We start from the raw sequence: 288,358 nt of genomic DNA, 5'->3' as shown, positions 1-288,358 counted from the left end.
AAAAGTACCCGTTTACTCCTACTATTTGCTTCCTGTCTGACAACCAGTTCTCAATCCACGTCAGCACACTACCCCCAATCCCATGTGCTTTAACTTTGCACATTAATCTCTTGTGTGGGACCTTGTCGAAAGCCCTCTGAAAGTCCAAATATACCACATCAACTGGTTCTCCATTGTCCACTTTACTGGAAACATCCTCAAAAAATTCCAGAACATTTGTCAAGCATGATTTCCCTTTCACAAATCCATGCTGACTTGGACCTATCATGTCATCATTTTCCAGATGCACATGGCCCTTCCGCTCTGCCTGCGCTTGTTTTCTGCATGCTCTCAGCGACGAGACTCTCTTGTCTACTCTCATGCTTTTACAAGGTGCTCCTCCAGCACAGGAGGTGGAAGGCTACTATTTATTCCTTCATGGGTTGTGGGCATCGCTGGCAAGTCCTGCATTTATTGCCTATCTGTAATTGCCCTTGAGAAGGTGTTGGTTAGCCACCTTCTTGAACCACTGCAGTCTGTGAGCACTTTGGTATAACTGAGTGGCTTGCTAGGCTTCTTCAGAGAGCAGTTAAGAGTCAACCACATTGTTGTGGATCTGGAGTCACACCTAGGCCAGACCATGTAAGGACAGCAGATTTACTGAACCAGATGGGTTTTTACGACAATCCGGTAGTTTCATGATCACTATTACTGAAACTAGCTTTTTATTCCAGATTTATTTAATTAACTGATTTGAACTCCTGGCCAGGAAATTGCGTAGCCCCCTGTTTGAGCGTGGGGGTGGGGTGCGGGGTAGCATCCACGAGGAGGGATTTCCTGCGTCCCAGGCATGGAAGTCGTGCCCCGCTCATGAAATTGGGCTTACCACACCTGAGAGGAAATGGAGCACAAAAAAATGCACTCCACTTCCTCTCTGGGGTGCTAAGGGGGCAGAAGCAGAGGGAGTGGGATGCAGAGCTATGTACTGGGCCATGTAGTGCTGCAATGTAGAATGGGCCCTCCCATTCATTAAAGGAGAGAGTTAAGCTGCAGACTCTGCGGCGCCCTACCTGGACCACCGGGGAGCGGGGTGCCGGGCTGCCACATCAAGGAGGCAACGGGCCGAGACAGGTAAGTCGTCTGATTTTTTTATTCAAGTGCACACCACCTCCCCTTTTACTAGCGCCTCGTGAGTGGCCGGCCACCATGTACGCGCCTCCTGAAGTTATCGCTGGCAACGTCTGGCACAGCTTCAGAAGGAGATATCGAATTTTCGCCTGGGGTGAAAACCGGTTGCTGTGCAAAGTGATGATATCGTCATCGCCAGCGCAATAGAATGGGGTGCTACCGGTTGCCGTCGCCGCTAAACTCCTGCGGCACTTAGCGGGAGTCATTAGTGGAGCCGTGCCCAGGCGAAAAGTCATTTACACCCCATTAGCGGCCCCGGGGGAGCTAACAGGAGGCGCAAATGTCTCCCATTTCTCCCCCTCTGTCTCCAGAGTGTTAGTTCAGGCCTCTGTCAAGGGGGCTGAAATTCACTATTGCCCCGTTTGGGGAATTAACTTTTAAAAGGTTGAAAAGTTAGTGCCAGGAGCTAACGACTCCAAACTTTAAAAACATTCACTGTGAAGTGCTAAATCAAGCAGTCTGGCCAATCTAGCTTTCTGGCACCAGGGCGGGCATCAGTTGAGGGGGTTATGCGGTCATCCTAAGAGATGGTAACATTCCATTCTCATTGAACAACTGCCACTACTATTGGGCTGTGGCTGAGCACTCCCACTGATATGCAGGAGACCAGACTATATATAGGATATCCTTGAACCGATTGAAGCCTCTATCCATTTGGTTTCCCAGCTTGCCCAAGGCGGAGGAGATGGTTGGGCGCAGAGCCTGCATGGCCCCAGAATGCGCATCCTTGAGTGACGTTAATACTGGTGCCACTGACTCCTGCAGGGGGAGCCCCAGCTGCAGCGTCCGTTGTGTGGACCATATGCTCAATGGTTGACTGCAGTGTGTCGATTCCATGCATCAGAACTCCACACAAGCTGGTAATGGACTCGTCAGTACTATCCAATGTTTTGTGCAAGCTTCCTGATGGGCACTCCAATGCATTGAGTAATTGTTAGTGCAGGGAAATCATCTTGGTCTCTAAAAACTGAACCTTTGGTCTCTTCAGCAGGGCTAGGATGCAAGCTCGTCATCCAGTAAGCTGTTTCCTAGACCGTCTCTTCCATCTACATCTAATCCTACTCACTTGTGCTCAGTGAATCACCCAGTGCAAACCCTTCCGACTCACGATCTAGTCCATGCAGGGTGCCAATTTCTGTGCTGATGCTCAGAAGGGTGAGAGTGAATGATGGTGTATCTTCAGGAAAGTTCTCCTCTTTTAGTCTGTTCTCTTATTGCAGAAGTCTGGGAGGTGGAAAGGTGCTGATCATACACTGAGGGCAATTGAGATGGCCGCGGTGGGCAACCTCGAGCATCTCTGAAGGCCTGGATTGAATCTTGAAATCTTTAAGGTATAAGATCCACTATCACTAATGGGAAAAGCAAATCATTTCAGAACTGAAGGAAGTGTTAGCGAGAAACTTGTGGCCCTGTCTAACAACACAAATTGTGGACCAGCTATTCTGATGGGCCATGGACCAATTCTGTTTTCTGGCCTCTGTCAATGATACCAGAAGCACAAAATCAAAGAGAAAGCTTCGAAATAACAGTTCATTTTTTCTGGGTAACATGCAATGAGGAGCAATCCAGGCCTCGATATCAAATGATCGTTATTTGCTGATATAAATACACCAATAACTCTCTCTGTTCAATGTCCAGATTGTGAGTATGCAATGATCCTGAGGGATGAGGCTTTAGGAATGTGGATCCAGCCACCTATGCAGAAGGAAGGAGGAAGTTGGATATACACGAAAAAATCCAAATCTTTTTGTGGAGGAAGAGAGAGAAAGAAAGAGAGGGAAGGCAAAGCCCATTTGTAGTTGCTGACTTGAATCATTGTTATTATTAAATATACCCTGTTCTATTTGTATAACCATGTTTTTGAACTTTGTTTGGAAAGCGTTGAAAACCCTGTTTCCAGTACTTACATGGGTCTTCACAACTGTCAGTTGGTTATTGGAAATAGTCATAGCAATATAAGGAAAATCTAGGAAATCGAAGTGAACTGAAGTGATAGTTTAAACTAAAAAAGATTGTGCAAAGCGGCATATTTTTAAATCATTATTATTGTCTCTAATTATTTTTCGGAAAAGGCAAAAAATGATTGCTGGTTCAAACTACAAAGTTTTATTTAGGTATACTTCTCACAATTATGTTATCTACCAAAAAGTATCAGACTAGTCAGTTGTATCTGAATGTTTGGCATATCTGTTTCAACTTGGAGTTATTTTGGAACAATATTGTCTTCCTTCAAGAATTCATGTGCAAATCGCACAGGAGAAAATAAATAATTTTGAGCAATGTGGCAAAGGAACATATCCTGTTGGTAGGAGTACAGGAACCAAAAATAGAATTACTAAGCTACCCTAACCTCTTACTTTCAAGCAGAGAATTGCGTTACATTTTTGACAGTCAGTTCTAACACTTGGATATAGAGGCTAACACAACTGGGCATGGTCGGAGAATCTGAATGCGAAGTTGATGGAAACAAACAACCCAGAATATGTAATGAGATTGCTTGTCAACACTAATGAGAATTAACCTGATGATAATTCTTGGTGTCGGTCTGATGAAGTGATTGATTTTTCAGATGAGTTCAGAATTTATAGTTTTCAAAAATATACTCCGACCCAGAATTTGCTGAAAAATAACGGCGAGTTTAATGGCGATTGCTGTTATTAATCTGAAAATTGGCCAACAAATTGTACTGAGGAAGAGATACCCTATAAACTGCGAATCACCACAAGTTGCTGGACGATTTGTGCCCCTCCGCCATTAACTTCGTGAAAACGGCATCTCGCCCTCAACCTCCCCATGAGTTTCTTGCATTTGCAAATTAATTGCCCATTCAGAAAGTTAATCCAGTAATTAATAGTGTAAGTACGTTTTTAATGATGTGATAATTGTTAATGACTGCAAATAAACCTCTCTTGCTCAGAAAGTGAACAAATAGTAGTGTGGCGTCTCAGTTCTTCAGGAAGTGAATTGTTGGGAAATTTTTAAAGTCTCAAATTTACAATTTTTACTTTTGTTCATACTTTTCTTTTCTGTCTCCTTTTCTATGTTTTCTTTACCTCTCTTTATTTCTCTTTCTGTACCTGATTTTACATTAAATTCACCCACTCACCCTGCTTCTCAGTCGCCCATCTCTGTTTATTTCTCAATCCTTGAGTTTCATTGGTTAAGGAGATACACTGTTAGTCCCGTACTTCACCAAGGTCCCAGATGCCTTGTTGCCCTCGTCACACCATTATCATCTCACATGTCCAGCAACTTACAGGGCAAACAATTTTTCAGCTGAATGGTACAAGAAAAAGTCTAACAAACCAGGCATACCCCGCTCCCACATATTCCGGCCCTATATTTAATTTCAATATATTTGCAATTAATGATATTTGGTTGTAATACTTACTTTACTATTCATTTGTTCTTTGATTTCCTTTGCCCTAGTTATAGGGATGAAACTCACTCCCGGTACCAGCAGACAACTCTAGCTCCTCCCACAGTAACTCTCACCAATGCTGTGTAACCAGAGGGGTAAATCTGTTTCTAGGTGACTTACAAAGGAGCCAGCAGCCAATCACACAGCAGCCAAGAACTATGTCACAAAGCAGGCCAAGCCCCTCTCGCTTGAATGTCAAGCAGTGCGACCAATCAGATCAATAATTGGAGGAGGCACCATGGGCAATAGTGGAATAAAGCTCTCTCTACAATGTCCCATTAAACACTCCCAGTTCAGGAATAGCAGGGATAATATACACAGTAAAGCTTCCTCTATGCTGTCCCATCAAACACTCACAGGTCAGGTACAGCACAATGTCAACCTCTCTCTAAACTGGTTCACCAAGCACATCCAACTCAGAAACAGAATGCGATCAATGCAGTGCACGTTTCCCTTGACACTATCCAATGAAGCACACCAACTCAGGTACAGTATGGAATGAATACAGAAAAAAGCCCTCTACATTAAAGTGTCACAAGTACTTCCAGGTGACATGCTGGCAAGGTTTACATACGAGTTTATCTGCGGTCATAAATGCCACATCAAAAGCTGAGCCTTATAGCAGCTGTCAAACTGCTCCCAGTAGCTGGTTAGCCTTTGCAAAATCCTGCACTGAAGAGATGCTCATTAAAGCTTCTCACCTTTTCAATCATTGTTGAAGCTTCCCATTTTATCCCGTCTTCAACACTGGGTGTTTTGTTCCACCAGATCTGCTCTGTGAACCCAGAGACCTTTCTCTAGTCCCAGTTAATGTGGGAATGATTCGACTTCTCTCTCCTCCTTCCTGAGGAACTGCTCACTCCAAGAAACTTTTAATATAAAAAGGAATAATATTAATTCTAGAATCTGTAACTGGAATATAATAGGACTATTTTTGCTGCTTATGGTTACATTTAATTTGAATATATTTGCAATTAATAACATTTGTTTGAATTACTTACGTTAACATAAAATTGTTCTTTTCTTTCCTTTCTCCTATTTATAGGGACGAAACTCACTCACAGTGTCAGCAGTAATGCGCCATCGAAGCTGTGTGAGCTCGCACCTCTCTGACGGTACTGTGCCGCCCAGGACCAGCTTTTCTAATGTTAAATTTCAAGTGTGCACGAACCTGCGAAGGGCGGCACAACCCCTTAGAGGGGCCGGGCACCCCCCAAAAAACTAGGGCGAGCAATGGTCAGCTCCACCCATAGTAACTCCCACCGAAAGTGTGTAACCAGGGATGTAAACCTGTCTCCAGGTGACATCACAAAGCAGGCAGCAGCCAATCACACAGCAGCCAGGAACTATGTCACAAAGCAGTAAAGTCCCTCCCACGCGAGGTGTTACAGGGTCACATAGCCAGGCTCTGCTCCTGGTGTGCAGTCTCACTGGGCATGAACGCTGGTTGTACAATCAGTCCTGTCTCTGACCCTGCTCCCATGTATTGAGACTCTAGGCAGGGAGCACAGCCTCCCAGAATTACTTCTTAAAAATTCTCCCACCCATCCCCCAAATTGGAGTTCCCACTGTTTAATGATCCCCATGTCCAAATCTTGCTTTATACCTCTCCTTCTCTTTATATCAGGCAGTGTTATCTCCCACTTGTTTTGGCAGTGAGAGGCAGTTTGAGGGAATGGTGTTGGAATGACACTAGGATCTTACAACCTCCTCTGTGTTCTGAAATCAATCTATTCCCTTTAACAGGAAGGGGCGTCAGAGGCAATAAGTGGAGAGATCATCAGGAGTATCAAGCAGTGAGATCAATCAGAGCAATAATTGGAGATGGCATCATGGGCAATAATGGAACAAAACTCCCTCTACACTGTCACATCAAATACTTCCAGGTCAGGAACAGCAGGGGTAAGATACAAAAAAATAAGAATATAAGAACATAAGAAATATGAGCAGGAGAAGGCCATACGGCTCCTCGAGCCTGCTCCGCCATTTAATACGATCATGGCTGGTCTGATCATGGACTCAGGTCCACTTCCCTGCCCGCTCCCCATAATCCCTTAATCCCTTATCGGTTAAGAAACTGTCTATCTCTCTCTTAACTTTTTTTAATGTCCCAGCTTCCACAGCTCTCTGAGGCAGCGAATTCCACAGTTTTACAACCCTCTGAGAGAAGAAATTCCTCCTTATCTTAGTTTTAAATGGGGGGCCCCTTATTCTAAGATTATGCCCCCTAGTTCTAGTCTCCCCTAAAAGTGGAAACATCCTCTCTGCATCCACCTTGTCAAGCCCCTCATAATCTTATACGTTTCAATAAGATCACCTCTCATTCTTCTGAATTCCAATGAGTAGAGGCCCAACCTTCTCAACCTTTCCTCATAAGTCAACCCTCTCATCTCCGGAATCAAACTAGTGAACCTTCTCTGAACTGCCTCCAAAGCAAGTATGTCCTTTCGTAAATATGGAAACCAAAACTGTACGCAATATTCCAGGTGTGGCCTCACCAATACCCTATATAACTGTAGCAAGATTTCCCTGCTTTTATACTCCATCCCCTTTGCAATAAAGGCCAAGATTCCATTGGCCTTCCTGATCACTTGCTGTACCTGCATATTAACCCTTTGTGTTTCATGTACAACTATCCCCAGGTCCCACTGTACTACAACACTTTGCAATCTTTCTCCATTTAAATAATAACTTGCTCTTTGAATTTTTTTCTGCTAAAGTGTAGGACCTCACACTTTCCAACATTATATTCCATCTGCCAAATTTTTGCACACTCACTTAGCCTTTGTCTTTTTGCAGATTTTTTGTGTCCTGTTCACACATTGCTTTTCCTCACATCTTTGTATAATCAGGAAACTTGGCTCTTTACACTCGGTCCTTTCTTCTAATTCGTTAATATAGATTGTAAATAGTTGGGGTCCCAGCATTGATCCCTGTGGCACTCCACTAGTTACTGATTGCCAATCAGAGAATGAACATAAGAACATAGAAACATAGAAACATAGAAAATAGGTGCAGGAGTAGGCCATTCGGCCCTTCGAGCCTGCACCGCCATTCAATGAGTTCATGGCTGAACATGCAACCTCAGTACCCCATTCCTGTTTTCTCGCCATACCCCTTGATCCCTCTAGAGTAAGGACTATATCTAACTCCTTTTTGAATATATTTAATGAATTGGCCTCAACAACTTTCTGTAGTAGAGAATTCCACAGGTTCACCACTCTCTGGGTGAAGAAGTTTCTCCTCATCTCAGTCCTAAATGGCTTACCCCTTATCCTTAGACTGTGACCCCTAGTTCTGGACTTCCCCAACATTGGGAACATTCTTCCTGCATCTAACCTGTCTAAACCCGTTAGAATTTTAGGCGTTTCTATGAGATCCCCTCTCATTCTTCTGAACTCCAGTGAATACAAGCCCAGTTGATCCAATCTTTCTTGATATGTCAGTCCCGCCATCCCGGGAATCAGTCTGGTGAACCTTCCCTCAATAGCAAGAATGTCCTTCCTCAAGTTAGGAGACCAAAACTGTACACAATACTCCAGGTGTGGCCTCACCAAGGCCCTGTACAACTGTAGCAATACCTCCCTGCCCCTGTACTCAAATCTCCTCGCTATGAAGGCCAACATGCCATTTGCTTTCTTAACCGCCTGCTGTACCTGCATGCAAACCTTCAATGACTGATGTACCATGACACCCAGGTCTCGTTGCACCTCCCCTTTTCCTAATCTGTCACCATTCAGATAATAGTCTGTCTCTCTGTTTTTACCACCAAAGTGGATAACCTCACATTTATCCACATTATACTTCATCTGCCATGCATTTGCCCACTCACCTAACCTATCCAAGTCACTCTGCAGCCTCATAGCATCCACCTCGCAGCTCACACTGCCACCCAACTTAGTGTCATCCGCAAATTTGGAGATACTACATTTAATCCCCTCGTCTAAATCATTAATGTACAATGTAAACAGCTGGGGCCCCAGCACAGAAACTTGCGGTACCCCACTAGTCACTGCAGAACATAAGAACATAAGAATTAGGAACAGGAGTAGGCCATCTAGCCCCTCGAGCCTGCTCCGCCATTCAATAAGATCATGGCTGATCTGGCTGTGGACTCAGCTCCACTTACCCGCCCGCTCCCCGTAACCCTTAATTCCCTTATTGGTTAAAAATCTATCTATCTGTGACTTGAATACATTCAATGAGCTGGTCTCAACTGCTTCCTTGGGCAGAGAATTCCACAGATTCACAACCCTCTGGGAGAAGAAATTCCTTCTCAACTCGGTTTTAAATTGGCTCCCCCGTATTTTGAGGCTGTGCCCCCTAGTTCTAGTCTCCCTGACCAGTGGAAACAACCTCTCCGCCTCTATCTTGTCTATCCCTTTCATTATTTTAAATGTTTCTATAAGATCACCCCTCATCCTTCTGAACTCCAATGAGTAAAGACCCAGTCTACTCAATCTATCATCATAAGGTAACCCCCTCATCTCCGGAATCAGCCTAGTGAATTGTCTCTGTACCCCCTCCAAAGCCAGTATATCCTTCCTTAAGTAAGGTGACCAAAACTGCACGCAGTACTCCAGGTGCGGCCTTAACAATACCCTATACAGTTGCAGCAGGACCTCCCTGCTTTTGTACTCCATCCCTCTCGCAATGAAGGCCAACATTCCATTCGCCTTCCTGATTACCTGCTGCACCTGCAAACTAACTTTTTGGGTTTCATGCACAAGGACCCCCAGATCCCTCTGCACCTCAGCATGTTGTAATTTCTCCCCATTCAAATAATATTCCCTTTTACTGTTTTTTTTCCCAAGGTGGATAACCTCACACTTTCCGACTTTGTATTCCATCTGCCAAACCTTAGCCCATTCGCTTAACCTATCTAAATTTCTTTGCAGCCTCTCTGTGTCCTCTACACAACCCGCTTTCCCACTAATCTTTGTGTCATGAACCATTTATCCCTACTCTATGTTTCCTGTTAGTTAGCCAATCCTCTATCCATGCTAATATATTACCCCCAACCCCATGAACTTTGATCTTGTGCAGTAACCTTTTATGTGGCACCTTGTCAATTGCCTTCTGGAAGTCCAAATACACCACATCCACTGGTTCCCCTTTATCCACCCTGTTCGTTACATCCTCAAAGAATTCCAGCAAATTTGTCAAACATGACTTCCCCTTCATAAATCCATGCTGACTCTGCCTGACCGAATTATACTTTTCCAAATGTCTTGCTACTGCTTCTTTAATAATGGATTCCAACATTTTCCCAACCACAGAGTTTAGGCTAACTGATCCATAGTTTCCTGCTTTTTGTCTGCCTCCTTTTTTAAATAGGAGCGTTACATTTGCAGTTTTCCAATCTGCTGGGACCTCCCCAGAATCCATGGAATTTTGGTAAATTACAACCAATGCATCCACTATCCCTGCTGCTACTTCTCTTAAGACCCTAGGATGCAAGCTATCAGGTCCAGGGGATTTATCCGCCTTTCATCCCATTATCTTACTGATTACCACCTCCTTAGTGATTGTGATTGTGTTAAATTCCTCCCCCCCCCCCCCCCCCCCCGCTATCATAGCTCCTTGACTATCCACTGTTGGGGTATTGTTTGTGTCCTCTACTGTAAAAACTGATACAAAATATTTGTTCAAAGTTTCTGCCATCTCCATGTTCCCCATTACTAATTCCCCGGTCTCGTCCCCTAAGGGACCAACATTTACTTAAGCCACTCTTTTCCTTTTTATATACCTATAGAAACTCTTGCTATCTCTTTTTATACTTTGCGCTTGTTTACTTTCATAGTCTATCTTCCCTTTCTTATTCATTTTTTTAGTCATTCTTTGCTGGCTTTGAAAAGCTTCCCAATCATCTGTCCTCCCACTAGTTTTGGCCACTTTGTATGCCCTAGTTTTTAATTGGATACTGTGCTTTATATATTACTTTAGTTAGCCATGTGTGGCTATCTTTTCTTTTACACCCTTTTCTTCTCACTGGAATATATTTTTCTTGAGAGTTGTGAAATATCTCCTTAATTGTACACCATTGTTCATCAATTGTCCTGCACTTTAATCTCTTTTCCCAGTCCACTTTAGCCAACTCTGCCCTCCTTTATTTAAGCTTATTACACTGATTTGACATCCAACTTTCTCACCCTCCATCTGGATTTGAAATTCAACCATGCTATGATCACTCATTCCAAGGGGATTCTTTACTGGGAGATTGTTTATTAATTCTGTCTCATTACACAGGACCAGATCCCTCTATGCTGTCCCATCAAACAGTCCTGGTTAGGTACAGCACAGTCTAAAGCACTCTCTAATAGATTCACCAAGCACAGCCAACTCAGATACAGAATGCGTTCAATGCAGCGCACAGCTCCCTTAACAGGAATGGGGTACTGAAGTTGCATGTTCAGCCATGAACTCATTGAATGGCGGTGCAGGCTCGAAGGGCCAAATGGCCTACTCCTGCACCTATTTTCTATGTTGCTATGTAACACTATCCAATGCAGCACACCAGTTCAGGTACAGAATGGAATGAATACAGAATAAAAATCCCTCTGCATCTAAGTGTCAAGCATTTCCAGTTGATATGCTGGCAAGGTTTACATATGAGTTAATCTCTGGTCAACATGTCACATCAAAAGCCGAACCTTATAGCAGCTGTCAAACTACTCTCAGTAGCTGGTTAGCCTCTTACCTTGGCAAAATTCTACACTGAAGAGATGCTCAGTAAAGCTTCTCACCTTTTCAATCATTGTTGAAGCTGCCCATTTTATCCCTTCTTCAACACTGGGTGTTTTGTTCTACCAGATCTGCTCTGTGAACCCAGAGACCTTTCTCTAATCCCAGTTAACGTGGGAATGATTTGACTTCTCTCTTCACCTTGCTGAGATACTGCTCACGCCAAGAAACTTCTAATATAAAAAGGATTAATATTAATTTTAGAATCTGTAACTGGAATACAATGGGACTATTTTTGCTGACTATGATTACAATTAATAATTTTGAATCACTTACTTTAATACAAAATTGGTCTTTTCTTTTCTTTATCTATTTATAGGAACTAAACTCATTCACAATGTCAGCAGCCACGTCCATCTAAGCTGTGTGAAGGATCATCTTTTCCAAATTTAAATTCCACACATGCATGAACTTGTGAATGGGCTGCATAACCCCTTAGAGGGGCCGTGCACCCCTCAAAAAAATTTAGGGAATATTGGTCAGCACCCACAGTAACTCCCACCGATGGTATGTAACCAGGGGTGTAAACTTGTCTCCTGGTGACATCACAAAGCAGCCAGCAGCCAATCACACAGCAGCCAGGAACTATGTCACAAAGCAGTGAAGTCCCTCCCACTCGAGGTGTTACACGGTCACATGGCCAGGCTCTGCTCCTGGTGTGCAGTCTCACTGGGCATGAGCGCTGGTTGTATAATAGGTCCTGTCTCTGAGCCCGTTCCCATGTACTGAGACTCCAGGCAGGGATCACAGCCACCCAGAATTACCCCTTACAAATTCTTCCTTCCTCCCATCCTCACTATTCAAGACCTGATGTCCACCTTTTGGTTTATACATTCAAAGTCTCCCTCTCTTTATATCAGGCAGTTTTATTTCCCACCTGCTTTGGCAATGAGAGGCAGTTTGAGCAAATGACGTTAGGATGAGTCAGGGATATTACATAAGAACATAAGAAATAGGAGCAGGGGTAAGCCATTTGGCCCCTAGAGCCTATTCCGCCATTCAATAAAGTCATGGCTGATCTGATCTTGGCCTCAACTCCACTTCCCTGCCTGCTCCCCATAAGCCTTGACTCCCTTATCGTTCAAACATCTGTTTATCTCCAACTTAAATATATTCAATAACCCAGCCTCCATAGCTCACCTGAAAATGACCCATTGATCTCAACTCTCTGCTTTCTGTTAGTAAGCCAATCCTCTAACCGTGCTAATACATTACCCCCAACCCTGTTAGCTCTTATCTTGTGCAGTAACCTTTTATGTGGCACCTTATCGATTGCCGTCTGGAAATCCAAATACACAACATTTACTGGTCCTCCTTATCCACCCTGCTCGTTACATCCTCAAAGAACACCAGCAAATTTGTCAAACATGATTTCCCTTTCATAAAACTCTGCTTGACTGTATTACGATTTTCTAAAAACCCTGCTATTAGTTCCTTAATAATGGACTACAACATTTTCCCAATGACAGATATTAGGCTAACTGGTCTGTAATTTCCTGCTTTCTGTCTCCCTCCTTTCTTAAATAGAGGCATTACATTTGCAGTTTTCCAATCCACTGAGACCTTTCCAGAATCCATGGAATTTTGGTAGATTACAACCAATGCGTCTACTTCTTTTAAGACCCAAGGATGCAGGCCATCAGGAAAGGGGACTTATCCACCTTTAGTCCCATTAGTTTGCCTAGTACTTTTTAGTGATTGTTTTAAGTTCCTCCCTCCCTATAGCCCCTTGATTATACAATATTGGGCTGCTTTTAGTGTCTTCTACTGTGAAGACCGATACAAAATCTACAAAAAGTCTCTGACATTTCCCTGTTTCCCATTATTAATTCCCCAATCTCATCTTCCAAGGGACCAATGTTTGCTTTGGCTACTCCCTTCCTTTTTATATACCTGCAGAAGCTCTGACTGTCTGTTTTTACAATTCTTACTAGTTTACTCTCAGATTCTATCTTCTCTCTCTTTATTATTTTTTTAGTCATCCTTTGCTGTTTTAAAAAAAATTCCCAATCGTCTGGCCGACCACTAATCTTCACAACATTGTATGCCTCTGTTTTCAATTTGATAACATCCTTTACTTCCTTAGTTAGTACAAATGGTTCATACTTCTCTTACAGTCTTTCTTTCTCACTGGAATAAATCTTTGCCGTGAATTATGAAATATCTCCTTAAATGTCTGCCTCTGTTTATCTACCGTCTTACTCTTTAATCTATTTTCCCAGTCCCAGTAAACTCCACCTTCATACCTTTGTACTTGTCTTTATTTCAGATCAGGACACTAGTTTGAGACTCAAGTTTCTCATCCTCAAACTGCATTTGAAATTCTACCATGCTATGATCACTCTTCCCTAGAAGATACTTTACTATGAGATCATGAAGTAACCCTGTTGCATTACCAGATCTAAAATAGCCTGTTCCCTGGTTAGTTCTACAATGTATTGTTCTAAGAAACCATCTCGAATACACTCTATGAACAAGACTTCCTCAAGGCTTCTTTAGCCAATTTGATTTGTCCAATCAATATGAAGATTAAAATCACCCATGATCATTGGCGTACCTTTCTTAAAAGCCTCCATTATTTCTTGATTTATAATCTGTCCTAGAGTGTAGCTACAATTAGGGGGCCTATAGACTACTCCACCAGTGACTTACTTCCCTTATTATTTCTTATCTCCACCCAAACTGCTTCTACATCTTGATCTTCTGAGACAATATCATTTATCTCTACAGCACTGATCTCATCCTTTATTAACAGAGCTAGCACGTCTCCTTTTCATTTCTGCCTATCCTTCCGAAATATCAAATATCCCTGAATATTCAGTTCCCAGCCTTAGTCACCTTGCAATAACGTCTCTGTAATGGCTATCAGATCATACCCATTTATTTCTATTTGTGCCATCGATGCATCTATCTTATTGCGAATGCTGCATGCATTCAGATAAAGAGCTTTTAATTTTGTCTTTTTACCTTTTCCCTACTCTGACCTCACTTTCTGATGCACTCTTATGTTTATACACTCTGTCCCTTCCTGTCACACTCTAGTTATTCATCATAGGCAGTCCCTCGGAATCGAGGAAAACTTGCTTCCACTCTTAAAATGAGTCCTTAGGTGGCTGAACAGTCCAATACAAGAGCCACAGTCCCTGCCACAGGTGGGACAGACAGTCATTGAGGGTTAGGGAGGGTGAGACAGGTTTGCCACACGTTCTTTCCGTAGCCTGCGCTTATTTTCTGCATGCACTCGGTGATGAGACTCGAGACGCACAGCGCCCTCCCGGATGCATGTCCTCCACTGAGGGCGATCTTTGGTCAGGGACTCCCAGGTGTCAGTGGCGATGTTGCACTTCATCAAGGAGGCTTTGAGGGTGTCCTTGTAACTTTTCCTCTGTCCACCTTTAGCTCATTTTCCATGAAGGAGTTCCAAGTAGAGCGCTTGCTTTGGGAGTCTCGTGTCTGGCATGCAGACAATGTGGCCTGCCCAGCGGAGCTGATCAAGTGTGGTCAGTGCTTCAATGCTGGGGATGTTGGCCTGGTCGTGGACGCTAATGTTGGTGCATCTGTCCTCCCAGAGAATTTGTAGGATTTTTCAGAGGCATTATTGGTGGTATTTCTCCAGCGACTTGAGGTGTCTACTGTACATTGTCCATGTCTCTGAGCCATACAGGAGGGCGGGTATTACTACAGCCCTGTAGACCATGAGCTTGGTGTTAGATTTGAGGGCCTGGTCTTCGAACACTCTTTTCCTCAGGCGGCCGAATGCTGCACTGGCGCACTGGAGGCAGTGTTGAATCTCCTCATCAATGTCTGCTTTTGTTGATAGGAGGCTCCCGAGGTATGGGAAATGGTCCATGTTGTCCAGGGCCGCGCCGTGGATCTTGATGACTGGGGGGCAGTGCTGTGCGGTGAGGACAGGCTGGTGGAGGACCTTTGTCTTACGGATGTTTAGCGTAAGGCCTATGTCTAGTTATTATTACCTCTATCATTATCCTACTCTTTGCCTTCTCCTTTCGCTTTGACTTTTTAAATTTACGCTGACCTGAACCCTCCCCCCCCCACTATTTTGTTTAAAGCCATATCATTAGCCCTAGTTATTCGATTCACCAGGACACTGATCCCAGCCTGGTTCATGTGAAGCTCGTCCCAACAGAACAGCTCCCTCTTATCCCAGTACTGGTGCCAGTGCCCCATGAATTGAAACCCATTTCTCCCACACCAATTTTGAGCCACGCGTTCATCTCTCTAATCTTACTTACCCTATACAAATTTGCTCGGGGCTTAGGTCGTAATCCAAAGATTATTACCTTTGTGGTTCTGCTTTTTAATTTAGCCCCTAGCTGCTCAAACTCCCTCAGCAGAACCTCTTTCTTTGTCCTATCTATGTCATTGGTACCTACGTAGACCACGACAACTGGATCTTTCCCTTCCCACTCCAAGTTCAACTCCAGCCCCGAGGAGACGTCCTTAATCCTGGCACCGGGCAGGCAACATAGCCTTTGAGACTCACGCTCTCGGTTGCAGAGAACAGTATCTATCGCCCTAACTATACTGTCCCCTACCATTACAACATTCATAGAACCATAGAAACATAGAAAATACGTGCAGGAGTAGGCCATTCGGCCCTTCGAGCCCTTCCTTTTTACTTCCCCAACTTGAGTGGCCCCATGTACCACGGTGCGGAGGTCTGTCTGATCATCCACTCTGCAGTCCCTGCTCTCGTCCATACAGGGAGTAAAAAAACTCCTACTGTTGTACAAGAAGGTCCTCCAATGCTACCTTCTGGATCCCCATACCTGTCTCACTCGTAGTCACATCCTCCTGTCCCTGACCAAGGACCACATTTGAATTATTTAATCTAAGGGGTGTGACTGCCTCCTGGAACACCATGTCCAGGTAACTCTCCCTATCCTTGATGTATCGCAATGTCTGAAGCTCAGACTCCAGCTCATCAAATCTGAGCTGAAGTTCCTTGAGTAGCCAACACTTACTGCAGATGTGGTCGCCGTGGATCACACTGGTGTCCACCAGCTCCTACATGCTGCAGCTGCAACGCATTGCCCGCCCTTCCATCTCTATTGTATTTTATTTAATTAATTAGGTTTTAAAGTTTTGACATTTCAATTATCTATAGTTTTTAATCTGTACCACGGCTCTCAATTTAAACTGATGCCCAAGTTGAGAAAAAAGGGAGAAAAGAGAGAAATACTCACCAGCCAATCACTTACCTGCTTTTCCATGACGGCACACTTCAGTTACATTTTTTCCCTTCACAGGTCCGTTCGCTCCGCTCCGGGCTATCTCTTCTGTCTCGCACTGCCGCTCTGCTCCCGTTCTTTTGGAGTCTCCCGCTCCTGCTCTTCTCTGCTCCCGCTCTTTTGGAGCCTCCCGAGATCCAGTGGTTGCAACAGCAAAGAGAACAATTGGAGGCATAGCTAAATGTGCAAAGAAGATAAGGAGCAGTTGTGGCCATAACCCGGGATGATTTGCCTCTTTCTCTGCCACTTAACCTAACTTCAGGAGGATCAACACCTCCTGGTTCAGCCTAGGGGTGCGTGGCCTCCCTGAAGCCAGTAGTGAGGTTCCAGCATGACAGGTGCATGACCCTGTAGTCTTTGTCAGAATTGATGGAGGCCGCCGACAGGCTATATTGGTAGATACTGTCAGCCACCATCGTACATGCCTTACAACCTCGGACTCATGGCTTGAATACAGGGGTGCTTGCTCCTTTAACTAGCTTTATCGTACAGCCTACATTGGCTTACATGTCACAATTATCTTTTATATGTTTAAATCAAGATATCAATGTTAAGGATCCTCTTGTCTTAATGGTTATGCGAGGTCAACAGGGATTGTTAGACTCAGAATCATTGGGTTCTATGGGAGCATGTTTGGATTATGCAAATGATATGATACACTCGGGTAGGGGCAATGTGTGGAAATGTTGGATCCTCATTCAGTGTGTGCTATTAAACGACCTGAGACCAATGGGACTCCTGTCCACCAGGATAGCTGCGGACAGGATATCATTCGTTGGCAGCAAAGGGGGTTTCCCGCACCCAAGCACGATTACAGGTGGTTAGCAAGGGTGGAGCAAATAAATGGGTGACAATATCTCATCCCCCACAAAGAGTATCCCATCCCAGAAGAAAGTGTACCATACGTCTGCACAAACCCACCAAGTTTTATGTGATGGACACTATGAAATATTGCTACGAACGATGTTAAATCACAAATTGCGCCAGGTTAGACAACGAACGGGGGAAGGGCAAGGAAGATATGCAGACCTCTTCCTCCGGAGAGAGAGATCAATAGCTGATTGGGTAGCGGAATGGTGAAGCAGAGTTTAATAGATTAGACATAGAAAATCAATATTATGATTAGGTCAAATTAATAACATAATTGAAGAAATTCATAAGTAAAGATAAAAAGGATAGAAGGGACTAATAAATGAACAGATTTAAAGAAATAGTAATGGCGATTAATTTATCTAAGATAAGATAAACAAGATAATTAGCAATCAAAATATCACATAGAAACATAGAAACATAGAAAATAGGTGCAGGAGTAGGCCATTCGGCCCTTCTAGCCTGCACCGCCATTCAATGAGTTCATGGCTGAACATTCAACTTCAGTACCCCATTCCTGCTTTCTCGCCATACCCCTTGATCCCCCTAGTAGTAAGGATCTCATCTAACTCCTTTTTGAATATATTTAGTGAATTGGCCTCAACAACTTTCTGTGGTAGAGAATTCCACAGGTTCACCACTCTCTGGGTGAAGAAGTTCCTCCGCATCTCGGTCCTAAATGGCTTACCCCTTATCCTTAGACTGTGACCTCTGGTTCTGGACTTCCCCAACATTGGGAACATTCTTCCTGCATCTAACCTGTCTAACCCCGTCAGAATTTTAAATGTTTCTATGAGGTCCCCTCTCATTCTTCTGAACTCCAGTGAATACAAGCCCAGTTGATCCAGTCTTTCTTGATAGGTCAGTCCCACCATCCCGGGAATCAGTCTGGTGAACCTTCGCTGCACTCCCTCAATAGCAAGAATGTCCTTCCTCAGGTTAGGAGACCAAAACTGTACACAATACTCCAGGTGTGGCCTCACCAATGCCCTGTACAACTGTAGCAACACCTCCCTGCCCCTGTACTCAAATCCCCTTGCTATGAAGGCCAACATACCATTTGCTTTCTTAACCGCCTGCTGCACCTGCATGCCAACCTTCAATGACTTATGTACCATGACACCCAGGTCTCTTTGCACCTCCCCTTTTCCTAATCTGTCACCATTCAGATAATAGTCTGTCTCTCTGTTTTTACCACCAAAGTGGATAACCTCACATTTATCCACATTATACTTCATCTGCCATGCATTTGCCCACTCACCTAACCTATCCAAGTCGCTCTGCAGCCTCACAGCATCCTCCTCGCAGCTCACACTGCCACCCAACTTAGTGTCATCCGCAAATTTGGAGATACTACATTTAATCCCCTCATCTAAATCATTAATGTACAGTGTAAACAGCTGGGGCCCCAGCACAGAACCTTGCGGTACCCTACCCCCACTAGTCACTGCCTGCCATTCTGAAAAGTACCCATTTACTCCTACTCTTTGCTTCCTGTCTGACAACCAGTTCTCAATCCATGTCAGTACACTACCCCCAATCCCATGTGCTCTAACTTTGCACATCAATCTCTTGTGTGGGACCTTGTCGAACGCCTTCTGAAAGTCCAAATATACCACATCAACTGGTTCTCCCTTATCCACTCTCCTGGAAACATCCTCAAAAAATTCCAGAAGATTTGTCAAGCATGATTTCCCTTTCACAAATCCATGCTGACTTGGACCTATCATGTCACCTCTTTCCAAATGCACTGCTATGACATCCTTAGTAATTGATTCCATCATTTTACCCACTACCGATGTCAGGCTGACCGGTCTATAATTCCCTGTTTTCTCTCTCCCTCCTTTTTTAAAAAGTGGGGTTACATTGGCTACCCTCCACTCCATAGGAACTGATCCAGAGTCAATGGAATGTTGGAAAATGACTGTCAACGCATCCACTATTTCCAAGGCCACCTCCTTAAGTACTCTGGGATGCAGTCCATCAGGCCCTGGGGATTTATCGGCCTTCAATCCCATCAATTTCCCCAACACAATTTCCCGGCTAATAAGGATTTCCCTCAGTTCCTCCTCCTTACTAGACCCCCCGACCCCTTTTATAACTGGAAGGTTGTTCGTGTCCTCCTTCGTGAATACCGAACCAAAGTACTTGTTCAATTGGTCCGCCATTTCTTTGTTTCCCGTTATGACTTCCCCTGATTCTGACTGCAGCGGACCTACGTTTGTCTTTACTAACCTTTTTCTCTTTACATATCTTTACATGCTCCAATGCATCGCAGGGAGTCACCTGTAGTTTTTACATGTCTGCCTTCGAAGGTATGATTGATGAAGGACTAAAAGATGTTATGAAAGGGAAGTTACCCAATCGGTTCTCTAATGAACAATTACAAAGATGGGGAACAGAAGAATGTATTGGGCCAGAATTACCTGGGGAGAAAGCGGCGTTTAACGACCCGTTATTACTGTGTAAATTGTCCAGCAACTTGTGACGAGAATGAGATATCATGTGGATTGCGAATTGCCACAATTGCTGGACGATTTGCCCCGCTCCACTATTAGCTTCATGAAAACGGCATCTCACTGTCAGCATCACAAGAAGTTGCTGAATTTGCACCATAAATGTGAACTAAACCCACCGCAGATATTTAGGGCTGGTCTGGAATGATGCAAGTATCATGCCAAGGGTGATATTTATGGTCCCACAGGTTACTTGAGCCTAGATTTACACAAAGGAAGCATTTCAGCCTTGGGATTCTTTTCAGAAAGATCCATGAGACCTGGGTATCAGATTTCTTTGATATTTATGTGCTATCCACAGTCCTACAAGTGCTTAAAGAGGCTCGTGAGACAACAAAAAAAGAGAAAATGCCATATCTCACTCAGCAGTGTTTCAGCATTGAAGGGGAATGCAGGGTACAACGATGGAGAGTCAGGCACCAGGGGCAGGGGAGGAATAATTTTTCACCTCGGAGAGCCCACAAAGAGAGAATGCCTTTCGAGATAATGTCGGTGGAGCTGTGGGTGAGGAGGCTGTGCATCAGTAAGGAAGCAATCGACCGCCTCTCTGACATACAGAAAGAAGACCGTCAGCCACGTTCTAACTCCTTCAGGGCCTTGTCAGCGGCCATGAAGGTACCTACTGCCCACACATTTTATACATGCGGGTCATTGCAGGCAAGCAACAGCGACATGTGTAACGTCACCCAGAGCGCTGCGATAAAGCCTACCTGCTAAAGCCGTGCCTGCTGACATCATATTGCAAGACCAATAGTGCTGCACAGGAGTGGTACAACCGTGCACACACCAAGTGATGGCGAGGATAATTGGGGTGCTGAAATCAACCTTCCGGTGCTTGGACAAGTCAGAGGTGTTTGCAGTACTCACCTCACAAAGTGGTGAGGATTGTGGTGGTATGCTATGCATTGCACAACTTAGCTCTGTGGGAAGGACTGCCCCTTAACCCAGCAAACAAATTGCCGGTGAAAATGGATGATGTGGAAGATGTCAACCCGGGTGTCGCTGGGGTCATGGGTCATGGCCCTCCACTGAGGAAGCCACGGCTACAACGGGCAGACCGGCTAGAAAACTGCTGGTGGCTCAGTCATTTGGACAATAATGAAGTGGCAACACACCTCCTTTACCCCCCACCCCGAACCCGCTCTCCACACCCCTCCCATCCCCGTGCACCCTCAGCCAGGACAGCGCAAAAGAGGACAGGCAAGATTGAAATTTGGTTGTGTCACGCCTCAGTTAGCGCCCCGGAGGGTCGGTAATACATCTCAAATGGCTTACTGCCCGGCCACGCAGGTTACAGCACCCTGCTGCGAAATCTGGTTCACGTTTACCGGCGGTGCAAAACGCTACCAGTCGCCATCTAACTTCAGTCAGCTCATGACGTCAGTATGCGTGCAATGAACCGTTAGCGCCCTGCTCGGAAAATTAGGTTCTCCGCCTCATTTAACCAGGCGGCCCCAATTTCTTTAGGCGATACCTGGAATCTATTTGAAGGGAGGAGCAACTGGATTAATCGGAGGTCAGAGTGAGTGCAACATTTCGACAGAGCATGGTGCGTGAACCTTTTACTTGGCAGCGGCAGGTTCCTAGTAACTTGAGTTTGAGAGTTCCATGGGTGCATTACTAGCATGGTAGTGTCGCCTTCTACATGCTCTTGTTAGGTGGCATCAAGCTAGAAGGGCTGTTGGCCATGTCAACCGACGATTGCGGCGACTCCATAGACGTCGGACAGTAGGCCTTACCCCCACGAGTTTACCAGGAGCAACGCTCATACCTCGACATGTCGGAGGAGCAGTGTGTCAGAAGGCTGTGCTTCCAAAAGGAGGTCCTCACAGAGAAATGCCATCTCCTGCAGGCAGACCTGCAGCCTGACATCGGCACCAGGACTGTGCTGCCCGTCAGTGAAGGTCACTGTGGTGCTGACCTTTTATGTCTCCAGCTCCTTCTAGGCTGCATCAGGGGACATCTCTCAATTCGCTGCACATCGCTGCATCTGCGACATGACACAGGCTCTAATCAGATGGAGAATGCAGTTCATAACATTCCCAATGAGCAGGGATAAACAGGATGAGCGAACATGTGGCTTTGCCAGGATAGTGGACTTCCCGATGGTTCAAGGAGCCATTGACTGCACACACGTGGCCCTGCAAGCACCATTCCAGAATGCCGAGATCTTCGGAACAGAAAGGGATACTATGCCCTGAATGTGCAGCTGCTGTGCAACCTCACACAGTGCTTCCTCGCAGTGAATTCCCACTATCCCGGCAGCGCACATGATGCATTCATTCTGCGTGAGAACAATGTGCTATGACTGTTTGAGCCACCATGGGAAGGTCACGGCTGGCTGCTCAGGGACAAAGGATACGGCCTAGTCACCTGGCTAATGATGCCCCTTCGGAGCCCCACCACCCAAGCAGAGCAATGCTACAACATCATCTCGTAGACAATAGGGGTGCTGAAGCAGCATTTCCAATGCTTGGACCACTCTGGAGGCAACCTTCAATAGTGCCCTCAACAGGTGTCACTATTAATTATGGTGTGCTGCATACTGCATAACTTGGCCATAAAATGAGGGCCCAGGCATTGCCAACAGAGATTACAGCCCCAGGAGGAGGAGGAAGAGGAAGATGAGTCTGCTGAGGCCCTGAATGGCCAGCCACACGAGGAGAAGTAGCAGCAGCCATATGTCAGCAGCTCACAATGCATCGCTTCTCTTGAATGGGGGAAGCTCACGGATGCAGCTGAGATTGACCGTGCTATGTACTATGATAATGCCACATATCGGTGAAATTACACATTAATACACAAGACGGGAATGCAAATGGTCAAATGAGCATTTTATTAATGGCATCAAAAGTTTCGCCTCAAACCAACAGCCACCCCTCCCCAGGAACGAATAACAAATGTAACAAATGCCCCTTGAAACAGCATAAAACAATCAACTTCAGCAATATGTGTATTAAAGCCCCTGCCATTTGTCATTGCACACCATGTGCCATATTAGGCCCAGACCCATACACCAATAGCAGGCGTCCAACAACAGCAACAATATAGTTACAATGATATTTAGAAGCTGAGGACATCTGTCCATGGTGGCCAAAGCCTTTATTGAGACTTGCTCAGAAATTTGCCACCCCTTTCCTTAACCCCCCTCCCACGCCTACTGCTCCTTCTTAATGGAGCTGCAGTGCCTGCAGCAAGGCTGTTTGAGGGCTGCTGAGTTTGTAACGCAGACGCTACAGATGGACTAGCAGGACGCCTTGGACCAGCTCTGTGCCAGGAAGGCCCGGCTGCACACTCCACCGTCTCCGCATCGGCGGCAGCAGCCTCGGATGGCTGGGGTGTAGACCATGGCACGTACAAAGGTGGAGTGGCAGTGGTGGGAGCTGGAATGCTGTCATCTTGAGCAAGAACAGCACCTTCCATTTCCAGCGGCCCACTGCCACTCCCCTGGGGCAGAGCCTCAGCATCCGGAGCCACTTGTGGGAGCACAGATTGCTGGTCTGCTTCAGCTGTTGGACTGTAGGGGAACACAGAGAGGATGGCAGCAGTCAATGTTTGCATGACATCAATCTGAGACTGACTCACAGCAGATTGAATCTGAAATGCAGTAGTCTTGAGAGTTGATGCCAGCAACCAGTGACTGCATCACATCATGACTGCCTTGACTGGCTTGGGCCTGTGATGTGATAGCTGCTGCCATCTCAACCAGAGCATATGCCATCCCCTCTGGCACTCCACTGGCGCTCGTTGAGTCCATCTTTCTCTGTAACTGGACAAGGATGGGCCCATTGGGCTGCTGAGAGGCACGGCCAAAGCTTGAGGCAGTCCGCTAACCTGAGAGCAAGTGCACCCATAAGCTCGCAATGCATTACCATGGACTCTCTCAACATAGCCTCCAAGTCCCGATGCTGAGTGTTAGAGAGCATGAATGATGGGCTGATTCACCCTCCGGGGAGCTGCCCCTGAGCTTCCCCTCATGCTGGCATTGCTGTAGGCCACTGGGGCCAGGAGCTCAGGCTCTTCACAGCCCAGGATTATCATCTCTTCCACCGAGTTGGTGACCACACTCGGTGCTGCTGATGGAGGGTCCTGCTCTGTCACAAGACTTTGGTCCTCTTCCACCGAGTTGGTGACCACACTCGGTACTGCTGATGGAGGGTCCTGCTCTGTCACAAGACTTTGGTCCTCTTCCTCCTCATCTCCGCCGTCGTTCGAAATGGAGGGCTCACAGGCAGGCTGCTGCGCTTCTGGCTCATCATCTGTAAGCATAAAGCAGCAGAACTGTGTTTAGCAGCAGGGGAGGGGGCAGGAAGGGAAGGAGGTGGCATTGGACATTTATAGGTAAAGGTAAGGCATGTGGTCTAAAGGGTAAAGGTTCTTGCATAAAACGCAAAGGGCATTAACATATCATCACTGTCCCCAGGGGGCTCAGCTTCACTGGCCGCTACCACACCAATTGGTGTGCCCATGGGGGCAGACACTCATTGCTCCACCTCCGTGAGGTCCTGGATGTCAGTCTCCCCTCCTCCGGAACGCCACTGTTCGTGCCTGTTGTGTGCCAGTTTCGACTGCAATAACAAACACAAGAAGGTGTGAGTGAGTGTGCAGCTCATCGTGTGTCACATGTGCCTTCCATGGTTGAATAGCTGCTACTGTATGGAAGTGTGCAGATCTACATTTGAATTTGTGTGACTGTGCAGAGTGGCTTTGTGAATGGTGGGATTAGGTGGCAACCACCTAAGATGAAGGATGAGGCTGAAGTGGTGCAAGTGCATAACAAGAGTGAAATGGTCGTGCGAGGAGGGGTCAGGATGAGTCGGGAACAAGGTCAGTGATGATTGGCTAGCCAGGGCATGGCTGCTGAACTGCGCCTGAACTTTTATGATGTCTTCATCAACAAAGACCATGGCTTGGTACACATAGTGAAAGAGCAGGTACTGCAAAGACTTAACATTGTGTGAGATAGTGAGGTTTACATTATGGCATTGCATCATTAATAGAAAGGGTACTCATCCCGATGACCCTAGTGAGGCTGTTGAACATCTTGCGACATTGTGTCACAGTTCTGGTCACCGTGTTCCTGGCAGAGATGTGCTGGGCCACCTCCCTCCAGAGCCTCCTGAATATTCTAGGAGCGGGCCTCCTTCCACTGGAAGGTACAGGCACATTCCAGCGCCTCTCCATTGCCTCCACCAATGTATCCACAGCCGTAGCCGAGAAGTGGTGGGCACGTAGAGACCTCCTTCCACCTCCATTTTCCCGCTATGAGCAGACTGAGAAGTTGAATCTGCGCATGCGCATACGTATCTTACCACTCCTTGAAGAATCGGCTGTCCACAGGATGTGTAGCGGCCTTCGCACCAAGCACATTCCTCCTGGAAATTTACCGCTGAGATTTTAGGGTCCACTGCCCTAAGAGAATTGTGCAATGACTGATTTAGTGCTCCCTCTCCCTCTTCGGGCGCAGAAACCTAATTTTGCGGCAGGCGGCGCAAACTTTCAGGGGGCGCTATTGTTACAGCCCCGACAGGATTAACGCCTCAAAATGGGCGATACCGAATTTCTAGCCCTTCAAGTGTGCAACAGTTTAAAGAAAAATTGAGGTCGTTCGTCATTTTCTTCTTTAACAACAGCCTGTTGAATTATGAAAATGTTGCAATCTTTCAGTCAGCTGCAAATGATTTCTGATTGAATTATTTAAGAACAGCCGTAACAATGATTATAATAGTAACAATTAAAAGAAAACTATAAATATCAATAAATAACAAAACTCCAACAATAGAACAATAACAGACTTGGGCTCCCACGGGCTGTGCCTGATTTTTGCTGTGATTGAGACTGAGCAGGAAGAAGGGGATTCTGCACGAGTGGGGGCAGGGGGACACCCTGTCCCCTCCTACGGCTCACCCTTCCCTGTCAATAAACCCCTCTTATACCAAGGGCATCACCTCTGTGTCTGGACTGTTGGTCGGGATCAGGGGGTAGTGAGCTGGGCTTCTGATGCTACTCTAAGGCGACACAGGGAGAAGTTGGGCCGCAAGTATGGGCTCGTCCTGTGGAGGGGCAACTGCTGGCTTATCTGTGGTGGGAGCCAGTATGGGGAAGGGGCACACGGGATCCACTGCAGTACAACCATACTCATTGCGTACAGTTCAATAGCACATGAAATAACTTGGGCAAAGGTTACCCACATTCGGCCCAATGTGCTGGAGCTCCTGCCCAAGTTTACCTGAATCCTGTCCAATATTCGGCTCAAAGACATTAATCTCCGGTCTCATGGGGACGAGAAATTTCAGGCATTTGCCATGCTCCATGATCAACCTCCTTCCCATCTGTGGACTCCTGAAGCCCTCCTCCCAGTTGTCATCAAGCTGATCTGATGTCTACCTTGCTGTACAGGGGACTGGGACACATTTCCCCATTACATCTACCCCGGCACATATCTACCCCACCTTCCAGTGGTCTCTCAATCTCTCCAGCTACCAACCCATTCCTCCTCTTCCCTCTCAGTCACCATCTTAGTGCCCTCTGCAGCTGCCCCAGTGCCCACTGCAGCCTTGGCGTTCTCTGGAGCCCCCACCTCAATGACCTCTGCAGCCCCTACATCCATGCCCTCTTCTGACTCCGTTCCCTCTACAGCCTCCATGTCCTCAGAAGTTCCCCCTTAATGCTCTCTGCAGCACCCCTCCCTCATGCCCTCTGTAGCAGCCCCCACCTCCCCTCATTGTTGTGAACCTGTTGGAACGAAGAACAAAATGTTACAAGGGCGCAGCATGTTCATCTGCCACATCATATAAGTTTTATCTTCAGATTCAATGTGCAACCCGGGAGAAAAGGTGATTCACCCCAAACAGGCCAAATATGTCAGTGCTCAGAAGCTGTACGAGCATCCTCACACTCTGATCTCCTTTTCCCACGCTGTGGCCAAGAAAGAGGTTTTGAACATGCAGCAGGTTCACAAACCTTCTCTGTCTCCTGGCCAAAGAAAGAAATGTGACATACACTGTCATGTATCTTATATGCCCACTGTTGGTACCATATCAAGGTGCGCCACCAGAGGGTACAGCAGTGGGAGACTTCAGATTAACTGTACAGCTGTGCCTGGCCTAGTATAAAAGGCAGACCACCAGATGTGATCCTCACTCTGGAGTTAACTAATAAAGGACTAAGGTCACTACAGTTCAAGTTCAACACACTGCCTCGTGGAGTCATTGTTAGAGCATCTAAGGACACAACAACTGGCGATGACAATACGAACTTTCACATGGAAATGGCTACCCTTGGTACGTTGCAGCAGTTCGCTGATGGTGATGATTGGGACGCCTTTGTGGAGAGGCTAGAACACTTTTTCACAGCAAATGACCTGGCAGGAGATGACCCGGCCGCACTGGCTGATAAGCACCGCGCTGTCCTGCTAACCAGTTGTGGGCCCAACATCTATGGCCTTGTCAGGGACTTGCTGGCATCAGCTAAGACACCGAACAAGTCACACAAGGAGCTCGTAACCCTGATCCAGGAGCAACTCAAGCCCAAGGACAGCATCCTCACAGCCAGACACCGGTTCTATACCCACCGACGGCCCGAAGGCCAGGAAATTGCGAGACTGGCGGCACCATGCGCATTCGACACCCACCTTAACGAAGCGCTGCAAGAGATTTTCATCATTGGAATTGGCCGTGAGGGCCTTCTTCACAAGCTACTGTCAGCGGATACCATAGTCACCCTGCAGAAGGCCATCTCTGTGAGCCAGTCTTTCATGACCTCGACCTGCAGCTCTAAGCAGATGTCTCACCCTCAGGACTCAAACCCGGCAGGTACTGTGCACAAAGTGGCGCCATTCAGGAGCTGGATTGTAGAACGTGAATCCCTTCAGGGAAGAGAGAACAGGCCCTGAGTCCCTTAACTCAGAGTCCGCCGAGGGGTCTAATCGAGTAGCAGCATGTTGGCGTTGTGGAGAGAATCACAAGGCTCACCAGTGCCGTTTTAAAGACTATGTTTGCAAAGGCTGTGGCACAAAGGGCCACCTCCAGAGAATGTGTAAGAGAAATAGGACTCACTGTGTTGATGAGAAGTCCACTGAAGGTCATGAATCCAGTGTGGATTATGAATTGTTAGACAGAGAGGCAGCCCAGTCCCACGGGGAGGTACACAGCAGGTTTACCTGCACCAACGAGTGTTCCCCGCTGAAGATAGAAGTCGAGATAGAGGGAAGTCCAGTCTTCATGGAAGTGGACACGGGGGCGAGCCAGTCAGTGATGAATCAAGGAGCCTTTGTGAGGCTATGGGACAATCCGGCTGAATTACCCGAGTTGGCCCTGGTTCAGGCAAAGCTGCGCACCTACACCAATGAAATCTTCCCAGTCATTGGTCGTGTGAATGTAAAGGTACTCCATGATGGCGCGGTGCACAAGTTACCTCTGTGGATTCTTGGAAGTGATGGACCAACGCTGCTTGGCAGAAGGTGGATGAAGAAGATCCAGTGGAAGTGGGAAGATTTCACCCCTCCAGCGATCGACGCCCTCCGCGCTCAGAGGCAAAGGAAGCCCTCACCTGAGGGTGGACCCAGCACCAATGAACTGACCAGCACGGCACCCGAGACACAGACCGCTCAGCACTACTGCATGGAGATAATACAGCTGGGACAACCCGAATGCACCTTCCAGGCTCCAGTGGCAGGACTCAGGAGGGAGAAAATCAGATCCAGCAGCGACTTCCCAACTGCGGAGTCAGAACCCAGGGAGAAGAGAATCGCCGCAGTTGACATCATGGATGAAGCAAATATGGCGCCCGCACCATGAGGCAATGCGCTGAAGATAAAGATGGCCACGGCCAGACCACAAGGTGCAACACTGATGGAGCAACACGTGGCACCAAACGGAGAAGCGATTGGGGTAAAGCAAGCTTGGGTCTCTTAAAGGAGGCCGGCAACCCACTGCAATTAAAGGGATAGTTCCACACAATTAAGCAATGTAACAAGAATTGTAAGTTAGAGACTAAAAGTGTAACGGATTATGTAAAGCATGTAACTGACCATGTAAAATGTGTAACGGATAATCGGAATTGTATACATGCAACCAGCGAGGAAAAGTCGCGCGATTATGTACAATGTGTAATTGATGATTTGAACTGTGCATTTGCAACCAGCGAAGAAATGATGCGCGATCGCGATCGGACCCCTAGAGTGTCCATCATAAGCAAGGAAAAGTTGTGCCATGCAGGATCCCCATCGCACGCAGCCAAGGCAACGGGCAGACACCCATCGGGTGCACACAGGTCCAGCAAGCTACCCAATGCAGTAGCCTGCATCCTGGGGACCAGAGTCATGCACCACGAAGTGTGGCCACAAGCAGCCAACACACACGAGCTGCTAAGCAAGCGACCTCCGCAGGGCAAAGGCACCGGTGGTGATACCATGCCCTGGGTCAGCTCCATCTCAGGCAATTGATGGCACCAACTGCCACGAGTCTGAAGGAGCAGACTGCACTAAGGCTATACACCTAGATGTAGGGTCACTCACCACTGTTTCCCGAGAGGAACCAAGCACCAGTCTGGATTTCTAACCAAGCGACGCTCAGGCCAGCGAGTCAGCAGTTCCCTGTGCACTGCTAGACGACAACTCCTCAGGGAGCAGCTGGGACCCAGGGCATAAAGAAAGGAGGGGGTGGGGGGGGGCGGGGTCACGGACATCTGTGAAGCTGCCTGACGCTAGGAACCACGTCAACAGCCCCGACAGCAGGCTACGGGAACCAACTGGCTTCCCACTGCCAGCACCGGGCACTGAACTGCCTCAGGACTATAGGGACACCACCTAGCAGCCCCGGAACTAGCTTGTCCTCACACACCGGTCACCGCATCAACAAGGGACCCAACGCTCTTGTCGCACCACGGAAACACAAAAAACCCCATGCAAAACCCACTTATATGAACTTGTGTGCACATGAATGCCAGGAACCCCCGCCACACCAACGTGGGGGGAGGGGAATGGAGTGGCCAGGAACACACACACACACAAACAGCAACTACCAGCACGCTAGAAGTCTACCAGGCAGAACCCACATAGAGCTAAGCCCAGAGCATAAGTAATGCAGAGGCGATTTGCACTGAGGGTTTGGGGGGAGTGATGCCATGTATCTTACATGGCCACTGTTGGTACCATATCAAGGTTTGCCACTAGAGGGCACAGCAGTGGGAGACTTGTAGGTTACCTGTACAGGGGTGCCTGGCCTAATATAAAAGGCAGGCCACCAGGTGTGATCGTCACTTTGGAGTTAACTAATAAGTTCCAGAAGGCATTTGACAAGGTGCCACATAAAAGGTTACTGCACAAGTTAAAAGTTCACGGGGTTGGGGGTAATATATTAGCATGGATAGAGGATTGGCTAACTAACAGAAAACGGAGAGGCGGGATAAATGGTTCATTTTCTGGTTGGCAACCAGTAACTAGTGGGGTACCGCAGAGACCATTGCTGCGACCCCAACTATTTACAATCTATATTAGCGACTTGGAAGAAGGGACTGAGTGTAACATAGCCAAGTTTGCTGACGATGCAAAGATGGGAGGAAAAGCAATGTGTGAAGAGGACATAAAAAAATCTCCAAAAGGACATAGACAGGCTAAGTGAGTGGGCAATAATTTGGCAGATGGAATATAATGTTGGAAAGTGTGAGGTCATGCACTTTGGCAGAAAAAAAAATCAATAAGCAAGTTATTATTTAAATGGAGAACGATTGCAAAGTGTCGCAGTACAGCGGGACCTGGGGGTACTTGTGCATGAAACGCAAAAGGATAGTATGCAGGTACAGTAAGTGATCAGGAAGGCCAATGGTCTCTTGGCCTTTATTGCAAAGGGGATGGAGTATAAAAGCAGCGAAGTCTTGCTACAGTTATACAAGGTTTTGGTGAGGCCACACCTGGAATACTGCGTGCAATTTTGGTTTCCATATTTACGAAAGGATATACTTGCTTTGGAGGCAGTTCAGAGAAGGTTCACTAGGTTGATTCTGGGATGAGGGAGTTGACTTATGAGGAAAGGTTAAGTAGGTTGGGCCTCTACTCATTGGAGTTCAGAAGAATGAGAGGTGATCTTATCGAAACGTATAAGATTATGAGGGGGCTTGACAAGGTGGATGCAGAGAGGATGTTTCCACTGATGGGGGAGACTAGAACTAGAGGGCATGATCTTAGAATAAGGGGCTGCCCATTTAAAACAGAGATGAGGAAGAGGTTGTAAATCTGTGGAATTTGCTGCATCGGAGAGCTGTGGAAGTTGGGACATTGAATAAATTTAAGACAGAAATAGACAGTTTCTTGAGCGTTAAGGGGATAAGGGGTTATGGGGAGCGGGCGGGGAAGTGGAGCTGAGTCCATGATCAGATCAGCCATGATTTTATTGAATGGTAGAGGGGCCATATGACCTACTCCTGCTCCTATTTCTTATGTTCTTATGTTCTTAAAAGATATCAAGTAAATTCAGTAACAGCACAACATTCTGCCTCAAAAAAATACAAAAGTGTACATTGTTATAAGCTTCTTGGTGGAGTGTTCTCTGTTGTTTATTCTCCCTGTTATTCTGTGTTAATGGAAGTGAACTTTGCAGTTCACTGTTAGTGACTACTGTAACAGTGCTGAGGGACCTGCTCTAAGAAGGTTGATGTTTGGCTCCTCCCACCCCGGGAGAAATTGGCTGTATAATAAAAAGCTCAGAAGGTTCCATGGAAAGGGAGCGAGAGAATTGGAAAGAGAACGAGAGAGATGGGTAAAGCATGAAGGAGGACGGCAAAGTGTGGTTGTGGTTGTTGACTTGTATAATTGTTACTGGTTATTATTAAACACATCTGCTCTTTGTAGATAATTGCATTTGGAGCATCGTCTGGAAGAAGTTGACAACCTTGTTATCTGAAGCTCACAAGGGTCTTCATGCAACTATTATTGAATTCAATTACATTTTATTTAAAAATTATGTTAGAGGGAGTGAGACGGGAATTGAGTTCCTAAATGACTCTGTTAGTGCACCAGCCCAGACACTAACTTTGGCTTCCTGTCCCTGAAGTATTTTATCGAGCCAACTTTGAGTCATGGCATTGGAGTGTTCAATAGAAGGTCTGTGGCAGACCTCCAGGAAAGAAAGACACCTTCAGGGTATCTGGAACAACAAGCTCCTTTTTTGGAGAAGGTTTTAGTGTTAGGTGGGATGTGATGAAGTTTAGGCCTGTAACATGGGAGGAGATGCCTTTATTAAAAGGGTATTAAACTGCTGTTAATGAAGTGGTTAACTTTGGCTAGAAGAACGTGGTTAACAGTAACACTGGAGGTGGAGATGAACATAAGAACATAAGAAATCAGAGCAGGAGTAGGCCATACGGCCCCTCGAGCCTGCTTCCCCATTTAATAAGCTCATGGATGATCTGATCTACAAATAGGACTGAGCTCAGTGTGTGGTTTACTAGGCTTTGGCTGGTTTGCCCAGACAAGACCTCTGAACTCAGTCTGATTTTTTCATTTGTTGCCAGTCAATAGATGATCAAGTGGTTTGAATCTGTCATGAGATTTTTGGGCAAGATCATGCCTGCTCCTCCTGACTCCACATTAAATTTAGCTAAAAAAAAATTAACAGACAGTTTCTTCAGAGGCATGCAGCTGTAGAGCCTGAGAAACGAATTTAGCAAACTGGTCCTGAAATGGGCATAGCACTTTCATTCCAATATTGAAATGAGGCCTGTGCTGATTTAAGGCCGGCACCGAGGTCCTCCAGAGAAAAGGCTCGGATGAATTTAGTGGCGGCCTGAATGCCAAATTGAGAGTTGACCATTGCTCTGCTACATGTGGCAGCATTGTGCCCATTTTACACCTGTAACACAAGTACAACAATGTTGAATTTATGCTTCCGAGAGTCATTTATTTCAAAAAGCTGCAAAGAAATATGTCAATTTCATAATTCCTGTCCCAATGTTCTCTTTGCTGCAATATATCTTGTAAGGGGGAAATTAAATGTATATTGCAGGGCATGGCTACTGCAGCACTGAATTGAAAAATGGGGTCAATAATGTGGTCTTGGTTGTTTCTGCACTGAATTGTATTGACCTCACGTGAGAATACAAGCTCAGCTCATTTAAATATCTTAGTGGTGCTTCTGGTGTGTAGTGCATGACATACTGGGACTAACAAAAGCAATAGGGGCTAGAATATCAGGCAACAGCAGCCAAAGAAGGGCTACTGCTTGTCCGCACAATGCCGCCATTGTTTTTTCATTTACAGCTGCTGGAATTTAGATTTCCTTGCTAGAATTGACTGCTGAAGGCCAGAAAAAACTGCCCAACAGAAAAGGATACCCTACATAAAAAAGAGGCCCAGCCAGTAGCATTGTTTCCCCAACACCCCAACCCATGGACCTTCCCTCAACCATTAGTTCCAAATGGGCACTCGATGATGGGAGTGCTACTCCAGATGCATTGACCTCAATTTTAACTCCGCCCACCTGGCTTCTGTGGAAAGGCAGTTAACATGGAGTGGGGGAATTACATACTCCTTTCCTGCCCCGACCTGACCAACTCTGATTTTAAGTACTCGTGTCCCAAGCTGGTGAATCCTCTTTAAATAATGCATATAAGGCTCTGATGGAACGATTGAGGCCCGATGTGCGATTTTAACTTGAGGCTTGAGCGGCGGAGTAAATTTGGTTTCCCCACCAGGTCAAACAACAACAATTTTCATTTATATAGCACCTTTAATGTAATAAAACACCCCAAGGTGCTTTGGTGCAGCATTATCAGAAAAAAATTGACACAGAGCCACATAAGAAGGTATTAGAACAGGTGATCAAAAGCTTGGTTAAATTGGTAGGTTTTAAGAAGTGACTAAAAGGAGGAGCAAGAAGTAGAGAGGCAGAGAGGTTCATGGAGGGAAATCCACAGCTTAGGGCTGCGGCAGCTGAGGGCATGGCCAGCAATGGTGGAGTGAAGGAAATTGAGCATAAACAAGAGGCCAGAATTAGAGGAGCACAGAGGCCCCATAGGGTTGTAGGCTGGAGATAGGGAGGAGCTAGGCCATGAAGTGATTTGAACACAAGCCTGAGAATTTTAAAATCAAAGCCTTGCCGGACCGGGAGCCAATGTAAGTTAGCAAGCACAGTCGTGATGGGTAAACAGGACTTGGTGTGGGTTCGGATACAGGCAGCAGAGTTTTGGAGGGTGATAGGTGAGAGGCCAACCAAGAGAGCATTGGAGAGTTGAGTCTAGAGGTAACAAAAGCAAGGAGAAGGGTTTCATTAGCAGATCAGCTGAGGCAATGGTGGAGATAGACAATGTTACAGAGGTGGAAGTAGAAGGTCTTGGTGATGGAGAGGATATGGGGTCAGAAGTTCAGCTCAGGGTCAAATCAGCCGCTGAGGTTGCAAACAGTCTGCTTCAGCTTCAGAGAGTGGCCGGGGGTTGGGGGGATGAAATTGGAATCTAGGGAACAGAGTTTGTGGCAAGGACTGAAGATAATGGTTTTGTTCTTCCCATTATTTAGTTGGAGGAAATGTCTTCTCATCCAATACTGGATGTTGGACAAGCAGTGCGACAAATAAGAGGCCGTAGAAGGGTAACGAGAAAAGGTGGTTATGATACATTCTTATGACATCACTAACAACACAAACTCCAAGATGGCTCGATTGGAACTTGTCAAGTGACCATGTCACATGATGCTTTTATTGTATTTACATGAGTAGTTGCATTATCACAGTAGCCCACTAGGTGGAGCAGTAGTCCACTAGGTGGAGCTCTATATTACACTTCTCCCTCTTTAATGAAGAAGTAATCATAACAAAAATCATCATACATAACTTGCATGGCTATACACAACAAAAGATATGGACTTATTTTGCCATATTTACAAATCAAACTTAACCGCTGATTTTCTGTTTTGAAACATAGAAACATAGAAACATAGAAAATAGATTCAGGCCATTCGGCCCTTCGAGCCTGCACCACCATTCAATAAGATCATGGCTGATCATTCACCTTCAAGAGGATACCTTTGCTCCTGATCAGAACTTTCTAAACTTGATGTCGAACTTTGGCTGATCCTGAGGAGAGTTTTATTCCAAGAGTAACCCTTGATCTATATTTTGACTCTCTACAATTTCAGATTGTTTATCTGCCTGACTCAGACTCAGACTTAAATTCTGACTTTCTATTGGACTTGTTTCTAGTACATGTAGGATTTGCTACTGGTACTCTACTTGTAACAAGACTATCGGACTCATCAGAAATAATCGAATCATTCCAACTTTCAACTCCTTCCACATCTGTAGGTAACATATGATCAATGTGAACAAACCTAATCCTTCCATGACCAAACATCTTGACCAAATATGTGCGAGGGCCACATATCTTCACTACTCTTCTTGGTAACCACTTTAACCTTTTATGATGATGGTTTTTCACTCTAACCTTCTGATTCAATTTAACAATTCTCTCTCTTACTCTACCTCTATCATGATTCTCTTTCTGTCCTAATTGTTTCTTTCCAATGACTGTGCCAAGTTCGGCTTTAACAATTCGTGGCTGTCGCTTGAGAAACAACTCTGCTGGTGTTCTACCAGTAGTTGTATGAGGAGTACTACGATAAGTAATTAGAAAGTTTGCTAGTTTGTGATCTATGGGCCGAAAGTGTGCACGGACCCAGTGAGGATTTGCAAAAGCCAGTTTTCGGGGTGCAATGTGCATGCACAGAACACTAGCTTTTCTGATCTGTCAAAATTTCTCTAGACAGATCCTCCGCATCCCCGGGAAAGGGCATCCATGCGGGAGAGATTGGGCAGGTTGCCCAACTCATGCCCAGCGAATGTCCTTCAAAGTTTTATGCCTGGTAAAAGCGGGCACATAGCTTACTTTTACCAGTGCAAGAGTTTTAAAACATAAAAAAATTAAATTTAAACACTCATTTTTACATTAAAAGTCCTGTCCATTAAGGTAAGTTTATTTTTAACATTATTAAAGCACATTCAAAAAAATTCCAAAAAATATTTATTTTTTCTAAAACAGCTAATTACTTTGGTGGCAAAAACGTGAAGGCAGAATATTATATGAATGGCAGTAGATTAGGAAAAGGGGAGGTGCAAAGAGACCTGGGTGTCATGGTACATCGGTCATTGAAAGTTGGCATGCAGGTACAGCAAGCGGTGAAGAAGGCAAATGGCATGTTGGCCTTCATAGCTAGCGGATTTGAGTTTAGAAGCAGGGAGGTCTTACTGCAGTTGTACAGGGCCTTAGTGAAGCCTCACCTGGAATATTGTGTTCAGTTTTGGTCTCCTAATCTGAGGAAGGATGTTCTTGCTATTGAGGGAGTGCAGCGAAGGTTCACCAGAATGATTCCCAGGATGGCAGGACTGACATATGAGGAGAGACTGGATCGACTGGGCCTGTATTCACTGGAGTTTAGAAGAATGAGAGGGAATCTCATAGAAACATATAAAATTCTGACGGGACTGGACAGGTTAGATGCAGGAAGAATGTTGCCGATTTTGGGGAAGTCCAGAACCGGGCGTCACTGTCTAAGGATAAGAGGTAAGCCATTTAGGACCGAGATGAGGAGAAACTTCTTTACTCAGAGAATTACGTACCTGTGGAATTCTCTACCGCAGAGAGTTGTTGATGCCAGTTCGTTAGATATATTCAAGAGGGAGTTAGATATGGCCCTTATGGCTAAAGGGATCAAGGGGTATGGAGAGAAAGCAGGAAAGGGGTACTGAGGTGAATGATCAACCATGATCTTATTGAATGATGTGCAGGCTCGAAGGGCTGAATGTCCGACTCCTCCACCTATTTTCTATGTTTCTATGTAATTTCAATTAATTTTAAATATGTGAGGTGTTTTATTTATTTATTATGCTGTGTTTTGGTGTTTTAGTGTTTTCCTCATTGGTAGTAATGGGAACTCGCACAAATGGAGTTCCCATTTTTATCAATGAGAATATTGCATAATGATTGCTGGTCCGGGCCCATTTGACTCCAGCTTTTACGTACGTATCGCAAATTCATCTCCCATTACATTCCTCCAGCATCACCAGCTACTTTAGTAGATTTTTTTCGGGTCAGAGGCATTTGTACGAAGGAAGACACCAACGGTAATTTTGCGCTCTATATCTTTATCTAAACCTGGCCACCATAAGTAACTGCATGCAAAACTCTTGGGGTCCGAACTTGGCGGCCTTACCGACGCCTGCTGCTGAATTTTTTCGGTGGTCTCCCCTCAGTGCCAGTTTCTACTAGGCCTCCCCATCAGCTGGAGGGGAGGACCGCTGGGAACTGCCCGCTGACGGCCGCTCGCACGCAAGGCACGGAAGTGTCCTCCTGCTTGCCTAACTGGCAGATTCCTCCGGGCGGGAGTCAACGGCAGCAGGGGGAAGGACCGCTGCGTGGAAGCAGGTTTAACCCCAACGGTAAGTATGAAGACCTGCAAAAAAAGGTTAGTGAACTTATTTTATTTTTTTTTCCAGCGATTTATGTAGATGGGGTCTCCCAGACCTAAAGGTCTTCCAGTGGGGTTTTTTTTGTGTAAATTTTTATTTTTATGTGCTCCCCGCTCCTTGGGCCCGACTCAATCCTCGGAGGCACTTTGGCGAGGATTGCATTTGCCGCTGAGATTGGGAGTTCCCGCTCACTGCCGCCCAGATTCAAGGCATAAGTCCCTTTTTTGCTGCCGGGCGGTCTTTCAAGGACGTTTTTACGAAACTTCCGCCCAAAGTACCATCAGGTATCTTGGCGGTCCTTTGGGCGGCACTTGGGCAGAACTTAGCTTCCACCAAGTTCGGGCCCGAGGTCAAGCACATTCCCAGGTGCTGGTCATGAAGATCTCCTAACAATTAGGACCTGAACTTATTTGGAAAAACTACTCTTGCACCCCACATGATACAATCTTTATCCACTAACAATTCATTTCTATGAATGAAGTATGGCTGAATATCTTTCTCTGATATCTGGTTTGGCCAGAAATTTGCTATGTAATCATATACCTTTGACATAACTGGGTCATGTTTGGTTGCTCTACCAATCTCTTCAGCTGTGACTGGCAGTCCATAAATGTATGAAAAATAGAACGCTTCTTCCCTATCGGGTGTAACTTGTGATGGGATGACAACCTGGACATAGCATTTGCATTACCATCAGACATAGGTACAACAACAATGGGTATAGACCAATTATTTAGATCTACCTTAGAGATAATGTTCTCAGTCTCTAGTCTATTGAATTCTTGCTCAATATTCTCCTTGAGTGCGTATGGTAAGAGACGTGGCTTGCAGTAAATTGGTCTAGCATCCTTTGGTACTCTGACACTCTCCTTGAGGCCTTGGATTGAACTGCCTGTTTCGCAGAACACCTTCGGATACTGCTTTATGACATCATCTTCCGCTGCAAATCACGTTTAAACAGAAATATAGAAAATAGGTGCAGGAGTAGGCCATTCGGCCCTTCTAGCCTGCACCGCCATTCAATGAGTTCATGGCTGAACATGCAACTTCAGTACCCCATTCCTGCTATCTCGCCATACCCCTTGATCCCCCTAGTAGTAAGGACTTCATCTAACTCCTTTTTGAATATATTTAGTGAATTGGCCTCAACAACGTTCTGTGGTAGAGAATTCCACAGGTTCACCAGTCTCTGGGTGAAGAAGTTTCTCCTCATCTCGGTCTTAAATGGCTTACCCCTTATCCTTAGACTGTGACCCCTGGTTCTGGACTTCCCCAACATTGGGAACATTCTTCCTGCATCTAACCTGTCTGAACCCATCAGAATTTTAAACGTTTCTATGAGGTCCCCTCTCATTCTTCTGAACTCCAGTGAATACAAGCCCAGTTGATCCAGTCTTTCTTGATAGGTCAGTCCCGACATCCCGGGAATCAGTCTGGTGAACCTTCGCTGCACTCCCTCAATAGCAAGAATGTCCTTCCTCAAGTTAGGAGACCAAAACTGTACACACTACTCCAGGTGTGGCCTCACCAAGGCCCTGTACAACTGTAGCAACACCTCCCTGCCCCTGTACTCAAATCCCCTAGCTATGAAGGCCAACATGCCATTTGCTTTCTTAACCGCCTGCTGTACCTGCATGCAAACCTTCAATGACTGATGTACCATGACACCCAGGTCTCGTTGCACCTCCCCTTTTCCTAATCTGTCACCATTCAGATAATAGTCTGTCTCTCTGTTTTAACCACCAAAGTGGATAACCGCACATTTATCCACATTATACTTCATCTGCCATGCATTTGCCCACTCACCTAACCTATCCAAGTCACTCTGCAGCCTCATAGCATCCTCCTCACAGCTCACACTGCCACCTAACTTAGTGTCATCCGCAAATTTGGAGATAATACATTTAATCCCCTCGTCTAAATTATTAATGTACAGTGTAAACAGCTGGGGCCCCAGCACAGAACCTTGCGGTACCCCACTAGTCACTGCCTGCCATTTTGAAAAGTACCCATTTACTCCTACTCTTTGCTTCCTGTCTGACAACCAGTTCTCAATTCATGTCAGCACACTACCCCCAATCCCATGTGCTTTAACTTTGCACATTAATCTCTTGTGTGGGACCTTGTCGAAAGCCTTCTGAAAGTCCAAATATACCACATCAACTGGTTCTCCCTTGTCCACTCTCCTGGAAACATCCTCAAAAAATTCCAGAAGATTTGTCAAGCATGATTTCCCTTTCACAAATCCATGCTGACTTGGACCTATCATGTCACCTCTTTCCAAATGCACTGCTATGACATCCTTAATAATTGATTCCATCATTTTACCCACTACTGAGGTCAGGCTGACCGGTCTATAATTCCCTGTTTTCTCTTTCATTCCTTTTTTAAAAAGTGGGGTTACATTGGCTACCCTCCACTCCATAGGAACTGATCCAGAGTCTATGGAATGTTGGAAAATGACTGTTAATGCATCCGCTATTTCCAAGGCCACCTCCTTAAGTACTCTGGGATGCAGTCCATCAGGCCCTGGGGATTTATCGGCCTTCAATCCCATCAATTTCCCCAACACAATTTCCCGACTAATAAGGATTTCCCTCAGTTCCTCCTCCTTACTAGACCCTCTGACCCCTTTTATAACCGGAAGGTTGTTTGTGTCCTCCTTAGTGAATACCGAACCAAAGTTCAATTGGTCTGCCATTTCTTTGTTCCCCATTATGACTTCCCCTGATTCTGACTGCAGGGGACCTACGTTTGTCTTTACTAACCTTTTTCTCTTTACATATCTATCGAAACTTTTGCAATCCGTCTTAATGTTCCCTGCAAGCTTCTTCTCGTACTCCATTTTCCCTGACCTAATCAAACCCTTTGTCCTCCTCTGCTGAATTCTAAATTTCTCCCAGTCCCCGGGTTCACTGCTATTTCTGGCCAATTTGGATGCCACTTCCTTGGCTTTAATACTATCCCTGATTTCCCTTGATAGCCATGGTTGAGCCACCTTCCCTTTTTTATTTTTACGCCAGACAGGAATGTACAATTGTTGTAGTTCATACATGCGGTCTCTAAATGTCTGCCATTGCCCATTCACAGTCAACCCCTTAAGTATCATTCGCCAATCTATCCTAGCCAATTCATGCCTCATACCTTCAAAGTTACCCTTCTTTAAGTTCTGGACCATGGTCTCTGAATTAACTGTTTCATTCTCCATCCTAATGCAGAATTCCACCATATTATGGTCACTCTTCCCCAAGGGGCCTCGGACAACGAGATTGCTAATTAATCCTCTCTCATTACACAACACCCAGTCTAAGATGGCTTCCACCCTAGTTGGTTCCTCGACATATTCGTCTAGAAAACCATCCCTTATGCATTCCTCCTCCACCGTATTGCTTCCAGTTTGGTTAGCCCAATCTATGTGCATATTAAAGTCACCCATTATAACTGCTGCACCTTTATTGCATGCACCCCTAATTTCCTGTTTGATGCCCTCCCCAACATCACTACTACTGTTTGGAGGTCTGTACACAATTCCCACTAACGTTTTTTGCCCTTTGGTGTTCTGCAGCTCTACCCATATAGATTCCACATCATCCAAGCTAATGTCCTTCCTAACTATTGCATTAATCTCCTCTTTAACCAGCAATGCTACCCCACCTCCTTTTCCTTTTATTCTATCCTTCCTGATTGTTGAATACCCCTGGATGTTGAGTTCCCAGCCCTGATCATCCTGGAGCCACGTCTCTGTAATCCCAATCACATCATATTTGTTAACATCTATTTGCACAGTTAATTCATCCACCTTATTACGGATACTCCTTGCATTAAGACACAAAGCCTTCAGGCTTGTTTTTTTAATACCCTTTGTCCTTTTAGAATTTTGCTGTACAGTGGCCCTTTTTGTTCTTTGCCTTGTGTTTCTCTGCCCTCCACTTTTCCTCATCTCCTTTCTGTCTTTTGCTTTTGTCTCCTTTTTGTTTCCCTCTGTCTCCCTGCATTGGTTCCCATCCCCCTGCCATATTACTTTAACTCCTCCCCAACAGCACTAGCAAACACTCCCCCTAGGACATTGGTTCCGGTCCTGCCCAGGTGCAGACCGTCTGGTTTGTACTGGTCCCACCTCCCCCAGAACCGGTTCCAATGCCCCAGGAATTTGAATCCCTCCTGCTGCACCACTGCTCAAGCCACGTATTCATCTGTGCTATCCTGCAATTCCTACTCTGATTAGCACGTGGGACTGGTAGCAATCCCGAGATTACTACTTTTGAGGTCCTACTTTTTAATTTAGCTCCTAGCTCCTTAAATTCGTTTCGTAGGACCTCATCCCTTTTTTTACCTATGTCGTTGGAACCAATGTGCACCATGACAACTGGCTGTTCTCCCTCCCTTTTACGAATGTCCTGAAAAATTGATTTCCAATCCAGCTTTAGTGATCCCAACCAATTTCTATCTATATAGGCAGGCTTGCCTCCTGACACTTCTAAGAGAGCCAAACTCTGAAACTGATCTTTTTATTTCACCAGTACGGTGATATGTCCTACCACAGGGATTTGCTCTCATGAGTAGTCTCGTAGCTCTATCTTCAACATCTCCAGTGGAAAATCACTCAACTTGTCGAGATATAGTGATTCAGATACTACAATCACGGATGCACTGGTGTCGATTTCCATGGGTATCCTGGTTCCTGCATTGTCTATTTGGATGACGTTACTTCGCGAATCGTTGTTAGATACCCTCATGCTCCTGATGATGTATATCTCCAGAACCTCCTCGTCCTGTTACTTCTCTTCAATGCTATGTAGATTCTGGCGATTTCTACTTATAGCATTGAAAGTTGGTTTACTCTTCAGTCGGCATGTCTTCAGAAATTGCCCAGTTTTCTTGCAGTAGAAAGACATTGCCTTTACATATGGACAGCTTTGAGCAATGTGTTGTCCCAGGCACCGATAGCACAACTTCAATTTACTGTCAACCTGGCCAGTTGCTGAGGCCTTTGGGCCCAGCTGCCTTTTACTTCTAACCTGCAGGCGATTCACCTCGGTTGTTTGACAATTGGAAATGATGTGAAATTCTCGGGGGTATTGGTTGGCCACATCCATTGAGATAGCTGTCTAACAAGCTAAATCAAAAGTGAAGTTTGGTGTTGTCAACAACTTTCTTCTGATTATTTCATTTTTCATTCCACAAACAAAGCGATCACGCAATGCTCGGTCCTGAAAGTTCCCGAAATGACAGTGAATGGATAGCTCTACACTGATGCTCTTATCTATTGATTGATCTCGTATTCCAAAACGCTAATTTTCAGGGGCTCAGGACTGTAATGCTGTTCTAAAAGAACCTCCTTTATTGGCATGCCCGTTTTCTTTCAACAGCACCCGGTTATGTTTTTCATCATCAGGGACTTCATATTTGCGGTGAAAAACATTTCTAGCTGCTCCACATACGCTCTGAAAGTCTCTCGGTCATGATGGAACTCACCCAAGCACCCTATTATTCCCATAGGCACAGCCATCTGGACTCTTCAGTTCAGCCAATTGTGCTTGTAGTTTCCCCTGAATTTTTAGCTGTGCTGCAAAACAAAGAACCTCTCAAAGTCTCTTTATTGGTTGGTCGGATCATTCACCAACAAAACTGTCAGCCAGGGAGTCCGATTATCCTATCCTATGTTGCCAAATGTGATATATTCTTATGACATCACCAGCAACACACACGACAAGGTGGCTCGACAGAAACTTGTCAGGTGACCATGTCACATGATGCTTTTTATTATAGTTACATGAGTAGTTGCTTACCACAGTAGTCCACTAGGTGGAACAGTAGTTCACTAGGTGGAGCTCTATATTACAGTGGTGAGGAAGAGCTGGAACAGGAGCCAAGGCCAGAAGAGGCATAGTAAGGTATGTTACTTAGATATTTTTTAGCTTCCTTGTGGGCAAGAAGGAGCAAGTGTGCTCTGATTCCCTTAACTTATTGCCAGGGACTATTCCCTCCAGCCAGCCTGATTTTCATGACTTTTCTGGCTCCCATGTTAGCTGAAATTGTTAACAGTTCGTTCTCTCCCTCTCCCTCTCTCTCAAATCTGCAATCATCACCCTGCTCCTCAAAAATCCAACCCTTGACCCGTCTGCCTTTGCAAGCTACCCTGCCCCCCTCCGCCCCCTCCCATCTCCAACCTCCCTTTCCTCTGCAAAATCCTTGAATGTGTTGTCGCCTCCCAAATCCATGCCCGTCTTTCCCGTAACTTCATGTTTGAATGATGAATGTAGTAGTGATGTTGGGGAGGGCATCAAACAGGAAATTAGGGGTGCGTGCAATAAAGGTGCAGCAGTTATAATGGGTGACTTTAATATGCACATAGATTGGGCTAACCAAACTGGAAGCAATACGGTGGAGGAGGATTTTCTGGAGTGCATAAGGGATGGTTTTTTAGACCAATATGTCGAGGAACCAACTAGGGGGGAGGCCATCTTAGACTGGGTGTTATGTAATGAGAAAGGATTAATTAGCAATCTCGTTGTGCGAGGCCCCTTGGGGAAGAGTGACCATAATATGGTGGAATTCTGCATTAGGATGGAGAATGAAACAGTTAATTCAGAGACCATGGTCCAGAACTTAAAGAAGGCTAACTTTGAAGGTATGAGGCGTGAATTGGCTGAGATGGATTGGCGAATGATACTTAAGGGGTTGACTGTGGATGGGCAATGGCAGACATTTAGAGACCGCATGGATGAACTACAACAATTGTACATTCCTGTCTGGCATAGAAATAAAAAAGGGAAGGTGGCTCAACCGTGGCTATCAAGGGAAATCAGGGATAGTATTAAAGCCAAGGAAGTGGCATACAAATTGGCCAGAAATAGCAGCGAACCTGGGGACTGGGAGAAATTTAGAACTCAGCAGAGGAGGACAAAGGGTTTGATTAGGGCAGGGAAAATGGAGTATGAGAAGAAGCTTGCAGGGAACATTAAGACGGATTGCAAAAGTTTCTATAGATATGTAAAGAGAAAAAGGTTAGTAAAGACAAATGTAGGTCCCCTGCAGTCAGAATCAGGGGAAGTCATAACGGGGAACAAAGAAATGGCGGACCAATTGAACAAGTACTTTGGTTCGGTATTCACGAAGGAGGACACGAACAACCTTCCGGTTATAAAAGGGGTCGGGGGGTCTAGTAAGGAGGAGGAACTGAGGGAAATCCTTATTAGCCGGGAAATTGTGTTGGGGAAATTGATGGGATTGAAGGCCGATAAATCCCCAGGGCCTGATGGACTGCATCCCAGAGTACTTAAGGAGGTGGCCTTGGAAATAGTGGATGCGTTGACAGTCATTTTCCAACATTCCATTGACTCTGGATCAGTTCCTATGGAGTGGAGGGTAGCCAATGTAACCCCACTTTTTAAAAAAGGAGGGAGAGAGAAAACAGGGAATTATAGACCGGTCAGCCTGACATCGGTAGTGGGTAAAATGATGGAATCAATTATTAAGGATGTCATAGCAGTGCATTTGGAAAGAGGTGACATGATAGGTCCAAGTCAGCATGGATTTGTGAAAGGGAAATCATGCTTGACAAATCTTCTGGAATTTTTTGAGGATGTTTCCAGTAGAGTGGATAAGGGAGAACCAGTTGATGTGGTATATTTGGACTTTCAGAAGGCGTTCGACAAGGTCCCACACAAGAGATTGATGTGCAAAGTTAGAGCACATGGGATTGGGGGTAGTGTACTGACATGGATTGAGAACTGGTTGTCAGACAGGAAGCAAAGAGTAGGAGTAAATGGGTACTTTTCAGAATGGCAGGCAGTGACTAGTGGGGTACCGCAAGGTTCTGTGCTGGGGCCCCAGCTGTTTACACTGTACATTAATGATTTAGATGAGGGGATTAAATGTCGTATCTCCAAATTTGCGGATGACACTAAGTTGGGTGTCAGTGTGAGCTGCGAGGAGGATGCTGTGAGGCTGCAGAGCGACTTGGATAGGTTAGGTGAGTGGGCAAATGCATGGCAGATGAAGTATAATGTGGATAAATGTGAGGTTATCCACTTTGGTGGTAAAAACAGAGAGACAGACTATTATCTGAATGGTGACAGATTAGGAAAATTGGAGGTGCAAAGAGACCTGGGTGTCATGGTACATCAGTCATTGAAGGTTGGCATGCAGGTGCAGCAGGCGGTTAAGAAAGCAAATGGCATGTTGGCCTTCATAGCAAGGGGATTTGAGTACAGTGGCAGGGAGGTGTTGCTACAGTTGTACAGGGCATTGGTGAGGCCACACCTGGAGTATTGTGTACAGTTTTGGTCTCCTAACCTGAGGAAGGACATTCTTGCTATTGAGGGAGTGCAGCGAAGGTTCACCAGACTGATTCCCGGGATGGCGGGACTGACCTATCAAGAAAGACTGGATCAACTGGGCTTGTATTCACTGGAGTTCAGAAGAATGAGAGGGGACCTCATAGAAACATATAAAATTCTGACGGGGTTAGACAGGTTAGATGCAGGAAGAATGTTCCCAATGTTGGGGAAGTCCAGAACCAGGGGTCACAGTCTAAGGATAAGGGGTAAGCCATTTAGGACCGAGATGCGGAGGAACTTCTTCACCCAGAGAGTGGTGAACCTGTGGAATTCTCTACCACAGAAAGTTGTTGAGGCCAATTCACTAAATATATTCAAAAAGGAGTTAGATGAGGTCCTTACTGCTAGGGGGATCAAGGGGTATGGCGAGAAAGCAGGAATGGGGTACTGAAGTTGAATGTTCAGCCATGAACTCATTGAATGGCGGTGCAGGCTAGAAGGGCCGAATGGCCTACTCCTGCACCTATTTTCTATGTTTCTATGTTTCTATGAATCCCTCCAATGAGGTTTCCGGCCCTGCCACAGTACCGAAATGGCTCTCATTAAAGTCACAAATGACATCATTTTTGATTGTGACAAAGGTAAACTATCCCTCCTTGTCCTTCTTGACTTGTCTGCAGCCTTTGACACAGTTGACCACTCCAACTTCTCCAATGTGCCTCTCCACCATGGTCCAGCTAGGTGGAACTGCACTCACCTGGTTCTATTCTTATCTATCTAATTTTAGCCAGAGAATCACCTGCAACAGCTTCTCTTCCTGCTCCCACATCATTACCTCTGGTGTGCCCCAAGGATCTATCCTTGGCCCCCTCCTCTTTCTCATCTACATGCTGTCCCTTGTCGATATCATCTGAAACACATTGTTAGTTTCCACATGTACACTGAGGACCTCCAGCCCTGCCTCACTATCATTTCTCTCGAACCCCCCACGGTCTCTAAATTGTCAGACTACTTGTCCGACATTCAATTCTCGATGAGCAAAAACTTTCTCCAATTAAATATTGGGAAGACCGAAGCCATTGTTTTCGATCCCTCCCACAAATTTCGTTCCCTAGCCGCTGACTCCATCGCTCTCCCTAACATTTATCTAAGGCTGAATCACACTGGTCACAACCTTGGTTTTAATTTGACCTGTGATGAGCTACTGATGACATATCCGGGGCATAACTAAGACTGCCTATTTCCACCTCCGTACATCGCCCGTCACCGCCCTTGCCTCAACTCATCCGCTACTGAAACCCTCATCCATGCCTTTGTTACCTCTGCACTTGACTATTTCAATGCACACTTGGCTGGTCTCCCACATTCTACCCTACGTAAACTTGAGATCATCCAAAACTCGATTGCCCGTGTCCTAACTCGCACCAGGTCCCGCTCACATAGCACCCCTGTGCTCGCTGACTTATATGGCTCCTGGTTAACCAACACCTCGATTTCAAAATTCTTATCCTTGTTTTCAAATCCACCCATTGTCTTGCTCCTCCCTATCTCTGTAATCTCTTGCAGCCCCACAACCCCATGAGATAGCTGCACTCCTTTAATTTTGCCCTCTTGAGCATCCCTGATTATAATCGTTCAACCATAAGTGGCCGAGCTTTTTGTTGCCTAGGCCCTAAGCTTTGGAATTCCTTCCCTAAACCTCTCCATCTCTCTACCTCTCTTTCATCATTTAAGATACTCCTTAAAATACATCTTTGACCAAGCTTTTGGTCATCTGCCTTAATTTCTCCTTATATGGCTCGTTGTCACGTTTTTTGCCTTTTCATACTCCTGTGAAGTGCCTTGGGACATTTTACTATGTTCAAGGTACTATATAAATACAAGTTGTTGTTGTTGTTATTTCGCGCCAGCTTCCCAGCCATATTGGTTGGTATGTCAGCAAGCGGCATGCAAATGAAGCTTCTGGCGGAGGTGGGACCAGTACAAACCGGACGGTCTGCACCTGGGCAGGACCGGAACCAATGTCCTAGGGGGAGTGTTTGCTAGTGTTGTTGGGGAGGAGTTAAACTAATATGGCTGGGGGATGGGAACCAATGCAGGGAGACAGAGGGAAACAAAAAGGAGACAAAAGCAAAAGACAGAAAGGAAATGAGTAAAAGTGGAGGGCAGAGAAACGCAAGGCAAAAGACTAAAAGGACCACTGAATATAAAGGGGCTGCAGGAGGGGTCAAAACTAAAAATCATGGTTTAAAAACTAGGATTAAAAAACTCTACCTAAATGCACGCAGCATTCGAAATAAAGTAAATGAGTTGACGGCACAAATCATTACAAATGGGTATGATTTGGTGGCCATTACAGAAACATGGTTGCAGGGTGGCCAAGACTGGGAATTAAACATACAGGGGTATCTGACAATTCGGAAAGATAGACAAGAAGGGAAAGGAGGTGGGGTAGCTCTGTTAATAAAGGATGATATCAGGGCAGTTGTGAGAGACGATATTGGCTCTAATGAACAAAATGTTGAATCATTGTGGGTGGAGATTAGAGATAGTAAGGGGAAAAAGTCACTGGTGGGCGTAGTTTATAGGCTCCCAAATAATAACTTCACGGTGGGGCGGGCAATAATCAAGGGAATAATGGAGGCATGTGAAAAAGGAACGGCAGTAGTCATGGGGGATTTTAACCTACATATCGATTGATCAACTCAAATCGCACGGGGTAGGCTTGAGGAGGAATTCATAGAATGCATACGGGATTGTTTCTTAGAACAGTATGTAACAGAACCTACAAGGGAGCAAGCTATCTTAGATCTGGTCCTGTGTAATGAGACAGGAAAAATAAACGATCTCCTCATAAAAGATCCTCTCGGAATGAGTGATCACAGTATGGTTGAATTTGTAATACAGATTGAGGGTGAGGAAGTTGTGTCAGAAACAAGCGTACTATGCTTAAACAAAGGGGACTACAGTGGGATGAGGGCAGAGTTGGCTAAAGTAGACTGGAAACACAGACTAAACGGTGGCACAATTGAGGAACAGTGGAGGACTTTTAAGGAGCTCTTTCATAGTGCGCAACAAAAATATATTCCAGTGAAAAAGAAGGGCGGTAAGAGAAGGTATAACCAGCCGTGGATAACCAAGGAAATAAAGGAGAGTATCAAATCAAAGACCAATGCATATAAGGTGGCCAAGGTTAGTGGGAAACTAGAAGATTGGGAAAATTTTAAACAACAACAAAGAATGTCTAAAAAAGCAATAAAGAAAGGAAAGTTAGATTTCGAAGGTAAACTTGCGCAAAACATAAAAACAGATAGGAAAAGCTTTTACAGATATATAAAATGGAAAAGAGTGGCTAAAGTAAATGTTGGTCCCTTAGAAGATGAGAAGGGGGATTTAATAATGGGAAATGTGGAAATGGCTGAGACCTTAAACAATTATTTTGCTTCGGTCTTCACAGTGGAAGACACAAAAACCATGCCAACAATTGCTGGTCACGGGAATGTGGGAAGGGAGGACCTTGAGACAATCACTATCACTAGTGGGGTAGTGCTGGACAGGCTAATGGGACTCAAGGTAGACAAGTTCCCTGGTCCTGATGAAATGCATCCCAGGGTATTAAAAGAGATGGCGGAAGTTATAGCAGATGCATTCGTTATAATCTACCAAAATTCTCTGGACTCTGGGGAGGTACCAGCGGATTGGAAAGCAGCTAATGTAACGCCTCTGTTTAAAAAAGGGGGCAGACAAAAGGCAATAACTATAGGCTGGTTAGTTTAACATCTGTAGTGGGGAAAATGCTTGAAACTATCATTAAGGAAGAAATAGCAGGACATCTAGATAGGAATAGTGCAATCAAGCAGACGCAGCATGGATTCATGAAGGGGAAATCATGTTTAACCCATTTACTAGAATTTTTTGAGGATATAACGAGCATGGTGGATAGAGGTGTCCCGATGGATGTGGTGTATTTAGATTTCCAAAAGGCATTCGATAAAGTGCCACACAAAAGGTTACTGCAGAAGATAGAGGTACACGGAGTCAGAGGAAATGTATTAGCATGGATAGAGAATTGGCTGGCGAACAGAAAGCAGAGAGACAGGATAAATGGGTCCTTTTCGGGTTGGAAATCGGTGGTTAGTGGTTTGCCACAGGGATCGGTGCTGGGACCACAACTGTTTACAATATACATAGATGACCTGGAAGAGGGGACAGAGTGTAGTGTAACAGAATTTGCAGATGACACTAAGATTAGTGGGAAAGCAGGTTGTGTAGTGGACACAGAGAGGCTGCAAAGAGATTTGGATAGGTTAAGCGAATGGGCAAAGGTTTGGCAGATGGAATACAATGTCGGAAAGTGTGAGGTCATCCACCTTGGGAAAAAAAACAGTAAAAGGGAATATTATTTGAATGGGGAGAAACTACAACATGCTGAGATGCAGAGGCACCTGGGGGTCCTTGTGCATGAAACTCTTTTTGCAGTTTATCTGAAAAACATAAAACATTAATCCGTGCCACCCGACCTGGATGACACACCAGACATTTACAAGGCCCTTTTTTTTTCTTTTTTGTGTTTTTTTTTTGTGTTTTTCTTTTTTTGGGGGTTTTTTTTGGGCACTAAAATCACATTCTTTTCCCTCCAGTGCCCCCTATAAAAGGGGAGGGGGACACTAAAAGCACCGGCAATTAAAACAAATTAAACTTTAAAACGTAAAATCAAATTAAAATTTGGTTGCCGGGCGTGAGGATGCACTCCAGTCCCTCCGGTGCCCACCTCTCGCGGAAGGCCGCGAGCATACCGGTGGACACCGCGTGCTCCATCTCCAAGGACACCCTGGACCGGATGTAAGAGCGGAAGAGAGGCAGGCAGTCAGGTTGAACGACCCCCTCGACCGCCCGTTGCCTGGACCGGCTGATGGCACCCTTGGCCGTGTCCAGGAGCAGTCCTACGAGGAGGCCCTCGGACCTACCCGCTCCCCTCCGCACAGGGTGCCCAAAGATCAGGAGAGTGGGACTGAAGTGCAGCCAGAATTTCAGGAGCAGCCCCTTTAAATAATGAAACAGGGGCTGCAACCTCGTGCACTCAATAAAAACATGGAACACGGACTCCTCCAGACCCCTTGTGCATGAATCCCAAAAAGTTAGTTTGCAGGTGCAGCAGTTAATCAGGAAGGCGAATGGAATGTTGGCCTTCATTGCGAGAGGGATGGAGTACAAAAGCAGGAAGGTCCTACTGCAACTGTATAGGGTATTGGTAAGGGCGCACCTGGAGTACTGCGTGCAGTTTCGGTCATCTTACTTAAGGAAGGATATACTGCCTTTGGAGGGGGTAGAGAGATGATTCACTAGGCTGATTCCGGAGATGAGGGGGTTACCTTATGATGATAGATTTAATAGACTGGGTCTTTACTCGTTGGAGTTCAGAAGGATGAGGGTGATCTTATAGAAACATTTAAAATCATGAAAGGGATAGACAAGATAGAGGCAGAGAGGTTGTTTCCACTGGTCGGGGAGGCTAGAACTAGGGGGCACAGCCTCAAAATACGGGGGAGCCAATTTAAAACAACCCGGAGGGTTGTGAATCTGTGGAATTCTCTGCCCAAGGAAGCAGTTGAGGCTAGCTCATTGAATGTATTCAAGTCACAGATCGATAGATTTTTAACCAATAAGGGAATTAAGGGTTACGGGGAGCGGGCGGGTAAGTGGAGCTGAGTCCACGGCCAGATCAGCCATGATCTTATTGAATGGTGGAGCAGGCTCGAGGGGCTAGATGGCCTACTCCTGTTCCTAATTCATATGTTCTTTCTTATGTTCTTGTCCATTAAATTCAGCCAAACCTGCCTAGTACCATTCCCAGATGGGCATTCCAGTCACTTTACTTCATTCCCACCTAAGAGTAAAAATCAAGGCCATTATGTGGAGTTCTGCAACTTAAATAACCCCTGGATTCTTACTGAGCTTGTCCAAATTTTGTGTGAAGTCTACCAGCATACCATGCACTAGATTGCTGTACTGGGTAGGGGGTGGACGTTCGCCCAATTATAATGTATTATTAGCCCAACACCGTTAAATTTTGTCTGACCAGGCAAATTAACAAACCAATAGGCTAACAACAATATCAAAGAACACACTTAAAAGGACTTCACCCTTAAAAGGGCAAGTTAAATTAATATATACCCAACATTTTAGCAATTGGAATTCTGAATTGAGCGTTAAGGGATTCTTTCAAACTCTTGTAATTTTACAAATATTTGATCTACTATGGATGATTTGAATATATCCAGTTTGTTCCTTTAAGAGAAATGTGTTACCGCAGATGCACATTTTCTGGTTTACATTCATTTTTGCACATGTACAACAGAGTTGGTATGCTCTTGTGTCTCTTTGTGGTTTTTTTCTACTGGCAGCTGCACAGGTGTCACAAGTCGTTAATATGTTTTATTTTGCTCTTTAAACTTTATGTAATTTTTATTGTTGAATCATTCCAGTCCTCCTGCTGTTTGTGGTTATGTATCTGAACCATCTATTTCCCTGTCAATCTAAGGGTAAGAGAACAAAATGTATTTCCTAATCTTAATGTCCCTCATGTACCATTATTCTCAATTCAAAATTCAAGGGCATCCAAATGAAAGGATAAGAAATTCCTGCCTCCCCAGAGGGTGGGGGAATTACAACAGCATTGTGTGTGTGTGTGTGTGTGTGTGTGGTGGTGGGGGCGGTTCACATTTTGGGGTGGAGCCCAGATCTGCCAGCTTTCCATCTCATTTACATTAAGAAGGAAATTCGATCCAACGGTGCAGGTGCCCAAAACCCCAGTGTCCCAGCAGCATTTTGGGGTATGTATGGGGGTATTCTCAGGCTATCTAGAGAATTCTGCCCAGCTTGCCACTGTTAAGCTCGTAGTTTTGTAAAAGCCTAATTAAAGGCCCCAAATATATAACGGAACAAAAGTAATTGATCCCAGAGTCAACTTCTTACTGTTCTCGCACCATTCCATGTGGAATTTAAAAAATCTACAACTTGATAAGGGCCTTGGGCCTCCCTACCTTAGAATTTCTGCCGACAAAGGGATTGTGCCTACCCCAAATATGTAAGTGAATCCTCCGCAGGATTTCATATATGTTTATGGCATGGGGAAGCCATGGCAACAACCAGCAATCACGCCCTGCCACATTTTTGAAAAGGTTTGTGGAATTTCTACGCTTTGATCCTTAATATATTATATGAATAGGATTTAGGCTTATTTTTGTGCACTTCATGTGGGCAAGTTTGCATCTTTATTTTTTGTATTATCTCCTCGATTTTCTTAGCCTCGTCTGTGCTCTGCGATCAAGAGGGTCAGTGCACACTCTCCTCCCGGGCTGTCAACAAAGCCCCCCACAGTCAGTTTATCAGGAATGCCGGGAAGTGCCCAGGCAAAACATTCCCTTCTGATTGTCTCCTCACTGTGTGTGAAGATGCTGCAGAACCCTTTCAATGCCTCACTCCCCCAATGCGGGCGGCTCAGCTCACTGTCTCACTGCATCATCCAATAATCAGCAAGGATTATTTTATTTTGACTTGCCTCTTTTAAAAGTTAATTCCTTTGAAATGTTTTCTTTGATCTGTTTTTTTTTCATCTTTTCATAAGCTGTTTCAATTTAATCATTAGAAAGTAAATAAAATCTCATCCATCAGCCAATTAGGAAAGATGTCAAATCAAACGGAGCTGAACACCACACACACTATAATTCTGGGATTGTTCCCAACCAGTAAACATGAAATAATTAAAGCTGCAATGCCTATAATTACATATTTCCTTGACAGAGAGTTTGGAAAAGCAACCTGCTCCTACTCCTACCATGTATGGCACACTGTAGTATATACCAATATACTGCATTTATTTATATGTTTCATGCTTCATATAAAAATGAAGATTTATGTGAAACAACACTTATATAAATACTTCCAGTTAGGAGTTATTCCTATGATGATGATCATCAAGCTCTTAATTTTTAAATTACCAGTTATATACCAATTGATGCACTTATATCATTGACATTCGCCTCACAGTTCTAGACCCATGATTTAAAGAAACATACGAGATGAGGAATGAATGTAAGCATTGACAAAAAGCTGTTTCTGAAACAGATGGAGTTGAAAAGGTTTCTTTAACTCCTTCCTACGTAGAAAACAATGTAACTTTGGGATGCCATCAATCCTGAATGTATCATCGATGTAGATAAAACAGTCAAATTTTTATGTAAGCCTAGATGGCCTGTCTTTCGAATGTTGATTTCACAATTTACAGTTTGTGTCCTGAGTCTCATGGGCACCCGACACTCAGAACATTCTGAGTCACGCCAATTAAGTGCTCTTCTCAGTTAAGTTTAACATTAACTGTGCTCAAGCATGTTAGAGCTTCCACCTATACAATTGTTTATAAATCACAATCCACAGCTTTGTTTCTCTAATGACTGACTGAAAAAAATAATTTTCCAGCCTTTATGTGAGGACTGAGCTGGTTTAGCCCACTGGCAGCCAGAAGGAATGGTAGCCTCTGCCCCAGAGGTAATGTTTATATCCTGGTAGTGCTGTCACCAGAGGTGTTGGCAAAAATGACTTCTTTAAGTGGGTCTGGGAGTCTCTGGAGGCATCAACACTACCTCACTTACCTTACAGAGCTGCTGCCAAAGTCGATTCTGCTGGAAGTTAAATGGGCCATTAAGCATTGATTTCCCTGTGGTCCAGCAGGGCATTATGTCATTATAGGGTAGAACTTCCGATCAGCGAAGTTCATGTACAAGCGCTTAATGTGCTTGTAACACATCCCTGTGTGCACTATTTTTACGTAGGTGTTAACCCATTTAAACAAGTTAATGCCTGCATAAAAATAGCACAGCAATGCAGTGCAGAAAACTACAACACATAAGAAGGCCATTCAGCCCATTGCGCCTGTGTCAGGATTCCCTCTTCAACTGTCTGTTTTGATCCCACTCTCAAAGAATTGTAGAATCTTCCAGCACAAAAGGAGGCCATTTGGCCCATCATGACTGTGCTGGCTCTTTGAAAGAGCTATTCAACTAGTTCCACTATCCTCATCTTTCCTCGTTGTCCTGCCAATTTTCCTTTTCAAGAATTTATCCAATTCCATCTTGAAGGTGAAACTATTGAATCTAGTTCCATCACCCTTTCAGGCAATGCATTCTAGATCATAGCAATTCGCTCTGTAAATTGAATTATCATCATTTCTCCTCTTTTGCCAATTATTTTAAATCTATGTCCTCTGGTTACTGACCTGCCCACCTTATTTACTCTATTAAAACTCATCAAAATTTTGAACTCCTCTATTAAATCTCCTCTTAAACTTCTCTGCTCTAAGAAGAACAATCCCTCATCCCTAGTGTCATCATGGTAAATGTCCTCTGCACCCTCTCCAAAGCCGTGATATCCTTCCTAAAGTATGGTGCCCAGTATTGAACACAATACTCCAGCTGACTTTAGACAGAAACAACTTGCATTTAAATATCACTTTCCCACATCCTCAGAATTTCATAGTCAATGAATTATTCTAGTCAATGCAAATACAGATGCCAATTTGGGCGTAGCAACATTCCACATGCAGCAAATGAGACGATTGACAAATTAAATAGTTTTGCTTGAAGGAGGAATACTGGCCAGGACAGCGGGTGAACTCCTTCTTGTTCTTCAAATGGCTTGTTTATGTCCACCAGAATCAGCAGACAGGGCTTCACTTTAACGTGTCATCTGAAAGATTGCATTTCCAACAATGCAGCAGTCCTTCAGTACTGCACTCTTGTCAGCCTATATTATATACTTTTTGAATTCAGAAGTGAAAATCCTGCCAACTGAGACAACTTCATGTCCAGTAGTAATTATCTCAATAAGCACCTGGGGTGAAGCATTCCATGTTACTTTAATCCTCTGCATGAAAACATTCTTCAAATTTTTCCTTTCATTGCTCTAGTGATAGTCCTCAGTCTATGCCTCTTTACTATTTCATCAATCATGGAAGCTATGGAGCTGGTTTTCCTACCCCTCCGGCCTGGCACTTGGTGGGAGAAGCCCATCAAAGTATACGGCCTCAGTTCAAGAATAACTGTATTTGGCTTTACACATTTGGTATGGGCCCCATCCCCGATCATGACCTAATGCTGGCAGAAGGGGGAGGAGATTTGAGTGTAGCTTGTATTGGGTCTCTGAGATAGGGACATTCCGGCTGTTGATATGCCACCTACCTGCTCATTCTGCTAACCTCTGTATCTTCTTATGTAATTTACTACATTCTTCCCATTTTGCTAATCTCACCACCTCTCTCACCAACCCCCTAATGTGGTATCATGAACACACTTTGATATTGTTCATTGTGTGCCTATCTCCAAATCATTTAAATAAATGAAAAAAAAGGTCAAAGTTTGAACCATTAGGGCACCCAGCTCACATCAATTCTAAAAGTATCTATTTTCCACCACTAAGCTCTTTCCTTTCTGTCCCTTATCCATGTCTTTACCCATGCAGTTACATTCCCTTTAATACCATAGCACAAATGCATTAAGCCTTTTTAAGTGAAGTTTCATGACCAGACGCTCTACTCCAATGTACCCAAGTGATCTGTTTCCAGTGTCTACATATGTTGTATCAAGTATTCTGTGGAATTGGGCCAAATCTCGCTCATCTAATGCGAGGATTTTTTGTTTCCTGAGTTTGGTTTCAATCCATCCAAAAACTCTTGGAAGCATAATCTGAACCAGAAATCCCAAACAACTTGAAAACTTTTCCTTGTTGCCTGTTTCATTTAATCCAAAGTATATAACTCTTTGGCCCTGATATTGGTGGCCTTATCGCCCACTGCTGCCCACTGCCACCGAATGCCACTGAGTTTTGCCGCCGGTCTCCCCTCTGTGCCAGTTTCCACTCGGGCTGCAGCGGGCGGGATGGGAGTACCACCGGGAACCGCCCGCTGATGGCTGCTGGCGGCCAAGTAGCGCAAGTGTCTTCCCATCCACCGAGCCGCCAGATTTGTGCGGCCGGGAGTCGGCAGGAGTCGGCGGCAGCAGGAACCGCTGTGTGGAGGCAGGTCTAACCCCGATGGTAAGTACGAAGACCTGCAAAAAAAGGTTAGTGAACATCTTAAAAACATTTTTTTTACAGCGTCTTACCTGGATGGGGTCCCCTGACAATGTTTTATTTTGGAATTGATTTTATTTTCAGCTCCTCCACCCTCCCTGGGCCCGACTCCATCCTCGGCGGCACTTGGGTGGCAAGCGCATTTGCTGCCTAGACTGAGCTCCTGCCCGCTGCTGCCAATATTGGCGGCATTAAGCTGTTATTTTGCCACCGGGAGGTACTGCCACCCCTTTCAGACGGATCTTCCTGGCAAAGTACCGCTCAGTCTCTCGGTGGCCATTGGCGGTCCTTTGGGTGGCATTTGGGTGGGCCTTGGCTTCGACCAAGTTCGGGCCCTTTGATTTTAACTTCCGCACCTTCTTAAAGCTAATAGAAGCTGTGTTGTGATAGCCAGCCAATTTTGGCAAATATAGAAATTTGCAAGTTAAAATAAAACATTTCTGGCATTAACATTATTGAATAAATTGGCAAATCTTCAGACATATTCACATAATCGGGTATGGTAGCATAGCAATTATGTCATTGAACTAGTAATCCAGAGACCTGGACCTGGATCTAGAGACATGAGTTCAAATCCCACCATGGCAACTGTGGAATTTAAATTCAGTTATTAATAAATCTGGAATAAAAAACTAGTATCAGTATTAGTGACCATGAAACTACCAGATTGTCATACAAACCCATCTGGAAGGAAATCTGCCATCCTTAGTAGGTCTAGCCTATATGTGACTCCAGTCCACACTAGCAAGCCACTCAGTTGTATAAATTGGTTCACCACCATCTTCTCAGGGGCAATTAGGGATGGGCAATAAATTCCAGCCTTGCCAGCGATGCCCACATCCCATGAATGAATGAAACAAATTGAGGGTGCTAAATTGGGGCGTGTAGCATCTGTTTTTTGGGGTCCAAAATCTGTATGTGCACTTCCAATGGGAGGTGCACAGGTAAAGAGGTTTGAGTGCATGCACCTAACAATCACCAGCAGCAGGTAAAGCAGCAAGATGATGATCCAAATCAGTGTGCAATGCTGATTTGAAGTTGCTGCTGCCATTTTGCAACTCCACATTCTAGCTGTCTTAACCTGGCACAACAGAACATGACATTAAACAGAATGAAGGACCCCTCACCAGCGCTATTTAAAAGGATCATCAAGTACTCACTGATTCTTTGCTTGATTATTTCTTCTGGCTGCTGGTGCAATTGTACACGTTTTTGACAGTTTCCTATAGTTGTCTCCCTAGCATGTTCAGCCATTCAACAGCGAAGATTCAGTTCACAAAGGACTCCCACAATTTCTTGAAACCACAATGCACCTCCCGTTTAAGAGGGGCAGGCTGACTTTAAGTAGTGCTATCAGGCCTCCTGCTGATGCTCGCAGTCGAAGATAAGCACGGAACAATCATTTAAAACAATAGGTAGCACGAATTTAACCTGCTGCCTGCAACACCGCGTACTACGATCCCCATGCCCGTTTTCAAGGGTTATCCAACTTAACCCTCTGTAAATTTGCATCTGAAGTCCAACATGAAGTATAGCAGTGTAGCTGGAGTACAGTCTTCCCAATATATCAGAGGAATATGGATAAATTCCTTATTATTAAGTTGCTATGGACCTCAGACACATACATTGCCTCTCTGAACTACCTAGGGAATTCAGTTACAAAGCAACACCTGGGGACGCAGATATGAAAATCCTCCCACTAGAATAGCATGGAATTCAAATAGAAACCACAATCTCAGATGTAGATGTAACTGGGCAATGTGGATGCAGTCTCACCCTAAAGCAGGCACAAAAAACTCAGACAAAATGTAATCATTACAATGCCTCCTATTTCATTCTGTTTTCAATCATCTTTCAGATGCCCAACCCACACAAAAGTTTAGACATTGGAAATGAACAGAAGCGGCAAACCACTAAACTATTACTGTTACTTTACACATGTTGTACCGTTAAAATAAAAGGCTAAAACATTCTGTTAAATAGACTTCCAGCAAAAGCTGTTAATATATCAATTAACATCTTAATAAAAAGAGCAGGATTGATATTTATAAAGGTAACTACAGATCGAGGTAATTGATAACTATGTAGGACTTAACTGATGCTGAGCTACTCAGACCATTGAAGTGTCATGCCACTGAAGCTAACTCATCAGGGATGGAAAGTATAAGATTAGATAGATATTGTAGGCTTTTGTTCAATTACTATTAGAAATAGAATAGGCTAAATAGTCTATAATAGAATAGATTGTAAATGATGTGTGGAAGGGATGGATTGATCTACATAAATCAGTCCGAGGTGGGGAAAAATCATTTTTGTTAATTCTCTGAATGTGGGCGCCCCTTGAAAGGCTGCATTTATTATCCATCTCGAATTACTCACAGAAAGTGGTGGTGGCCAGTCTCCTTGAACCACTGTAGTCCTTGTGGCAAAGGTACTGCCACAACAGTGTTCAGCAGGGAATTCCAGGATAGTAACCATGGGTCAATGAAGGGATAGTGATATATGTCCAAGTTAGAATGTAGTGTGATTTGGGCAGGAACTGGGATGTGATAATGCTCTTGCCCTTCTCGGTGGTAGAGATCCTGGGGCTGGGAGATGGTGTAGAAATAATCTTGGTGAGTTGCTGGAATGCATCCTGCACACTGCAGCCATAGTGTGCCAGTGGTTGAGGGAGTTTATATTAAAAACCCAAATTTTAACGCAATTCACACTAGTTTTTATTTATTCATTCACGGGATGTGGGCATTGCTAGCAAGGCCAGCATTTATTGCCCATCACTAATTGCCCTTGAGAAGGTGGTGGGGAACCAGTTTCTTGAACTGCTGCAGTCTGTGTGATGAAGGTACTCCTGCAGTGCTGTTAGGAAGGGAGTTCCAGGATTTTGACACTACAAAAATGAAGGAACTGCGATATATTTCCAAGTCAGGGTGGTGTGTGACTTAGAGATGGCGGTGTTCCCATGTGCCTGATGACCTTGTCCTTCTAGGTGATAGAGGTTGCGAGTTTGGGAGGTGCTGTTTAACAAGCCTTGGCAAGTTGCTGATGTGCATCTTGTAGATGGTCGACAGTGCAGCCACGTTGGAGGGAGTGAATGTTTAAGGTGGTGGATGGGCTGCCAATCAAGTGGGCTGCTTTGTCCTGGATGATGTCGAGCTTCTTGAGTGATGCTGGAGCTGCACTCATCCAGGCAAGTGAGGAATATTCCATCACACTCCTGACTTGTGCCTTGTAGATGGTGGAAAGGCTTTGGGGAGTCATTAGCTTAGGCACTCACTGCAGAATACCCAGCCTCTGACCTGCTTTTGTAGGCACAGTATTTATGTGGCTGGTCCAGTTATTGTTTCTGGTCAATGGTGACTCCCAGCATGTTGATGGTGTGAGATTCAATGATGGTAATATCACTGAATGTCATGGTGGTTCGACTCTCTCTGTTGGAGATAGTCATTCTCTGGCACTTGTATGGTGTGAATGTTACTTGCCACTTATCAGCCCAAGCTTGGATGTTGTCCAGGTCTTGCTGCAAGCAGGCACAAAATGCTTCATTATCTGATGAGTTGCAAATGGCACTGAACACTGCAGTCATCAGAGAACTGCCCCACTTCTGACCTTATGCTGGAGGGAAGGTCATTGATGAAGCAGCTGAAGATGGTTGGGCCTAGGACACTGCCCTGAGGAACTCTTGCCGCGATGCTCTGAGGCTGGGATGATTGACCTCCAACCACCACACCCATCTTCCTTTGTGCTAGGTATGACTCCAGCCTATGGAGAGTTTTCCCCCTGATTCCCATTGACTTCAGTTTTACTGGGGCTTGATGCCACACTCGGTCAAATGCTGTCTTGATGTCCAGGGCGTCACTCTCACCTCACCTCTGGAATTCAGTTTTTTTGTCCATATTTGAACCAAGGCAGTAATGAGGTCTGGAGATGAGTGGTCCTGGCAGAACCCAAACTGAGCATTGGTGAGCAGGTTATCGGTGAGTAAGTGCCGCTTGATAGCACTGTCAACAAAAGCTTCCATCATTTTGCTGGTGGTTGTGAGTAGGCTGATGGGGCAGTAATTGGCCGGATTAATTAGTCCTGCTTTTTATGCACAGGGCATACCTGGGCAATTTTCCACTTTGTCAGGTAGATGCCAACATTGTAGCTGTGCTGGAAGAGCTTGGCTAGAGGTGCGCAGTTCCATCTCCACAGGGTCTTCAGAGCGTGAAAATGTTGGGGAAGGAGGACGGCAGCTATCTACCCGTTTCTCATCCACCGCCCTTGATGCCTTGCTGGAGGCAGTGGAAAGTCGCTGGAGTGCCATCCAGCCTGGAGGGGGACGAATGCCAGTGCCTCGGGATTTGAGAAGGCTCTGGAGGGAGATGGCTGAGCACGTTACAAACCAGAGGGCATGTGCCCATAACAGTGACCCAATGTCGCAATATATTCAACGGCCATTCTACAGTCATCAGGGTGCGTACCCTTTTCATTCACCTTCCAATGCCTTCATGTAGACCTTACTCTCTCACACAATGTAAACATTGTGTTCCTAACACAGATGAGGCTTCACACAGGGCGGTTAAAGTAACAGTGACCTCAGTCTTTAATAAGACACTCTAGAGTGAGGAACTTAGGGGCCAGCTTACATACAGTGCCCCCAAGGGATGCTGGGATCCCTTGGGACTTCAGGGGATGAGCTCCCTGGTGGCGGAACATGGGAGTGCATGCTTTACAGATACACAATATCAATCCCACCCAAAGTCAAAGTGAAAACTATATACAAGGTGAGGCAGTCGGGAGCCTTTCTTTCCCTGGTGGACCGCCTCGGTACAAATGTCTGTTCTGGTGTGTTGGCTGTGCCTTCGCTGGGGTTGCGTGTTGTTGGCCCTGCAGGGCTGCTAGGTGAGCCTGTCCTTGCTGGGCTGTTGGGCATGATGGGTTTGATTTCCTGGTCCGGCATGGTGTCGTTGATCCTTTGAGTGTGTGTTGTGGGCTCGAAAAAGGTGGTGTCTGCTGTGGGTTATTCAGGGCAGTCTGTGAACCGCAGCCTCGTTTGGTCCAGGTGCTTTCTGCAAATTTGTCCATTGTCTAGTTTGACTACCAACACCCTACTCCCTTCTTTAGCTATCACTGTGCCCGCGATCCACTTGGGACCATGTCCATAGTTTAGCACATACACAGGGTCATTCAGATCAATTTCCCGTGGCACAGTGGCGCGACCATTGTTTACATTTTGTTGCTGCCGCCTGCTCTCTACCTGATCATGCAAGTTGGGGTGAACCAGCGAGAGTCTGGTTTTAAGTGTCCTTTTCATGAGTAGCTCAGCCGGGGGCACTCCTGTGAGCGAGTTGGGTCTCGTGCGGTAGCTGAGCAGTACTCGGGACAGGCAGGTTTGGAGTGAACCTTCTGTGACTCGTTTAAAGCTCTGTTTGATTGTTTGTACTGCCCGCTCTGCCTGCCCAATGGAGGCTGGTTTAAATGGGGCCGAGGTGACATGTTTGATCCCATTGCAGGTCATGAATTCTTTAAATTCGGCACTGGTGAAACATGGCCCGTTGTCACTGACCAGTATGTCAGGCAGGCTGTGGGTATCAAACATAGCCCTCAGGCTTTCAATGGTGGCAGTGGTGGTGCTTACTGACATTATTTCACATTCAATCCATTTTGAAAAAGCATCCACCACCATCAGCAACATTTTACCGAGAAACGGGCCCGCATAGTCGACATGGTCTGGAGGGCCAGGGCCACAAACTTAGTGGTGCCTCTCTGAGCGCGTTGCTCAACTGAGCACATACGCTGCATTGCCATACACAGGACTCTAAGTCAGAGTCGATACCGGGCCACCACACGTGGGATCTGGCTATCGCTTTCATCATTACTATACCCGGGTGTGTGCTGTGGAGATCCGAGATGAACGTCTCCCTGGCCTTTTTTGGTATCACTACACAGTTACCCCACAACAGGCAGTCTGCCTGAATGCACAGCTCATTCTTTCGCAGCTGGAACAGCTTGATTAGCTCTTACATTTCAACGGGGATGCGGGCCCACCTCCCATGCAGTACGCAGTTTTTTACTAGGGACAGCAGAGGATCTTGGCTGGTTCAAGTCCTAATCTGGCAGGCTGTGACAGGTGATTTATCATTTTCAAGCGCTTCCATGACCACCAACAAGCTGCGGGCTACGCCACCATCAACAAGTTTGCAGGCTGCGCCATTTCCACCCCCGTGGTGGGCAATGGTAGCCAACTGAGAGCATCCGCACAGTTCTTGGTGCCTGGCCTGTGGCGGATGGTATAGTTATATGCTGATAGCCCGAGTGCCCATCTTTGTATGTGGGCTGAGGCATTAGTATTTATCCCCTTGTTTTCAGCAAACAGGGATGTGAGGGGCTTGTGAGGCCAAACAGGTACTGATGCATTTTCTTTACCCCAAATACACACACTAATGCCTCTTTCTCAATTATGCTCCTGGAAGCATAGGCAACAGGTTGCAACTTCCCCGCAACGTTAGCTTGTTGTAATACACACCCAACTCCTTACAACGATGCGTCACATGCTAGCCCCATTGTTCCAGAACTCTTGCAAATATACCCTTTGAAATGGCATGAATAGACTGAATGGAAGCCTCCACACTGCCAACAAGGTGTGAATTGCCTTGCATTCATCCTTTGTTGGGGAATCTGAGTCATCTGGGTCACCTGAGGCCTGCTGGCAGTTGCAGACTCGTGGGTTCTGCCCTGTACATTTCTGCTCGCAAGTACAGTTCCAGTTAATTTATGAGCATTGCTAGCACTTGTGTGCTGAGAGATTTGTTTGGTGTTATCACTGGTGGACATAAACGTCTGTGCTATCGCAATGGCCTTACTGAGGGTTGGTGTCTCTACAGTCAAAAGTTTTCATAGGATGGTCTCATGGCCAATGCCCAGCACAAAAACATCTCTGAGCATTTGCTCCAGGTAGCCATCAAATCACATTGTCCTGCAAGTCGCCTTAGCTCGGCGAGGTAGCTCGCCACTTCCTGACTTTCAGATCGCTGGCACGTGTAGAACCGATGCCATCAGCAAGCTCTCCCTCGGGCTAAGATGCGCCCAAACCAGTGTACACAGCTCCTCATACGACTTATCTGTGGGTTTCACTAGAGCCAGAAGATTCTTCATGAGGCTGTAGGTCGGTGCCCCGCAGACCGTGAGGAGGACCACTCTCCTTTTTGCATTGCTTCCTTCTCTGTCCAGCTCGTTGGCTACAAAGTACTGGTCTAGACGTTCGACATAGGCTTCCCAGTCCTCACCCTCCGAGAACTTCTCCAGGGTGCCCACAGTTTGCTGCATCTTTGCGTTGGATTTGTATATTCGTCGCCAGTTGTTGTGTTCCTAACACAGATGAGGCTGCACACAGGGAGGTTAAAGTAACAGTGACCTCAGTCTTTAATAAGACACTCCAGAGTGAGGAACAGGCCTTAGGGGCCGGCTTATATACAGTGCTCCCAAGGGATGCTGGGATCCCTTGGGACTTCAGGGGATGCGCTCCCTGGTGGTGGAAGATGGGAGTGCATGCTTTACAGATACACAACAATAAAAACTTTGCACTGCACTGCAACTTTCTCTAGTTAAATATTGGGAAGACCGAAGCCATTGGGCTAGATTTTACACTTTCGTTCAGATCGCCCAAAAATGGGTGTTATTTCCGGCATGGGGCGTAAAAATGGGTTTTCAGATCGCCGGCTTGTCGCCCATTTTACCAAAGCCCCTCGTCTCCAATTTTAAAATTGGGCATTACCGCAAGCGATCTGAAATGGGCGTTACCATTAAATCTCTCTGACTTTCTGCTGTAAAGTTTTGCCATCCTTAGCAACGGTGTGGCAACGCTCGATTCCCGCAATTCAGGAGGTCAAGGGTCATCGTTACATGCGCATAAGAGGAGACAGAGAGAGAGGGAGCTGAGAGGGACTGAAGGCGTGTGTAGGTGTGGTGTGGCTGCTTTGGGAGAAAGGAGGGAGAGTTTAGAGCTTTCGAGCACATTGTGCCAAAAAACTTAGCTGTTACCAGCCAAATATTTTCCCGAATTTGGTGCCTATAATGGAGGGAGTGGAGGAGGTAACACAGCACGCTTTGGAGACTAACGCTGGTGAGACGAGCACATTGGAAGACGCAAAAGAGCAAGGAGGTTCTCGGACGAGGCTAATGCTTCCTCATGCATGAGGTCGCGTGATGCTGGGGTGATTTGACACAGGGAGGGCATGGGAAGCCCACCCCAAAGACCTATCAGAGGATATGGGCGACCAACGAGGTACGTGAGGGCAACCAATGCCGCAAGATGGAACGACCTTGTCGGATACGCAAGAATAAGTATTACATTTATTTACATGTACTTATGTAATTATAAAATTTGATTTGTCAGAGTCATGAGTGACTATCATCAGATGTGAGGTCTTTCACTTTTACCAGGAATGTTGTACTCAAAGCCTGCAGTCATGGTGCACGTCTTTAGTTAAAGAATGATAATTAGCATAATAATCATGATTACATCTGTTGGTTATGTGTTGTATCAGTCTCTGTGACAGTACCTAGCAATTATATCATGCAATTATCTCATGCTATGTCGTCTTGTTACCTTTTACGGAAGAAGCTATCGCGAATAGGTCCGAGCAGAGGCGAATGGGTGGGGGGGTCACCAATCATCAGCGACCTCACTGACACGGAGGAGCGGGTGCCCGCACTCATGGGAAGCAACCCCCGGACAGCCACGCAGGCAGCTGCAGACCCTGAAGTGATGCCACATGATTAAAATATATACCTTTGTATGATGTAAAGTCAATAGATGCCGCACCCACTCATATTCGAACAATAATATATGATAGATGAATTCTAACAGTGTCCTATGAATAATGCTGTCCTCATGAGAATCATTGCAATGCAGAATATGTTGATGGTCATGAAATGTGATATCTGTGATGATGTTGATAGCGGTGGTGATTTTGTCATGCATCATCATCATCATCGTAGGCAGGTCCTCGAAACAAGGATGACTTGCTTCCACGCCAAAAAAGGATGAGTTCACAGGTGTTTCAATGAAGGACCTAATATTCCAGGTCCTGAACTACATCCTGAAGGGTGGAAGATACCTGTGTGTGAATTTTTTTAACGTGGGGTGGTCGTTGCACACCAGCCACCATATGGGCTTGACAGAGGCTGTGTCTGGGTCCAGTGGCAACGGTTATCCAAGACAACTGGAGACCTGCTCTGCTACACGGACCTAGTGTGCACACATATCGCAGTGTGGGCTGGCCCGTGCTGCCCTTGGGCCTTCGCCTCTTCTGGCTCTCAACACACACCTCTCCTGGGCCGCGAACCTGCCTGCCCACGCTCCAATCACCGACCTGGACCTTGATGATGTCCCTCTTCGCTGCCGTTGCCCTCCTGCACCAGCTCACGCAGTACCATGCAGAGGTATGCTGCCCATGGCCACCGCTCACCACTCCTTTTATGGCCCCGATCTGCCGCAGAGGATCAAAGGGACCTTGGAGTGCAGGTTCACAGATCCCTGAAGGTAGCAGGCCAGGTGGATAAGGTGGTTAAGAAGGCATATGGAATACTTGTGTTCAACAGTCGAGGCATAGAATTCAAGAGTGGGGAGGTTATGCTTGAACTGTATAAAACACTGGTTAGGCCGCAGCTGGAGTACTGTGTGCAGCTCTGGTCACCACATTACAGGAAAGATGTGATTGCACTAGAGAGGGTACAGAGGAGATTTACAAGGATGTTGCCTGGACTGGAGAATTTTAGCTTGGATAGATTGTATAGGCTGTGTGTAACGCTGGACTCACCTTGTGAGCCTAGCACCTCCTTCTCCTCTAATAACCTCATTTGCGTTTTGCAGCTCAGCCAGCAGTGCATCCCAACGAAAGACCACAGAGGCCAGAAGGTGGGGGCATGGGGCCGGACTCGCCAGACGATCCTACATCTGGTGCTGAGGAGGTCCGTCAGCTGGGTCTGTTCTCCACGGATGAGAGCATCGACTTTGAGGAATCTGCATCGCCAGGCTCCAGAAGGCATTCCACTCCAAGGCCATCTAGTGCTCCTCCGGCCATTCCCACCTCCACTCTGGAGGTACTGGGCCCAGGCACCTCACCACAGGGCACCCCAGGTGTCCCCAGGACGGCGCCGACCCCGCGGAAGTTTCATGGACGCGGTAGGTCTGGTCCATGAGCACCAGATGAGAGCGGAGAGATGGTACAGTTGTTCAGGATGACTGAAGACATAGGTGACCAGATCCTATATGCATTGTGGGGCATATCCTGACAATTGGCCAGCATCTCCGGCACCATGATGGAGTACGTTCCACGGATGGCGGAGGTCCTGGAGGCGATAGCCAGCAACACTCATGGCACAGGCCTCCCAGTGGTCCCAGAGTGCAGCACTCCACCCTTAGGTTCCGCACCCCCCCAGTGCCAACGACACATGAGAGGCAGGAGCAAGATCCTGCTTCTGTATCCGATAATGTTGCCATCTCGGTACCCCCTGCTCCTGGATCCGTGCGACCACCGGCTCTGCCTTCATCCCCCCCAATGAGGCACCGCCTGAGGAGCTCCTCAGCCAGGAGGCATGAGGCGAGGAGGGGAAGGGGTAGAGGTGGGCAGAAAAAGTGGAGGGGGGAAGGAAAGTGAGGTGCATGTCCACAGGCGATGGCTTTGTTATATCTCCATCTCGGTGTATGCAATTTGTTGTAATGTATGGGCCACCCTGTTGGTTTGCATTTGTGTTCTGTGTTGCTGGACATGTTGACCATTTGATTGCTGTCAATGTTCGAAAAAGTAGGGTGGGGGTGGGGGTGGGGTGTTTTTGACCGTGATACTTATGATTTCAGACCAATGGTCGAATTCAATTTTTTAAATTCAACATAACCTAGTTGCGCATTTTCTTAGATAGCTGGACCATTACACACTGGTGATTCCTTAACATGAAAGGGTATAATTACACTTAACTTGAATCACCCTAAACTTTATCTGGCACCAAGGTGATGCCCACCATTGATGTCTGAGCTGCACACTGCAGTGTGTCAGCTTTGTCAATGACAGCAACGTTCTTTCAGGCAAATCGCTCATTTATGAACTGCTGACGTAAGAATCGTGCAGCTATGTAGCCACCATGGACCCTTTCCTGTGGTCTGGAGGGGAGCGTGGGCATGGTTGCATAGCCAGCCTGATTGTCTGGCCTGAGTTCAGTGTCCAGCCCCTCGTCCTCCTCTTCCTCTCTCCTGAGGTGGATCATCAGACCCTTCTGGCAATTCTTGTCCCCTCCTGATAGCCAGGTTGTGCAGCATGGAGCACAAGACCACGAATTGAGCTACCTGATCAGTGTTGTATTGTAGCTCCCCTCCTGAGTGCTTCAGACATCTAAAGTGCTGCTTAAGCACACTAATTGTTTTCTGGGCCACATTGCGTGTGACTCTGTAGCTCTCGTTGTATCGCTTCTCAGCCTCGGTGTGGGTGTCACGCAGGGGGATCATCAGCCAGGTGGCTAGGCCATGTCATTTGTCACCAAGCATCCAGCATTGACTTTGTGGCTGACTGGTAAACATGTCAGAGTCAACGCTCTCATGCAGGATGTGAGCCTTATCGAAGCTGCCCAGACATTTGGCATTCACTGCCATAATTATCTGGTTGTGGTTTACAACTAGTTTGACCTACAGGGAGTGAAATCCTTTTCTGTTGTGAGAAACCTCTGGGTCCTGAGAAGATGCCCCCATGGCGAATTGCATACACTGTATTGCTCCCTGCACCTTGGGGAACTTAGCAATGCGGTAGAATGTTCCAGCCCTGTCAGTCTGAGCCTCCGTGGTCATAGGGAAGCTGATAAAGTCCATCCTACGGGCGTATAGGGCTTCCGTGACCTGTCTAATGCAGCAATGTGTAGCACGCTGAGACAAAGGGGAAATGTTGGTCGCGGAGGCCTGAAAGGAACCGGACACGTAGAACGACAATGCCGCGATGACTTTGACCTCGACAGACAGTGATGTCCTGAAGGTGCTGGCAGGTTGCAGATCTGTCGTGATGAGCTGACATGTTTCACTGATAACCACTTTGTGGAAGCGCAGTCTCCGAAGGCAGGTGTTCTCGGATAAGTAGAGGTGCATAAGAACATAAGTGCATAAGAAATAGGAACAGGAGTAGGCCATACGGCCCCTCGAGCCTGCTCTGCCATTTAATAAGATCATGGCTGATCTGATCATAGACTCAGCTCCACTTCCCCGCCTGTTCCCCATAACCCCTTATTGTTTAAGAAACTGTCTATTTCTGTCTTAAATTTATTCTATGTCCCAGCTTCCACAGCTCTCTGAGGCAGCGAATTCCACAGATTTATAATCCTCTGAGAGAAGAAATTTCTCCTCATCTCTGTTTTAAATGGGCGGCCCCTTATTCTAAGATCATGCCCTCTAGTTCTAATCTTCCCCATCAGTGGAAACATCCTCTCTGCATCCACCTTGACAAGCCCCCTCATAATCTTATACATTTCGATAAGATCACCTCTCATTCTTCTGAATTCCAATGAGAAGAGGCCTTACCTATTCAACCTTTCCTCATAAGTCAACCCCCTCATCCCCGGAATCAACCTAGTGAACCTTTTCTGAACTGCCTCAAAAGCAAATATATCCCTTCGTAAATATGGAAACCAAAACTGCCCGCAGTATTCCAGGTGTGGCCTCACCAATACCTTGTAGAGCTGTAGCATGACTTCCCTGCTTTTATACTCCATCCCCTTTGTAGTAAAGGCCAAGATATCATTGGCCTTCCTGATCACTTGCTGTACCTGCATACTATCCTTTTGTGTTTCATGCACAAGTACCCCCAGGTCCCACAGTGCTGCAGCACTTTGCAATCTTTCTCCATTTAAATAATAACTTGATCTTTCATTTTTTCTGCCAAAGTGCATGACGTCACGGTTTCCAACATTATACTTCATGTGCCAAATTTTGCCCATTCACTTAGCCTGTCTAGGTCCTTTTGTAGATACTTTGTGTCCGCCTCACACATTGCTATTCCTCTCATCTTTGTATCATCAGCAAACTTGACTACGCTGTAAGATTTTTAAATCTCTAGCATTAAATTTGACAGTGAGACAATTCTTTTAAAACAATTGGAACAGTTTATTCAAAACACACACACATGCACATCCACCTTAGTTACAACAGATACAATGAGGTTATAATAAAGAGTGATATACGTTACTTCTCTTTGGCTGGCTGCTTCAGGAGAGAGAGAAAAGTCTTTGGCTGAGTCCTTTATACCTCTCAAAAGCCATTGTCCCTCAGAAAGCCTCAGGATTGGGTCTTGGTTCCAGGGCAGTTCCTTATTGGCTCTCCTCACACATGTGGCTGTCTGGCCTGGCTCAGCCATCTCTTGATTAGATTAAATGCCTTTCCAATACACAAAACCCATGCGGCAGCTCTGTGGGCTTCCATTTTGTTTCTTACAAAACTCAGCCCATGCTGGCGACCTGTGGGCCTTCATTTTGTTTCAACACAAACAGGCCTTTCCGTATAAACTACACTTTCAACATTTATACATACACAGAATCAATTTTGATCATTAATAAATACCTTTATTCTTACAACGTTACACTCAGTCCCTTCTTCCAAGTCGTTAATATAGATTGTAAATAGTTGGGGTCCCAGCACTGATCCCTGCGGCACCCCACTAGTTACTGGTTGCCAACCAGAGAATGAACCATTTATCCCAACTCTCTGTTTTCTGTTAGTTAGCCAATCCTCTATCCATGCTAATATATTACCCTCAACCCCGTGAACTTTTATCTTGTGCAGTATCCTTTTATGTGGTACCTTGTCAAATGCTTCCTGGATGTCCAAATACCACCACATCCACTGGTTCCCCTTTATCCATCCTGTCTATTACATCCTCAAAGAACTCCAGCAAATTTGTCAAACATGACTTCCCCTTCATAAATCCATGCTGACTATGCCTAACCAAATTTTGCTTTTCCAAATGCCCTGCTACTGCTTCTTTAATAATGGACTCCAACATTTTCCCAACCACAGATGTTAGGCTAATTGGTCTATAGTTTCCTGCTTTTTGTCTACCTCCTTTTTTAAATAGGGGCGCTACATTTTCAATTTTCCAATCTGCTGGGACCTCCCCAAAATCCAGGGAATTTTGGTAAATTACAACCAATGCATCCACTATCCCTGCCACTACTTCTCTTAAGACTCTAGGATGCAAGCCATCAGGTCCAGGGGATTTATCTGCCTTTAGTCCCATTATCTTACTGAGTACCAGCTCCTTAGTAATTGTGATTGTGTTAAGTTCCTTCCCTGCTATAGCCCCTTTAATATCCACTGTTGGAATATAGGTAAGACCGCTTCTCCCTGTAAGTGCGGGGTATGTATGGTCTGGACCTCCTCCTCAGTCTGGCACATCTTAGATTAGGCACATTATGCTGTGGATTAGATGTTGTGCCATTTGCACTCTGCAGTATCTGCGTTGTGATTGATTAAGGCTGAGAAATGGCTGGTCCCATTCCAATAAAATATAATTCCGATTGTTAAAAAGCAATAAATTTCCACACTAAGACACCTACAGTAAAACCCAATCATCTACAGTATGAAAAGATGTCTGTTCAGATGATCACATCACCTGAGAAGAACTCCAGAGTAAATCCAAACTCCCCCGAAGTTGAAGCAGCCTTTTCAATGAAGCGACCTGTGATTTACAAAATGGGGTCCACACCGCTGTGATAAGTTCAGAACAGTTCAACTTTTTCAGAGCGGTGATTTTGGCAAGCGATATTTTGGGCGCGATGTGTGCGAGGTGCTGAAAATTGCACTGGGCGATATACTGGGCGCTAGTTTCGGCAAATGCGATCTTTCCGACAAAAAAAAGTAGGCGGGCGGTATTATTTTTTCCCGACGTTACATATATGGCGAAAGTAACGCTCGGCGATAAGTGTCTGACAAATGGGAGGCATTTTCCTTTTTGTGGCAAAATGGGCGATATTTGAGCGTTACACCTTATTTCAGCGATAAAATGGACATTAACTGGCCGTTATGCATGCAAAAATAATGGAAAATCTAGCCCATAGTCTTTGAGCCCTGGCACAAACTACGTTCCCTAGCCATTGACTCCATCCCTCTCCCTAGCATCTGTCTGAGGCTGCACCAGACTGTTCGCAGCCTAGGTGTCATATTTGACCTTGAAATGAGCTTCCAGCCACATATCTGCGGCATTACTAAAACCGCCTATCTCCACCTCCATAAAATTTACGTCTCCACCCCTGCCTCAGTTCATCTGCTGCTGAAACCCTCATTCATGCCTTGGTTACGTCTAGATGTGACTACTCCAAATCACTCCTGGCTGGTCTCCCACATTCTACCCTACGTAAACTTGAGGTCATCCAAAATTTGGCAGCTCGTGTCTTAACTCGCATCAAGTCCCGCTCACCCATCACCCCTGTGCTCGCTGACCTACATTGGCTCCCGGTTAAGCAACGCCTTTATTTCAAAATTCTCATCCTTGTTTACTAATCCCTCCACGGCCTCGCCCCTCCATATCTCTGTAATCTCCTTCAGCCTCACAATCCCCCGACATGTCTGCGCTCCTCAAATTCTGCCCTCTTCAGCATCCCTGATTATAACTGATCAACCATTGGTGGCCGTGCCTTCAGCTGCCTAGGTCCCAAGCTCTGGAACTCCCTCCCTAAACATCTCTGCCTCTCTACCTCTCTTTCCTCCTTTAAGATGCTCCTTTAAACCTACCTCTTTGACCAAGCTTTTGGTCATCTGCTATAATTTCTTCTTATGTAGCTCGGTGTCAAATTAATTTGTTTTGTCTTAAAACACTCCTGTGAAGCGCCTTGGGATGTTTTACTACATTAAAAGCGCGATATAAATACAAGTTTTTGTTGTTACTGTTGCCTACCCTTCTCTATGTCTACCAGGCCATGCTCCTCCTTGCTGAAGCCAGCCTGAGACCTCTCCATTGCCTCATTAGACATGCCCTGCCCATCCACGCGTCTCTCACCTTCTAGCTCCTTACTCAGCCTGAGCCCACCTAGCAGCACCTTTCAACTCTGCATATACAGTCCCAGTCCTGAGCCTCATTTTTACTGGTAGTTGCTTGTGCCCCAGACTCACCATTCACACAAACACTGTGCAATGCCATGCAGGATGAAATGCCAATTTGCACAATTCGCCATATTACTCGCGAGTACCCTACTGCAGACACATGTAGCACACCAGCACCTACACAGCCACTAACAACTTTTTACTTTTGTCATTGCAGGTCAAACTCATGCACAAACTGCGTGAGTTGGATCATTGGGAAGAAGGCCAGCCCTACCTCCAGGAACTGACTAACGAGAAGGAGCGAGTGTCCGCTCTCGTGCGCGCTGCAGTCGTGGCACTGGAGGGCACGGGGACATAGCCCCCGCTCGACATTGACAACATGTGAATGAAATGGCCGTTTTGTGTGAGTCTTCTTAGCTTTGAGCCACATGCCTTACAAGATGTTGCAACCAAAATAACGCTGCCTCCCTCCTTCTTGCCTTCCTGCCCCCTCCCCAGCTGATCACCGCACTTCTGTTGCTTTGTGCTTACACATGGTGAGCCAGAAGAGTGCCAGCCTGCCCGTCAGCCGACATCTTCAGACGCCGGGGAAGATGAGGAGGAGGAGCTGGAGAGCAGTGTGCCGGAATAGGGTAAGACATCTACAGTTGGATCAAGTGGGGAGAGCACCTTGGTGGAAGAGGCCGTCTTCCCAGTTTGAACATGAGCTCCTGGCCCCAGTGACCTGCAGCAATGCCCAATGCGAGCGGGAGCTCGGATGCCAGTTCCCCGGAGGGTAAGTCAGCCCATGCGTCCTGCTCATGGACAGGCAGATGAGGACCTGGACTTGGAGTCTATGTCCAGGGAGACAATGCAGATGCACTGCGAGCTAATGGGTGCTTTAATGAGGATCCCGACCAGCGTTGATGCACTTGCATTGAATATGGCGGAGGCCATCTCAACCTTGGCATTTGCAGTCTGGGGGACATTGAGCCCATCGTTTGTCGATTACAACGGTGGCTCGACGCCACAAGTGACCATGGGGGCCAAGACGTGATAGCGCAGTCTATGGCTGATGTGGCAGTAGCCATTGAACAGCAGGCCGAGACCACGTAACACTTGCATTCTGCCATGTTGTCTTCGCGTGCTGACATCAATGTACTGTCTGCTCTGATGCAGGGTCAAATTGATGCCACGCAAGCATTGACTGCTACCATCGTGTCTCGGGCGCCATTAGTTCAACGGGGAGCTAACGGTGCCGAAGTAGGCCAGCAATCTGCACTCCACCAGATTGCTCCAGATGCTGAGGCTCTGCCCCAGGAGATTGGCAGGCTGTCAGTTGAGATGGAACGTGATGTCCTCTCTCAGGAGGACATCATTCGGTCTCCCAACACTGCCATTCCATCTTTGCACCTGCCGCAATCTGCACGCCAGCCATTCCACACTGCAGCCGCCCATTCTCGGGCGGGGCTGTCTGCAGCTGGGCCACCCAGACCCAGAGCTGGTCCTGGGCCTCGTGCTAGGCCTTCTGTCCTGTCTCCCTCAGACACATAGCAGCCCTCAAGCAGCCTTGTTGCAGGCACTGAGGACCCATTGAGGAGAAGCAGTAGGCGAGGGAGAAGATGAGACAGAGGGGTGCGAAATGCTTACGCAAGACCCAATGATGAAAGCTGTGGACATCGGCCCTATTTAGAAAAGGTGTAAATGTTGTTCATCTGTTGTATTATTTGAAGGGGCGGGTGGCCCATTTTGTTTTCTTTGAGGGGGTGGGGTCTGTGTACATATGTTGTAAATGTTATTCATCTGTTGTATTATTTGAAGGGATGGGTGCCCCATAGTGTTTTCTTTGATGGGGTGGGGTTTTTGGGCTTGTTTGAGCGATGTGTTCGCAATAAAATGTTACGTTGAACGTTTCCTTCAGCCTCTGGTGTATGACTGTTGACTTGTAACGGAGAGGTAGTATTATCGTGCCACAATGCACGCTTATTATTAGCTGCATCCCTCAGCTCATTCCATTTAAGTGAAGCGTTCCTTTATGAGCCACCGCCAAATAGACCTGCTGCAGCCAACATTGGCAGGCTGCCTCCTCCGTGGATGCTGCTGGTCCTCGCCGTGTTGCTGTTCATATGGGGCGTCGCCACGTATGGTCATCCTCCTCCCCCTCCTCCCCCTCCTCCTGAGGTGGGTCTGCAATCCTCACTGGAAAGGCCTGGGCCCTCCTGATGGCCAAAATGTGCAGCATGCAGCACACCACAATGAATAGTGAGACCTGTTGAGGGGAGTATTGAAGGCTGCCTCCAGAGCAGTCCAGGCATCGGAATCGCTGCTTCAGCAGCCCTATTGTCTGCTCTATGATGCTGCGGGTGGTGGTATGGCCCTCATTATAGCATTACTCCGACTCTGTGGTGGGGTTGCGGAGGGGCTCATTAGCCAGGTGGCCAGTCGATATCCCTTGTCCCTGAGCAGCCAGCCTCAGCTTTGCCATGATGGCTGAAACAGTCGAGGCACAGTGCTCCCCCACAGGGCAAAAGTCATAATGTGTGCTTCCAGGATAGTGAGCATTGACTGCAAGGATGCACTGTGTGTAGTCGCCCACTAGCTGCACATTTAGGGAGTAGCATCCCTTTCGGTTTCTGAATACCTCTGCATTCTGGAATGGTGCTCACAAGGCCACGTGCGTGCAGTCAATTGCTCCTTGAACCCTTGGGAAGCCCGCTATCCTGGAAAACCCACATGCGCGCTCATCCTGTTTCTTCATGATTATCGGGATGGTAATGAAGTCCACTCGATAGGTGTACAGAGTCTGTGTGATATCACGGATGCAGCGATATGCTGTGAATTGTGAGATGCTGCATATGTCCCTTGATGCAGTTTGGAAGGAGCCGGAGGCATAGAAGGTGAGTGCCACCATGACCTTCACTGCAATGGACATCACCATCCTGGTGCCAATGTGAGACTGTAGGTCTTCCTGCAGGAGATGGCATTTCTCTGTATAGACCTCCTTTTGGAAGCGCAGCCTTCTGACACACTGCTCCTTGGAAACATAGAAACATAGAAAATAGGTGCAGGAGCAGGCCATTCAGCCCTTTCAGCCTGCACCGCCATTCAATGAGTTCATGGCTGAACATGAAACTTTAGTACCCCCTTCCTGCTTTCTCGCCATACCCCTTGATCCCCCGAGTAGTAAGGACTTCATCTAACTCCCTTTTGAATATATTTAGTGAATTGGCCTCAACTACTTTCTGTGGTAGAGAATTCCACAGGTTCACCACTCTCTGGGTGAAGAAGTTTCTCCTCATCTCGGTCCTAAATGGCTTACCCCTTATCCTTAGACTGTGACCCCTGGTTCTGGACTTCCCCAACATTGGGAATATTCTTCCTGCATCCAACCTGTCCAAACCCGTCAGAATTTTAAATGTTTCTATGAGGTCCCCTCTCACTCTTCTGAACTCTAGTGAATACAAGTCCAGTTGATCCAGTCTTTCTTGATAGGTCAGTCCCACCATCCCGGGAATCAGTCTGGTGAATCTTCGCTGCACTCCCTCAATAGCAAGAATGTCCTTCCTCAAGTTAGGAGACCAAAACTGTACACAATACTCCAGGTGTGGCCTCACCAAGGCCCTGTACAACTGTAGCAACACCTTCCTGCCCCTGTACTCAAATCCCCTCGCTATGAAGGCCAACATGCCATTTGCTTTCTTAACCGCCTGATGTACCTGCTTGCCAACCATCAATGACTGATGTACCATGACACCCAGGTCTCGTTGCACCTTCCCTTTTCCTAATCTGTCACCATTCAGATAATAGTCTGTCTCTCTGTTTTTACCACCAAAGTGGATAACCTCACATTTATCCACATTATACTTCATCTGCCATGCATTTGCCCACTCACCTAACCTATCCAAGTCACTCTGCAGCCTCATAGCATCCTCCTCGCAGCTCACACTGCCACCCAACTTAGTGTCATCCGCAAATTTGGAGATACTACATTTAATCCCCTCGTCCAAATCATTAATGTAAATGTAAACAGCTGGGGCCCCAGCACAGAAACTTGCGGTACCCCACTAGTCACTGCCTGCCATTCTGAAAAGTACCCATTTACTCCTACTCTTTGCTTCCTGTCTGACAACCAGTTCTCAATCCACGTCAGCACACGACCCCCAATCCCATGTGCTTTAACTTTGCACATTAATCTCTTGTGTGGGACCTTGTCGAAAGCCTTCTGAAAGTCCAAATACACCACATCAACTGATTCTCCTTTGTCCACTTTACTGGAAACATCCTCAAAAAATTCCAGAAGATTTGTCAAGCATGATTTCCCTTTCACAAATCCATGCTGACTTGGACCTATCATGTCACCATATTCCAAATGCGCTGCTATGACATCCTTAATAATTGATTCCATCATTTTACCCACGACTGAGGTCAGGCTGACCGGTCTATAATTCCCTGCTTTCTCTCTCCCTCCTTTTTTAAAAAGTGGGGTTACATTGGCTACCCTCCACTCGATAGGAACTGATCCAGAGTCAATGGAATGTTGGAAAATGACTGTCAATGCATCTGCTATTTCCAAGGCCACCTCCTTAAGTACTCTGGGATGCAGTCCATCAGGCCCTGGGGATTTATCGGCCTTCAATCCCATCAATTTCCCCAACACAATTTCCCGACTAATAAGGATTTCCCTCAGTTCCTCCTCCTTACTAGACCCTCTGACCTCTTTTATATCTGGAAGGTTGTTTGTGTCCTCCTTAGAGAATACTGAACCAAAGTACTTGTTCAATTGGTCTGCCATTTCTTTGTTCCCCGTTATGACTTCCCCTGATTCTGACTGCAGGGGACCTACGTTTGTCTTTACTAACCTTTTTCTCTTTACATACCTATAGAAACTTTTGCAATCCGCCTTAATGTTCCCTGCAAGCTTCTTCTCGTACTCCATTTTCCCTGCCCTAATCAAACCCTTTGTCCTCCTCTGCTGAGTTCTAAATTTCTCCCAGTCCCCAGGTTCACTGTTATTTCTAGCCAATTTGTATGCCACTTCCTTGGCTTTAATACTATCCCTGATTTCCCTAGATAGCCACGGTTGAGCCACCTTCCCTTTTTTATTTTTACGCCAGACAGGAATGTACAATTGTTGTAATTCATCCATGCGGTCTCTAAATGTCTGCCATTGCCCATCCACAGTCAACCCCTTAAGTATCATTCGCCAATCTATCCTAGCCAATTCACGCCTCATACCTTCAAAGTTACCCTTCTTTAAGTTCTGGACCATGGTCTCTGAATTAACTGTTTCATTCTCCATCCTAATGCAGAATTCCACCATATTATGGTCACTCTTCCCCAAGGGGCCTCGCACAATGAGATTGCTAATTAATCCTCTCTCATTACACAACACCCAGTCTAAGATGGCCTCCCCCCTAGTTGGTTCCTCGACATATTGGTCTCGAAAACCATCCCTTATGCACTCCAGGAAATCCTCCTCCACCGTATTGCTTCCAGTTTGGCTAGCCCAATCTATGTGCATATTAAAGTCACCCATTATAACTGCTGCACCTTTATTGCATGCACCCCTAATTTCCTGTTTGATGCCCTCCCCAACATCACTACTACTGTTTGGAGGTCTGTACACAACTCCCACTAACGTTTTTTGCCCTTTGGTTTTCTGCAGCTCTACCCATATAGATTCCACATCATCCAAGCTAATGTCTTTCCTAACTATTGCATTAATCTCCTCTTTAACCAGAAATGCTACCCCACCTCCTTTTCCTTTTATTCTATCCTTCCTGAATGTTGAATAACCCTGGATGTTGAGTTCCCAGCCCTGATCATCCTGGAGCCACGTCTCCGTAATCCCAATCACATCATATTTGTTAACATTTATTTGCACAGTTAATTCATCCACCTTATTGCGGATACTCCTTGCATTAAGACACAAAGCCTTCAGGCTTGTTTTTTTAACACCCTTTGTCCTTTTAGAATTTTGCTGTACAGTGGCCCTTTTTGTTCTTTGCCTTGTGTTTCTCTGCCCTCCACTTTTCCTCATCCCCTTTCTGTCTTTTGCTTTTGTCTCCTTTTTGTTTCCCTCTGTCTCCCTGCATTGGTTCCCATCCCCCTGCCATATTAGTTTAACTCCTCCCCAACAGCACTAGCAAACACTCCCCCTAGGACATTGGCTCCAGTCCTGCCCAGGTGCAGACCGTCCTGTTTGTACTGGTCCCACCTCCCCCAGAACCGGTTCCAATGCCCCAGGAATTTGAATCCCTCCCTGCTGCACCACTGCTCAAGCCATGTATTCATCTGTGCTATCCTACGATTCCTACTCTGACTAGCACGTGGCACAGGTAGCAATCACGAGATTACTACTTTTGAGGTCCTACTTTTTAATTTAGCTCCTAGCTCCTTAAATTCGTTTCGTAGGACCTCATCCCTTTTTTTACCTATGTCGTTGGTACCAATGTGCACCACGACAACTGGCTGTTCTCCCTCCCATTTCAGAATGTCCTGCACCTGCTCCGAGACATCCTTGACCCTTGCACCAGGGAGGCAACATACCATCCTGGAGTCTCGGTTGCGGCTGCAGAAACGCCTATCTATTCCCCTCACCATTGAATCCCCTATCACTATCGCGCTCCCACTCTTTTTCCTGCCCTCCTGTGCAGCAGAGCCAGCCACGGTGCCATGAACTTGGCTGCTGCTGCCCTCCCCTGATGAGTCATCCCCCTGCAAAACAGATACACCGCTTTGAGTACTATTGGGGGGGATGTTTCTTGCACTGCTCTTCCTGCTGGTCTTCCATTCCCTATCTGGCTGTGGACCCTTCTCCTGCGGTAAGACCAACTCACTACACGTGATACTCACGTCATTCTCAGCATCGTGGATGCTCCAGAGTGAATCCACCCTCAGCTCCAATTCCGCAACGCGGACCGTCAGGAGCTCGAGGCGGATACACTTCCCACACACGTAGTCCCCAGGGACACCGGAAGTGTCCCCGAGTTCCTACATGGTACAGGAGGAGCATATCACGTGACCGACCTCTCCTGCCATGCCTTAACCCTTATCTACCCCTAAATTGGTAATAACAATGTTACAGTTCACTTACTGATATAAAAATAAAAAGAAAAGCTACTGACCAATCACCAGCCAATCACTTACCCCATTGGCTGTGGCATCACTTTTTGATTCCTTTCTACTTCTATTTTGCTTTCTCTACCGCTGTAGCTGCACAAGCACGCCTTTTAAAGGTCCAGGTATGAGCGTTGCCACCGCTAAAGCCGTGATGGGTGCCGCAAGGATTGGTGCTTAGGCCCCAGCTAGTCACAATCTATATCAATGATTTGGATGAGGGGACCAAATGTAATATATCCAAGTTTGCTGATGATGCAAAGCTAGGTGGGAATGCAAGTTGTGAGGAGGATGCAAAGAGGCTTCAAGAGGATATAGGCAGGTTAAGTGAATGGGTAAGAACATGGCAAATGGAATATAATGTGGAGAAATGTGAAGTTATTCACTTTGGTAAGAAAAATAGAAAAGCAGAGTATTTTTTAAATGGTGAGAGATTGGGAAATGTTGGTGTTCAGAGGGACCTGGGTCTCTTTGTACACGAATCACTGAAAGTTAAAGTGCATGTACAGCAAGCAATTAAGAAAGCAAATGGCATTGTTGGCCATTATTACAAGAGGATTTGAGTATGAGTAAAGACGTCTTATTGCAATTATATAGGGCCACACCTGGAGTATTGTGTACAGTTTTGGTCTCCTTACCTAAGGAAAGATATAATTGCTATTGAGGGAGTACAACGAAGGTTCACCAGACTGATTCCTGGGATGGGGGAATTGTCCTATGAGGAGAGATTGAGTAGGCTAGGCCTATATTCTCTAGAGTTTAGAGGAATGAGAGGTGATCTCATTGAAATATACAAAATTCTTACGGGCTTGACAGGGTAGATGCAGGGAGGATGTTTCCTCTGGCTGAGGAGTCTAGAACCCGGGTCACAGTCTCAGAATAAGGGGTCAGCCATTTAGGACTGAGATGAGGAGAAATTTCTTCACTAAGAGGGTTGTGAATCTTTGGAATACTGTACCCAGAGGGCTGTGGAGGCTCAGTCTTTGAGTATATTCAAGATAGAGGTCGATAGATTTTTGAATGTTAAGGGGATCAAAGCGATATGGGGACAGTGCAGGAAAGTGGAGTTGATGTAGAAGATCAACCATGCTCTTATTGAATGGCGGAGCAGGCTCAAGGGGCCGAATAGTCTACTCCTACTCCTATTTCAGCCTGACATAGTCATACTCACAGAATCATTCCTTTCAGCCAATGTCCCAGAAAACTCTATCGTCAGCTCTGGGTTTGTCATTTCCCACCGGCAGAACAGACCCACTAGAAGTGCCGGGATAGAAGGGAGGGAGTAACTCTGCGAGTCCTTAACTTTGACTTCAGACGCCATGAAGTGTTATGGCATCAGGTCAAACATGGGCAAGGATACCTCCTACTGATTACTGCCCTCCCTCAGTACTCCTCTTTGTTGAACACCACTTGGAAGAAGCACTGAGGGCACAGATTTACTCTGGGTGGGAGACTTCAATGTCCATCACCAAGAGTAGCTCAGTATAAGAACATAGGAGTAATCTGTGCCCTCAGTGCTTTTTCTTACTGCCCCATCCATCAGGGCAGTAAATCAACAATTAAATCGGTAAATGCGCCCAGTTTGGGGCGGAGGGCAATTTTAGCCGCGTTCCCTGCCATCTATTCAAAGCTGCAACTGAACATAATCTTACGTGAGATTTTCGCAATACATACAAGACCATTTCACATGAATGATCTCCACACATCTCTCTGCTCCAATCCTGAGTTGAGCCAAGTCCATCATGCCACCTTTATAATGATTTTTATGAAAATCAAAAAATCAAAATGCTTTTGCTGGTGCCTAAATTCAGTATTACACTCTAGACTTTCAGTTGTGAACTGAAAGCTGCTGTTGTTCAGCTGTAATAGTCTGTGCATTGTGAAGAAACCACCAACTGTACAAGAAAATACAGACAAACATAAGAGTCGCTTCATAGTAAGAACAAGCACTTTGAGCAATAATGGGCTCTCTGCACTATACTGCGGATCATAGCTTGATGAAAGCATCATTCTTCAATTGGCCTGTGGTACAGGTCGTTGCCTATTATTATTCAACAACATCAAACTGATTGTACAATACTGTAGCTCCTGTATTTGCCAAAGCCTGTATAATTGCTTAGTTTTGATACTCTAACTTGAATCGAATGGCAGTAATGGATTGTCACTGGTGCAATGGGAATTTCCATTGGTCATAAATTATTAGGACTTTAGTATATTTATATGTCCTTATAATGTGGTCTTTCAACTCACATACATTTGGCAAGTTGTTGTAAGAAAATTAGCACACATACTTTCTGTGAGTGGTGACTACTATTTCACACTGAACCAGTATTGTAAATCATCATTGTACTGAAAGGTAGTGAGAATAGGTGGTCATAATATCTGAGATTGGTTTTATTATAAATAGGGAGACTAAAGCTCCTTAAATTCAATCCGAGTCTCTGCTAGACAGCCAAGTAATAAGCTTGAATTTTGATGCCCCTGGTTATCAGTGTGGTCTGCCTTGTGTCAGGTTTTTTTTCTTAAGAAGGAATTTTTCTCCTCAGGCCAAGGCCTTTGTGTCAGGGAACCCTGTCTGCCTCTCTGCTCAAAGGTTGTCAATTATAAATGCGATTTGAAAAACACTTTACAACATTGATGGGTTGAGAGTGACAGGTTCTGCTGATCATCCATCAGTGTGTTGATGGCATAAAAATGTGAGATACGTGAGACAGCTCGGTGACAGAGAGCAAAAAAATTCTGATGCGTAATTTGTCAAGGACAAAAATGTTTGGGTCAATGGGTCCTGCTTACTTATCAGATAATAGGTTTTCTCAGGTAACTTTATCATTTCTCAATGGTTAAAGCTGTGACAGAATGGTCTTGACTGTAGGGATAAAAAGATTATTAGATTTGGCCTCTTTTGATCAAGCAGGCAGAGGAACGCTCAGATCAATTTACTGTATAACCAAGAACCATCATCAGTAATGAACATATTTATCTGTGATAAGTTCAGAGAAACCAGATGCAAGTGGGTTTTTGAGATATTGTATGTTTTGAAATAACTATTAAATTATTTAACAGTCATTCAAGAGCTGATTATCTCAGCAATTCATTGGTTGATACTTTTACATCATGCTGCTCATATTTGCTTGATGATATTTATCCAGAATAATCCCATGAGATGCTGCAGGTCCTTTATACCAGAGAGCTAGGAACCAAAGGAATGGATTGAAGGATTTCTGGAGAAATAATAGATCTGACACCCTAGTTCTTTGTGGTTAGTGCCATGAGGATCAATATTATCATGTTATTCAGTTCTGCCTTCAGAGGTTCAACAGCACTTCAGTGCTGCACCAAGGTGTCAGTCGAAGTATAAACTCATATTCAAAAATGACTGAAATCCATCTTCTAGTCTATGGGTATAAAGTCTAATAACTCAGACAACAAAGGTATTTGTTTTAAAATTTGTATTTCTTTGTTTCTCTTTGTATTCCTATGTTTGGGGTTCTGACAGGTAATACATTCTGTTGGAGCACTGTCTCATTTGATGGAAATCTAACCCACACAAGATACTGACAGACAGGGTGATGTTGTCTTCTCAATCTCAGCTTGGTTCCCAGCAGGCATGTTTCCAAATGGAGCATCATTTCAAGTATCCCCTAATTTGTAAAGATATGCGACAAATTAATTTTCAAGACTGAATTGGGTAACATTTTTGTAAGCATCCTGACTTTGAACTTCAATATTATTTAACATGAGCTTTTTTCTATACAAAAACACCACAGTATATTTTGCATTTAAATTATTTGTATATTATTGAACTTTGAAAATCCCATCAAATGTTTCCCTTTGTATTTGACGTGTGTCTGGGCCTGGACTAAGTAATTTTCTTGCAACGATTTGTGAGTCTACCGCCCCATTTACACCTAATCCTGCGTCAGAACTGGGACTAAAAGTGTGTGGGAAATGGAAGTACTAAATTACCGTTTGTAGCGCACGTATTCTGATTTTTTTGGGTGGTCTTCACTTTAGGCGGCCAGGGAAGACTCATGAATGAATGAAAGTTAGGGCCAGAAGAAGTAGTCATGATCCCTGAAGCCACATTGCTAATGCCAGTTCTTGCTCCTACCTACAAACCATGGGTGGTAGAAGTTGGGAGGCAGTCATTTCCAGTGATATTAAAAGGCATCCTCAGATGCTTTCAGGTAAAACTGTTGAAAGAACTGTTGGAAAACATTTTGCTTGCATTACATAGTGGTATTTTACTGCTTAGATGATTCCAAAATGCTTGCAGTGGCTGTAGAATGTTCTGAATTCTAAAGGGGCTTCTAGTAATGCACTCTTTTCTTCATGGGGGTCCTTCTGGGAATTCCACTCTGGCAAGAGGAGGTGAAGGAGGAGCAACGGCAGCAGGACACAGGAGCAAAAAGAGCTACAGGGAGAGCAAATCCAAGGAGACATCCTCTCAGGAATTCTTACCCTCCTAAGAGAGGTTTTCGCCCAGGATAACATAGCTGCAATTGTCACCTCCTCCAACCAACTATCACAGTTGACACTGCATTACCTGTTACAGCTAAGGTCACTATAGCACTGAACATCTCTCCCTCCAGCAACTTCCAGGTTGCAACAGGAGATATCAGTAACATTACTCAGTCTGCAGTTCATGCTTACATTAAACCAGTGACTGATGCCATGTTTGCTAGAACAAACACGTTTTTCATGGACATCTGGACTCAGCAGGATAGGGCTCCAGTGTTTGCACAGATTGCAGGATCCCCTCAAGTCCAGGACTGCATCGACTGCATGCATGTTTCATAGAATCATAAAATGGTTACAGCAAAGAAGGAGGCCATTCAACCCGTCAAGCCTGTGCCAGTTCTATGCAAGAGTACTTCAGCTAGTCCCACACCCCCGCCTTTTCCCCATAGCCCTGCAAATTTGCTTCCACTTGTCCTGCAGGCTCTTTCGCATGCCCTTCTCTGTCCTCATGAATCACAGGGGCTTCCACCCTGTTAATTTGTAACTGGTGTGTGATCAATAGCAGTGCATTATGCAGGTCTGTGTGCACTTTTCTGATGGTTGCACTAATGCTTTTATATTGCCTCTGCAGAGCAAGTGAGAGGCTGGCTGCCTGATAACAAGTGTATCTATCCCCTGCACAATTGGATCATGACTCCTCGCAGGAATCCATGCTCAGCAGCTGAATTATACTACAATCAGATCCATGAGTCAATTTGAACCATCACCGAGCAGGTAATTGGGGTCCTCAAGCAATAATTCTGATGCCTGGACTGATTGTAACAATGCAGTCCAGAAAGAGTGCCCTGTATGATTGTGGCTTGCTGTACATTGTTTATCTTTGTTCTGCAATGAGGTCAATGCATGGAGCCATCATTGGCGGAAGACCTTTAGCATGATGAGGGAGAGGACACTAATGATGTAGAGGATGGTGAGGATGTAGGTGGGGACCAAAATCTGCCTGCAGCCAGAGCCACTTTGGCCGCAGCACATTGAAGAGCACTTCAGTCTTTCAACCCCTGCTCCCCTTCATTTACAGTCATGTCCAAATCTCTACCACTCCTTCCATCCTCAATAACCTGCACCTTCCCAAAGAGCAACATTGATATTCATGTCAAATAACATTGCAGGTTTACCAACGACGACAGAAACACTATCTGCGCATAAAGATTTCAAAAACGATTAACATTTTACTGGCTTACACAAGTTATTAGCCTGGTGTCAGTAATTAATGCCTGTCTTAAATGATTTATTTCCTATTCTGGAATGTTTACAAGGTACAGCCCAGTGGCTGCAACATGGGAGGCAGAAGACTGCTGTGGCTCAGTAAAGGGCCTTTGAGATGCTCATTGTAAAGTCCTGTCCCCTCAGTACAGATTCACACGAGGCATGCAGTGAAGTCAAGGTCACTCTGGACCTGCACCTTTATTTCACAGCTCTGGAATGCTGCACTTGCCTGAGACCTGTCCTTATATACCTGTCTCTTGCAAGTGCACCCCTGGTGGTAAGGTATGCTGGTGGTTACAGGTCATATCTTATTACAGTCATGTATAGCATGATAGGATACAGTTATATATAATAATGTAAGATACATGACATCACCCTCCCCCAAGGTCTTATTGACTTTATAGGTTCAGTCTCTCAGGTGGTCTACGCTCTCGCATGGAGCGTCTGAGTTGTGGTTCAGTTGTTTGCCTTGGTGTCTGTTTTTCTTTGGGTGTGGTTGCTGGTATCTCGCCTGGGCTGTCTGTTTCGATTGGTGTGATTGTTGTTGACTCGCCTGGGCTGTCTGTTGGGATTGCCCTTTCCTCAGGTTGTTCCCTCTGTCTGTCCACCAGGTGTGATGCGAGTTCCACATTGTAGTCTGCCTCTGGTTCCGCAGTGTTGTTGGTAAATCTGCTTTTGACTTGGTCTACATGCTTCCGGCAGGTTTTGCCATTGTCCATTTGTACTCCCAGTATCCTGTTTCCTTCCTTGCCCGTTACTGTCCCTGCAAGCCATTTGGGACCCCTGCCATAGTTTAGTACAAACACTTTGTCCCCCATCTCATTCCATCTCCCCCTCAAATTTCTGTCATGGTACTCAGTCAGCTTACGGCGCTTTGCCTCAATGATTTTGTGCATGTCTGGGAGGATTAATGAGAGCCTTGTTTTTAAAGTCCTTTTCATCAACAGTTGCGCGGGGGGATCCCAGTCAGTGAGTGCGGACGAGCTCTGTATGCCAGCAGCAGTCAAGACAGGTGACCCTGCAGCGTGGGATCTTGGATTTTAAGCATGCCTTGTTTAATGATTTGCACTGCTCTCTCCGCCTGGCCGTTGGAGGCCGGCTTGAACGGTGCCGTCTTGACGTGATTTATGCCGTGGTCAATTATAAAGTCTTGGAATTCTGCGCTGGTGAAGCACGGACCATTGTCACTGACCAATATGTCAGGGACTCCGTGCGTTGCAAACATGGTTGCGAGGCTCTCCACAGTGGTGGAGGTTGTGCTCAAGTTTAAAATGGTGCATTCGATCCACTTTGAGAATGCATCTACAACTACGAGGAACATTTTGCCCATGAATGGGCCTGCATAGTCTACGTGCACCCGCGACTACGGTTTGGTAGGCCAGGGCCAGGGGCTCAGTGGAGCCTCCCTGGGGGCATTGCTGAGTTGGGCACAAATGGTGCACCTTCGGACGCAGAGCTCCAAGTCCGTGTCAATACCAGGCCACCAGACGTGGGATCTGGCTATGGCCTTCATGAGAACGATCCCCGGGTGCTCGCGGTGGAGCTCCCAGAAAAATGCCTCTCTGCCTCGCAGAGGCATGACGACTCAGCTGCCCCGCATCAGGCAGTCTGCTTGTAGTGATAGCTCATACATGCGCCTGTGAAAGGGTTTTAATTCCTCGGGGCAGGCATCGCGAGCCTCTGCCCAGTCACCAGTTAGGACACAACTTTTTACTAAGGATAACGTGGGGTCGCTGACTGTCCAGGCTCTGATTTGGCGAGCCGTCATGGGCGAACCTCTGGACTCAAAGGCATTGTTTGCCATGACTATCTCACAGTCCTGTTTGTCAGACGCTTCCGTGGTCGCCAGGGGTAGCCTGCTGAGCGCGTCGGCACAATTGTCTGTGCCTGGTCTGTGCCTGATTGTGTAGTCATAGGACGCCAGCATGAGTGCCCACCATTGAATTCGCGCCGAGGCGTTGGCGTTTATTGCCTTGCTCTCGGATAGGAGGGACGTGAGGGGCTTGTGGTTGGTTTATAACGCGAACTTGGCGCCGAAGATGTATTGGTGCATCTTTTTGACTCCGTACACGCATGCGAGCGACTCCTTCTCTACCATTCCGTACCCGCGCTCCACCCGCGAAAGTGACCTGGAGGCATAAGCTATGGGTTGTAATTTGCCCGCACTATTGACATGTTGCAAAACGCACCCGACCCCATATGCTGACACATCGCATGTGAGAACTAGCTTTTTACCTGGGTCAAAGAAAGTCAAAACACTGTTGGAACACAGAAGGTTGCGTGCCTTATCGAAGGCGCGTTCCTGGGCGAACCCCCAAAACCAATCGCACCCTTCCTGAGTAGCACATGGAGAGGCTCCAGCAGCGTGCTTAAGTTCTGCATGAAGTTCCCAAAGTAATTGAGTAGCACGAGAAAGGCGCGCAGTTCTGAGACATTCCAGGGCCTGGGTGCCAGGCGAATTGCTTCTGTTTTGGACTCTGTTGGGAAGATTCCATCAGCAGTAATCCTTCTGCCCAAAAATTCAACATCAGGTGCGAGAAACAGGCACTTGGATTTCTTGACTCGTAGGCCTACCCGATCCAACCGCTTTAGTACTTCCTCCAAATTACGGAAATGGGAGTCGGTGTCCCTGCCCGTGATAAGTATGTCGTCTTGAAATACAACCGTCCCCGGGATGGACTTGAGCAGACTCTCCATGTTGTGCTGGAATATGGCAGCTGCCGACCTGATGCCGAATGGGCATTGATTGTACATGAAAAGGCCTCGATGTGTGTTGATGGTGGTGAGTAGCTTGGATTCCTCGGTCAATTCTTGCGTCATATACGCAGATGTGAGGTTTAATTTTGAGAAAAGTTTACCTCCAGCCAATGTGGCAAATAAGTCCTCCACTATGGGCAGCGGGTATGGTCCTGTAGGAAGACTCTGGTTATGGTAGATTTGTAGTACCCACAGATTTGTACGGATCCATCAGGCTTCATGACTGGGACGATGGGACTTGCCCAGTCGCTCAATTCCACAGGTGATATAATGCCTTCCTGCAGAAGCCTGTCTAGTTCGTGTTCAATCTTTTCCCTCATCACATAGGGTACAGCTCTGGCCTTGTGATGGACCGGTCTAGCATCCTGTGTGATGTAGATTTTGACTTTGGCCTCTTTGAAAGTGCCCACACCTGGCTGAAAGAGATGTTCAAATCGCTTTATAACTGTTGAGCAGGAGGTCCGTTCCTCTAATGACATGCATGGACATTATCCCATTTCTAGTTTAGTTTTGCCAGCCAGCTTCTCCCCAGCAGTGCTGGGGGTTCTCCGGGGACAATCCACAGGGGAAGTCGGTTCACTGTCCCTTTGTGTATGACAGAGAGCATGGCGCTGCCGAGGACTGGTACGATTTCTTTGGTATAGGTCCTGAGTATGGTGTCGACCATTGTGAGTTTTGGTCTGTCTCTTTTATGCGGCCACAGTTGTTCAAATTGTTGAGCGCCCATGAGAGATTGACTCACTCCCGTATCCAGCTCCATGTTGACAGATATCCCGTTGAGTAGGACCCTCATCATTATCGGAGGCGTCCTGTTGTAGGAGCAGCGGCCATTGATCGTGTTGACCCGCTGTACACCGGTGTCCCGGATACTGTCCCCACCATCTTCTGGTCCGCTTTCCGACCCATCCGATTCGTATACCAGCCGAGCTGCCGTTTTTTTGCACGTGTGGGCCAAATGCCCTGTATATTCACAATTTCTGCAAACAGCCTGCTGAAATCGACATCCCCTTGACGATTGCTCACCCCCACACCTCCAGCACAGACCTGTTCCATTGTTCAAAGAGTTCCCAAAGAATGAGCTGCGTCTGGCTGATCTCTCTTGAGCTTCTCTCAGTTTGTAGTTGATTGCTCGCATTGTGGGTTGATGAGGTGTGAACGGGCCGTTCCTGTGGCCCTTGATGGCTTCTGCCTGCTGTCGAGAGCCTGTTCTCCCGGTTTTGTTTGTGTGTGGGGGTAGCAGCTTGTTTAATGCTGTGAACTTCTTCCGATATTTCGTTAGTTGTCGTACCTGCATTGTAAATCAACCTTGTTTCTTCTTCCCCTACCAAGAATGTCTGTGCAACTTGCACTGCTGCCTCTAAGGTCAGGTTCTTGGTCTCTATGAGGTTTCGGAATATGCCTGCGTGGCCTATCCCTTCAATGAAAAAGTCTCTCAGCATTTCTCTCCTCAGTTCATCGGAGAACTCACATAAACTAGCCAACCTCCGAAGTTCCACCACGAAGTCTGGTATGCTCTGGCCCACACAGCGTCTGTAGTTACAGAACGTGTGTCTGGCCATGTGTAGGCTGCTCGCTGGCTTTAGGTGGTCTCTTACCAGTGTGCTCAATTCTTCAAACGACTTGCTTGCTGGTTTCTCGGATGCCAACAGATCCTTCATTAAAGCGTATGTTTTCGAGCCACAGCTGGTCAAGAGATGGGCTCTTCTCTTGTCTGCCTTATCGTCGCCTAACCAGTCTTTGGTTACAAAGCTTTGCTGGAGCCTTTCTATAAAGTCCTCCCAATTGTCTCCCGCATTGTAATTTTTATCTGATCCGTTGTTCGCCATTCTGTGGATTCTGTAATCCCATAACCCGTCGCCACTGTAAAGTCCTGTCCCCTCAGTACAGATTCACATGAAGCATGTCGTGAAGTCAAGGTCACTCTGGACCTACACCTTTATTTCACAGCTCTGGAATGCTGCACTTGCCTGAGACCTGTCCTTATATACCTGTCTCTTGCAAGTGCACCCCTGGTGGTAAGGTATGCTGGTGGTTACAGGTCATATCTTATTACAGTCATGTATAGCATGTTAGGATACAGTTATATATAATAATGTAAGATACATGACACTCATGATCAGTAACCTCTCGGACTTCAGACCTGAGAGGGTCCAGCTGCAGACTGAAGTATCTCAGCATCGGCTGGGACAGTCTCGCCCAGATGGATTTCTGGTACCGGGGCAAGGATTGGCTGAGGGGTTTGTGAGGGTCCAGACATGCTGTCATCTTGACAATTGGCAACATGTTCATTCCCATTGTACAACTGCCTCTGCTATTGGGCGCAGTTCAGCAAAATTACTGATCTGCAAGAGACTGGACTGTAGGGGATCTGTAATGTGACTAAATCCCCTTTCCATTAAGTCTCCCAGCTTATTCAAGGCAGATGAGATAGTATTACCTCAGTATGAAGATCCCCGAGAGAAGGTACTGCTGGTGCCACAGATTTGTGCAGAGAGGCCCCACTTGAACCTGTGGCTCGAAGTTCTGTACCAGGAGTGCTAACTTGTCAAACGTCATCTCCTTCTTAGAGGTCACTTTTATTTACTGAAGATAAAAATAAAAAAACCTGTAAATGTTGGGAACTGAAAGCAGAAGATGTAGAAATACATATCAGGTCCATCAGCATCTGGAAAGATAGCAAAATCCTGGTGACAAAGTAGGTCAGCGAGCAATGGATGAACGAGACTTGGTGTGAATCATAGAATCATGGAAATTTACAGCACGGAAGGAGGCCATTTCAGCCCATTGTGCCTGCAGCAGCCAAGAAAGAACTATCCAGTCTAATCCCACTTTCCAGCTCTTGGTCCGTAGCCCTGTAGGTTACGACACTTCAAGTGCATATCCATGTACTTTTTAAATGTGGTGAGGGTTTCTGCCTCTACCACCCTTCCTGAGTTCCAGAACCTCATCATCCTTTGGGTGAAGAAATTTCCCTTCAAACCTTCTGCTAATTACTTTAAATTTATGCCCCCTGGTTGTTGACCCCTCTGCTAAGGGAAATAGGTAAGTCCTATCCACTCTATCTAGGCCCCTCATAATTTTATACTCCTCAATGAGGTCTCCCCTCAGCCTCCACTGTTCCAAAGAAAACAAACCCAGCCTATCCAATCTTTCCTCATAGCTAATATTCTCCAGTCCAGGCAACATCCTCATAAATCTCCTTTGTACCCTCTCTAGTGCGATCACATCTTTCGTGTAATGTGGCGACCAGAACTGCACACAGTACTCTAGCTGCGGCCTAACTAGTGTTTTGTACAATTCAAGCATAATCTCCCTGCTCTTGTATTCTATGCCTCGGCTATATAAAGGCAAGTATTCCGTATGCCTTCTTAACTTCCATATCGACCTGGCCTGCTACTTTCAGGGATCTGTGGACATGCACTCCAAGGTCCCTTTGTTCCTCGACACTTCTCAGTGTCCTACCATTTAATATGTATTCCCTTTCCTTGTTAACCCTCCCCAAATGCATTATCCCACACTTCTCCGGATTGAATTCCCTTTGCCACTGTTCTGCCCACCTGATTGATATCTTCCTGCAGTGTTCAGCTTTCTTCTTTATTATCAACCACACAACTGATTTTAGTATCAGCTGCAAACTTCTTAATTATAAGAACATAAGAACATAAGAATTAGGAACAGGAGTAGGCCATCTAGCCCCTCGAGCCTGCTCCGCTATTCAAAAAGATCATGGCTGATCTGGCCATGGACTCAGCTCCACTTACCTGCCAGCTCCCCATAACCCTTAATTACCTTATTGGTTAAAAATCTATCTATCTGTGATTTGAATACATTCAATGAGCTAGCCTCAACTGCTTCCTTGGGCAGAGAATGCCACAGATTCACAACACTCTGGGAGAAGAAATTCCTTCTTAACTCAATTTTAAATTGGCTCCCCAGTATTTTGAGGCTGTGCCCCCTAGTTCTAGACTCCCCGACCAGTGGAAACAACCTCTCTGCCTCTATCTTGTGTACCCCTTTCATTATTTTAAATGTTTCTATAAGATCACCCCTCATCCTTCTGAACTCCAACGTGTAAAGACCCAGCCTACTCAATCTATCATCATAAGGTAACCCCCTCATCTCCGGAATCAGCCTAGTGAATCGTCTCTGTATCCCCTCCAAGGCTAGTATATCCTTCCTTAAGTAAGGTGACCAAAACTGCACGCAGTACTCCAGGTGCAGCCTCACCAATACCCTATACAGTTGCAGCAGGACCTCCCTGCTTTTGTACTCCATCCCTCTCACAATGAAGGCCAACATTCCATTCGCCTTCCTGATTACCTGCTGCACCTGCAAACTAACTTTTTGGGATTCCAAAAGAGTTTCATGCACAAGGACCCCCAGGTCCCTCTGCACCGCAGCATGTTGTAATTTCTCCCCATTCAAATAATATTCCCTTTTACTGTTTTTTTTCCAAGGTGGATGACCTCACATTTTCCAACATTGTATTCCATCTGCCAAACCTTAGCCCATTCGCTTAACTTATCTAAATCTCTTTGCAGCCTCTCTGTGTCCTCTACACAACCTGCTTTCCCACTAATCTTTGTGTCATCTGCAAATTGTGTTGCACTACACTCTGTCCCCTCTTCTAGGTCATCTATGTATATTGTAAACAGCTGTGGTCCCAGCACCGATCCCTGTGGCACACCACTAACCACCGATTTCCAACCCGAAAAGGACCCATTTATCCCGACTCTCTGCTTTCTGTTAGCCAGCCAATTCTCTATCATACACCCTACATTCAAGTCTAAATCATTGATATAAACCACAAAAAGCAAGGGACCAAGTACTGAACCCTGCAGAATCCCACTAGAAACAGCATTCAAGTGACTTGAATGCTGTTTCCAGTGGGATTGAACCATTACCCTTTGCTTCCTGCCTCTGAGTCAATTTTGGATCCAACTTGCCACTTCGCTCTGGATCCCGTGGGTTTTTACTTTCGTGACCAGTCTGCCATGTGGGACCTTATCAGTATGATTTTATGAAAGGGAAATCATGTTTGACAAATCTGCTGGAGTTCTTTGAGGATGTAACGAGCAGAGTGGATAAAGGAGAACCAGTTGATATCGTATATTTGGATTTCCAGAAAGCATTTGATAAGGTGCCACACAAAAGGTTACTGCACAAGATAAAAGCTCACTGGGTTGGAGGTAATATATTAGCGTGGATAGAGGATTGGCTAACTAACAGAAAATAGAGAGTTGGCATAAATGGGTCATTTTTAGGTTGGCAAACTGTAACTCGTGAGATGCCACAGGGATCAGTGCTGGGGCCTCGACTGTTTACAATTTATATTAATGACTTAGATGAAGGGACCGAGCGTAACATAGCCAAATTTGCTGATGATACAAAGATAGGTGGGAAAGCAAGTTGTGAGGATGACGCAAAGAATCTACAAAGGGATATAGATAGGCTCAGTGGGCTCAATTTTGACCAGGAGTTGCTCCGTTTTTTTTGGAGTAACTTGGTTTTTCTGACGTAACTTAAAAATTCCCATTTTTCACAATCAATTTGCACCAGTGTAAGTGAGTTAGTTCCAATTTTTTGATTTAGTTTTTTTCTCTCAAAGGGGGCATTACCAGCCACCTACGCCAGTTCTGCCCATTTAGGCAACTTTGGCCAGCTAATAGTTACTCCAAATCTACTTAGGCCAGCGTATTTGGCCACTTCAGAAAACCCTTGGGGAGAATTAAGAAATCGGCGCAGGTAGGTACATCGGAGGCCATTCAGCCTGGGATAGGGACGGGAAGGGAAGTGGAGAGAACCTGCACCGAAAGCACCAAGACTTACAAAGCACCAAACCTTGGAAGCAAAAAGTAATAAGCATTCAATAACAAATAAAAAATTGAAATAAATCCTACCTTCATCTTAAAACTTGGCCTGGGAAGGCAGCAGGCCGGCCGGTACGGGAGGCCACTCGGCCTGGACTAGAGGTGGGCAGGAGAACTGATAGTGCCCCTGCCTGGATGATTTCCATCAGTTCTGCTGCCCGCCAGCCCCTAGCCTTGGCCGAGTGGCCTCGCGGTGTGATCGATCTCTTAGAAATTGCACCGGGAGGCCACTTGACCAGGGCTAGGGGCGAGCGGGCAGCAGAACTGATAGAAATCATTCAGGCAGGAGCACTATCAGTTCTCCTGCCCGCCCACCCCTAGCCTTGGCCGAGTGGCCTCCCGGTACGATTTCTAAGATTAAAGTGATTAAAGCTTTAAATCATACCTCTACTCACAACATTTGGCCGGCATCGGGCCCCACACAGCGGCTGCAGCAAGACATGGAGAGGCTGGGGATTCCAGTGGCCAGCATCTGGTCCCACATAGCAGCTGCAGCAAGACATGGAGAAGCTGGGGGCAAGGAGCTACTGTGCATGCGCAGACACTCCACTGCACATATGCAGACGTCCCGGCACTGTTTTTGGCGCAGGACGCCGGCTCCACCCCCGACTTGACTGGCCATACTGTGCAACCACAGGGAGGGGGCCGGACAGTGGCCAAAGTGGGAAGGAAATTTTTCGTCGCACTTCTGAACAGAGAAAAGCAGCGCATCTCCGGTAAGTGCACTGAAAAATGGGCTGGGCCAAAATTGAGCCCAATGAGTGGGCAAAAATGTGGCAGATGGACTACAATGTGGGAAAATGTGAGGTTAGTCACGTTGGTAGGAAAAATTAAAAAGCAATTTATTATTTAAATGGGGAGCGATTACAAAATGCTGTAATATAGAGGGATCTGGGGGTCCTTGCGCATGAAATGCAAAAAGTTAGCATGCTGGTACAGCACGTAATCAGGAAGGCAAATGGAATGGTTGCTTTTATTGCAAAGAGGATGGAGTATGAAAGTAGAGAAGTCCTGCTCCAACTATACAGGGCATTGGTAAGACCACACCTAGAGTACTGCAGACAGTTTTGGTCTCTTTATTTAAGGAGGGATATACTTGCATTGGAGACTGTTCAGAGAAGGTTCATGAGGTTGATTCCTGAGTTGAAAGGGTTGTCATATGAAGAAAGTTTGAGCAGGTTGGGCCAAAATCCTTGGAGTTTAGAAGAATGAGAGGTGATCTCATTGAAACATATAAGATTCTGAGGGGGCTTGACAGGGTAGATGCAGAGAGGATGTTTCCACTCATGGGGGAATCTAAAACTAGGGGACATAGTTTCAGAAGAAGGGTCGCCCATTTAAAACAGAAACGAGGAGGAATTTCTTCTCTCAGAGGGATGTGAATTTTTGGACTTCTCTTGTCCAGAGAGCTGTGGAGGCTGGGGCCTTGAATATATTTAAGGTGAAGATAGGCAAATTTTTGAATAAGGGAGTTAAAGGTTATGGGGAGCGGATGGGGAAGTGGAGTTGAGGCCAGGATCAGATCAGCCATGATCTTATTGAATGGCGGAACAAGCTCGAGGGGCCAAATAGCCTACTCCTGCTCCTATTTCTTATGTTCTTATGTTCTTATAAAAAGCCTTGCTAAAATCCATATACACTACATCAAATGCTCTATCCTCATCGACCCGCCGTGATACCTTCTTAAAAAATTCAATCAAGTTAGTCAGACATGACCATCCCTTAACAAATTCACGTTGACTGTCCTTGATTAATCCGTGTCTTTCTAACTGAAGATTGATCATCATCATAGGCAGTCCCTTGAAATCGAGGAAGACTTGCTTCCACTCTAAAAGTGAGTCCGTAGGTGAGTGTTATTATGTCTTTAATGTACCTATGAATGACTCCACGAGGCAATGTATTTTACTCAAACTGTAGTGGCCTTGGTCCTTTATCCGTAACTCCAGAGTGAGGCAGTCGCATGGAGGCTCCCCTTTTGTACAGCTCCTAACACCAGGGCAGGAAACTCCGGTCTCCACCAGTTGCACCCACTAGTGGTGCCAGCCTAGTATGTACACAGTGTAAACCGTATTGATAGTACACCAGATAAACAATTCTCCCTCTTATGCAATTATACAGTGACTACACAAAGAGTATACCTATAGTCTGCATATATAACATCACTTTCCCCCAAGTCCTTTGTGCCAATTACCTTTGCACTGTGTGCTCTGGCTTAGCTCTCACCGGACTAAATAGCCCTTTCACCTTGGCTGTGCTTTGGCTTGGCTCTCTCCCTGTTAACACCAAGTCCTTTTGCCACAACGTTAGATAACCAGTTTGGATGGTTCGATGATGCAGTGGAGGTTCCAGTGGGTTCTGGGTGTGATCCATGTGTGTGTCCATGGCTACATACATCCATTTACACACCCACCCCCTACCCCTCACAGCGAGATCATGCAGCTGGCCCATTACATTAACATACAGGATCGGACTCAGTGCAAGTACACAGAAAGGAAGAAAAAAAACAGTTTGTATCGTAACACCTTGATTCAGTGACTTACATTCGTTACGTTTTGCGGTCATGCGCCAGGATTGGGTAGATTACATTCATGGTTCAGTCATGGTCAGTACTGAGGTAGCAATACAGGTATGCGAGGACACTGGTTCCAGAGCAACCGGACAGGGTCCTAGTCATCTGATGGCGGCGCTGCACCCCCTGCTAGCGGGGTGGGCTTGGTTCGCTCACCTTGCCAGGACTCAGAGCCTTTGCCGTTGCCTAGTGGTGGGCAGAGCCACAGATGTGTGTGGCCTCCATGTCCTCCATCAAGGGCTGCAGAGTCTTCTGCCTCCTCTCTAACGGTGTTGGGAACCTGGCTGTTCCAGGTCCCGTTTGGGGAACTCGTTGGTTCTGACCTTTCGCTCCTGGACATGGCTGAGGTAGCGATTGGATGTGGGGGCTGCATCGTCTCCATCTTGGGTGGTAGGTAACGGCGGCCGACTGTGTGTATTGGAACCGTTTTAGTTTCCAGGTCCATGGCAAATAATGACATCAGGTGCCTGCAGAGAGGGATAGACCTGGGGCAGGGTATCAGAATCAGTGCCTTCACCCTCCTGAGGTCGCTCGCTTGCTACTTTTGGGGATACTCTATTCCCGACATCTCGGAACAACATTTTATTCTTTACATTAGGAACAGTACCGAGATCTTGCAATAACATTTTGTTCACAATGTTAATCGGTTTGTTACATTGATTGCCATGCATACAATGTCTCTGTAAGTTCAGTTGGTTGTATGTCTCCTTTAAGAGAACCCTGCTGGCTTTACCCCAATCAAATCGTTTGTTAAACACCACGTGTTGGTCCCTCAGTGTTGCACCTTAGGGTATTGCGGCGGCCATCCTTTTCTCCAGCGACACTGCACCTCGCTGCATCAGGGACACCATTTTGCCGCTGTCCTCGAGGTCGACTGCCTTAATCCTTCTCTCCCGCGATTCTGTCACAAAAGCTGGAAGAGTGCCTCTGAATTTGATCTTCCTCCCCAGGAGTCCTGCCACTGGAGCCGGGAAGGTACTTTTAGGTTGTTCCGGTCGGATCATTGCCATGCAGTCGTGATGGACGGTCTGTGCCTCAGGTGCTGCGCTGGTCTGTTCTCTGTTGCCTGGCCCAAGAAAACATGAGGTTTTGCTCTGCCTCTGAGCATGGGGGACATCGATTGCTGGAGTGAAGAGGTCTTCCCATTTCCACTGGATCTTCCCCATCCACCTTCTTCCGAGTAGTGTTGGACCATCACCTGCAACAATCCACAGAGGTAACTTGTGGATTGTACTACCAAGGACTGGGATCAGCTCTTTGGTGTAGGTGCGCAACTTTTTGTGTACTGGAACCAGCTTGGGTCATTTTTCATTTCATAGCCTCTCAAATGCATCCTGGCTCATCACTGACTGGCTCGCTCCCGTGTCCACTACCATGAAGACTGTAACGCCATTTATCTCGACTTCCATCTTCACTGGAGGACAATCGGTGGTGCAGGTATACACTCCATACACTTCTTCTTGGGTCTGAGCTGCCTCTCTGGCCAAATCATCAGACTCCCCGCTGGATTCAAAGTCATCTACCGACTCCTCTGCTAGACGGTAAATCGTATTTCTTTTACACATACGCTGGAGGTGGCCTTTTGAGTTACAGGCTTTGCATACTGTCATGTATTTAATTGTCATTGTGACCCATGTATAAACTGACTAGTTGTACATTGTGAGAACATTGAACATGAGGTGGTGAACTTGTGGGAGACACTCCTAACCTGGTCTTTCAGGTATAAAAGGGAAAGCTCCACCCACGTTTATCACTTCAGTGCTGGAATAAAAGTTGCTGGTCACAGAGTGACCTTCTCTAAGCATGGGCCTCGTGTGCATTTGTGCTGTATAGTAAGGACATATCATTGGCGACAAGAAACTGGGATTTAAACCACATGAGCATGGCCACTAGCAGCACAGACGAGAGGTACTGTGTTGGTGATGATTGGGATGACTTTATTGAGAGACTACAGCAAAGCTTCATCATTAAGGAATGGCTGGGATAGGATTCGGCCGACAAACGCAGGGCTCATCACCTGACGGTTTGTGGGTCCAGGATGTACTCTCTGATGAACGACCTTCTAGTGCCAGAGAAGCCGCGGACAAGACTTTTGAAGAGCTCAGTAAGTTGATCGGGGAACACTTTAAACCGGCGAACAGCAAGCACATGGTGAGACACCGGTTTTATACGCACTGGTGACGAGAAGTGAAAAACATTCTAGACTACGTGGCAGATCTCCGGCGACTGGCGAGCCTATGTAAGTTCCCAGATGCACGCAGAGCGGAGATGCTGCGAGACTTTTTTATTGAGGGCATTGGGCACGCTGGGATTTTCAGGAAACTGATTGAGACCAAAGACTTGACCCTGGAAACAGCGGATTTGATGGCCCTGACATTTATCTCAGGGGAGGAAGAGACCAGAATGATGTTTGACAAAAATCTTGATTTAAATGCAGCAAATGGACAGGGAGTCAACATTGTTAACACGACACACAGTTCTCCAGGCAGACAGGGGCAATCGGACATGCCCGAGCATGTAGTCGAATCCAAAGGGGGAATTCAACAGCGACAATGGCTAGCTGAACGGCGATTCACGCCATCACAAGGGACAATGCGGCCAGTAATGGGGTCATCAACACTTGTTAATGGTGTGCTTAAAAACAGTTACACAGACAGTCAGAGACGATCGACTGGTAATGGGCCTTTTGTTTCCAACAACGGCTCATGTTGGAGGTGTGGAGGCAAACACACAGCCAGAGCTTGCAGGTATCAGCAATATACCTGCAGAAACTGCAACGTCAGCGGTCACTTGGCGCGTATGTGCAGGAAGCCTTCAGCCAGATTGATGTACGAGGAGGATGGGGACGATGTAAGCCCTATGGGGCCAAATGGACATTGGGGGAAATCGCTGGAAGCTGAAGTTCAGCGAGTTCATTGGAGCACATATACAGTTCATACACCAGGACCCACCGATAATGATGAAAGTGCTCCTCAATGTCATCCCAGTATCAATGGAGCTAGACACAGGGGCCAGCCAGTCCCTGATGAGTATCAAACAGTTCGACAAGTTGTGGGCGTCCAAGGCCAGGAGGCCAAAATTATCGCCGATTGACGCACAGCAACGGACATATACAAAGGAGATCATTCTGGTGCTAGGCAGTGCCAAGGTAGTCGTGAACCACAAAGATTCAGAGAATAGGTTGCCACTCTGGATTGTTCCGGGAGATGGTCCTGCACTGCTGGGTAGGAGATGGCTGGCTGTCATGAATTGGAAATAGGGCGATGTCAATGCAATTTCTTCGTTGGAGTGAATATCATGCTCACAGATCCTGGTCAAATATGACTCACTATTTCAACCCGGCATTGGCACTTTCATGGGGACCAAGGTAGTGATTCACATAAACCCGGATGCCAGGTCAGTACACCACAAGGCCAGAGCGGTGCCGTACATAATGCGGGAAAAGATAGAATGCGAATTGGACTGCCTGCTGAGGGAAGGCATCATCTCGCCAGTCGAATTCAGTGACTGGGCGAGCCCGATTGTGCCGGTGCTCAAGGCGGATGGGTCAGTCAGGATATGTGGTGATTACAACGCCACCATCAATCGGGTGTCACTCCAAGACCAGTACCTGCTACCGAGAGCGAAGGACCTCTTTGCGACGGTGGAAAACTTTTTTCAAAATTGGACCTGACCACAGCTTACATGACCCAGGAGCTGGCGAGTGAGTTGAAGAAGCTGACCACCATCACGACACACAAGGGGTTGATTGAGTACAACAGGTGTCCGTTTGGGATTCACTTGGCTGCCGCGATCTTTCAACGCAATATGGAAAGCCTCCTCAAGTCGATTCCAGGGACGGTGGTTTTTCAAGACGACATCCTCACCACGGGCCACGATACTGAAGAACACCTTCACAATCTGGAGGAGGTGCTACGCAGACTGGACCGGGTAGGTCTGCGACTGAAAAAGGTGAAGTGCGTCTTCCTAGCTCCAGAGGTAGAATTCCTGGGGATGAGGGTAGAATCAGACGGGATCAGACCTACTGCATCCAAAACAGAAGCGATCCAGAGAGCAATCAGACCCTGTAACATGATGGAGCTGCGTTCGTTCCTCGGGCTCCTTAACTATTTTGGTAACTTTTTTCCCAAATTGAGCACGCTGTTAGAGCCGCTACACGTGCTTCTATGGAAAGGTCGTGAATGGGTCTGGGGGACAGCCAGTAAAGGGCTTTTGATAGAGCACGAAATTTGTTCTGCTCCAACAAACTGTTAACGCTATATGACCCATGTAAGAAACTAGTTTTAACATGCGACGCATCGTCCTATGGGGTCGGGTGTGTGTTGCAGCAAGTTAATGCCAAGGGTCAGTTACAGCCAGTAGCTTATGCCTCCAGAAGTTTGTCCCAGGCAGAACGGGGTTACGAGATGGTAGAAAAGGAAGCGCTTGCATGTGTATATGCTGTAAAAAAAATGCACCAGTACTTGTTCATTAGGAAATTTGAGCTGGAGACAGATCACAAACCCCTAACGTCCCTTTTGGCTGACAACAAGGCCATAAATGCAAATGCATCGGCCTGCATGCAGAGGTGGGCACTCACGTTAGCCGCCTGTGATTATACAATTCGGCACGGACCGTGGCACTGAAAAATGCGCCGATGCACTCAGCAGGCTCCCACTAGCCACCACTGAGGGGGAAACCGAGCATGCTGCTGAGATGGTCATGGATGTGGAAGCTTTCGAAAATGAAGGCTCACCCGTGACAGCCCGTCAGATCAAAGTCTGGACAAATAGAAACGCGCTACTGTCTTTTGTCAAGTAATGTGTCCTTAATGGGGACTGGGCAGCCACATACGGGGCATGCCCTGAGGAATTCAAACCATTTAACAGGCGCAAGGATGAACTCTCGATTCAGGCCAATTGCCCCAGTAGTCATGCCCCAGATGGGCAGAGAGATGTTTATCAGAGAACTCCACAATGAGCACCCGGGCATTGTCATGATGAAGTTAATTGCCAGGTCACACGTTTGGTGGCCAGGGATAGATGCAGAACTGGAACTTTGTGTCCGCAGGTGCAACATATGCACCCAGCTGGGCAATGCGCCCAGGGAAGCCCCCCTGAGCCCCTGGTCCTGGCCCGCCAAGCCATAGTCACGCATCCATGTGGACTACGCAGATCCTTTCATGGGAAAAATGTTTTTGGTTGTAGTAGACGCCTACTCCAAATGGATTGAGTGTGACATTCTCAATTCAAGCACATCCTCGGCCACGGTAGCAAGTCTACGGGCAAAGTTCGCCACCCATGGTCGAACTGACGTCTTGGTCAGTGACAATGGCCCGTGCTTTACAAGCATTGAATTCCAGGACTACATGGCAGGAAATGGAATCAACCATGTCAGAATGGCACCGTTCAAGCCGGCCTCAAACGGCCAGGCAGAACGAGCAGTGCAGATAATCAAACAGGGGATGCTCAGAATCCAAGGGGGTTCCCTACAAAGTCGCTTATCACGCCTCCTGTTGACCAATAGATTCTGACCACACTCGCTCACAGGGGTCCCACCCGCAGAGCTGCTAATGAAAAGGACGCTCAAAACCAGGTTATCCCTTATACACCCCACCATGAAAGAAATTGTTGAGAGCAGGCGCCAGTCACAATGTGACTACCACGACGGGAATGCGAGGGCACGATGTATTGATGTCAATGACCCTGTCCTTCTTCTCAACTACGCTGCAGGGCCTAAATAGCTCACAGGCACTGTGATTGCCAAAGAAGGGTATAGGATTCTGGTAGTTAAACTTACCAGTGGACAAATCTGCCGCAAACACGTGGATCAAACTAAAAGGAGGTTCAGCAACCCCATAGAAGAAGCAGAGGAAGAACACGATGTAGAATTCACTCCTCCACAGATGGCCAAACACCGGAACCAAGTGGAGGAGAACCCAGTCACTGTGGGCAGTCCGGACAGGCCTGAGGCACCGCAAACAGCAGACACTCAGGCCAGCGCCCAACAACCAGAGCCCCAACTCAGGCGCTCTACAAGGGAGCATAAACCACCAGAGAGACTTAACCTGTGATCCCAATAAGACTTTGTGGGGGGAGGTGATATCATGTATTTAACTGTCATTGTAACCCATGTATAAACTGACTCGTTGTACACTGTGACAACATTGACCACTAGGTGGTGAACTTGTGGGAGACACTCCTAACCTGGTCTTTCAGGTATAAAAGGGGAAGCTCCACCCACCTTCATCATTTCAGTGCTGGAATAAAAGTTGCTGGTCACAGAGTGACCTTCTCTCAAGCATGGGCCTTGTGTACTGTATAGTAAGGACATATCACATCCGTACTCAGCAAACCGACACTGGTGAGTCCTATGGTTTCCTCCGCAATGCCAGCATGGTGCTACTCGATTAGCACCCCTCGGCGGACTCTGAGTTCGGGAATCCTGAGGTTTGTGCTCTCTGCCTTGGACAAAGCCACGTTCTACAGTCTTGCCTGTGAAAAGCACAATTCTGTGTACAGTACTTGCTGGGTTTGAGTCCACAGGATGAATAATTTGCTTGGTGCTGCAGGTCGATGTCACGAATTCCTGACTGATGCTGATGGCCTTCTGCAGGTTGACTGTGTTGTTGGCAGATAATAGCTTGTGAAGGAGGCCCTCGTGGCCATTTCCCATAACAAAGATGTCTCGCAATGCTTCGTTGAGGTGCATGCCGAAATCACATGGTGCCGCAAGTCCCCTGAGGTCGGCAGCATATTTTGCAATCTCCTGGCCCTCAGGTCTGCGGTGAGTGTAGAATCTGTGCCTAGCCGTGAGGTTGCTCTCTTGGTTTTAGTTGGTCGTGAATTAGTTCAGTCAGCTCATCGTATATCTTATCCTTGGCCTTTGTAGGTACCTGCAAGTCCCTGACAAGGCGATAGACCTCGGACCCACAACTGGTCAGCAGTATAGCCTTGCGCTTCTCCGCCGATGCGTCTGACTCCCCTGCCAGGTCGTTTGCCACGAAATATAGCTCGAGCATTTCCGCGAAGGCATCCCAATCATCACCCTCTGCGAAGTCTTTTAGTGTGCCAAAGGTAGCCATAATCGCGTGAAAGTCCGTATTCTCGTCCCTGATATAATGTACCTATGAATGACTCCACGAGGCAATGTGTTGTACTCAAACTGTAGTGACCTTAGTCCTTTATTCGTAACTCCAGAGTGAGGCAGCCGCATGGTGGCTACCCTTTTATACAGCCCCTGCCACCAGGGCAGGAAACTCTGGTCTCCACTAGTTGCATCCCCTAGTGGTGCCAGCATAGTATATACAGTGTAAACCTTATTGAAAGTACTGTTATGTCTTGAATAAAGAATCTGACCAGATACTGTAAGGTTAATGTAATGTGTGACCGTAGTCCTTTATTACAGGTCTCCAGAGTGCCTCTCCAGCCTGAGAGGCCTCCTTATCTACAGGTGCTCCCAAGGGATTGTGGGATCCCTTGAGACCCCAGGGGATGTCCTCTGGCGGTTAAACAAGGTATTTATAGCTTTACATATATAACAACACTCTCCCCCGCCAAAAGTCAATCGTGTAACTATTTATAAGGTGAGTCGATCGGGAGCCTTCCTTTCCCAGGTTGATTGTCTCAGTGCAAATGCTAGTTTTGGTGAGTTGTTTGTTGGGCCCTCGCTGGGCTGCTGCGCAGCTGGGTTTGCAAGGCTGCTGAGTGTGGTGTGTCCTGCTGGGCTGCTGCAGGTGATGGGTTCTGCTTCGTGGTCAACCGTGCCACTTGTGTGTGTGTTGGGGGGTTGAAAAAGATACTCTATTGTGGGTTGTTCTGGATAGTCCGTGAATCTGAGTTTGGTTTGGTCCAAATGTTTTCTGCAGGTGAATCCATTTGAAAGTTTGACCAGAAGCACCCTACTCCCCTCTTTGGCCACAACAGTGCTGGGAAACCACTTGGGATCTTGTCCATTGTTCAACACAAATACAGGATCATTAATCTCGATTTCGCGTGACACATTTGCGCAATCATGATACGTATTCTGTTGAAGCCGCCTGTGCTTTACCTGTTCGTGTCGATTAGGGTGGACTAACTTGAGAAAAGATTATTCAGTGACCAGTTACCTTTATTATCAAGACCTCAAGAGACAGATGGTGGGTAGAGCTTCCCCTTTTATACCTGAAAGCCCAGGTTCGGAGTGTCTCCCACAAGTTCGCCCCCTGTGGTCAGTGTTCTCAAGGTCAGTTTATACATGGGTTGCAATGACAGTTGAATACATGACATCACCTCCCCCCCAAAGTCTTATTGGGATCACAGGTTAAGTCCCTCTGGTGGCATATGCTCCCTTGTAGAGCGCCTGAGTTGGGGCTCCGGTTGTTGGGCGCTGGCCTGAGTGTCTGCTGTTTGCGGTGCCTCAGGCCTGTCCAGACTGCCCACAGTGACTGGGCTCTCCTCCACTTGGGTCCGGCCCTCCACTTGGTTCCGGTGTTCGGTCGCCTATGGTGGAGTAAACTCTACATCGTGTTCTTCCTCTGCTTCTTCTATGGGGTTGCTGAACCTCCTTTTAGTTTGATCCACGTGTTTGTGGCAGGTTTGTCCATTGGTAAGTTTAATTACCAAAACCCTATTCCTCGCTTTGGCAACCACAGTGCCTGCAAGCCATTTGGGCCCTGCAGCGTAATTAAGGACAAAAACAGGATCATTGACATCAATACATCGCGCACTCGCATTCCTGTCATGGTAGTCACATTGTGACTGACGCCTGTTCTCAACAATTTCTTTCATAATAGGGTGTATAAGGGATAACCTGGTTTTGAGCCGTCCTTTTCATTAGCAGCTCTGCAGGTGGAACCCTGTGAGCGAGTGTGGTTGGGATCTATTGGCCAACAGGAGGTGTGATAAGTGGCTTTGTAGGGAACCCCCTTGGATTCTGAGCATCCCCTGTTTGATTATCTGCGCTGCTCATTCCGCCTGGCCGTTTGAGGCCGGCTTGAACAGTGCCGTTCTGATACGGTTGATTCCATTGCCAGACACGAAGTCCTGGAATTCGGGGCTTGTGAAGCACGGGCCATTGTCGCTGACCATGGCATCCATTAGACCATGGGCGGCGAACATTGCCCGTAGACTTTCTACCATGGCAGAGGATGTGCTTGAATTTAAAATGGCACACTCAATCTATTTGGAGTAGGCGTCTACTACAACCAAAAACATTTTTCCCATGAAAGGACCTGCATAGTCCACTTGGATGTGTGACCATGGCTTGGTGGGCCAGGACCAGGGGCTAAGGGGGGTTTCCCTGGGTGCGTTGCCCAGCTGAGCACACGTGTTGCACCTGCGAACACAAAGTTCCAGGTCTGCATCTATCCCTGGCCACCAAACGTGTGACCTGGCAATTGCCTTCATCGTGACAATGCCCGGGTGCTCATTGTGAAGTTCTCTGATAAACACCTCTTTGCCCTTCTGGGGCATGACTACTCAGTTTCCCCACAGTAGGCAATCGGCCTGAATCGAGAGTTCATCCTTGCGCCTATGAAGTGGTTTAAACTCCTCAAGGCATGCCCCGTACGTGGCTGCCCAGTCCCCATTCAGGACATATTTCTTAACTAAAGACAGTAGCGGGTCTTTATTAGTCCAGACTTTAATCTGACGGGCTGTCACGGGTGAGACTTCGCTTTCGAAAGCTTCAACAGCCATGACCATCTCAGCATCATGCTCAGCTGCCCCCTCAGTGGTGGCTAGTGGGAGCCTGCTGAATGCATCGGCGCAGTTTTCAGTGCCTGGTCTGTGCCGAATTGTGTAGTCATAGGCGGCTAACGTAAGTGCCCACCTTAGCGGACCGATGCATTTGCATTTATGTCCTTGTTGTCGGCCAAAAGGGACATCAGGGGTTTGTGATCTGTCTCCAGCTCAAATTTCCTGCCAAACAGGTACTGGTGCACTTTTTTTACTACATATACACATGCTAACATTTCCTTTTCTATCATCCCATAGTCTGTTTCTGCCTGGGACAGACTTCTGGAGGTATAAGCTACCGGCTGTAACTGACCCTTGGCATTCACATGCTGCAATACACACCCAACCCCATAGGACGACACATTACATGTTAAAACAAGTTTCTTACATGGGTCATATCACGTTAACAGTTTGTTGGAGCAGAACAAATTGTGTGGTCTATCAAAAGCCCTTTCCTGACTGTCCCACCAGACCCAATTAAGACCTTTGCGTAGGATCACATGTAGCGGCTCTAACAGCGTGCTCAATTTGGGAAGAAAGTTACCAAAATAGTTCAGGAGCCCCAGGAACGAATACAGCTCCGTCGTGTTATGGGGTCTGGGTGCTCTCTGGATCGCTTCCATCTTGGATGCAGTAAGTCTGATCCCATCTGCTGCTACCCTCCTCCCCGGGAATTCTACCTCTGGAGCTAAGAAGACGCACTTCGCCTTTTTCAGTCGCAGCCCTACCCGGTCCAATTTGCGTAGCACCTCCTCCAGGTTGTGGAGGTGTTCTTCAGTATTGCGACCCATGATGAGGACGTCGTCTTGAAAAACCACCGTCCTTGGAATCGACTTGAGAAGGCTTTCCATATATCGCTGAAAGATCGCGACGTCCGAACGAATCCCGAAAGGTCATCTGTTGTACTCAAATAACCCCTTGTGTGTCATGATGGTGGTCAGTTTCTTCGACTCACTCGCCAGCTCCTGGGTCATGTAAGCTGAGGTCAGGTCCAATTTTGAAAAAAGTTTGCCACCAGACAGCGCCGCAAAGCGGTCCTCCGTTCTCGGTAGCGGGTACTGGTCTTGGATTGACACCCAATTGATGGTGGCCTTGAAATCGGCACATATCCTGACTGACCCATCCACCTTGAGCACCGGCACGATCGGGCTCGCCCAGTCACTGAATTCGACTGGCGAGATGATGCCTTCCCTCAGCAGGTGGTCCAATTCGCATTCTATCTTTTCCCGCATCATGTACGGCACCGCTCTGGCCTTGTGATGTACTGGCCTGGTGTCCGGGTTTATGTGAATGACTACCTTGGTCCCCATGAAAGTGCCGATGCTGGGTTGAAATAATGAGTCAAATTTGTCCAGGACCTGTGAGCATGATACTCACTCCACGAAGAAATTGCATTGACATCGCCCCATTTCCAGTTCATGACAACTCCTCCCCAGTAGTGCGGGACCGACCCCGGGATAATCCAGAGTGGCAACCTGTTCTCCGAATCTTTGTGGGTCATGACTACCGTGGCGCCGGAATGATCTCCTTTGTATATGTCCGTAGCAGTGCGTCAATCGGCAATAATTTTGGCCTCTTGGCCTTGGACACCCACAACTTTTCGAACTGTTTGATTCTCATCAGGGACTGGCTGGCTTCCGTGTCCTGCTCCATTAATAGTGGGATACCATTGAGGAGAACTTTCATCATTATCGGTGGCGTCCTGGTATTTGAACTATATATGTGCTCCACATGAACTCACTGAACTTCAGCTTCCAGCAATTTCCCCCAGTATTCATTTGGCTTCGTAGGGCTTACATCGGGCCCGTCCTCCTCGTACATCAACCTGGCTGCAGGCTTCCTGCACATACGCACCAAGTGACCGCTGACGTTGCAGTTTCTGCAGGTATATTGCTGAGCTAGATGCCCCATTGTTGGAAACAAAAGGTCCATTACCAGTCGATTGTCTCTGACTGTCTCTGTAACTGTCCTTACGCGCACCATTAACAGGTGTTGATGGCCTCATTACTGGCCGCATTGTCCATTGCGATGGCATGAATTACCGTTCAGCTAGCCATTGTCTCTGTTGAATTCCCTCTTTGGGTTCAACTGCATGCTGGGGCATGTCCTATTGCCCTTGTCTGCCTAGAGAACTGTGTGCCGCGTTAACAATGTTGACTCCCTGGTCGTTTGCCGCATTTGAGCCAAGATTTTTGTCATAAATCATTCTGGTCTCTTCTTCCCCTGAGATAATTGTCTGGGCTATCAGAGCCGCCGCTTCCAAGATCAAGTCTTTGGTCTCAATCAGTTTCCTGAAAATCCCAGCATGCCCAATTCCCTCAATAAAAAAGTCTCGCAGAATCTCCACTCTGCATGCATCTGGGAACTTACATAGGCTCGCCAGTGGCCGGAAATTTGCCACGAAGTCTGGAACGCTTTGTCTGTCTCGCCGTCGGTGCGTGTAAAACCGGTGTCTCGCCATGTGCATGCTGCTCGCCGCTTTAAGGTGTTCCTCAATCAACTTACTGAGCTCTTCAAACTTCTTGTCCGCCGGCTTCTCTGGTGCTAAAAGGTCCTTCATCAGGGAGTACATTCTGGATCCACAAACCGTCAGGAGATGAGCCCTGCGTTTGTCGGCTGAATTCTGTCCCAACCATTCCTTAGTGACAAAATGTCGCTGTCGTCTCTCAATAAAGTCGTCCCAATCATCACCAACACAGTACCTCTCTTCTGTGTTGCTAATGGCCATGTTCGCGTGGTTAAATTCCAGTTTCTCGTCGCCAAAAATATGTTCTTAGTATACTGTATAAATGCACACAAGGCCCATACTTGAGAGAAGATCACTCTGTGACCAGTTACCTTTATTACCAAGACCTCAAGAGACAGACGGTGGGTGGAATTTCTCCTTTTATACCGGAAAGTCCAGGTTAGGAGTGTCTCCCACAAGTTCGCCCCCTGTGGTCAGTGTTCTCAAGGTGTACAACTTAGGTCAGCTTTTACATGGGTTACAATGACAGTTGAATACATGACAGATCCTGCAGAGTGAAACAATTGATAGTTACTTTGTAATCACCACAGAATCTGACGGTGTCGTCTTCCTTGAGGACTGGAAAAATTGGACTGGTCCACTTGGTTGAATTCAAACGGCAAAATTATGCCCTCTTCTTGCAGCCAGTCCAGCTCAATCTCCACTCTCTCTCAGCATGTACGGTACCGCTCTCGCCTTGTGATGGATGGGTCGCGCCCCCCAAATCAAGAGGATCTGCACTTTTGCTCGTTGGAACTTCCCGATGCCCAGTTCGAACAGCAATGAGGACTTGTTTCGGACCTGGGCACTTGAAGTAGCGTCGACAGATGAGAGCGCTCGGATGTCATCCCAGTTCCAGCATATCTTTCCCAGCCAGCTCCTGTCCAACAGTGTGGGGCCATTGCCCGGTTCCACCCAGAGTGGTGAATTGTGCACCGCTCCATCGTAGGAGACCTTTATGGTAGCACTGCCGATTATGGAATCAGTTCCTTTGTGTACGTTCTCAGTTTAGCACGAACAGGAGTCAGAACTGGCCTTGAGGCCTTGCTGCACCACAATTTATCGAAAGTCTTTTTGCTCATTATGAACTGGCTTGCGCCCGTGTCTAGCTCCATTGACACCGGGAGTCCATTTAATTCAACCTTCAGCGTTATCGGGGGACACTTTGTGGTAAATGTGTGCATCCCATATACCTCTGCCTCCTCAGTCTGAGGCTCTGGGTCATCGTGATCCACCATGGATTTGTCCTCCTCTGCAATATGGTGATTTGCAGAATTAGCAGGGTTTGCAGCTCGCCTGCACATACATTGGAGGTGTCCCATTGTTCCACAGCCCTTGCAAGCGTATCCTTTGAAGCGGCATGAATGGAAACGATGATCACCTCTGCAGCTCCAACAAGGTGTTAATGGCCTTGCATTCACCATCCTTGATGGTGGACTCTGAGACATCTGCGGACATGCAGCTGCAGGCATGTGAGTCCTGCCCTGTACGTTATGATTCAAAAACAATGTTACTTTGTTCACAGAACTTGCAGCAGCACTCGTGTGCTGAGAAATTTGTTTGGTATTGTCACTGATGGCGATGAACGCCTGGGCTATCGCTATGGTTTTACTCAAGGTTGGGATCTCTGCAGTCAAAAGTTTGCAAAGTATTACTTCATGGCCAATGCCAAGTACAAAGTAATCCCTGAGCATGTGTTCCAAGTGTCCTTCAAATTCGCAATGTCCTGCAAGGCGCTTTAGCTTGGCGATGTAGCTCGCCACTTCCTGGCCTTCAGACCTCTTGTACATGTAGAGCCAGTACCTCACTATCAGAATGCTTTCCTTTGGGTTTAGATGCTCCCGGACCAGTGTGCACAACTCATCGTACGACTTGTCTGTGAGCTTCGCTGGAGCGAGCAGATTTTTCATGAGGCCATCCGTTGGTGCCCCGCAAATGGTGAGGAGGATCGCCCTTCGTTTGGCAGCGTTCCCGTCTCCTTCCAGCTCGTTGCCCATGAAGTATTGGTTGAGTTACTCCACGAAGGTTTCCCAATCATCTTCCTCCGAAAACTTTTCCAGGATGCTCACGGTTCTCTGCATTGTTGTGGTGGTGTTCGTCATCTGTATCTCATCACCAATTATTGTGTCTTGCATAAAGAATCTGACCAGATACTGTAAGCTTAATGTAATGTGTGACCGTAGTCTTTCTCACAGGTCTCCAGAGTGCCTCTCCAGCCTGAGATGCCTCCTTATCTACAAGTGCTCCCAAGGGATTGTGGGATCTCTTGGGACTCCAGGGGATGAGCCCTCTGGTGGTTAAACAAGGTATTTACAGGTTTACATATATAACAAGTATATCATGCAAACAAGTCTCCATCTTATGCAAGTATACAGTGACTACACAGAGAGTATATCAATAGTCTGTATATATAACAAATGTACAGTCCAATGCGGGAATTTCAGTCTCTGTAACAGATGGGGCAGACAGTGGTTGAAGAAAAGGGTGGGTCGGGATTCTCACCTGCGCTTGATTTCTGCATGCTCTCGGCAATGAGACTCGAGGTGCTCAGCGCCCTCCCGGATGCTCTTCCTCCACTTTGGGTGGTCTTGGGCCAGGGATTCCCAGGTGCCAATGGGGATGTTGCATTTTATCAAGGAGGCTTCGAAGGTGTCCTTGAAATGTTTTGCCCGCCTGGGGCTTGCTTGCTGTGTAGAAGTTCCGAGTAGAGCGCTTGCTTAGGGAGTCTCATGTTCTGCATGCGGATGATGTGGCCTGCCCAATGGAGCTGGTCGAGTGTGGTCAGTGCTTCAATGCTGGGGACATTGGCCTGAGCGAGAACACTGACGTTGGTGCGCATATCCTCCCAGTGGATTTGCAGGATCTTGTGGAGGCAGCGCTGGTGGTACTTCTCCAGGGCTTTGTGGCGTCTACTGTATATATTCCACATCTCTGAGCCATATAGGAGGGCGGGTATCACTACTGTCCTTGTTGCCTGATTTGAGGTCCTAGTCTTCAACACTCTCTTCCTTAGGCGACCAAGGGCTGCACTGGCACACTGGAGATGGTGATGGACCTCGTCATCGATGTCTGCCCTTGCTGATAGTAGGCTCCCAAGGTATGGAAAATGGTCCACGTTGTCCAAGGCCATGCCATGAATTTTGATGACCAGGGGGCAGTGCTCTGTGGCGTGGTCAGGTTGGTGTTTTGTTTTACAGATGTTTGGCGTAAAGCCCATGCTTTCGTACTCCTCAGTGAAGATGTTGACGATGGCTTGGAGTTCAGACTCTGAATGTGCGCACACGCATACGTCGTCTGCGTATTGTAGTTCGATGGCAGAGGATGGGATGGTCTTAGATCTAGCCTGGAGGTAACAAAGGTTGAACAGGTTGCCATTGGTTCCATAGTTTAGTTCTACTCCAGCGGGGAGCTTGTTGAGAGTCAGATGGAGCATTGCAGCAAGGAAGAACAGGGAAAGCGTTGGTGCGATGACACAGCCCTGCTTGAACCCGGTCTGGATGTGGTTTGGGTCTGTGGTGGATCTGTTGGTCAGAATCATGGCTTGCATGTTGTCGTGGAGCAGGCGGAGGATGGTGACAAACTTTTGGGGGCAGCCGAAACGGAGGAGGCCGCTCCATAGTCCGTCACGGTTGACAGTGTCAAAGACCTTTGTGAGGTCAAAGAAGGTCATGTACGAGGGTTGGTGCTGTTCCTGCATTCCCCTTGTCTTTGTGGTGTGGTGAAGATCATGTCCGTTGTACCCCTTAGTGGACAGAATCCGCATTGTGACTCTAGGTGGAACTCATCAGTCACAGGGAGAAGACATTGAGGAGGCTTCTTGTGATGACTTTCCCAGTGTCCGACAGCAGGGAGATTCCTCTGTAGATGCCGCAGTCGGACTTGTCCCCTTTTTTGAAAATGGTCACGATTATGGCATTTCTGAGATCTCCCGGCATGCTCTCCTCCTTCCAGATAAGAGAGATGAGGTCATGCATTCATGCCAATAGTGCTTCTCCACCATACTTCAGTGCCTCAGAAGGGATTCCATCTGCTCCCGATGCCTTGTTGTTCTTGAGCTGACGGATGGCCATTTCTATCTCGTGCAGGGCTGGGATTTTGCTGAGATGGTGGTGGGTAGCATGCTGCGGGATGGAGTCAAGGACACATGTCAAAGGCAGAGTCTCGGTTAAGGAGATCTTCAAAGTGCACCTTCCAGCAGTCCCTGACTGCCTCGGTGTCCTTAATGAGTGCCTCTCCGTTCTTGGACAGGAGTGGGGTGGGGCCTTGTCTACTTGGGCCGTAGGTGGTCTTAACTGCAGTGAATAATCCTTGCACGTCATGGCTGTTGGCCAGCTGCTGGATCTCTTGTGCTTTCTCCACCCACCAGCTATTCTTTAGGTCGCGGGTTTTTTGTTGGACCTCGGCCTTCAGCCGCCTGTTGAGCTGCTTTGTTGCTCCGGAATTGGGTTGCTGCTTTAAGTTCAGAAATGTCTTGTGCTTACGGCTTATGGAGATTGAGCTAGGATATGGGCAGCTGAATTGGGGATAAGCTCAAGTTTACGGAGGGTGCAAGGTGGGAGGCCGGCCACGAGAGCATTGGAGTAGTCAGGTCTAGAGCTAACAAAGGCATGGATGAGAGTTTCAGCAGCAGATGAGCTGATGTAGGGATGGAGATGGGTGATATTTTGGCCATGGAGATGGGCTATGTTTGGCCGGAAGAAATAGCCAAGGAATAACAGTCTTCACCAAACCACTGCAGAATGTAATCAATTGATTTTATAGTAATTTTATCGCAAAACATTTCATTTAGACTTCCATGAGGTGCTGCCTGTGGTTGAGTAGGTGAAATACTTTCTGATTGATGATACAAAGCTGGTTACACATTTAGCTGTGTGAATAAAATTACATCACACTGCAGAGAAACACTGTAATTGTTAATAACTGAGCTGACACAACGTCAGTTTCCACATGTACACTGACGACACCCAGCTCTACCTCACTATCACTTCTCTCTATCCCTCCACTGTCTCTAAATTATCAGACTTGTCATGTATCTCACACTACTGTATATAACTGTATCTTACCATGCTATACATGACTGTAACTAGATATGACCTGAAACCACAAGCATACTTTACCACCAGGGGTGCACTTGCAGGAGACACTGCATACCTGTTCCACACAGGTATACAAAGGCAGGTCTCAGGCAAGTGTGGCACTCGAGAACTGTGAAATAAAGATGCAGGTCCAGAGTGACCGTGACTTCAGCATGTGCCTCGTGTAAGTCTGTGCTGCAGGGTCAGGACTTTACAAGACTGCTTGTCCGACATCCAGTTCTGGATGAGCAGAATTTTTCTCAAAATGAATATTGGGAAGATCGAAGCCATTGTTTTCGGTCCCCACCACAAACTCCGTTCCATAGACACTGACTCCATCCCTCTCCCCAACTCCTGTCTGAGGCTGAACCAGACTGTTCGCAACTTGGTGTCATATTTGACCCTGAAATGAGCTTTTGACCACATATCTGCAGCGTAATTAAGACCACTTAAACCCACCTCCGTAGCATCGCCCGTCTCCCCCTTGCCTCAGGTCATCTGCTGTGGAAGCCCTCATCCGTGCCTTTGTTACCTCTAGACTTGACTATTCCAATGTATTCCTGGCTGGCCTCTCACATTCTAAACTAGAGGTGATCCAAAACTCGGAAGCCCGTGTCCTAACTCACACCAAGTCCTGCTCACCCATCAACCCTGTGCTTGCTGACCTACATTGGATTACGGTTAAGCAACACCTAGATTTCAAAATTCTCACCCTTATTTTCAAATCCCTCCATGGCCTCACCCCTCCCTATCACTGTAATCTCCTCCAGCCCCACAACCCACCGAGATGTCTGCGCTCCTCTAATTCTGCCCTCTTGAGCATCCCTGATTATAATCACTCAACCATTGGTGGCCGTGCCTTCTGTTCCCTGGGCCACAAGCTCTGGAACTCCCTCCCTAAACCTCTCTGCCTCTCTACCTCTCTTTCTTCCTTCAAGACGTACCTTAAAACATACCTCTTTGACCAAGCTTTTAGGCACCTGCCCTAACTTCTACTTATGCGGCTTGGTGTCAAATTTTTTGTTTCCAAATACTCCAGTGAAGCACCTTGGGATGTTTCAATGCATTAAAGGTGCTATAAAAATGCAAGTTGTTGTTGTTGACAAAATCAAAATCAGAATAACTGAAATTCAAAGACAGGGACCAAAAAGTAGGTAGTATTACCTCTATGGCACACTCTATTTCAGATTTTCAATATTTTAACTTGCCTCATAAGAACATAAGAAATAGAAACAGGAGTAGGCCATTTGGCCCCTCGAGCCTGCTTCGCCATTCAATAAGATCATGGCTGATCTGATCATGGACTCAGCTCCACTTCCCTGTCCGCTCCCCATAACCCTTTACTCCCTTATCGTTCAAAAATCTGTCTATCTCCGTCTTAAATTTATTCAATGACCCAGTCTCCACAGCTCATGTCGGCAAAGGATTCCACAGATTTACAACCCTCAGAGAAGAAATTCCTCCTCATCTCGGTTTTAAATGGGCGGCCCTTTATTCTGAAACTATGCCCTCTAGTTCCAGATTCCCCCATGAGTGGAAACATCATCTCTAAATTTATTTCAAATAGTTTCCCAACAATACACAGACTGGATTGAGCCATAAAGAACATTCAAAAGAAGCATGACTCAGCGGACCTTGTACATGAAACACAAAGGGCCCGAAATTCAGTACCGCTGTAAAGCTGGTGCTCCCCCTACCTTTTTGTGGCCATTAGCGCCAACATTTTTTAGTGGCTGGGCCACCCAATATTCAGCTCCAAAAGGGAGTAACTGAGTTCCAAAGTAGAGTTTTCAGTGGTGTGGCTGTCTTAATTTGAACATTATCAAGACTGAGAAATTCAGCATTCAGCTAAGGGTTTCTAATGAGCCAGCTGTTTGCAGCAAGGCACTGAGGGGGAAAGGAGTTTAGAAGGAGTTTGGAAGGAGTTTGGAAGGATGACTGATGTAAGAAGTGCAAGGAGAGCCAAAAGGTTCACTGATATGGAGCTGGAGACACTGATGGACGGTGTGCAGGACAGAAGAAGAATACTGTTTCCTGACATGGGGAGACCTGGAAGACAGGCAGTTCATAATGCATGGAGGGAGATTGCAGGGGAGGTGTCAGGGACCTCTATATAGGTGAGGACGCACCCTCCCAGGAGGGTGCTGGACAGTCTGCACCAGGCCCTTCCAGAGTGGCAATGGGTCGACACCTCCTAGCTCTGGGGTGACGGGGATCCTCCTCCTCCTCCTGCGCCTCCTTCTCCTCCTTCTCCTCCTCCTCCTCATCAGGTGGTACTGCTGGCTCGACCTCTAGCGGCTGTCCCTGAACCTGGTGGCACAATGCGCATCATTGTATGCATGCTCTGGCGCTATCCTGGGGTAGCAGCCAAGTGGACAGGAGATATCCCTTGCCCTCAAGCAGCCAACCACAATCCTGATTCGGGCCAGTGAAGACGGCGTGCACACTGGTCTGGTGCAGAATGAAAGAATCATGGCTGCTGCCTCACTTGCCCACTGCCTGTCTGCACGGTGCTGACGGTGATGCCTTCTCCTGTGGGCCGCCCTGCTTCTGAGCAGGTGTACCAGGTATCGCCCTCCCACCATTCCTCCCATCCTCAGGACTCCACTAAAGAGTCAGACCTGAAAGTTGTACAAAAGTACAGGGGTCTGAGCAGCACTCAGCAGGTTTAATGGAGCCGAAACAATTAATAAACCTTTATGAAAAGCTAAATACTGCAGACCATGGAAAATGACATTAAAAACACTAATAAGTAATAAAACTATTTACCGAACAAAGGGCCCCAGTTCTGTCGCGTTCGAGCACCGTATCAAAAAACTTGCAGGGGCACTGCTGGGAAAAGTCCTACATTTTCCTTGGTGAATTTAACTGGGGTAGTCCCTTTCCAGCGGCCCGCTCGGTGCTTCCCTCTTCGCTGGAAAATTACCTTTACAGCGGCTTCACCACGCCGTTTCCAGCGGAAGTGAACACCGCTCAAATCCTCCCCGAGCTGAATATGGCTCTGGGAGGGAAAATCATTCGACCGCGGCGGCCGATAGATTTTTTTCAATCGACCACCCAAACCCTGTGGTAGCCGTCCATTCACGGACGGTGAATTTTGGGCCCAAAAAGTTAGTATGCTGGTACAGCAATCATTAGGAATGCAAATGGAATGTTGGCCTTTATTGCAAGGGGGATAGAGTATAAAAGCGGAGAAGTCCTGCTTTAACTGTACAGAGTGTTGGTGGCAGTTCAGAGAAGGTTCATGAGGTTGATTCCTAAGATGAAGGGGTTGTCTTATGAAGAAAGGTTGAGCAGGTTGGGCCTTTACTCATTGGAGTTTAGAAGAATGAGAGGTGATCTTATTGAAACATCTAAGAATTTGAGGGGTCTTGCCAGGATAGATACAGAGAGGACATTTGCCCTCATGGGGGAATCTGGAATTAGGGGGCATAGTTTCAGAATATGGGGCCACCATTTAACACAGAAATGAGGAGGAATTTCTTCTCTCAGAGGATTGCAAATCTATGGAATTTTCTACCCCAGAGAGCAGTGGAGGCTGGGTCTTTGAATATATTTAAGGTGGAAATAGACATATTTTTGAATGATAAGGGACTCAAGGGTTATGGGGAGCGGGCAGGGAAGTGGAGTTGAGGCCAAGATCAGATCAGCCATGATTTTATTGAATGGCGGAGCAGGCTCGAGGGGCCAAATGGCCTAATCCTGCTTCTATTTCTTATGTTCTTATGACTCAGAGTTACCAGTATAGGCTGATGATTTCCGGGGTGGTAAAAAGGAAAGAAATAACTTGCAATTACATAGCACTGTAGAAAATTGGATTTTGTCTGAACTGATTTTTAAAATACTTATTTACCAAGAAATTCACTCGGACCACATCCGTTTTTCAGAAAATTAGGTTTGACAGCTGAGAAGAAGATTTTTCTGTTGCTGCACTGTTTTTGGCTGCCTTCTAAATAGTTTGGGGCCAAAATTGTCTCCTTCCTTAAGGCCCATTACCGCCTCTAAGTCTTTTCCGACCGGGGGCAGGCGGATGGTCCGACCCACGGAATTACCCCCATGCCAGGTGCGGCAGAAACGGGTTTGCGCCGTGCCCCATGTTTCCACCCCGACAATGGTGGCCATGGGTTCAGGCAGGCCGCCAACAGGCAGGCCAGCACCCCCTCTTTGCTACTAGGCCACTGGCCCGGCCGAAACCCTCCCTGGTGGGCCAGTGGGCTCGATGTAGGCCTCGCAGCTTCCCTCCCATTTAAGTGAGGGGAGCGATGTTGATACACATCAGTACGATGCAGCATGTCCGCGTCGCGCTGATGTCATGCCTGCCTTCCACCCCATTCTCGACTTGCGTCCGCCCCTCTGCTGCCCCAAAAACCACCCCGATTATTTTTTTAAAGAAAAGAGAGCATTTTCCCACTATTCTCTGCCCCACAGGGTGGTCATTCATCACATAATTCGAATTATCCGCCCCAAAGCTGAGGGCAATATCAGCCCCTTTGACTTCAGTCATGGTGGGTTTGATAGCGCTGCCTTTGGGAATGGAGGAGGAGGAGATCTGTAAGAAGGATAGAAGAGGGATAAGAAGGAGGGCACTGCGCAGGAGGCCATTGCCACAGAGAGTCTTCAGGGACCACTTCTCCAGTAACTTCACTGTGGAGCAAGGCATGAGGTGCCTTTTCTTCACATCGGAGGCTATTATCGAGCTTTGTCACTGAGCTATATCACGGGCTGCAGCCACAACTTGAGCCTCCAAGCAGGGCAAGCACTGTGACCCCGAACGTTTATGCCACAGACTTCTATCAGGCTGCAGCAGGTGACATTAGTGACATTTCACAATTCACAGTCCACCACTGTATCAGGGAGGTCTCCACACCAGGAAGAACACATACATCTCGATAGAACAAAGCAGAATGAGAGAGCGCTAGGTTTCGCCCACATGGCAGGCTTCTCCAGGGTGCAAGGCACCATAGGTTGCACTCACATTGCCTTGGGTGTTCTGTATCACCAGCCTGGCATCTTTATCAATCATAAGCTATTCCACTTCCTCAACGTACAGCTCATTTGCGACCACAGGCAGCGCATCATGCAGGTCTGTGACACTATCCTAGCAACAAGCAAGACTCATTCATCTGTGCCAAATCTCTATTTCAACCAGGCCATCAGGTCACATACTGTCTACTGGGTAACAAGGGAAATCCCCATCAAACATGGCCCATGACTCCTGCGCACAGCTGCAGAGCTGGCCTACAATGACAACAAGAAGGGCAATCAAACGAACAATTGAAGTGCTCAAGTAGTGCTCCCATTGCCTGGAACATTCTCGAGAAGTTTGCCCTACACCCCTGAGCAGTTATCCAGATTTTTGATTGTCTGCTGCATGTTCCATAACTTTGCCATCATGAGGGAACCCTTATCACCACTGGGGCAGCAAGAAGTGCAGGAGAAGGCAGAGGAGCATGAGGATGAGGAAGAACAGGAAATGCATCTACACCAGTGCCCCTAGCTGCCAGAGCTCTCAGAGAGCAGTACATCGAAGAATGCTCCCTCTCATCTTCAAAACACCAACAGTGTCACAATCCTTATCACCGCTGTCCTTACTACAACCAACCGATTCCCTTCCTTCAGTCCAGTCTTATGGGTCTTGCCCTCACTTCACTACAAATATAAACACCAACACCAAATTTAGAACAAAATCAAATTTCTCAAACAACTCTTTCTATCATTTAACAGAAATAATTATGAATGACCTTTGTGCAAGCCATTAATGCCTGTCTTGTGTGCTGTCCTATCCTTGTGCTCCTACGAAGTGCTTCCCTCCTAAGCTGTAGCCACTGGGGAAACACTTTGTTCTCAATGGAAGCTCAGAGAACACTTCAGATGGTTGTGTTGGGAGACCTCGAGCAGCTGTGGGCCTAGAGGGCCTGTCTACAGACTGGAGCAGCTCTGCATGGACTGCAGCAGTCTGGCCCAGCTGCCCGTGTGGCACTAACAAAGGCACTGGCAGAGTGGGTGGTGGGGGAGCAGACATGCTGTTGTAATTCTCCCCTCCCTCCCAAGGTCAGAAGCAGTTTCTGTTTATCTCTGACTGCTACAAGCATATCTCTTGTTGATTGATCACAAAGAGGCATTGGAAAGCAATGTAGGAAACTCTACAACCTTGACTACCTCCCCTTTCTGGCTGAATAGAGTTGTGCAAAGACAATGAGACGTGTCTACAGAAAAGCGTAAAATAATTGTTGAGAAGGGGGCGGCCATCATAAATGCAACTTTGTAGTTCTGTTATTGGGGCTCTCCTTATTAGTTAAATATTTAAATATTTGCAGTACCCTAAGGACATGCTCATCAAAAATGTACATTTCTTCCCCCTTGAGGATTACTCACAGTTCTCTGTGAAAATGCTGACAGGATTTAACTGTCTTCTGGCCATCACTCATGCCCCCAAGCCTGGTAGGATTTCTGTATTCTCAAAGGAATATTTGGATGTAATTGTCAGGGGCCAACTGCTGATATTTTTTTCATTCAAACCCCAAATTTGTTATGCAGCATTATTAGTTGCAGAGAAAGCAATTATATACTAGTTGAATTTCCCACTATTCCGTGGATCAAAGCGAATTCCTGGGAGGAAGAAATAAGAGGTTTGCTGTGATTTCCAGAATAAGTAAGTTCTAAAGGAATTTTATCAGGGACGTACTTAGCAGAAATAAATAAGTCAATCGGAACTGTATTCCTGTTGTTTGGAGTGCTAGCAAATATATACATGACATATTGGTGGTCCCACTGCGTTCCAATTGAGACAGCCCTGCTTCTCATTCCATTTCACTGTAAAGTGGAAAGTTATTTTCAGGATATTCATTTCAGTGTAATGCAGAATTCGAACTTATTTTAGGAGCTACTGATTTTCTTAATTATTTTTCATTATTAGTTTAAACATTGAGCACATTTTGTGTGGCATCATTTTATTACAGTCCGTAATAGATAATTGTAGATCGCAGTCTAAGGAACCAAAATAGTATTTATATTAAGATTATCAATAACGGGATAAACTTACAAGGAAATTGAAGATTTTTCTAGCTGCGAAGTCCATTTCTTAACAAGAATTGGAAGTTGAGCAGAAATTGCAATTCTGGCCAATTTTCCACCAGCCAAAGCCCTCCATCCAAGTCACTTCCACCTGCAAGTCCACACAGTGTTACAATCGAGAGATTTAGCTAATTATTCAGGGTGCATCCAATCTACATCACGAGTCAATGCATTCATGTACCATTATTTCGAGCACCGATTCTGATGAGTGTAATTGTAATATATAATACGTGTTGAGTTTTTGCCAACATAAGTCTGATTGGGATAACTGCAGCTATTGCTCTATCTGAAGAGTACCACAAGCTTAACCTAAAAGAGATATATCTCCAAATAGAAACATTTATCGGATGAATTATCTTGGGGTGTGAAATTCGGTAGCCCCCTCCCCCGTTTGGGGCATTAACTTTAAAAGTTTGAAAAATTACCACCAGGCGCTACTGGTTTCAAACTTTAAAAACATTCAGCGGTTGCACTCCAGGAAGGAAGTGGAGCGCTAAATCAGACGATCTACTTCCTTCCTGGAGTGTAATTGGCAGCAGGCGGGGCGATGAGTGGAGCAGCGCTGCACACTGGGCCATGCTGCGCTGCCACATTGAAAGGCTCCATCCCTCCCTTAAAGGGAAGGGCCATCACTGCAGGCTCTACAAAGAAACAAAACGTCCCTTCTCCACGATGGCAGCCGGGATCCCGTCCAATCAGCCCGGCACTCAAGCAATGTGCCAGGCTGATCAATCGTGGGGAGAAACCCACGAAAAAACCTGAAAGAGAGAAGGTAAGGTTTTTCTTTAATTACCTAGGTCACCTCGCCTTGAAGCATCGCCTGCGAAGAGACTCCTGCAACTGTCGGTGTTTTCGGCCGGCGATGCTGCAAGGGGCGGAACGCAATTTCGGGTCCGGGTCGTTACCCGGGCGATGCACACGGCGAAGACGTCACGATCTCTGGGCAAAGGAGATTGGGGCGCAACACCAAACTACCATCAAATTTAGCGGGAGTCGCTGATATTGCCCGGTCGCAAAACCATTTTCGCCCCGTTATCACCCCCTTGGTATCTTTGAAAAGCAGATTGTAAGGAGATCCATAATGAGCACGAGGTCATCACAGAGGCCTATGACTTCATTGCTCCAAATACTGTTTCAGTTAATCCTATTGCTATACCTGTGCTTTGATTTTTATTTTTCTACAGCCACCTTCCAAGCTCCAGGCAGAGATTATACTGTCATTGCTCAAAGCACACTGTCCAGTTGTATTCAGAAAGTAATTGAAGTTTCATGATGCATTTTTTACGCTTCATTTGTTTCTCCAAAAAAAAGAACAACAGTTGTCAAAGCATGAGTTCTACATTATTGCAGGATTTTCAAAAGTGAAGGGTATACTTAACTGTGCAAATATGGGCACCTTCTCAAAAATCTCATCAACTACAAATGAATCTACTCCTTAAACAAGCAGGTAGTCTGTTGTAAGGAATTATTGGCCCAGATTTTGCGATCAGTGGTGCTGCTGACCTCAAAGAAAGCTATTTTAGGTTTTTATAAGAGCGATTTTCCAGTGCAAAAGCTAAAGGTGTCGAAATTTGGTATCGCCGATTTTGCGATGATGCCTTCGGCTGAGATGATTTTTTACCGCCAGGCATTAGGCACGGCTCCGCAACGTGAAATTCAGTTTTGCCACCTGAAAAGTGGATTTCAGCATAAAATCATGCTGTTGCACACTTACCTCGAGGTGGTAAATTACGTTAAGTGGACCGTTAAGCATGGGCTCAAATTTGGGGCACTAGGCTGCATTTGGAGCTGCGCCACAGACTTAGTGGTGCCACCTGGATTCCATTGAGGCATTGATTGGGCGTCTCAACGCCTTGTGGTTATATTTTCTTCCTACGCACTCACTCAGACAGTGAGCATGGCAGACCTAGCAGCAGCAGCTTATCAACGTGCCCTCTGATTCGCGGAGGCCACCCTGGATGCACACCTTGATGCCCTGAAGAGGCGATAGGTACCAACTCACAAAGGCCTATGGAGGGAAATCTCACAACAAGTTTCTGCGAGTGACGTGGTGGCCAGGACAGCCAATCATAGAATCATAGAAATTTACAGCATGGAAGGAGGTCATTTCGGCTCATCGTGTTCGTGCCGGTGTAAGAGTTCTAAATCTCTGGCATTAAATTTGACAGTGAGATAATTCTTCTAAAACAATTGGAACAGTTTATTAAAAAACACACACACACACATGCACAACCACCTTAATTACAACAGATACTATGAGGTTATAATAAAGAGTGATATACGTTACTTCCCTTTGGCTGGTTGGTCCAAGAGAGAGAGAAAGGTCTTTGGCTGAGTTCTTTTAAACCTCTCAAAGCCATTGTCCCTCCGAAAGCCTTGAGATTGGACCTTGGTTCCAGGGCAGTTCCTTATTGGCTCTCCTCAAACATGTGGCTGTCTGGCCTGGCTCACCCATCTCTTGATTAATTTAAATGCCTTTCCAATACACAAAACCCATGCGGCAGCTCTGTGGGCTTCCATTTTGTTTTTTTCAAAACTCAACCCATGCTGGAAAACTGTGAGCCTTCATTTTGTTTCAACACAAACAGGCCTTTCTGTATGGCCTACACTGTTAACATTTATACCTACACAGAATCAATTTTAATCATTAATAAACACTTTTATTCTTACACCGGCCAACAAGAGTCTATCCAGCCTAATCCTACTTTCCAGCTCTGTATATCACGGCACTTCAAGCGCACATCCAAGTATTTATAAATGTGATGAGTGTTTCTGCCTCTACCACCCTTTCAGGCAGTGAGTTCCACACCCCCACAACCCTCTGGCTGAAGAAATTTCCCCTCAAATTCCCTCTAAACCTTCTACCAATTACTTTACATGTATGCCCCCTGGTTGTTGACCCCTCTGCTAAGGGAAAAAGGCCATTTCTATCCACTATATCTAGGCCCCTCATAATTTTATACACAATGAGGTCTCCCCTCAGCCTCCTCTGTTCCAAGAAAAACAAACCCAGCCTATCCAATCTGTCCTGATAGCTAAGGTTCTTCACTCCTGGCAACATCCTCATAAATTTCCTCTGTACCCTCTCCAGTGCAATCACATCCTTCCTGTAATGCGTTGACCAGAACTGCATGCACTACATTTCATCCGGGCCTGGGGACTTATCCACCTTCAAAGCTGCTAAGCCCCTTAATACCTCCTCTCTCACTATGTTTATTTCACCTAATATTTCACACTCCTCCCCGATAGCAATGTCTGCATCGCCCCTCTCTTTTGTGAAAAGAGATACAAAGTATTCATTAAGAACCATACCCACGTCTCCCGCCTCCACACACAGATTTCCCTCATCGTCTCTAATAGGCCCTACCTTTTCTTTAGTTATCCTCTTGCTCTTAATATATTGATTAAACATCTTTGGTTTTCCTTGATTTTACTTGCCAAGAATTTTTCATGCTCTCTCTTTGTTTTTCTAATATCCTTTTTAAATTCACCCCTGCACTTTCTATACTTCTCTAAAGATTCTGTGGTATTTAGCCCTCGGATTCTGCCATAAGCCTCACTTTTTTTCTTTATCCTATTTTGTATGTCCCTCGTCATCCAGGGGGCTCTAGATTTGTTAATCCCACCTTTTTCTTTTGGGTACATATTTGGTCTGAACCCTTAGGATCTCCTCCTTGAATGCCTCCCCTGCTCTGACACTGATTTACCTTCAAGTAGCTGTTTCCAGTCCACTCTCAGCTTAGCAAAATTAGCTTTTCCCCAATTTAAAACTTTTATTCCTGGTCTATCCTTGTCCTTTTCCTTAAGTACAGCAACTCTAACTGAATCATATTCATTAGCACCTAAATGCTCTCCCACTGAAATCCTTTCCACCTGCCCAGCTTCATTCCCTAAAACTAAATCCAGAACTACCCTCTCTCATGTTGGGCTTACTACATAGTGACTAAAAAAGTGCATTTTAGGAATTCCGCACCCTCTATACCCTTCACACTAATTTTATCCCAGTTAATATTAGGTAGTTGAAATCCCCTACTATTACTGCTCAGTTTTGCATTTCTCAGAAATTTGCCTATGTATTTGCTCTTCTATCTCCCTCTCACTGTTTGGGGGTCTATAGTACAATCCCAGCAGTGTGATTGCTCCATTTTTGTTTTTCAGTTCGGCCCATATGGCCTCTTTTGATGATCCCTCCAACAAATCATCCCTCTTCACAACTGTAATAGTTTATTTAATCAATACCGCGACCCCCCTCACTTTTTACCCATCTCTCTATCCCGTCTGAAAATCCTGTAACTGGGAATGTTGAGCTACCATACCTGCCCCTCTTTTAGTCATATCTCTGTAATGGCTATAATATCATACTCCCAAATTTCTACCTGTGCTCTCAGCTCATCTGCCTTATTCACTATACTCCTTGCATTTAAGTATTTAGCACTTAGTATAGCCAGACCGCCTTGTTGACTACTTTCTAGCCCTGTTTCCTCTGTCCTTCAAGTTCACTTTCAATATTTTTGCTTTCCAATTCCAGCTTTACTCCCCTCCCTACTGATTCTATTCTCAGGTTCCCATCCCCCTGCCAAGCTAGTTTAAACCCTCCCCAACAGCACTAGCAAACCCCTCCCGCAAGGATATTGATCCCAGCTCTGTTGAGGTGCAACCCATCCGGCTTGTACAGGTACCACCTCCCAAAAAAGCGGTCCCAATGCCTCAGGAATCTAAAGCCCTCCATCCTGCATCATCTCTCCAGCCATGCATTCATCTGCTCTATCCTCCAATTTCTGTACTCACTAGCTCGTGGCACCAAGAGTAATCCGGAAATTACTACATTTGAGGTTCTGCTTTTTAATCTCTCTCCTAGCTCCCTAAACTTTGCCTGCAGGATCTCATCCTTCTTTCTACCTATGTCATTGGTACCGATATGGACCATGACCTCTGGCTGTTCATCTTCTCCCCCCAGAATGTTTTGAAGCTGCTCAGTGACATTCTTGACTCTGGCACCAGGGAGGCAACATACCATCCTAGAGTCACGTCTGTGGCCGCAGAAACACCTGTCTGCTCCCCTGAATATTGAATCCCTTACCACTATAGCTCTTCCATTGTTCTTCCTCCCCCCCTTGTACTTCTCAGGTCAGTTTGGTGCAGCTGCAGAGATAGCTCTTCCTGAACTCCTATCAATGCCTACAAAAGTGGAACGAGATGATGCGGCTGGTGAGGGTCAGTATCTTAAATTTAAACCATCAACATGCTAATGCTAAGCTTTGAGCTCAATGTGCACTCTCTGCTCAAAGTAATGTTTCAGCATCCATGCTCTACATGCAAGGATCCCAATTGAAGCCTCACTCACTGCAAGGCCCTGCGTGTGCTGTTAACCATGCAGACCCACCCCTGATGTTGTTAACTCCTCAGTCTTCACATGCATCTCGAAGACAGTAGCCTCCCCGTTACTTTTAGGTCCTGGCCCCCTGATTCAAGCATTGCCACAGCAAGTCCACGCAGTGAATGGAAGTTACATCGAACTGTGAAGACTCTCATATAATTACATTTAGTAAACTATGTAAGGTACTTGGGACACACTGATAGAAGGGCTGTAACTCAGACATTCTCTTTAATCTCACAGGACCAAGCTCGCTCACAACCACAGGGAGCAAATGTGGACTGCAGGAGGGGACTCTGAATTCCAGGATCTGACTCCGTTCGAGAAACGCATCTCGGCCCTGATGGGCATTCAAGTTGGTGCAATGGCGGAGGGTGAGGCCAAATCCCTGGGGATAGTGACGGCATGTTGATTTCCTTTGCAGTGTCCGCAGCCACTTAGGCCTGATACCACAATCCTTCAGTTCTTTCCATGAGACTGCCATTCTCAAATGTGTTTGTCGTTCCTGGCCCCCTTCCCTGCAGGTAACCACTCTTCTCTGGCTTTGTGCTTTCAGATGATGACTCAGATGGCCAGGGGCCTGCACATCAGCCTTCCACTGTGGGTGATGGTGGAGAGGATGAGGAGGCAGAATACACCTCTCTGGATGTGACAGAGGATCCAGCGTCCTCACAGAGTGGGGCCAGCAGCTTTTTGTCAGAAGGCGTGGTCAGGGAGATGAAGGTGGTGCTCCAGGAACCAGTGGCCTGCAGCAACGCCACAGAGGAGTGGAGATCAGGTGGCCAGCTCCCTGGACGGTGAGTGCGTGCCTGAGTGATGATGAGGCCGACTTAGAAGATCTCGCAAGACTGTCATTGCAGATACACTGCGATCTGCTGGGTGTTTTGTCAAGGGTGCCCGAGAGTGTTGATGCACTTGCTTTGAGTGTGGTGGAGGCCATCTCAATAATTGCATTTGTGTCTCAGCAGCCCCTCGAGCCCATCCTTGTTAGAGACCAACGGATGTTGGATGCTTCAAGTGACCATGAGGTCCCAGAAATGGTAGCATGGGCTATGGGCTGACGTGATAGTAGCCACTGAGTACCCACTATGGTATGCAGGTTGTCGTGTCGTCAGTGAGTGGTGGCATCAATCAGCTCAGTGGTGTGCTGCAGTTGCAATCTGCCCTGATGCAGAGCCAACTTGCATCCACACAGGCACACCGCTGCCATCGTGTCTGGGGCCCCATCAGTTCCACAGGAAACTAACCAACACAGCACGGACCACGAATTCTGTGGGCCGGCTGCAACTCACTTTAAATAATGCCCCGGATTCAATTCCCCTCCTTGTGCATGTCAGTTTTTCAGGCGTCATGGCCGTCAGCCGGTAAATGAAGTGGCCAAAGTGAATTTGGCGAGACCAGCACCAAGGAGGTGCTGCACGCGTACTGACGTCAGGATTTCCATGTTGGTAGTTGGAGGAGCGGAAAATATTTATACCCTTGACAAAGGACAACCGAATTTCCCACCAGGTGACACCTAATGCCGCCGGCCAGCCATTCACGCCCTGTTGCCACCTCACTCAGGCGGTATCAACTGGCGGTAGCAACCGAATTTCGACCCCTAAGTTTTCGTCAGCTCAGTGATTTCAATTCATTGCCAGCTCCAGGGAGTTCAGCAGTGCGCCCTTTGGAGGAGCAGAGAATGACTGACAGCAACTTCTGGAGTTTCGCGTTTAACTGCGCATGTGCGTATCTAGAAATTGCAGTCAGTTTCATCGTTATAACGAGGTGAACACTGACAGTTTCGCTATCATTACAACTGCAAATTCTGGGCCATTATGTTGAATATTTCAAAATTCTTTGGATCAAAAAACAATTATTTTATGTTACAAAATTTATGCATGCCAGCCATGTTTGAAGAGGATATCTGAATGGCTCTTGGGTGAGCAAGGATATGGTCTGAAAACAGCCTACTTAAAATGGTGCATAATCATAAAATAAAGTGGAATAAAACTTCATCCAAGCTTATAAGACTACCAGTGCAATTGTTTGATGTATTTCAGTAATGTTGAAGTGCAGATGGAGGTGCCTTGATATATCTTGAAATGGCTTATTGCAGGGCTGTCCAAACTTTATGTTTTCATGGGTCAGGCTCCATAAACATAAAACCTATGTTCCTATTAATTTGCACATTTGACAGGAGTAATAACTTCATCATTTTCTCTGCAGAAAGAGGGCACAGCTGGACAGTGCAGAGCATTCACTTAATGACAGGATACTTTTGAGAACAGAGCAGTGTTGATGGCAGTTGTGAGGATCTCCAAGCTCATCATAGCAACACCATGGACTACTTGAACAAAACAACTGTACATTCATTTAATGCTCAGATAGTATCTGTCCACAAAAAAAATGATAATGCATGTTAATGGATCTTGTTATCCAGGAAGCAGCCATGACATATTCATTATGTGGCAGATCATATTTTTAAAAGAAAATAAACACTGGGGGTGGTTCTTCAGAATCCATGGCTAACCTTTGCATGTATAGCTGCTTACCTCACTGAGAAACATGTTAACAGTTGACGAACATCTGGAGCTGGAGGTCTGAGCGCCTGTTTGTGTTCCACATCTGTCTCTTCCACCTACATGAAAACTATGCTGTCTAGCTTTGGGAGGATGAAAGAATGTATACAAAGGTGCAATGGTTAGGTGGAATGCTTTAAATAGAACCTCTTTGAGCATGCACAAGTCCTCAACATTATTTTGTGCCATGCTTAATGGGGTTCACAAAAAAAGTGCAAAATTACCTCTGCCTTTCTTCTGATAACAGAAAACATCTTCCTTACTTGCAGCCAAGTATAAAGACCTGCAATGACATAGTCCATGATCTTCTTCCATAGCTTCCACCCATATATTTAGGGCCACAAACCTTTGGTGAATGTTCTACAGCAGGATCTTGAACATTTCAGCATCATGGAAACAGTATTGTCCATAAGTCTCTACAGTACTGTAGTGAACAATTAGACCACATTTTCCCTTTCATGGTGAGCTGCAGCTCTTTAAGAGCTGCTGAGTCACTAAATTTTACACCTCCATTCAAGTGTCCTACAGGCTAATCTCTCTCGGTAACCATTTCAGGTGCCAATACCCTACTTAAATTAGAGAGAAGAACTTCTGTCACAATATTTAACATGGTTTACCCTCTGAGCTATTAGAAGAGGCAAACCTACACCAAAATGGTTACTTTTCATGTTTACCATTTTCAAAAAATTGGAATTTTGAATGTTAAGAATGTTCTGAAAATGAATCATTGGCATGAATTATATCATCTCACCATAGATTTCCAAAGTTGTGATGTTTCCATTTGTGCAAAGCAGTTATCCAATTAGTTGAAAGCTTTGTGCATGAAATGTCTAGTGTTAAAAAATTCAAGAGGAATCTGGATTGTTGGGGCAAATTAATCAATTAAGAGGTATGATAGATACGCTATAATATATTTTTTGAATTTCAGGCTGATGAGATGGACTGCAATGGTCTTCTCCAGCTCTATACATTCACATATTTCTATCTCTAAGAAACCTTAAAAAAAAACTTCAGTAAAGTGACCAATTAAACCAGCTATCAGCTCCTACTTGCGATGGGGTACCTCAGAAATAATTTACCAGTGCTCCCAAATGAATTGAACCATCTAATGCATCTGGATGACCCACAAGAAGTTCTAATGACTTTCATTGTCTCAAATTGAAGTGGTATGCGACAAGCATACTCCACAAACTAGTTCATTTCATCTCAATACATATCCTCTCGCCCTCCACCACCGCTATCACCCCTCACCCCCTTGTAATTGACCCCTCCATCAAAGAAAATAGGCCCTTGCTATCCACTATATCCAGGCCCCTCAAAATTTTATACACCTCAATGAAGTCGCCTCTCAGCCTTCTCTGTTCCAAGGAAAACAATACCAGCCTATCCAATCTGTCCTCATAGCTAAGATTCTCCATTCCAGGCAACATCCTCGTAAATCTCCTCTGCACCCTCTCGAGTGCAATCACGCCCTTCCTATAATATGGAGACCAGAACTGCATGTAGTATTCCAGCTGTGATCTAACCAGAGTATTATACAATATAAGCATAACCTCCCTGCTCTTATATTCTATGCCACGGCCAAAAAAGGCAAGAATTCCATATGCCTTCTTAATCAATTTATCCACCTGGCCTGCATTCCAAAGTCCCTTTTTTTAATATAAGAACATAAGAACATAAGAAATTGGAGAAGGAGTATGCCATACTGCCCCTCGAGCCTGCTCTGTCATTCAAGACAATCATGGTTGATCCGATCATGGACTTAGGTCCACTTCCCTGCCCGCTTCCCAGAACCCCTTAATCCTTTATCGGTTAAGAAACTGTCGATCTCTGCGTTAAATTTATTCAATGTCCCAGCTTCCAAAGCTCTCTGAGGCAGCAAATTCCACAGATTTACAAACCTCTGAGAGGCCGACCGTTTAATGTGTATACCCTTTCCTTGTCAGCACTCTCCACGTGCATTACCTCACAATTCTCTGAATTAAATTCCATTTGCCACTGTTCTGCCCACCTGACCAGTAGATTGATATCCTCCTGCAGTCCATGACTTTCTTCTTCATTATCAACCACACAGCCAATTTTAGTGCCATCTGCAAACTTCTTAATCATACTCCCTATAGTTATCTAGATCATTGATGTATATCACAAAAAGCAAGGGACCCAGTACTGAGCCCTGCGGAACCCCACTGGAAACTTCCTTCCAGTAACAAAAACATCCATCAACCATTACCCTTTGCTTCCTACCTCTAAGCCAATTTTGGATCCAACATGCCACATTGCCCTGGATCCCATGGGCATTTACCTTTGTGACCAGTCTGCCATGTGGGACCTTATCAAAAGCTTTTCTAAAGTCCATATACAGTACATCGTACGCACTACCCTCATCGACCCTCCTGGTTACTGTTATATATGTGGTCTTGTATTTACTCTGTACAGCCACCAGAGGGCTCATTCTCCGGAGTCCCAAGGGATCCCATAATCCCTTGGGAAAACAAGTATTTGAGAGGGCTTCACAGGTTGGAGAGGCACTCTGGAGACCTGCAATAAAAGATAAAGGTCACACTTTACTTTGAACTCATAGTGTTCAGTCTGACTCTTTTTCCATACACAACAACTGGCGACGAGATACAGATAGCGAATACAAAGATGCAGAGAATAGTGGGTATCCTGGAGAAATTTTCAGAGGGAGATGATTGGGAAACTTTTGTGGAGCGACTTGACCAATACTTCGTGGCCAACGAGCTAGATGGGGAAGAGAGCGCTGCCAAACATAGAGCGATCCTCCTCACAATCTGTGGGGCACCAACGTATGGCCTCATGAAGAATCTGCTCACTCCAGCGAAACCCATGGAGAAATCGTACGACGATTTGTGCACACTGATCCGAGAGCATTTGAACCTGAAGGAAAGCGTTCTGATGACGAGTACCGGTTCTACACCTACAAAAGGTCAGAAGGCCAGGAAGTGGCAAGTTATGTCAACGAGCTAAGACGCCTTGCAGGTCATGGCGAATTTGAAGGACATTTGGAGCACATGCTCAGAGTCCACCATCAAGGGTGATGAATGCAAGGCCATTAACATCTTGTTGGTGCTGCGGGGGTGATCAGCATTTCCTTTCATGCCGATTCAAAGGATACGTTTGCAAGGGCTGTGGAACAACGGGACACCTCCAACGAGTGTGCTGGCGAGCTGCTAAGCCTGCAAACCACCACGTTGCAGAGGAGAACAGATCCACGAACCAGAGCCTCAGATAGAGGAGGCTGAGGTACATGGGGTGCACACATTTACCACGAATTGTCCCCCGATAATGCTGAATGTTGAACTAAATGGACTCCTGGTGTCAATGGAGCTGGACACGGGCGCGAGCCAGTCCATCATGGGCAAAAAGACTTTCAAAAGGTTGTGGTGCAACAAGGCCTCAAGGCCAGTCTTAACTCCAGTTCACAGGAGACTAAGAACTTACACGAAAGAACTGATTCCTGTAATCGACAGAGCTACCGTAAAAGTCTCCTACGATGGAGCGGTGCAAAAGCTACCACTCTGGGTGGTACCGGGCTATGGTCCCACGCTGCTCGGCAGGAGCTGGCTGGAAAAGATACGCTGGAACCGGGACGCTATCCAAGCGCTATCGCCCACTGAAGACACTTCATGAGCCCAGGTCTTAAACAAATTTGCTTCGCTGTTCAAACCAGGCATTGGGAAATTCCAAAGAGCAAAAGTGCAAATCCACCTAATTCCAGGGGCACGACCCATCCATCATAAGGCGAGAGCAGTACCATACATGATGAGAGAAAGGGTAGAGATTGAGCTAGAGCGGCTGCAATGAGAGGGCATCATTTCACCGATCGAGTTCAACGAGTGTGCCAGTCCTATCGTCCCAGTCCTCAAGGGAGATGGCACTGTCAGAATCTGTGGCGATTACAAAGTAACTATCAATCATTTCTCCCTGCAGGACCAATACCCATTACCAAAAGCCGACGACCTCTTTGCAATGCTGGCAGGAGGAAAGACGTTCACGAAGTTGGATCTGACTTCAGCCTCCAAGACGCAGGAACTGGAGGAATCATCGAAGGCCCTCACCTGCATCAACACGCACAAAGGTGTTTTTGTTTATAACAGATGCCCGTTTGGAATCCGATCAGCGGCGGTGATATTCCAGAGACACATAGAAAGTTTACTGAAGTCGGTCCTGCACACCGTGGTCTTCCAGGACGACATCTTGTTCACAGGTCAGAACATAATCGAGGACCTGCAGAACCTTAGTTGACTCAATTGCGTGGGGCTCAGGTTAAAATGCTCGAAGTGCGTTTTCCTGGCATCTGAAGTGGAGTTCCTGGGAAGGTGGATTGCAGCGGACGGCATCAGGCCCACCAACGCGAAGATGGAGGCAATCGAGAATGCACCGAGGCCACAGAACGTGACGGAGCTGCGGTCATTTCTGGGACTCTTGAACTACTTTGGTAACTTCTTACCGGGTCTTAGCACCCTGCTAGAACCACCGCATGTCTTACTACGAAAAGGGGGCGAATGGGTTTGGGGCAAAAGCCAAGAAAATGCCTTTGTAAAAGTGAGAGAATTGTTATGCTCAAACAAATTACTTGTGTTGTATGATCCATGTAAGTGTTTGGTACTAGCATGTGATGCATCATCATATGGCGTCGGGTGTGTATTGCAACAAGCTAATGATTTCGGGAAACTGCAACCGGTTGCTTACGCATCCAGGAGTCTGTCTAAGGCCGAGAGAGCCTACAGCATGATTGAAAAGAAGTGTTAGCGTATGTCTATGGGGTAAAGAAAATGTAGCAATACCTGTTTGGGCTAAAATTCGAAGTGGAAACAATAAGCCACTTATATCCCTGTTTTCCGAGAGTAAAGGGATAAATACAAACGCATCGACCCGCATCCAGAGATGGGCGCTCATGTTGTCCGCAGACAACTATGCCATCTGCCACAGGCCAGGCACGGAAAACTGCGCCGATGCTCTCAGTAGGCTGCCATTGCCCACCACGGGGTGGAAATGGCGCAGCCCGCAGATCTAGCCATGGTTATGGAAGCATTTGAGAATGAGCAATCACCCGTCACTGCCCGGCAGATCAAAACCTGGACAAGCCAGGAGCCATCTCTAGTCAAAAGCTGTGTACTTCACGGCAATTGGTTCAGTGTCCCAGTGGAAATGCAGGAAGAGGTAAAGCCGTGCAAAGATGAAATATTTATACAGGCAGACTGCCTTCTGTGGGGCAATCGAGTAGTGGTCCCCAAGAAGGACAGAGAAACTTCCATCAGTGAACTCCACAGTACCCACCAAGGCATCGTAATGATGAAAGTGATAGCCAGATCCCATGTGTGGTGGCCCGGTATCGATGCAGACTTAGAGTCCTGCATTCACAGATGTAATACATGCTCACAGTTAAGCAATGTACCCAGGGAGGGGCCGTAAGTTTATGGTCTTGGCCCTCAAAACCGTGGTCTAGTGTACATGTCGACTATGCAAGCCCGTTCTTGGGTAAAATGTTCCTTGTGGTTGTCGACGTGTACTCCAAGTGGATTGAATGTGAGATAATGTCGGCTAGCATGTCCGCTGCCACTACTGAAAGCCTGCGGGCCATATTTGCCACACACGGCTTACCCGATGTCCTGGTGAGCGACAACGGGCCATGTGTTACCAGTGCTGAATCAAAGAATTCATGATCCATAACGAGATCAAACATATCACATCTGCCCCGTTTAAACCAGCATCCAATGGTCAGGCAGAGAGAGTAGTGCAAACCATCAAGCAAGGCTTGAAGAGGGTAACTGAAGGCTCACTGCAGACTCGCCTATCCCAAGTCCTGTTTAGCTACCACACGAGACCACACTCACTCACTGGGATCCCACCTGCTGAACTGCTCATGAAAAGAGCACTTAAGACATGGCTCTCGTTAGTTCACCCTGATCCGCATGAACAGGTAGAGAGCAGGCGGCTTCAACAAAGTGCATACATGATAGTGCAAATGTGTCACGCGAGATTGAAGTCTATGATCCTGTATTTGTATTAAATTATGGACAAGGTCCCAAGTAGCTTCCCGTCACTGTCGTGGCCAAAGAGGGGAGCAAGGTGTTTCGGGTCAAACTTTCAAATGGACTCATTCACTGGAAACACTTGGACCAAATCAAACTCAGATTCACGGACTATCCTGAGCAACCCACCTTGGACCCTACCTTTTTTGATCCGCCAACATACACACCAGTGGCACCCGGCACCACGGTTGACCATGAAACAGAACCCATCATCCACAGCAGCCCTGCCCGGCCCAATACACCAGGCAGCCCAGCAAGGCCAGCTGCACAGCAGCCCAGCGAGGCCCCAATAAATGATTCAACAACACCAGCTTTCACACCGAGACGATCAACCTGGGCAAGAAGGGCCCCAGATCGACTCACATTGTAAATAGTTACACATATTGACTTTTGGGGGGTGGGGGGGCGGAGGAGTGTTGTTATATATGTGGACTTGTATTTATTCTGTATAGCCACCAGAGGGCTCACTCCCCGGAGTCCCAAGGGATCCCATAATCCCTTGGGAGCACAGTTATTTAAGAAGGCTTCACAGGTTGGAGAGGCACTCTGGAGACCTGTAGTAAAAGACCACGGTCACACTTTACTTTGAGCTCAGTGTTCAGTCTGACTCTTTCTCCATACACAACAGTTACCGCCTTGAAAAATTCAATCAGGTTAGTCACAGACGATCTTCCCTTTACAAATCCATGCTGACTGACCCTGATAAAAGTTCATGGGGTTGGGGGTAATATATTAGCATGGATAGAGGATTGGCTAACTAACAGAGAACAAAGAGTCAGGATAAATGGTTCATTCTCTGGTTGACAACCAGTAACTATTGGGGTGCAGCAGAGATCAGTGCTGGGACCCCAACTATTTACAAACTATATTAATGACTTGGAAGAAGGGACTGAGTGTAACGTAGCCAAGTTTGCTGATGATACAAAGATGGGAGGAAAAGCAATGTGTGAGGAGGATGCAAAAAATCTCCAAAAGGCCATAGACAGGCTAAGTGAGTGGGCAATAATTTGGCAGATGGAGTATAATTTTGGAAAGTGTGAGGTCACTTTGGCAGAAAAAAAATCAAAGAGCAAGTTATTATTTAAATGGAGAAAGATTGCAAAGTGCCGCAGTACAGTGGGACCTGGGGGTACTTGTGCATGAAACACAAGAGAACACTATGCATGTACAGCAAGTGATCAGGAAGGCCAGTGGTATCTTGGCATTTATTGTAAAGGGGATGGAGTACAAAAGCAGGGAAGCCTTGCTACAGCTATACTAGGTTTTGGTGAGGCAACACCTGGAATACTGCGTGCAGTTTTGGTTTTCATATTTCCGAAAGGATATACTTGCTTTGGAGGCAGTTCAGAGAAGGTTCACTAGGTTGATTCCGGGGATGAGGGGGTTGACTTATGAGGAAAAGTTGAGTAGTTTGGGCCTCTACTCATTGGAGTTCAGAAGAATGAGAAGTGATCTTGTCGAAAAGTATAAGATTATGAGGGGGCTTGACAAGGTGGATTCAGAGAGGATGTTTCCACTGATGGGGGAGACTAGAACTAGAGGGCATGATCTTAGAATAAGGTGCCGCCCATTTAAAACTGAGATGAGAAGAAATTTCTTCTCTCAGAGGGTTGTAAATCTGTGGAATTCGTTGCCTCAGAGAGCTGTGGAACATTGAATAAATTTAAGACAGAAATAGACAGTTTCTTGAGCGATAAGGGGATAAGGGGTTATGGGGAGCGGGCGGGGAAGTGGAGCTGAGTCCATGATCAGATCAACCATGATCTTATTGAATGGCGGAGCAGGCTCGAGGGGCCATATGGCCTATTCCTGTTCCTATTTCTTATGTTCTTATGTTCTTATTAATCCTTGCCTTTCCAAATGCAGATTTATCCTGTCCTTCAGGATTTTTTCCAATAATTTTTCCACCACTGAGTTTAGGCTGACAGGCCTGCAATTACTCAGCTTATCCCTTTCTCCCTTCTTAAACAAGGGTACCACATTAGCAGTCCTCTGGCACTATTCCTAAATCCAAAGAGGACTGGAAAATGATGGTCAAGGCCTCGGCTACTTCCTCTTTTGCTTTTCTCAATAGCCTCGGATACATTTCATCTGGACCTGGGCACGTATCCACTTTCAAAGCTGCTAAACCCCTTAATACCTCCTCTCTCACTATGTTTATTTCATCCAGAATTTCACACTCCTCCTTGATGGCAGTATCTGCATTGCCCCTTTCCTTTGTGAAAACAGAAGCAATGTATTCATTGAGAACCATACCAACATCTTCCGCCTCCACACAGAGATTACCCTCATGGCCTATAATAGGCCCTACCCTTTCTTTAGTTATTCTCTTACTCTTAATATATTTATGGAACATCTTTGGGGTTTCCTTAATTCTAATTGCCAAGAATTTTTCATGCTTTCTCTTCGCATTCCTAATAACTTTTTTAATTTTACCTCTGAACTTTCTATATTCCTCCAGAGATTCTACTGTGTTTAACTGTCCGTATAAGACATACACTTCCCTTTTTTTCTTTATCCCCCCCTGTAAGTCCCTAGGCATCCAGGGGGCTCTAGAATTGTTATTTCCACCCTTGGATATATATCACCATTCCTTCATTGTCACTGGATCAACATCCTGTAAAATCCCTCCCTAGCAGTACAGTGGGAATACCTTCGCCACACGGACTGCAGCGGTACAAGAAGACAGCTCGCCACCACCTTCTTAAGGGCAACTAGGGATGGGCAATAAATGTTGGCTTTGCTAGTGACACCTATATCCCGAGAATTAATTAAAAGTTTGGCTCAATGGCCACAAATATTGATATTCCAAGTTTTTGATCTTTATCGACTGAACTATTTCCACCTAACAAATCATTTAATTTTGCCATTATATTGCTTTTTTGTGTTGAACATTTTCAGAATGTGATCGGAATGTAAAAATATATATATTTTTAATTTATCTAAGGTTTATTTCAGTGAACAAAATTTAGAAGAGATCTCTTATATCCATCTTTCAATTTGTGGTTATTGGGACACGTTTCTCTACTTTGGTAACATAGATGGAAATCCACAATAAATCAATATCTAGATAGCAAATTCAGCTTATTTATGGACTAATAATCATACTGCATACAGGAGGGATTTCAGTCAATGACTCGGCAGATCTTGCTTGACTGGCATGACACATTGATATCCATGTGTATTAATATTCGCAAACAAACACATGCCAGAGGTATGTACTATAGGCGCAATTCTTTATTATGCTATTCTCACTAGGACTGTTTGAGGTTGTTAATTGCCTCAATATGTGGCTGCTTTTATGTGCAATGTTTTTGATCCTATTGCTTTTTTTATCTTGGGTTTCCAATAGCTTGGGTTTATTATTGTTACTGATTGGCCAGTATATGTATTAAAGAAGAAGCAATGTGTAGGGAAGTGCTTTCTGCTCAAAATCCTTCCTTTAGATTTTCCTGTCATCTGAAGGTGAGAACTTTGGAAAGAGCTGCTTAAACCGAGAAACTTTTCCACTGGCAACTAGATTATATAGATTTTATGCTCTCTCTTGCCTCTGTTTGCATCCCGGAGGGGCGGTAAATAGTATTTCTGGACGTAACGCCGGGCATCCAGGTTTTAGCACCCGGCCGGTAAATTAGGCTCATGATTTGTGCCAATACAAAATTTTACCACCTCGCCCTTCATTTTGACTGAGATCATGATGTCAATCATTGTGCAATGCTGTGCTAGCATGCCGGATAGAAAATCTGCCCCTTACGCCTCATTTAACATCTGCCCCAGGAGACATCGGAAAATAACGACGTTCCCAGGGTGCGGCAGGTGGTCTTGGTGCCGTATTTAAATGGAGGGAGGAAGGGAGGAGGATCCTACATCGCAGGTCACATTGACTGCAATGGTTGCTCACAGCATGCTGCGTCAAGCTCCGACTTGAAAAAGGCACTTTTATCTGCTATTACAATGTCCTTATTAGGTCAGTGAGAGAATTTAATGGGGGCATTACTAGTTCTCCAGTGTATCATGCTAGTTGCTTTTGGCAGGCGACGTCAAGCTAGAAGAAGGGTTGCTAGCCATGTCGGGCCACGGGTGAGATGCCAAAGATGTCTGGGAAGAGGCCTTGCCCCCCCCCCCCCCCACGGGTTTACAGGGACCAACACTCATATCTCCAGCTCTCTCAGGAGCAGCGTGTGAGAAGGCTGCACTTCTGAAAGGAAGTGCTGACATAGGTATGACATCTCCTACAGGCAGACCTGCAACCTTCCAGCACTAACACGACTGCACTGCCCGTCGCAGTGAAGGTCACTGTGGTGCAGGCTTTCTATGCCTCCGGTTTCTTCCAGGTAGCAGCAGGGGACATATGCAGTATCTCTCAATATGCTACACATTGCCTGTACAACTAAAAAGAAAAAGACAATGGACTGGATTTTCTGCTCTTTTGCGCCTGTTTGCGCCCTGGAGGGGCAGTAAATGGTGTAATTCTGGGCATCCAGGTTTTAGCGCTCGACTTGCAGATTAGGCTCCTGATTTGCGGTGGCACAAGAACTTATTGCTCCGCCCTCCAGTTTGACTTAGATCATGATGTCAATCTTCGTGCAATGCTGCACTTGTGCCCCGGATGGAAAATGCGGCCCTTACGCCACATTTAACATCCGTCCCAGGAAATGGCTGAATAAATCGGCGTTCCCAGGGTGCAGCAGGCGGTATTAGTGGCGTAATTAAATGAAGGGAGGAGAATCCTACATCGTGGATCACATTGACGGCAATGGTTGCACACAGCACGCTGCGTCAAGCTCCGACTTGCAAACGGCAGTATTATCTGCAATTACAGTGACCTTACAAGGTCAGTGAAAGAATTTAATGGGGGCATTACTAGTTCACCAGCCTATCATGCTGGTTGTTATTTTGGCAGGTGGCTTCAAGCTAGAAGAAGGGCTGCTGGCCATGTCGGGCTATGCATGAGGACAGGCCGAAGACATCTGGGAAGGAGGCCTTACCCCTGACAAGTTTATTGGTAACAATTCTCATACCTCCCGCTCTCTGAGAAGCAATGTGTGAAAAGGTTGTGCTTCCGAAAGGAGGTGCTGACAGAGAAATGCCAGCTCCTACAGGCAGACCTACAGCCTTTCAATGCCAACGCAACTGTGCTGCCCGTCGTAGTAAAGATGAGTGTGGCACTGGCCTTCTATGCCTCCGGCTCTTTCCAGACAGCAGCAGGGGACATATGCAGCATCAGGTCGTCACACATTGCTGCATTTCACCAAGTCACAAAGGCTCTGTACGGCCACAGAATGGACTTCATAAAGTTCCCACTGAGCAGGGATAGCCAGAATGAGAGGGCATGTGGGTTTGGCAGAATTGCAGGCTTCCCGAGGGTTCAAGGATCCATTAACTGTACACATGTGGCCTTGCGAGCACCATTCGCCACTGCAGAGGTATTCAGAAACTGAAAGGGATACCACTCCCTAAACGTTCGGCTGTTGTGCAACCACATGAAGCGAATCCTTGCAGTGAATGCCTGCTATCTAGGGAGCGCACACAATGCTTTCATCTTGCATGAGAGTAGTGTCTCACAAATATTTCAGTGACAAAAAGAAGGGCAAGGCTGGCAGATCAGGGACAAAGGATACTGCCTAGACATCTGGTTCGCCATGACCCCTCTACACAGCCCCACCACAGAAGCCGAGCAGCTCTACAATGAGAGCCATGCAGCCACTCGCAACATCATCGAACAGACAATTTTGGTGCTCAAGCAGAGCTTCCGATATGCGGACTGTTATGGAGGGAGCCTTCAATACTCCCCTCAGCAGGTCTCCGAATTCATTGTGGTGTGCTGCATGCTACACAACTTGGCCATCATGAGGGGACAGGCATTGCCAATGGGGATTGCAGGCCCACCTCAGGAGGAGGAGGACGATATAGAGGAGCCTGGCGAGGCCCAGATTACATATCCGCGGGGAAGGCAGCGTCCAGATGCTGCCAGAGCAAGAGCCACATGTCGCCAGCTCATAATGGACCAGTTTCATTGATTGGAGGAAGCTGAGGGATGCATCTAACACTGGCCATGCTATGTGCCACCATACAGGCACATCTAAACTGAGCTTTTGAATGATACAAATGATACCAATGGCAAAGGGTCAAAGTGACATTTTTATTTCAAAAAGTTACAAACAGTCCACCCCCAACAAAGCCAAATGAGACAATAAACCTTCATAACCAAACAATAAATAGCATTCTGCTGCAAGTAACAACAAGTGCATTATTAAAAAACAACTCTTTACAGGTGCTTTCATAAATAGCAAGGTATCTGCTGAAGGCTTTCCCACCCCTTAATGGAACTTGGCCTGAAATTACCATGTCCCTTCTGTTCATCCCCCTCCCACGTCTGCTGCTTCTCCTCAATGAGGCCTCAATGCCGAGAGCAAGGCTGCTTGGGGACTGCTGTGTTGGGGGGAAGACAGTGCAGACAGTGTATGAGGGCGCCCTGGACCAGCTCTGGGCCTGGAATGCCCGGCTGCAGACTGCTGCCCCTCATCATCAGTGGAAGCAGTCACTAGTGGCTTGGGTGTGTACCATGTAGGGTACATGGTTGGAGAGAGAGTGGTGGGAAATGGAATGCTGCCATCCTGAGGAAGACCAGCACCATCCATTCGCTGGGAGGCACTGAGACTTTGACAGGGCTGGGCCTCAACATCCAGAGCACGATGTGTCTCCACAACTTGCTGGCCTGCTTCTGCACTGTCCCTTTCCCGTTGGAGAGTGGGGAACACAGAAAGGATGGCACCAGTCATCAAATGCATCGCATCACCAAGCTGTAGCTTGTGCCTGCAATTCGATCGATGCTGCAATGTGATCAGTGGCACACACCACACACTCTGGAATGCCACTGTAACTGCTGGAGGGCACCAGTCTCTGTGAGTGGGAAATTATGTCCTCACTGGAGTCCTGAGTTAGAAACATAGAAACATAGAAATTTACAGCACAGAAGGAGGCTATTTCAGCACATTGTGTCCACGCCGGCCGATAAAGAGCCGCACGTCCTTTGGTCAGCAGCCCTGAAGGTTACATATAAACCTATGAACAATGACGGAAAGACAAAGAGCACCCAGCCCAAACCAGTCCGCCTCACACAAACTGCGACACCCCTTATACTGAAACATTCTACACTCCAGTTGCACCAACAATGCGTGATGCTGCCTCCGCAACATTGGCAGAAAGTTTGTCGATGCTCTCTGGGATCTGAGCCAATGCACCCATGAGCTCACGGTGCATGTCTGTGTTTTCCCAGGACATTTCCAGCAAGTCCAGTTCCATGACTGCCTGTTGGTGAGCAGATCTACTTTGCCAACTCACCCTCTGGAGAGCTGGCCTGTGAGATTCCCATCTCGCTGCGCGTTGCTGTCGGCAACTGGGGCCAGGAGCCTCCGACGACTCAAAGCCAGGGAAATTGGCCTCGTCCCCAGAAATGCCTTGTTGCGACGGGCAATCTGATGGGCTCTGTGGCTCAGGCATAGCAATCTTCTCACATGCATCATCATCTCCCCCATGGCCAGATATCAATGGCTCCTTGAACGTCTGTCCCTGGAAGGATGCTGCAGTTGCAGCTGTTCTTCTGCAAGCAGAAAACAATAGACGTGTGGTTAACAGCAGGGTAGGGGGCAGGGTGATAACAAGAAGGTGGCATTGCACATGTTCATGTGAAGGCCCCACGCCACTTCATAATACATCGTAATGAAGTCACGTCAGTCATGCAATACATTTTTATACCCTCACTACCCAGAGGGGACTCAGCATCGTCCCTAGCAACTGTCCGAGCTGGTGCTCCAATGAGGGCTGACACCCATTCCTCCACATCTGTTAAATCAAGGAGCTGAGACGGGCCTCCGACTGTCCGGACTGCTCACGCCTGTGTGTGAGATCTTCGCCTGTAATGAGAAAACTAGGAAGGGTTCAGAAAGGGTACACCTCCTATTGTGCCACATATGTCTACCATAGTTCAATAGCTGAGACTGTGTGGATGTGCAAATGTCTTCACTTCAATCAGTGTGGATATTGCATGAGCTTTGTGAGTGATTGGTAGGAGGTGAAAGGGACATAGCATAAGGACTGCAGGTGATATTTAGGAAATCCAAATCAGCAGTGGGAGTGTATTGTGAGGAAGGTTCTTAATGATTAAGGAACAAGAGGGCATGTGCATCCTTAATTAAGAGGCAATGGCTGGAACAGTCAGACTTCAGCTTTCTGATGCATTGTGAAACCCACATCACAGGCTGCAAGACTTTGAGAATGGGTAGATAAATGAAAGACTTAATTTACTGTCTGACATTCATGTTGGAAGGATAGCAGGCATGCATAAATGTGAAGGGTACTCATCCTGACGACTCTGGTAAGGTCGTTGAATTTTTTGCAGCATTGGATGCCAGTTCTGGAAACCGAGTCTGCCGTAGACACCTTCTGGGCAATTTCACGTCATATCCTTTTGAAAATTGTTGGCAGCGGTCTCCCTCCACCAACCAGATGGAATGATGTCCACCTCCTCCCCACTGCGTGGACTAAGGTCTCAGCCTCCATTGGAAAATGCCTGGCACGCTGGCTGGCCTCCTGCTGCTCCATCTCTGTCGAAGCTGGCCGTGTCATCTGCTCATGCACGGAGTAAGTTGCCGCGTCCTGAAATAACATGCATGCACAAAATGGCTGCCTCTTTTAACACCGCAATTTTTGGTTCGAGCGCAAAAAGTCCGTTGTGTAATGCCTGATTTAACACCCCCGATCATCGATCCTCATTATTTTCTGAAATTTTCAGTCGAAGGTGCAAACTTTTTTCAGGCATTATCGGGAACGTCCCGGCGCGATTAGTGCCCCGAAATCGGGAAAGCTGAAAATCCAGCCCTATGTTTTAGAATTTAAAATCTTTCATGGATTAAATCATTCATCACAAAGTTAAAACTGAACAAAATTGTTAAATACTTGACATCTGATCATTCTCCCCCTGTGATCTAGCATAATAATGAAAAGTTTTTAGAGTGAATATTTGGAAATGGAAACTAGTCAGTGTAGATAAAGAACAACATGTGAGGCCATATTTGTAAATAAAACACGACAACTGAGAATCATCTCTGGATCACTTTTGATCTTCTTGATTGGTTTGGAGTTAGGCCACTGATATCAGTTCACTGACCCCATGGTAGCTGAAAGTGGCAAAAGAGCTATGGATTGGAGGCCAACAATAGAGCTGAAGCCACAGGTAACGTCTTACAAGATACCTTATTTGTTCTGGAAGTTAAAGGACATGAGGCTAGATTTTCCATGTTTTTTGCATGCTTAACGCCCACTTAGCGGCCACTTTAGCGCTGAAATGATGTATAACGCCCATATAAGCCATAAAATGGAAACGGACGGGCATTTTTCTGAAACTTATCGCCGAGTGTTACTTTCCACATGTGCGTAACGCCGGGAAAAAATAATACCGCCCGCCCACTTTTTTTGGGCGGAATCATCAGAATGGGCGAAATCAACACCCATAATATCGCCCAGCGTTATTTTACACACGGAATTAACGCCAAGATTCAATAATACCGCCCGCCCACATTTTTTTGTCGTAAAGATCACATTTGCCGAAACGAACTCCCAGGAGATCACCCAGCGTCAATTTCATCACCTCGCACACATATCGCCCACAATATCGTTCCCCAAAAAAACGCCCGGAAAAAGTGGAACTGTTCTGAACTAAAGCCAGCGATGTGGGTGCCATTTTTAAAATCACAGGTCGCTTCATTCAAAAGGCTGCTTCAACTTCGGGGGAGTTTGAATTGAATCTGGATTTTTCTCAGGTGAAGTGACCATCTCAACAGACATACTTTCAGACTCTGGACTATTGGTCTGAGGCATGGACGATGTATAGGAGGCACCTCAAGTTGCTGGAGATATATCACCAACGATGTCTCCTCAAGATCTTGAAAATCCCCTGGGAGGACAGGCAGACTAACATCAGTGTCCTCAACCAGGCTAACATCCCCAGTATTGAAGCACTGACCACAATCGATCACTTCGCTGGGCAGGCCACATAGTTCACATGCCAGATACGAGACTCCCTAAGCAAATGCTTTATATGGAGCTCCTTCGTGGTAAACGAGCCAAAGGAGGACAGCGGAAACGTTATAAGGACACCCTCAAAGCCTCCCTGGTAAAGTGCGACATCACCACCGACAACTGGGAGACCCTGGCCAAAGACAGCCCGAGGTGGAGAAAGTGCATCCAGGAGGGCGTTGAGCTCTTCGAGTCTCAACGCAAAGAGCATGAAGAGGCCAAGTGCAGGCAGCGGAAGGAGCGCGCAGCAAACCAGCCCCACTGATCTCTTCCCTCGACGAATGTCTGTCCCACCTGTTACAGGGTCTGTGGCTCTCATATCAGACTGTTCAGCCATCAGAGAACTCACTTAGGAAGTGGAAGCAAGTCCTCCTCGATTCCGAGGAACTGCCTATGATGTTGATGATATTGGGGGTTTACTCTAGGTGTATTTTAGTGAGGAAATTACTGCTTCTGATCAATCGCTATTATACTTTCACTGCAATGGGTCGAGCCATTTCTCAGCCTGTGTCGATTAATACACAGATACTGCAGAGTGCAGATGGCTCAATGTGTGATGCAGATCATTATGTGCCCAATTTAAGATGTGCAAGAATGAGGAGGAAGGCCGGCCATACACACCCCGCACGTACAGGGAAAAGAGGTCTTACCTCGACCTGCCTTCAGAGACTGCGTTTCCACAAGATGGTGATCAATGAAATATGTGAGCTCATCAGGACAAATATGCAGCCTGCCATCAGGACATTAGTGTCGGTCGAGGTCAAGGTCACCGCGGCACTGTCTTTCTATGCGTCCGGTTCCTTTCGGGCCTCTGCAGTCGAAATTTCCCCTCTGTCTCAACATACCACCCATCGCTGCATTAGATAGGTCATGGAGGGCCGTGCGTGTGAAGGATGGACTTTATCAGCTTCCCCATGACCACGGAGGTTCAGACTGACAGGATGGAGCATTCTACCACATTGCTAAGTTTCCCAGGATGCAGGGAGCAATACAGTGCACTCATATCGCCATCCGGGCACCTTCTCAGGACCCAGAGCTTTTTCATAACAGAAAACGATTTGACTCCTTGAAGGTCCAACTAGTTGTCAACCACAACCAGATCATACTGGCAGTGAATGCCAAAAGTCCGGGCAGCTTCAATAAGGTTTAAATCCTGCGTGAGAGCGCTGTCTCTGACATGCTTAAGAGTCAGCCACAAGGACAATGCTGGATCCTTGGTGATCACCGATATGGCCTAGCCACCTGGCTGATGACCCCCCTGCGTGACACCTACACCGAGGCCGAGAAGCAATACAACCAGAGCCACAGAGACACACGCCATGTGGTCCAGATAACAATAATTGTGCTTAAGCAGTGCTTCAGATGTCTGGACCTTTCAGGAGGGGAGCTACAATACAATCCTGAACAAGTAGGTAAATTCTTGGTTGTGTGCTCCATGCTGCACAACCTGGCTATCAGGAGGGGAAAGAATTGACAGAAGGGACTGATGCTCCATCTCAGGAGAGAGGGGAAGAGGAGGACGAGGGGCTGGACGCTGACCTAGGGCCAGAAAATCAGGCTGGCTGTGCAACCATGCCCACGACCCCCTCCAGACCGCAGGCTGCAAAGCTCTTACGTGAGGAGCTCATGTCTGAACGATTTGCCTGAAAGAACGTTGCTGTGAGTGACAATGCTGATACACTGCTGTGTGTGTGCAGCTCAGACATCAATGGTGCCCATCACCTTGGTGCCAGTTAAAGTTTAGGTTGAATGAATTTAAATTTTATTTAACGCTTTCATGTTAAGGAATCACCAGTGTGTAATGGTCCAGCAACCTGAGACAATGCGCAACAAGGTTACGTTCAATAAAAAAAAAATTATACCAACATTGGCCTGAAATCATCAGTATTATGGGCAAAAACACCCCATCCCCGCCCACACCACACTTTTTCTACCATTAACATCAATCAAATGTTCAACATGTCCAGCAACACAGAACACAAAGACAAAGCAGGAGGGTGGTCCCCTCCCCCATACATTACAACAAATTGCGTACACCTAGATGGAGTTATAACACAGCCAGCACCTCACTTTCCTTCCCCCCTCTCCTTCCTCTCCCCACCTCTACCCCTTCCCCTCCTCGCTCTACAGCGGCTGGCCAAACAGCTCCTCAGGCGGTGCCTCATTGGGGGGGGATGAAGGCAGAGGCGGTGGTTACATGGGTACGGGAGCAGGTGGTGCCAAGTGGGGGACATTCTCTGATGCAGAAGCAGGATCTTGGTCCTGCCTCTCATCTGTCGTTCACAGTGGTTGTGCGGAACGGGCAGGAGTGCCGTGCTCTGGGACCACTGGGAGGCCTGTGCCAGCAGTGTTCCTGGCTATCGCCTCCAGGGCCTTTGCTATCTGCGGAACATACTCAGTCATGGTGGCCAGCTGTCGGGATATGCCCCCCAATGCTTTGAGGAGCTGGTCACCAATGTCTACAGTCCTCCTGGTCAACTGTACCTTCTCTCCGCTCTCATGTCGCGCTCGTGGAACAGACCTGCTGTGTCCTCAAAACCTCCGCGGGGTCGGCGCCGTCCTGGGAACAAATAGGGTGCCATGTGGCGAGGAGCTTGGGGCCGGTACCTCCAGAGTGGAGGCGGGAATGACCAGAGGAACACTAGATGGCCTTGGGATGGAATGGCTTCTGAAGCGTGGTGACGCAGGTTCCTCGAAGTCGGCGCTCTGATCCGTAGAGAACAGACCCAGCGGATTGACGGGCAAGAATCGGAGCTCCTCAGCAGATGTAGGATCGTTCGGCGAGTCCGGCCCCGCGCCCCCACCTTCTGGCCTCTGTCATCTTGCCTGGGGCCATGCTGCTAGCTGAGCTGCAAAACACAAATGAGGTTATTAGAGGAGAAGGGAGTGCTAGGGTCACAAGGAGATTCCAGTGCTACACACAGCATATGCACGACAAAAGCACCACTGCTCTCAAAATCATCACAGACATCACATTTCATGACCATCAACACATGGTGCATTGCAATGATTTTCATTAGGCCAGCATTATTTCTAGGACAATTTTAGAAATCATCTATCATATATGATTGTTCGGATGTGAGTGGGTGTGGCATCTATTGAATTTACATCATGCAATGGTGTCAACTTTACTCACGTCGCTTCATTTCAGGGTCTGCAGATGCTTCTGTGGCTGTCCGGGGCTGCTTCCCCATGAGTGTGAGCACCCGTTCCTCCGTCTCAGTGATGTCGCTGGGGACTGGTGCCCCCCCCACCCCCCCACCCCACAGTTCGCTTCTGCACGGATCTCATCACCGCTAGCTTCTTTGTAAAAGGTAACAGGACGACATGGCACGAGATCATTGCGTGATATCATTGCTAGGTACTGTCACAGAGACTGATGCAACACATAACCGACAGATGTAATCATGAGTGTTATGATAATTATCATTCTTTACTTAAAGACGTGCACCGTGACCGCAGGCTTTGAGTAAAACATTCCCGGTAAAAGTTAAAGACCTCACATCTGCTGATAGTCACTCATAACTGTTACAAATCAAATTATATAAATACATAAGTACATGTAAATAAATGTAATATTCATTCTAGTGGATCTTACAAGGTCGTTCCATCGTTTGCGGCATTGATTGCCCTAACGCACCTCGTTGGTTGCCGATGAGACCACCTTTGCTATCTCAGCCCATATCTTCTGGTAGGCCTTTGGGGTGAGCTTCCCACGCCCTCCCTGTGTCAAATCACCCCAGCGTAACTCGACCTCCTGCAGGAGGGATGCATTTGCCTTGTCCGAGAACCTCCTCGCTCTATTGCGCCCTCCAATGTGCTCCTCTCCCAGCTCACTGCTCTCGCCAGCATCAGTCTCCACAGCGTGCTGTGACGCCTCCTCCTCTCCCTCCATTATAGGTCAAATTCGGGAAAATATGTGGCTGGTAACAGCTAAGTTTTGTTTCCCTATTTGCCCTAAAGCTCTAAACTCTCCCTCCTTCCTCCCAAAGCAGCCACACCACACCCAGACACGCCTTCAGTCCTTCTCAGCTCCCTCTCTCTCTGTCTCCTCTTCTGCACATGTCATGATGACTCTTGACCTCCTGAATCGTGGGAATCGAGCGTTGCCATGCCATTGCTAAGGATGGCGACACTTTACGGCAGAAGGTCAGAGATTTAATGCTACCATCCATTTCATATCGCTAGTTCTAACACCCAATTTCAAAAATGGAGACTAGGTGCTTTGAGACTGGGCGAGAAGCTGGCAATCTGAAAACCCATTTTATACCATCCACACTGGAAATAACGCCCATTTTTGAGCGATCTGCACAAAAGTGTAAAATCTAGTCCATGATATGCTTCTAGGGGAGCTCAGATGACTTAACTAATGAAGGCCAGAATTTTCCGGGGTGTTAGAGGGTGGGCTCGGTGGCAGGTCAGAAATCTGCTGTCAACCTGCCACAACACATCTTTCCCAATGTCGTGTCTGTCAGCACTGAGCAGACCCAGCGGGCGGCAGGCAACCCAATTCATCATCATAGGCAGTTCCTCGGGATTGAGGAAGACTTGCTTCCACTCTAAACATGAGTCCTTAGGTGGTTGAACAGTCCAATCCGAGAACCACAGTCCCTATCATAGGTGGGACAGATAGCCGTTGAGGGAAGGGGTGGGTGAGACAGGTTTGCTGCAAGCTCTTTCCGCTGCCTGCACTTGATTTCTGCACGCCCTTGGCGATGAGACTCGAGGTGCTCGGTGCCCTCCTGGATGCACTTCCTCCACTTAGGGTGGTCTTTGGCCAGAGTCTCCCAGGTGTCAGTGGGGATGTTGCTTTTTTTCAGGGAGGCTTTGGGAGTGTCGTAGTAATGTTTCCTTTGCCCACCTTTGGCTCATTAGCCGTGAAGGAGTTCCTAGTAGAGCGCTTGCTTTGGGAGTCTCGTGTCTGGCATGCGAACAGTGTGGCCTGACCAACGGAGCTGATCAAGTGTGGTCAGTGCTTCAATGCTGGGGATGTTGGCCTGGTCGAGGACGCTAACGTTGGTGCGTCTGATTTTCAGGATCTTGCAGAGGCATCGTTAATGGTATTTCTCCAGCGACTTGAGGTGTCTACTGTACATGATCCATGTCTCTGAGCCATACAGGAGGGAGTGTATTAATATAGCCCTGTAGACCATGAGCTTGGTGGCAGATTTGAGGGCCAGGTCTTCGAACACTCTTTTCCTCAGGCAGCCAAAGGCTGCACTGGTGCACTGGAGGCAGTGTTGAATCTCGTCATCAATGTCTGCTCTTATTGATAAGAGGCTCCTGAGATATAGGAAATGGTCCACATTGTCCAGGGCCGCGCCGTGGATCTTGATGACTCGGGGGCAGTGCTGTGCAGTGGGGACAGGCTGGTGAAGGACCTTTGTCTTACGGATATTTAGCATAAGGCCCATGCTTTCGTATGTCTCAGTAAATACGTTGACTATGACTTGGAGTTCAGCCTCTGAATGTGCGCAGACGCAGGCGTCGTCTTTCCCAATGTCATTATAATCTACTTAACAGACCCATAATAGAATTTTTTTACTTACTTTTTAATTTAAACTTCATGGCCATGGGATCCGCAAAGTTAGAGGACCACATCTGTCTCCCGGGAGTTGAATGGCCATTGTTCCAGTTGATTACTTGACAGCTTCAAATGTACAGTAAAAGCTTCCACCTCACAGATCATCACTTTCCTCAGTCAAAAGCTGTTTCTCAGTCCATTTCCTGCACAGATTCTGCAGGCTTTCTACTTTTCACTCTCCATCCACTCTCACCTCATTGCAAGAACGCTCTCACCATTAACAGAATGCTTCTGTCCTCTCTACTTCACCTAGCATCTATCCCATCAACATGGGTGCCCTTTATACTGTCTCACTTTGTCCCTCAGAATCTGACCACGATGAATCCCAACACCAACATCACCAGGCACACCAGCAGCACCAACAACAACAGCAACCATCTCCGTAATCAACTGATGCTGTACAGAACACAAGGCATCAGCACCCGACCACATTGCTGCCCAGGATGCCAGGGATGGGCTCAGTTTGGCCAGATTTAGTTCACTTGGCGCTGTATACCCTGGCTGCCACATGATGCACCAGGTTGGCACCACCCCACATGAGTAAGGATGTGCAGGAGTAGGGTAGAGAAGGCAGAGTGATGGGGATGTGATGAGAGGCACGGATGGATGAAGGTGAGTGTGGCTTTGCACTAATGTTTCCATTAGTATAAAGCCACATTAGGACTGGAGCTGGTCTCCAGCCATCATGGTTAATCCTTGCCACTGGACCAAGACCTAGCTCTGTCAAACCCATGGGTGGTGGCTGATGTGCAACGGCCACCACACGTTAAAATAATCCATGCACAGGCATCTTCCACTCTTCAGGATGTAGATCAGGACCTGGAATATTAGGTCCTTCATTGAAACACATTTTTTGGTGTGGAAGCAAGTCATCCTCGTTTTGAGGGACTGCCTATGATATGTGTTCTTTCGTGGTTGAAACATGACAGTTTTTGAAAATTAGATGAAGTTACTATTGCTAAAAGAAACGGCAGCATTTGTCTTAAATAAAGATTTTAAAAATTGTTAATAGAAAAATTAAGAGTACTTGGGAACTATTCCATGAAAATAAATATTGGGAGAGATGTAAAACGGGCTGCTGATTCGCTATCATCCGTTTTACAATATCACACAAAATCAAGATCGACCCCATTATGTTCAACTTTTATTGTTAATTTGCTGCCGTTTGATAATTTTACTGACCCAGTTGAATGGGCCGTTATCAGTGCATCAACCTATCACTGTATTCCATTCCCCTAATAGTAGTAATGCAGAATTTGTTTGCGCCTGTTGAGGGGAATAGGGTAAGTTAATTGTTAAACTAGCTTCAGGGGAGGTGTATTGGCAGCAATAAGACTTTAAATCAACATTGTTGATGTTGCAGAGGAACAGAATATCCAACGTGATTTAGATTTTTAGATTTTGAAAAAAGTATTGAGCTCTTCAGAAAGGCCTTTTATATTTTCTTATCTTATACTTTTATTTTGGTTATTTCTTACAATGAATACCCATTTTATGTAATGACGTGTACTTCTTTATGAGTTGTAATGGTTTGCGTTTGAAAGGGTTTCCTTTGAAGAGGTACAAGGCTCTCCATTAGCTCCCTATCTATTTATTTTATTTCTGAGACACTGGCACTGTACATTAAACAAGATAATATGATCAAAGGTATTCACATTTATGAGGGAGAGTAAAATGGCTTTATTGGCAGATGGCACTTTAACATTTACAGCTGAAGACATTCTGTGCTTTTATGCTCTTTTTTCAGTTTCAGATGTATTTGGTAATATTTCAGGTTATGAAATAAATGTTAATAACTTGGAAGGAATATCGATTAGTCCTAGCAAAAATAATCATTAAAATCCTGTACAAGACAAAAGTTTAACATGGAATTAGAAAGATGAATATGGCTGTAATTTTTGACGTTGAGTGGGGTTGGATGTGGGCGGGCCGCAGAGCGGGTCACCATTACAGAATTTTCACCAGCATGGTCTCCACTGTGCGTTTAACTGATTTGGATCAATTGAATGAATCATGAGGGATTCGTGGCCAATTAATGGAGCAGGTCTGATGACGTCATAGATGACTCGCCTTAAGCTCAGCTGATGTGGCTGGTGTTGTTGGTGCTGGGAATCTTCTTGGTCTGAATCTGAGGTCCAAGGTGAAACAGTATAAGCAGCACTCATACTAATCTGATAGATGTCAGCAAGAGCCAGTGTAAGGTGTGTGTATTTATGTGCTTTTTCCAGCTGTCAATTAATGAAGTACTACAATGGTCACTGAGCTCCGCCTTGACTTCACAGGCGAGCTTCACAAAGTCCATCAGTCCCATGCACATGCAGCAAAAGATGAAACCTCATAATAAACCACCTGAAGGGTCTCTCAATGAGCTGTTAAGTACTTCAATAAGGTCGGCCACCTCTCCCGAGCGGGTCTGTGGCACACTTCAAAATGCACCCCAGTTAAATGCGGAAGTCGGCGGGATGAAGGCAGGTTCCCGATGTGCTCTCAATTTCGGCACTTTTAATTGCTGACCCCCTCCCAATGTAGGAATTCTTACTGATATAAAGAAAAACTGCTTTTTAAAAGTTCATCTTTGGAACGTAGCCACTGCTGGCAAGGTTGGTATTTATTGCCCATCCCTAGAAGGTGATGATGAGCTACCTTCTTGAATCGCTGCAGTCCATGTGGTGAAGGTGATTCCACAATGCTGTTAGACAGGGTGTACCATGATTGTGATTCGCCAACAATTAAGTTATTCTATTGCACTCCTGACTTGTGCCTTGTAGATGGTGGAGGGCTTTGGGGAGTCAGTAGATGAGACACTCGCCACAGAATACTCAGCCTCTCACCTGCACTATTAGACACAGCGTTTATGTGGCTGGTCTGCTTGAGTTTTTGGTCAACACTGATGCCCCTTCCCCCAAGTTGTTAATGGTGGGGGACTCTGTGATGATTATTTAATAGAATGTCAAGGAGAAGTAGTTAGGCTCTCTCTTCTTGGTGATATTGATTGTTTGGCACTTGTGTGGTGTGAATATTATTTGGCACTTATCAGCCTAAGCCTGGATGTTGTCCAGGTTTTGCTGCAATCAGGCACAGACTGCTTCATCGTCTGTAGAATTTGGAATGGAGCTGGACATTGTGCAATCATCATATGCAAATGAGAGCCTAACATCTATTTAAGGAGTCTTCTCCAAAATTGGTCAGAAACTGAGTAGAGCGTGCTACGCTCAGGTTTCCAGGCATCTTCTGTGACCTAACCAGATGTCCTTAAAGATAGGTTGAGGTGGTTGGCCCTATACCAGTTCAGAAGAATGAGAGGGGATCTTATCGAAATATGTAAAATAATAAGAGGGCTCGACAAGGTGGATGCAGAGAGGATGTTTCCACTCATAGGGGAAACTAAAAGCAGGGGGCATTGTCTCAGAATGAGAGGCCGCCCATTTAAAACTGAGATGAGAAGGTATTTCTTCTCCCAGAGGGTTGTAAATCTATGGCATTCTCTGCCCCCGAGAGCTGTGGAGGCTGATTCATTGAATATATTTAAGGCGGAGATAGACAGATTTTTGAGCGATAAGGGAGTAAAAGTTTATGGGGAGTGGGCAGGGAAGTGGATCCAAGTCCATGATCAGATCAGCCATGATCTTATTAAATGGCGGAGCAGACTCGAGGGGCCAAATGGCCGACTCTTGCTCCTATTTCTTATGTTCTTATGTTCTTACGTTCTTTAAAGGTCGCCAAAAAGATAAGATTTACTTTGTAACTTACCTTAACGTGGAGCCAGGAGGAGCAGGACTGGCATAATTTGCAGGAACTTTTGTATTATTATTTTACATTAATCAATTATTTTGAACTCACGAACTTAAATATATTCACCTGGGCCATTCTTTTTCATCACGTGGCTGTGGCGAGAAAACTAGTGTAACTCATGAAATTCATGATCCCTGTTTAGCTTACTTGGGGGTGGAGCCAGGATCATTTACTTTTCAGGGTTCTAAGAGAGTATTGCCGAATGGCACAAAAGTCCCTGGAATTTATTTCATGGCATTAACAATGGCGCAAATCACTGGTCTTTTGCGCTGGAAATTAGCCCAATACCTTAGATGCGCCATTATAATATTGCAAGTCTTGAAGGGGTACAAATTGCCCCCTGCCCAAAACTGGCTGCTCCCACCCCGTTTCGGTGATTTTTACTGTAGCTACAATTCAGGTTGACCCTTTTGCGAAATTGCGCTCTTTGTTTTTTTTTGTTTTGATTCAGAAGTCGGTCATAACTACACCTGAAGGGCAAGAATGCGGCGGTGACAGCAACTGAGGGGCGGAGTCACCGCCGCAATAACGTCATCACAGCTCTCCCCTTCACTTAAAGGGGAGAGCCTCTGCACTTTTAAAACTCCATGCCACTGTGTCACCAGGGAAAGTTTTGGCTGGGCCAGCGGCCTGGCATGCAAGAGTGGGTGCCAGGCTGTTTGTTGGCGGCCCCGCTGAAGCTGGCAGCATAATTGTTGGCTGACATGGCAGTCGGCCGACAAAAAAAACATGGCGGTAGCGGCAGTAGGCCCTTCCCTTTAAGGGAATCCGCACCGCCGCTGTAGAAGGCCACAGCCTCACTGGAACACCGGGTGAAAGCTTGTTTTGGCACTGCCGGGTTGGCCGAAGATTTTCAGAGAGGAATGTTGCCGTTGGGGGGGTGGAGGCGGGGTAGATCGGCGGTGCGCATGGTGATGACGTGCATACCGCGGATCGGCAGCAGCGGAGCAGTAAGGGAGGGATCGGGGTACCGCCGGGAAAACGCACGAGGGCAATTGGGCTAGCAGCAGCCATTCCACCAAAAGTCAGCGGCCACTCCATTCTGCAGCTTGGCCACCGATTTGCGGTGGTAACAGGATTTAAGGAACGGGGCAATTTCGACCCCTATTATTGTTAAATAATATTCAACAAGCTCTCCACTGGAGTGGAGTTAATCTACAGGACAAGTGGGAAATTGTTCAACCTTTGTCGCCTCCAGTCCAGATCCAAGGTTATTCCAACCTCTGTCATTGAATTACAGTAAGCAGACGACATTAAACATCCATTTGACAATGGTTCTCTACCAACCTGCTCCCACCACACAGTACTGCTCTCCGATTATCACGATCCATGAAGAGATCTTGGACAATGTGGACTACTTCCCATACCTTGAGAGCCTACTGCCAGCAAGGACAGACATCGATGACGAAGTCCAACACCGCCTTTAGTGTGCCAGTGCAGCCTTCGGTCACCTGAGGAAAAGAGTGTTCGAAGACAAGGATCTCAAACCCATGACCAAGCTCATGGTCTACAGAGCAGTGGTGATAACTGCCCTCCTATATGCTTCAGAGACATGGGCTATGTACAGTAGGCACCTCAAAGCACTGGAGAAATACCAGCAACACTGCCTCCGCAAGATTTTGCAAATTCATTGGCAGGATAGGCGCAGCAACATCAGTGATCTCTCTCAGGCCAACATCCCCAGCATCGAGGCATTGACCACGCTCGATCTGCTCCAATGGACGGCGACATTGTCTGCATGCCTGATACTAGAACCCGAAACAAGTATTCTACTCTGAGCTACATCATGGCAAGCGAGTCCCAGGAGGGCAGAGAAAACACTTCAAGGATACCCACAAAGCCTCTGTGAAAAAATGTAACATCTCCACCGACACTTGGGAATCCCTAGCCCAAGACTGCTTGAAGTGGAGGAGAAGCATTCGAGAAAGCGTTGAATACTTCAAGTCTCTTCATCGGGAGCACAAGGAAGTTAAGTACAAACAGCGGAAGGAGCGTACTACAAATCAAGCCCCCACCCACCCGTCCCTCCAACCACCATCTGCCCCACCTGTGACAGAGACTGTAAATCCCACATTGGTCTCATCAGTCACCTCAGAACTCATATTAGTGTGGAAGCAAGTCATCCTCAACTCCGGGGGACTGCCTAAGAAGAAGAAGAAGTAAGCTTTTAGGAAATTCTTGGCGTTACAATATTTAAACATGTTTAACTCTTATTATAGTTCTTATTCTTCAATTCTAAAATTAAACAATATGTCTTTTTGATATTTATGCAGTTGAAAATAGAGGGAAAACAACAGGAAATAATTATGAGTCCCTTTGGAATATAGGGACAAGAGTGAAAATCTCACAGTATTATCCATTTTCCCTGTTGGTTGACTTGCATCTGACTCTGAGTAAATGCATGTGAAATACACTATTATACTTAAATACCCTTGTATTTTGCAAAGTTAATTGTTGATTAGTCCTTTTTTTTTAAATCACTAACACCAGCAGTGGCCTTGTTACTTAAATCAAGAAAGTACAATTACATTCCACATTATTTTGTATTTCTCCTATTTTAGAATATTTTTGTTAAAATATTAGTACTATCTGTTGGCATTGTTCATATGAACTAAAGAGGAGCTAGTGAGCCCAATATTGTAAAAGAGCTAAATTAGTACCAAGACAGATTTAAACTCCTGTTTCACTTGAGGTTTAGTGAGGTGTCCTTATTGCTTTGATTGTAAATACAACACTAAGATTGGAGGTAGACCTGCATGTGTGCTTCTCTTCATTGTGCCATCAGAAGGGAGATAAGATGGCAGGATTTTATACTGAGGTAGCATTGTGCCTGTGGCTGACATAATGGCCCTGCACTAAATGTACTATGGAGGAAGAAGATACGGTAATTCCAAATTTCAGCCCATGTCCGTATGTTCTAACTCCTAATTCTACTATAATCCTCAGACCTTAATGCCAGCACTCTGCATGGAGTCAGAATCCAATGCTTAAAAATTGGATTGCACCCAAATCGAAGTGCAATCCCGGCAGTGTGCACGTTCTGTGCAGCTAATGAACCTGGTGACAGGATCACAGAAAATTGGTCCACTGACCTTATTTATTTATTACCAGCGAAATGCAGGCACCATGCACCTATGTTTTGTTAACATTGCTCTGTGGGCACATCTTTAATGATCAAAGTATGACAATGCTTTATATTTCACTGCCTGTTACAAAGTTTGTCCCATGATTTGTATGTGCATGTCTGAAAGAAATGAAAAATTATCTGCTTGTTTTGCTCGTGGCATCAGCAATGCTGCACCAGGTTGATTCTTGATTACATTGCCCATAAATGTTCAGTAGCCAAATGCTGATCAGGTTTACCTTGGCAGCCTTCCCTGTGAAGTGTCATTGAGCCATTCGACCATTTCCTTTCATGTTGTATAATGATGAACATGACTTTCTGTCCCCTTCCTGCATGATCAGCCATGATCATATTGAATGGTGGTGCAGTCTCGAAGGGCCGAATGGCCTACTCCTGCACCTATTTTCTATTTTCTATGTTACAGAAGCACTTCCAATGTAACATCTTCAAAAGGACATCTTGTATAGGGAAACTATTCCTTTCCGTCATCAGACTTCTACCAATTCCAAAGTGGAAGCCTGTAATATCACAGGGTGCTTTCCTTTAAATAGCTGTAAATAGTCCTTTGCTGGCTGCAGTGCAGGAGGTCCTGCCTCAGTAATCAGACAGCTCCTGGACCCAAAACCAGTCCAGGCAGGCAGCTCATTGGTCACATGCAAAATCACACAACGTCAACCGTTGAAAATGTCTTTATTTTATTTATTCGTTCATGGGATGTGGGCGTCGTTGGCAAGACCAGCATTTATTGCCCATCCGCAATTGCCGTTGAGAAGGTGGCGGTGAGCCACCTTCTTCAACCTCTGTTCTTTGATAAGACTGAGTGGCTAGGCCATTTCATAGGGCAGTTAAGCGTCAACTGCATTGCTACCAATTTCTGAAAAGCTAACTCATATGGTACTGGGCCCGTAAAATTGGCCCTTATGTGGCTTTTTTCCAGATCTCTGTCTCCACCAATTTTTCATTTAGCTTTCTCTATCTTTTGAAGATATTGGCTTGTGCAGTGATATGATTTCACTAGTGGTATCATCCTTCCAATACCTTACCCAGGCAGCCATTCTTTGAGTTAGATAGTAATATATCGCTATGGGGATACTGAAGTAATGATCAGCCATGATTTTATTGAATGGCGGTGCAGGCTCGAAGGGCCGAATGGCCTACTCCTGCACCTATTTTCTATGTTTCTATGTTTCTATATCAGCTGAATCTAATCCTGTTCTCACCAGACATCCACATGCATTTTCTACCAGGAGTCACTGGGCAGCATTTGTGAACCGAGGACCTTCCTGATCTGTGTGATTCAGCACCATAATAGTTTGAGAAATAACTTGCATCTATTTCGTGCCTTGCATGACCTCAGGATGTTCGAAACCCTTTCACAGCTGAGATAGCACTTTTGAAGTGCCTTCATTGTTATAACGTAGGAAAACACAACAGTCAATTTGTGCACAGCAAGGTCCCACAAACAGCAATGAGATAAATTACCAGATAATCAGTTTTTTGAATGTGGTGCTCGTTGAGAAATAAATGTTGGCCAAAATACTGGGAGAACTTCTCTGCTTTTCATCGAATGGCGCTATGGGATTTTTGATGTCCATTTGAGAGTGAAGATGGGACTTCAGTTTAATTTCTCTTTGAAAGATGTCACCTCTGGCAATTCAGTACTCTGTTGAAGAATCAGTCTAGGTTATGTGCAAAAGTCCTGGAGGGAGGCTTGAGCCCATGACCTTCTGAATCAGAGATGAGTATGCTACCACTGCGCTAAGGCTAACACCTACAACAATTACCCACTGAGATATTTTTTGCCCAATAAATTACAAGCATATAAGGAAACATTTTATGAATGAACACTCCTGTTGCAGAGCTTCATGAGCCTGGCTTGTATATCAGTAATTTGGTTATGAAGGGCAGCATGTCACACGAGATTTTCTATCCACTAAAATGAATGTGCAGGAAATGAGCGGTATACATACTTTGGTTCCTCATTTTTGCTCCTGGCACACGATACACCACACTCAGAGCACAAATTCATAATATTTACTCAATATTAAATGCTGGCTTAGAAGAATCTATGGAAAGAGAGTAAGAGGGAGACAAAAAAATGATGACTTCACAGCACTCGAAGTGTGTATCGCTGTGCAGCGCTGCACAGAATTTTCCAAGTGGTCAGAAAATCAAGTGCAGCGTTGGCCCAAATTTCCAATACATGCTTTGAGCAGGTGAGGATCCTTGCTAGCAGTGCAAAACTAGGAAATTACTCCCTGTAAGTTTGGAGAGGTTTCCAAAGCTTATTTTGTAATGTTTTTATAATGAAACTAAGGATCGATTTGAGTTATTTGTACCAAAAATTTAAATGTTGCAAATTCACCAGCTCAATTATTTCTCAATATTTTTTCTTTTTCTTTCATTCATACAATAAGACTTGTTAATTGTTTCATATGTATAATCTTCTTCAATGACAATTGACGCTTGCAGGTTAAATGGTAAAAATGACGCAACTTCTTATTATGCTCCTGTTTTTAGGTTGAGATTATAGCCTGCCTGAAGGGAGTTGGCTGGCTAGATTTACATGTCAAAAAAATCCATGCTGTTGATTCCCATTGGCATTCCGAATCATTTATTACACATACAAAACAGTGTGCATAATTTTGCATTTATAGATGTAATTACAAGATTGTGAAGCAAGGTATTTTCAGTAGGGGTATATTTCCGATTTTGCACTCTTATTGCAGATCCTTGCTTGTTAAGAGTGTACAGCGGAGTTTCCACGGTGTGCAGCATTTCTTAATTAGTTTAAATTCACCATTATTTTAAATGATTGGAAAATAGTGCACAGTCCACGGCAGAATTCCCAATATGTTTTCTCAATTATTCCCTGTACTTGCTGACCTACTTTGGCTCCCGGTCCAGCAACACTCCGGCTTTAAAATACTCATCCTTGTGTTCAAAGCCTTCCATGGCCTCATCCCTGCCTGTCTCTGTAACATCGTCCAGCTCTACACTCTGCACTCCTCCAATTCTAGTCCCTCGCTCATCCCCGATTTTCATCGCCTCACTATTGGCGGCCATGTTTTCAGCTGCCCAGGCCCCAAGCTCTGAAATTACCTCCCTAATACTCTCCATCTCTCTACCTCTCTCTTCTTCTTTAAATCGTTCCTTAAAACCTACCTCTTGACAAAGATTTTAGTTACTTGTCCTAATACCTGATAACACTCCTGTGAAACGACGTGGCGCATTTTACTACATTAAAGGTGCGATATAAATGGAAGTTGTTTTCGCTGTTGGTAGGCGATGCTCCCCACTGTGGGCGCCGTCTTAAAATTACTCATACTCCCCGATATTTTTTGGTCCGTTTCCTGCCCAGCAGCCGGCCAAATTGACAGCCTTTCCGTCAGCCAGGGGAGAACAGCAGAGGCAGGAGCTACAGCCGGGGACCCTTGGGGACGGTTACTAGCAATCAAGAGGGGAAGAGAAGCTAGCCGATCATGCGAGGTCACGATATGGAGGCGGGAGACATGTCAGCAATCAGCTGGGGGAAGGCTGATGGCTTCCTTGTGAGGCCTGGGTGGAGCATTTCTACTCGTCCTGGCCCACTAGGATTGCCGAGACAGAAACTACCTTGTGGAACCAGTAACTCCTGCTTCCCTATTACTGCCAGGTTTCCTGACCCCTGGGAAACCCACACAGCAGCAGTGGCTTTTAAATTGGGCTCCCAATTGCACTGTGGAATCCCGATTTAAATGTGTTAATTAAGCGTCCTGCCTCTCCATGGTGGGACATTCAGACACCGCGTTATCCGGCGACATAAAGTAGGCGCACGGCGTGATGGGGATGCATTCCCCATTTTTACGTCTTTATTACCTCCCCTCATCCCCGCCCTACCCCCACCACACCCCCCCTCCCCCCTCCCCACTCTTACAAATCCTACTACATTAAGAGTAATCATTTGGGCAAGCTTCTGAAGAGTGACATTGCCATTGGAACCTAGTATGTGTAAGTACCTTCAGAATAGAAGAGGTAAGAAAATGTAGAGAAACAATTAATCGTTAGTAGAAGAGTTATCAGAAGTGATCAAAGGCATGGTCAAAGAGGGTTTGGGGTTTGAGGAGGTTTTTGAAGGTAGGATGAAGCAAAGTGTGGGGTTTGGGGAAAACATTTCAGAGTGGAGGCACATGATGGTTGAAGGTTCTGCCACTAGTGGCAGAGCAGAGCTAAGGGATGTGCGCAATTGGTCCGAGTCAGAAGAGATGGTGCAAGCTGGGATGAAGGTTTGCAGGAGTTTGCTGGGTTAGGCCAGGGGAAGGCTCTGAAGTTATTGGTAAATATGGATAACAATTTTGATATGAATACACTGAGCGATGGGGAGGCACTGCAGGTTGTCGAGGACAGGGCCAATAGGTGCATGTATTGGTTAGGATGCATTTGGCAAGAGTTCTATGAGTTGGAGTTTTTGGCATATTTGTGTTATAGACATCAGAATCAGGGTGTTTTTTTTTTGGCAGTAATCACATGTGGAGAGTAAATTGGCTGGGCATGGCTGCACAGGAGCTAGACTACCTTATTGAGGGATTCTGTTGGTTGGGGCTAAATCTTCCAGCAAGGCCATTTTGTAGATAATACAAATTCTTCTGTGGTGAAGCATTCTGTTAATTTGAGTATTTGTTCCTAGGAGCCCAGATGAAAATCACCAGTACTCACCCAGAAAGGACAGGGAGATTTCAGCAATGGGCCCTGGGGCATGATCCCCTGACTGTTTGGTTGAGAAGAAAGCACCATTGCTACCAGTAGACTATCAGGCAATTTATAGTAGACATTTTGAAATGCCATAAAAAAGATGAATGTTATAAAACAGTTCATTGTCAAATTTCTTTGAAGATAGGATAAAACCAGTAATTTTTCTGTCGAGTACACAGTGGAATATTTTAATACGATTTCGGTTGAGTATCATAGTTCAAAGAATTTAATGCAGTTTTGTGGGAAACAAATTATCACTTTAAGGTGCTGAGTATCCTGTTTCCTCAGGCTTGAAAATAAACTGCTTTAAAATCAGTTACAGATTATGAGCAGAATTTGATTTATTTTGCAACAGCTGTAGAAACAATTTTATATATGCCACACATTTTTTTAGAATGCCATATATACAATTACTCAAAGCTATTTTGCTTTGTTTTGCAGCATTTGTAAGATTTAAACCCCACCTCTGCAGAAGAAACATTCTCAATTAAGTATGCACTGTTACAAGGAAAGAGAAAGAAAGAATTCACATTTATACAGTAGTCTGTCAGGTCCTCAGGATGCGCCTAAGTGCTTCAGAGTCAATGCATTACTTTTGAAGTACAGTCAATTTACACACAACAAAGTTCTATAAAGTGCAAATGAATGAATAACCAGATAGTCTGATTTTGATTGAGAGAGAAATGTGGGCTAGGTCATCAAGAAAACTATCTGCTTTTCTTCATATAATGCCATGGGATCTCTTCTGTCCACCTAAGGTGGCAGACTGGGCCTTAGTTTAACAGCGCATCAGAAAATTGGCACCTCCAACAATAAAACACTTCTTCGGTATTTCACTGAAATGTCAGCCAAGATTATATCCTCAGGTCCATTAGTGGGGCTTAAATGTACAAAAAACTCGAACTCAGAGATGTGAATGCTACCAACGGAGCCAAGCTGACATATAAAATAGAAGAAATACGAGTGCTACGGAGATGGAAGGATCCTTCTCATTCCACGGGAACTTTTGTTTTTAAAAGAACAAATTTTCTGGTGGCCTCCACTGTTAGAATGCAGCGACCACTAAAGGATCCTGTATGGCCGCTCATCGTCCAACAATGGGGCACTAGAACAGGAATTAAACCTTTCATTTACATATACCCTGGCTTATGACCTGACGCTGATTGTTTGCACGGTGTTGCTACATAAAATTGGCCCTTGTTGCGTACCTGTATGCCTGTAAAATGGGCACAACAAGGTCCCATTTTCACCCCATTATTCCTTTGGCGAGGTCCTCCAGTACTTGGCCCTACAAAGATCATTTTAAGATGTACCTTGTGGTCCTCTTCTAGTGCACCACCCAGTTAAAAATGGGCAGAGTGTGCAAGGCACTTGATCCACTCAGTTGTCTCCCAAAATTGCAATTGGGGTCTTATGTATATCATAGGATTAACATTTCTGTATTAAAAGGGCTATCACAAGAATCAGACACATGCTCCTGCCAACTAATGGTAGGCCCCTTTGAAGACAGTGGCACCTGGAGTGCTGGTGCAAATGAGATGGTAAGCCATTTTCATGAGAACATAAGAAATAGGAGCAGGAGTAGGCCATTTGACCCCTCGAGCCTGCTCTACCATTTAATAAGACCATGGCTGATCTGATCATGGACTCAGTTCCAACTTCCCTGCCCACTCCCCATAACCCTTTATTCCCTTATCGCTCAAAAATCTGTCTATCTCTGCCTTAAATATATTCAATGACGCAGCCTCCACAGCTCTCTGGGTCAGAGAATTCCACAGATTTACAACCGTCTGAGAGAAGAAATTCCTCCTCATCTCAGTTTTATTCTGAGACTATGTCCCCTAGTTTTAGTGTCCCCACTTTGTCGAGCCCCCTCATTACCTTATATGTTTCAATAAGATCACCACTCATTCTTCTGAACTCCAATGACTATAGGCCCAACCTACTCAACCTATCTTCATAAGTCAGCTCCCTCATCTTTGGAATCAACCTAGTGAAGCTTCTCTGAACAGCCTCCAATGCAAGTATATCCCTCCTTAAATACAGAGATCAAAACTGTATGCAGTACTCTAGATGTGGCCTCACCAATATCCTGTTCAGTTGTAGCAGGACTTCTCTGCTTTTATACTCTATCCCTCTTGCAATAAAGGCCAACATTCCATTTGCCTTCCTGATTATTTGTTGTACCTACATACTAACTTTTTTGTGTTTCATGTACAAGGAACCCCAGGTCCCTCTGCACTGCAGCACTTTGTAATTTTCTCCATTTAAATTAGAATTTGCTTTTCTATTTTTTCTGCCAAAGTGAGTAACCTCACATTTTCTCACATTATACTCCATCTGCCAAATTGTTGCCCACTCACTTAGCCTGTCTATATCCCTTTGCAGATTTGTTGTGTCCTCCTCACAATTTGCTTTCCCATCCATTTTTGTATCATCAGAAAACTTGGCTACATTACACTTGGTCCTTTCATCCAAGTCATTAATATAGATTGTAAATAGTTGAGGCCCAAGCACCGATCCCTGCGGCACCTCACTAGTTACTGTTTCCCGAACTGGAACATGACCTGTTTATCACAACTCTCTTTTTTCCTGTTAGTTAGCCCAATCCTCAATCCATGCTAATATATTATCCCCAACCCCGTGAACTTTTATGTGGCACCTTGTTGAATGCCTTCTGGAAATCCAAATATATCATATCCACTGGTTTCCCTTTTCGAGCCACTATTGCCTCATTTACGCCAGGCAGCCCAAGTTATTATCTACCACACTGTGTCATATGATCTTGTTTTTTTACAGAAATGAATACTGCTAAGCCAGGAAGTGGTTTACTTCTCCATGGGTCTGTGTTGTTTATTGTTCTTTAAAAAGAATCTTGTTTTCACAGGACATTAGTGTTAGAGTGGTTTATGAGAATATTTCAATGGAATTCAAAGCAATGTTCACATTGCCAATTGCCCACATTGGAGTCTGTGGGGTATACAGCCCAATACAATCTCATTTTTTCCAGTGGCACAAGCAATTTTGCAATGTCACATTATTGTCCAATTATGGAATGCTGCAAGTACAAGTATCCCCAATCATAGTTCTGTAAGTGTTCTCTTGTGATATGTTTTTTCTTTAAAATTCGATAAAGTTCACAGTAGGCACCTCTCTGCTTAACACTTTCCTTCTTAAAACACAAAACCAGCCACCAGGCATCCCTCAAAGAGATCACATTGCAGCCTTCTAACATCTCAGATGTATTTTACTTTCAAATTTTGCTGGTCAAATACATGCAGCAATTTCTATGTTACATCTCTACAGTTTTCGCAGTAGATGTGACAGTTAGATGTTTAGCTGTTTTTGTTCACTTCATATTGGCAGTGATGTAGGCTATGATGAACACACTAAGAAACAGGGGAAAGTATATTGGAGAATAGTTATGTTGGGAGGAGAATTGTTATTTATTTTTATTAAGTGTTTTATTTTTAAATATCCCTTTTCTCTTTATTGACTTATCTCATTCCAGAACACTCATTCTGACCTCTGGTTGAAAGGATAGACTAATCAATCTTAAAGATCTTCACAGCCTTATCACTGTCAATCTATGACTAGCCAGTAGGGGGTGCTGAAGTATGACCTGATGTGGAATCCCTATTGATCTTCTTTCCCTCCTTTCCTTTCATCTGTCTCCACTCAGTGCTGGGCCCAATAACCCTTACGAGGATGTCATCTTGAACGAGGGAAGGTTGGGGAGGGTATATTTAGTCAGATACCCACTACCCATGAGAGATGGTGCATCTTCTGTCTTGTGTGACCCTGGAGCCTGTGTAGTAAGATCACAGGAGTATTGCCAATCAGGAACAAAATATTGGTTTCTTTAGTGACTATAGTCTGGTCCTTAATTGGTTAAATGTGCATGGAGGGGGAGGAGGGAGTAAGGAGAGAAATATGAGAAGAATATTCACATATGCACAAGAAATGATAATAAATTAAAATGAAAAATCACAATAGAATGAAGTGAGGAAAAAGAAATCTGAAAGGATGCCTTTTCCAGAGAAGTTGCTGTCTCCTTGCTTGATGACCCTGAGGATATGGCAGTTGTCTTGGAGTCTGTGACCATAAAAAATCATTATCTCTGTGAAATACAGCAATTTGGTAGATAATCAAACAGTGACCGAGGGGCAGAGCTGCCAATCTGAAGGATTATGCTCCATGCTGCTGATTCCGTGTGACCTTCCTCGGAGCCAGCTGTCAGCTTCCTGCACACACATCCGCTCAGGGCAGATTCATTAGAATATCTTTGGCGTACAGTGATTTGCATAAAACCCCATCTTTCTTAATTAGTACTTCATTTTTCCCTTGACTTATTTCATGGTAAAGTTCAACATTTTTTCTCCTGAAAAAAGAACAATGTAGAAGAGTGGGAGGGAAATGTGACACGCAATTAGTTTAGCAGTGATATTTTTTTAAAGCGGTCTTATCCCCTGCATTGGCCCGTACAGGTTGAAGATTTAAAGGCATAGCATCCTATTTCCCCCTCTGGCATCTCTAGTCTTTAGAAAAACTGACATTTTTCAGCCCCAATAGGCATACCTCCTCTTGGAAGAGCAGGAACAGGCATTGCTAATGGTCGTAGAGAACCTATTCTCCAATTTCAGCTGTGGCTAGGGTGGAAAAAGTAATTTAGAATGTAGTTGTGTAAGAAGGGAGGAGAAAATACAAAACAAATAGAGGGAAATTTGTTAATTTTCTGTCGGTTTCAGTCATCATCTCACGAGGTTCATATATTTATATATTACGCCAGATGGCTAACATCTCAAAATAGTATGAGGTGATTTTTTTTTGGAGTGGCAGAGGTGGGGAGTGGTCCTTGGTTCCTGTCATTGATTTCTGAGAAAATAAACAGTAATATGGGCAAAAAATAGGAAAGAACAGATGTAAAATACATTTTTCTTTAAAACAAGCTAGCTTTTTGAAGGATGAACATGCAAGTGGGAAGAAAATAAAATGGAAAATAGCTGCTAAACTTTCTGGTCTGTACAACTTTTATAAATTTACTTAAACAAATGCCCAATAAATATTCTAAACGTAGACAATAAGTAAGGCTAAGATGCTACTGTTTTCCTCTGTAACTTAACTCTTTACATCACTCCAGGCTACTTTTAGCCTTTGGGTACAAATCACCAAGCACTGTAATAATCTAGCACAAGTCATTTTCCTTCTTTTTATGTGTTGCACATTAAAAATGTGTGTTTGGATTCTGCAACTGATGCACAGGATGACGGGAAATTCAGCTGAACTTTTATTATTTCTCAAGCAAAGTAGTACATTTTCTTGCTTTAAATGTCAGGACTAAAGTTTTGTCCTTTATGTCCCAGCAACTTATTTTAATGGTAAATTGCAAAGGGCTTGTGACATTTCAGGGCAGGGGCAGAAATAAACTTGCTGCACCACATCTGTAATTAAATCCTGAAAATAAATTGGAACTTGTCAAATGAGACTTTTGAATGCAGATTTGACTATCTGTTTTTTTCCAAAATCTATTCCAAACAAGTTGTCCAGTTATAGAGGATGAGCCTATTCTGTTAATTGTGACATTTCAATTTCCTACTCCTTGTGGCCTCCCTGAGTGAGACTGCAATTTTATGGGCTGACTTTCTAAGTACACGCTGCTAGTGAGGTTCCTTGCCAGAAGTGCATATAAGAAAAAACAACTCTTTAGTATGTGTTTGGATTTGAACGAACACCAGCCTTGTTTTGTGAATTTGTTCCCATTATAAGCTAGGTCATAAATGTAACCTAATGAGGATCTCTACACATAACAGACAGAGAAAACTTTCATCCAATTTCAGCCCAGATCCCAAGAAACATTGGGGGCAAAATTGCCCCTTTTTATACACCTGTTAGCACCTCCGGGGGCGCTAATGGGGTGGAGGAGACTTTTCATCTGGAGGAGGGGGACGCTACCCGGGAAATTGCCCAGGAATTTGCAGAGGCGCTGCCATGGCAGCTTCGTGCCTCGCGGTTAGCGCCCAAGGCCGCTGCACAACCAGTGATGACATCATCACCACTTATAGTGACCCCTCACTGACCCGCACCTACCCCTTAATGCCCTGCGGGGTAAATTTCCCCAGGGTCGCGAAGATGGCGGATATCCGCTCTCGGGGCAGTAGCCACCTTTCTTTGACGGCCGACTCTCGAATCGGCTCGACCATGGCAGCTCTAGCATCAGTCCGACTTGGGTGCCGGGCTGCTGGCCCGGTCACACACTGCCCTGATGGCCCAGTGGTGGCCATCAGAAGCCTTGCAGAGTGCACAAGCACCCCTGCCCTTTAATTAAAGCAGAGAGGCATTAAAGCATGTCAGCACTATGTGGAGAACCATATGGCGCTTCCTTCAGCTCCCCAGTAGCACCCCAGGGCCTGCCCATACAGGAAGCGGAGCGCCGGAGATAATGCTCTGCTTCCTTTCAGCAGGGGTAAGGACTATTCTGCATCGGGGGTAAGACTTGCATGCCGGGCGCCAAGTGTCCCGGCCCCGGAAGGTTACCGCCCCCAATCGGGGCACAGGTCAATTTTGCCCCTTTGCTTTTATTCCATGGTATCATCGAGTTGTAGACATTCGGAGGGGAAATTGCCCCGCGCTAACGGGGCTTTAAAAAGGGACAATTTTGCCCTCTTGCATTTTTAAGGTTTGGCTCTATACCAATTGTGGTTGAAGTAACAAATTGTTGATTGATTTCATTTACCGTTCAGCTCTGCACTTTCTCCCAAATGTTTTGTAAAACTGACATATCTCCTGAAATGTTAAGCTCTTTCTGTACTACAGTATTTTCAATCTTCTGAAGTAATCTCAGTAGATAGCAAGGAGCAGAGGCCTCAGATTTTGAACATTTAAGCATTTTGTTATTTAGAATGTTTAAGATTCATTGGCCTTAATAAAAATAAAATTTAAAAGAAGGCCCTGTGGCTGTGGCTAAATGCACTTGTAAACAATAATTAAATACATTACAATCATAACTTGTGTCTATGATACACAAAAGCAACAATCTTATATAGCTATATTGTTCATAGTACACTAATTGCAAATGGTTTATATCAAGAAATAATAATCATTAGGCCAATTAGCCCAAGTATTCAGGTCTGACAGTGATTCATTTTCAATTAAAATTAGGGATTGAGGTAATTTGTCTATATTGAGAACTATAAGGGAGTTCTATTAGATAGTACCATAATAAAACTCGGCCAGGGACTTTTTACCTCAGTTACACAGTGGGACCGAGGAAATGTGCGTAAGTGAAATTTAAAAGGGATGAGGACAATTAAGTGTCACAATATGGTGACATAAATCCTGAAAACCTTTAGAAAGGCAAAAAAAAAATCATCCCAACCCATTATAGCATTTGCCAAGGCTAAATAGACAGTCGAACAAGAAGTGACTGAAAAAAATGAAGAAAAGGGAGACTCGAGGTGCAAGTATGAGCTGCAAGCAAGTGACAAAGCTTCCAAACATGTGGCCCCTTGTTTGCTGGCTGCTAAATTGGAGGTGATGCTGCAGGAGGTGGCTGTGAGGAGGGTTGTCCTCTGTGTCACTCCACAGCACCATCCTCCAAGACCCTACTGCAGTATGCATGGAAGGAGGGTGAGGCAGGCTCAAGTCTGCAGCTGACTGGTACCATCATTGGCTGTGCCAGTTCTGTATTGTATGTTAGTGGCATGTTTTTTTGTGAAAGATGACCTCGCTCGGCTTTCGGCTAACCTGGACCCTGTGAAAACAGTTCCCCATAGTTGTTACCAGGCCTACAACAATGCCTACAAATATGATCGGTAGTATTGTGGTGGTGTGGCAAATCAGGCAGGTTGGTGATCACTCTGGCGTACCTTCTTTCATGGAGTACAATTTAAACATAGAAACATAGAAACATAGAAAATAGGTGCAGGAGCAGGCCATTCAGCCCTTCTAGCCTGCACCGCCATTCAATGAGTTCATGGCTGAACATGAAACTTCAGTACCCCCTTCCTGCTTTCTCGCCATAACCCTTGATCCCCCGAGTAGTAAGGACTTCATCTAACTCCCTTTTGAATATATTTAGTGAATTGGCCTCAACTACTTTCTGTGGTAGAGAATTCCACAGGTTCACCACTCTCTGGGTGAAGAAGTTTCTCCTCATCTCGGTCCTAAATGGCTTACCCCTTATCCTCAGACTGTGACCCCTGGTTCTGGACTTCCCCAACATTGGGAACATTCTTTCTGCATCTAACCTGTCTAAACCCGTCAGAATTTTAAACGTTTCTATGAGGTCCCCTCTCATTCTTCTGAACTCCAGTGAATACAAGCCCAATTGATCCAATCTTTCTTGATAGGTCAGTCCCGCCATCCCGGGAATCAGTCTGGTGAACCTTCGCTGCACTCCCTCAATAGCAAGAATGTCCTTCCTCAAGTTAGGAGACCAAAACTGTACACAATACTCCAGGTGTGGCCTCACCAAGGCCCTGTACAACTGTAGCAACACCTCCCTGCCCCTGTATTCAAATCCCCTCGCTATGAAGGCCAACATGCCATTTGCTTTCTTAACCGCCTGCTGTACCTGCATGACATGCTATGATTGTGATGCTTCTGAAGAATCGTCCAGCATAAAAGGTTACATATGTGCCACATAAAAGGTTACTGCACAAGATAAAAGTTCATGGGGTTGGGGGTAATATATTAGCTAGCATGGATAGAGGATTGGCTAACTAACAGAAAACCAGAGAGTTGGGATAAATGCTTCATTCTCTGATTGGCAACCAGTAACTAGTGGGGTGCCACAGGGATCAGTGCTGGGAATCCAACTATTTACAATCTATATTAACGACAAGGAAGAAGGGGCTGAGTGCAACGTAGCCAAGTTTGCTGATGATACAAAGATGGGAGAAAAAGCAATGTATGAGGAGGACACAAAAAATCTGCAAAAGGCCATAGACAGGCGAAGTGAGTGGGCAGAAAATTGGCAGATGGAGTATAATGTTGGAAAGTGTGGCAGAAAAAAATCAAAGAGCAAGTTATTATTTAAATGGAGAAAGATTGCAAAGTGCCGCAGTACAGCAGGACCTGGGGGTACTTGTGCATGAAATGCAAAAGGATAGTATGCAGGTACAGCAAGTGATCAGGAAGGCCAAAGGCATCTTGGCCTTTATTGCAAAGGGGATGAAGTATAAAAGGAGGGAAATCTTACTACAGCTATATAAGGTATTGGTGAGGCCACACCTGGAATACTGCGTGCAGTTTTGGTTTCCATATTTACGAAAGGATATACTTGCTTTGGAGGCAGTTCAGAGAAGGTTCACTAGGTTGATTCCGGGGATGAGGGGGTTGACTTAAAAGGAAAGGTTGAGTAGGTTGGGCCTTTACTCATTGGAATTCAGAAGAATGAGAGGTGATCTTATCGAAGCGTATAAGATTATGAGGGGGCTTGACAAGGTGGATGCAGAGAGGATGTTTCCACTGATGGGGGAGACTAGAATGAGAGGGCATGATCTTAGAATAAGGGGCCCCCATTTAAAACAGAGGGTTGTAAATCTGTGGAATTTGCTGACTCAGAGAGCTGGCGAAGCTGGGATATTGAATACATTTAAGTCAGAAATAGACAGTTCCTTAAATGATAAGGGGATAAGGGATTATGGGGAGTGGGCAGGGAAGTGGAGCTGAGTCCATGATCAGATCAGCCATGATCTTATTGAATGGCGGAGCAGGCTCGAGGGGCCATATGGCCGACTCCTGTTCCTATTTCTTATGTTCTTATGATCTCATAATGGTTAGTCAGGCCTTCACGTGTATTTGTGCTATTGGGCCTGCTGTCGCAACCAAAAGTTGAGAGTTACATAGAAACATAGAAAATAGGTGCAGGAGTAGGCCATTCGGCCCTTTGAGCCTGCACCACTATTCAATAAGATCATGGCTGATCATTCACCTCAGTACCCCTTTCCTGCTCTCTCTCCAAACCCCTTGATCCCTTTAGCCATAAGAACATAAGAACATGAGAATTAGGAACAGGAGTAGGCCATCTAGCCCCTCGAGCCTGCTCCGCCATTCAACAAGATCATGGCTGATCTGGCCGTGGACTCAGCTCCACTTACCCGCCCGCTCCCCGTAACCCTTAATTCCCTTATTGGTTAAAAATCTATCGATCTGTGACTTGAATACATTCAATGAGCTAGCCTCAACTGCTTCCTTGGGCAGAGAATTCCACAGATTCACAGCCCTCCGGGAGAAGAAATTCCTTCTCAACTCGGTTTTAAATTGGCTCCCCCGTATTTTGAGGCTGTGCCCCCTAGTTCTAGTCTCCCCGACCAGTGGAAACAACCTCTCTGCCTCTATCTTGTCTATCCCTTTCATTATTTTTAATGTTTCTATAAGATCACCCCTCATCCTTCTGAGCTCCAACGAGTAAAGACCCAGTCTACTCAATCTATCATCATAAGGTAACCCCCTCATCTCCGGAATCAGCCTAGTGAATCATCTCTGTACCCCCTCCAAAGCTAGTATATCCTTCCTTAAGTAAGGTGACCAAAACTGCACACAGTACTCCAGGTGCGGCCTCACCAATACCCTATACAGTTGCAGCAGGACCTTCCTGCTTTTGTACTCCATCCCTCTCGCAATGAAGGCCAACATTCCATTCGCCTTCCTGATTACCTGCTGCACCTGCAAACTAACTTTTTGGGATTCATGCACAAGGACCCCCAGGTCCCTCTGCACCGCAGCATGTTGTAATTTCTCCCCATTCAAATAATATTCCTTTTTACTGTTTTTTTCCCCCCAAGGTGGATGACCTCACACTTTCCGACATTGTATTCCATCTGCCAAACCTTTGCCCATTTGCTTAACTTATCTAAATCTCTTTGCAGCCTCTCTGTGTCCTCTACACAACCCGCTTTCCCACTAATCTTTGTGTCATCTGCAAATTTTGTTACACTACACTCTGTCCCCTCTTCCAGGTCATCTATGTATATTGTAAACAGTTGTGATCCCAGCACTGATCCCTGTGGAACACCACTAATCACTGATTTCCAAGCCAAACAGGACCCATTTATCCCGACTCTCTGCTTTCTGTTAGCTATCCATGCAAATACATTTCCTCTGACTTCGCGTACCTCTATCTTCTGCAGTAACCTTTTGTGTGGCACCTTATCGAATGCCTTTTGGAAATCTAAATACACCACATCCATCGGTACACCTCTATCCACCATGATCGTTATATCCTCAAAGAATTCCAGTAAATTAGTTAAAGATGATTTCCCCTTCATGAATCCATGCTGCGTCTGCTTGATTGCACTTTCCGATCTAGATGTCCAGCTATTTCTTCCTTAATGATAGTTTCAAGCATTTTCCCCACTACAGATGTTAAACTAACCGGCCTATAGTTACCTGCCTTTTGTCTGTCCCCTTTTTTAAACAGAGGCATTACATTAGCTGCTTTCCAATCCGCTGGTACCTCCCCAGAGTCCAGAGAATTTTGGTAGATTATAACGAATGCATCTGCTATAACTTCCGCCATCTCTTTTAATACCCTGGGATGCATTTCATCAGGACCAGGGGACTTGTCTACCTTGAGTCCCATTAGCCTGTCCAGCACTACCCCCCTAGTGATAGTGATTGTCTCAAGGTCCTCCCTTCCCACATTCGTGTGACCAGCAATTTTTGGCATGGTTTTTGTGTCTTCCACTGTGAATACCGAAGCAAAATAATTGTTTAAGGTCTCAGCCATTTCCACATTTCCCATTATTAAATCCCCCTTCTATCTTCTAAGGGACCAACATTTACTTTAGTCACTCTTTTCCATTTTATATATCTGTAAAAGCTTTTACTATCTGCTTTTATGTTTTGCGCAAGTTTACCTTCGTAATCTATCTTTCCTTTCTTTATTGCTTTCTTAGTCATTCTTTGCTGTCGTTTAAAATTTTCCCAATCTTCTAGATTCCCACTAACCTTGGCCACCTTATACGCATTGGTTTTTAATTTGATACTCTCCTTTATTTCCTTGGTTATCCACGGCTGGTTATCCCTTCTCTTACCGCCCTTCTTTTTCACTGGAATATATAATTTTGTTGAGCACTATGAAAGAGCTCCTTAAAAGTCCTCCACTGTTCCTCAATTGTGCCAATGTTTCGTCTGTGTTTCCAGTCTACTTTAGCCAACTCTGCCCTCATCCCACTGTAGTCCCCTTTGTTTAAGCATAGTACGCTCGTTTGAGACACTACTTCCTCACCCTCAATCTGTATTACAAATTCAACCATACTGTGATTACTCATTCCGAGAGGATCTTTTAGAAACATAGAAACATAGAAACATAGAAAATAGGTGCAGGAGTAGGCCATTCGGCCCTTCTAGCCTGCACCGCCATTCAATGAGTTCATGGCTGAACATTCAACTTCAGTACCCCATTCCTGCTTTCTCGCCATACCCCTTGATCCCCCTAGTAGTAAGGACCTCATCTAACTCCTTTTTGAATATATTTAGTGAATTGGCCTCAACAACTTTCTGTGGTAGAGAATTCCACAGGTTCATCACTCTCTGGGTGAAGAAGTTCCTCCGCATCTCGGTCCTAAATGGCTTACCCCTTATCCTTTACTAGGAGATCGTTTATTATTCCTGTCTCATTACACAGGACCAGATCTAAGATAGCTTGCTCCCTTGTAGGTTCTGTAACATACTGTTCTAAGAAACAATCCCGTATGCATTCTATGAATTCCTCCTCAAGGCTACCCCGTGCAATTTGATTTGACAAATCGATATGTAGGTTAAAATCCCCCATGATTACTGCCGTTCCTTTTTCACATGCCTCCATTATTCCCTTGATTATTGCCTGCCCCACCGTGAAGTTATTATTTGGGGGCCTATAAACTACGCCCACCAGTGACTTTTTCCCCTTACTATCTCTAATCTCCACCCACAATGATTCAACATTTTGTTTATTAGAGCCAATATCATCTCTCACAACTGCCCTGATATCATCCTTTATTAACAGAGCTACCCCACCTCTTTTCCCTTCTTGTCTATCTTTCCGAATTGTCAGATACCCCTGAATGTTTAATTCCCAGTCTTGGCCATCCTGCAACCACGTTTCTGTAATGGCCACCAAATCATACCCATTTGCAATGATTTGTGCCGTCAACTCATTTACTTTATTTCGAATGCTGTGTGCGTTTAGGTAGAGTGTTTTAGGTAGAGGGCCATATCTAACTCCCTCTTGAATATATTCAATGAACTGGTAGCAACAACTCTCTGCAGTAGGGAATTCCACAGGTTAACAACTCTCTGAGTGAAGAAGTTCCTCCTCATCTCAGTCCTAAATGGCTTACCCCTTATCCTTAGACTGTGTCCTCTGGTTCTGGACTTCCCCAACATCAGGAACATTTTTCCTGCATCTAACGTGTCCAGTTCCGTCAGAATTTTATATGTTTCTGTGAGATCTTCTCTCATCCTTCTAAACTCCAGTGAATACAGGCCCAGTCGATCCAGTCTCTCCTCATATGTCAATCCTGCCATCCCGGCAATCAGTCTGGTGAACCTTGGCTGCACTCCCTCAATAGCAAGAAGGTCCTTCCTCAGATTAGGAGACCAAAACTGAACACAATATTCCAGATGAGGCCTCACCAAGGCCCTGTACAACTGTAGTAAGACCTCCCTGCTCTTATACTCAAATCCCCTAGCTATGAAGGCCAATATACCATTTCCCTTCTTCACCGCCTGCTATACCTGCATGCCAACTTTCAATGACTGATGTACCATGACACCCAGGTCTCGTTGCACCTCCCCTTTTCCTAATCTGCCATCATTCAGATAATATTCTGCCTTCGTGTTTTTGCCCCCAAAGTGGATAACCTCACATTTATCCACATTATACTGCATCTGCCAAGCATTTGCCCACTCACCTAACCTGTCCAAGTCACCCTTCAGCCTCTTATCATCCTCCTCACAGCTCACACCGTCACCCAGCTTAGTGTCATCTGCAAACGTGGAGATATTACACTCAATTCCTTCATCTAAATCATTAATGTGTGTTGTAAATAGCTGGATTCCCAGCACTGAGCCCTGCGGCACCCCACTAGTCACTGCCTGCCATTCTGAAAAGGACCCATTTATCCCGATTCTCTGCTTCCTGTCTGCCAACCAGTTCTCTATCCACTTCAGTACATTACCCTCACTACCATGTGCTTTAATTTTGCACACCAATCTCTTGTGTGGGACCTTGTCAAAAGCCTTTTGAAAGTCCAAATACACCACATCCACTGGTTCTCCCTTGTCTACTCTACCAGTTACATCCTCAAAAAATTCTAGAAGATTTGTCAAGCATGATTTCCCTTTCATAAATCCATGCTGACTTGGACCGATCCTGTCACTGCTTTCCAAATGCGCTGCTATTTCATCTTTAATAATTGATTCCAACATTTTCCCCCCACTGATTTCAGGCTAACCGGGCTATAATTCCCCATTTTCTCCCTCCCTCCTTTTTTAAACAGTCGTGTTACATTAGCTACCCTCCAGTCCATAGGAACTGATCCACAGTCGATAGACTGTTGGAAAATGATCACCAATGCATCCACTATTTCTTGGGTCACGTCCTTAAGTACTCTGGGATGCAGACTATCAGGCCCCAGGGATTTATCGGCCTTCAATCCCATCAATTTCCCTAACACAATTTCCCGCCTAATAAGGATTTCCTCAGTTCCTCCTTCCCACTAGACCCCCGGTCTCGTGGTTTTTCCAGAAGGTTATTTGTGTCTTCCTTCATGAAGAGTTGAGCTTCTGCATGCACTAATCATCTGCAAAGCAAGGTATATTTGCCCAGCTGCGTGTATGGGTATGTGGATACCAGTGGGTGACTACAGAGCATTTTTCACGCAGCCTGACCTGCATGGCATTCATTTAGTGCTCATGCTCTACTCTTCCAAGAAACATGGATATTAGACTTCAATCAGGACAGCCATTGGTGCCGGAAATGGTGCTGGGACAAAAAATTAAAGATTTGGGACAAAAAAAATTGGAGATTTTGCACAAAGGCTCATTAAAATCTAAGCAACAATATGAAAAAAAATCAAAAAAATGAGCCAGAGGCAGGCTAAAAACTGCTAAATGAATCTTCTCACTCATATTTTTACCTTACTTCGATGTACAGTTGTGCACCCAGCAGCTCTGAATATCCATTTATATCGGTGTGAATTGGGAACATTTGGACCCTGTGTAAAGACCCGAAAAAAGAACATAGGAGGATGTATTACATCATCCCTGTATCACCTGAATATTACAGTGTAGTTCCCACCTCAGGAGGCTGCTTCTTCTGCCTGGTGGTAATGTCTGTCATGCCTAAAAGGGGCAATGACCTAGTATTAAGGAATAAGGGTCTCTGCATCTTTTTCCGTGTTTTAATGGTTTGCGAATTGGGCATATATACAGGATATTCATGAGACAAAATTAGACCTTGATATTTTTAGGTGTTAAGCATCTTTGTTTTAAGCAGATCAGAGTATGGCCATTGAATCAAACTCAATGGACTTTGGTTGAACTTGCAGTTGAGGATTAGTTTGGACCTGACTGGGAGTACAGTTTCACTCACCTGTGGAAAAGTAGAATCTTTCTGTGACTTGCAAATATCTGTAATCAGGCAGCAGAAGGTTTGAGTTTGGAAACAGCGTGGTTATCTTTTCAGCTTGATGCAACATGCAACAACATGCACTTGATTGCTTTACGATTTGTTCTTGTTGTTTGCCTACCCTTCTTTCAGCCAAAATAGAAGCTCAATCATGTCAGAAAGCAAGTTTATAAAACATATGTATATAGTTTTAATTATTGAAAATAATCTACATTCCCCTAGTAATTCAGACTGGATAAGTATGACATTTCAGGATGTGCCTGAGTTTTGGAGGAGCACCTCACCTCTGTGGGATGGTTAAACTGACAAAAGACTGCCTCATCCTAGGAGAATATTTGTTTTTAATGTTTCAGTTCAAGAGTTTTCAAGAAAAAATTTTCATTTATTGACAAAATGTTTATTCTTTATCAAAATAAACAAAGTAAAATCTGATTCTTAAATTCCTTCTATATAGAGAATGATAACAACAAAACTTGCATTTATATAGCACATTTAATATCCCACGGTGCTTGGATAGGAACAACCTACAAGGTAATGGCGATTTTAACTGCTATTATAAACATTAATGGTGAGGGTCAAACAACTTGAACACTTCTTTCCCCAGTATTATAACTATCAATCCTTCATTACTATTTTAACGCTGCATTGGAATATTATAATATCCAGTGATTTGATTAAATCATCGGAATAAATTGTCATCTCAGTTTTCAGTAATGAGATTGATGCGATTAAAATATTTATCAATGAAAAACTTATTTCAATTTGGTGAAACTGTTACTAGTAATATAAAAACAATTGGAAATTCCCTACAATTATAGAATATTTCATCTGTTGCTAGAAGATTCCATTACAATAGTCCATTTTCTATTTAATTTAGTGTAGTCACAATGTATTTTACAATTACAGGTGGGATAACTTTATTGGACAAACTGGCCACAATGATTTCTATTATTTCTCTATTTTAATTTCCTTCCATTTTTTGTTTCCCCCCAGCTTTTTAGTCCTCCCCACAACATGCTGAGATGGCAGTTGCATGGCTTGTTCCTTTGTACTTGCCAATGTTGGTATAATATTTCCCATTAGAAGATGCAAGAGAATTGAATGCGTTAATTTGTTTTTTGGAATTTTTTTCCATCATTGCAGGCCTGTGCAATCATTTAACATCATCGCACACCCAATGTAGAAGGTAATGTGTTGCCTTGGACATCTATTAGAGATGCTGGAAAACATCATACCGAATTATTCATTAAAAACAGATGTCCTGACCTTAAATCCTACTTCTATCTGCTAACATGGGAAATTTTACAACTTACCCAATAGTATAGAAGTTGAAACTAGGACACATTGTACAACCAAAGAATCAAAGAGGTTTACAATACAAAAGGAAAACTTTCAGCCCATCGTGACTTTGCCAGAAAATTGCAATCCAAAACAAACCCCACTGCTCTGTTCACTAACCAGTGTGCTGTATCTTCCTCTGCTTCAAATGCTTATACAGATTTCATTTAGAATGTGCAATATTATCTGCTTCAACTATTCCCTGTGGCAAAGCATTCCATGCTCCGACAACTCTGCATAAATGCATTTCTCCTAACCTCTCTCCTCATTCTCAGCAACAATTTTGATCTGAATACCCCTCATCATTGACTCTGCAAATGGAGGAAATAGTCTTTCTCCATTCATCCTAGCAAAACCATCACTTTCTAGCACTTTCAATCCTTCTCCAATCCATATATCCAATAATACTAAACCTTTGCTTCTTGTCCAGCAACCAATTTTCTATCCATTCTCTACAATTTCCCTTATGCAATATACTTAATTTTTTTCTAACAAGTCTCTTGTGAGACATCTTGTCAAACAACTTCTGAAAATTCATATACAGTACATCTACTGCATTCCCTTTATCTATCTAATTGGTCACTACTTCAAAAAATATCTTTTAAATTTGTCAAACATGACCTTCCCTTGAACCAATCCACATTGGCTGGCATTGATTATCTCTTGCACCTCTAATTTTCACTAACTTGATCTCCAATTAATGGGCCCAAATTTCCCCAACCCCTTTTTCTGGTGCAATCACCCAAGGTGCGCTGCTTTTGCTTCCAAGCGCGCCGAAAATATTCCTCCCGATTCTGGCCGCTCCCCAGCTTCTCTTTGGTGGTGGTGTAGCATGGCCAGTGGATTGGGGGCGGAGCCAGGTCCCAGCACTGAAAACAGTGCCAGGACCTCTGCACATATGCGCTAGAGTGCACACGCGTGTGCAGTAGCTCCTGGCAGCACGAATCTGTGCGACGCTCTACAGGCTGTGTGGGAGGGGCCCGAAGCATGCCGTCCCTATCCTGGACCGAATGGGCTCCCTCATCGGCGGCCCGCTGCATTCCCTAAGGTAGGAATTCTATTTTTTATGTGTTATTTATTGATTGATTGATTGCTTATTACTTTGGTCTTGGTGCTTTATGTCATGTAGTCAACTATCATTGTAACCCATGTATAAGCTGACCTAAGTTGTACACCTTGAGAACGTTGACCACAAGGGGGTGAACTTGTGGGAGACACTCCTAACCTGGACTTTCAGGTATAAAAGGGGAAGCTCCACCCACCTTCATCTCTTGAGGTCTTGGTAATAAAGGTAACTGGTCACAGAGAAACCTTCTCTCAAGTATGGGCCACATGTGCATTTATACTGTATAGTAAGGACATATCATTGGTGATGAGAAACTGGGATTTAAATCACGCAAGCAAGGCTAATAGCAGCACAGAAGAGAGGTACTGTGTTGGTGACGATTGGGACAACTTTATTGAGAGACTACAGCAACGTTTTTTCACTAAGGAATGGTTGGGGCAGGATTCGGCCGACAAACGCAGGGCTCATCTCTGACAGTTTGTGGATCCAGAACGTATTCCCTGATGAAGGACCTTCTAGTGCCAGAGAAGCCGGCGGATAAGACGTCCAAATAGCTCAGTAAGTTGATCTGGAAACACCTTAAACTGGCGAGCAGCATGCACATGGCGAGACACCAGTTTTACATGCATCGGCGGCGAGAAGGGCAAAGCGTTCCAGACTTCGTGGCAGATCTCCGGCGACTGCCAAGCCTATGTAAGTTCACAGATGCATGCAGAGCGGAGATGCTGTGAGACTTTTTTATTGAGGGAATCGGGCATGCTGGGGTTTTCAGGAAACTGATTGAGAACAAAGACTTGACCTTGGAAGTGGCGGCTCTGATAGCCCAGACATTTATCTCAGGGGAGGAAGAGACCAGAATGATGTTTGACAAAAATCTTGGCTCAAATGCGGCAAACGACCAGGGAGTCAACATTGTTAATGCGGCACACAGTTCTCTCGGCAGACAAGGGCAATCGGACATGCCCAGCATGTAGTCGAACCCAAAAGGGGAATTCAACAGAGACAATGGCTAGCTGAACGGTGATTCATGCCATCACAATGGACAATGCGTCCAGTAATGGGGCCATCAACATCTGTTAATGGTGCACTTAAGGACAGTTACAGAGACAGTCAGAGACGATCGACTGGTAATAGACCTTTTGTTTCCAACAACGGGGCCTCCAGCTCATGCTGGAGGTATGGAAGTAAACACCCAACCAGAGCTTGCAAGTATCAGGAATTTACCTGCAGAAACTGCAACGTCAGCGGTCACTTGGTGTGTATGTGCAGGAAGCTTGCAGCCAGGTTGATGTACGATGAGGACGGGCCCAATTTAAGCCCTACGAGGCCAAATGAATACTGGGGGAAATCGCTGGAAGCTGAAGTTCAGCGAGTTCATGTGGAGCACATATACAGTTCACATACCAGGACGCCACCGGTAATGATGAAAGTGCTCCTCAATGGCATCCCAGTATTAATGGAGCTCGACACAGGGGCTAGCCAGTCCCTGATGAGTATCAAACAGTTCAAAAGGTTGTCGGTGTCCAAGGCCAGGAGGCCAAAATTATTGCCGATTGATGCACAGGTACGAATATATACAAAGGAGATCATTCCGGTGCGAGGCAGCGCCACGGTAGTCGTGACCCACAAAGACTCGGAGAACAGGTTGCCACTCTGGACTATCCCGATGGATGGTCCCGCACCACTGGGGAGGAGTTGGCTTGATATCATGAACTGGAAATGGGGTGATGCCAATGCAATTTCTTCTGTGGAGCGAGTATCATGCTCACAGGTCCTGGACAAATTTGACTCGTTATTTCAAGCCGGCATCGGCACTTTCATGGGGGCCAAGATAGTGATTCACATAAACCCGGACACCAGGCCAGTACACCACAAGGCCAGAGCGGTGTCGTACGTGATGCGGGAAAAGATAGAATGCGAATTGGACTGCCTGCTGAGGGAAGGCATCATCTCGCCAGTCAAATTCAGTGACTGGGCGAGCCCGATCGTGCCAGTGCTCAAGGCAGATGGGTCGGTTAGGATATGTGGCGATTACAAGGCCACCATCAATAGGGTGTCACTCCAAGACCAGTACCCGCTACCGAGAGCGGAGGACCTCTTTTCGACGCTATCTGGTGGCAAACTTTTTTCAAAATTGGAGCTGACCTCAGCTTACATGACCCAGGAGCTGGCGAGTGAGCCAAAGAAACTGACCACCATCACGACACACAAGGGGTTGTTTGAGTATAACAGATGTCCATTCGGGATTCGTTCGGCCGCCGTGATCTTTCAGCGAAATATGGAAAGCCTCCTTAAGTCGATTCCAAGGACAGTGGTTTTTCAAGACGATATCCTGATCACGGGTCGCGATACTGAAGAACACCTCCACAACCTGGAGGAGGTGCTACGCAGACTGGACTGGGTAGGGCTGCGACTGAAAAAGGCGAAGTGCGTCTTCTTAGCTCCAGAGGTAGAATTCCTGGGGATGAGGGTAGCAGCAGACAGGATCAGATCCACTGCGTCCAAAACGGACGCGATCCAGAGAACACCCAGACCCCGTAACACGACGGAGCTGCGTTCATTCCTGGGGCTCCGGAACTATTTTGGTAACTTTCTTCCCAAATTGAGCACGCTGTTAGAGCCGCTACACGTGCTCCTATGCAAAGGAGGGTCTGGAGCGACAGCGAGGAAAGGGCTTTTGATTGGGCACGCAACTTGTTATGCTCCAACAAACTGTTAACGTTGTATGACCCGTGTAAGAAACTTGTTCGATAATCGATGCGTCATCCTATGGGGTCAGGTGTATGTTGCAGCATGTGAATGCCAATGGTCAGTTACAGCCAGTAGCTTATGCCTCCAGAAGTCAGTCTCAGGGAGAAAGGGGCTACGGAATGGTAGAAAAGGAAGCGCTAGCATGTGTATATGCCGTTAAAAAAAATGCACCAGTATCTGTTTGGCAGGAAATTTGAGCTGGAGACAGATCACAAACCCCGAACGTCCCTTTTGGCTGACAACAAGGCCATAAATGCGAATGCATCGGCCCACATACAGAGGTGGGCACTTACATTAGCCGCCTATGACTATACAATTCGGTACAGACCGGGCACTGAAAACTGTGCTGATGCACTTAGCAGGCTCCCACTAGCCACCACTGAGGGAGCAACTGAGCATGATGTCATGGCTGTTGAAGCTTTCGAAAGCGAAGGCTCACCTGTGACAGCCCGTCAGACTAAAATCTGGACAAATAAAGACCCGCTACTGTCTTTAGTTAAGAAATGTGTCCTGAATGGGAACTGGGCAACCACGTATGGGGCATGCCCTGAGGAATTTAAACCGTTTCATAGGCGCAAGGATGAACTCTCGATTCAGGCTGATTGCCTACTGTGGGGAAACCGAGAAGTCATGCCCCAGATGGTCAGAGAGGTGTTTATCAGATATCTTCAGAAAGAGAACCCGGGCATTGTCATGATGAAAGCAATTGCCAGGTCACACGTTTGGTGGCCAGGGATAGATGTAGACTTGGAACTTTGTGTTCGCAGGTGCAACATGTGTGTTCAGCTGGGCAACGCACCCAGGGAAGCCCCCCTTAGCTCCTGGTCCTGGCCCGCCAAGCCATGGTCACGCATCCATGTGGACTACGCAGGTCCTTTCATGAGAAAATGTTTTTGGTTGTAGTAGACGCCTACTCCAAATGGATTGAGTGTGCCATTTTAAATTCAAGCACATCCTCTGCCACGGTAGAAAGTCTATGGGCAATGTTCACCGCCCATGGTCTACTGGATGTCTTGGTCAGCGACAATGGCCTGTGCTTCACAAGCACTGAATTTCAGGACTTCATGGCAGGCAATGGAATCAACATGTCAGAACGGCACCGTTCAAGCCGGCCTCAAACAGCCAGGCAGAACGAGCAGTGCAGATAATCAAACAGGGGATGCTCAGAATCCAAGGGGGTTCCCTACAAAGCCACTTATCACGCCTCCTGTTGGCCAATAGATCCCGACCACACTCACTCACAGGGGTCCCACCCGCAGAGCTGCTAATGAAAAGGACGCTCAAAACCAGGTTATCCCTTATACAGTCTACTATGAAAGAAATTGTTGAGAGCAGGCATCAGGCACAATGTGACTACCATGACAGGAATGCGTGCGCATGATGTATTGATGTCAATTACCCTGTTTTTGTCCTTAATTACGCTGCCGGGCCCAAATGGCTTGCAGGCACTGTGAATGCCAAAGAGGGGAATAGAGTTTTGGTAGTTAAACTTACCAATGGGCAAATTTGCCGCAAACACGTGGATCAAACTAAAAGGAGGTTCAGCAAACCCATATGTCATGTTTGTAACTACAATGTAACACCACTGTACAATGTACACTCAACTTAGATGCACACCTTAACCACAGCGGGTGAACTTATGGGAGACACTCCTTACCTGACCACACAGATATATAAAGGGAGGTCCCACGCAGCGACATCACATCTGGAGTCCTGTAATAAAGAGTAAGGTCACAGAGTGGCCTTGTCCCTGAAATGTGCTTTGTGTGGTTTCATGCTGTAGAGTAAGGACTTTACATTGGCGACGTGAAACGGGAATTCACGACCCATGAGAATGGCCACCGGTAGCACTGAGGAACGGTACTGTGTTGGGGAAGACTGGGACGACTTTGTTGAGAGGCTTCAGCAAAGCTTCATCACTAAAGACTGGCTGGGGGATGCAGTGGCCGACAAGCGACGGACTCATCTCCTGACCAGCTGCGAACCAAAGACTTATGCGCTCACGAAGGACTTACTGACACCCGAAAAGCCGGCAGACAAAACGTTTGAAGAGCTCAGCAAATTAATCGGGGAGCACCTCAAACCGGTGAGCAGCATACACATAGCTCGACACAGATTCTACACCCACCAACGTCGTGAAGGACAGAGCATACCGGACTTTGTAGCGGACCTCCGGCGTTTGGCCAGCCTCTAAGTTCACAGACGCCTGCAGGGGGGAGATGCTAAGGGACTTCTTCATCGAGGGTATCGGTCATGCGGGTATTTTTTGCAAGTTAATTGAGACCAAGGACTTGACCTTGGAAGCGGCAGCGTTGTTAGCTCAGACTTTCATGGCGGGGGAGGAAGAGACGAAAATGATCTATGCGCACAATTCTGCTTCTAACGCGGCGATGGACCAGGGAGTCAACATTATCAATGGTACTCAGAGCCTCGCAGGCAGGCAGGGGCAGTCGACATTTACCAGGCAGCAAAATACCCCAGAGCAGGACCCCAATAGAGACAATGGCAGGTTGAACGGACGTTCACGCCATCACAGTGGACAATGCGGTCCGGGATGGGGCCATTGACATCCACTAAATGGGACTTAAGAGCAGTCAAAGGGACAGTCAGTGCAGAATTCCTGGCCATAGTCCTTTTGTCCCCAACAATGGAAACTTTAACTCCTGCTGGAGGTGTGGGGTAAACTCTCAGCCGGATCTTGCAGATTCCAACAGTTTGTCTGCAGAATCTGCAACCTCAGTGGCCATTTAGCTCGAATGTGTAGAAAACCTGCAACCAGACTTATATATGAGTCAGATGAACCAAAAGAGAGTTCTGTGAGGCAGAGTGACTTGTGGAGCAAATTGATGGACGCCGAAGTTCAGTGGGTCCATGCGGCGAGCATTCACAGTTCCTACACCAAAACGCCACCAATGATGATGAGGGTTTTGTTGAACTGCATCCCAGTATGCATGGAGCTGGACACAGGGGCCAGTCACTCATGGGCGTTCAACAATGGCCACTCAAAGCCAGTAGACCCAAATTAGAACGCATTGAGACACAATTACGGACTTACACCAAAGAAATCATTCCGGTGCTGGGCACTGCAATGATGGCTGTCACACACAATGGGTCAGTGAACTGGCTGCCACTCTGGATTGTCCTGGGCAATGGCCCCGCACTGTTGGGTTGGAGCTGGTTAGCCGAGATGAACCGGAAATGGGGGGATGTTCACGCAATGTCCTCGGTGGAGTGAAGTTCGTGCTCACAAGTCCTGCAACAATTCGAGTCACTATTCCAACCGGGCGTCGCGACTTTCAAAGGCACCAAAGTAGTGATACACATCACCCCAGATGTCAGGCCAGTGCACCACAAAGCCAGAGCGGTGCCGTGTGTGATGCGGGAGAAAATCTAGAGCGAATTGTACTGACTGTTGAGAGAGGGCATCATCTCGCCTGCTGAATTCAGCGACTGGGCGAGCCCCATCGTTCCTGTTCTAAAAGCGGATGGCTCTGTCAGGATCTGTGGCGACTACAAGGCCACCATCAATTGGATGTCCTTACAAGACCAATACTCGCTCCCAAGAGCGGAGGACCTCTTCGCCACGCTGGCAGGCGGCAAGCTGTTCATAAGTTGGATCTCACTTCAGCCTATATGACCCAGGAACTGGCCGACGAATCCAAACTACTGACCACCATCACCATGCACAAGGGACTGTTTGCGTATAACAGGTGCCCGTTTGGCATTCGATCAGCAGCTGCGATCTTTCAACGCAACATGGAAAGCCTGCTTAAATCTATTCCGGGAACAATCGTATTCCAGGACGACATCCCCATTACAGGTCGAGACACCAAGGAACACCTCCACAACCTGGAGGAGGTGCTACGCCGACTGGACCGGGTAGGCCTGCGACTCAAGAAGTCTAAATGCATGTTCTTAGCTCCTGAGGTTGAGTTTCTGGGTAGGAGGGTTGCTGCAGATGGGATTTGGTCCTCCGAATCCAAAACAGAGGCGATTCGACAAGCACCCAGGCCCTGCAACACATCGGAGCTGCGTTCATTTCTGGGACTGTTGAACTATTTCGGCAACTTTCTGCCGAACTTGAGCACATTGTTGGAGCCGCTATGCTACACGTGCTCCTGCGTAAGGGTTGCGATTGGTTTTGGGGGGACTGTCAGGAACGGGCTTTTAATCGGGCGCGTAACCTACTTTGTTCAAATAAGTTGTTGACCCTGTACGACCTCCGTAAACGTTCAGTTCTGACATGTGATGCATCGTCCTATGGGGTTGGGTGTGTGTTGCAGCAGGGTAATTCTGAGGGTCAGCTACAACCTGTGGCTTATGCCTCCAGGTCGCTCTCTCAAGCAGAACGGGGCTATGGCATGGTCGAGAAGGAAGCGCTTGCATGTGTCTATGGTGTAAAAAAAATGCATCAGTACCTCTTCGGTAGACAGTTTGAATTAGAAACGGACCACAAGCCACTCACATCCCTGTTGTCAGACAGCAAGGCTATCAATGCCAACGCATCAGCTCACATACAGTGGTGAGCTCTCACACTAGCTGCTTATGACTACATCCGGTACCGGCCCGGCACTGAAAATTGCGCTGACACGCTCAGCAGGCTCCCACTGGCCACCACCAAGGGGGCAGCGGAGCAAAGCGCTGAGATGGCCATGGCTGTCGATGCCTTTGACAGTGCAGACTCCCCCATCACAGCCCGCCAGATCAAAATCTGGACAAACAGAAATCCCCTCCTATCCCTGATTAAGAAATGTGTCCTGACTGGAGATTGGGCGCCCGCACACGGAGCATGCCCTGAGGAGATGAAACCATTCCACAGGTAGATGGATGAGCTTTCCATCCAAGCTGACTGCCTACTATGAGGCAGCCGGGTAGTTATGCCCCAGAAGGGCAGGGAGACATTCATCAGGGAACTCCACAGCGAGCACCCAGGCATTGTGATGATGAAGGCCATTGCCCGGTCACACGTTTGGTGGCCTGGAATTGATTCAGACGTGGAACACTGTGTTCGCAGATGCACAACCTGTGCCCAGCTGGATAATGCCCCCAGAGAGGCCCCGCTCAGCCCATGGCCCTGGCCCACCAAGTCATGGTCACGCATTCACGTTGACTATGTGGGCCCGTTCATGGGGAAGATGTTCCTTATTGTAGTAGATGCGTACTCGAAATGGATCGAGTGCATCATTCTGAATTCATGCACGTCATCCACCACCGTGGAAAGCCTCCGTGCGATCTTTGCAACCCATGGCTTGCCGGACATCCTGGTTAGTGATAATGGCCCGTGTTTCACGAGCTATGAATTCCGGGAGTTTATGTCAGGCAATGGCATCAACCATGTCAGGACAGCGCTGTTCAAACCGGCCTCCAATGCCAGGCCGAACGGGCAGTCCAAATCATTAAGCAAGATATGCTCAGGATTCAAGGACCCTCCCTTCAATGCCGCCTATCGCGCCTCCTGCTGGCCTATAGATCCCGCCTGCACTCGCTCACGGGGGTCCCGCCCGCAGAGCTATTCATGAAATGAACACTCAAAACTCGGTTGTCCCTCATTCACCCAGTCCTGACCAACATAGTTGAGGGCAAGCGCAAGTCACAAAACGAGTACCATGACCGTAATTCAAGGGGAAGATGTATAGAAATAAATGACCCCGTATTCATCCTCAATTTCGCCATGAGGCCCAAATGGCTTGAGGATACTGTAATTGGCAAAGAGGGGAATAGGCTCATCGTGGTAAAACTCAACAATGGCCAGATATGCCGTAAGCATCTGGACCAAGTAAAAAAGAGGTTCAGCATGGACACGGAGGAACCTGAAGTAGAGCATGAGATGGAGCTCACACTACCACCAGTGAACGAGCAACAAGAGCAATCAGAAGAATGCACAGTCCCTGAGGTCAGCCCGGACAGGCCGAATTACCTGTCAGTGTCCAACAACCCGAGCCCCAACTGCGGCGCTCCACGAGGGAGCGTAGACCACCTGATAGACTAAACCTATGATCCCAGTAAGACTTTGGGGGGAGAAGGTGATGTCATGTTTGTAACTATAATGTAACACCACTGTATCATTGTATACACTCAACTTAGATGCACACCTTGACCACAGGGGGTGAACTTGTGGGAGACACTCCTTACCTGATCACACAGGTATATAAAGGGAGGTCCCACGCAGGGTCATCACTTCTGGAGTCCTGTAATAAAGAGTAAGGTCACAGAGTGGCCTTGTCCCTGAAATGTGCCTAATGTGGTTTCATGCTGTAGAGTAAGGACTTTACACCATAGAAGAAGCAGAGGAAGAACACGACGTAGAGTTTACTCCACCACAGGTGACCGAACACCGGAACCAAGTGGAGGAGAGCCCTGTCACTGTGGGCAGTCCGAACAGGCCTGAGGCACCGCAAACAGCAGACACTCAAGCCAGCGCCCAACAACCGGAGCCCTAACTCAGGCGCTCTACAAGGGAGCATAAACCACCAGAGAGACTTAACCTGTGATCCCAATAAGACTTTGGGGTGGGAGGTGATGTCATGTATTCCAACTATCACTGTAACCTATGTATAAGCTGACCTAAGTTGTACACCTTGAGAACATTGACCACAAGGGGGTGAACTTGCGGGAGACACTCCTAACCTCGACTTTCAGGTATAAAAGGGGAAGCTCCACCCACCTTCATCTCTGGAGGTCTTGGTAATAAAGGTAACTGGTCACAGGGTGACCTTCTCTCAAGTATGGGCCTCGTGTGCATTTATACTGTATAGTAAGGACATATCACTTTAGGTGCAGGGTTCCTTCTATTTTTTATTTGTTAGTTAATTGCTTATTACTTTTTGTGCTTTGTTTAGTGCTTGGTGCAATTGTACTGCTTTGTTTAGTGCTGCCTGCGCTGATTTCTTAATTCACCGCAGGGTTTTTCAGAACATACACTTTCGCTGGCCTAAGTTAGTTTGGAGTAAGTTTTAGCTGGCTAAACTTATTCAAATGGCCAAAACAGGCATAAGTGCCTGTTAATGCCTCAGTTTGAAAAAAAGGCTGAACTAAACTAAAAAAAAACCTAACTCACTTACACTGGAGCAACTTAAATGGGGAGAATTGCGATTTTTAAGTTACTCAAAAAATCTAGCTGCTCCAAAAAAAACAGAGCAACTCCTGGTGAAACTTGGGCCCAATGGGTTTGACCAATGTCATATAGTTACCTAGTTTATCCTTCTCTCTCTTCTTGAACAGAGGTGTTACGTTGGCTATCCTCCAGTCTCGGCACTGTTTGCAAGTCGAAGGAGCATTGAACAATTGTGGTCTGAGACTCTGATTTTCCCTCTCTGATTGCCATCAGCTGACTGGACCTGAAGTACTCCAAATATGGCTATCATTAATCATTTTCAAATTGACCTAAAAATGGTTTAATTGCAGCCTCATTGCCTTCTGACTTTGGTAATGGGCAAATCCCCAGTAGGTTTATTTGTTCATTGCCTGAAATTGTTGCTGGCAACAATTTTGTTCTGTTCAGCTTCCAGTTTTTGCCCTTTGTTCTTTGGTTGGCCATGGCCATGGCTCTGAAATATACAGGAGCAGATGATAAAACTTTGGTACAATTTAATTTGTTTGTTACCCTTATGTTAGGCGTATTCATTTTGTCCCTGCTACACTCATGATTGATGCACGCCTCAATCCATAAATATAGTGGGGAACTATATCTAATCCCTAGCGTCTCAGAAAGCTCACACTAAGCTCATGGTTATGGTCTAAAATTTTGGATTCAGAATATTCAAATTTTGGCAGTACCATATTCTAAGTCTCAATTTTTCCAAACAATTTGCTCAACTTAAGTGGCAACAATTAAAGAGCCTGGCCTCTCTTGTAATAAATTATATAATATGAAACAGCCTGCTAACTAAAGCACAGATGCAGAATCAATAACTCTATGGGATGCTTTTGTCAACTAAGTATCACACAGCTTGACTTTTTACTTAGTAGTTGTGTACATATATAAGCATCCCAGATGGCCCTGTGCACACAATCAGGCATTTTATCATCAAACTGTGTAAAGTTGTAAAACTTACAGCTGAAGTATTTTATAATTAGACAGTAATGAATAAGAAGGGGTGTGTATATGAGGCAGTATTGTGGATTTTATTGCATAAATGTGATTAAACACTGGCATTTAAGTTTTATTCTTACCATTTAATTATGTGCTTTGCCACTTTTTTGCAGTTAGTGCAGTTGTACATATTGAAAGGGCAGATATTGATATGTAGACTCCTTGCAGCTTCTGCAGACAGAAGGCGTGAATTTCTGCAGGGGTTTCTCCTGCTCATCTGCTGTAATTTTGGTGGAAGAGCCATGGAAATGCCGGAGAAACAGTGTCAATGCCGTTGATGCCATTTTTCTGGGATTTCTGTGGCTCTTCCATTGAAATTACAGTGGACAAGCAGGAGAACCCACATGAAGCTTTGCCTCCAATGTCATTCACTTCATTGTTTATTCAAGCTAGGGTATCCCAGAAAGTAAGCACCAGATTAGTACATCGGAGATAGATTGATACCTATTAGATCGTCGTGATTGAACATTCCTCATAATGGGCCCAAATTTGGCCCACCCATTTTTTTCGGCGCACTCACCGGAGGTGCACCGACTCCCGAGGGTGAAAATGGCGCTGAAAAGATCTCCACGGATTCTGGCCACTCTGTAACCTCTCCCATGGCTTGGCATAGCGTGCTCTGCTCATTAGGGGGCGGAGCTAGGACCCTGCACGGAAAACAGTGCAGGCAGCTCAACGCATGCGCACTGGAGGTTTTGTGCAGGCGCAGTAGCTCCTGTCCCCAGCCGATACGTCCCACCCTTATCCCCGGCTGAGTGGCCTCACGATGCGCACTGGGCTGGCTGCTGGAATAGTCACAGTCAGATCGCTGGAATAGTGAGAGAGAGTCAGATCGCTGTCCATTGATTCCTGCAGCCTGTGTGTTGTGCGAGCCCGGCCCAGCCTGACTGTGTGTATGTTCTGCGAGCCCAGCCCCCTGTCCATTGATTCCTATAGCCTGTGTGTTGTGTGAGCCCGGCCCAGCCTGCCTGTGTGTATGTTCTGCAAGCCCAGCCCCCTGTCCATTGATTCCTGCAGCCTGTGTGTTGTGCGAGCCCGGCCCAGCCTGTGTGTGTGTGTGTTCTGCGAGCCCAGCCCCCTGTCCATTGATTCCTGCAGCCTGTGTGTTGTGCGAGCCCAGCCCAGCCTGACTGTGTGTATGTTCTGCGAGCCCAGCCCCCTGTCCATTGATTCCTATAGCCTGTGTGTTGTGCGAGCCCGGCCCAGCCTGCCTGTGTGTATGTTCTGCGAGCCCAGCCCCCTGTCCATTGATTCCTGCAGCTTGTGTGTTGTGCGAGCCCGCCCCAGCCTGCCTGTGTGTATGTTCTGCGAGCCGAGCCCCCTGTCCGTTGATTCCTATAGACTGTGTGTTGTGCGAGCCCGGCCCAGCCTGTGTGTGTGTGTGTTCTGCGAGCCTAGTTCCCTGTGCTCTCCCGCCCGATCGTCCCTCCCGCACCTATCCCCGGCTGAGTGGCCTCTCACACCGGCCGGCCTGCTGACTTCTCGAGCCGAGTTAGGAAGGTAGGACTTAAGTTTTATTTTTTATTTATTTTGATGGTTTTTATGCTTCTTGAATGTTGTTGTCAAGGTGATAGTGCTTTGCAAGGTCCTCTCCGCTTCCCTCCCCCCCGCCCCCCGCCATCTCTGGCTACCTGCGTTGATTTCTTAACTCTCCGCAAGGGTTTTCTGCGCGGCCACAAGTGGGCACATACGCTGGCCTAAGTTAGTTTGGAGCAACTATTAGCTGTCCAAAGTAGCTTAAATGGCCAAAACTGGCATATGTGGCTGGTAATGCCCCCTTTTGAAAAAAACAAAACCAAACTAAAAAAATCCTAACTAACTCACTTATAGTGGCGCAAATTGAATGTGCAAAATGGGGATTTTTAAGATATTCCAGAAAAATCAAGTTGCTCCAAAAAAAACGGAGCAACTCCTGGGCAATTTTGGGCCCTAAATGTGGACTTGTTTTTTAATTGAAATATATTGTTGAATACAAGCCCTTCTTTATTAAGATGGAGAGTGACACAGTTAATTCAGAGACAAGGGTCCTGAGCTTGGGGAAAGGTAAGTTCAATGGTATGAGACATGAATTGGCTTGAATAGACTGGCGAGTGATACTTAAGAGGTTGACGGTGGATAGGCAATGGCAAACATTTAAAGATCACATGGATAAACTTCAACAATTGTACATCCCTGTCTGGAGTAAAAATAAAACGGGCAAGATGGCTCAACCGTGGCTAACAAGGGAAATTAAGGATAGTGTTAAATCCAACGAAGAGGCATATAAATTGACCAGAAAAAGCAGCAAACCTGAGGACTGGGAGAATGTTTTAATACAGCAGAGGAGGACAAAGGGTTTAATTAGGAGGGGAAAAATAGAGTATGAGAGGAAGCTTGTTGGGAAGATAAAAACTGACTGCTAAAGCTTCTATAGATATGTGAAACATAGAAACATAGAAAATAGGTGCAGGAGTAGGCCATTCGGCCCTTCAAGCCTGCACAGAAGAGAAAAAGATTAGTGAAAACAAACATAGGTCCCTTGCAGTCAGATTCAGGTGAATTTAGAATGGGGAACAAAGAAATGACGGACCAGTTAAACAAATACTTTGGTTCTGTTTTCACGAAGGAAGACACAAATAACCTTCCGGAAATACTAGGGGACCGAGGGTCTCGTGAGAAGGAGGAACTGAAGGATATCCTCATAAAGTGGGAAATTATGTTACAGAAATTGAAGGGATTGAAAGCCGATAAATCCCCGGAGCCTGATAGTCTGCATCCCAGAGTACTTAAGGAAGTGGCCATAGAAATAGTGGATGCATTGGTGATCATTTTCCAACAGTCTATCGACTCTGGATCAGTTCCTACAGACTGGAGGGTAGCTAATGTAACACGACTGTTTAAAAAAGGAGGGAGAGAGAAAACGGGTAATTATAGACCAGTTAGCCTGACATCAGTAGGGGGGAAAATGTTGGAATCAATTATTAAAGATGAAATAGCAGCACATTTGGAAAGCAGTGACAGGATCGGTCCAAGTCAGCATGGATTTATGAAAGGGAAATCATGCTTGACAGATCTTCTGGAATTTTTGAGGATGTAACTAGTAGAGTGGTCAAGGGAGAACCAGTGGATGTGGTGTATTTGGACTTTCAAAAGGCTTTTGACAAGGTCCCACACAAGAGATTGGTGTGCAAAATCAAAGCACATGATATTGAGGGTAATGTACTGACGTGGATAGAGAACTGGTTGGCAGACAGGAAGCAGAGAGTCGGGATAAATGGGTCCTTTTCAGAATGGCAGGCAGTGACTAGTGGAGTACCGCAGGGCTCAGTGCTGGGACCCCAGCTCTTTACAATGTATATTAATGATTTAGATGAAGGAATTGAGTGTAATATCTCCAAGTTTGCAGATGACACTAAACTGGGTGGTGGTGTGAGCTGTAAGGAGGACATTAAAAGGCTGCAGGGTGACTTGGACAGGTTAGGTGAAAGGGCAAATACATGGCAGATGCAGTTTAATATGGATAAATGTGAGGTTATCCACTTCGTGGGCAAAAACACAAAGGCAGAATATTATCTGAATGGCGGCAGATTAGGAAAGGGGGTTGTGGAACAAGACCTGGGTGTCATGGTTCATCAGTCATTGAAAGTTGGCATGCAGGTACAGCAGCGGTGAAGAAGGCAAATGGTATGTTGGCCTTTATAGCTAGGGTATTTGAGTCTAGGAGCAGGGAGGTCTTACTACATTTGTACAGGGCCTTGGTGAGGCCTCACCTTGAGTATTGTGTTCAGTTTTGGTCTCCTAATCTGAGGAAGGATGTTCTTGCTATTGAGGGAGTGCAGCGAAGATTCAGCAGACTGATTCCCGGGATGGTGGGACTGACATATGAGGAGAGACGGGATCAACTGAGCCTTTATACATTGGAGTTTAGAAGGATGAGAGGGGATCTCATGGAAACTTACAAGATTCTGACAGGACTGGACAGGTTAGATGCGGGAAGAATGTTCCCGATGATGGGGAAGTCCAGAACCAGGGGACACAGTCTTAGGATAAGGGGTAGGCCATTTAGGACTGAGATGAGGAGAAACTTCTTCACTCAGAGAGTTGTTAACCTGTGGAATTCCCTACCGCAGAGAGTTGTTGATGCCAGTTCATTGGATATATTCAAGAGGGAATTAGATAAGGCCCTTACTGCTAAAGGGGTATGGAGAGAAAGCAGGAAAGGGGTACTGAGGGCATGATCAGCCATGATCTTATTGAATGGTGGTGCAGGCTCGAAAGGCCAAATGGTCTACTCCTGCACAAATTTTCTATGTTTCTAAGCACATTTTTATGCAAAGTACAGCAAATCTGATTTAGTGTGAAAGACATTTATAAAATAGGGATATTGGATGGTGAATGCTGATATTTTAGAGCACTGTCGCCTCTTAGTGTTACTGGAACTTTGCATGAAATAGAGTGAAACTGTCTAGATTTTTGAGGTCTTAATTTTGTGAATGTCTGACATTGTAGCCAAAGATCTGATCCTGAGCCCCCAATTCAGAATGCCCCCTTCCCCAGACGATAACACTGACACAGCTAATAGAGACCGGAAATATAGATGCAAACTGGTCTCAATTCATCAGATAGCGATATCATCTAAACTGATTAATCCTTTCAAATCATCATACACGTAATATTGGACTACATGGAATTAGATGCTGCCCAGATTACCGGGAATATTGGATTCCTTTATATTAACGGGCCATTATACATTTAAAATGATCCCATCAAGCTGCCACAAATTGAATACTTTTCTTCCCCCACCCCCATTTAAGGGGTAATTTTATGAAAACCACTTTCCAGTCGTGCAGATCAGAAATTTGGTCATGTACTACTCGCTATTTTCCAACAATAGTTGTTGTGAACTCATAAAATTACCCATTTAGTCCGTTACTGTATGGCACCACAGTTTTAAATGCATAATCTACCTGAAGCTTCAAATGATCCAAATGGATTAATATTCAATTTATGAATGTTTAGGAGCTACTGATAAACTACTCACACTAACACCTGCACTAATAACTGCAAATCTGCTCTCTGTTCGCTTAACATAAGAACAGAACATAACATAAGAATTAGGAACAGGAGTAGGCCATCTAGCGCCTCGAGCCTGCTCCACCATTCAACAAGATCATGGCTGATCTGGCCGTGGACTCAGCTCCACTTACCCGCCCGCTCCCCATAACCCTTAATTCCCTTATTGGTTAAAAGGGCAATAATTTCAGTATTGAAGCTCAAATTTGGTTTATTAACAAGAGCAATATAAATCATCTTTCTGAAATTCAAATTATATATTGTTTTCTTTCTTTAAGCCCAAGTAGAACTCATATGAGGAAGACTTCGAAGTAGACCATCGAAGTGCTTAGAAGTGAAGGTGAGACACTCTACAGGTGACAAGACTATTGATCAAGTAACTGATAATCCTTGACCACCAATCATTTTCTATTGAAATATTCCAGAGAGCAATTGAATATTTTCAGCTATTTTCATTAAAGAGCTTTGCCTGTCATCATGTGCTCTTCCAAGTATCTTTCAAAATTTAAAGGTAATACTTTCAGTGATGAAAGTGATAAAAGAGGTGCTTGGTTTACCAATTACTTTACTGATATTTAGAGTAGATTGGTAATATCTGCTATGTATGTAACTCATAATTTTGGCAATAGTTTTGTATTATAAATGTTTCAATATTCTTACTTCTGACATGTGGGAGCTCCACTTGGTCCACAGGAACCCACTGAAGTCATGTCTTCAGTGTTAGTCCCACTATAAACAGAAACATTGCTGATACCAGACGCATAGACATCAAAATAACTCACAAATCTCCGTCACAACCATTAAAATCCTTTTCTTATCCTCCGTGATGAAAACAAAAGTCTGATGGCCACTGCTGCTGGGTCAAATGCAGCTGTTTTCAAATATTTCTTAAACTACTTTTTTTTGTTTACTCTAATAACCTCCTTAATTGCTTGGGAAGCTCCAATTAACTTGGTGGTTTCCTATTTGCCTTTGACCTTGGTGACTCAATAATAATACAGTGTAATACCATTTTAATAGTGGGGTTTGGGCAGTTGAAATCTAAATGTACAAAACCAATTCCTAATGTGGTTCTGGACTATAAAGGGCTATACTCACCTTGCTAGACAATTGGATCTATTTGAACAACTTGACAGTCAAAATGGTTATAACAAATGTTTCATGATAAATTTTGTGCAACATACAGAAACAATAATTTGAATTCAGTCATTTGCGCATGTATTTTGTTAAGTGTAATATAAAAACATAAGAAATAGGATCAGGAGTAGGCCACCTGGTCCCTCGAGCCTGCTCCGCCATTCAATAAGATCATGGCTGATCTGATCATGGGCTCAGCTCCACTTTCCTGCCCGCTCCCCATAGCCCTTTATTCCCTTATCGCTCAAAAATTTGTCTATCTCCGCCTTAAATATATTCAAAGTCCCAGCCTCCACAGTTCTCTAGGGCAGAGAATTCCATAGATTTACAACCCTCAGAGAAGAAATTCCTCCTCGTCTCAGTTTATGGGGATCAGATATAATAGCTAACATTCATAGGACTGCGAGTATTTTCAAGCCCTTTATGAAGATCAGACTTGACGCAAACATTAAAATTGGGCTACTTCAAATTCATTGAAAGGAAAATACTCACCAGAGATGTTAACAAGTTTATTTTCTCATGTGTTAATATTCAAAGAGCCAGATTTAAAGTCAACGAGGTATAAATTTGTCTTGGGCAGTAGCGATATTGGTGAATTGGCAGCCCAGTTTGCATGCCATCTGATTTTTTTTTCCCATCTAGTCATGTACTGTGGCTGTATCTCCCCTGCTTCTTTCAGTTTCCCTTCTGTTGTGTGCCATCTTGTCCTGTAAGAACAGCGAGAGTGGGTTAGTACATGGCCTGTGAAAGAATTGCGAAGACGAGTGAGGCGTCTTAGTATAGTGTGAGTGCTGAGAGGAAGAAGTAACAAATATGTGCAAGAGAGGAAAGTTGGATGAAAGAAAATGTATACAGTGTGAAGTACCAAAGAACTTAAAAGAAATAGGAGAATGAATCCAAGTTGAAACAAAATAAAACCAGAATGTTGTTTGTGCCAGCTGAGAGGGCAGCAGCAGTTGTTGAGTGTGAATGTAAGCAGAAAGAGTTATAGGGAAGTATCCTGTTGAGATTGAAGCAGAGACTTGTACACTGGGAGTGAGAAGGATTTATCACACTGAGGAAAACATGTGGTGTTACAGGGTTGTGTTTAGAGTAAGAGAGATGTGGAGGAGTCTTGCTTTGGCAGTCACGTTAAGGTCATCACATTTTTTGCAGTACTGCAGCGAGGTCTTGAGAATGATACTGCTGGCACTGGCCTGCTGAGCCACCTCTCCATGCATCCTGACTTATTTGGCGTGGCACCCATCTGCCACCTGAGGGAAACAGGACCTTCCTCTTGAACCTGACTTGCTCAATAAGCCCCTCTATGGCAGTATCTGAATATTTGGGTTCTCTATGCATTGTCATTGTGCCTGTTGCTCCAGAAACACAGTTTCCTCATCTACCACTGAAAACACCACCTTCCCTTTAAAAGGTGCAAGATGGCTTTAAGAAGCCTTTCGGATTCCTTACCCTCCCAAATGGCGAGCTGCCTATCAGCAGCGCAATTAATGCTGCCAACACGTTTCTCATCTAAATGAGGCCATATCACAAAAAATTGATCAGTCCAACCCAGTGACATCATCGGGAGGGTGGAGTGGACACACTGCCCACCCATTAAACACCACACATGAAAATCAAGCCCAGACATGGCAGAAGACCATTTGATATAGGACGGGATTAAAACTGGATGGAGCAACATGTATTCATGCCAGAGTACCCAGCAGAGCAAAAGGAAGCTTGGCTGTAGAAAACAAGATCAGTATTAATTTAAACCTCTTCCAATGGACCGTTGTTGAGAAGAGCTTGTCATTCTGATGAATCTGCAAAAGAAAAACACAAGACAAGTTGCAACATTGTCTCCAATTAGTCAAGGTGCATCAAAAGCTTTGCAGATAGGTACTCCAATGCATTCTTGTCAGCTTTAAAAAAAAACTGCTCAGATCCTTTTTGCAGTTAATGGAACTGAAATTGTGGTCGGAGGCTTCCCGCCTACCTGGTGTATCTGTATCTTTGGACTCTTGCAGTCCTGGGCCTGCAGGCATATGCCTGCATAAAAGCCATGTAGCTCAGCAGCGTAGGCGGTTTGCAATTGTCCCTGGTACCATGTGGGCCGGCCCAACCAATCACAGAAGGGGGATTCCCATTGTGCTTATGGAGATTCCATTTGGAATCCCCATAAGCATAATAGGAATCCTCTAACACTTTCACACAACCTAAATAAAAATAAATCATGACATATTTAAAATTAATAAAAAATACAATGTAATTAAACATTTAAGACAAAAATTAAATGTTTTGAAAAATAAATTTAAGCATCTTAAAGGAGCCAGAAATAACCACCATAATTTAAAGACTTTTTACATGTTTAAATGATTTTTTAAAAATTGTTTTAATATTTATTTTCACCCTTATGTGGATAAAAGATGGCCCTATACCTGTTTTTACCAGGTATAAGGATTTCATTGGCATTCGTTCAGCATTAGTAGGGTTTAGCCCAACTCTGCACCACCGAATGTCCATTTCCTGCGCATGCAAATGATCTGTCAAACTGAAACTTGACAGATCGCAAATTCAGGGTTTTCGTGCCATGCACAGTGTGGTATATACTCTGACATCACAAACATACTGCACTTACAAGATGGCTCTTAAAACAGGAACTTGTCAGGTGTCCTATCACCAGGTGTCTTGTATTTACAGCAATGGCTGCATTACCACAGTAATCCACTAGGTGGAACAGTAGCACATAAGATGGAGCTATATATTACACTTCTGCCTCCTTAATGATGAAGAGGTAATTATAACAACATAATCATCATACATAACTACATAGTTATACATAACAAAAGATATGGACTTATTTACAAATCAAACTTAACCACTTGTTTTCTGTTTCGAAGAGGATACCTTCACTCTCGAACAAAACTTTCCAAACATGGTGTCGAACTTACTCATTCTAGGTTGATCCTGAGGAAAGTTTTCCTCCAAGGGATACCCTTGATCTACATTTGAACTCTCTACAACTTCAGACTGTTTATCTGCCTGACTCGGATTCAGACTTAAATTCTGACTTTCTCTTGGACTTGTTTCTAGTACCTTTGATGTAGGATATGCTACTGGTACTCTACTTGTAATAAGACTATCTGATGAATCAGAAATAATCGAATCATTCCAACTTTCAACTCCTTCCACATCTGGAGGTAAAATATGATCAATGTGAACAAACCTAACCTGTCCATGATCAAACATCTTCACCAAATGTGTGGAAGGACCACATATCTTCACTACTCTTTCTGGTAACCACTTTAACCATTTATAGTGATGGTTATTCATTCTCACCTTCTGATTTAATTTCATGCTTATCTCTCTTACTCTACCTCTATCATGAGACTCTTTCTGTCTTGATTGTTTCTCTTCGACTGACTGTGCCAAGTTTGGCTTTAAGAACGAGAACCTGGTTCATGGCTCTCGTTTGAGAAACAACTCTGCTGGTGTTCTACCAGTGATTTTATGAGGAGTATTATGATACATAATTAGTAAATTAGCCAATTTGTGGTCCAATGACAACTGTTGTTTCTTTGGATTTGGATCCAACATTTGTTTGATATGAGCACGTTGTACAATTTGTACTGTGTGCTCTGCTGCACCATTTGAAGCAGGGTGGTATGGTGGAAACTTGGTATGTTTCACACCATTTCTGCTCATGAACTGTGCAACTTCTTCTGAACAAAATTGTGATCCATTCTCAGACACAATTTCTTCTTGGAGGCCATATGAAGAAAATAATCTTTGCAAATGGTCGAGTGTTTTACTTGTTATTTTATGCAATGGAAACACCTCAACCCACTTCGAATGGCTATCAATCACAATGAATAATTGCTGTCCTTCTAGCTCAGCAAAATCTACATGTAACCTTTGCCACACCCTGGGAGGCCATTTTTATGGCTGTAATGGTACTGATGGTGCTTTCTTGCTTACCAATTGACAAACTGACACACGATGTACTCTATGGGCTAGATTTTACACTTTTGTGCAAATCGCCCAAAAATGGGTGTTATTTCCGGCCTGGGCAGTAAAAATGGATTTTCAGATCGTTGGTTTCTCATCCATTCTCAAAACATCTCGTCTCCATTTTTGAAATTGGGCGTTACAGCGAGCGATTTGAAATGGGTGGTAGCGTTAAATATCTCTGACCTTCTGCCGTAAAGTGTCGCCGTCGTTAGCAACAGCATGGCAACGCTCGATTCCCGCGATTCAGGAGGTCAAAGGTCATCATGACATGCGTAGAAGAGGAGACAGAGAGGAAGGGCTGAGAGGGACTGAAGGCTATGTGGCTGTGGTGTGGCTGCTTTGGGAGGAAGGAGGGAGAGTTTAGAGCTTTAGAGCAAATAGCGATACAAAAATTAGCTGTCATCAGCCACATGTTTGCCTGAATTTGGCCTATAATGGAGGGAGAGGAGGAGGTGACACAGCACACTGTGGAGACTGATGCTGGCGAGAGCAGTGAGCTGGGACAGGAACCCATTGGAGGGAACAAAAGAGTGAGGAGGTTCTCGGATGAGGCAAATGATTCCCTCCTGCAGGAGGTTGAGTTACGCTGGGGTGATTTGACCCAGGGAGGGCGTGGGAAGCCCACCCCAAAGGTCTACCAGAAGACATGCGTCGAAACATAGAAACATAGAAAATAGGTGCAGGAGTAGGCCATTCAGCCCTTCTAGACTGCACCGCCATTCAATGAGTTCATGGCTGAACATGCAACTTCAGTACCCCATTCCTGCTTTCTCGCTATACCCCTTGATCCCCCTAGTAGTAAGGACTTCATCTAACTCCCTTTTGAATATATTTAGTGAATTGGCCTCAACTACTTTCTGTGGTAGAGAATTCCACAGGTTCACCACTCTCTAGGTGAAGAAGTTTCTCCTCATCGCGGTCCTAAATGGCTTACCCCTTATCCTTAGACTGTGACCCCTGGTTCTGGACTTCCCCAACATTGGGAACATTCTTCCTGCATCTAACCTGTCTAAACCCGTCAGAATTTTAAACGTTTCTATGAGGTCCCCTCTCATTCTTCTGAACTCCAGTGAATACAAGCCCAGTTGAGCCAGTCTTTCTTGATATATCAGTCCCGCCATCCCGGGAATCAGTCTGGTGAACCTTCGCTGCACTCCCTCAATAGCAAGAATGTCCTTCCTCAAGTTAGGAGACCAAAACTGTACACAATACTCCAGGTGTGGCCTCACCAAGGCCTTGTACAACTGTAGCAACACCTCCCTGCCCCTGTACTCAAATCCCCTCGCTATGAAGGCCAACATGCCATTTGCTTTCTTAACCGCCTGTTGTACCTGCATGCCAACCTTCAATGACTGATGTACCATGACACCCAGGTCTCGTTGCACCTTCCCTTTTCCTAATCTGTCACCATTCAGATAATAGTCTGTCTCTCTGTTTTTACCAAAGTGGATAACCTCACATTTATCCACATTATACTTCCCCTTCTCGCTCCACGGCATCTGACCAAAGAGTTCCTCAGGCGGTGCCTCATTTGGGGGGAAGAAGGCAGAGGTGGTGATTACATGGGTACGGGAGCGGGGTGTGCCAAGTGGGGGACATTCTCTGATGCAGAAGCAGGATCTTGATCCTGCCTCTCATCTGTCGTTCACAGTGGTGGTGCGGAACCTAGGGGAGGAGTGCCGTGCTCTGGGACCACTGGGAGGCCTGTGCCAGCAGTGATCCTGGCTATCGCCTCCAGTGCCTCTGCCATCCGTGGAACGTACTCAGTCATGGTGGCCATCTGTCAGGATATTCCCCCCATGCTTGAAGAGCTGGTCACCAATGTCTACAGTCCTCCTGGACAATTGTACCATCTCTCCGCTCTCATGTGGCGCTCGTGGACCAGACCTGCCGCGTCCACGAAACCTCCGCAGGGTCGGCGCCGTCCTGGGGAAAAATGGGGTCCTCTGTAGCGAGGTGCTTGGGGCTGGTACCTCCAGAGTGGAGGCGGGAATGACCGGAGAAGCGCTAGGTGGTCTTGGGGTGGAATGGCTTCTGGAGCGTGACGATGCAGGTTCCTCGAAGTCGCCGCTCTGATCCATAGAGAACAGACCCAGCGGATTGAGGGGCGAGAATCGGAGCTCCTCAGCAGATGTAGGATCGTTCGGAGAGTCTGGCCCCGCGCCCCCACCTTTTGGCCTCTGTGGTCTTGCCTGGGGCCACGCTGCTGGCTGAGCTGCAAAACACAAATGAGGTTATTAGAGGAGAGCGGGTGCTAGGGTCACAAGGAGATTCCAGTGCTACACACAGCATATGCACGACAAAAGCACCACCACTATCAAAATCATCACAGACATCACATTTCATGACCATCAACACATGGTGCATTGCAATGATTTTCATTAGGCCAGCTTTATTTCCATGAAAATTTTAGAAATCATCTATCATATATGATTGTTTGGATATGAGTGGGTGTGGCATCTATTGACTTTACATCACGCAATGGTGTAAACTTAACTCATGTCACTTCACTTTAGGGTCTGCAGTTGCTTCCATAGCTGTCCGGATGTGCTTCCCCACGAGTGTGAGCTCCCGCTCCTCCATATCAGTGATGTTGCTGACAACTGGTGCCGCCCCCCCCCCACCCTCCACCATCCGCCTCTGCATGGACCTCATCGTCGATAGCTTCTTCTGTAAAAGGTGACAGGACGACATCGCATGAAATCATTGCGTGATATCATTGCTAGGTACTGTCACAGAGACTGATACAACACATAACCGACAGAGTTCCTTACAATGTATACAGGACTCCTTTCTGACACTGTTAAGTCCTGACTCTAATGTACTGACTTACACGAGACACATGCTGAAGTCAAGGTCACTCAGGACCTGCATCTTTAGTTCCAACTTTCCAGTGCTGCACTTGCCTGAGACCTCCCTTTATATGCCTCAATGGGACAGGTATGGAGTGCCTCCTGCAAGTGCACCCCTGATGGTATGGTATGCTTATTGTTACAGGTCATATCCAGTTACAGTCATGCATAGCATGGTAAGATACAGTTATATACAGTAATGTGAGATACATGACATCTCTCTTCTGAGGTGGAGCATCAGTCCCTTCTGGCAATTCTTGTCCCCTCCTGATAGCCAGATTGTGTGGCATGGAGCACACAAGCACAAATTCACCTATTTGCTCAGAGTTGTATTGTAGCACTCCTCCTGAGTGGTCCAGCCATCTGAAGCACTGCTTAAGCACAGTTATTGTTTTCTGGACCACATTGCATGTGTCGCTGTGGCTCCAGTTGTATCGCTTCTCAGCCTCGGTGTGGTGTCACGCAGTGGAGTCATCAGCCAGGTGGCTAGGCCATATTGGTTATCACCAAGGATCCAGCATTGTCCTTGTGGCTGACTGTTAAACATGTCAGAGACAGCGCTCTCACGCAGGATGTGAGCCTCATCGAAGTTGCCCGGACTTTTGGATTCACTACCAGTATGATCTGGTTGTGGTCGACAACTAGTTGGACCTTCAGGGAGTGAAATAATTTTCTGTTATAAAAAGCTCTGGGTCCTGAGAAGGTGCCTGCATGACGATCTGAGTGCACTGTTTTGCTCCCTGCATCCTGGGGAACTTAGTAACGTGGTAGAATGCTCCAGCCCTGTCAGTCTGAGCCTCCGAGGTCATGGGGAAGCTGATAAAGTCCATCCTTCACACATACAGGGCCTCCGTGACCTATCTAATGCAGCGATGGGTGGCATGGTGAGACAGAGGCCAAATCTCAAGCGTAGAGGCCCGAAAGGAACCGGACGCATAGAAATACAGTGCTGTGGTGACCTTGACCTTGACCAACACTGATGTCCTGATGGCAGGGTGCATATGTAGCCTAATGACCTCACATATTTCATTGATCACCATCTTGTGGAAGCGCAATCTCCGAAGGCAGGTGTGCTCGGCTACGTCGAGGTAAGACCTCTTTTCCCTGTACGTGCGGGGTGTGTATGGTCTGACCCTCCTCCTCATTCTTGCATGTCTTAAATTGGGCACATAATGATGTGCATCACACATTGAGCCATCAGCTTTTAGGGTTAGCAGCATCTGTGTATTAATCGATGCAGGCTGAGAAATGGCTGGCCCCATTGCAGTGAAAGTATAATAGCGATTGATCAGAAGCAATCATTTCCTCACTAAAATATACCTAGTGTAAACCCCCAATTGTCCAGAGTCTGAAAATATGACTGTTGACATGGTCACTTCACCTGAGAAGAACTCCAGAGTCAATCCAAACTCCCCCGAAGTTGAAGCAGCCTTTTGAATGAAGCGACCTGCAATTTAAAAAATGGCACCCACACCGCTGGCTTTCGTTCAGAACAGTTCCACTTTTTCCGGGCGTTTTTTTGGGCGAGCGATATGTGTGCGAAATGGTGAAAGTGACGTTGGTCGATCTCCTGGGCGTTAGTTTCGGCAAATGTGATCTTTACGACAAAAAAAGTGGGCGGGCGGTATTATTGAATCTCGGCCTTAATTCCGTGCAGAAACTAACGCTGGGCGATATTATGCGCGTTGATTTCGCCCATTCTGATGATACCGCCTAAAAAAAGTGGACGGGCTGTATTAGTTTTTCTCGGCGTTTCGCACATGGGGAAATTAACACTCGGCGATAAGTACTGGAAAAATTCCCGTCAGTTTCCATTTTGTGGCGAAATGGACGATATATGGGCATTATACGTCATTTCAGCGGTAAAATGGATGTTCCGTATGCAAAAAATGTGGAAAATCTAGCCCTATATCTTTATCTAGATCTGTGTGCAAAACTCTTGATCAAGCACATTCCTAGGTGCTGGTCATGAAGATCTCCTAATAATTTTGACCTGAATTTATTTGGAATAACTACTCTTGTACCTCGCATGATGCAATCTTTATCCACTGATAATTCATTCCTACGAACAAAATATGTATGACATCTAAATAACATACTACCTCTTCAATGCCTTGCAAAATCTGGTTCATCCCCCCATGGAATATGGCGGGGCGGAAGACACTCCAAATGGTAGCCTATTAAATTGATATAGGCCTAGATGAGTACTTATAGTCAAGCATGACTTGGACTCCGCATTTAGTTCAAGTTGTAAGTAGGCATTTGTAAGATCCAATTTTGTAGGGGGTGGTCTCGGTGGTCAGGTTCACGTCTGACCTTCTGAGCGGTTTGAATCACTCCCACTCCCTGGGTTCTAGACTTTGGATTTATTTGGGGATGTGACAAAGTGCAAGAGACAACTGGTTTTGGTGCAAGAGACTTCGATTTTATTAAGGAGAAGCAAGTGCAATGTCAAAACATATAATCACTAGAATAAGGAACACTTTATCACACGTTCAAAAGGGGTTACAGAAAATAATACACCTCCCACCTCCCAATGCCTAACTCTGACTAGGTTGAACTCTAGGGCAAACAGGGATTATGCTCACCAATCCTTTTATTGTCAGTTAGTGGTGGTTCGTGGTTTTGGGGTTCGCTGGACTCTGTAGGTTCTGCTTGCTGTACCCCGAACATCGTGGAAGACTTCTTACTGCATAGTCTTCAGTTGGATGGTGTCCACTGATGCGGTAGGGCGTGTATTGGATTTATGGGGTGAGTACCCGCTTCCTTACGTTAGCAGTAGGTTTTAAAGTTCTTTTAGGTAATGTTTCACCTGTTGGTAGCTAGGAACAGATTGTAGAGTGGAAACTTTCGAATCTTCGGTTTCTTCTTGAGGGGTCTTTTTCTTACTATTTGTTGATCACGATAGTTTGATGTTACCACATTGACTGTGGTCGGTTGTTGCCACGTCCGATGTCCGAAGTTACTGGGAACTGCTTTTCTCTGCCGGTTTGATGATATTCTTCTTCCTTCTTCGGTGGCAGAGCAGTGTAGCCCAGGAGTGTCGTTGAGGCTGAAGACATTGATCTCTCTGAAAGTTGTTCTCAGAAAGCTGTTCTTTTTTTGACCTATAAAGCAGGGCCCCAATTATACTTTGGGAGCCATTCTAATCTGCGCACCAAATCAACTCCGATTCTTTGTCTTAATTTTGGCGGGCTTGGTAATTCTTCGTTCTATTTTGGCGGGTTCATTAATGATAATTCATTTCGGATGTGTCGATCTGTTGAATTCGTTTTTTGATTGGGAAAATTAGTTTTGGTATTTGCGTTGTCTGCCTCGGCCTGGGTTTTCCATGTGGGCTGGATGGGCTATTAACATTATGCATGCACTGGATGGGTTTCATTCTTAGAGCTATGGCTGGCTATCTCTGGGTCGATTGTTACTATGTTAATATCTTCTGGGGAGAAGGGTTTTTGAGTTTACACAATTCTCCAGACAACTTGTTTTAGCTCGCATATCCCAGACAGCTCCAATACCCAATAACTAGTCTTTTCAGAGGTTAATGTTCCCCCTGGTTTTTGCAGTCCTTTTCCCTTGCAGACCCATGCATCCCTTAAAATCGCAAACTTGGTTAAAACTCGTAGATTTCTTCCATAGGCATCTTAAGATCCCAAACTTTCTGCTTGATAGTTTCAAATCAATTTCCTTTTCAATGAGTCCAAATACTGGGGGGTTTTCCACGAATTTTGCAACCTTACAGTCTCCCTTGTGATACTCTACATACTAGAGTGTCATACTAGGTGAGCAAAATTCTTGATTCCCGAGAGCCAACTTTCCCCTGTATTTACCTTGCTAAAACTTAAATGTGCATACCCCCTTTGAAATGAAATGCAGTTTAGAGGCAAATACAGTTATTTTGATTACATTTCAGCATAGGGGTCCGACACCCCTCCATTTATCTGGTTTTACAGAAAACAAAGGTACACACTCAAAACACGAGCAAAAACTCTTAACGCTTGACCTCTGCGTTTTTACAGCAGGTAATAATCACAAAACAAAATCAGACATTATAATATGGTACCGCCCCTCCCTATGCGATCCCCAAGTTTGGCCAGGGAGCATACAGAACCCTTTGGTGCCGGACTCGCCAGCCTCTGCTTTTCACTCGGCAAGTGAGACACCACAATCAAGAATAATCACGAGTTGACAGACAATTAAAATATGGGAAGCTATTCTGAACCCGGCTGGGACTTCTATGTTTCTGAAAATGTCCCACCAAGGTGAAATTGTGATCTCCAGAATTTTTCTCCCTATCTCAATTGTTTTCTGTTCTCGAGTATAGAAATGTGTCTGGGAGATTACTACAGCTTCTAGTAGAGAGGTAAGATGTTCGGGTAGAGGGGGAATTTCGTAGCAAAAATGTACAACATAATCTTGCAGGGTTGTGATGTTTTCGTTCACAGTGAGGTGAACAGTGGAGGGTTCGGGAAAGGGGACAATCCGTTCCTGGGCCACTTGAACTTCTGCCTCGGGTTTAAAGCAAAAACTGCTGTCACTCACCAGACACCAGAAGTGTTGTCCATGCTGGTAGTGGGGTGCGCTGGTGTTGAAACAATATGTTCCAGCCCCTATGTATACTACCTGTGGGGGAACATGGTCCTGTGCCATTACCTCCATGGTACAGTTGATAGATTGTGCAGCAGCAGCTTTAAACCCACACTGTGGTTTAGAATAGGCATTCAAGTGCTGGGGACACAGTATTATGTGTGCACTCCAGCTCCGGCACCCGGAGGGGTCAATACCTGTCATAGCGTGCTCCCACTTTATGACATACAGTGGGACCGCTGTGAAACGAACGTGTGCACCTCCTTGAATGACTCCAATGTTCTCCACCCTGTATACCGGTGCGGGTCGGGCTGTCCCACCCATGACCGGCATCCTTAGTACTATCTGCATGATAGTGTGATTAGAACGCCCGCAATCCACTGAGACAGGGTGGGCTTCAGAAGCTAGGTGGAGCTGACACGGGCTTAGCGAATTACTGAACGGGTGGAGGGCTGTGAGGTGCTTGTTGCTGATCCAGGAGGGGACTAAACCTTGTTTTAAATCCTCCAGGTTGTTACAGCCCTCGCTCAATAACCATGCCCCATGCAACACACACACCTCATTCTGTGCAGCCTGGTCTGAAGCATTCCTATTCTCTTGTATGAGTGCATGCCTTTCCAGCTCAGCAATAACCTCTTTTAAATGGACCATCGTGGCCTGGTCCTCATGTAACTCTGAGCCCACCACTGTGTTTTCCTCTTTGAGGATCTTTCTTACTTGGTTCTTTAGACAATTTATTTGCGTTTGCAGTTCTATATCGTCCAGGCTATTTATCACAGAGGATCCTGTGTTATATGCAGTGAAAATGTCATTCCAGGTTCCCCTTCTTTGTCTCCCCATGTCCATGGTGTCCCTAGTGTGTAGGGTGTATAAATCTGCTTTGTCTACGTTGCCAAAGTCTAATTCGTAAAATTTCTTGAACATTTCTCTGAGTAGGGCCTGGTACAGCTGCTTTGTTTCCTTCGGGCACTAGTCAGGTAAGTGCACCTCGGTAAGGTTTAAAATAACTGAAGCTACTGCATAGTGTACCCACTGGTATAACACCTTTTTGGTCGGTACCAATACTAATCCATTTCCTGGTCCCTTGGTGGTGGTAGGACACCTCTCTATTATTGTCCGTACTGGCGGGGTCGTGGGCAGGGGTTTCTTGATGCGTTCTACAAATTCGGTGGCGTTAATTGGGAGTGGGGAGTGTGGGACCGCACACGCGTGTAGGCTGGAATCCCACCCCATCCCTTCCTCGTCATCTTGCCATTGCCTGGCGAAGGCGATCAATATGCCTGCGGGACAGATCTTCTCTGATCCCCACATGCAGACGTAAATCCCCTGTTCAGACTCCCACCACTTGTTCCAACACACCTTCCCCCCTCCCCGTGTTACCAAGTCGTTCTCAGTCAGATTCCTGGTTCCCTGCATCTTTGCTCAGCTTCCTGAGCTACCACCATCTATCCAGGGGAATCTGTCCTTTACAAGTCAAACACACACGTTTCCCTTCCGTAACACTGAGCCGTGCAGCAACAATCTGCATCCTGGGGCATGGGAAGGAGGCTTCCCCGTAGGTGAACCCCTCCTGGCTGGAGTATCGAGTGGAGTTCGACCCCAGTCACCCTGGCCACCTTCCCTTGTGGAAATAAACGGCAAGCTCTTCCACACCCCGTGTGCCACCCCCTGCAGTTACGATCGGTGTTCTCCCTCCCGAGCACCCATAAATGAGGGATTCTTCCACGTCACCTCGGTCACCGATGCTTATCCCCATCAGGGCGAGCAGGAGCAGGACTCTTTTCATGTTGATCTCCTCCCTGTAGGGACACATAAAACAGATAGCCCAGTCCTGAGAAAAACTCTCCGGCTTGACAAAAGGTGATCGAGTTCCAATTTAAGCTCATTTCTTTTTCGGAAGCTTAATAAAGTCTTTAACCAATTGGGCTTTCTTCATCCCAGTTTCTACCTCGGAACTGGTTTCTGTTTTTAACTTCTGTCTCTTGGTCATTTTTAACCTTATCGTCTTCGTAGTGCCTCCTCTACTGACTACAAAGGTGGGGTCTTTTCTTTTCCCCCCAAATACTACCAGCTACATGTCGCTAGAGCCTCTTTAGTAGCTGTAAAGGTGGATTCTTACACACCTTCCCAAATACTACCAGGTCTCGGTCACTAGTTGGACACCATCTGGCGGCCGAAACTCTTTCATAACCATTCCGATTTTTATATTCGTTTCACTACTTCTCTACGCGTGGTTTTCTTGAGGTCGTGGTGACCTAACATCATTACACTCTTAATCTTACACTAAACTAAACTCTGAAACATTCTTAAACTCATTTCGTACTATTATGTACACCTGCCACCTGTCTCCGGGTGGCCAGGTTAATCCCTGTTCTTCTCTTTTCTTTTGCGGCCTCTGGGCTGCTTGAATGGCCGACGGTAAGGTGGCCTGGACCAGAGGACCCGGAGTGTTCTGACCGGAGGTGGGTCTGAGTCCCACATTATCGGAGAACGGCCCCTCCGGTGCTACATCACACTGCCCCTTTCAGAGTGACTGTAAAGTTCATTTCGTTCACTGGGGGTTCTGCATGGCCGGGGGCTGCAGGCTGGGGACTCTCAGTTGGCGGCTGGTCCACCACCTCTCCCGTGAGACCCTCACCGCCCAAGACTACCGGCTGGGGGCCCCTGCCCGCAGACTGATCCCTGGTCTTGGGTATCCTTTTTCGGAGGGCAAATCTCCCGAGGCTGACCCACTGAAACTGGGGTGCTGGTGACCACGGTGTTCTTGGCCGTGGTGTGCGGGAAGTCCTTCTTAGGGCTCTGACTACTGGGGGTGCATCCGAGTCCCAAACGATTGGGGGGATAGCTCCTCCAGTAATACAGTTCACCGCCCCTCTAGACACAACCTGTGGATCTGCCACGTCCCCTGTGGGATTCCCACAGTCGGGGGCTGCTGCCTGAGGAACCCTATCCCCAGAACGGTTCACTGTTCCTGGCTGGCCCTTGCGCTTAGCAGCTATCCCGGGGTTAAACAGTTTACACTGGTTTATGTGGAACCACTTTGTGCGGCGGGGCATCTTTACGGCAAAGACCATGGGGCTTGCCTTGTCGACAGTGTGGTACGGCCCCATGTATAGTGTCTCAAAAGCCTACTTGAGCATAGTTCCGTACCATAACCTGGTCCCATATCTCCCACTCGTGGTGTTTGTGGGGCTCTAGCAGCAGTCGGTTGCTCCGATGCTGTTTTCCCATGTTGTTAGCAGCCTGCCAGTGAATCTGTTAAGGTGTTCAACCAGATTGCTGACAAAGCTGTCCCGGTTCGCTTCCCTGAGCTGACCTTCCGTGAACCCCGGGGCTAGTACATGGGTGGGGGTACGCATAGCTCTGCCGGTCATGAGCTCGTACCCCGTGCTCTTTGACTGGCTGGCCCAGATCCCCCTTTCTTGGGTGACTCCCCCATTTCCTTTCGGATCTTTTCTTTAATAGTGCGGTTCAAACGCTCCACAGGCCCGATGACTGCGGGTTGTGGGTGACATGCCATTTCCCCTTGATGCCGAGCACCTTAAGGGTCTCCTGCATCACCTGCCCGGTGAAGTGACTCCCTTGGTCGGACTCCACGTACTGTGGTAGTCCCCATCGGGAGAACACTTCCCTGGCCAGGATCCTAGCTGTTCCCAATGCAGTAGCTGTTTGGCATGGGAAGGCTTCCACCCATTTAGTGAACACATCCACCAATACTAGGCAGTACTTGTAGCCTCTCTGGGCGGTGGGTAGGGGCCCGATGTAATCGACCTGGATCGACTGCCATGATTCCTCTATCCTCCTAATATGTCCCATAGGCACCTTCCTTTTCTAGGGGTCAGGGTTGTTGGCAGTGCACACCAGACAGCTGGCGCAGAACTCGCAGACAAACTCCCTGAGTCCCGGCCACTACCCGCCTGTTCCACCCATTGCCAGGTGGTTTCAGGTCTGGGGTGTCCTGCTCCTGGACCCTCGTGGGCTAGCTGGAGGAATTCTCTCTGGTGTTGTTGTGGTACTACCAATTGCTCCCCGCTGAACAGCATGCCTTCTTTAATGGCAATAGCTGTGGTGCCATATGGACCGTCTACCTTTTCCCCTTTAACTAGCGTGTTCAGGACAGTTTTGAGGACAGGGTCTTGGGTCTGAACTGTTTTCAGGTCTGGGGACAACACTACCCCTGCTCTCCCTGTCATCCCAATCCCGCCCCTAACCGCTGCAATGAGGCTTGGGTTGTATGGATCCCAGAGCTTGCCCGTGCGAGCACCTTGCTTGGCCAACATGTCAGCCTGCTGGTTTCCCTTGCTACGGGGTTCAGTGATTGAATGTACCTTTACTTTGAGTATGTAGACCTTCCCTTCCTCCACCATGGCTGCCATGATCTTTTCCAGTAAAGGCTTAGTCGCCAGGGGTCTCCAGTCTGCAGATGTGTATCCGCGACGGGACCAGATAGCCAGGTATTCCATACACGAATTGCATGTGAACATACTGTCCGAGCAAACTGTGTACGGGGTAGGGAATTCCTCGGGGTGTGTGACCACGTATACCACCGCCGATAGTTCAGCATGTTGGGCACTCATGGTACTGGGGAGTTTAATCGCCAGGGCAATGCCTGTCTCCGGGTCATAAGCTCCGCAGCCTGTGAGTCGTTCACCCGCAGATACAGTGCTTGAACTATCTACATAGATTTCTCGGCCTGTGGGGTGTAACCCAGCCCGAAAGCCTATGTTAATTTCCCAAATCCCTTCGGCGGAACACCAGTGGGCTGTCCCTGGATAGATCATGTTGGCTGCGAGTCTTGGCTCGCAGAGACCCTTTACCCTTAGGTCCATCTGAGATCGGAGCAGGGTCCAGCGAGCAATGTGGGCACTGCTCACTGTCCCGTCCTTGATTCTCCCGTCCAGGAGCATCTGGGTGGGCGTGTGATGGGTAAGGAGTGTGATAGGGGACCCCCCCCCGCGATGATCAATGATCTTTTCACAGCCCAGTGAGTGGCTAGGAGGTGCCTCTCACAGTTGGAGTACTCCTTTTCCACGTCCGTGAGTATCTGGGAGGAGTAGACCACTGGTCTCAGCTGGCCGTGCCACTCCTGGAGCAGTACTGCACTCAGACTGTCCCCGCTGGCAGCTACTTCCAGGAAAAACTCTTTCCCCCCATCAATAGCCTCTAAAACCGGTGCGGTCTGCAGGTCTTTCTTGAGTTGGATAAATGCTGCCTCACAACCTTTGTCCCAATCCCACTCCACTCCCTTCTGTAGGAGTCGGAGCAGAGGGGATGCGGTGGCTGCATAATCCTCAATGAAATCTCTGCAGTACCCGGTTAGCCCAAGAAAAGATCTTACTCCTGTTACTGTGTTGGGGGCGGGTAACTTCTGCACTGCTTCCTTTCTATCAATGGCTCTTCCCCAGCGCGCACACAGACCCAGGAATTTTACTTCCTTCAGGCCGATCTGTGCCTTCTTGGGATTGACTTTAAACCCTTCTTCCTTCAGCAGCTCCAGCATTTCAGCCAGCAGTGGGTCATGCTCCTCCCCCTCATCGGTGAATAGGAGCAGGTCGTCCAGATACTGTACCAGCTGCTGGGGTCTGCTGAAGCTCTTTAAACAGTTTGCCATACATTGATGGAAAATACTGGGGCTGTTGTGGAAGCCCTGAGGGAGACAGTTCCAAGTGTATTGCTGGCCTTTAAAGGTAAAAGCAAACTTGTACTGGTCTTCTCTTCGTACAGGGATGGACCAAAACCCGTTGGAAATATCCAGCACCGCGAAGGTGGTCGCGGAGGCTGGGATATTTCCAATGAGGTCCGCGACGGCAGCAACCGTGGGTGCACAGGCGGTGATGTTACGGTTGAGTACTCAATAGTCCACCGTGGCTCTCCAGGAGTTGTCCGGTTTCTTAACCGGCCACAATGGGGAGTTCACATGGGTGGCTATTGGTCTCAATACCTCCTGCTTAACCAAAGAACCCAAGGCTTTTTCCATGTCTGCCTCTGCCTCCCTGGGGAAATTGTACTGCTTTTGTGGACGGGTCATGGGGTCCCCATCTATGTTAACCTCGACCCCATTTATCCTTCCACAGTTGTGTTTGTGAGTGGCAAAAGCTGCTAAGTGTGCCCTCACATACTCTTGGTATTCCATCAGGGTGTTATTGACCAGCGATTCGAGGTCGTAACCTTCCTTTGGCTTCATGGTGCACACTGTCCCCTTGCCCCGTTTTTCTGGGATAACCAACACCACACTCTCCTGTCCCGTACATACTGCCCCCCAAAGACAGTGGTTCCTTAAATCCACTAGGATCTCGTGGCCCAGAATGAAATTGGCTCCCAGGATCCCCTTGCCTTCCTGCTCCCACATCATTAGGACACGTCCACTTGGTTTGGAGCGTTCCCAAATTGATAGAGAGCGGAACGGAGAATGAGCCAGCCTGTTCGGTGCCTGTGAAACCCACTAAGCTGTATGGGACCCCGTTAGACAGAGGTGAGGTGGCAGGGTTAGCTGCATAGATGAGGGTGCTTGATACACCGGTATCCAGCAGATAAGTCCCCTTCACCTTCTCCACCTCCATCTGAACGGTCGGTCTCCCCCATGCATCGTACTCGAGGGAACACAGGTGAATAGGCTGCGTCTGTTCTAGTCACTGTCTTGGTTGGGATGGGGCAGATGGGATTACGGTACCGGTGGCAGCGGCTACCCTCCCAGGGCCATTTGTACTGTGCGGAGCGCAGTCATAAAGGTGTCAAACGTGTGGGAAAGACTGGTTTTCCATTCTCAGTCTTTTTGGGCAGGGGTTAGCGAATTTGCCCTGTGCTACTCTTCCATGGATTTCTACAATCCTTTCTCAGGTGCCCACTCTTCCCGCACCCAAAACAGATACGCTTCATATCGGAGGGGTTACCCCCTTCCTGGTGCCATTCCCTCTTATCCTGACTAGGTCTGATTTCGTGGACCCTTCCTTTGGGTGGTGCTCTTCTGTTCCCTTACCATTCCGATGGGCTAGGGTCAGTTGCCTGACCACTACCTCTTCAATGGCACGGGGATCTCTCGGGCCAAACCATGCCTCAGTCTTGGCTTTGATCCATGGTAAGCTGTTTGCAACTAGGCTTCGGAGCCAGCAGGCTCTCTCATCTGGGTCAGATTATCCCGGTCGAGAGCCTCACCACAGGCGCCCTGGTACACAGGCCACAGTCTGTCTGCGAACGCCTGTGGGATTTCCCCTGTGAGTTGCACTGTCTTCTCCACTCAGGAGAAGGCACTCCCGACATTACAACCCATGGCTTCCAAAATGTCCTCCCGGATAGCAGCATATGTACTCGGCCCCCTTTTGCTCTCGGCAGAGAGGGACTGATACTGCTTGCCATCCAGTGAAAGGAGGATCATTTTTGCTACCTCGGCATCATCGCACCCGTTAATATCCCCTGCCTGTTCCTCTTCCATAAAGTGGACCCAGGGGTCTCCTTTCTGAATGAGCTTACTCAGATGGCCTATCATAGCCCTAAGCTGTTGGGTAATGTGGGGAACCACGAACTGACTTACTAGGGGCCCTTGGCCCCCACCACCGCCGGGCGGACCAAACTTTTGTTGCCGGACCGGGCACATTGGCCCTGGCTCTGGCTCTTCTAGCTCTGGCTCGCCCACCTCTCCCTGCTGCCAAACCGAGCTGAAACTTGGCGCCACAGGTGGTGATGGTCCGCAATCCCTGTCTGCCCCGCAACTCGTTCGCCCTTCCTGCTGCCGAGCCGGTACCAACACTGGCGACAACAGTTTCCTCCTTCTCTTCCAAGTTTACCAAGCCGCACCCGGGCTTATTAGGCATACCATGCCTTTGGCCTTGGACAGAGCAAGGGTTAAACTTTTGATTTGTTGCTGGCAGGGACCGTGGTCTTCCGATTCAAACCCATTAGTGCTGGCTACTTTGTAAGCTGTCTGTATGTCTCTTAACCTCTCCTCCTGCTCTTTCACTTGAAGGGTAAGGCGAGTATTTTCTTCCCGCAGTACCTTTTCATTATTCTTAGCCTTCGTGACCTGACACTGAAAATAGTCCTGGCTGTTCTTGAACCTCTCCATTAGCTGAGTCTTTCCTAGCTTCAGCTTATGTAGTTCTCCCCATAACCTTTCCCCTGCCAGAGCCCTTTCATGTGATTTTTCTGCACATTCCCACAGTTCTGCCTGCAGTGACTCAACGTTCCTGTCTAGGAGCTGGACCTGTCGCTGTAAGCAGACCAACCAAATTGCCTTATCTACTGATTCCTTATGGTCTTTGCTTGCAGTCCAATGGGCTGCAGCGTCTCCCGGATGCTCAGCATGCAACAGACAAAGCACCCATTCCTTAGTGACATTCACTTTCTTATACACATCAGAGGAAATCTTCTCTTCCATCTTAGTTCTTTCCTCCAAAACAGTACTCTCTGCATCACATCCTTTGTACCAAAGTCCTGCCGCGGTCGCCATTCTGTAAGGGGGGGTCTCGGGGGTCAGATTCGCATCTGACCTTCGAATCGCTCCCACTCCCTGGGTTCTAGACTTTGGATTTATTTGGGGATGTGACAAAGTGCAAGGGACAATTGGTTTTGGTGCAAAAGCCTTCGATTTTACAATGTCAAAGCATACAATCACTAGAATAAGGAACACTTTATCACACGTTCAAAAGGGGTTACAGAAAATAATACACCTCCCATCTCCCAATGCCTAACTCTGACTAGGTTGAGCTCTAGGGCAAACAGGGATAATGCTCACCAATCCTTTTATTGTCAGTTAGCGGTGGTTCACAGTTTCGGGGTTCACTGGACTATATAGGTTCTGCTTGCCATACCTCGAACGTCGTGGAAGACTTCTTACTGCATAGTCTTCAGTTGGGTGGTGTCCACTGATGTGGTAGGACATGTATTGGATTTACGGGGTGAGTACCCGCTTCCTTCCGTCAGCAGTAAGTTTTAAAGTTCTTTTAAGTAATGTTTCACCTGTTGGTAGCTAGGAACAGATTGTAGAGTGGAAACTTTCGAATCTTTGGTTTCTTCTTGAGGAGTCTTTCTCTTAGAATTTGTCGATTGTGGTGGTTTGATAGAAACATAGAAAATAGGTGCAGAAGTAGGCCATTCGGCCCTTCGAGCCTGCACCACCATTCAATAAGATCATGGCTGATCATTCCCTCAGTATCCCTTTCCTGCTTTCTCTCCATACCCCTTGATCACCTTAACTGAAAGGGCCATATCTAACTCCCTCTTGAATATATCCAATGAACTGGCATCAACAACTCTCTGCGGCAGGGAATTCCACAGGTTAACAACTCTGAATGAAGAAGTTTCTCCTCATCTCAGTCCTAAATGGCTTACCCCTTAGCTTGAGACTGTGTCCCCTGGCTCTGGACTTCCCCAACATCGGGAACATTCTACCCACATCTAACCTGTCCAGTCCCGTCAGAATCTTAGATGTTTCTATGATATCCCCTCTCATCCTTCTAAACTCCAATGTATAAAGGCCCAGTTGATCCATTCTCTCCTCATATGTCAGTCCTGCCATCCCGGGAATCAGCCTGGTGAACCTTCACTGCACTCCCTCAATAGCAAAAACATCCTTCCTCAGATTAGGAGACCAAAACTGAACACAATATTCCAGGTGAGGCCTCACCAAGGCCCTGTACAACTGCAATAAGACCTCCCTGCTCCTATACTCAAATCCCCTAGCTATGAAGGCCAACATACCATTTGCCTTCTTCACTGCCTGATGTTACGACGTTGGCTGTGATCAGTTGTTGCCGCGATGATGTCCGAAGTTACTGGGAACTGCTTTTCTCTGCCGGTTTGATAATGTCCTTCTTCAGTCTTTGGTGGCAGAGCAGTGTATCCCAGGAGTGTTGTTGAGGCTGAAGATGTTGATCTCTCTGAAAGTTGTTCTCAGAAACATAGAAACATAGAAACATAGAAAATAGGTGCAGGAGTAGGCCATTCGGCCCTTCTAGCCTGCACCGCCATTCAATGAGTTCATGGCTGAACATTCAACTTCAGTACCCCATTCCTGCTTTCTCGCCATACCCCTTGATCCCCCTAGCAGTAAGGACCTCATCTAACTCCTTTTTGAATATATTTAGTGAATTGGCCTCAACAACTTTCTGTGGTAGAGAATTCCACAGGTTCACCACTCTCTGGGTGAAGAAGTTCCTCCGCATCTCGGTCCTAAATGGCTTACCCCTTATCCTTAGACTGTGACCCCTGGTTCTGGACTTCCCCAACATTGGGAACATTCTTCCTGCATCTAACCTGTCTAACCCCGTCAGAATTTTATATGTTTCTATGAGGTCCCCTCTCATTCTTCTGAACTCCAGTGAATACAAGCCCAGTTGATCCAGTCTTTCTTGATAGGTCAGTCCCGCCATCCCGGGAATCAGTCTGGTGAACCTTCGCTGCACTCCCTCAATAGCAAGAATGTCCTTCCTCAGGTTAGGAGACCAAAACTGTACACAATACTCCAGGTGTGGCCTCACCAATGCCCTGTACAACTGTAGCAACACCTCCCTGCCCCTGTACTCAAATCCCCTTGCTATGAAGGCCAACATGCCATTTGCTTTCTTAACCGCCTGCTGCACCTGCATGCCAACCTTCAATGACTGATGTACCATGACACCCAGGTCTCTTTGCACCTCCCCTTTTCCTAATCTGTCACCATTCAGATAATAGTCTGTCTCTCTGTTTTTACCACCAAAGTGGATAACCTCACATTTATCCACATTATACTTCATCTGCCATGCATTTGCCCACTCACCTAACCTATCCAAGTCGCTCTGCAGCCTCACAGCATCCTCCTCGCAGCTCACACTGCCACCCAACTTAGTGTCATCCGCAAATTTGGAGATACTACATTTAATCCCCTCATCTAAATCATTAATGTACAGTGTAAACAGCTGGGGCCCCAGCACAGAACCTTGCGGTACCCCACTAGTCACTGCCTGCCATTCTGAAAAGTACCCATTTACTCCTACTCTTTGCTTCCTGTCTGACAACCAGTTCTCAATCCATGTCAGTACACTACCCCCAATCCCATGTGCTCTAACTTTGCACATCAATCTCTTGTGTGGGACCTTGTCGAACGCCTTCTGAAAGTCCAAATATACCACATCAACTGGTTCTCCCTTATCCACTCTACTGGAAACATCCTCAAAAAATTCCAGAAGATTTGTCAAGCATGATTTCCCTTTCACAAATCCATGCTGACTTGGACCTATCATGTCACCTCTTTCCAAATGCACTGCTATGACATCCTTAATAATTGATTCCATCATTTTACCCACTACCGATGTCAGGCTGACCGGTCTATAATTCCCTGTTTTCTCTCTCCCTCCTTTTTTAAAAAGTGGGGTTACATTGGCTACCCTCCACTCCATAGGAACTGATCCAGAGTCAATGGAATGTTGGAAAATGACTGTCAACGCATCCACTATTTCCAAGGCCACCTCCTTAAGTACTCTGGGATGCAGTCCATCAGGCCCTGGGGATTTATCGGCCTTCAATCCCATCAATTTCCCCAACACAATTTCCCGGCTAATAAGGATTTCCCTCAGTTCCTCCTCCTTACTAGACCCCCCGACCCCTTTTATAACCGGAAGGTTGTTCGTGTCCTCCTTCGTGAATACCGAACCAAAGTACTTGTTCAATTGGTCCGCCATTTCTTTGTTCCCCGTTATGACTTCCCCTGATTCTGACTGCAGGGGACCTACATTTGTCTTTACTAACCTTTTTCTCTTTACATATCTATAGAAACTTTTGCAATCCGTCTTAATGTTCCCTGCAAGCTTCTTCTCATACTCCATTTTCCCTGCCCTAATCAAACCCTTTGTCCTCCTCTGCTGAGTTCTAAATTTCTCCCAGTCCCCAGGTTCGCTGCTATTTCTGGCCAATTTGTATGCCACTTCCTTGGCTTTAATACTATCCCTGATTTCCCTTGATAGCCACGGTTGAGCCACCTTCCCTTTTTTATTTCTATGCCGGACAGGAATGTACAATTGTTGTAGTTCATCCATGCGGTCTCTAAATGTCTGCCATTGCCCATCCACAGTCAACCCCTTAAGTATCATTCGCCAATCCATCTCAGCCAATTCACGCCTCATACCTTCAAAGTTAGCCTTCTTTTTTGACCCGTAAAACAGGGCCCCAATTATACTTTGGGAGCCATTCTAATCTGCGCGCCAAATCAACCCCGATTCTTTGTCTTAATTTTGGAGGGCTTAGTAGTTCTTTGTCATATTGTGGCATGCTCATTAATGAGAACTTATTTCGGATGCGTCGATCTGTTGAATTTGTTTTTCGATTGGGAAAATTAGTTTTGGTATTTGCGTTGTCTGCCTAGGCCTGGGTTTTCCAAGCGGGCTGGATGGGCTATTAACATTATGCATGCGCTGGATGGGTTTCATTCTTAGAGCTATGGCTGGCTATCTCTGAGTCGATTGTTGCTATGTTAATGTTCCTGGGGAGAAGGGTTTGTGAGTTTACACAATTCTCCAGACAATTTGTTTTAGCTCGAATATCCCAGACAGCTCCAATTCCCAAAAACTGACCTTTTCAGAGGTTATTGTTCCACCTGGATTTTGCAGTCCTTTCCCTTGCACCCATGCATCCCTTAAAATCCCAAACTTGGTTGAAACTCGTAGATTTCTTCCATAGGCATCTTAGGATCCCAAACTTTCTACTTGATAGTCTCAAATCGAATTTCCATTTCAATGAGTCCAAGCACTGGCGGGTTTCCCACGAATTTTGCAACCTTACAACTTTGAGAAGATCTGACAACCTGTCAGCATTGTGAACAAATCTTCTACATTTGGCAATGTATTGTGAAGATTACCCTCTAGAACCTGGTTTACAATTACTTTATAATTACCACACAACCTTACCTTACCATCTAACTTAGGTACAACAACAATGAGTGTAGCCCAATTACCGTATATACTCGCGTATCCTGCGATATCGCGTATCATGCGACCCCTAAATTTTCGTCCCCAAAACATGATTTTACCATATATCTCATGTATCATGCGAGTCACTTTTTTGAGATCGAATACTGACCTTAACATGAAACATCGAGTGGATTCTGCTCTCTCTCCGTGCTCTCTCTCCGTGCTCTCTCTCCGTGCTCTCTCTCCGTGCTCTCTCTCCGTGCTCTCTCTCCGTGCTCTCTCTCCGTGCTCTCTCCCCGTACTCTCTCTCCGTGCTCTCTCTCCGTGCTCTCTCTCCGTGCTCTCTCTCCGTACTCTCTCTCCGTACTCTCTCTCCGTGCTCTCACTCCATACTCTCCCCCCCCGACCTCCGCGACTCTCTCTCCCCCCCCGACCTCCGCGACTCTCTCTCCCCCCCCGACCTCCGCGACTCTCTCTCCCCCCCCGACCTCCGCGACTCTCTCTCCCCCCCCGACCTCCGCGACTCTCTCTCCCCCCCCGACCTCCGCGACTCTCTCCCCCCCGACCTCCGCGACTCTCTCTCCCCCCCCGACCTCCGCGACTCTCTCTCCCCCCCCGACCTCCGCGACTCTCTCTCCCCCCCCGACCTCCGCGACTCTCTCTCCCCCCCCGACCTCCGCGACTCTCTCTCCCCCCCCGACCTCCGCGACTCTCTCTCCCCCCCCGACCTCCGCGACTCTCTCTCCCCCCCCGACCTCAGCGACTCTCTCTCCCCCCCCGACCTCCGCGACTCTCTCTCCCCCCCCGACCTCCGCGACTCTCTCTCCCCCCCCGACCTCCGCGACTCTCTCTCCCCCCCCGACCTCCGCGACTCTCTCTCCCCCCCCGACCTCTGCGACTCTCTCTCCCCCCCGACCTCCACCACTCTCTCCCCCACCCCCCGACCTCCGCGACTCTCTCTCCCCCCCCGACCTCCGCGACTCTCTCTCCCCCGACCTCCGCGACTCTCCCCCCCCGACCTCCGCGACTCTCTCTCCCCCCCCGACCTCCGCGACTCTCTCCCCCCCGACCTCCGCGACTCTCTCTCCCCCCCTGACCTCCGCGACTCTCTCTCCCCCGACCTCCGCGACTCTCCCCCCCCGACCTCCGCGACTCTCTCTCCCCCCCCGACCTCCGCGACTCTCTCTCCCCCGACCTCCGCGACTCTCTCTCCCCCCCGACCTCCGCGACTCTCTCTCCCCCCCCGACCTCCGCGACTCTCTCTCCCCCTGAAGAGAAGAATTTCAGCAGGAGTCAAATGGATTTTTTTTTTGCATTGGGAGGATGTAGTTAGTGGTGTGCTGCAGGAACTTGGCTTGTTTTCCACATAAACTAATGATTTGATCATAAGTATCGAGGAACTAATATCAACCAGGGATATTCGATTTACAACCATCATGGAGAGTGAGAGGAGAAACCAAGAGAAATGTCTTTACATAGAGGATTGTTGGAGCATGCCGAGATTCAGCGTGGATACGGTCTGCTTAACAGCCTAACAGCTTAATCTTGGCCAGCACTTCACACCCGCAAATTTTGTATCTCGCGTATCATGCGACCCCCAAATTTAGGTTACAATTTAGGTCTTCAAAAGTCGCATGATACGCGAGTATATACGGTACATAGATCTATCTTAGATATAATGTTCTCAGTCTCGAGTCTTGCTCACCTTTATCCTGAGTGCATACGGTACAGAATGTGGCTTGCAGTAAACTGGTCTAGCGTCCTTCTGTACCCTGACACTCACCGTGAAGCCTTGGCTCAGACTGCCTGTTTCACAGAACATCTTCGGATACTTCTTGATAACATCATCCTTCGATGCAAATCTCATTTCAACATGAAAAATCTCACTCCAATCCAGCTTCAGTGATCCCAACCAATTTCTTCCTAGTATGGCAGGCTTGTCTCTTGCCATTACTAAGAGAAGCAAGCTCTGAAATTTATCCTTGTATTTCACTGGTAAGGTGATATATCCTACCACAGGAATTTGCTCTCCTGAGTAGCCTCGCCAATGGGAAATCATGCAATTTGTCGAGATTTAGCGATTCCAATATTACGCTCACGGATGCACCACTGTCAATTTCCATGGGTTTCCTGGTTCCTGCAGCATCTATTCGGATGATGATACTTATTGAATCACTGTTAGATACCCTCGTGCTCCTGACGATGTGTATCGTTTCGTCCTGTTGCTTTTTTTCCATGCTATGTAGTGTCTGGGGATTTCTACTTATAGCATTGAAAGTTGGTTCACTCCTCAGTCGGTATGCCTTCGCAAGATGCCCAGTTTTCCTGCAGAAGAAACACTCTGCCTTCAGATATAGACAACTTTGAGCAATGTGTTGTCCCAGGCACTAATAGCATGACTTCAACATATTGTTACCTTGGCTAGATGCTGAGGCCATGGGGCCCAACTACCTTTTACTTTTAATCTGCAGTCGATTCACCTCGGTTGTCTGACAACTGGAAATGGTACGAAATTCTCGGGAATATTGGTCGGCCATATCCATTGACATAGTTGTCTGACAAGCTAAATCAAAAGTGAAATTAGGGGTTGTCAACAACTTTCTTCTTATCATTTCATGTTTCATCCCACAAACAAAGCGGTCACGCAATGTTCATTCCTGAACGTTTCTGAAATGACAGTGAATCTATAGCTTCTCTAATGCTACAATGTACTCACTGATACTTTCGTCAATGAATTTATCTCGTGTTCTGAAACGATAACTTTCAGCAATTTCCAAGGGCTCAGGACTGTCGTGCCATTCTAACTTGCTTAGAATCTCCGTAAATGATGTGTCCTTTGGTTTGAGGGGAACTGTTGTGTTCCTAACACAGATGAGACTGCACACGGGGAAGTTAAAGTAACAGTGATCTCAGTCTTTATTAAGACACTCCAGAGTGAGGAACAGTCTTTAGGGGCCAGCTTATATACAGTGCTCCCAGGGGATGCTGGGGTCCCTTGGGACTATGGGGGATGCACTCACTGGTGGCGGAAAATGGGTTTACAGATACACAACATCACTCCCCCGCCAAAGTCAAAGTGAAAACTATTTACAAGGTGAGGCGGTCAGGAGCCTTTCTTTCCCTGGTGGACCGCCTCGGTACAAATGTCTGTTCTGGTGTGTTGGCTGTGTCCTCGCTGGGCTGGCGTGTTGTTGGCCCTGCAGGGCTGCTGGGTGAGCCTGGCCTTGCTGGGCTGTTGGGCATGATGGGTTCGATTTTCTGGTCCGGCGTGGTGTCGTTGATTCTTTGGGTGTGTGTTGTGGGCTCGAAATAGGTGGTATCTGCTGTGGGTTGTTCAGGCAGTCTGTGAACCGCAGCCTCGTTTGGTCCAGATGCTTTCTGCAAATTTGTCCATTGTCTAGTTTGACTACACACACCCTACTCCCTTCCTTAGCTATCACCGTGCCCGCGATCCACTTGGGACCATGTCCATAGTTTAGCACATACACAGGGTCATTCAGATCAATTTCCCATGACACAGTGGCGCGACCATCGTTTACATTTTGTTGCTGGCTCCTGCTCTCTACCTGATCATGCAGGTTGGGGTGAACCAGCGAGAGTCTGGTTTAAAGTGTCCTTTTCATGAATAGCTCAGCTGGGGGCACTCCTGTGAGCGAGTGGGGTCTCGTGCGGTAGCTGAGCAGTACTCGGGACAGGTGGGTTTGGAGTGAGCCTTCTGTGACTCGTTTAAGGCTCTGTTTGATTGTTTGTACTGCCCGCTCTGCCTGCCCATTGGAGGCTGGTTTAAACGGGTCTGAGGTGACATGTTTGATCCCATTGCGGGTCATGAATTCTTTAAATTCGGCACTGGTGAAACATGGCCCGTTGTCACTGACCAGTATGTCAGGCAGGCCGTGGGTGTCAAACATGGCCCTCAGGCTTTCAATGATGGCGGTGGTGGAGCTTCCCGACATTATTTCACATTCAATGCATTTTGAAAAAGCATCCACCACCATCAGGAACATTTTACCGAGAAACGGGCCCGCATAGTCGACATGGATCCTCGACCATGGTCTGGAGGGCCAGGATCACAAACTTAGTGGTGCCTTTCTGGGCACGTTGCTCAACTGAGCACACATTCTGCATTGCCGTAAACAGGACTCTAAATCAGAGTCGATACAGGGCCACCACACGTGGGATCTGGCTATCGCTTTCATCATTACTATACCCGGGTGTGTGCTGTGGAGATCCGAGATGAATGTCTCTCTGCCTTTTTTGGGTAGCACTACGCGGTTATCGCAGTCTGCCTGAATGCACAGCTCGTCCTTTTGCCGCTGGAACAGCTTGATGAGCTCTAGCATTTCAACGGGGATGCTGGCCCAGCTCCCATGCAGTACACAATTTTGTACTACGGACAGCAGAGGATCTTGGCTGGTCCAAGTCCTAATCTGATGGGCCATGACAGGTGATTTATCATTTTCAAATGCTTGCATGACCATCAACAAGTCTGCGGGCTGCGCCACCATCAACAAGTTTGCAGGCTGCGTCATTTCCACCCCCGTGGTAGGAAATGGTAGTCGACTGAGAGCATCCGCACAGTTCTCGGTGCCTGGCCTGTGACGGATGGTATAGTTATACGCTGATAGTGCGAGTGCCCATCTTTGTATGTGGGCTGAGGCATTAGTATTTATCCCCTTGTTTTCAGCGAACAGGGATGTGAGGGGCTTGTGATCAGTTTCCAGCTCAAATTTGAGGCCAAACAGAGACTGATGCATTTTCTTTACCCCGAACATACACGCTAATGCCTCTTTCCCAATCATGCTGTCGGCCCTCTCGGCCTTAGACAAGCTCCTGGAAGCATAGGCGACAGGTTGCAACTTTCCTGCAACATTAGCTTGTTGTAATACACACCCGAATCCGTACGACGACGCATCACATGCGAGCACGAGTTATACAGTACAAGCAGCTTGTTGGAGCATAAAATGTTTCTGGATTTCTCAAAAGCAATTACTTGTTTTTTTTTCCATACCCAGTTCTCATCTTTACGCAATAACACGTGTAGGGGCTCTAAGAGGGTGCTTAACCCCGGTAGGATGTTACCAAAATAGTTGAGGAGTCCCAGGAATGACCGCAGCTCCATGCGTTCCTGATAGCCTCTGTCTTGGCGTCTGTGGGGCGAATGCTGTCCGCCGCGATCTTTCTCCCCAAAAACTCCACTTCTGTTGCCATGAAGACACATTTCGACCTCTTCAGCCGCAGCCCTACGCGATCCAGTCGCTGGAGGACCTCCTCCAGGATTTGTAGGTGCTTGACGGTGTCCCGACCTGTGACCAATATGTCATCCTGAAAAACCACCATGTGGTACTGACTTGAGTAGGCTCTCCATGTTTCTCTGGAAAATCACTGCAGCTGACCGAATTCCAAACTGGCATCTGTTGTAGATGAACAGTCCCTTGTGCGTGTTGATGCAGGTGAGGCCCTTCGAAGACTCCTCCAGCTCCTGCGTCATGTAGGCTGAAGTCAGGTCGAGCTTGGTGAACGTCTTGCCTCCTGCCAGCGTCGCAAATAGGTCATCTGCCTTAGGTAGCGGGTATTGGTCCTGTAGCAAGAAACGATTAATCGTTACTTTATAATCGCCGCAAATCCTGATCGTGCCATCACTTTTGAGTACCGAAACAATCGGGCTGGCCCACTCGCTGAATTCCACTGGGGAGATGATGCCCTAGCGTTGCAACCTGTCCAGCTCGATTTCCACTCTCTCCCTCATCATGTAAGGTACCGCTCGCGCCTTGTGGTGAATGGATCGTGCCTCTGGGACCAAGTGGATCCATGTCTTCGCCCTGGAAAAGTTTCCATTGCCTGGCTCAAAAAGGAAAGGAAATTTGTTAAGAACCTGGGTACATGAGGCATCATCGACATGTGATAGCGCTCGGATGTCATCCCAGTTCCAGCGGATTTTGCCTAGCCAGCTCCTTCCAAGCAGCGTGGGGCCATCGCCCGGGACAATCCAGAGTGGCATTTCGTGTACCGTGCCCTCATAGGTAATCTTGACCATGGCGCTGTCCAGGACAGTGATGAGCTCTTTGGTGTACGTTCTCAGTTTCGTGTGGATGGGGCTCAGGGCAAGTCTCTCAAACATTTTTTTACTCATGATGGATTGGCTAGCGCCAGTGTCCAATTCCATGGCTACGGGTAAACCATTCAATTTTACGTTTAGCATTATAGGTGAACATTTTGACGAAAATGTGTGCACCCCGTGTACTTCAGCATCTGCCTCCTCTCTCTCAGGCTCGAAATTGCTTTGATCCACCATAGATTGATTTTCCTCTGCCACATGGTGGTTAGCAGCTTTTGCAGAGCTTGCAGCTCATCTGCAAGCTCATTGGAGGTGCCCCATTGTTCCACAGCTCTTGCAAACATACCCTTTGAAGCGGCATGAATAGGCTGAATGGAAGCCTCCACAACACCAACAAGGTGTGAATTGCCTTGCATTCATCCTTTGTTGGGGACTCTGAGTCATCTGGGTCACCTGAGGCCTGCTGGCAGTTGCAGACTCGTGGTTTCTGCCCTGTACATTTCTGCTCGCAAACACAGTTCCAGTTAATTTATGAACATTGCTAGCACTTGTGTGCTGAGAGATTTGTTTGGTGTTATCACTGGTGGACGTAATCGCCTGTGCTATCGCAATGGCCTTACTGAGGGTCGGTGTCTCTACAGTCAAAAGTTTTTGTAGGATGGTCTCGTGGCCAATGCCCAGCACAAAAAAGTCTCTGAGCATCTGCTCCAAGTAGCCATCAAACTCACATTGTCCTGCAAGTCACCTTAGCTCGGCAATGTAGCTCACCACTTCCTGCCCTTCAGATCGCTGGCACGTGTAGAACCGATACCTCGCCATCAGCATGCTCTCCCTCGGGTTAAGATGATCCCGAACCAGTGTACACAGCTCCTCATACGACTTATCTGTGGGTTTCACTGGAGCCAGAAGATTCTTCATGAGGCTGTAGGTCGGTGCCCCGCAGACCGTGAGGAGGACCACTCTCCTTTTTGCAGCGCTTCCTTCTCCGATCAGCTCGTTGGCTACAAAGTACTGGTCTAGCTGTTCGACATAGGCTTCCAAGTCCTCACCCTCTGAGAACTTCTCCAGGATGCCCACAGTTTGCTGCATCTTTGCGTTGGATTCGTGTACTCGTCGTCAGTTGTTGTGTTCCTAACACAGATGAGACTGCACACAGGGAGGTTAAAGTAACAGTGACCTCAGTCTTTATTAAGACACTCCAGAGTGAGTAACAGGCCTTAGGGGCTGGCTTATATACAGTGCTCCCAAGGGATGCTGGGGTCCCTTTGGACTACAGGGGATGTGCTCCCTGGTGGCGGAACATGGGAGTGCATGCTTTACAGATACACAACAGGAACAAGCACATTTTTCCAGGTTTTCTTGCACCTTGGGGCCTGCTTCAGTCAAGAAAATAGCCTGTTTTCTTTCTAAAACCACGGTTACAGTTTTCATCATCAGAGACTTCGATGATACTATTTGCAGTGACAAACATTTCTAGCCGCTCCATATATGCTCTGAACATCTCTCGGTCAAGTTGAAATGCACCCAAGCGCTCTATTATTCCCATAGGTGCAGCCATCTGGACTCTGGCAGTTCAGCCAAGTGTGCTTGTAATTTGCCTTGGATTCTTGGCTGTTCTGCAAACAAAGGACCTCCCTAATCTCTCTGTTGTTTGGCTGGAATCGTCCACCAACAAAAATTTCAGCTCCGGAATCCGATGATCCTATCCTTCATTGCCAAATGTAATATATTCTCTGTGGCATCACAAACACACTGCACTTACAAGATGGCTCTTAACACAGGAACTTTTCAGGTGACCTGTCACCTGATGCCTTTATTGTATTTACAGTAATGGCTGCATTACCACAATAGTCCACTAGATGGAGCAATATATTACACATAGCACATGTGGAAACCTGGAAATTGCGGGGCAGTTTCGACCACATATACGCATATGCGGTCATAGGGCTCATAAAATCCATGCCAATATATTTTCTGATGAAGTCAACCAAAAGTTTAAATCTGCCTTTAAAAAAGAAATGTGATTTTTTTTTTGCTTTAACCCTCACTTAAACCCCTTTATTCTTTCAAATTAAGTACTTGAGTGGCTGTATGATGATCTTGGATGTGAAGGACAAGACTGTTAAATCTGTAAGCCTAACATAGAAACATAGAAAATCGGTGCAGGAGCAGGCCATTCAGCCATTCGAGCCTGCACCACCATTCAATATGATCATGGCTGATCATGCAACTTCAGTACTCCATTCCTGCTTTCTCTCCATACCCCTTGAACCCTTTAGCCATAAGGGCTACATCTAACTCCCTAATGAACTGGCCTCAACAACTTTCTGTGGTAGGGAATTCCACAGGTTCAGAATTCTCTGAGTGAAGAAATGTAAGGAGGAAATCAGCCCGGGCCTTTATCTTTGACTATGCTGTCAAACTTGCTTGAGTTACCCCCCATCAGAATCTACAAAATGAGGTAGGAGTTACACAATAGCAACAATTTATGATTAAAATTTCTGAACTTAACTTACTCTGATTCATATTTTGAAGCCATAATGAGGGTGGAATGCGGCAGTTTAATCTCAATGGTGTAGCACAGAATGGTAAGACACTGGTTTGTGTTCACAATTCCCTATCAAGCAGAATCCAAAAGCTTCCTCACATTGAGCAAGAGCAAATCATTTCTATGTTTCTATTTTGTACATCAGCTCAGTGTGAGAAAACAAGAGTTTGGTAAGTGAGAGAGTCTAAAGGGTTAATCTCTGTTATACCAGCTGGAGGCTGGTGGCAATTGCTAGTAGCCTCTAAAATTAACAGTTAAATATTTAGGAATTTTTCAGGCTGAAGTAGAGATAAACTAGCTAGCTAGCTCTGCAGTAGTTTGCTAAATAGCCAGTTAGTTAAAACTAGTTAAAACCGGTTCTTTGAACAGCTGACCAGTGGTGACTTATCAGAGACACAAGCAGTTTAAAAACCAAGGGCTGGGTGCTGGGAGCTCGGAGTGGATCAGTTCTGAGTGAGAAAACAAGAGTTTGGTAAGTGGGAGAGTTCAGGTAAGTGGGAGAGTTCAGTGAAGTGGGGACGGGAAGTGTTGCTTTGCTTTATTTTTCATAACTTTTTCCGCATATCGGCAGCAAACCCAAGCAGGAGCAGACCAAGGCCCGAGAGTGGGGATAAAAGCCACAGCAGACAGCCAGTCTGATGTCCTGGACTAGTTTTGATCACCTGGTCGGTCGGAGAGGAATTTCCCCAGATTTGTTCCCCAATTGGCCTGGGTTTTTAATTGTTTTTTTGCCTCTCCCAGGAGATCACATGGCTCCGGATGAGGAGAACTCTGCTGTGTGACATCAGGTAAGGCAGGTAAGTGATTGGTAGTGACTGTGGGCTAAGTTTTTCTTTTTTCTTTTAAATTAACATAAAGCATATAACTAAATACTAAAAACTAACCTTTAGTTGTTTAACTAATTTCATAAATTATATAAGGTAAATACTTGATTAATGCTAAACAAATTAATTAGATAAAATAATGGGAAAACAGGAGATGTATTGCTACTGCAATATGTGTGAGCTTCTGGATGTTTTGGTCCAGGGCGACTACATCTGCGGTAAGTGTCTGCGGCTCCACGAACTTCGGCTCCGAGTTGAGGAGCTGGAGTCTGAGCTGCAGACATTGCGAGACATCAGGGAGGGAGAAAGTTACCTGGACCTTTTCCTCCAGGAGGTAGCCACACTGTCTAGATTAAATACTTTAAAATTGACATGTGGTCAGGGACAGGAGGGTGACTGTGAGTGAAGCAGGTACGGGGATCCAGGAGGTAGTATTGCAGGAGCCTCAGTTCCTGCACTTGTCCAATAGATTTGAGGACAGGTGTGCAGACTGCGGGGTGGACGAGCAGACTGACCAATGCACCGTGGTGCAGAACGCCATTCAAGTGGGGGGAGTAAAGAGGCAGATGGTTGTAGTAGGGGACAGTATAGTTAGGGGGATAGATAGGATTCTCTGCAGCGAAGAGCATGCGTCCCAAAGGCTGTGTTGCCTTCCCGGTGCCAGGGTAAAGGACATCTCCGGGCTGGAGAAGGACTTGGAGTGGGAGGGGGAGGTTCCAGTTGTCACAGGTAGGACTAAGAAAGAGGTTCTGCTGAGAGAGTTTGAACAGCTAGGGACTAAATTGAAAAGCAGAACCACAAAGGTAATAATCTCTGCATTATTACCTGAGCCACGAGCAAATTGGTATAGAGTCAATAGAATCAGGGTAATGAATGCGTGGCTCAGAGGTTGGTGTGGGAGAAGTGGGTTTCGATTCGTGGGGCACTGGCACCAATACTCGGGAAAGAGAGAGCTGTTCCGTGGGGATGGACTACACCTGAACTACGCTGGGACTAGAGCTCTAGCAAACTGAATAACTAGGGAGGTAGACAGGGCTTTAAATAAATAAGGTGGGGGAGTGGGTTGGGGGGGCGGAGGATGGTTGCAATAGAGAGCAATCTAGAATGCTAAAGAAAAAAGAAAAGGAACCAATGCAGGAAAGTGATTGCGGTAAGGATAACCAGATTATGTCAGGAAGGGACAGAGCATACAAACAAAAGAGTGCACTAACAAATAGGGTCCAGGTAAGAAAAATAACAATAAGACAAGTAGGGCTATAGTACAAAATAATGTTAAGATGTCTAATAATGTTATAAAGACAAATTTAAAAATATTGTATCTGAATGCACGAAGCAGCTGTAATAAGATAGACGAATTAATAGCGCAAATAGATGTAAACTGATACGATATAGTTGGAATTACGGAAACATGGTTGCAGGGTGATCAGGGTTGGGAACTGAATATCCAAGGATATTCGATTATTTTAGGAAGGAGAGGCAAAAAGGAAGAGGGGGTGGTGTGGTGTTGTTAGTAAAGGATGAAATCAGAGCAATAGTGAGAAAGGATATTGGCTCAGAAAATCAAAATGTAGAATCAGTCTGAGTGGAGCTAAGGAGCGCCAAGGGGCAGAAAACATTGGTGGGAATTGTCTATAGACCTCCAAACAGTAGTGGTAGTGTAGGGGATGGCATCAAACAGGAAATTAGAGATGCATGTAGCAAGTGTACAGTAATCGTAGGTGACTTTAATCTCCATATAGGCTGGCCAAACCAAATTAGTAATAATACTGTGGAAGATGAATTCCTGGAGTGAGTACTTTTTTTTTTAGACCAGTACATTGAGGAGTCTACTCTGGAACAGGCTATCCTAGATTGGATATTGTGTAATGAGAAGAGGTTAATTAACAGTCTTGTTGTGCGGGTTCCTTTCGGGACGAGTGACCATAACATGATTGAATTCTTTATTAAGATGGAAAGTGAAGTAGTCCAATCTGAAACTAGGGTCCTAAATCTAAATAAAGGAAACTACGAAGGTATGAGGAATGAATTGGCTATGATAGATTGGGAGAATTCATTAAAAGGCATGATTGTGGATAGGCAATGGCTAACATTTAAGCAACGAATGCATGAATTGAAACAGTTATACATCCCTTTCTGGCATAAAAACACAAAAGGAAAAGTGGCCCAACCATGGCTAACAAAAGCAATTAAGGATAGTATTAGATCCAAAGAGGAGTTATACAAAGTTGCTAGAAAAAGTAGCATGAGCATTGGGAGCAGTTTAGAATTCAGCAAAAAAAGGACCAAGAGATTGATTAAGAGGGGAAAAATAGATTATGAGAGTAAACTTACAAGGAACATAAAAACCAGCTGCAAAAGTTTCTACAAATAGGTAAAAAGAAAAAGATTAGTGAAGACAAATGTAGGTCCTTTACAGACAGAAGCAGGAGAATTTGTGATGGGGAACAAAGAAATGTCAGAACAATTAAATAAATACTTTGGTTCTGTCTTCAAGGAAAAGGACACAAATAACGTCCCAGAAATGCGAGGGAACCAAGGATCTAGTGAGCAAAAGGAATTAAAGGAAATGATTATTCGCAAGAAAATAGTGCTGGAGAAACGAATGGGATTGAAGGCCGATAAATCCCCAGGGGCTGATGATCTGCATCCCAGAGTACTAAAAGAGGTAACCATGGAAATACATTGGTTGTCCTCTTCCAAAATTCTATAGATTATGGAACAGTTTCTGCAGATTGGAGGGTGGAAAATGTAACCTTACTATTTAAAAAAGGAGGGAGAGAGAAAACGGGGAACTACAGATTAGTTAGTCTGACATCAATAGTAGGGAAAATGCTAAAGTCTGTTATAAAGGATGTGATAATGTCACTTAGATAATATCCACGGGATTAAACAAAATCAACATGGATTTATGAAAGGAAAATCATGTTTGACAAACCTACTGGAATTTTTTGAGGATGTAACTGATAGAATAGATAAGGGAGAACCACTGGATGTGGTGTATTTGGATTCTCAGAAGGCCTTTGATAAAGTCCGACATAAGAGGTTCATGTGCAAAATTAAAGCATAGGATTGGGGTAATGTATTGGCATGGATTGAAAATTTGTTAACTGATAGGAAACAGAGAGTAGGAATAAACGGTTCTTTTTCAGGTTAGTGGGCAGTGACTAGTGGGGTACCACAGGGATCAGTGCTTGGGCCCCAGCTATTCACAATCTATATATAAATGATTTGGATGAGGGAACCAAATGTAATATTTCCTAGTTTGCTGACGACACAAAATTAGGTGGGATTGTGAGTTGTGAGGAGGATGTAGTAGGTTGAGTGAGTGGGCAAACACATGGCAGATGCAGTATAATGTGGATAAATGTGAAGTTATTCACTTTGGTAGGAAAAACATAAGGACAAAGTATTATTTAAATGGTGATGGCTTGTGAAGTGTTGATGTACAGAGGGACCTGGGTGTCCTTGTACACCAGTCATTGAAAGCAAACGTGTAGGTGCAGCAAGCAGTTAGGAAGGCAAATGATATCTTGGCCTTCATTGCAAGAGGATTTGAGTACAGGAGTTCAGGATGTCTTGCTACAGTTATACAGGACCTTGGTGAGAACGCACCTGTAGTATTGTGTGCAGTTTTAGTTTCCTTTCCTAAGAAAGGATATACTTGCTATAGAGGGAGTACAGCGAAGGTTCACCAGACTGATTCCTGGGATGGCAGGACTGTCGTATGAGGCGAGATTGGGTCGACTAGGCCTGTATTCACTAGAGTTTAGAAGAATGAGAAGGGATCTCATTGAAATGTATAAAATTCTGACTGGGTTGGATAGACTGGATGCGGGGAGGATGTTTCCCCTGGCTGGGAAGTCGAGAACAAGGAGTCACAATCTCAGGATACGGGGTAGGAAATTTAGGCCCGAGATTTAGATGTCTTAGCCAATGTTGGAGGGTGTGGGATCGTGCACTTTGGCAGAGGAAAATCAAGGAGCAAGTTATTGTTTGGATGGGGAGGGATTGTGGGGTGCTGTGGTGCAGCGGGACCTGGGGGTACTTGTGCATGAAACAAAAGATTGGTTTGCAGGTGCAGCGAGTGGTCAGGAGGGCGAATGGAGTGTTGGCCTTCGTTGCGGGAGGGGTGGAGTGCGGAGGCGGGGGGTCCTGCTGCAGCTGTGCGGAGTGTTGGTGGGGCCGCGCCTGGAGTGCTGCGTGCAGTTTTGGTCGCCTTGCTTAGGGATGGGGGGGGGGTGGTGCGGAGACGGTTCGCTGGGCTGGTTCCGGAGATGAGGGAGTTACCTTGTGATGATGGATTGGGTGGACCGGGTCTTTGCTCGTTGGGGTTCGGAGGGATGAGGGGTGATCTTATGGAAGCGTTTAGAATAATGAGGGAGATGGGGGCGGAGAGGTTGTTTCTGATGGTCGGGGGGACTGGAGCTGGGGGGCACAGCCTCGGGATGCGGGGGAGCCAATTTGGAACCGGGTTGAGAGGGAATTTCTTCTCCCGGGGGGTTGTGGGTCTGTGGAGTTCTCTGCCCAGGGAAGCGGTTGAGACTGTCTCATTGAATGTATTCGGATCACAGATAGATAGATTTTTAACCAATAAGGGAATTGAGGGTTTTGGGGAGCGGGCGGGTGGGTGGATCTGGGTCCGTGGCCGGATCGGTGTTGTGGTCTTTTTGGGTGGCGGAGCAGGCTTGAGGGGCTAGGTGACCTGCTCCTGTTCCTGTTCCTAATTCTTATGTTCTTATGAGATGAGGAGAAATTTTTACACTTAGAGGGGTGATGAAGCTGTGGAATTTTCTATCACAGAAGGCTGTGGAGGCCAAGTCATTGAATATATTTAAGAGGGAGAAAGATAGATTTCTAGAAACAAAAGGCATCAAGGGTTATGGGGAAAAAGCGGAACTATGGTGTTGAGAAAGAGGATCAGCCATGATCATATTGAATGGCGGTGCAGACTCGAAGGGCCTACTATTGCTCTTTTTTTCTGTTTCTATGGGCTAGAACCTCCACTTTTGTGCTTATCGCCCAAAAATGGGCGATATTTCTGGCATGGGCAGTTAAAGTGTTTTCAGATTACTAGTTTCTCGCCCATTCTCAAAGCACCTAGTCTCCATTTTTGAAAATGGGCATTACCGCAGGCGATACGAAATGGGCGTTAGCGTTAAATTCTTTTGACCTTCTGCCGTAAAGTGTCGCCGTCCTTAGCAACGGCATGGCAACGCTCAATTCCTGCGATTCAGGAGGTCAATGGTCATCATGCGCAGAAGAGGAGACAGATAGAGAGGGAGCTCAGAGGCACTGAAAGTGTGTGTGGGTGTGATGTGTGCTTGTTTGGCTGTTATGGGAGGCACGAGGGAGATTCACCAGCAGCAAAAAGCCTACTTAGCACCGAGAACATAGTTGGCACCGAGTTTTGTTCAACAAATAAGATATAACATGGAAGGGATGGAGGAGGCCCTGGAGCTGGTGGCAGAGGGTTCCCAATGGTCCCAGAGCGCGGCACTGCACCCCAAGGTGCCGCACCCCCATTGCCAACAACAGGAAAGCCAGCAGCAACATCTTGCTTCTGGACTGGAGCACATTCCCACCTCGGGACTGTCCTCTCCCGTATACATTCAAACAGTGTTTCAGCCATCACCCGCAACCCCCCCCCGTCCCCCCACAAGTGAAGCATCACTTGAGGAGCTCCTCGGCAAGGCGGCTTGGAGTCAGGAGGGGAAGGGGAAGGGGTAGAGGTGGGGAGGAGAAGCGGGGGGTGGGGTGGGGGATGGTGGGGAAGCAGGGAAGGTTTGCTTGTACATAAATACTGATGATTTCAGACTAATGCTTGGTTTAAATGTTTTTTATTTAACAAAACCTTGTAGTGCATTGGCTCAGATAGCTGCACCATTACATGCTGATGATTCCTTAACAACAAAGGGTATAATTACACTTAACTTCAATCAACTTAAACTTTAACTGTCACGAAGGTGATGCCCACCATTGCTGTATGACCTGCACACCCAGCAGTGTGTCAACCTCGTAAATAACACCAACGTTCTTTCAGGCAAAACTATTATTGATGAGTTCCTGATGTAAGGCTCTTGCAGCTATCATGCCAACACGGGCCCTTTCATGCGGTCTACAGGGGGTGCGGAGGCATGGCTTCAGCGTCAGCCTAATTGTCTGGGCCGATGTCAGTGTCTGCCTCCTTGTCCTCCTCTTCCTCTCTCTCTGGAGAGGTGGACTGTCAGTCTCATCAGGCAATTCTTGTCCCCTCCTGATAGCCAAGTTGTGCAGCATGCAGCACACCACCATGAATTGAGCTACCTGCTCAGGGTGGTATTGGAGCTCACCTCCTGAGTGGTCCAGGCATCTAAAGCGCTGCTTAAGCACTCCAATGGTTTCTTCCACAATATTGCGAGTTGCTCTGTGGCTCTTGTTGTATTGCTTCTCAGCTTCGGTGTGGGTGTCACGCAGGGGGGTCATCAGCCAGATGGCAAGGCTATATCCTTTGTTGATCTGTGGCTGATTGTTAAACCAGTCAGATACAGAGCTCTCGTGCAGGATGTGAGCATCATGGACGCTACCCAGAAATTTAGCATTCACTGCCATTATAATTTGCTGGTGGTCGACAACCAGTTGGACATATAGGGAGTGGAATCCCTTGCGGTTCCTGAAAACCTCTGCATCCTGAAAAGGTGCCCGCATCACGATGTGCGTACAATCTATTGCTCCCTGCACCTTGGGAGAAGTTTGCAATTCTGGAGAATCCTAGAGCCCTATCACTCTGTACCTCCCTGGCCATAGGGAAGCTGATCAAGTCCCTCCTGCATGCGTACAGGGCTTCAGTGACCTGTCTAATGCAGTGATGCATGACATGCTGAGAAAGTCTGCAAATGTCTCCAGCTGCGGCCTGAAAAGAACCTGAGGTGTAGAACAACAGTGCCGCGGAGACTTTGACCTCGATGGACAGTGCAGTACTGATGGTGCTGGCAGGCTGCAGGTCTGCCCTTAACAGCTGGAATACTTCAGTGATAACCTCTTTGTGGAAGCGCAGTCTCCGAAGGCAGGTGGTGTCAGGCAAGTCGAGGTAAGAATGCTTCTCCTTGTACTTGCCGGGAGTATAACGTCTGGTCCTCCTCATCAGTCTGTCATGTCTTGCATTGGGCATATAATGCAATGGAGCATTCCTTTGGCAATCTCTAGTCTGCTGCATGTAATTGGTCACCGAGAGGGTGAGAAAGGTCAGGAACCTTTGCAGTAGCTCTCTGTTTTCCACCGATTGGTCACAAACAAGGAATGTCCCGACGAAGGCATCTATTCAATTCCAATCGGTCACAGTATGGTCAAAATGTTTGTAGAGATGTTCACATCAACTTCAGTGATCTGCAGAGTACATCTGAACTCTGCTGAGGTTGAAGCACAGCAGCCTTTTAAAAGACGCAACATGTGATCTGAAACATGGCGTACATAACACTGTGATTAGTTCTGGTTAGTTCCACGTTTTTTTGGGCGAGCGATATTGTGGGCGATATGTGTGCAAGGTGGTGAAATTGACGCTGGGCCATCTCATGGGCGTTAGTTTTGCCAAATGTGCTCTTTACGACAAAAAAAAATGGGCGGGCGGTATTATTGAATCTCAACATTACTTTCCGCACGGAATTAAATGCTGGACGATATTATGGGCGTTGATTTTGCCCATTCTGATGATTCTGCCCCCAAAAAGTGGGCGGACGATAATATTTTTTCCTGGCGTTAAGCATATGGGGAAAGTAACGCTCGCCGATAAGTTTCCTAAAAATGTCCGTCAGTTTCCATTTTGTGCCAAAATGGGCGATATATGGGCGTTATGTCATTTCAGCAGTAAAGTGGGCGTTAAGCATGCAAAAAAAGTGAAGGTCCTAGCCCCATGTTTCTATGTTTCCATCTTGACATCTTGATTCTAAAATTGATAAGAAGCCTAGAATCAGATCACATAAACACCTGCCATGAAAAAATTTATGAGACTAATTACATTCCTTATAATAGAATATACTGACTATTTTAAATATTTTTCTTTCACTTGTATGGTGGAGAAAACCCCACATACAGCAACTAGTGTCCCCCAAACAATCACACCGCCATTGATGAATATCAGACCTAAACTAACCAGTCAACATGATCACTGTATTCATATCCAAGGTAAGTCTAAGGAAACAATTATGTTTCATTGTTTTGAAAAACCAAGAAGTCTTCATGGAATGATCGTATAATATAGCACAGTAGACCGTTCAGCCAAACGTGTCTGACGGCTCTTTGAAAGAGCTATCAACTTAGTTCCACCCCGCCACTCCCCTGCCCCCCACCTGCTCTTTCTCCATAGCCCTATAAATCTTTCCTTTTCAAGTATATATCCAATTCCGTTTTGAAAGTTACTTCTGAATCTACTTTCACCATCCTTTCAGGCCGTGCATTTCCAGGTCATAACAATGCACACATAAAACAAATTCTCCTCATCTCCCTTCTGGTTCTTTTGCCAATTACCTTAAATCTGTGACCTCTAGTTACCAACCTGCCTGCCAGTGAAAACATTTTCTCCTTATTTACTCTATCAAAATCCTTGCTGATTTTGTGCACTTTTATTAAATCTCGACTTAACCTTTTTAAGGAGAGCACGTCCAGCTTCAATAGACTCTCCACATAACTAAAGTCCCTCATCCCTGGTATCATTATGACTTTTATGATGTAATGATGTGTCTTAGCTAACAGTAAATCTACTTCACTATTATTCCTGTTGTCTGACCAAATCCCAATTATAAAATGTATTGGGCTCTTTTTTATATGCTGTTTTTTATATAATAAAGTAAATATATTTGGATCGGGTATATAAAGGAATGTCAGGTGGTACTGCTGACTTTGCCACTTTTTCATTATCCAGTTAGGTTCTCGCATTGGACAAATAACAAATCCAACAGACTGCGAAGATGTATTTTTCATACACATAATGACTCCAAAAATATTTTTTAACCAAACCTTTTGTACTGGAATTTAAGAACTGGAACACTGGGACACGCTCTCAGATTACAATCTCACTCTTGTAATCAGAATTGTATTATTGACACATTGTGATTATTGCCTCGGTTCATGAGTTCAGTCTGAATCCAAAGCACATCACGGAACTTGCACTCAGTCAGCTTGCCCATTGTATGTCATGACGGAGGTTAACTCTCTCTTTCAAAGAACTGAGGTGATGGATTGAACATGCCACATGATGCAGCAAGTCTGGCAATGAAATTCAATTTGAGCGAGCTTTGCATATTCCAACTGTGACAAGTTGTCTGGAATTTTAAGCTTTAAAAAAAGGGTGGGTTTGGGGCATGGGGGTAGGTAAATTGGTACAAATGAGATTCCCAACCTGATCCTGCCTCCAACCCACCCACGTCCGATTTTAATCGAGGTCGGGTGGGGTGGGGTAGCTGGAGGGTGACCAACCCACTCCCAGGGGGCGATACGTCAATTTAAATATTATAATGAAGCTGGAAGCCTCTTTTTAACCTCTATTTTGTTTTTAACTGCATGTGGACAATTCTTGAAACCTGTCAGTTAAACCGAGGTGGGGACTGGAGGTTTATTCCTGCCTCCTGGATCCAGGGACCCTACATAACCCATCCACCGTGATCGGAGATCCCCTCACGAGGCCTCCGATCACCTCCCAGGCCTCCACTCTCCTCCCACCGATAATGCTGAGGCTGCCCATGATCTTCTGGTGGCCGGCCCCGATCTACTGTCCACCCACCCCAAATTCTGCCAAACCCTCCCCTCCCCCCCCCAATTGTTTGCCCCCACTACCGATGCTTCCTCCGACCCCAATCCCCAGTTATTTCCCTTCCACCCTCCCACCGATGCTTCCCCAGCCTGGCCCTCACACGAATCCTCCCTCCTTGCTCTCAATCTGGCTGGCGTCGGGCAGGAAACTGAGACCTCACATGCAAATCAGGCCCTGCCATTAAAGTCGGGAGGGCCTGTGGGAAACTCTGCCTCCCTGATTTCTCAACCGCATCGGAGCCTGCCCGCCCCCAACCCAGCTTCCACCAGAAAATTCCAGCCGTGGACCCAGTAATTCGAGCAAGAAATATATAATTTATTTCACATAGGATAACTATCTGAGCAGAGCTACTTCACCACAAACTATCGGCAGTTTTAGAATGAATCAGCGATGTGTTCACTGTCATCACTGCCATTATTAGGGATCATCAGCATTGATGCTTGATTGCTTCTTTAAATTACATAATTTTTTGTGAATTTTATGCTCTTGAAGGTGAAGACTGTTAGTGTTGGGGACGGATCACTTTCTATTTTGATCATCCAATGTCATCATAAAGGACATGCTGGGCATATAGTTGCAGACAGAGAGAGGTTCCCTTCTGCTCCAAAAAGTGCCTCAGTCCCAATCTCAAAAGAGCAAATCCAAATCCCACACCAATAATCCTGTGGCCTGTCCAAGTTAAAATGGCTAATTGAGTGTCAAGTATGGCTGAGTTTGGGGTGATTTTCTGTTATGGGCTCATGCCTGATAAGAACTGGATTGAGACTGTGCAATCTCATTTCATGTAGACCTTTGCAACAAATAGGCAGTTTGGCCAATTATGTGGTTTCCTTCACTTATGGACTGAACATGAATTCACAAACTTATTATGCAGTATTCTCTATTTAGCACTCAGTGGAAGGTTTGCCTTGGTGTGCTGAATTCATGATGACATGCAAGCCGTGATCCTTACCAACGGATCCATTACAGACCCAATCCACATCCGGACTGGTGTCAAACAGGGCTGCGTTATCGCTCCAACCCTATTCTCAATCTTCCTCGCCGCCATGCTCCACCACACGATCAACAAGCTCCCCGCTGGAGTGGAATTAAACTACAGAACCAGTGGGAAGCTGTTTAACCTACGCCGCCTCCAGGCCAGATCCAAGATCACCCCAACCTCTGGCGTTGAGCTGCAGTATGTGGACGATGCCTGCGTCTGTGCACATTCAGAGGCTGAACTCCAGGATATAGTCAATGTATTCACTGAGGCATATGAAAGCATGGGCCTTACGCTTAACATCCGTAAGACAAAGGCCCTTTACCAGCCTGTCATCGCCGCACAGCACTGCCCTCCAATCATCAAAATCCACGGCGTGGCCCTGGACAACGTGGACCATTTCCCATATCTCAGGAGTCTCTTATCAACAAAGGCAGACATTGATGCGGAGATTCAGCATCGCCTCCAGTGCGCCAGTGCAGCCTTCGGCCGCCTGCGGAAAAGAGTGTTTGAAGACCAGGCCTTCAAATCTACCACCAAGCTCATGGTCTTCAGGGCTGTAGTAATACCCGCCCTCCTGTGTGGGTCTCAGGCATGGAAGATGTACAGAAGGCACCTCAAGTCGGTGGAGATATATCACCAACGATATCGCCGCAAGATCCTGCAAATTTCCTGGGAGGACAGGCGCACCAACATCAGTGTCCTTGACCAGGCTAACATCCCCAGTATTGAAGCACTGACCACACTCGATCAGCTTCGCTGGGCAGACCACATAGTACGCATGCCAGATATGAGACTCCCTAAGCAAATGCTTTATGTGGAGCTCCTTCATGGTAAACGAGCCAAAGGAGGACAGCAGAAACATTATAAGGACACCCTCAAAGCATCTCTGGTAAAGTGCAACATCACCACTGACACCTGGAAGACCCTGGCCGCAGACCGCCCGAGGTGGAGAAAGTGCTTTGAGTCTTGACGCAAGGAGCATGAAGAGGCCAGGTGCAGGCAGCGGAAGGAGCGTGCGGCAAACCAGCTCTACCGACCCCTTCCCCCGATGAATGTCTGTCCCACCTGTAACAGGGTCTGTGGCTCTCGTATCGGACTGTTCAGCCATCAAAGAACTCACTTTGGGAGTGGAAGCAGGTCCTCCTTGATTCCGAGGGACTGCCGATGATGATGATGATGAATTAAAATGAAAAAGCAAACCGAAGGCAATAACCAACAGTTCAGAAAAGCTGGGAGGGGGGGACTAGTCCATCATAAAGAAATAGAAGCTGGAGGAAGAACGTATGAAAATAGATCATTTAGATCGTGCAAAGTGCAATACAATCTGTGTCTGATTCTCCACACTGTGAAATGATAGTGTGAGTTGGATATTAGTGATGTTCGTGTTGGGCTATTCACACAAGTGTACAGGACTGATGCTGCATTAAAATGATTTGTCTATTTCTTCTATACATTGCTGATGAGCCCTGATATTTTAACTAAATCTAAATGATATGTTGATCACAGTGATCAGCCAGTTGCATAATTTTGAATGTGTAGATTTGTAATGCACAGGAAAGAAAGAACTGAGAATGGAATTAGATTCCTTCTTCCACCTTTTATTTAATTTACTAGTCAGGGCAATAATAAAGTACAATATATTGATTTATATTAAAATTGTAATATAAGATGTTTAGCAGTGAGTGTTTGCATTGGCAAGAGTACGTGTGTCATGTATATACTTATTGTGCAATCTATATCGCTTCTATACTTAATTGAAATGTCACATAAATAAATACTAGCTCATTCATCCTGATACAGTTTGTCCTCCTCTAAGATGTTTGTTCTTCTGCTGTAGCTGGGCACACAGCTTACCCATTCACACGGTACATGTACAGGAGATGACATTTAGACATACATGAGTTGTACAGTGTACTAGCTGTGAAAGAATTGTCATCTTTTACCGAGCAAACACTACACAGTACCAAATGTGACTGGAGTGCATGCACTGTTAAACACAAGAAATCAGAAGTTGACAGATACAGTATTGTCTTTTTAAACTAGGATTGCCATCTAGTGTAGGACAACTAAAATCTAGGTTTGCTTTTCAATTAACTCTGCCATGTTTAATCCGACAACAAAAAAAATGACAACATTTCTTTGATTCAGGTCAATAAAGTGTCAAGAAAAGTCAGTTTAAATTGTTGTCAATTAATGCTTAACTGTAACAGGACAAAGGCTCCATCCATTACCAGGGACTCTGATGTGTAATAATCTATTTTCGATGCATCCTCTTTCTGTCTCTCTAGCTCTCGCTCCCTCTCTGCTTTTTGCTCTGATTTGACATGAAGACTAGGTCACCCAGCTGAAAAGCCAGTAAAAAACCAATGCGTTCCATGCTGATGATTTTCTCCTCCAGCGGACTCCGCTTTCTCCCCTCCCCCTCCTGTGAAAGCTTGATCAAGCTTTTCATATGCAAGAAGGACTCAGCTCCGTCTCTAACTGCAGTTGAGTGGCTTTGGAGACCTTCCTTCGGGCAGAATTCAGCCAGCTTGGTGGCACAAATACTGTCATTTTTAACCCTTTTGAGGGAAGACACTTTCATCTGCCCCACTCTGCACACAGTAATTCTACCAGACAAACTCTGAGTAAATCTACTCCATAGAGAAAAAAAGAACAAGCCAGTCTAGTGCTGCTGACACAAGTATCACCTGCACACCATTGTTCTCTCAGCAGTGTTTCTTTTGCTGGTGGCTGAGTTTAGTTGAGTAGGAGGGGTATTTCTGTATATAGGCCATTTAGGCATCATCTTTGATTCTAATGCATCATTATTAGTAAATTTATGGCAAGCGATTATTCCAAGAGAGAAATTTCTCTGCAGAAATTGAGCTGAATAGCTAGCCAAAACAAACTAGGGATGAATGCCATGGTAACATCTCAGTAATTATCTAACTATTTAAAAACATTTTAAAAATTGGCCCATGTTGTTTGTACAAAAGTGCATATAGTATCTTGGGACCATAAAACTCATGACTGTCTCAGTATCCCTATCTCCTGGTCATCATCGTAGGCAGTCCCTCGGAGTCGAGGAAGATTTGCTTCCACTCTTAACATGAGTTCTTAGGTAGCTGTACAGTCCAATACCCCTGGTAGATTTACTACGAATACATGGAGGGTGAGTGGGGGGAGGAGGGATGATAAGTATCTCTTAGCTGAACTAGGTAATGCGGCATATTTTTCATATGGTACTGCACCTGTCCTGCTTTCTGTTCATATTACATATATTGAGTGTAGCTCTGAATACTTAAGAAATATAGGAAGGTATAGGACCTGAAAAGCCCAGCGGTGTATCTGGCCAATTTTAAACATACAAATCGAGATTTCTCGAGGTCTGCACCCAGCCTCACTGGATTACCTGGGTGCAATGAATGCCAGAAAATCTAGCAACTCTGGGTGAATGCTTGTAAGGAACTTCCCCCACTCCCTTCCCCTAAATTTCCTCCAGTCATTTAAATGGATAGAAATTGGTTGGATTACTTTATGGCATGCACTTAGACCTGCCTGATTTTCTGATATTTGTTACGCCTAGACGATCTGGTAAATGGGGTGCTACACAATTCCCCCCCCCCCCCCAAAGTGTCTTGGTAGTGTCCTGGTTAACATTTCTCACTCAACTAATACCATCAAAACACCAGATTAACTGATCATTCAATCAATTGCTATTTGTGGGATGTTTTTACATACAATGCTTGCCATGTTTACCTGTGTACTGCACTTCTAACATGACATTTTGACATGGTATAGTATTATGCAATTAATTTATTTAACATAAGAATTTAGGAATGAGCAGTTATCAGCTCACTTTACCCTCTAGCTCTTGTTTCAGAATTTAATCTAGCAATTTTTCAATTTTCCCCCCACATCCTATATCCCCACATCTGCCCTCTCACGTGGACGTATAAGATCCCATGGCACTGTTTGAAGAAGAGCAGTGTTCTGGCCAATAGTTATCTCTCATGCAATATTACTAAAACATGTTATCTGGTCATTTATCTCATTGCTGTTTGAGATCTTGCTGTGAGCAATTGGCTGCTGCATTTCAAAACATATATCATTGGCTATGAAGTGCTTTGGAACGCTCTGAGATGGTGAAAGGTGTTATGCAAGTACAAGTATGAGTTCTTTCTTTTTTCCAAAAGGATGAATGAAAATGTTATCCAGCAAAAAGATTATTCTGTAATTCCTAGCAGGTTGGTACCAAATCACAAGGTGGTTTGGGGTAGAAGGGGAGTCTCCTCGACATAACTCTGGGAAACATGAATAGGATGGCAGCCTGGCCATGTTGTGAGCATCCTCCATCACTCGCTACTTTGCTCATTTGGACAGCAGTAAAAAAAAAAATCACCCTGATTGTGGTGGATCTTGCAGTGTATAATTGAGGTGACAGTGTCCTTTAAAGCAACACAATCTGCAGGAATTAGTCATTAGTGGAACTAAAGGTTCACTAACCTCACAATCTGTTAACACAAATCTAATAAGCTTTAACACATACTTAAGTCATTTTTCTTGTCACAAGTTTCAAGAAATGTGCCTTTCATTTTGACATAACTATGTATTTTATATTGGGGTGAGTAAAACACGTCAACGATTCATTGAATTATTCTGACAAGTGAAGTTTTTCACATGCACAGTAAAAGACAATGCCAGATCTGTACATACAGACCATTTATAGAACTACTTTAAGTATTTTTTGTTGCTACCTGTAACAGACACATGGCGAGATATGTCTGAAAATGTGGAAGGAAAATTTCCTTTCATTGCTATCTGGTGGCATTACAGCAAACATGGAGAGTTGTTTTCCTGAATTTTCTATTACAAGTAAAATCACAAAAGCATTCTAACAGAATATGTTTTATATCATTGGCTATGAAGTGCTTTGGAATGCTCTGAGATGGTGAAAGGTGTTATGCAAGTACAAGTATGAGTTCTTTCTTTCTTCCAAAAGGCTGAATGAAAATGTTATCCAACAAAAAGATTATTTTGTAATTCCTAGCAGGTTGGTACCAAATCACAAGATGGTTTGGGGTAGAAGGGGAGTCTCCTCGACATAACTCTGGGAAACATGAGTAGAAAATATGTTTTATATGTTTGCCCGAAATAAGAAAAGATATAAACTGTAATATTTACCATGCCACTAACACATAGCAACCATAATCTTTCCTCTGGAAAGCTACTGAAGACTATGAACCTCTTAAAAGGTTTTACCCCATAACATAACCTTTTATTCGATAAAAGATAGCTCTGAGCACAGTGTGCTGTAATTACTGATACAACTGTTGATGTTTTATCTTTTCCTTATGGAGCATATCTATCTAACCAAAATCCCAATATTCAGAACTCTGCTTTTCAAATTCAATTCCATTGCACACTGATGCGTGGTCTGTGAAAACTACAATTATGATGGTATTGTCAGGACATGTAGGTGAAACTTGAGAGCATTGTGCAATGCAAAATCATCATAGCAATCACAACAGTTCAAAAACAGACATATAAATAAAACCCTCCATTGCCAAAGCAGTTATGACAGATTCTCATGTAAATCCGATAAAAACATATCTGAGGAGAAAGGAAATAAAATGATACAAAACAACATTTCTCAACTGATATTGCCAGTGTATATGTGACAATAAAAAAATGTAAGTAACTGCAAATACTATAATACAGCCATCAAAAGGCAATGAAAACTGATTGTTAATGCCGTTACTGTGCTGCAAATATTTCATTGTATTCTGTTAATATGTATGTTTCTTTTAAGTTCCACAGACAGGGAAGACAAGCAAGATTCATAAATAGGCAGGATTTCTCTGAACTGCCATATACTACTCAAGAGATTGCACACTACTCCCAACAGCTTCCAAATATACGCCAAGCATCTGCTTTTTACACACACATCAGCATTCCTAGCCCAGTGGCCAATTCCTCATATATGCAGAAGAAAATGGATGGCTGAAAATCTGTGGAGGTGGGCACATCCCAGACTAAGTGACAGGGTGTACCAATTCAGGACATCTGCTGCTACCCCATCCAAGTTTGTGGGGTCAGGGGGCGACACCCTAACTTACATCCCACTGCAGGAATCCTGGTTGAAGTCAGTCCGCATCACTGTAGGGGAAAATATCTGATGGAAAGGAGTAAGACTCTTGGCAGGAACCCACAAGGCCAGACGCAAACCCAGTCCCAGCCAAGTTTCCGGTCCTTCTGCAGCATCCCTGCCCGAGTTACAGTGAGCGAACCCTGGAAAAGCTGTAGGTTTTGGACCGTAGTACTTTTTATACATGCTGCAAATCCTCAGAAGTCACAGTGATTCATTCCAAATGCACACATCCACGCACACACACAAAGCCATCTCACATAGTACTAGTCCTTAGCGGTAAAGACTGAAGACATAGACAAAGCTTTGTTGGTCATGTTACAGCTCCAAACAACATAAAATGGCTTCATTTCTGCTGGATACTAAAACCCTGATTTTTTTATTCCAGCAATAAAAAAGAATTGTACTATAACAACTTGCATTTACATAGCGCCTTTAACGTAGGGAAACATCCCAAGGCGTTTCACAGAAACATAGTCCGACAAAGAAGAGCTGACTTGGTCAAAGAGCAGGTATTAAGGAGCGTCTTAATGGAGGAGAGGCCGAGAGGTTTACGGAAGAAATTACAGAATTTGGGGCCTAGACATCCGAAGGCACGGCTGCCAACAGTGGGGTGAAGGGAGTGGGGGTGTGTAAGAGGCCAGAGTTGGAGGATCACAGTATTCTTGGAGAGTTACAGAGATAGGGAGGGGTGAGGCTATGGAGGAATTTGAACACGAGAATGAGAATTTTAAATTTGAGACATTGTTGGACCGGTAGCCAAATATAGGTCAGCGAGCACAGGGATGATGGTGAGCGAGACTTGGTGCAAGTTAGGATAAGCACAGCAGAATTCTGGAGTAGCTCAAGCTTACAGAAGGTAGAAGATAGGACGCAGGCCAGGATAGCTTTCAAATAGTCGAGACTGGAGGTATAAACAGCATGGATGAGGGTTTCAGCAGCAGATGGGTAAAGGCAGGGAGAGACGGGCAATGTTACGAAGTTGGAAGTATGCATTCCTTGTGGTGGGATGCATAGTCTGATTCAGCTTGAGACAGTGGCTAGGGAGGGGAATGGAATAGGTGCAAGGGAACGCAGTTTGTGGGAGAGACTGAAGACAACTGGGAGCGGCAACCTTCCAGGATCTGCCCGGCCCGGAAGACCCGCCCCCGATGCGGTATTGCCCTTACCGCCCCTCAACGGAAGCTGAGCGCTGTCTCCAGTGCTCCGCTTCCTTTGGGTGTGGTCCGAGGGTGGTAGCACGGCACTGAGTCCAGCACTCTGCGGATGCTCCCGTAGTGCTGGCGTGCTACAACGCCTACCTTCCATTAAAGGAGAGGGCCGATGCACACTCTGCATGGCTGTTTGGTGGCCGCCACTTGGCCACCAGGGATGCGTGAGACCAGGCCAGCAGTTCGCCATCCAAGACAGAGTGCCATGCTGCATGATGGTGGCCCGGGTCACGCCAGGACTGCCATGGCGGTTCTGTGCGCTGCAGGCCTCCCCTTTAAGCAGCACCCCGGGAGCGGATGTCCGGCACTGCACCTCTTTCTAATGAATTACTAAACATGTGCAGTAATACCTCTGCTACCTCTGCCCTGGATTCTTATAAAATGCATGGATACAATCCATCCAGACCTTGCGTCATTGCCGGTTGCGCGGTGACCCAGAGAGCTAACTGCAGGGTACGATGCCTCCCAAACCTCCGGGGCAATTTCCCGGGAGATGATAGCGTCGCCCTCCCCCGGGCGAAAACTGCACTGCAAGAAAGGGTCAATTTCGCCCCCGATATCTTTGGTCGTCCCAAAGTTTTAATTGGAAGATATTGTGGCTCACCCAGGACTGGATGTTGGACAAGCTGCCTAGAAACACAATGGCAAGGCAAGAGTCAATAAAGAAAGTGGTGAGGCGGAACTGGGTGTCGTTAGCGTACATGTGGCATCTGATGTCATATCTTCTGAGGATGACCCCAAGGGGTAACATGTCGATGAGAAGAGCAGGCACAGACACAGTGGGCGAAAGGGCTTCCCCTGTGCCGTAAGATTCTATGATTCTATGAAATAGGAGGGCGCCTTGAATAGATCCTTGGTGGACTCCAGAGGTGATGGTGCAGGAGTGGGAAGAGAAGCCACTGCAGCAGATTATCTGGCTACAACTGAATAAGCAATAGCGAGGGCAGTCACATTCAGTTGGACATCAAAGGAGAGGCATTGGAGGAGGGTGGTGTGCTCAAACATATCAAAGGGTGCAGAGAGGTTGAGAACAATAAGGTAGGAGAGTGCCCGTAGTTACAGTCACAGAGGATGTCATTTGTGACCTTGATAATTTCAATGCTGTGGCAGGAGCAAAATCTGATTGGAAATGTGCGAACATGGAGTTGCGGGAAAGATGGGCACGGATTTGGGAGGCGACAACACATTCAAGGAACTTAGAGAGGAAAGGGAGGTTGGAGTTGGGATGATAGTTTGCAAAGACAGCGGGGTTGAGGATTTGTATTTTCAGGAGTGGGGTGATGATAGCAGATCTGAAAGGGAGGGGTACAGTGCACAAGGAGAGGGAACTGGCTACACTGTCAGCTAGCATGGGGGCCAGAAAGAGAAGTTGGGTGGTCAGTGGGAATAGGATTCACATAGAAGGTGGCGGGTCTTAGGGATGAGATGAGCTCGAAGAGAACGTGAGAGGAGACTGGGAGATAAATTCAGCTGCATGTCATTCTGAAGCAGACGAGCGGGAAATTAGCTCGCCAATGCAGTTTCCTGCCGGAAACTTGCTGGTGATTAAATTTCAGGCTGCGTAACGTTTCACATTCCTGTTCTCTTCCCATCTGTGGGGCACCATACATGTTCAGCGTCGCCAACTTTAATCGTAGTAACCCCACCAGACTGTCTGAAGAGCACCCAAAAATGGGCATACATGTTCTTCACACTTGTAAAATAATTCGTTTCACGGTCACAAAATATTGAAGGTACAAATTTGTTACATCTTACAGATGCAAATGTCTCTCAGATTAGGCTATAAGACTACAGGGAGGCTCCATTTTATATATATCTAGATATTCATTTTCTATTTGAGTTAGTAATATCTGTTCCATATTGAAAATGCTGATAAGACACCTCTGAGAATTTACATAGGATTATATAGGATATATGATAAGCTCAAAATAAAGGATGAAACTGAGTACTGCGTAAAATGAGCTAGTGTGACCTAAGCTCCTTTAATGAGACTCCAGAGTGCAGGTAACTCGTGGGTGGCCTGCTTATATACCATGCTCCCAAGGGATGCTGGGGTCCCTTGGGATTTCAACAGGTAGGCCCTCTGGTGGTAGTGTAATACAGATTGCAAGGGGTTAAATACATAAGAATATATGACACAGAAACAGGCCATTCAACTCAACCAGTCCATGCCGGTGTTTAACGTCCACTCGAGCCTCCTCCCTTCATTTCTCATCTAAATCTATCAACATAACCCTCTATTCCCTACTCCCTCATATGCTTGTCTAGCCTCCCCTTAAATACATCTATACTATTCGCTTCAACCATTCCATGTCTTAGCGAGTTCCACATTCTCACCACTCTTTGGGTAAAGAAGTTCCTTCTGAAACCCCTACTGGATTTCTTGGTGACTATCTTATATTGATGGTCTCTAGTTATGCTCTTCCCCACAAGTGGAAACATTCTCTCTGTATCCACTGTGTCAAAACCTTTAATCATTTTAAAGACCTCTATTAGGTCACCCCTCTGCCTTCATTTTCAAGGGAAAAGAGACCCAGCCTGTTCATCCTTTCAAGGTATGTATACCCTCACATTTCTGGTATCATCCTTGTAAATCTTCTGTGCACCCTCTCCAGTGCCTCTATATCCTTTTTATAATAGGGCGACCAGAATAGTACACAGTACTCTAAGGGGCCGATTTTGCCCCTTTCTATAAGGCCCATGGCCAACTGAAAGCGGCGGTCACAGATCGATGTAGTATGGCCACCGAGTCTCCGCAGAGGGGCCGCCATTTGTAAAATAGCCCATCCTCTGGTTTGACACAGAGTAGTAGACCACTCCGCCCTTTTTCCTGCTGCAGCATGCATGTGCCGACTCCTTAACGACTGGCGACAAACCTTTCCCGAAATTGCCCTGCGAGAAATTGTCCCATGCCAGAATTGCCCCGCGGGAGTGATGCCACCGCCGCTATGTGCCCCCGGGAGCTTTTGCTGTCGGTACACTTTGTGTGGCTTGGCGGCGCGACCACCTTTAAAGGGGAGGTGGCACTGCTAACGATGCCATGTATTTTTTTGTTGGCTGACTGCCAGGTTGGGCTGACAATTATGGCCGAGGGTTTGGACGGGCAGCGAACAGGCATTCTGGCACCCCCTTTTGGGTGCCAGGTCGCTGGCCCGGCTGAAACCCTTCCTGTTTACCACTAAAATGGCTGCAGAGTTCGCAGCGGCCCTGCCCTTTAACTGATGGGGAGGGATATTGTAACATTATCAGCGCCAGCTACTCCGACCCGTCCTCACTTCTGCCCCGCTAGTAACGGCAACTCCGCCCTGTCTGCACCCCCCCCCCCCCGCCCCATCTCCTTCCACCCCGATGATGAGGCCACTTACTCCGCACTCCAAAAAGAAAGCATGAAGTGCTGAATTTCTGCGTTCTGGCCGCCCCATGCATTAGGGTAGCTGGAACCCTTCAAGTGCGACTCATTTGGGGTGGTGGACAGTTTTGTCTCCTAAGTCTGGCCTAACCAAGGTTTGATACAGGTTTAGCATAACTTCCTTACTTTTCAATTCTATACCTCTAGAAATAAACCCTCATGCTTGGTTTTCCTTTTTTTGGCATGCTAACCTGTGTCGCAACGTTTAGTGATTTGTACTCCGAGATCCCTTTGCTCCTCTACCCCACCTAGACTCGCACCCTTCAAGTAATAAGTGACCTCCTTTTTCTTCCTACGAAAATGTAAAACTCCCATTTATCTGTGTTGAACTTCATTTGCCAATTATATGCCCATTCTGCAAGTTTATTAATGTCCTCCTGTAATTTGTTGCAGTCCTTCTCAGTATTGACTATCACCTTCAATTTGATGTCATCCGCAAATTTAGAAATTGTGTTTTTGATCCCAAAGTCTAAATCGTTAATATAAATTGTGAACAGCAGTGGTCCCAGCAATGATCCTTGTGGAACACCACCACCCGCCTTCAGCCACTATGAATAGCTACCCTTTACCCTTACTCTCTGCTTTCTGTCTTGAATCCAGCTGGCTATCCATTCTGCTATTTGTTCCCTGTCTCCGCATTCTCTAACCTTGTTCATCAGTCTGTTATAGGGTACCTTATCAAAGGCCTTTTGAAAATCTAGATAAATTACATCTACTATATTACCATTGTCTACTCTCTCTGTTACCTGTCCAAAAAAATCAATGAGCTTGGTCAAGTAAGACTTTCCCTTTTGAAATCCATGCTGACTATTCATTATTATATTTTTGGCTTCTAGATGCTTTATTTTTTTCCTTTAGTTGGGATTCCATTATTTTTCCTACCATCGATGTTAAGCTGACTAGTCTATAATTCCCTGTACATGTTCTATACCCCTTCTTAATTATAGGTATTACGTTAGCTACTCCCCAGTCCTCTGGCACTGCACCTCTTTCTAATGAATTACTAAACATGGTCAGTAATACCTCTGCTATCTCTGCCCAAGATTCTTTTAAAATGCGTGGCTTCAATCCATCCGGACCAGGAGTTTTATCCTCTTTAAGTTTGATTAGTTTATTTTATACATCCCCACATTTTATTTTAAATGTACTTATCCCATTACTAATCTCATCATCCAATGTCATGCCCACCTATTCTATCTCCCAGGTAAATACTGAAGCAAAATAAGTATTTAATAGTTCTGCCATCTCTCTATCGTTACCTGTGGTATTATCCTGTTCCTTAATGGCCCTGTTCCCATCCCAACCTTCCCTTTTTAATTGATGTGCCTGTAAAATATTTTACTGTTTTGTTTTATGTTCATTGATAATTTAAATTCATAGTTTCTCTTTACCTTCCTAATTGTTTTTTTTGACTTTGCTCCTAATCTTTTCCTATTCTCCCATATCATGCACTTCTCTGCTGTCTATGTACTTAATGTATGCCTTTTTCCTTACCATCAATTGTTCCCTTATGGCTTTATTCATCCATGGAGTCTCATTGATGTTTAGTTTATTCTTTCCTTTTAGCGGAATATATTGTTTCTGCATTCTGGTGAACACAGTTTTAAATGTTTCCCATTGCTGCTCTCTATCATTTTTTGCCAATATTGTTGCCCATTTTATTTTCCCAAGTTCTAATCTAAGCCCCTCAAAATCAGCTTTTCTCCAATCTATTACCCTGGTTATCATCATATTTATTTCCTTCTCAGTGATCATATTTAAGTGCATTATATTATAGTCACTATTGCCTAGATGTTCGCCTACTTATACTTTTCTTATGTGCTCTGATTCATTCCCCAGCTTCCATAGATAAGTGTAGAGAAAAAGATTAGTGAAGACAAACGTAGGTCCCTTGCAGTCAGAATCAGGTGAATTTATAATGGTGAACAAAGAAATGGCAGACCAATTGAACAAATCCTTTGGTTCTGTCTTCACTAAGGAAGACACAAATAACCTTCTGGAAATACTAGGGGACCGAGGGTCTAGCGAGAAGGAGGAACTGAAGGAGATCCTTATTAGTCAGGAAATTGTGTTAGGGAAATTGATGGGATTGAAGGCAGATAAATTCCCAGGGCATGATAGTCTGCATCCCAGAGTACTTAAGGAAGTGGCCCTAGAAATAGTGGATGCATTGATGATCATTTTCCAACAGTCTATCAACTCTGGATAAGTTCCTATGGACTGGAGGGTAGCTAATGTAACAGCACTTTTAAAAAAAGGAGTGAGAGAGAAAACGAGGAATTATAGACCAGTTAGCCTGACATCGGTAGTGAGGAAAATGTTGGAATCAATTATTAAAGATGAAATAGCAGCGCATTTGGAAAGCAGTGACAGGATCGGTCCAAGTCAGCATGGATTTATGAAAGGGAAATCATGCTTGACAAATCCTCTAGAATTTTTTGAGGATGTAATAAGTAGAGTGGACAAGGGAGAACCAGTGGATGTGGTGTATTTGGACTTTCAAAAGACTTTTGACAAGGTCCCACACAAGAGATTAGTGTGCAAAATTAAAGCACATGGTATTGGGGTAATGTATTGACGTGGATAGAGAACTGGTTGGCAGACAGGAAGCAGAAAGTCAGGATAACCGGGTCCTTCTCAGAATGGCAGGCAGTGTCTAGTGGGGTGCCACAGTGCTCAGTGCTGGGACCCCAGCTATTTGCTGTATACATCAATGATTTAGATGAATTGAGTATAATATCTCCAAGTTTGCAGACGACTCTAAGCTGGGTGGTGGTGTGAGCTGTGAGGAGGATTCTATGAGGCTGCAGGGTGACTTAGACAGGTTAGATGAATGGGCAAATGCATGGCAGATGCAGTATAATGTGGATAAATGTGAGGTTATCCACTTTGGGGGCAAGAACCCGAAGACAGAATATTATCTGAATGGCGGCAGATTAGGAAAAGGGAAAGTGCAACGAGACTTGGGTGTCATGGTTCATCAGTCATTGAAAGTTGGCATGTAGGTACAGCAGGCGGTGAAGAAGGCAAATGGCATGTTGGCGTTCATAGCTAGGGGATTTGAGTATAGGAGCAGGGAGGTCTTAATGAAATTGTGCAGGGCCTTGGTGAGGTCTAACCTCGAATATTGTGTTCAGTTTTGGTCTCATAATCTGAGGAAGGACGTTCTTACTATTGAATGAGCGCAGAGAAGTTGCACCAGACTAATTCCCGGGATGGTGGGACTGACATATGAGGAGAGATTGGATCGACTGGGCCTGTAGTCACTGGAGTTTAGAAGAATGAGAGGGGATCTCATAGAAACATATAAAATTCTGATGGGACTAGACAGGTTTGATGCAGGAAGAATGCTCCCAATGTTGGGGAAGTCCAGAACCAGGGGTCACAGTCTAAGAATAAGGGGTAAGCCATTTAGGACTGAGATGAGGAGAAACTTCTTCACTCAGAGGGTTGTTAACCTCTGGAATTCTCTACCACAGAGAGTTGTTGATGACAGTTCATTAGATATATTCAAGAGGGAGTTAGATATGGCCCTCACGGCTAAAGGGATGAAGACCTATGGAGAGAAAGCAGGAAAGTGGGACTGAGGTGAATGATCAGCCATGATCTTATTGAATAGTGGTGCAGGCTCGAAGGGCCGAATGGTCTACTCCTGCACCTACTTTCTATGTTTCTATGTTTCCATTTACTGACACAAACACTGCTTCCTGCATATGTCTTCAGCTTCTATACTTCGCAAAGGGGTTTCCACATGGCAATGCCATCTTTTGGAAGCCAGTCTTCAGTTAGCTGGTACAACAAGGACAGTTGCACCCATCGAGGTGAATTAAACTTTTTTGCCACCTAATCCTTCCAAGCCACTATGTGTGACATATGCCAGATCTGTCATGCATCAAACAAGAGACAGAGACCCAGCTTGCACAGGGCAACATGATCATCACTTTCTCCACGGCAAAAAAGCTTGCGTTTGACAGGAAGTGGTAGAAAGACTGTCTCCATGCTTTCCATACTGCCTCACTGAGGGTGCTGCAGCTAAGAATTTTGATTACTATCATGTGAGCTGTGACCCAATAGTAATAAGCTGTACAAATGAGGGTTCGCTTACCTGATCTTTCCTGATACTACAAAACATTTTTCTATGGACATAGCTGACCGCATACACTATGGTCACTACCTGGATCCAGATGGCTTAGACCTGCCCTCTGTTCCAAAGAGGGTCATCCTTCTTTGCTGCACCTACTGTCGCAGGAATTCTGAGGTGTTATGTAAGCAAGTGAGTTTTTCCTACAGCTCCCCTTGTCTGCTTTGTACTTCTGACCACAGTGCCTTTTCAGCTAAATAAAAAAAACGCTCCCATTCCATTGTAAGTAGTTTCCTTGAATAACTATTGCATGGCCGGATTTCCTGCCTTCCAGAAAGCTGTGCTTCCAGCTAGTCTCTTTGTGCCTAATTTGTCTGTGCAGGTGGCCTATTAAAACAAGGAGGAAGAATTTGGCAAGGTCAGTCCTCTCAGGTGAGTCCAGTCCCGAGTTTACTCCCTTCGCAAAATATTGGCTTAATTGTAGGCTCTTGACTCCCGGGGTTCAACTAAAAAGCTGGGGAAACCAGGGAAATATTAGCATAAATGGTGTTTATTTCATTTTTCTGTAATTTGCAGGACTCTTCCACCAAAAGTTACAACAGATGAGTGGAAGATTTCACTCCCATAATTTGGCAAAAGTGCCACTTGCTATTGACCTCCCCTTGCATGCCGCCTTTGGTAGGCTTGCTGCCATTTGTGCCTGGTCTTCCATTTATGGTCTGCTTAGCTGTTCTGTGTTGATCGAGTTGGGATTCTGTGCTGTCCCCTCTCCTTGCTTTCCAGAAAAAGAAGGCATGATTATTATTACGAGGCAGAGTTATCCAAGCTGCCACAAAGGATGGCCATATTAAAGGACTATATTAACATATAACCCTTTAATAGAACTATTGGTGTTAGCTTTTCTATTTTTTTGTAGGAAGTAAACTTGGCAATGATGCACAATAAATGTCTAAAATCAGGAGCTCACCGTGGGAAACTGCAGCAACCCAACACTCCATGTCCACATAAACATGCAAATACATCGACAAACACTACCTATGTCCTCCCCATGATTAAATACAATCCACATTTTTGTTCACATTTTTGTTTATTCCATGATGAATAGTTAAACACAAAGCGGTTTTCACCTTTAGCACTCTCTGCACAGAGATTAGTGTGGAGGAAAAAGAAAAAAAACTGCAAATGGGGGTGAAAATCTGAAATATAAACAGAGAATGCTGCGAAAATAACACTCGGTCCGTCAGTATGGGAAAGAGCAAAGATATAGACCCTTCATCAGAACATTAGACTGTTTCTTGTAGATTGTAGCGAGGTTGGTTTTAACTCATGGGCCTTGTTTACACGGTCCGACTGTGACTCCCACCCGAAGTCAGCGGGACTAACATTTCTTGACCAGCATTTCCGATTTTTACTGTAAAACTGTTTGCTGTTCTTTCATTTTCCTTTGTAGTTCCATTCTAACATTTATAACTGGGTGCCATGGTATCACATAATGGCACATTAACTCTTCTTCAAAAACTTTGTCATACTACCACAATGGATATCCTTAAAGATATCGTGAAATGTGCTAACTCTGTTCTATTTAATGACAGTGCAGAAATGACAATCTATGTGCAAAGGGTTAATGTGTAAACCAGGTCCTGTAGTATTACACTACCGACTTCAAAAGAATCACTCTGTATTTTCTTTTGCTCCTTTGTTCAATTTGCCAAACTTTCCTTGTGGATGCCTAATGGACTCCTTTGCCTCTGTAATGGCTATCGGGTCCATCTAGAATAAACAGCGTAGGCTCAGTTTCCCTCATAATGTTTATTGAAGACATTTACAGAGGGGCACTGGGGTGAGACTATGTTAGAGTCAGTCATGTACCTACATACTTTTACTTCCTGTGTGATGCCCTGGAGACTATTGTGTGCTGCATAATGAATTTTGAATGCAGTCAGATTTAAAATTTTGGTGGAGAGCTCTGAAAATGTAATCCTCTTTATTAAACGAGGTAACGTTCTGTAGCACAGCAAGAGATGTATGAGTTTTAAAATGTCAAAAACTCACCAGTCCCATTTGTGCAACTTATTTCCAGCAATTGGTTCTTTTAGTTATAATTTATATTCGAATTTCGAACCGACGAACACAGAAGAGACTTTTCTTTAATCAAGCGAAGTCTGGGCGAAGATCAGTTATTTTCAAGCTGATTTTAAAGCTATGCTAAAGTTGTTGCAGACTAATGGTATTTGGCTGTGTAACATTTATTTTATGGCATGTTCTGTAGTAATGTCGCAGTTCCATGAATCAAAAGGGCCGATTTAAACTCAGGGTGGGAATCAGGGACCGAAGCAAACCTTCTGGTCCCCTGGATCGGGAGGACTGCAAGGCTGGTTTTAACTCGTGGGCCTTGTTTACACGGCCCGACAATGATTCCCACCTGAAGTCAGCGGGAATGATGTCACCACTAAAGGGCAGGAGACAAAATTGATGAGGCATCAGGCCTCCACCAAGAGCCCGTGGCAACGGTCCCCGGCAAAGTAAGTAAAGATTTGGGACTGCGGTTTACAAGTCTATGATCAGGGTGGGGGAGAAGTTCAGAGCAAGGGAGGCTCAAGGTATTCTTGTGGGTCACTTCCCATGATTTTCTATCCATTGAATTTGGTCTATAGTTTCAGTTGAAAGATAAAAGGAATTCTGATCTTCATCGTGCCAAGATCCTATTAGTGTTTAAATTATCTAATGTACAATCTTGCTCCTACCTGGGTGATTTAACACACATTTGTTGTAAGTGGAACAGGATCAACCATTTTGCTCTGGTGATCCTCTCTTCCCAGGCCACCCTGTCTCCTTTAAAGTACCACAGAGCTGAGTGATGTCTTATAAAACACTTGTGACTCAGAAAAAGTATGGCTACAACTACTAACTCCTTCGTTTCACACGTGCCAGTGAGCCCATGGGACATCTGGAGCCATGGAATGTCATTGCATAGAAAGCAAAATAGCAGAGAGAACTTTGGCTTCAGCTGGGAAAGGATTCATTCATAGCATTCTGATTGTAGCATTCTCATTTCAGGGCTTATTCACTTTCTCCAATTCTCTTAAAGCCTTCATAGGTAAGAATATACAAGATGGCTTCTTCAAAGGGAGTCAATGGCTTGTAATTTTTGATTCTACCCCAGTTTTGGTCCGTTCCCATGTATTAAGTGCTAGCTTGTCCTGCAAACAGAGAAGATGTGTCGGAACCATGCACAGTCCCATACCTGTACTCAACCTGCTAATCATTCTATGTAAGAGTAACTCAACATAAGATTTACTATGTGAAACCCTATTATGATTTCAGTATGACAAAAGTTTCAGATACCAATTGTAACAAGTATGTATGTTATGCTGCTGTATGGTATTGGATACTGTTACAAATGTAAACTTGTATATACTCTGTACAGACACCAGAGGGCTCATCCCATGGAGTTCCAAGGGATCTCATAATCCCTTGGCAGCATAGGATTTAAGGAGGCCTCACAGGTTGGAGGGGCACACTGGAGACCTGCAATAAAAGACAAAGGTCACACTTTACTTTGAGCTCACAGTGTTCAGTCTGACTCTTTCTCCATACGTAACAACTGGCGAGAGGGTACAGTTAACGAACCCAAAGATGCAGAGAACAGTGGGCATCCTGGAGAAATTCTCGGAGGGAGATGATTGGGAAACTTTTGTGGAGCGACTCGACCAATACTTCATAGCCAACGAGCTGGATGGAGAAGAGAATGCTGACAAACAAAGGGAGATTCTCCTCACTGTCTGTGGGGCACCAACATATGGCCTCATGAAAAATCTACTCAGTCCAGCAAAACCCACAGAGAAACCATACGATGATTTGTGTACACTGGTCTGGGAGCATTTGAACCCGAAGGAAAGTGTTCTGATGGTGAGGTACCGGTTCTACATCTATAAGAGGTCTGAAGGCCAGGAAATGGCGAGTTACATCGCCGAGCTAAGACGCCTTGCAGGACATTGCGAATATGAAGGACATTTGGAGCACATGGTCAGAGACTTTTTCTTACTTGCCATTGGCCACGAAACCATACTTCACAAACTTCTGACTGTAGAGACCCCAAACTTGAGTAAGGCCATAGCGATAGCCCAGGCATTCATTGCCACCAGTGACAATACTAAGCACATCTCTCAGCACACAAGTGCTACGACAAGTACTGTGAACAAAGTGATGTTGTTTTCAAATTGCAACATACAGGGCAGGTCACACATGGCTGCAGCTGCACGTTTGCAGATGTCTAAGAGTCCACCATCAAGGGTGATGAATGCAAGGCCATTAAAACTTTGTTGGCGCTGCGGGGGTGATCATCATTTCCATTCATGCCGCTTCAAAGGGTACGTTCGCAAGGGCTGTGGAACAATGGGAAAGAAACTCCAACGTATGTGCAGGTGAGTTGGAAATCCTGTTAATCCTGCAAACCACAGAAGAGGACAGATCCACGGAGGATCACGACGATCTAGAGCCTCAGACCAAGGAGGCAGAGGTACATGGGATGCACACATTCATCACAAAGTGTTCCCCGATAATGCTGAATGTTGAACTAAATGGACTCCCGGTGTCATGGAACTGGACAGATGAGCGAGCCCGTCCAACATGGGCAAAAAGACTTTCAAAAGATTGTGGTGCAGCATGGCCTCAAGGCCAGTCTTAACTCCAGTTCGTACGAAACTAAGAACTTATACAAAAGAACTGATTCCCGTAATCAGCAGTGCTACCATAATGGTCTCCTACGATGGAGTGTGCACAAGCTACCACTCTGGGTGGTACCGGGCGATGATCCCACGTTGCTTGGCAGGAGCTGGCTAGGAAAGATACGCTGGAACTGGGACAACGTCCGAGCACTATCGCCCGCTGACGACACTTCATGTGCCCAGGTCTTAAACAAGTTCCCTTCGCTGTTCGAACCAGGCAATGGGAATTTCCAAGGAGCAAAAGTGCAGATCCACCTAATTCCGGGGGCACGATCCATCCATCACAAGGTGAGAGCAGTACCGTACATCTTGAGAGAAAGGGTAGAGATTGAGCTAGACCAGCTGCAACAAGAGGGCATCATTTCCCCGATCGAGTTCAACGAGTAGGCCAGTCCTACTGTCCCAGTCCTCAAGGGAGATGGCATCATCAGAATCTGTGGCGATTATAAAGTAACTATCAATTGTTTCTCCCTGCAGGACCAATACCCACTACCAAAGGCCAATGACCTCTTGCAACGCTGGCGGGAGGAAAGACGTTCACGAAGCTAGATCTGACTTCAGCCTACAGGATGCAGGAACTGGAGGAATCATCGATGGGCCTCACCTGCATCAACACGCACAAAGGTTTTTCATTTAGAACAGGTGCCCGATTGGAATTCGATCAGTGGCGACAATATTCCAGAGAAACATAGAAAGCTTACTGAAGCCGGTCCCGCGCACGTGATCTTCCAGGATGACATCTTGGTTACAAATTGGGACACAGTCGAGCATCTGCAGAACCTGGAGGAGGTTCTTAATCGACTCAACTGCGTGGGGCTCAGGTTAAAACGCTCGAAGTGCGTTTTCCTGGTGCCTGAAGTGGAGTTCTTAGGGAGGAGGATCGCGGCGGACGGCATCAGGCCAACCGCTTCGAAGACAGAGGCAATCAAAAATGCACTGAGCCCACGGAACGTGACAGAGCTGCGTAATTTCTAGGACTCCTGAACTACTTTGGTAACTTCTTACCGGGTCTCAGCACACGGTTAGAACCACTGCATGTCTTACTGCGTAAAGGGGACGAATGGGCATGGGGCAAAAGCCAAGAAAATGCCTTTGTAAAAGCTAGAAAATTGTTATGCTCAAACAAATTGCTTGTGTTGTATGATCTATGTAAGCATTTGGTACTAGCATGTGATGCATCGTCATATGGCGTCGGGTGTGTATTGCAACAAACTAATGATTTTGGGAGACTGCAACCGGTTGCTTACGCATCCAGGAGTCTGTCTAAGGCTGAGAGAGCCTACAGCATGATTGAAAAAGAAGCATTAGCGTATGTCTATGGGGTAAAGAAAATGCATCAATATCTGTTTGGACTAAAATTCGAATTGGAAACTGACCATAAGCCACTCATATCCCTGTTTTCCGAGAATAAATGTATAAATACCAATGCATCGGCCCGCATCCAGAGATGGGCGCTCACGTTGTCCGCATGCAACTATGCCATCCGCCACAGGCCAGGCACAGAAAACTGCGCCGATGCTCTCAGTAAGCTGCCATTGCCCACCACGGGGGTGGAAATGGCGCAGCCCACAGATTTAGCCATGGGTATGGAAGCATTTGAGAGTGAGCAATCACCATCACTGCCTGGCAGATCAAAACCTGGACGAGTCAGGAGCCCGTATTGTCCCTAGTCAAAAGCTTTGTGCTTCACGAGAGCTGGTCCAGTGTCCCAGTGGAAATGCAGGAAGAGATAAAGCCATTCCAGCAGCGCAAAGCTGAAATGTCTATACAGGCAGACTGCCTTCTGTGGGGCAAGTGAATAGTGGTTCCCAAGAAAGGTAGAGACACCTTCATCAGTGACCTCCACAGTACCCACCCAGGCATCGTAATGATGAAAGCGATAGCCAGATCCCACCTGAGGTGGCCCGCTATCGATGCGGACTTAGAGTCCTGCGTGCACAGATGTAATACAGTTAAGCAATGTACCCAGGGAGGCGCCGCTAAGTTTATGGTCTTGGTCCTCCAAACCGTGGTCCAGGGTGCATGTCAACTATGCAGGCCCGTTCTTGGGTAAAATGTTCCTTGTGGTTGAGGTTGCGTATTCCAAGTGGATTGAATGTGATATAATGTCAGCACGTCCGCTGCCACTACTGAAAGCCTGCGGGCCATGTTTGCCACACACAGCCTACCCGATGTCCTGGCGAGCGACAACGGGCCATGTTTTACCATGCTGAGTTCAAAGAATTCAAGACCCGGAACGGGATTAAACATGTCACATCTGCCCCATTTAAACCAGTGTCCAAAGGTCAGGCAGAGAGAGCAGTGCAAACCATCAATCAGGGCTTGAAGAGGGTAACGGAAGGCTCACTGCAGACTCGCCTATCCCGATTCCTGCTTAGCTACCGCACAAGACCCCACTCACTCACTGGGATCCCACCTGTTGAACTGCTCATGAAAAGAGCACTTAAGATAAGGCTCCCATTCGTTCACCCTGATCTACATGAACAGGTAGAGAGTAGGCGGCTTCAACAAAGTACATACCATGATAGCGCAAATGTATCATGCGAGATTGAAATCAATGATCCTGTATTTGTATTGAATTATGGACAAGGTCCCAAGTGGCTTCCCGGCACTGTCGTGGTGCAGGGTGTTTTGAATCAAACTTTCAAATGGACTCATTCATCGGAAATACTTGGACCAAATCAAACTCAGATTTATGGACTATCCTGAACAATCCACCTTGGACCTTACCTTTTTTGACCCCCCAACACACACACCAGTGGCAACTGGCATCACGGTTGGCCACGAAGCAGAACCCATCATCCACAGCAGCCCAGCAGGACTCACCACACACAGGCAGCCCAGCAAGGCCAGCTGCACAGCAGCCCATCGAGGGCCCAACAAATGATCCAACAATACCAGCTTTCACACTGAGACGATCAACCAGGGCAAGAAGGGCCCCAGATCGACTCACATTGTAAATAGTTACACTATTGACTTTGGGGGGGGGAATGGTTTTACATATGTAAACTTGTATATACTCTGGAGGGCTCATCTCCTGGAGTTCCAAGGGATCCCATAATCCCTTGGCAGCACAGGTATTTAAGGAGGCCTCACAGGTTGGAGAGGCACTCTGGAGACCTGCAATAAAAGACTAAGGTCACACTTAATTTTGAGCTCACAGTGTTCAGTCTGACTCTTTCTCCATACATAACAGGTACTAAGTATTCAAAGGTTGCATGAATGCTTCGCAAGTGTGAGAAGCAAAATAATAACATCCTCAGGTACTGTCCCCCTCTCCCTCAAATCTGCCGTAATCAACCCTCTCATCAAAACACCAACCCTTGACCCTTCTGTCCTTGCAAACTACCGCCCTATCTCCAACCTCCCATTCCTCTCCATAGTCCTTGAATGTGTTGTCGCCTCCCAAATCTGTGCCCATCTTTCCCACAATTCCATGTTTAATCCCTTCAATTTGGATTCTGTGCATGCCACAGTACCAAAAGGGTTCTCATCAAAGTCACAAATAACAGCCTTTGTGACTGTGACAAAGGCCATCTATCCCTCCTTGTCCTTCTTGACTTGTCTGCAACCTTTAACATGGTTGACCACTTTATTCTTCTCCACCATCTCTCTACCCTCATCCAGCTGGGTGGGACTGATCTTGCCTGCTTCCATTCTTATCTTTTTAATCGTAGCCAGAGAATCAACTGCAACAGCTTCTCTTCCCATCCCCGTACCGTTACCTCTGGTCTCCCCCAAGGATCCATCGTTGGTCCCCTCCTATTTCTCATCTACATGTTTCCCCTTTGGCAACATCATCCGAAAACACAGCCTCAGTTTCCACATGTATGCTGATGACACCCAGCTCTACCTCAATACCACTTCGTTCGACCCCGCCACCATCTCTAAATTGCCAGACTGCTTGTCCAACATCCAGTTCCGGATGAGCAGAAATGTTCTCCAATTGACTATTGGGAAGACCAAAGCCATTGTTGCGGTCCATGCCACAAACTCCGTTCCTTAACCACTGACTCAATCCCTCTCCCCAACTTTTATCTGAGGCTGAAGCAGGCTGTTTGCAACCATGGTGTCACATTTGACCCTGAAATGAGCTTTCAACCATATATCCGCAGCATAACTATGACCATCTATGTCCACCTCCGTAACATCACCCGTCTCCGCCCTTGCCTCAGCTCATCCGTTGCTGAAGCCCTCATTCATGCATTTGTTTCCTTTAGACTTGACTATTCCAATGCACTCCTGGCTGGCCTCCCACATTCTACCCTACGTAAACTAGAGATGATCCAAAACTCGGCTGCCCGTGTCCTAACTCGCACCAAGTCCTGCTCACCCTTCACCCCAGTGCTCGCTGACCTACATTGGCTTCCAGTTAAACAATGCCTCGATTTCAAAATTCTCATCCTTATTTTCAGATCATTCCATGGCTTCTCCCCTCCCGATCTCTGTAATCTCCTCCAGCCGCACAACCCCCGAGATGTCTGTGCTCCTTAATTCTGCCCTCTTGAGCATGCCTGATTATAATCACTCAACCATTGGTGGCCGTGCCTTCTGTTGCCTAGGCCCCAAGCTCTGGAACTTCCTGCCTAAACCTCTCCGCTTCTCCACCTCTCTTTCCTCCTTCAAGATGCGCCTTAAAACCTACCTCTTTGCCCAAGCATTTGATTACCTACGCTAATTTCTACTTATGCAGCTCAGTGTCAAATTGTTTTATCTCATAGTACACCTGTGAAGCACCTTGGGAGGTTTCACTATGTTAAAGGCACTATACAAATAAAGGTTGTTGTTGTTATTGTTCTGAGGTCAAACTTTTATATTCACTGTTGGAATCTTCTGGGCAGCAGCTTTCCTGAAAGTATCATCTTCTTCCTCATTTGCAGGCAAGTCTTCTAGAAGTCGTTTACCCCATTTCACCTATCAGCTATCTCATTTAGGCATTATCTCGCGTGGGTGCCCTCAGGCACCAATGAGGGCAATACTCCGTTGCCTCATTTCACTAGCAATTACATTTGTGAATGAAAGTATGCAGGGGAAAATCCAAAATTACCAGGAATGGCACAGCTTTTGTCCCTATCCCTTGATGTGCAGGTGAAAATGTATCCCTTTAAATAGCTAATGCAGACCTTTAAAATTCATGATGCCTGTGCAAGTGCTCCAGCCGGGACCCCGCTGCATGGTTGAGAGCTCACTTTGGTTAGTGAGTTGACACATGTGCTGAATTTTTGGTAGGAAAGTCCGTACGAGAAAAGCCAGTGGACCCTCTTATATTGCACTGTTCTCAACCAAATTGCACCCGAACAGGAATTTCTACCCTCCTAGTTTCACAGCCAGGACACTGACTTCCGAGATGTGCTTGACTGCCTAGTTATCGGTGGGTGCTGCTCTGCTATATAAGTCCCCTTCATTTTGCTCTCATGGCCTTTATTGTGACCTGCAGATTTTCATCTGTAAACTGTGGTTTGTGCTGTTTCTCTGTTGTACTCTAAAATTTACACACTCCACATTTGGACTGGCCCAAAGAATGCTATTTATAGTGGTTAATTGACAGTTTGAAGTCCTGCTATTGCACAAAAATGACTTAAAATTTAAATTGTATGCTAAGAAAAATCCCCTCCTCCAAATCTCATTAGTTGAAGAACAATCAAATGTTTTTTCTAAAAGCAGTTTAGGCTGTGTTCCATTAGTTAGAGTAACTGACAGGTAAAATAGTGTCCACTGCTTGTGGAGATTCTAGAGTCGGCCTGAGGCTTCTTTAACTGCTTCTCCTGACCCCAAACCATAAGAACATAAGAACATAAGAATTAGGAACAGGAGTAGGCCATCTAGCCCCTCGAGCCTGCTCCGCCATTCAACAAGATCATGGCTGATCTGGCCGTGGACTCAGCTCCACTTACCCGCCCGCTCCCCATAACCCTTAATTCCCTTATTGGTTAAAAATCGATCTATCTGTGATTTGAATACATTCAATGAGCTAGCCTCAACTGCTTCCTTGGACAGAGAATTCCACAGATTCACAACCCTCTGGGAGAAGAAATTCCTTCTCAACTCGGTTTTAAAATTGGCTCCCCCGTATTTTGAGGCTGTGCCCCCTAGTTCTAGTCTCCCCGACCAGTGGAAACAACCTCTCTGCCTCTATCTTGTCTATCCCTTTCATTATTTTAAATGTTTCTATAAGATCACCCCTCATCCTTCTGAACTCCAACGAGTAAAGACCCAGTCTACTCAATCTATCATCATAAGGTAACCCCCTCATCTCTGGAATCAGCCTAGTGAATCGTCTCTGTACCCCCTCCAAAGCTAGTATATCCTTCCTTAAGTAAGGTGACCAAAACTGCATGCAGTACTCCAGGTGCAGCCTCACCAATACCCTGTACAGGTTCAGCACGACCTCCCTGCTTTTGTACTCCATCCCTCTCGCAATGAAGGCCAACATTTCATTCACCTTACTGATTACCTGCTGCACCTGCAAACTAACTTTTTTGGGATTCATGCACAAGGACAACCTGACTGCCTGCCTCTCTTCCGCTCTTACATCCGATCCAGGGTGTCCTTGGAGATGGAGCACGCGGTGTCCACCGGTACGCTCGCGGCCTTCCGCGAGAGGTGGGCACCGGAGGGACTGGAGTGCATCATCACGCCCGGCAACCAAATTTTAATTTGATTTTACGTTTTAAAGTTTAATTTGTTTTAATTGCCGGTGCTTTTAGTGTCCCCCTCTCCTTTTATAGGGGGCACTGGAAAAAGGAAAAATTTGATTTTAGTGCCCCAAAAAAAAAAAACACAAAAAAAAATAAATAAAAAAGGGGCCTTGTAAATGTCTTGTGTGTGCCATCCAGGTCGGGTGGCACGGATACATGTTTTATGTTTTTGCAGGTGAACTCCAAAAAGAGTTTCATGCACAAGGACCCCCAGGTCCCTCTGCACTGCAGCATGTTGTAATTTCTCCCTATTCAAATAATATTCCCTTTTACTGTTTTTTTTCCCAAGGTGGATGACCTCACATTTTCCAACATTGTATTCCATCTGTCGAACCTTAGCCCATTCGCTTAACCGATCTAAATCTCTGTGTCCTCTACATAACCCGCTTTCCCACTAATCTTTGTGCCATCTGCAAATTTTGTTACACTACACTCTGTCCCCTCTTCCAGGTCATCTATGTATATTGTAAACAGTTGTGGTCCCAGCACCGATCCCTGTGGCACACCACTAATCACCGATTTCCAACCTGAAAAGGACCCATTTATCCTGACTCTCTGCTTTCTGTTAGCCAGCCAATTCTCGATCCATGCTAATAAATTTCCTCTGACTCCGCGTACCTTTATCTTCTGCAGTAACCTTTTGTGTGGCACCTTATCAAATGCCTTTTGGAAATCTAAATACACCACATCCATCGGTACACCTCTATCCACCATGATCGTTATATCCTCAAAGAATTCCAGTAAATTAGTTCAAGATGATTTCCCCTTCATGAATCCATGTTGCGTCTGCTTGATTGCACTATTCGTATCTAGATGTCCCGCTATTTCTTCCTTAATGATAGCTTCAAGCATTTTCCCCACTACAGATATTAAACTAACCGGCCTATAGTTACCTGCCTTTTGTCTGCCCCCTTTTTTAAACAGAGGCGTTACATTAGCTGCTTTCCAATCTGCTGGTACCTCCCCAGAGTCCAGAGAATTTTGGTAGATTATAACGAATGCATCTGCTATAACTTCCACGATCTCTTTTAATACCCTGGGATGCATTTCATCAGAACCAGGGGACTTGTCTACCTTGAGTCCCATTAACCAAAAGATAAACAAATGACTCACTGGCAAATAGAAAATACTAACTACCATTTTCTAGTTATATGATAAACAGTAAACAGCATACAATTGACCTTCAGTGTGTTTCTAACTTTCTTAGGATTTAGGTTAATAATTTTGTTAAAATAGTAAATATAGGAATTTTATCCAAACCTGTTAACCAAATGTGTTGTGGATGATAGTCTTGTCAGGGGTTAGTATTATTAACAAATTTGCAAAATTTTCAGATTTGATATGAAGCAGCATATATTGTTAATAGATTTTTTTAAATGTTGCTTTTTTTCTGTTTACCAAAGTTAGCCTAACAGCACTAGAATAGAGCTATAATCTATTGCTTTATTTATTTAAATCAGCATAATTTTACATTAATGTATTCAGATTTGTAATTGCATATGTAGTTATTATATTTAGTTGCCCTTCACTGTAACACACAAAACAATCACTAATTAATCTCTGATCTAATACGTATAACATGTAAAATATCCTCAATTTAAGGGACCAGTTATAGCACAGATACTGGTCTGGCAGATACAAGTTATAATATAAGCTTCACATATCTCTGTCCAATGACAATGGAATTCTGCACAGTTAATTCAAGTTAAGTCAGAGGTAAAAGGACTATTTGCTTCTTGCTAACATTAAAAAAATTATTGTGGATGAGAAAGATCATACATCTTAATTAAAAAGTAGATTCAAAAAGTTACCTTCTGATGGAGCTCACATATCTCATGGCTTTAGTATCAACTGCAATGAGATCACCAACCTGACTTCTGAGTTATACTACTGGTTCTACAACAATGCACATCCAAAATCACTCGTAACAACAATAAAACTGGCCCATATTATCATCATAGGCAGTCCCTCGAAATCGAGAAAGACTTGCTTCCAGTCTAGAAGTGAGTTCTCAGGTGACTGCACGGTCCAATGTGGGTATTACAGTCTCTGTAACAAGTGAGGCAGACAGTGATTGAAGGGAAGGGTCGGGGGGAGGGGGGAGTCTGGTTTGCCGCACGCTCCTTCTGCTGTCTGCGCTTGTTTTCTGCATGCTCTTGGTGACGAGACTCGAGATGCTCGGTGCCCTCCCGGATGCTCTTCCTCCACTTAGGGCGGTCTTGGGCCAGGGATTGTTGCACTTTATCAAGGAGGCTTTGAGGGTGTCCTTCAAACATTTCCTCTGCCCATCTGGGGCTCGCTTGCCGTGTAGGAGTTCCGAGTAGAGCGCTTGCTTGCGAGCAGGGGCCGAACTCCAAGTCATCGTCAACACCTTCACTGAGGCTTACGAAAGTATGAACCTTACACTAAACATCCATAAGACAAAGGTCCTCCACCAACCTGACCCCGCCACATAGCACTGCCCCCCTGATCATTAAAATCCACGGCTCGGCCTTGGATAACGTGGACCATTTTCTATATCTCGGGAGCCTACTATCAGCAAGGGCAGACATCGAAGATGAGGTCCAACACCACCTCCAGTGTGCCAGCACAGCCTTCGGTTGCCTGAGGAAGAGAGTTTTTGAAGACCAGGACCTCCAATCTGGCACCAAGCTTATGGTCTACAGAGCAGTAGAAATACCTGCCCATATTATACATTATGTATGCCTCCATTCCAGTCATTTTAAGTGGGTGTGGTATTTTAAATAGCCAATACTTCACTCAGTAAAACATTTTAAGAAAATGTACGAATCTAGCAAAACTCTAGAAAACTTTGCCAAAAAAGCATATTTCTCTCAGCAAGTTGAAGCTTTACATGTTACAGGTCAAGAGCTCATACCCTTTTTCTGAAGCACTGGCAACAGTACAACATAAAGCACATGTTGAAGATGGCTATTTATGTTTGCTTCCCTCTCAAGTGTTTCAGGCATGATGGAGTCACCTTGGTAATAGGCACAACTAATGAGGACCCAAAATGTTCCTTAAAGAGGTGGACAGCTCAAGGATATAGGGTGTGCCGTACTCTGACTGAAAGTATAAGACATCAAAGCTTTAGAGGATTAGCACTCTTCTGGTGTTAAGCAATTGCCAGGGGCAAATTGACCAACTCATTATCATCATCCGAGCTAATCCTGTTATCTACAAAATATAGCTGTGTTTTGGGCCTGATACTTTCTAAGCACAAATTAAAGTTGATTTTTTGGGCTATAGTGAGGAGGAGAGTGGGGGTGGATGGTAATTGAGTTTAAACTGGGTAAATTAAAACCTTTCAGAGATGAAAGGTTACATTTTCCAATCTGCTGGCTGGTGACACTGGTGCAGAATGGGCGCATGGGAGCTTCAACATCAGGCAGGGAATCTCTTCTGCTGGATCCTGCCTGATTCATATCATACACAGTCTGTTAGTGCTGTAGTGTGATAGCTTAATTTAAGTATTAAAATATATTGAAATGTATGAAAAGTATTAAAATTAATCACAGCTTGATTTGCTGTTCTTTTACAACTAGATTCTACTATGCCTTCCATTTGCCGCACCTGAAATGGACATAAGGAAAGCTCCATGTATGATGGAGCTCTTAAGGAGGAAGGCGAATATGTTTTTAGACTATGCAAAGTGAGCTGTGTGACAGTTGAAAAAGGCAGACTTTAGGAAGGCACAGGTAGGTTAGTGGAATGGACAGTTAGCAATTCCATGTAGATATGTGTGAGGTAATACATTTTGGGGGAGAACTATTGGGAGTATACACTCAATGTTAAGATGAAGAATAGTTAAAATCTGTGGAACTAGAAGCAATTTATGGCACAGAGGAGGCTATTTTGCCCAACGTGCCTGTGCTTGCATTTTGCTGGAGCAATCCAAATCTAATAGTAACTACATTTAAGGATGGAAAATGTGAGCAACTTCCTGACCTGACTGACAGTGAGATCCTGTTGCCATGCCCAGGCTGACATGATAACTTTCGATGAATATTTAATTGGGTCTATCTCAGGAAGTCATATAAGTTCATTCATACGCAATTTCAGTGAGATATATTTCTGTATTCGGTCCTATTGCTGCAGCACCAAGATCCGAAAATAAACCTTAAAATATTTTGATTGAAAAACTTTGACTGAATATATTAAAATGAATGACTGTCTAAGTTCACACATGAAGAATAGACCCTTGAAAGAAAGAAAGATTTGCATTTATATAGCACCTTTCATAACGACCGGATGTCTCAAAGCACTTTATAGCCAATGAAGTACATTTGAGACTCGAAATTCACCGTCCACGAAGGGATGGTTACCGCGGAGTTTGGGCGGTCGATCGAAAAAATCGATTGACCGCCGCGGTCGGGTACTTTTCCCTCCCCGAGTCACATTCAGCTGGGGGAAGATTTCACTGGTGTTTACTTCTGCCGGAAATGACACAGTGAAGCCGCTGTAAAGGTAACTTTCCAGCGGTGAGGTTTGCAGCATGCGGACTGCTGGAAAGGGACTACCACAGCCAAATTCACCGAGGTAAGGTAGGACATTTCCCGGCAGTGCCCCCGCAAGGTTTTCGATGTGGTGCTCGAACGCAACACCGCTGGTGCCCTTTGGTAGGTAAAAAGTTTTATTACTTATTATTGTTTTTATTTCATTTTCCAGCATACATCCGCAGTATTTATCTTTTGATATAGTTTTATTAATTATTAGTGTTTTTATTTCATTTTCCATGGTCCGCAGTATTTAGCTTTTGATATCATTTTATTAATTGTCTTGGCTCCATTAAATCTGCTGAGTGCTGCTCAGAGGTTTGCACATACCCCTGTACTTTTGTACAACTTTCAGGTCTGACTCTTTAGTGGAATCCTGTGGGCTGCTGAGACCTGCTTGGCAGGGTTCACCCTGAGGATTGGAGGAATGTTGGGAGGGCGACACCTGGTACACCTGCTCAGAAACAGGGCGGCCCACAGGAGAAGGTGTCGCCATCAGCACCATGCAGAGAGGCAGCGGGCAAGAGAGGTAGCAGCCATGATTCAGTCATTCTGCGCCAGACCAGTGTGCCCGTCATCTTCACTGGCCCGAATCAGGATTGCGGTTGGCTGCTTGGGGACAAGGGATATCCCCTGTCCACTTAGCTGCTCACTCCTCTGCAGAACCCCAGAACAGCGCCAGAGCATGCATACAATGATGCTCATTGTGCCACCAGGTGCATCATTGAGCAGTGCATAGGCATCCTTAAGCAGAGGTTCCAGTGCCTGGACTGCTCTGTTGGCACCTTGCAGTACTCTCCTCAATGGGTCTCTATAATCATCGTGGTCTGCTGCATGCTGCACAACCTGGCCATCATGAGGGGACAGCCGCCGGAGGTCGAGCCAGTAGTACCACCTGAGGAGGAGGAGGATCCCCGTCGCCCCAGAGCTAGGAGGTCTCGACCCATTGCCACTCTGGAAGAGCCTGGTGCAGACTGTCCAGCACCCTCCTGGGAGGGTGCGTCCTCACATATATGGAAGTGCCTGACACCTCCCCTGCAATCTCCCTCCATGCATTATGTACTGGTGGTCTGCCAGGCCTCCCCACGTCAGGAAACAGTATTCTTCTTCTGTCCTCCACACCGTCCATCAGTGTCTCCAGCTCCATGTCAATGAACCTGTTGGCTCTCCTTGCACCTCTTACACCAGCCATCTTTCCAAACACCTTCCCCCCTCAGGGCCTTGCTGAAAACCCTTAAAAAAGCCAGGGAGCAGCGGGCTCATTAGAAACCCTTACTTGCATGCTGAATTTCTCAGTGGTGATAATGCTCAAATTAAGACAGCCATTAAACTGAAAAATCCACTTTGGAAGGGTTCATTAGCGCTGGAACCCATTTGTTCACTTTTGGAGCTGAATATGGGGTGGCCCAGCCACGAAAAAATGTTGCCGCTAATAGCCACAAAAAGGTTGGAGGAACACCAGCTTTCCATCGGTACTGAATTTCGGGCCCTTGGAGTGTAGTTATTGTTATAATGTGGGAAAAGCTGCAGCCAATTTATGCACAGCAAGTTCCCACAAACAGCAAGGTGATAATGATCAGATAATCTGTTTTAGTGATGTTGATTGAGGGATAAATATTGGCCAGGACACCAGGAATAACTCCCCTGCTCTATTTCATAAGAGTGTCATGGGATCTTTTACATCCACCTGAGAGAGCAGACGGAGCCTCGGTTTAACGTCTCATCTGAAAGACGGATGAGATACTGGAGGGGTATCTCTGTCCAGGGAGCCTTCCCAAGCATGAGTCACAACCTTTAGGAGAGAAGTGACATAGAAACATTTTTCAGGCAAATATTTGGAGTTACATTCACTCAATAGTAGTCTGCAACAATTTATCAAAAGGATCACACCGGAAAATGTTAACTATACCTCATTAGTACACATGACTGGTTGCACTAACATCGGGATTGTGTGCAAAACAGCTGCTGTCTATTTAAATAACAACAATAATTGCACTTCAAAATAAGAAATGCTTTGAGACATTGTTGAGGGACAGTATAAAAATGCAATTCTTTTTGATTCACTACTTTTTTTGCTTACCTTTATTCTTATCAGGGTGACAGTTGTTACTGCTGGAGAATAGAGTCATTTCAGACATCCCATATGAGTATTAAGCAGTCCCAGTTGGATATAACATTGTGAAATATAGAATAAATATCCCCCTGTTCTACCTCAACACTGTCCCTCACCTCCAACCTCAGATTATCCCTGAACTACTCTAGTGTGATATGTCTATCATTTCCCATAGCAGCCAGTCTGTGGCTTCTCTCAACGAGATTGTCAATTTAATGCCGACTAGTACTGTGATGTGGACCCACAAGGAACTGGATTCAAACTGTACTCATTTCACATAATACATTGGCATGTTTCAGGTTCTTTTGACCATTTTCCTGCAGAAAGATTTTGGGAAAAAAGTAACTTTTAATTTTGTATTTCACGGAAAATAAAAAAAGGGCTCCGAGATGATAGGTAGTTAAAATGCTAATGAGTTAGCTTTGATATTACTTCCCTGTAGATTGTAAATGTTAAGCAATTCATTAGCCTGTCTCACTAAATGGAAACATCTCACATTGTGTTGGGTAGTACCTGACCCTTTTCTGGTTGTGAGCAGAGAAAGTCAATAGAAATAAAAATTGGGAAAGATGTAAAATGGGCCAGCAACTTGCTACCATCTATTTTACAATACGGCACAAAGTCTCGGTCTACCCCAGAGAGAGGCAAGTACACAGTCAGTTTTTTTAATTTGGGGATTTATTTTTGGAAATAGAAATGTGTGCGATAGTCAGACGCAGTAAAGGCTGCAAGAAGGTTAGAATGTAGGTGATAGTCACAAATTATTTTGTTTGTTATGTAAGATGTGGATAATCATAGAATGCTCATTATTTTGTATTACTACGCAAAGAGAAGTTGTACTGATTGAAATAATCATAACTGTTGCTCTGTGTGTTCAAACGCTCTTAAATAAAATAGCTTATCAATTCGTATCTGACCTCATCTTACCAAGTGATTGTTTGGTCCACCTTCAGAGAGACTCAAAGACAATCTGCAAAAGGCATGAATATCCCATTCAGAACACAAATGGGTATGATTATTACAGCCTGGGTTACACTATCATATAGTTAGATATTGTGCAGTAAGGGCAAATCCCGGAATGTAAGATGTTCAAACTGGCACCACTGTATGCAAGAGAATGTCTAGAGCAAGACCCTAAACTTGTAACATATGCTAGTGACAGCTATCAGATAAGGGTAACTTTTATTCCATCAGTGGCGCTAAAGCCCAGGAATACTTCAGTTCTCAAATACTCCATCCCCAAGTATTTCCAAATGCCAGCCTGTGCTCCACTTCCAAACTCCTTCCCTGGACTGCTCACTCCCTCTCAACTCCCTGTCCCTTTCCCCATTTTCTCCAGCAACTCCAGCTAAATCCCACCAAGAGCCACTCTCCTCTCTCATGACCTAAGCCCCCAGCCCCAACACCCTTCTTCTCTCTCATCTGCATGTGTTGCAACAGCTTCCGAATAGTCTTTTCCCACCTGACCCAGATATCCACCTAGAATCTGATACATGTTAGCTCATGTCTTGCTGCATAACCTTGGTTTTAAATAAAAAGGTATTAGTTAGAAATTGGCTCAGTTAAAAAAGGGCATGTGAGAGCTGTACTGAGACATGGGGTGATGCAAAAAATTAAAGCAGACAGAAGGATGTAAAGAAATCATGATAGAGTAAGAATGAGCAAAGAAATTGAATGCAGAGAGAGACAAATTGTGAAATGTCTGTGAGAGCTTTAAGGAAAGAGAAAAATAATGGAATACAAAGAGAATATTAAGGAGCACGACACAGAAGAGAACAGAGGAAAAGAAACAATGACAGAAAATAAGACATTTTTGTATCCATGAACAGCGTGAGATCAACTAGTTTTATCTTTCTTTTCTTATTTTGTGTTTGTATGATCATATAATCCTCTGATTTCTGTGGATGATCTGGCAGTTATGTGTATGAGTTGCCCAATTCTGAGGAGGCCCAGTTGTTTTTGTGCCTCTCTGGTACCCTGTGATGGGAGGAGGGACAGGAGATGCTCCAGTTAAAGTATTAATTTCCATGGGAAATTATAAATTCCAAAATGTGGGCTTGATAGAATGAGAACTATGGATCTGAGGGATATTTTCCCCTAATAGTTTTGGAGAAGAGCGCTATACATCTGCAACGTTAATTTCTATGATGGTCGGTAGTTCCCTACGTGTTATTCCTTCGCTCTTGGGGGAGGAGGGAGAAATGTCAAGTTCCACAAGAAAAGACCTTACAAGCCATTCCTTTTCTAGACCTAGCAAAATGTATTCACATGTGGACTCTACCCAACCCATTTAATCTCCAGCCCTGAGCAATGATTCTTCAAAGTTTCTCACTGCTTCCATAGGTGAAATTTGAAAGGAGCTGGAGCAGTCTGTTCTAGTGCTTTTACATTTCAATTGAGGCAAGAGCTGATTGTCCAGTCAATCTTTTCCTCACTTTAGATTTTTACTAGCAGTGAGCAGTGTGCAAGAGCAATGTGAACAGTCAGCGTAGCTACAGCTGCCACTAGTGCCATCTTTATAAACACTCTGAGGGAGGTATGTTGAAATTCAGGCACAAATGCAGCAGGCCCCAGACCTGAGCAGAATGATTGTATTGGGGTCAGTGTAAATGTGGCAACATACACAGCCCCGCATATAAACACCGTAAGAACAGCTTAATCAGTAATCTATTAACATCTAAGGAATGGCTTACTTATGGCACAGCAAGTGGTATGATTGCTTTGGTTCTCTTATCACCATACTGATAATGGCTGAAATGCTGAAAATGTTCTTTCTTTAATAGCTACCCATGTAGAGTGGCAGCACGTTACCCACAGTCACTTAATTCCTAGTGCCTGTTCCAGCTGCAACAGCTGACAATGTGCGACTGATTCTGTGGGTGATTAAAATGAAAAAATATCAAAATAATTAAAGCCCTGGGTTTGACAAGCAGAGCCATAACTTTGCCTTCAGACATTCGTCTCTAATTAGTTAATTAATCCTAACGCAAATTATGAGCAATAATTAATCAGCCAAGCTTAGCACAACTGCCGACTTGCAGCTAACAGGATTTCTTTTGCCGGCTTGCTGTTTTTTCAGCCTTTTCGAATGCAGTTTTTTTTTCTCAAAAGTTTTTCCTGAGTCTGGAGGAAAAATAAATGACAAACTGAGCGCATTAAGGTCAGTGACATGCCGCTGCATCTAAATCCGCCATTTGATGATGCAACTATACTCTTCTCCTTTCAAGTGAGTGACAGTTATGTCTATTTAACCCGAAGGCAAATATTCACATTCCTTTATACTTGTGGATGCAAGTTTTTGTGTGTTCAAGTATTCAGCACTGCCTGTCAGATCTGTCAGTAGCAAATTAGGACAGAAATTATGAGTTAAGTTCAAAGTGGCTGCTGCACTAAATGCTGTAAAAAAAAAAAGCCTGATCTATTTTATTAGAGTTTTTATTTTAGTTCCAAATGTTTCAGATTAAAGTAAGGTTCAAACTTTGAGCAAAAAGTCCTGGAGATTGTGTACGCAGTTGTATAATTGAGGATTAATTATGCATTTATACCATGAAAGTAGCTTTGGAATCCAGTAGCTTGTGAGCCCACATGAATGTAATCAATATGCCCTTCCCATAGATTGTTTTTGATATCTCGCCATTGCTTCCAAAATGAATAACCACCCAACGTTTTATTATTTATATGTCGCTCCAATTTTCTCCTGTTTGTATTGATTCCCTGACTGGACCACGGTTCCATAGGTTCGTTCACCTTTTGGTATCTTGTAAAAGTGATCATTATTTCACATATAAGGCATGATAGTTAGCGCTGAATGGCTATTTGACTGTGGAAGATACCATAACTGAGCCCGATCACGTCCTCATCCAACATTCACATATTTCTAGCAACACAATAATCAGAAGCCTGGATGACTGTTCTTTCTCTCACCTAGGGGCACTGCTGCTGACCTGGTTGAGTTCCGATAACTCCGCACAGACAAGAGAATCAAGCTGGAACCTTGCTGTCCTATATGGCTCAGAAACAGAGGTCCCAAAAAATCTGCAGCCCATCTGGCGCAGTCCTGCTGTAAATCAGCTGGTAGTGTGGTGGAAGGCCTACAAATTAGGCCAGATTCTGGATGCTCTGGGTCCTGGCTGCTGTTGCTAATTTCCGCAGGACCTTGTTTGGGCAGAGCTTCTGTTTGCTGCAAGCATGTTCCTTACACTAAGGGGACGTAGCCAGGGAGAAGTGAACTCCCAGGCCTGGAGTTTCCTAGGCTGGGATCCACCAGGCAGTTGGTATATCGGGTGAATGGAGTTGTAGCAGCCTCCTGGCTGGCAGATATGGAGCTCAACTGGGGTCCAAGCCTGGGTATTGGCCTGGGCCCTGGATCTCCAAGAACACAACCAGCAGAGAGGAAGAAGTGGCTCCCTTTACAAAGAGGGCCAGCGATTACCTTTAAAATTGTGAGTTACTAACGTAAAGACAAATGGCTGGGCAACACCACTTCTCCCATCTCTTCACTTTGGAAAGCGCCTGTGAAGTTCCCATGTTGGTACAGGCACTAACAAGAATATTGAAATGACAGAACTTCCCCTTGACCCCACATTTTCTGACCCAGTGGCAGTGGCAGAGGATCCCAGCACTTACCCTGGGATTAACGGCTTGCACATTTTCAGGCCCAGAGTTTTTACCTCTGAGCCCGGGTGTGTTGCAAAATGTTTTTATGTTTGTATGAAAATGAATTGTTTCCTTTCTTGAAAATACTGAGAAACCTCAAACCTTTCAGTTGAAATAACATACTTACTTTGCACAGATTATGTTCTGAATGGAGGATAGGTAGAGAAGGAACGTACCAGTATGATTTCACACTTCCATGCTGACATCCAGTTTAAAATTGACATTAGAAATACCCTAGGAACCAGCTGTCCTCACAGATAGGTCATTGATGTGAGAGAGTCTAATGAAAGGAGAATAAAAACCGAGAAAAGTAGATTTGTAAAATACATAAAATGGTGATAAAAATAACTGTAACATACTTAAATAATTAAAAGGCACATATTATTGTAAATCTATGACAGAATGGCTGCATTAGCACATGTGAATGAGCTGTTACTGTGGCTTGTAGTCATCCTCATCACTTAAAGCCACCATTTTGCAAGTAGGGTCAGGGAGGTATGGCCACAACTAATGCCTGGTGAGAATATGGCTTGGTTCGCTCAGGCATATCTGCCATGCATGATCGTCTTGGAGAGATCAATGAACTTGCTTTAAACAGAAAGAGGGAGTAGGGAGGGAAGATGCATTTGTGGGTGAAACTGGAGCACTGAAAAGGAAAAATCAACAATCAAAAAGGAGGATAAATTCACAAAGTAACAATAGCAAATTAATGACTTAGTTAAAATAGTGTATGTGGGAATTTGAAGTGAATGTGTTAACCAGTGCACTAAAAAAGGCATTTGGTGGAATTTCAAATCTCACCCACTTTGTGGTAGCCATTTGTACAAGTCCTGTTATGTTAAAATTTAAGTTTTAGAATTTTCATTTTTATATTTTCTCAAGAATGTTCTTTTGAATTCTAGAATAAAATGCATTTTATTCCAAATTTAAAAAAAAATGAAACAAGCACCTGCAATTAAAACTACAGGAAACAAGATAATTAAGAATACGAGCATACTCTGCAACTACAGCACCGTGCACTATAAAAACATACAAGGAAAACACCGATTCTAATCATTAAACTGGACACATTCCAAGGAAAGATAGAAAACAAACAAAATAGTTTTTTGAATCCATTCATCAAATATACAAAGAGCTGGCGATTTGAAATTTTAACTACAATCAATAAACAGAAAGAATTCTATTTTGGGTGAAAATAATCAGGAAGAGAAATCAGTTTGTAAGTGATCCATTTCTTTTAACTGATGATTGCTTGATGTCAGATTTTCCTTTACATTTTGCCTTCATGTTCAGAAGTTAAATTCTAATCAAAGTACCACAAAGTTCCTATAACATCAGAACAGTATCCTCTTCTACAATGGTGACATTTCCATTTTCTGCATTGTCCACTCTTTTGGTTTTTGTGAGCAAGAAAACAAGATTATTGTAAATTATGCCCTATCTCAGTTTAGTTTGCTGCTTTGTGGTTTTGTATACTGGGATTTAAGACCCTTTAACAACAATCAGAAATAAGGGACGTAAAAATGATTCTCCTTCCATTTTCTCTCCCCTTTCTTGAAAGCTTTGGTTCATTGTTGGTACAGTTCTATGGGTGCTGGGTGACTGTTCAACTGTAGAAGGCGTTTTAGTAGACCCCAATCTTGTCCATACCCAAAGACCACACAGGGGGTGAAATTGCCCCTTGTTATAGCCCCATTAGCTCCTCTGTGGGTGAAAATGGGACGCAACGAGGTTATCGCCGGGGAAAGAGGTCAATAGCACCTCCGGGGAAATTGTCCCGGAGGGTAGGGGGGCATTGTGCCGGTAACGCCATGTCCCACGATTTGCTCCCCGGGCTGGCGCGCACACGCCGATGACGTCATCACCATATGCGCCGGCCCCTTTACGCCCACAGGGGAAATTTCCCCATGGGCGGCGAGGCTGGCACCGGCCAATGTCGCCGCTAGCTTTGCAGGTCACGAAGCTGGCGGACATCCGCCACTGGTGCGCCCCTTAAAGGGGAGGCCGTTTGCACTGTGAGCCACCATATTTTTTTGTCGTTCGACTCTGTTATGGGTGCCGGGCCATTGGCCCAGTTGAGGACGTCCCTGGTGGCCAAGTGATGGCATGCAGCGACCCACCCCTTTAATTGAAGGGGGGTGCATTCTGCTGCATCAGGGCTATGCAGATGTCAGTGTAGCGTTGACATTGCTGGCGGGGCACTGGGCTCCAGAGCATGGCGCTGGACTCAGCGCCACCCTACCACCCCAGGAACATGCCTCCACAAAGGCAGAGGTGGAACATGCCTCTGTTGAAGGGAAGAAGGGCCGAATTCTGCACCAGGGTGGAACTTCCGGGCCAGGCGATAAATTTCCTGGCCCAAGAAGGTTACCTCTAAATGGGACGCGGGGCAATTTCACCCCCACAAACTTTGCAGCAGGAGGTACACTTAATAAATATCAGGAGTATGATCCAGGCTGATTATTTTTCTTTTCTTACCCAGAAATGTTGAGTCAAATTGTACGAACCCAACTGTTATCTATCCCCTTCCTGAGGTGGATTTCCTCGAGGTGAATGGATAATATTCATACCCAGGATGCAATGTACCACCAACTTCTCCATACATTGCTGTTTTAGCTGTGTTTAATGTTATTTCAAAACCTGCAAAACATTTTTTGCTGATTATGAAATTAGTAGTCAACTTTGATAGCTTAATTCATTCTCTCTGCTTTCCGCTGGAGTCTTAAGTATGTGTCCTCTCTCCAGTGCTTTTGGCCTATGCCTGTTAAACTCCTTCCACCCTTACTCTATTACCTGGTTGTAATGGGCACTTGAGAGAATGTGATAGAAATTTGTCATCGCTGTTGCGTCGATGTTACAGGCGGAAGATGGGGCAAAAATGGCAAATATTGCAGGACGGTGCCCCAAGGACAAATAAAAAACATCCAACATCAGATTGGCCTCAGACGATTTTCAGACATCACGGGTTGGCCGCCTAAAACATGTGCTAGGCCCCTTGCGTATGCTAATGAGGGCAATTGGGCTGCTTTGAGCGGAGCTCGTGTCGGGCCTGCTCCACTCAGGCTTTGCTGGTGTGGATGGGGCCAAGAAAGTGGCCACCTCCCCTCATGACTTACCTGAAGATGCTGGCGATGAGTCAAGCAGCTGGAAATGTAATCCTCCTGAAGCGGGAGCTGGTTGCAGAGGCACAAGTGGTGGCAGCTCGCCCAGAATATTTAGGTGAGGCCTGTTGTGTATCTGTAAAGCATGCACTCCCATGTTTCCGCCGCCAGTAAGCGCATCCCCTGAATCCCAAGGGATCCCAGCATCCCTTGGGAGCACTGTATATAAGCCGGCCCCTAAGGCCTGTTCCTCACTCTGGAGTGTCTTATTAAAGACTGAGGTCACTGTTACTTTAACCTCCCTGTGTGCGGTCTCAACTGTGTTCTGAACACAATAATTGGCGACGAGTATACAAATGCAACACAAAGATGCAGCAAACTGTGGGCATCCTGGAGAAGTTCTCAGAGGGTGAGGACTGGGAAGCCTATGTCGAATGGCTAGACCAGTACATTGTAGCCAATGAGCTGGACGGAGAAGGAAGTGCTGCAAAAAGGAGAGCAGTCCTCCTCACGGTCTGCAGGGCACCGACCTACAGCCTCATGAAGAATCTTCTGGCTCCGGTGAAACCCACAGATAAGTCGTATGAGGAGCTGTGTACACTGGTTCGGGAACATCTTAACCCAAGGGAGAGCGTGCTGATGGCGAGGTATCGGTTCTACACGTGCCAGCGATCTGAAGGTCAGGAAGTGGCGAGCTACGTTGCCGAGCTAAGGCGACTTGCAGGACAATGTGAGTTTGATGGCTTCCTGGGCATTGGCCACAAGACCACCCTATCGAAACTTTGGACTGTAGACACACCGACCCTCAGTAAGGCCATTGCGATAGCACAGGCTTTTATGTACACCAGTGACAACATCAAACAAATCTCTCAGCACACAAGTGCTAGCAATGTTCATAAATTTACTGGAACTGTGTTTGTGAGCAGAAATGTACAGGGCAGAAACCACGAGTCTGCAACTGCCAGCAAGCCTCAGCTGACCCAGATGACTCAGAGTCCGCAACAAAGGATGAATGCAAGGCAATTCACACCTTGTTGGCATTGTGGAGCCTATTCATGCTGCTTCAAAGGGTATGTTTGCAAGACCTGTGGAACAATGGGGCTCCTCCAATGAGCTTGCAGATGAGCTGCAAGCTCTGCAAAACCTGCTAAGCACCACGTGGCAGAAGAAGATCGGTCCATAGTGGATCAAAGCAATTTCGAGCCTCAGAGAGGGGAGGCAAATGCTGAAGTACACGGGGTGCACACATTTTCAACGAAATGTCCACCTATAATGCTAAATGTAAAATTGAATGGCTTACCCGTAGCCATGGAACTGGACACTGGTGCTAGCCAATTCAACATGAGTAAAAAGATGTTTGAGAGGCTGTGGTGCAAAAAGGCACTCAGACCCAGCCCGAGCCCCATCCACACGAAACTGAGAACGTACACCAAAGAGCTCATCACTGTCCTGGGCAACGCCATGGTCAAGGTCACCTACGAGGGCACGGTGCACGAAATGCCACTGTGGATTGTCCCGGGCAATGGCCCCACACTGCTTGGAAGGAGCTGGCTGGGCAAAATCCGCTGGAACTGGTGTGACATCCGAGCGCTATCACATGTCGATGAGGCCTCATGTACCCAGGTTCTTAACAAATTTCCTTCCCTTTTTGAGCCAGGCATTCAAAACTTTTCCGGGGCGAAGATGCGGATCCACTTGGTCCCAGAGGCACGACCCATTCATCACAAGGCGCGAACAGTAACTCACATGAAGAGGGAGAGAGTGGAAATCGAGCTGGACGGGCTGCAATGCGAGTGCGTCATCTCCCCAGTGGAATTCAGCGAGTGGGCCAGCCCAATTGTTTCAGTACTCAAAAGTGATGGCACAGTCAGGATTTGCAGCGATTATAAAGTAACTGTTAATCATTTCTCGCTACAGGACCAATACCCGCTTCCTAAGGCAGACGACCTATTTGCGACGCTGGCAGGCAAGATGTTCACCAAGCTCGACCTGACTTCGGCCTACATGATGCAGGAGCTGGAGGAGTCTTCGAAGGGCCTCACCTGCATCAACACGCACAAGGGACTGTTCATCTACAACAGATGCCCGTTTGGAATTCGGTCAGCTACAGCGATCTTCCAGAGAAACATGGAGAGCCTACTCAAGTCAGTACCACGCACGATAGTTTTTCAGGACAACATTTTGGTCATGGGTCGGGACACCGTCAAGCACCTACAAAACCTGGAGGAGGTCCTCCAGCGACTGGATCGTGTTGGGCTGCGGCTGAAGAGGTCGAAATGCGTCTTCATGGCAACAGAAGTGGATTTTTTGGGGAGAAAGATCGCGGCGGATGGCATTCGGCCCACAGACGCCAAGACAGAGGCTATCAGGAATGTGCCCAGGCCACAGAACGTCACAGAGCTGTGGTCGTTCCTGGGACTCCTCAACTATTTTGGTAACTTCCTACCGGGGTTAAGCACCCTCTTAGAGACACTACATGTGTTATTGCGATAAGGTGAGAACTGGGTATGGGGAAAAAACCAAGTAATTGCTTTTGAGAAAGTCAGAAATATTTTATGCTCCAACAAGCTGCTTGTATTGTATAACCCGTGTAAAAGACTTGTGCTAGCATGTGATGCGTCGTCGTACGGAGTTGGGTGTGTATTACAACAAGCTAACGTTGCGGGGAAGTTGCAACCTGTCGCCTATGCCTCCAGGAGCCTGTTTAAGGCTGAGACGGCTTACAGCATGATTGAGAAAGAGGCATTAGCGTGTGTGTTCGGGTAAAGAAAATGCATCAGTAACTGTTTGGCCTCAAATTTGAGCTGGAAATCGATCACAAGCCCCCCATATCCCTGTTCACTGAAAACAAGGGGATAATTACTAATGCCTCAGCCTTCATACAAAGGTGGGCACTCGCGCTATCAGCGTATAACTATACCATCCGCCACAGGCCAGGCACCGAGAACTGTGCGGATGCGCCCAGTCTGCTACCATTGCCCACCATGGGGGTGGAAATGGCGCAGCCTGCAAATTGTTGATGGTGGCGCAGCCCGTAGACTTGTTGATGGTCATGGAAGCGTTTGAAAATGATAAATCACCTGTCACGGCCCGCCAGATTAGGACTTGGACCAGCCAAGATCCTCTGCTGTCCCGAGTAAAAAATTGTATACTGCATGGGAGCTGGGCCAGCATCTCCGTTGAAATGCAAGAGCTAATCAAGCCGTTCCAGCGGCGAAAGGACGAGCTGTCCATTCAGGCAGACTGCCTGTTGTGGGGTAACCGCTTAGTGCTACCCAAAAAGGGCAGGGAGACATTAATCTCGGAACTCCCAAGCACACACCTGGGTATAGTAATGATGAAAGCGATAGCCAGATCCCACGTGTGGTGGCCCGGTATCGACTCTGACTTAGTGTCCTGTGTACGGCAATGCAGCATCTATGCTCAGTTGAGCAACGCGCCCAGAGAGACACCATTAAGTTTGTGGTCCTGGCCCTCCAGACCATGGTTGAGGATCCATGTCGACTATGCGGGCCTGTTTCTCGGTAAAATGTTCCTGGTGGTGGTGGATGCTTTTTCAAAATGGATTGAATTGAAATAATGTCGGGGAGCACCACCACCACCACCATTAAAAGCCTGAGGGCCATGTTTGCCTCCCACAGCCTGCCTGACATACTGGACAGTGACAACGGGCCATGTTTCACCAGTGCTGAATTGAAAGAATTCATGGCCCGCAATGGGATCAAACATGTCACCTCGGCCCCGTTTAAACCAGTCTCCAATGGGCAGGCAGAGCGGGCAGTACAAACAATCAAACAGAGCCTTAAATGAGTCACAGAAGGCTCACTCCAAATCCGCCTGTCCCAAGTACTGCTCAGCTACCGCACAGGACCCCACTCGCTCACAGGGGTACCCCCGGCTGAGCTACTCATGAAAAGGACACTTAAAACCAGACTCTCGCTGGTTCACCCCAACCTGCATGATCAGGTAGAGAGCAGGCGGCAGCAACAAAATGTAAACGCTGGTCGCGCCACTGTGTCACGGGAAATTGATCTGAATGACCCTGTGTATGTGCTAAACTATGGACATGGTCCCAAGTGGATCACTGGCACGGTGATAGCTAAAGAAGGGAGTAGAGTGTTTGTAGTCAAACTAGGCAATGGACAAATTTGCAGAAAGCACCTGGACCAAACGAGGCTGCGGTTCGCAGACTGCCCTGAACAACCCACAGCAGACACCACCTTTTTCGAGCCCACAACACACACCAAAGGATCAACGACACCACCCCGGACCAGGAAATCAAACCCATCATGCCCAACAGCCCAGCAAGGCCAGGCTTACCCAGCAGCCCTGCAGGGCCAACAACACGCCAGCCCAGCGAGGGCACAGCCAACACACCAGAACAGACATTTGTACCGAGGTGGTCCACCAGTGAAAGAAAGGCTCCCGACCGCCTCACCTTGTAAATAGTTTTCACTTTGACTTTGGGTGGGGGGAGTGATGTTGTGTATCTATAAAGCACGCACTCCCATGTTTCCGCCACCAGGGAACGCATCCCCTGAAGTCCCAAGGGATCCCAGCATCCCTTAGGAGCACTGTATATAAGCTGGTCCCTAAGACCTGTTCCTCACTCTGGAGTGTCTTAATAAAGACTGAGGTCACTGTTACTTTAACCTCCCTGGGTGCAGTCTCAACTGTGTTAGGAACACAATAAGGCCCTAATCCCAATTTTGGGCCAGCCTCGGGACTCAGGTTTGGGCGTGTGCTGCCTAAAATTTCGACCTCAATATGTGCTCATCGGAATTGTTCAGTTGAAATACATTCCTACACCAATTGCAACTCCAGTTCTCTTCAGCCTTAGTGTTAGAGATTTTTTTCCTCAGCATTCTGACTACAATCCATTCCAAGTAAGTTAGAATTTGTTTTAAATCATTTACTAATAGTTAGAAGAATCTACTTAAAGCTAATTGGGAAATTACGAAGCCTCTCCATTGTTGGCAGTACAGTACATTTGTCCTGAATCCCTTTGGCAATGATGAAGGGAGTGTGCAATCTCTTCTAAATAATGCAGTCAGGTAATTAATCATGAAGAAGAACAATTACTACATTAAGGAAGTTCTGCCAATTTCTTTGATCAGTCACTTGCGGCAGGGGGAGGAGAACACTGCTTTCATTAAGTAGTGGAAGGAAGAGCAATAGGAATAAGGAGCAAGAAATCAGTTAAGGTCAATTATTATTAAGAATGAACACGGTGATATTTTTTTCCTGACTCCCATTTAATGTCTTCAGAGACCTTAAAGTTCAGAAGTCCAGAGAGAAAGATCTATGCTGTTACTGGAAGATGCTGATCAAACTTGCATAGACTGAGAAGCAACATAAATGAATGAATTGAATAAATTTAAGACAGAAATAGACAGTTTCTTAAACGATAAGGGAATAAGGGGTTATGGGGAGCGGGCGGGGAAGTGGACCTGAGTCCATGATTGGATCAGCCATGATCGTATTAAATGGCGGAGCAGGCTCGAGGGTCCATATGGCATACCCCTGCTCCTATTTCTTATGTTCTAATGTTCTTATGTAAAGACAAGCCTCACAAGACTGTCAGGATTTAATGCCTCTCATTAAACTACCAGAATGAACAAAGTATATTTAAGTAGAATTTCA

The sequence above is a fragment of the Pristiophorus japonicus genome, chromosome 7 (assembly GCF_044704955.1).
Source record: "Pristiophorus japonicus isolate sPriJap1 chromosome 7, sPriJap1.hap1, whole genome shotgun sequence".
Taxonomy (NCBI): Eukaryota; Metazoa; Chordata; class Chondrichthyes; family Pristiophoridae; genus Pristiophorus; species Pristiophorus japonicus.
The sequence above is the reverse complement of the archived record's forward strand: the minus strand, read 5'-3'. Positions refer to the sequence as shown.